This window comes from Theropithecus gelada, chromosome 7b (assembly GCF_003255815.1).
Source record: "Theropithecus gelada isolate Dixy chromosome 7b, Tgel_1.0, whole genome shotgun sequence".
NCBI lineage: Eukaryota > Metazoa > Chordata > Mammalia > Primates > Cercopithecidae > Theropithecus > Theropithecus gelada.
In genome coordinates, this window is record NC_037675.1 from 93,913,504 (window position 1) to 94,186,724 (window position 273,221).

The 273,221-nt window shown below is 48.4% G+C and overlaps 2 protein-coding genes across 5 annotated transcripts; one reads left to right on the plus strand and one right to left on the minus strand.

Annotated features, from left to right (window-relative positions):
* The first annotated feature begins 17,759 nt into the window (after nt 1-17,759).
* RIN3 (Ras and Rab interactor 3) lies at nt 17,760-201,944 on the plus strand. Of its 2 annotated transcripts, XM_025392754.1 has the most exons (10): nt 17,760-18,079; nt 59,395-59,599; nt 80,913-81,030; nt 124,164-124,236; nt 152,544-152,635; nt 163,051-164,541; nt 170,574-170,882; nt 189,060-189,191; nt 197,946-198,109; nt 200,859-201,944. In XM_025392754.1, the coding sequence occupies exons 1-10, from the start codon at nt 18,036-18,038 to the stop codon at nt 201,177-201,179; spliced, it is 2,949 nt and encodes a 982-aa protein (XP_025248539.1). In that variant the 5' UTR covers nt 17,760-18,035; the 3' UTR covers nt 201,180-201,944. The 2 variants fall into 2 exon arrangements, with proteins under 2 accessions (XP_025248539.1, XP_025248540.1); XM_025392755.1 differs by lacking the exons at nt 17,760-18,079; nt 59,395-59,599 and adding an exon at nt 79,237-79,934.
* Nucleotides 201,945-211,862: 9,918 nt separating this feature from the next.
* On the minus strand, nt 211,863-256,173 carry LGMN (legumain). 3 transcript variants are annotated; one of them, XM_025391211.1, is made up of 15 exons: nt 255,957-256,080; nt 249,450-249,567; nt 241,438-241,604; nt 227,283-227,380; nt 225,908-225,989; nt 224,658-224,743; nt 222,860-222,935; nt 222,310-222,372; nt 221,283-221,349; nt 220,316-220,434; nt 220,138-220,227; nt 218,143-218,343; nt 214,585-214,755; nt 212,715-212,782; nt 211,863-212,436 (listed from the first exon to the last, which is right to left on the minus strand). In XM_025391211.1, exons 3-15 carry the CDS (start codon nt 241,573-241,575, stop codon nt 212,394-212,396), a joined length of 1,302 nt encoding a protein of 433 aa, XP_025246996.1. In that variant the 5' UTR covers nt 241,576-241,604; nt 249,450-249,567; nt 255,957-256,080; the 3' UTR covers nt 211,863-212,393. The 3 variants fall into 3 exon arrangements, with proteins under 3 accessions (XP_025246996.1, XP_025246998.1, XP_025246995.1); XM_025391213.1 differs by lacking the exon at nt 249,450-249,567 and having other exon boundaries at nt 220,319-220,434; nt 255,957-256,173; XM_025391210.1 differs by lacking the exon at nt 249,450-249,567 and having other exon boundaries at nt 255,957-256,173.
* Between the last annotated feature and the right edge of the window lie 17,048 nt (nt 256,174-273,221).

The following is a 273,221-nucleotide window of genomic DNA, read 5'->3' on the forward strand; positions in this document are numbered from 1 at the left end:
AGAAGCAGAGACCTTTCTGCCCTGGGTGAATGGGTCCTTGCGGGAGGGATTGGTGTTTTGTCTCGCATTACCGTCTTTCCTTTCCTTCCGGACCATGCTTCTTCCTGGCTAGAAAAAGGTGGCTGTGCTGTCCCTGTGATCCACTCTCAGCAAATACGTGTGGCTCAAATAAACAAAGAACTTACTTGTCAGAGTGAAAATCCTCAGGAGATTGTACCCAAATGCCATGCTTTACATATTTATGGTCTCTCTAATGCCCTCCAGACGTGATTTCCAGGGAGCCATCCTCCCCTGGGGGCAGTTAGCAGGAGTACCTGGGGCACCTGAGGTGGTCCTCCTCTCTGCAGCTTTGGTGCCACACCGTGCCCATAGAAACTTCTAGAAATTTCTGAAAATGCTCTGTGGGCAGCTCTTGGGTGGCAGTAAGTCCGTCAACCCCTACCTAACCCTGGGCCTGAAGCCCTGCCCTTGCTCTCTCTTTATGTGTGTGCACCCAAAGGATTTCTGGTCTCTGGAGCTCATCCTGTGAGCCCTTCAAGCATGAAGCCTCCCTCGGGGCTTCTCAAAGCATGGAGAGGGGCCCTTCCTGTCCTTCGGGAAAATCTTCCCCACTGTGTCAGTTATATGGGAACAGGAGTGAGGGGGTCTTTCTCTAGGCCTGTGCCACAGGACAGAGAACACGGGATTCTGCTGTTCACTTTGAGCCACAACCTTTGCCAGCCTGGCTTGTGTAGGGGGAACCTTCGCCAGCCTGGCTTGTGTAGGGGGAACCTTCGCCTTGCTGCAAAGAGCTGTTCCCCAAAGGGCATATCCACAGGGTACAGGTTCTAAAAAGGCCTTTTTTTTTTTTTGAGACAGAGTCTCACTGTGTCACCTAGGCTGGAGTGCAGTGGTGCCATCTTGGCTCGTTGCAACCTCCACCTCCCAGGTTCAAGTGATTCTCCCACCTCAGCTTCCCCAGTAACGGGGACTACAGGCATGCGCTGCCACGCCCACCTAATTTTTGGATTTTTAGTAGAGAAGGAGTTCCACCATGTTGGCCAGGCTGTTTTCAAACTCCTGACCTCAAGTGATCCACCCGTCTCGGCCTCCCAGAGTGCTGAGATTACAGGCGTGAACCACCGCACCTGGCCAAAAAAAAGCATTTTGATTTAGGTTGCTGTATTTGTTTGTTGATAAAGAAAACCAAATTGGGACACTAGTTTTGTGCTCAGCTTTAGGCTGGGTAGCTAATGAGAGGATGTCCAGCCTATCACTGTGCTCCCAATGCAAAGAAATGGGTGCTCGTCCAGAATCAAGAGAAGAGGCACTTCCCTCCCATTCTGTGACCGGGGTGGCGCTATCTTTCCAGGGAAGCCAGCTGAGAGGTTTTAGGGCTTTGGTTATTTGATGGGGGTTTTAAAACTCCTAACTTTTCAATGGCAAATGGCTCCCAGGTGCCATTGTCTCCGTTAAATCCTGAAACATTCCCAAGCACACACTGCCAGGGGCACGGGTCGTCTTTCGCCTGCATGTTTCTAAGGCTCTTTATTCAGTCTCACGGTGTCAGTGTCCAGCTGTCCAAGTTGTGAATCTTCCTCCCACTTCTTAACAGGGCTAACAATATACTCTCATCAGGTCTAGGAACATGTCTGCTGCCGGGATACCCTGGTACCAGGATTTGAGGGCCACGGGCGGCATCTCTGAGAGCTGAAAATCCACACTGTGCCTATGGGAAAGTCAAGCCCTTGGCTGTGTGGCTTTTCTATCCCTTGGATTTACAGGTCTGAAAACTGGCTGTTTGTTAGTTATAACTCCAGTGACAAATGCTGGCTTAAGCCACACCTATTCCCACTGTCGCTAGAATTCAAACAGTTGCTTTTTTTTTTTTTTTTTCTTTTTGAGAAAGGATCTCACTCTGTTGCCCAGGCTGGAGTGCAGTGGCTCGATCACAGCTCACAAAAGCCTCAAACTCCTAGGCTCAAGTGATCCTCCTGCCTTGGCCTGAAAAGTAGATAGGATTACAGGCACATGCCACTACACCCAGCTAATTTGTTTTCATTTTTTTTTTAGAGACAGGATCTCACTGTGTTGCCCAGGTAGGTCTTGAACTCCTGGCCTCAAGTGATCCTCCTGCCTTGACCTCCCAAAGTGCTAGATTACAAGTGTGAGCCACTGTACCTGGCCCAAGCAGTTGCTTCTTATGCAATATGTTGGTTGGGACTCGTCCATGGACCAGGCCAATAAAATTCTTAATCCTGCAGAGAGTCGGTACCCTCATCACCCCATCACTGGAAAACAAATGTTTTAAGCTATCAAGAGAGGGAATGTGCAGCTTTTGGTTTCTAGATGCATGGTTTGGTGTGATCTGCCTTTGTGCCTAAAGGGAATGTCCCAAACAACAGAGCCTTCTTTGCGGTCACTCCAGAATTCTCTACACAGAATTTCTCAAGTCCGTTCAGGACAGACACGCAGTCCTCTTTCTTTCAATGGAAGAAGAGAGGACTTTCCCCCTCCCGAAAAATGACTGGAGTGCAAACAAGGCAGCTCTGTTTTTCCAAATAAGTTGTTCTTGTGATTTTTTTCTGGGCACTGGGCATCTCCACCCTCACCTTTCATCCCTGCCCTCTAAGCTGCAGACCCCATGACCACACTGTCTGCTTCCTTGAGCTTCCTGCACAAGGCTTGGACCTGAGGGACCTGGAGACCCTGCGGACAGAACTGTGGCTGAGCGACTGTGGCCAACTCTTGGAGAGCTCCACAGTGGGGGTTGCTGGTCTGTGAGGCTGAGTCTCCATTTCAGAGTAGACACTCCCTGGCAGGGCGCCTCTGCCTGTGTCTCCTGCCCAGCAGCCGCCAGCAGGGAGTAGTTGCTGGTGTCTGAGCACAAAGAGAGCTTTGATTACCTAGAGAGGAAAAAGGCTGTCAGCCAGATGCAGCCAGACCCATGGGTGGATGCAGGAGTTGCTAAGGAAGGGGCCGAGTCAGGAGAGGCCAGGCGGATCCACAATGCCCATGGGGATGCAGGCTGGGCGTGGTTTCTGAGGGAACCTACCAAATAGCAGGTAGATGGAATCAGAGGACTCTTGTGTCCTGAAAGAACCCCCTTAAAAACAACTAAAACCAAGAACTTCTGGGGCTGTTCACACGTTGTTCGAGTCCCCCCAGGATCGTTCTGGCACGCTGAGCTGAACACCACCATCTTTGTTCATTCTCTCTCTAACGGGCAAAGCAGGATCATCGAGTTGAAAAGTTGTAAATAATGAGTATATTTATCCCCCTATTTATTTTTTCAATAACTGTGACCTCCTGCACTGTGAATGCTCTGTGACATGAGATTCTTAGTTTAATAAAACTGTCATTAAATTTGAATGAATTGATATTATTGGTTACTGAACACTGGCATGAGTTTATTTTTATTGTGAAGAAAAAAATCTACAGTAAATCTAAAGTAAACCTTTCTAAGAAATCTAGCAGTCAGTATTGTAATGCAATATATCACAATCTGTACACTATCAATAAAATAAATGAGCACAAGTATCTTTCCCTAAATAGAGCTTCTATTCACGTTTTAATAGACACACACATATTTGTATTTTTGAAAGAATTCTATACAGTGGAATAACAGCCATTCAAAACCATTTCTATTTGCATATCAAGAAAAAATAAACTTCAAAAAGGATAAGGGGTTGGAGCTTTTTAATGACAATGGTCAGTAATAGATGGAAACACAGCAGAATTCTCATCACTTACCTTGGCTAGCATGAGTGGGTCCAGAATGACCCAGTCGAACCTCAGCAGCTTCCTAGGGCGGGACCTGTGCAGTCACATATGGCCCCACATTGGAAGGACCCAGCTTGGTTGTCACCACCTTAGAAACCCTCAATGATTTTTTAAAGGAGCCCCACCTTTTCCTTTTGCAGTGGGCTCTGCAAATTACATAGTTGGTCCTGCTCATCAGAAAGAAGGTCGATGTTACCAGTTCTTATGTCATGGGAAATTGAGGTTTGGGAGTAGAAGTTTTGGTTAATTCCTTCATTCTGCAAAACATTCCTGAGTCCTAGCTGCCATGGGTGTCACCACAAACTTTAACATGCACACGAATCAGTTGGGTATCTTGTCAAAAAAGCAGGTTCTGGTTCAGCAGAAATGGGATGAGGCCCAAGAGGCTAGAGTCCTAGCACGTTCCCAGGTGATGTCCATGCAACCGGTCGACACTGAGCAGTGAGAAGATAGATCAACCCTACTCACACCCAAGCCTGCTCACGCATGGGGCTTCTCATCAGTCTGCAGCAAGATGAGTACAGAAATCAAGAGAGAATATAAACATTGATGGAAATGTGATGAGTCATTTTGTTGGAATCTGGTTTTTTATTGCATCTTTCCAGTAATTTCTTTATATTGCATTACAAAAATATCCATCCACAATGGACTAAAATTGTTTTAAAATATTGTTTGAATCTTGCCCACAGATAGTTCAAGAAGTTCTACTTTAGATGGGCTAGAAACCCTTTTCATTTTAACTCATTCCAATTCATCTATGAGGTAGGAAGTCAATTACGAAGTAGGAAGGACCCTGTCTTGGTCATTCCAGTGAGTGGGATTTGTGGGTTCTGTAGGCCTTGTACTCAAGGCTCTGGGCATCCCAGTGTCCCCCTTGCTATCTGGCACTTCATCGCTTACAAAGCCAATGAAACAGAATGGGTGTTATTCCCCATTTACAAAGGGGTCTCTAGGCTAGTGACTGTGAGAACCAGCCTGAGAAGCCACAGTCCTTTCCATTGCCAGGGCTGCCTGAAACAGACGAGGGAGCAGGAGTTCAGTTGAATCTGATCTACCTGGGATCTCGTCCCCTCAGCTGCCTTCACAGCCACAGCTCAGTCTCTGTCAGCTTGGTTTCTTTGTTTTTTGGTTTGGATTTTCTGTTTGTTTGTTTGTTTGTTTGTTTCAGAGACAGGGTCTTGCTGTGTTGCCCAGGCTAGAATTGAACTCCTGGGCCCAAAGGATCCTCCTCTCTCAGCCTCCCAAGGACCGGGGACGACATGCCTGGGCTACCACACCAGCCTCTCTCAGGTTGTTTTTGATGTTTCCTAAAAGTTGCTCCAGGCAATTGCAAGTTCACACAGGTCCTGGTGCGGGTGGTCTGCTGGCCCTCTGGTTCCAGAAGCAGGCCTTTCCCAGGCTTCTGTCACCTGCATTTGCTTGCTGGTGTCCACCAGGAAGAGCAAAGTGGTAGAGTGGGGAGGAGACATGGGAGTGGATTCTGACCTCTCTCTGTCCCCACCAACGGACTCTCTCCCACGACTCAGTCTCCACTCACTGCCTGTGAGGTCTGAACGTCCTGTCCTCTGCCTTGAATGTCAGATCATAATAACCCTGGGCTTCTGCTCTCCTTGGTCATTCTGTAGGTTTTAACACTGTAGATAGTGCCCTCCCAAATAAACACATTCTCTCTTCTGATTCTCCTCTGCTTCTGCTGCTTCTTTTTTTTTTTTTTTTTTTTTTTGAGATAGGTTCTTGTTCTATCACCCAGGCTGGAATGCAGTGGCATGATCATAGCTCATTGCAGCCTTGACCTCCCAGGCTCAAGTGATCCTGCCATCTCAGCCTCTTGAGTAGTTGGGACCACAGGCGCATACCACCTCCTTCGCCTCTTTCACTTCATCATTTCTCCATCTCCTCACCTGGCTTCTGCTCCACCTGCTCCTTATGTGAAAGTGTTTCCCTGCATTCCAACCTGGAGCCTCTTTCTCCTGCCCGGCGGTTTTCCATCCTGGCTGTCCACTGGAGTCATCTCTAGACTTGAAAACACACAGACACAGAAACATTTGTTGACTTCCGATGGCCTCAGTGGATGACCTGAGGTGACCTGTCTCATATTGCTAACATCATCACCCAGGAATGTCCCTTCTCCCTCTTTATCTTGCATGACTCTGTGCCTGTCTTCCTACTACTCCCTCTCCCTCTACTTGAAACAGCTTCCCCAGTCCTCTGTCCTGCAGAGTAGAGCCCATACTTCCTTCAAGGCCTTCCCAGACCCCCAGGCCAGAATGAATCACCTGCCTCTGGTTTTTATGATCTTTTGTTTGTAAGCTTGCTTCTATTATTATTTAGTAATCATTCATTTGGAATGTTCTTTAACAAACTCAGTCTGAAATATTCTCACCTGTGGCCCCCACCTAACATAGGTACCAATCTGAGGATATCTAAACTCATCTCTCATATTGGTCTTTGAAACCTAGAAGCAGCACAAAGGTACTTTTTCACACATTGATTCATTCAACAAACGTGTACTGAGGGCCTACTCTGTACCAAGCGTCATGCCAACTGCTGGCTGCAGAGATGGAGGGAGCTAAGTGTCCCTCAATTCTGGGAGGAGGTGAGCTCAGCGGGGCTGCAGGAGCCCAGAGTATGGGCACCCAATCATCTCAGCAATCAAGGAAGACATGGACTCAAGCCAAGGCTTAAAGAATGAAGGGCGTCAAGGGGGATGAAGGGGAGTCATGCACACAGACATACATTTAAATCACAGCAAACATTTTGTGATTTAAAAGGAGGCAATGAATAACCAGGAAAAAGTATGATATAGAGATTATGAAAGAATTCCAAGTAGCTCAAACCAGAAACCTCATGGGGGCTACAGTGGGCTGAATAATGCGCCCCAGAGATGTCCACATCCTAATCCGCATAAGCTGTGACTATGCTTTCTTACATGACAGAGGGGAATTTGCAGGTGTGATTAAGTGAGGGATGTTGAGATGGGGAGATAATTTTAGATTATATGGGTAGGTTCGAGGTCATCACACTGTGCTCATAAGAGGTGGCCAGGAGGGTCAGAGAGAGGAGATGAGCTGATGGAAGCAGAGGTCAGAATAATGTGGGGTCCATGAGCCAAGGAATGCAGGAAGCTTCTAGAAGCTGGGAAAGGCAAGAAATGGTCTCCCCAAGTCTCCAGAAGGAAAGCACCCCTGCTGACACCTTGATTTTAGCCCAGGGAAACTCATTTTTGGACTTTTGACCTTCTGAACTGTAAGATTATAAATGTGTGATGTTTTAAGCCACTAAATGTATGGTGATCGTTAAATCACCCACAGGACACAGCACACGGCCCAAGAGTGAGAGGGGGAAGAGAGAGATGCTGGTGAGGGTGCATCTGAGAGTGGGAGGGCCGTGAGGGGCAGCCAGTATGGAGCCACTGAAGGCGGCTTCCCAGAGCAGTGGCTGCTTTGGATTCCAATTTCTGAAGGGCCATCCGATTCAGTGTGGAGAATGGCTGGGATGAGGGAATGGTAACAAGACCAGAATAACAGCCATCAGCCAGGAGCCAGAAGCCCAGAAATGAGGTGAGGCCATTTGCAGAGAGGAGAGGTCGTCTCAGGGCAGGTGTTCAGTGTTTGCAGGGTGACTTGTAGGTGCATGTGGAGATACTGTCACCCACAGGATTTGGGAACTGATTATTGAGAGAAGAGGGAGAGAGGAGGAGAGCAAAGCTCCCAGCCCTCTGACAGGGAAGCCCAGGGGAGGAGCAGGTTTGGGGCATGGGAGATGATGAGTCCCATTTAGATCGTGGCATCTGGGAAGTCTTTGGGATTTGGGCTGCGTGATTTGACCTCTCAGAGACCCTCATCACATCCTCTGCAAAACTAGGATGGTGAACTTCCTGCAAAACCCATTATATGAATAATGCATTCCTGTTGCCTGGCCTGGTGCCTTCAACTTAGCCAACACCTATGCGTGGCCGCCATGATGGCAGGCAGAATGCAGACACCGTGCAACAAAGAGGAACTGCTCCCCTCAAAGCTTCCACTCTTGTTCCCTTGCTGCCTTCTCTCCAGAAGACTGGTCTCCCCAGGGCAAAGGAGAGCATGATCTGGACTTCTTCAAGTTTGATCACTGGGTTTGGGCATGGAGGGGATTCTGGAGCCTGGTGAGTGCCTCAAGCCTGGGTGCCTGGGATGGAGGTTTCTCCTGCAATGTGAGAGATGGCTGCCCACCTTGAGGCTCAGCCCTGGAGCTTGGGGATGGAAGAGGAGATGGGATGGGAGGCTCTCAAACTGCCTCCTCCGGGATTTCGGCTGTGGAAGGAAGAGCGTGTGAGAGAAAAGCTGTGGGAAACAAAGGGGGGCCAGAGCTCTTGCCATGCTGCCCCTTGGGCCTCTGGACGAAGCGCTGGGCATGGTGGTCAAAGCCAGCTGGGCTGGCCCATAGAGTCCAAGGGAGGGCAGCATTGCCAGGCATGCAGGGAGTCAGCTCCCCATGTGTGGGGCTGCTGACCTGCAAGCAGGGGCTGACTTGGGCCTTCTGGGTCAGAGAGCTGGATGTGGCAGAGAGGTCTGTAGGTCCAGTGAGTCGCTGGAGGCTGAGCTGGCACAGTGCAGCTGCTGGGCTGTGACCAAGCTGGGACTGAACTTCTTGGGTCCCCGGAAACCCCTGAGGCCGGGGCAAACTAAAATAGTCAGTCACCCCAGGCCAGGGCTGGCTTCTTGGGGATGTGACTCATGCAGTTGCACAGAGCTTGTGCTTAGAGGGGGCCCACACTTCGAAGCGTCCTGTGCTGGGCTTAATGCTCTGCTGTTGCAATCTGTAATTCTTGAAATCTGTACTTTTTTTTCAGGAGGGGGTTTTTATTTTGCACTGGGTCCCAGACATTTCGTAGCACATCTTCCCATAGGCCCAAGGTCACCCATGAGGACCACACCCTGCATGTCAGAATCTGCAGCTTCTCTCAACGAGACCCTTGGGAGGTGGGGACATTGAGTATCCCTATTTGGTCCTCAACATCACCTTGTCCAAGGCTTCACTAATTAATGGCAGCTGAATTGAACCCAAACTTCCCCGAACACACCTCTTGGCACCCCTGTCAGGGGCAGGGCACCAGGCAGGAGGCATTGAAGACCCACCAAACTAGACATCTGTTCTACTCTTATAAAAATCAATAAAGGAAAAAATAAAAAATAATAAAGGGAAACTGACATGTGTCATGAACTTACAATGTGACAGACACTGTTAGCCACTTTCCATACAATCCTCACAAGCAGCTGTGGGATAGGTATAGCTCTACCCATCTTCCAGAAGAGAAAACCTGGGCCAGGAGAGGGTAAGAAGAAACTTTCCCAAGATCACACAGCCAGCAACAGTGGGGCTGAGACAGGAACCTGGGCTGTGTGGTTCCAAAGCAGCCAGAGCTTCTGCCCCTCCCTGCCCCGCCCCGGCACCCAGCCGACCTCAACAGCTCTTTAAGAAAGTGAGTCCCGCTTTGGGAATGTTCTTACCTGAAGTCCCAGAAGCCTCCTGCTGAGTGCACACCTGTCTGCAGACTCTCACCTGGGAGGACAGCAGAAGCCCAGGCTGGCACTGTGGCTGAGAAGACCAGTGTGGGATCAGATTTCCCCTCAAACTGACTGGCTTGTTGCCAAACCATGATTTCAAATGAACCACCCTGGTTTATTACACTGAAGAACACTTGAGAACACATTTGATTTTCAGAGGAAGTAAATATCCCCAAAAAGGAGAAGTGAAATAAAAACAAATCACATCCTTACCCCCAAGTAGTTATGGAACGTCTTTTTTGCTAAGCACACTATACAAGGAAGTGTCACAGGCAGTCCTGGTCCTCCAAGCAAAAGGCAGGCGAGCAGGATTAACAATGATTAGCAATTGCAGCACCTCTCAGTGGTAGGCACTTAAGCTTTCCTAGGCAGTACAGGCATACCTCGGAGACATTGCAGGTTCGATGGTGGTTCAGTTCCAGACCACTTCAATACAGCGAATATCACTTCATTGTGCAAGTTATATGTATTTTTTTTTGTTTCCCAGTACATATAAAAGTTATGTTTATACTGTAGTCTATTAAGTGTGCAATAGCAGTATATCTATTATGAGAAACAAATGTGCATACCTTATAATTAAGGTATGCAATATGCTTTATTGCTAAAAAATGCTGATGATCATCTGAGTCTTTTTGCTGGTAGAGGGTCTTGCCTTGATGTTGATGGCTGCTGACAGATAAGGGTGGTGGTTGCTAAAGGCTATGGCAATTTCCTAAAATTAGACCAGAATAACGTTTGCTGCATCGAATGACTCTTCCTTTCATAAAAGATTTCTCTGTAGCGTGCAATGCTGCTTGATGGCATTTTACCCACTGCAGAACTTGTGTCAAAATTAGAGTCCATTCTCTCAAACCCAGCTGCTGCTTCATCAACTAAGTTTACGGAATATTATAAATCTTTTGTTGTCATTTCAACAATGTTCACAGTGTCTTCACCAGGAGTAGATTCTATCTCAAGAAACCACTTTCTTTGCTCATCCATAAGAAGCAACTCCTCATCCATTCGTTTTATGAGATTGCAGCAATTCACTCACATCTTCAGGATGCCCATGTAATTCTAGTTCTCTTGCTATTCCCACCACATCTGCAATGACTTCCTCCACTGAAGTCTTGAACCCCTCAAAGTCATCTACGAGGGTTGGAATCAACTTCTTTCACACTCCTGTTAGTATTGATATTTTGACCTTCTCCCATGAATCACAAATGTTCTTAATGGCATCTAGAATGGTGCGTCCTTTCCAGAAGGTTTTCAATTTACTTTGCCCAGATCCATCAGAGGAATCACTATATGTGGCAGCTATAGCCTTAGGAAATGTATTTCTTAAATTATAAGACTTGAAAGTCTAAATTACTCCTTGGTCCATGGGCTGCAGAATGAATGTTGGTGTTAGCAGGCATGAAAACAACATTAATCTCCTTGTATATCTTCATCAGAGCTCATAGGTGATCAGGTGCATTGTCAATGAGCAGTCATATTTTGAGAAGAATCTTTTTCTTCTCTGCAGTAGGTCTCAACAGTGGGTTTAAATTTTCAGTAAACCAGATGTGCTGTCATTCAAGCCTTGTTATTTCATTTACAGAAATAATGAAGTGTTATTTCATTTCTAGGAAAAGTTGATTTAGCATAATTCTTAAGAGCCTGAGGATTTAAAAAATGGCAAATGAGCATTGGCTTCAACTTAAAGTGACCAGTTGCGTTAGCCCTTAACAAGAAAGTTCAGCCTGTCCTCTGAAGCTTTGAAACCAGGCATTGACTTCTCTCCAGCTATGAAAGTCCTAGATAGCATTTTCTTCCACTAGAAAGCTGTTGTGTCTCCACTGAAAACCTGTTGTTTAGTGTAGCTGCCTTCCTCAGTGATCTTAGCTAGATCTTCTGGATAACTTGCTGCAACTTCTATATCAGCACATGCTCTTTCACCTTGTACTTTATTTTGTATTTATTTTATTTTATTTTTTTTTCCAATACCCCTTGGTGATCTGCACACCTTGTACTTTTATGTTATAGAGATGATTTCTTTCCTTAAACCTCATGAACTAACCTCTGCTAGCTTCAAACTTCTCTTCTGCAGCTTCCTTGCCTCTCTCAGGCTTCAGAGAATAGAAGAGAGTGAAGACCTTGCTCTGGACTAGGCTTTGGCTGAAAGGATTGTTATGGCTGGTTTGATCTTCTATCCAGACCACTCAAACTTTTTTCCAACTCAGCAATAAGGCCGTTTTGCTTTCTTATCATTCATGTGTTCCCTGAAGTAGCACTTTAATTTCCTTCAAGAACTTTTCCTTTGCACATTCACAACTTGACCATTCAAGGGCCACCTCCTCCCTCCTTCAGGCCTCCCTGACTGTCCTTCACAGAATGGGAGGAAGCAAAGAAAACCATGAAAAATGACTCTCTTATGCCGAATGTTTGTGAATGGTATTATCAGAGCAACTGAAATTATCTCTATAACTCATGGCCTCGTTTTTTTAAATAATAAAATATGTAATACTCTTTACTATAAATTCCACATAGCCAACTGGTTTTCACAGAATGCTTTCACTGATTTTTGCCAAACTCTTGTATCTCTAACCAACCTATGGTTGCAATTGATGAATAACATTAATGTTGTAAATGAAGACATTTTTGTTTATACTAACTGGGTGCAATCAAAGGGAAACAATAAAGATATAAGTCAGAGAACTTCATTCATTCATCAACAACATGAATGACTTCACTGCAGAGTAAGACAATAGTTTTTGAAAACTGGAAGAAAATATTCTTAGTTTTTTATGCTTTTTACAACATAATGACTAAAGACATGACATACTTTTAAAAAGCAGCTTCTTTGAAGTATAATTGACACACGATAATTGTCCAAGTTTAAAGGGTACAATCTACTAAGTCTTGATCTATGTATAGACCCACGAAACCATTACCATGATCAAGATAATGAAGATATCAGTCAACCCCAAAAGTTTCCTCATGTGCATCCCGGTTGTCACTGTAAGTTATCTTGGAACCATAGGAGAACTGGCCTTAGGATGAAGTCAGCACTGAAGGGGTCAGAATAGAAAGAGGGACTAAATCAATCACTGAGTGATTGATGGCAACATTAAGTCTCTGATTGATTTGCACCTGGAGCCTGCCTATAGCCGGCAGCTGTATAGGCAGCTCCTAAGAGGGCTGCCAATTATTCCTGCCTCCTGGTCTTCAGGCCTTTGATAATCCCCTTCCCTTGAGTATGGACAACACCTGTAACTTGCTCCTAACCAATAGAACTGGGATGTCATGTCTGTGATATGGTTATATAGACTGAGACTTGCATGTTGCACTCTCTCTTTTGCCTTCTCAGCCTGCACACTTTCATGAAGGAAGTGGTCATGTTGGAGATTTCCACATGGCAAGGAGGTGAGGGTGGCCTCAAGACAATAGCCAGCAAGGAACTGAGGCCCTCAGTCCAGCAGCCCTTAAGGAACTGAATCCTTCCAACAACCGTGTGAGTTTGGAAGCAGATCCTTCCGCAGCTGAGCATTCAGATGAGACTCCAGCCCTTGCCAGCAACTTGATTGCAGTTCTGTGAGAAGCCTGAAGCAGTGGCAAACATCAACTGTGCCAAGTCTCCTAACTTACAGAGACTGTGAGATAATAAATGTGTGTTAAGGCCGGGTGCCATGGCTTACACCTGTAATCCCAGCACTTTGGAAGGCCAAGATGGGAGGATCACTTGAGGTCAAGAGTTCGAGACCAGCCTGGCCAACATGGTGAAACCTCATCTCTACTTAGAAAATACAAAAATTAGCTGGGTGTGGTGACATACACCTGTAGTCCCAGATACTTGGGAGACTGAGGCAGGAGAATTGCTTGAATTCAGGAGCTGGAGGTTGCAGTAAGCCGAGATTGTACCACTGCACTCCAGCCTAGGCAACAGAGTGAGATTCTGTCTCAAAAAAAAAAAAAAAAAAAAAAAAAAAAAAAAAAAGTGTGTTATTGTAAGCTACGAAAGTTGGGGTTAATTTGTTACACAGCAATAGATAATGAATATACCACCCTGTCTCTAGGCTTTGAGTTAAATGAGGTAATCCATTTCCTATGTATTCAGTCCACTTAGAGTTAGGATTTTCTGTCACTTAATACCCAAGAGCGTCTTCCTATGGCATATTCATCCCACTAGCATCTAAACTGCTCAAGAGCAGGACTTCATGACCTCCTAATGCCTCAGTGGTGTCAGTAACTTTGTAGACTGTATGAATTAAGAACATTGTTGGCCCTGATTTCGCTTCTCTTCTGACAGCACAATCCAGCAACAATCAGAATGGAACAAAACTCAGAAATGGAGAAGCCTTTGTCCTTAGTTACAAGTCATTTTTATTTAGCCAGCAAGAGGTTATTACTGTTTACAGAACCCTCTACTTGATATTGGAGGGGGGTGAGAAATGTATTCCCTGCCCCCAAGGAGCTTGCACCCATGCTAAGGACAATCGAAGTTTGAGAATCCTACAGTGTCTAGCAATGTGTAACATGTGCAGGTTAATAGGGCACTTCAGTTGGGACAGGCTTCAGGGACAGAACCCGGAGTCACATGAGCAAATGCAGCTGATTGTCTGGGCAGGGAAAAGTTCCCTGAGAAAGAACTTGGAAGCCTCCAGTTCCTGCCTCCAGTGATGGGTAGGGCTAGCCAAGGAGGAATGGGATGCCGGGACACCAGACAAGAAGCTTCCCCAATAATATAGTTTGGGGGCTGTTTGGAAAGCTGTTTGTCTTCTCATCAACTTAGTACCCTATCTCTGAGTTTGCCCACCCCTCACAGCCAAGATGGGTCCATGAGACTACCCCTCCTGAGAACTGGGAATTGGGGCTGAGGTGCTGGTCAGTTTCTACACAGCTGCAATGGAAACATGTACTCTTGGGAGCTGCAGGATGGTCTCTCAGTAGAGAAGGGAAAGAGGCCTGGGACCTGCAGAGGCGGGACAATGAGGCAGAATCCCAGAGAGCCATGCTGAAGAAGGTCTCTATTGTCCCATAGGAGAGACCCCCAGCATGTCTGTCTGGGCCCCCCTCCCTTCCAGAACTGGGGGAGTCCCTGACCAGCCGTGGGGACCACAAGGCACACCTACACCTGTGTCAGATTCACTTCCTGCCACGCAGAATCTCAGAACAGGAAGAGGCAAGAGATCCAGGCAGATGCCAGGCCAGTCCCCATGGGGCAACCTGGCTCTCAGAGGTGCTTCTTTAGCTAGTACAATGTTTAGAAATCGGGGCCAGGCACAGTGGTGCAGTGGCTCACGTCTATAATCCCAGCACTTTGGGAGGCAGAGGTGGGTCGATCACCTGAGGTCAGGAGTTTGAGACCATCCTAGCCAAGAGAGGGAAGCCCCGTCTCTACTAAAAATACAAAAATCAGCTGGGCCTGGTGGCAGGTGCCTGTAATCCCAGCTACTCGGGAGGCTGAGGCAGGAGAATCACTTGAACCTGGGAGGCAGAGGTTGCAGTGAGCTGATATGCACTCCAGCCTGGGCAACACAGTAAAACTCCGTCTCAAAAAAAAAAAAAAAAAAAAAAGTTTAGAAATCGGAAACTTTCCTATTAAAAATTCCAGATTTTTTAAATTGTAAGGGCTTGGGTGCTCAGGCCCTCATTCTTGTTGGATAGCTGTTGGTGAGAACAGAGAAGAGGCTGTCCCTTTTGCCTGGTTCCCAGTTGACCCCAACCCTGTCCTGTCAGGGCAGACAGTTTTATTACCATCTGGCCTGAGGACACTAATTGATTTTGCAATAATAGAGCTTGTCTCTGTCTGTCTCTCTTTTAAAGATTTCTCCAAATCTTTAAAATGGAGGGAATGGACACGTAGAACCTTGTTGGGGGGTCAGAAGAAGATGAAACCCTTGCAAGATGAGCTGTTTTCTGATGATCTACTTTTGCCAAACAAAATATCCCAAACAGCAACCATTTTATTGGTCAGGAATTCAGAGCATGAGGACTTGGGAATGAAAAGAGAACCCAGGAAGAGAGCAGAGGGCAAGCTTGGCCGTGGTGCACCATGGGCCACAACCTAAAGAGGCTGCTCAGATTCTTGGTCTCCACTATGGTCATTTATCAGTAACAGGGTCACGGTGGGTCCCCATCTGCTGTCCACCTGAGGAATTCTGGCTTCTCAGAGCAGGTGAGCACTGGGGCTAGGCCCATGGAAGCCAGGCTTTGAGAGACTTGTCCTGCGTTTCCCAGCAGTGGTCCAGGGAGCTGAAGGAAACCTTTCAGATCAGCCTGGGCGGGGATGAAGGATTGTTCTAGGTGCAGTAGTTATATAGACCGCTTCCCTGGGGTCCAGGGAGTCCTGAGAGTGGCCTGCAGACTTGTTTTAGAAACAACTAAGGAATAATAATGGGGCCCTGGAGGCAGGGGTCTTCTTGTCCATCTCATTTGTACTCATTGCTTATAGATGAGCAAGATGAGCCTTTGGGAAGAGACTTGCTCAAGGCCACCCAGAAGCCACATGGGTCTGTCCTCAAAGCCCATGTTTTCAAACAGGGCTTTGAAATCCTTGGAAACATGTTCAGCCCTGTTGAGGGAGATGGTGGAGAAGATGACTCATTCCCATCCAGGAGGAAATAATTTAGCCTCTGGAGGAGAGGAAAAGTCAGTGGGGGGTGGTTATGACCTAACGAAGGGAACCTGTAGGAATCTGGGCAGAGGGGAAAGGGGTATGAGCTGGAGCAGTCAGGGTGGCCTCCTGGAGGCTGTACTTTTTCCCCCTTTAAAAAAAAAAACAGCTTTATTGAAATATAATTTATATACTGTACAATTCCCCCACTTACAGCATACAATTCAATGGTTTTTACTGTAGCCAGTTGTGCAACCATCACTACAATCAATTTTAGAACATTTTCATCACCCCATAACTCTTAGCAGTCATTCCTCATGGTCTTCTGTTCCCCCAGCCTCTGACAACCACTAGAGTACTTTCTGTCTCTCTGGACTTGCCTATACTGGACATTTCATATGAATGGAATGTGGTCCTTCGTGACCAGCTTTTTTCAATGAGCATAATGTTTTTGAGGTTTATGCATGGTGTAGCATGTGTCAGTACTTCATTCCTTTTCATGGCCTAATAATATTCCACTGTATGGATGTACCACATTGTGTTTATACATTTGTCAACTGATGACATTAGATTGTTTCCATCTTTTGGCTAGTATGAACAATACTACTATGAACACTCATGTATAAGTTTTTGCATGAACACGTTTTCATTTTTCTTGGCTACATAACTAGGAATGCAATTACTGGGCCATATGCTTAACTTGATGTTTAACTTTTTGAGTAACTGCCAGACTCTTTTCCTAAGTGGCTGCACCATTTTACATCCCACGGGGGAGGCTAGACTTTTCGTGTATGCTCAGATGTGGATTCTTTTCTTTCTAACTTCTGGCAGGCTGATTTGGTGGAAATCCAGGGAAGATGGGAGAGGAGGGTGTGAGGAGAGAGCAGCAGGGCAGAGAGGCCTGAGGATCTTTTCACCAGAGCCCTGGGCTCAGTACTGTCTGGTCCTCACTTGCCATGTGGCCTTGAGCAAGTCACCTCCACTCTCTAGGCCTCAGTTTCCTTATCTCTAAAATGAAGGTATTAGATCTGGAAGATTTTGCCCCCGGAGGACACTTGTGATATCTAGAGACATTTCTGGTCATTACAGAGAGAGGCTGATGCTATGGGTATTTATGGATCATGGAGAGGCCATGGATAGCGTTAAACCTCCTGCAGTGCAGAAGGCAACCCCAATAACAAAGCATTAGCCGGCCCCAAATGTCAATAGTGGCCAGGTAAAGAAATCCTGCATGAGACTGAGGTGACCTAATAGGGTCCAGTCCTGCTCACTCTGGGAAATGCTCTGGGAAAAGACTGGGCTTGGGAGGCATTTTTGAGCACCCAGGCACTTAGAAGAGAGGCCTCACGGTCCCACCTGGGGTTGCTGTGGGTCTTGCATTTGTGTAAGCTGGCCGGTGTTCTCCATCTGCGGTACCCGGCACAGGTGAATTAGACGCCAGGCTTGGTGGATGAGCAGCCCGCCTTGTTGAAGAGTGAGCTCCTTGTCACGGGAAGCATCCAAGAGGGGGCGCGTGCAGATCTGTCAGGAATGTGGAGGAGGCGCCCTGGCTCTGGTCTGAGGCTGCCCTTGAACGATTTCCAGGCTCCCTTGGGCAAGGCTGTGGCTCCGTGTGGGGCGAGCTCCCCGCCAGCTCTGGGCCTCCCCACCTGCCGGCCCGCGGTCGGCACTGGCACAAGCGGAGGCCGTCTTCCTTCCCCCGCCGCCCCACGCCGAGTGGAAGACTTTCCTCTAAGTTTCCCTCTCCGAAGCCCCGCGGACCTCCCGCGCCCCAGCCCCAGCCCGCGGAGGCGGCACCCCGAAGCTGGGCGCCCGCGCGGCGCCTCGGTCCCGGCACCCCCCGCCCCCAGGCCCGGCCCCGGGGGCGCGGCCGCCGGGTCCTCGGTGTGCCCCAGGGGGCTCTGGGCCGCGAGCCGCTGCCGAATGGCTTTTGACAAAAAAACCCTTGACCACCAAGGCCAGCCTCTTCCTGAAAGCCCCGCTCGCTCCGATACAGGAAGTAGAAGGGAGCGAGCGCCCCAGAGCGCGGCGGCAGCTGCGGCCCGGCCCTTCCCGAGGGCCAGAGCCAGGGACATGCGGGCGCCCGGGACTCCGCGTTCCGCTCGGCCCGGCGCCTGAGCTCCTCCGTTCCCCGTCCCGGAGCTGCCGGCGGCATGATCCGACACGCCGGGGCGCCCACGTGCGGGGACCCCACGGGGTAAGTCCGGGCAGCCGCCCACTCCTCCCTTGCGGTCTCCACGGCCCCCATCCTGGCCGCCCCACTCCACTTCTTGTCCCCGAGAGTCCTCCGGGCGCGGGACCTCGGGGGCGTCGGGCTGAGACGGGTCCCCCACCGTGGCCGAGGCCAGATCCCAGTTCTGCGGGGCAGGGGGCGGCCCTGGTGACTCCGCTGGACCCGACAACTCGGCTAAACTTTCAAGGCCAGGCATTTCACTGGGAACCCAGTGCACACTTTAGGCTGCTGGTGGACAGATTACGAGGGAGTGCGTCTCTACCTGTCAGAGCCGGGGCTGCCCGCGTGGACGCGGGCCCCTCCCCGGCTTCTGCCCCGCCTGAACTTTGCAAACAAATTCGCTGTGCCGGCCCCGCCAGCCTGCTGCACCCGCTGCTCTGCGAGTCCCAGCGCGCGCCCTCGGGCACTGGAGCCCGGCCGGGTGTGGGGTCGGAGACCCGGACCCCCGCAACTTTGGGCGCCCGCGGCCCAACAACCGACAGGCCCTCTTGGACCGCGAGTCCACTGGGCCCTTTTCCCCCGCCCCTCTGTCCTGGCCATAGACAGTGACCTTCGCACCGGCCGTGGCCGAGCCTGGTGCTTGGGTAGGGTCCAGGGCGCACGGGCTGCGCGCGGGCTGTGGGATCCCGAGGGAGAAGGCGCAGCGTGGAATGCATGACGCCGAACGGTTTGGGAACTGACTTGGAGAGGAGTCCCTGGTGGCTAAGTCCCCGCTCCGCCTCCATGTCGCCCCCAGCCCCACCTCGCGAGCTGGGGCATTGCTCCGGGCTGGGCTCTGAGAGAAAGTCTTCTCGCCTTGCCCAGCTCAGAGGGCGTCCTGAGAAGCTTCAGGTGTTGTAGAGACGCCAGGTCGGAGGCGGATTCCCGGGGAAAGCCTATCTCTGGGTGCCCAGGAGCGCGTCTGGGGAAGCCATCCCCAGCTTTTTGGTTTAAAAGTCCCGGGCCTACTTCTCTGATGGACACCCTGCCGCTGCCTGGCCTGGCCGTGTGACCTCATCTCCCAGGCCCTCGGTTCTCTGCTCTGTGAAACAGGAGAGTTGGGCGGATCTTGTGTAGTCCTGAACCGGGGGACAGCTGGAGGTGATGGGCTCCCACTCAGCTGGGAGAGACTGCGAGGGGGCCTTAAGCTCATCTAGATCTGAACGTCTCCCTTCTTCTCCCTCCCTCCTGCCAGCCCTGAAATTCTGGATGCTGGTTTCTCTGCAAAGACAAATGCCGTCCGGTGGGCCGGTGGGAGGAACTGGGAATTCGTTGGGGAAGAACCTCCCCAGCCTCACACCCACTTGCAAGTATCTGCCACACCCAAGATGGCAGGGTGAAGCCGGAGAGAAGTTTCTCAGGGAGGAAGAGGAGGTGAGGGGCCAGGGATGCTGACCTCACCGACTTCTCATTTTCCCCAGAGATGATCTGGTGTGACCCACTTCCCCTTGTCTTTTTTTGTTCATTACTGGGTCAGTTATTTAAACTCTCTGTATCTCGGTTCACTTATCAATAAAACGATAAATAATAGTAACTACCCCTTAGAGTTGTTCTGAGGACTAAATGCACGGAAAGGGTTGAATGCATTAGCCTATAGGGTAAACCCTTAATCATAATTATCACCATTATTATCATTTGTTAGGTATGATCCCTCCATTTGCCAACTGTGTAACGTCAGACAAGTGACCCGGCCCCTGCCTCACCTGTAAACTGGGGGTACTAGCAACACACACCACGTAGAATTGTTTCATGGACTGGCTGAGTTCATAGCTAAGCAGCTGCCCCCAGGCAGCTTAGGGGAAGCCCATCTGTTCAGGCCTGCTTAGAACTGTGCTTGGTACATTCTAGCGCTATATGAATATTGGTTTGTTGCTAAAAACATGGCTTTGTTTTGGAGGACCTTTTGGGTTGGAAGGGCTTTGAAGGGTAGAGGATTTGCTGGTGGATTGGAGGGAAGGAGGAGTGGAGGATGACTCTGGTGGGGCTCTGTCTGCCCAGGGTCCAGTGCTCCAGGGACAGATGCCGAGCTGTGTGTAGTCTGCTGAGAGTGGGTTCTCAGAGTCCACTCAGGCCAGTAGCTTTCAGGGGGTAGGGAGAGACCTAGCAGGCACCCCCATGCAGCCCCACCATGGCAAGTAGACCGGTCACCTTTTCACATCTTTGCCATGTTAAAGGTCTGCTTAAGATTTCATTTGAAAAAGGATTCCACTGCCGGAAAAAATGTGGCTGTCACTGACCTAATCAATCCCCTAATTCAACAATGAGGAACCGGAGACTCAGAAAGGGGAAATGGGCTCCCTGGTATTGGGGGAGGTGGTGGTAACTCACGGCTCCTGAGCCTTGGCCTGATCTAATGCAAGGGTCCTGCTAGAGCCCTAAAGGAGCCCCTTACCCAGTCCAGGTTGAGACAGGGGGCTCTTCTGGGTGGGGCCCACCTAGAGCAGGGCCAGTGATGGATTCAGGGTGTGAGCTCGCAGCTCCAGCTCTGTCCCTTGACCTTGGCTTCCTGGATTCAAAGAGCTAATGTTCCTGGAGGTCCTGACTGGCACTTAGGAGACCTAGCCCTTGCCAGATCCTAACAGAGGCTCTGGTGCACAAGAGCAAAGGGTCACTTCACCAGCTCAAGCCTGCACTCCTGCCCCCACCCCACGAGAAGCCCCAGTACATCCTCTGAGAAGCAGCAGGGAGTGCAAGGGTCTGGGGGTGTAGGGTCCCCTTGGGATGAAGGAGTCGCAGCACATTTATCCCTGAGGCCCTCCTTATCTCCCCTACCCCCTTGGTGCCCCTCTATCCTGGCTCTGGGTCCCTGATCCGTGATCTTCACTGAAGCAGCAAGTATGAAAAGCTTAAAATGCCCCAGGGCTCCTGCATTTTAACCCAGGAGATACAGAAATCAAAACTGGAAACCTACCAGGAACTTATCTCAGCTGGAAGCAGAGAGAGGCGTGATATTTGAAGGAGGACACCCAGATCCTTCACCATCCCCTTAGGCCTCCCTGGAGCTCCATTTTGGAGACAGGAGTCTGAGGTGGTCTGTGTTGCCTCCCAGTCCCTTGCCAGAGCAGAGACAGGGAAAGAATGGGTGACAGATGGCCACAAACTCTGTCTCTGTGACCCCCTGGAAGATTCCACCTGTCATGGCAAGACATGGCAAGCTGTGTCATCTAGGTAGTGATGAGTGAGCACAGTTGGGTGGGCAGCAAGGAAGAGGGGAGGCAGCTTGGAGGAGGGGAGTGCCTGAGCAAAGGCTTGGGCGGTGGGAAAGTGTGGTGGAGGGGCTTGTGGGGCGGGGAGTGCACCCTTCAAAACCCAGAAGTGCATGACACACATTGCTTTATGAAGTGACTGTTATCAGATAACAGGGGTTGAGGAAACGGAAGACAAATTTTGGCTGGGGAGAGATTGACAGAAGAGGGGCAAAAGTATAAAGAGGTCTGCCCACAGAACCCCATCCTTGGGGGGCCTGGGTCATCTAGGGGATTGGGGGGCATCTGTGTGTTCAGAAAGAGCCTTAACATGGGGTAAATGACGCCCAAGGCCTCTTAACTTCCTGTTGGCCCCCTGCTCTCTGATCCTATTAGGGAGTAACCTTTAGAAGAGAGTGAAGGGCCGTGTGTTATCATCTTGTTATTGGGTAATTGGTTGGTGCTGCTCTAATGGACAACTCCAGAATGTCCTGTTGATACAACCATTGCCCCGAACCAGCATTTATTCTGAGAACCAGGAAGTCGAACTTCTCCTGCCCACCAGGAGTGTCTGAAACATGGATATTTTCCCCCAAGATTGGAGCCAAAAATGAAAATCACAGCTTTAATGACTTTACCAAACTGGATCTCCCCCTCCATCCTACCCCACAATGGGCCCTTCTCGTGGTTTGCTTGTTGCCGATCAATCTAGAGGGACTCTCAGGCCGGGCAGGGAAAGCGGTGTGTCCCCCAGTAGCCCCCTAATTGCCCTCAGGTGACATGCTGTCCTATTTAAAAGGTCCCTCAAGAAAGTCCTGCCCTCCGTGCCGCAGCCCAGCCCTGCTGGAAGCCGGTGCACAGCTTCATGTCTCCTGTCCTCCCCGACGTGCTGAGCTGGTCTGTGGTCTTGTGCCTTTGCCCGTGAGGTTCTTTCTGCCCTTTTTACAGGGCTCACCTCTTCCATGCAGCCTTCCATCCGTGCCAGCTCACAGAGATTCCTGCCTTTTGAATATTCATAGCCTTTTTCACATGAACCGCATGTTTGCCTAGCAATTTGAAAGAAGCCAAAACCTCTTTAATCTTATGACTTCCTACTTCAGTTACAAACTTCCAAAGAAAGGGGTCAGGTCTTTTTGTTCCATATCCTTGTGTCCTACACGCACTTGGCACTCAACAAATGCTTGAGGCCAACGATACACTGATTGAAGGCTGCACAGCCTTATCTTTTGTGTCCCTGGAGCCCCTGAATTTCTGGAGGTGTTTACAAGGTGACCCAGATCACAGGGTGGGGCTAAGTAGGGGGAGACCCAGGGCTTGGGGGCTTGGAGCCCAACTCCATTCTGCAGCAGCTGGTGACCCCCACCACAAGGCTACCATACTCCTCTCGAAGTCTGGAAAGAGGAGGCCACCCAGGCAATTGAGTAGGGACCCTGCTTGGCCCCGACTCACCTAATTTTATCCTCCCCAGCTGTGCTCCTGATACTTGTCAGGGAGAAAGGATGGGGGAAGGGGAGGCCAGCCCTGGATACTGTGTCTCAGCTGGAAGAATGGAGAATAGCTTGGTGTACAGACTTGGGGGAGCCCTGGGGTGCCGGTGGGTTCCAAATGCGGGTCTCTGGACCACTGAGAAATTAGGAAAATAAGGGTGGCCTGTGTGTGTGTGTGCTCTGTGTGTGTGTATTGGGGGCGGGGGTCAGCATCAGCGTCAGCCATGGCTGCCAACATGTCTTTTCTTAGGCAGAACTGTCCTTTGCTGGTTTGGAAGAGGCGTGGGGACTTGCATGTTGTAGGTCATCAGTAGGGCTAGAGAATCTGGGGTCCTGTCTCCTCTAGTGTTTTAGGATTTTATTCTAGGAAGCCACTCCCTTCTCTCTGGACCTCATTTTCCCATCTGAGAAAAGAGCTCCATGTTGTTAAGGTCCCTGCTTGCTCTGATAGTCAGCAGCTACCCGAGTTACCAGCTAGCAGGCAGCAGAAGCTGGTGTCCTAGAATAATAGCGTTCAGGGGATTGAAGTGCCATTGGAGCTGAAGTGGCCCATGGAACATGCAGGCACTTTCACGAGAAACGAAGACCCATCCAAGAGACTTCTGGCTCATTACCCTGACCAAGCTACCTGGAAGGAAATGGTTTTTCTTTTTCTTTTTGCTATTGCTATGGTTTTATTTTGAAAAACCTAGTCTTGAAAAAAGTACATTTGGTTTTGGGAGCCCACTTTGGGGCAGGACCCATGGCTTCTTGCCAAGTGGACAGTAAGCTGGGAAGGTTTCTCAGGTGGGGAGCCCTGGAGAGCTGGAGTAGCCTCTCGAGGGTGGCTGGGCCGGTGAGGTGGAGCCTGCCTGGCCATCGGCTGTGGGAGCTGTGGAGGTGCTGAGGAGATCACAGGCAGCTGGGGGTGGGGGGCCTGGCTGTTTAGAGGTCGTCTGTGAAACTGCCCCTGTCAGGGTTGGAGTCTGAGGGGCGGCCCTACCAAGGGAGGTTGAGGCAGGTGCCAGGCTGAGGGAGCTCTCTGCCAGGCCTCAGGCTTCCTGCCCAGGGCTGCCCAGAGATAGCCAACACATCCCTGTGCAGGTGAGGGCAGCCTTGATGCTGTGTGCCTCCCTCCCCACACACAGTGTAGTACAGTGAAGCCAGTCCCTCCCTCCTGCCAGCGTGGCCTTGATGGAGAAGAGAGGAGTGATGGGTACACGGGAGGCCTTCCCTCACACTGGCATCCACAGGGCAGTGGGAAGGCCTTACTATCTGTGTGGCATCAGCATTTATAGAAGAATCTGGAAGCCACAACCGTGTCCTCTCCTCTCACTTTTCTGCCGGTAGGGCCTCTGTGTGGCCTTGGCATGTCTCCTCTCCACGGGGGTAGGGGTTGGAGGGGCTGCCTCCAAAGCAGAAACAGAGCTGATGGTCAGAAGCTTTGAACATGGCTGCAGAGCGCCCCAATTTGACCTCAGTAATACCCACGGGTGTTACCCCATCTCAACCAGTACATGTTTAATGGAATGAACGAGGCTGCAATGAAATGTCGGTTCTCTTTTTAGCAGAAATGGCCTAGGCCGTGGTTGTGGTCAAGGGCTGTTGTCTGTATTTGATGTGACGGCACACACTCAGGCCACATCCTATGGGGTAATGGCGCTTGCATCCCCACCTTCAGGGACTGAGAGAGCCCCAGAGCCTGGCTCTGCACACAGGCCTGGAGCTGTGGGGAAGCAAGGATTCCAGTAGAGGGGTGTGGGAGTGGGGCCCATCCTTGAGGGGCTGCCCTAAGGGGGGCTCTCCTAGAAGGTGGCCTCCATTTTGCCCCTGAATCTGGGGTCTTTATCAAAGCTGAGAACTTTTTATTCCCTAGTTAAGAGATGCTAAACGCCACCTTACCTCCCGACTGACGTTCAACATGGGGTGTCAGGGACTGATGCGAAAACCTGTTTTCTGAAAGACAAGCTGGAGAGAGGGGTGGACAGAGGGCACCCCAACAGTAGCAGAGAAGCCTTCCCCTCCTCCAAAGCTTCCCAGAGCTAAATTGTTCTGTGGGTCAATACGTGTGCTTCTTCATCCACCTCCCTGGACTGAAGAAATAAAGGGCTTTGCATCTGAAATTCACAATCTGATGATCTCTGGCTAAAGGGAACAAGTTGTCAAGAAAGAAGTCACCAGGGACCTTTTCCCCAACCTCCGTGTTCCCAGCTTCCTTAATCTCAGTCAATGTCACAGACTGTAAATTTCTCTAGGGATGTAGCAGTTCAAAGCAAGGACTTATCTGTCTACCGATGGCACCCGGTGACAGCATTTATTATCCTTGCTTCTTTCTGTTCTTGACATTTTTGACAGAGCATCCATCTAAAATATATTCAAGGATTCTTCTCACAATGGATGTCTTCTCATTTATCTTCACCCATCCTCCTAATCATCATCCAGACATCCACCTATCCATTCTATTCACCATCCATCCATCTATCCATCTACTTATCCACCCATCCACCTATTCACCCACCCACCCTTCCATCCATCCACCCACCCACCCACCCACGAACCAACCTACCCTTCATCCATCCATCCATCTACCTATCCGCCCATCGACCTATCAACCCTCCCACCCTTCTATCCATCCATCCATCCATCCACCCACGCACCTACCCTTCCATCCTTCCATCCATCAATCCATCTATTTACTGAACACCTGAACACCTAGGAGTTTCCAGTTTATCTACTAAGGAAAATGATTTGATTTGGATGTTCGTCCCCTCCAAATCTCATGTTGAAATGTGATCCTGAGTGTTGGAGGTGGGGCCTGGTGGGAGGTGTTTGGGTCATGGGGGCAGATCCATCATGAATGACTTGGTGCCATCCTCACAGTAATGAGTGAGTTCTCAGTTCACATGAGATCTGGTTGTTTAAAAGAGCCTTGCACCTCCCTGCTCTCTCCCTCTTGCTCTGTCTTGCCATATGACACACCTGTTCCCCCTTCCCCTTCCACCATTATTGGAGGCTTCCTGAGACCTCACCAGGAGTGGATTCTGGCACCATACTTCTCATACAGCCTGCAGAACCATGAGCCAAAATAAACCTCTTTTTTTTTTTTTTGAGATGGAGTCTCGCTCTGTCACCCAGGCTAGAGTGCAGTGGTGCGATCTCAGCTCACTGGAAGCTCCGCCTCCCAGGTTCACGCCATTCTCCTGCCTCAGCCTTCCAAGTAGCTCGGACTACAGGTGCCCGCCACCACACCTGGCTAATTTTTTGTATTTTTAGTAGAGATGGGGTTTCACCGTGTTAGCAAGAATGGTCTCGATCTCCTGACCTCATGATCTGCCCACCTCAGCCTCCCAAAGTGCTGGGATTACAGGTGTGAACCACCGAGCCTGCCAATAAACTTCTTTTCTTTATAAATTACCCAGCCTCAGGTATTCCTTTATAGTGACGCAAACTGAACTAACACAGAAAGTAAGAGAAATATGTGCGTATTTAAAGCACAGGGTACTATATAAAAAGCTGCCAAGGTTCTGTTACAGTTGGCTGTGCAGAGTGAGTAGGGAGGACTCCCTGACAGAGGTGGCATTTGAATTGGATATGCAGGATTTTAACCACTGAAATCAAGCATATGCAGAGAAGCATATTGCAGATAGGAGAAACGCCCTGAGTGGGAAAGGACACGTTGTGTGTGGCAGCCCTAAGAATCTGGGGTGGGGGCAGGGAGAAGATTCCATGTGTGATGGGCCTGGAAAGGTGGTTGGGGCCCCCTTGGCTATGGGTGGGCAAGTTTGACTTTTACCATGGCGGTGAAGACCACAGTTCTGTTCTTCCGGGCAAGACACTGAAACGGAACCTGCCAGAGCACCTTCTTCCCCCTCCTCTGTTAGGCAAAAGTCGATCTCTAGCGCCCGCTGTTGTTGCCAGGGTTACCTGAGATGATGATGTTCTTGACTCTGGGTTGTGAGACCAGTGGGGGACTCTTCCCTGTATGTATGTGGGGGGGGTGTGTGTGTGTGCACACATGCTATTGATTTTCCAAAAAATGTATTATAGACTTTAAAAGTTCATACACAGACATACCCAAAATAGGGAAATTTAAAGCATCAAACATTTTTATCTGAGTCTGCACCCGGTGCAAGTATGTGTTAACTTGTGTTCTTTTTTCACTGAGTGTTACCTCTGGTACACATTGCTACGTGCTGTGTGGTGGACCTATGTTGCCTACCTGCCATCTTCGATGGTCTCATCATATTATGATCATTTTAATGGTCAGAGTTATTTCATGTGCCTATCTTGACTTCTTTCCAAGTCCCCTCTGTTTTAAATGAAGCTCCTGAAAACTTCCTTGGGTCTAGGGTTTAGGGACCATTTTCTTGAGATCTGTCACCATCCTGGAGCCTTTGAGTCCAGGAGTGAAGCAGAGCCTGCTGATTGGCCCCTGAATTTTTGCTAGGTGTAAGTTTTAGCTGAACATTTCCCAATTTTCTTGCAGCTAGGTGTGGCCATATGACTAAGTTCAGGACAGTGAGATGTAAGTGGGGAGTATAATCTGCTTGGAAAACCCCTTAAGTGGAGTGTCCTTCTCTCCTTTCCTCTTTCCTGTTGCCTGAAATGCAGACGTGATGGCTGGAGTTGAAGCAGCCATCTTGGATTCTGAGGCACACTTAAGCATGGAAGCTATGCAGGATAGAACAACAATACATTACAGTAAGGGTCCTAAACATGTTAGACCATCATCCCAGCTACAGACTGCTTACCAGTTTTTTTATGAGAAGAATACATACTATCTTGTTTGTTTGTTTATTTTTTAGATGTAGTTTTGCTCTTGTCCCCCAGGCTGGAGTGCAGTGGTGATCTCGGCTTACTGCAACCTCTGCCTCCCAGGTTCAAGTGATTCTCCTGCCTCAGCCTCTCGAGTAGTTGGGATTACAGGTGCCTGCCGCCACTCCTGGCTCGTTTTTTTATTTCTAGTAGAGATGGCGTTTCACCATGTTGGCCAGGCTGGTCTTGAACTCCTATCCTCAGGTGATCCACCTATCCCGGCCTCCCAAAGTGCTGGGATTACAGGCATGAGCCACCGTGCCCAGCCATACTATCTTGCTTATTTTAATTTCTTATTTTAGATTTTCTATCACTTACAAGCTTAGTTCTAATGAACACAAAGAGCTTTCTATCTCTGTCACGTAGCACCAGATTATATGCCCGAAGTACTCAGCTGCCTTGCAGGGCGACCTGCAAGTCCCCATTTCCTAGTAGAGGCAAGAATGAGGAAGAGGGAGGAGAGAGGAAAGGCAGCTTTGCACCCACTAAGGCTCTTGTTTCAAGGACTAGATTGCAAACATTTTTTCTTTTCATATTAAGTGTTTATGAGTTTTAGCTTTCGCCAGAAGCTTTAGACTGTTTATTCTGGTTTGTGTCTCTGACTCTCAAATCCTTGTTCTTTGACAGGGCTAGGTTTCCTGATCAAGGCAGCCATGCCTCTTCCCCCACCTCAGTTCTGTGCTTTAGGCCGAGAACTCACTTAGGTTAACCCTCCCCGCGCCAGTGTTCTCCAGCGCCTCCTGAGAGTTGGTGTCCCTGCCACACCAGCACAAGAAAGGCCTGGAGACCAGGTGCAATGGCTCATGCCTGTAATCCCAGTGCTTTGGGAGGCTGAGCTGGGAGGATCTCTTGAGGCCAGGAATTCAAGACCAGACTGGGCAACACAGCAAGACCCAGTCTCTACAGAAAATGTTATAAATGAGCTGGGCATGGTGGCGTGTACTTGTAGTCACAGCTACTTGGGAGGCTGAGGCAGGGGGATCACTCGAGCCTTGGAGTTCAAGGTTACAGTAAGCTATGATCACACCACTGCACTTCTGCCTGGGTGATAGAGTGAGATCCTATCTGCATACAAAAAACTAAACTAAAATAAGGACCTGGGGCCCAGTCTCAACAATGCCTGCGTCCTTGCCGGATGCTGCCGTCACTCATTCATTCACCGTCTCTTTGTTGAGACGGTCTTGGGGTCTCTTGGGCCGTATCTTGGCACTTGCTGAGTGTTAAGCTGGGTTTGTGCTGACCACTGGCCACTGGGAGCCTTCAGTGGCCACTTCACCTCTTTGCCCAGCCTTGGGAAAGGTTTGTCCTGAAACGGCTGGGACTTGAATTCCCCTTTCCAGGGACAGCACAGGCCTCTTCTGAGCCTGTAAGAACCTGCCCGGAGCTGCTCAACAACAGCCTAAGACCACTCCTGGGACATAAGAGGCCCCAAGAATGGCCTGGGAGTTAGCTGGTGGGCTGTCTGGAGGAGCTGGGCCAGAGCCCGCTGAAGTGGCCTGAAGGACAGTGAGGGTCTTGTTTCCACTGGGCAAGGCCGCCCCAGCCCTGGCTCTGCAGTCCTCAGGCGTCAGAGCTTCGTGTCACTCTGGAAACTCTTCATCCAGCCCCTGCTTACAGATGAATTGGTGGCTCGGAGAGGGGAAGTGGTTTCCCCAAGGTCTCCGGACCTGTGGGCTGTCTCCCACCAAGGCTGTCTCCAAGGCTCTGTGCGGCACCCAGGCCGCTCCGTGGCACGAGGCCCCAGAGACGGAATGTGGGCACATCTGCCTTCACTAGCCACCTCCCTCTCTAGCCTCTGGAAGGGGCTGAGCTCTTTCCTGCCTCTGGGCCTAAGTGCAAGTGGCCCACCTCTACCTCTTGCAAGAAGCCTCCCAGGCTGTATGAGGCCTGCAGGGCCTCTGTACACCGTGGTACAGGTTGTTTACCGCTCATGTGTTCCTGGCTGAGGCAAAGCTGGGTAGGGGCTGAAATTTCATTCTCTTGTCAAGCTTTGTGTCACGACAGGTATGTGTGAGGGTGGGGTGGGGGCTGGCCTGCACCCATGGGCAGCAAGGAGCACCCTTTTCTAATTTATGCAGAGGCACCCTATAGGCTACCAAGGACCCCAGCCACAGAAGAGCCGGCAGCACGCTGGGTGCTCGCCCCGATGCCTGTGGCAGCTCATTCTGTGTGTAGCCCCACTAGACTGTAAGCTCCCACCAGCAGGGCCAGTGGCTCTTCCTGGCAGGGTGTGGGGTGGTATTGCCGAGTCAGCACCATGTAGGGTACAGAATACTCCCCCAGGAACACTGGTGCTGAGCGAGAGTTTAAGGGGAGGGAAGGAGGATCTAGTGCAGGGCTCGATAAGTGTTTGCTGAATTAATATATGGTGGGTTGATGCCAAAGAGAGGGGTGAAGGGGAATTGCCCAGGACAGAGGGCCTCTGGGAGAGGGAATGGAGCCCGCTGGGAGGCCTGCCAGGAGTGGAGGGGGCTGTGAGCTGTGAACATCTGAGAAATAGGGTGGGCAGCCAAGGGAGAGGATCCAGCCACAAGAGCAGGTTGGGGCTGGCCACAGTGCTGGGAGGGGCCAAAGCCCCCAAATTCCCCTCAGCCATAGACTTTCAGGCAGCACCATGCCCTGGACCCCTGCTTTGGCCTGCACGGCACTACGCCAGCCAGGATGTGATCACCCGTCCTTGTCTCAGGGACCCTCAGTCTTGTGGGGATGCAGGAGTGACATGCAGTGCTGTAGCCACAGGGTGCAGGATGGTCCTGTGGAGTGCCGGGGGTCCCCGGCTGGCTGAAGGGCATCCTGCTCAGACTGGGGTGGCATCCGGGGGAACTTTTCCTGCGGCATGAGAGCCAGGCAAAGCCGTGCCTGGGAGTTTCCCAGGTAAACTCATGGTGGGGGTGGAGGAGCTGTTGCAGGCTCCATGTGCCTTTCATTGACAATCTGTTGGATGGACAGGGGAGGGGACCACACAGTAGAGGCTCTTGGGCCATATCCTGAGGGCAATGGAGACTATAGGCAGGAATTTTCCCCCCATTTAAAAAAACTGAGCTATTGCCCGGGCGTGGTGGCTCATGCCTGTAATCCCAGCACTTTGGGAGGCCAAGGCAAGTGGATCACTTGAGCTCAGGAGTTCGAGACCAGCCTGGGCAACATGGCGAAACCCCATCTCTACTAAAACTTTTGTAAAAATCAGCTGGGCGTGGTGGTGCATGCCTCTAGTCCCAGCTACTTGGGAGGCTGATGCGGGAGGATCAGTTGAGTCCGGGAGGCAGAGGTTGCAGTGAGCCAAGATCATGCCACTGCACTCCAGCCTGAGCGACAGGGTGAGACCCTGTCTAAATAAATAAATAAATAAATAAATAAATAAATAAATAAATGGGCCAGGCGCGGTGGCTCACATCTGTAATTCCAGCACTTTGGGAGGCCAAGACGGGTGGATCATGAGGTCAAGAGATTGAGACTATCCTGGCCAACATGATGAAACCCTGTCTCTACTAAAAATACAAAAATTAGCTGGGCGTGGTGGCATGTGCCTGTAGTTCCAGCTACTCGGGAGGCTGAGGCAGGAGAATCACTTGAACCTGGGAGGCAGAGGTTGCAGTGAGCCAAGATTGTGCCACTGCACTCCAGCCTGGCAACAGAGCAAGACTCTGTCTCATAAATAAATTAATTAATTAATAAAAACTGAGCTGGGTCTCAGTTTCCTGGGACTACCATAACAAAGTGCCACAAACTGCGTGGCTTAAAACAATATAAATTTATTCTCTCAAAGTCTTGGAGGCCAGAAGTCTGAAATCAAGTTATAGCCATTCTCCCTCCAAAGGCCTTCTGGAAGGATCCTTCAAGCTTCTGATGGCCCAGGCAATCCCTGGGGTCCCTTGGCTCGTGGCCGTACCTCTCCATTCTCGGCCTCCATTGTCACCTGGCTGTGTTCTCTGTGTCTTTCAGTGTTTCTCCCCATCATTTTTTTTTTTTTTTTTTTTTTGAGACAGAGTCTTGCTCCATCGCCCAGGCTGGAGTGCAGTGGCACGATCTCGGCTCACTGCAAGCTCTGCCTACTGGGTTCGTGCCATTCTCCTGCCTTAGCCTCCCGAGTAGCTGGGACTAGAGGCACCTGCCACCATGCCTGGCTAATGTTTTTTTGTATTTTTAGTAGAGACGGGGTTTCACCATGTTAGCCAGGATGGTCTCGATCTCCTGACCTCATGATCCACCCATCTTGGCCTCCCAAAGTGCTGGGATTACAGGTGTGAGCCACCGTGCCCGGCTGTTTCTCCCTTTCTTATAAGGACATCAGTCGGTTTGGATTTAGGGCCCAGCTTACTCCAACAGGACCTCATCTTAGCATTACATCTGCAACAAACCTATTTCCAAATAAGGTCACTTTCTGGGGTGCTATAGGACTCTATCTTTTTGGGGGATGTGATGGGACCTGTAACAAACTCTAATTTACACGGAGTAAAATTCACTCTCTTTAGTGTATGTTTCTGCACGTTCTGACAAACAGACAGCCATGCAACTGCCACTGCAGTCAAGACAGAAAATTCCATCACCCTCCAAAAGCCCCCTGGGCCCTTTTGTAGTCAGGGTCTCTTCCTCCCCAGACCTCCTCGTTTCTGCTCCATCCCTACGTTCTGCCCTTTCGAGAACATCCTGTGAATGGAATCACAGTGTGTCGTCACGTGCCTCTTTCTCAGCCGCATGCGTTTGGGGTCTGCCTGGGTTGTCGTGTGACTCGGGAGTCCATTCTTCTTTGTTGCTGAGGGTATTTTGTTGTGTGAGTCTACCCATGTGTTTATCCCTTCCCTGCTGAGGCCTGTTTGGGTTGTTTCCAGTTTTGGGCGATGACAAATATAGGCACTAACAAATGTTTGCATATAGATTTTTTATAGTGGAGCCACGCTGGCAGGCCTGCATTTGAGTTGCTATGTGAAGAAGGACGTGGGGGCAGCTCAGGGAGGGGGACATGGAAGGGGGCTGCTGGGGGGTCCAGGTCAGGGCTGGTGCCTGGACTAGGGCCTCAGCACCAAGGAGGGGAAAGGTGGGCTCAGGGACAGGAGGGCTCACTGGAGTGTATTGAGGAGGCTAAGTGGATGGAGCCTGGCGGGAGATGGGTGTGCGCTGTGGGGGCAGGGAGGTCGCCTTTATTCCCTCCCGCCGCCTTCCGCCCAGGGATATGACCATCGTGGCTGAGTGTAGCTGTCTGGACATGTGGACATTGAGTGGTAGAACAGTACTGTGTGGTGGTCAGGGCTGTGAACCCAGGAGCAAACTGCTGGGGTTCATGTTCCACTCTCTGCCTCGGTTTCCTTACCTATAAAATGACAGGCTGTAATTCAGAGTTGCTGTGTATTACATGACTGGACATATGTAAGGATCTAGAGCAGAGTCAGGAACGTAGTAGCCATGGTCTTCTGAAGGGCCCTGATTCCACACCCCCTTGTCCGTTCCACTCACAGTTTGCACTGCTTCTTGTGACCCCGTGGGGGCATGGATGGCATCCTCATCTAGAAACTGGGGAGCAGGTCCCCAGAGCCAGGTCTGCCCTGGCTTACTGTGAGACCTCTCTGATAATTGCTTCTTCCATTCACGCAGTGTGGAGATACAGGGCTGCACTGTGTCCCGGGTAATGTGTGAGCAGTGTGTGGCACAGCAGCCTGTGCACAGTAGGCACTTCGCAGTAGGCACGAAAATGTACAGCCTCATAATATGTGCATGACATGATGGGGAGAGGCCTCGGTGAGCAGTTCATGGGACACACTCCAGTTTTGGGGCTGACAGAGACTCCCCGTGCACCTGCCACAAATAGCCCCTTTTCCTCCCAAATTTGTCCTCTGCCTCCGATGGAAGCTGACGGAAGTGGTGGTCCAGCAGCCTCTGAGCTACACGGCCCATGGTGAGCTGGTGCCTGGCCTGGGCTCCAAGGAGGGAGGTGTAGTGGGTCCTGGTTCAAATGTCACAGCAGTCCCCAGAATCCAGGCTGGCTGGTGGAGATCCCCCTGCTCTGAGATAGGGTTCATGTCCAGGTTGTCTATGATTGATACCAGCCTAACAAAGGGATGTTTACAGTCAATTCTCATTGTTCACAGATTCTGTATTTGCAAATCAGCCTACTTGCTAAAATGCATTTGTAAGCCCCAGATCAATACTTTTGAAGCCATTCAAGGACATAGGCCAAGTGATGAAATATTCGAGTTGTCCGACGGGCACATTCCCAGCTGAGGTTGAACAGAGCAACCCTGTTTTCCTTCAGCTCCCGTGCTGCAAGCAAGTGTCTTTGTCAAGGTCTATTTTGTGTCATGTTTTCTCATGTTCATGCTTTTTTTGGTGGTTTCACTTTTTAGGCTCCAACACATAGTGTTCAAGGGCTGCCTCATGTTCCTAAGTGAAAGAAGGCTGTGATGTGTCTTACAGAGAAAACACGTGTGTTAGATAAGCTTTATTCAGGCATGAGTTAGTTCTGTTGCGTGAGTTTAGTGTCAGTGAATCAAGATTATATATTCAATAAGGTGCCTTTCAACAGAGATGCACATAAAACAAGGTTATGTGTTGATTGGTTGATAAAAATGTTGTGACCAGAGGCTCGTAGGAACCTAACCTTGTATTTCCCCTAGGAGCAACGATTCAGCATTCGCTCAGTGTTCATGGTGACTTTATAAAACAAAACTACCATGAATGATGAGAATCAACTGTATCTACCTCGTGTAGATAAATCTGCCCCTAACCTCTCCCATGCACTGTGCACACTTCTACCATCAGCAGCTCATGCCTCTGGCTTAAGAAGTGCCCAGTCTTAGCTATGGTCTTTCTTGAAAATGCACAAATTCTTGGGATATGCACTATCCCTCCAGTCTTGGGGCCTTGGTCCCCTCTCACCTTCAGTGACATTGAAGGGTTGGAAAGGACAGTTTCCAAGAAAGGGAGTGGTCAATGCTAATATTTTATTTTCTGTGCTTCTAACAGAAAGACTCTTGTAGGGAGTAGTGTATCAATAAAGGCAAATAAAAAGCAGGGGTTTTTGACTTTCACAGATTTGACACTAATAATCACAGCGATTATGTCTTGAGCACTTACTCAGGGTTGAGGGTTTTTTTTGTTTTTTTTTTTTTAATCAGTTAATAGTCATAGCCCCCTGAAGCTCAGACTACAATGCCCAGTTTACAGCAAGGAAACTGAGACACAGCAAGTGACTTAATCAAAGCTCTTAACTATAGCAGAGCTGTGGCCACTTCTCAGTGGATTCAGCCACCTGAACCCAGGTTTCTCTGAGTCCAGAACCTCTGCCCTAGCCCCTGAACTCCCTGCATCTCTGTGCTTTATCCCAAGGTTCTGGGACCCTACTGCCCTTTCTACACCCACGTGTGCCTGGATCCTGGAAGGGATGCCGCCAGAACCTCTGCAGCCTTCCAAGCCCCACTGAGGGGATGACCTCCCCATCCTCTCCCCAGGTTGGTCCTATGTGGACAACCCAGGTAAAGAACCTGGGAGGCGCATAAAGGTGCACCCAGCCCCACCCACCGGTCTCTCTCTTGTCATCTACTGGCAAAGTCCCACCCTATAGTCACTGTCCTTGGAGCCTTTGGGGGTCATTGTAACCTGGGTGGGATGGGTGTGCCTGTCATGCCTCAGGACTCCTCCTTGAAACATCTTACCTCCTCATTGCCTCCCTATTGTCCCCAAAGTTAATTCACCAGTGTCTTTGTCAGCTTGGGCTACTGTAACAAAATACCACAGATGGGGTGGCTTACAAACAGTGGCTCTGGAGGCTGGGAAGTCCAAGATGAAGGCAGCAGCAGATTCTGTGTCTGGCGAGGCCCAGTCACTAGACACCAAACCCTGTCATAGATGGAATATCTGTGTCCCCCCAAAATGTATATGTTGACATCTGATCCTCTCAGGGGACACAAACATTCAGTCTATGATAGCCAGTGTCCTCAGCTTCTTCTAACCTCTCACTCTTGAAAACTTACCCACAGTGACTTCATTCCTTAGCACAAGGGACTTTGCACTCTTTAAAAATCTGATGGGGGCAGGTGGACATATATGTTAACAGGGAACAAAAACCTGGTGGTGGAATTTCTAGCTGGGGTTGCCGAATCCACTTGGCTTTGCAAGGGCGCCTGGGCCTGGCAGGTGGCCCCTGTCAAGAAGCGTCAGGACTGTAGTCTGCCTGGGGTGGGTACATGACACGCTTATTCCCCAGCAGAGGAAATGTGGTCACAGCAACTGTTAGGTGGGTTGCAGGGTGACTCAGTGTCACCAGGGGGTGGGAGTAATATGACACTGATGTAGTTTCCTGCAACAGGCGTGTTAGGGCTGCTGTCCTTGGCCTGCACCCTCACAACACTGGCACTGCCTGTGGAAGGGCAGCTATGGAGAATCAACAGTGTCTTCTGATCTCCTCCCTAGTGTAGAAATAGTGGTTCACTCTGCCAAAGCACATCTCCCGCCCCCTCTAGTTATTTTAAACCCCTCCCCCGAGTAAGCCCATGAAGTAAGTGGAGACAAGTTTCCCTTCTCTTATCTTTTTTTTTTTTTTTTTTTGAGACCGAATCTCACTCTGTTGCCCAGGCTGGAGTGCAGTGGCGCGATCTCGGCTCACTGCAACCTCTGCCTCCCGGGTTCAAGCAATTCTCCTGCCTCAGCCTGCTGAGTAGCTGGGACTGCAGGCACATGCCACCATGCCTGGCTCATTTTTGTATTTTTAGTAGAGATGAGGTTTCACCATGTTGGCTGGGCTATTCTTGAACTCTTGACCTCAAGTGATCCACCCGCTTTGGCCTCCCAAAGTGCTGGGATTACAGGCGTGACTCTCTTCTCTTATCTTACTGCTAAGAGAACCTAGGCTCAGAGAGGGAGGGAGACTTGGTTAAGGTCACACAGCAAGCTAACAGCAACAGGCTAGAATAGACCCCAGCTACCTTTCCAGGATACAGTGCTTTCTGCACCACCCAGAGCTGCCCAGGATGAGTAATGTCCACAGCCACTCTTTATTGAGCCATTGTTAAGATCTAGATGCCTTCGTCCTTCTGGTCCTCACAGCTAATCCTACGGGGTCATGTCATTTTAGACACTGAAAGGCCAGCCTCAGAGTGGAAGGCAGGGCACCCAGGCTCCTTGTCTCCCCTTCTGGGGGAAGTCGTGTCTACCATGGTACAACTCCTCCCCTCTCCCTCTCCCTCCTCGGCCTCAGCAGGAGAGGGGGAGGCTGCCATCTCCTCCCTAATGTCCCCAACTCAATCCCAGATGATGAGGAACTGCTGAGTAAGCAGCAGGCAGGACAGAGGCAGGGGTCACAGGGCCATGGTGGAACGTGTGGGCTGCCACAGGTTGCAGGTGCTCCTAGAGCAGGGGTGGTCTCCGCAGAGCCGTCTGAGCCTCCTGCCCTCTTGCTTACTTTCCCAGCCTAGTCCATCACTGCGCAGGAGAAGGCAGCCAAAGAGAGGTGGGCATGGGAGCTGGGAGGCTCTTGAAGGCCAGGGAGCTTGCAGAGGACAAGACTCAGGAGGCTCATTTCAGGCAAAGACCTGGTCCAGGAAGTGGCCTTGACATGTACCAGTCTCCCGTGGAAGCTCCCAGGAGGAGGGGCCGGCAAACACTGCAACAGACAGCACAGGACTGGATTTGCTTTCTGGAAGAACTTTCCAAACAGGGTGGTGGCCAAAGGTACTAACACTCAACACGCATATAGTTTTCCTCTTTATTTCCTTTTTCCTTCTATTTGAAAACAAATCCCACAAGTAACACATGAATTCACATATACACTGAAAAGATGTAAACTTGAGAAAAGTCTAGATCTGCATTGTTCAGTGTGATAGCCACTAGTCACATGTAGCTATTTTACAGGTTAAATTAATTAAAATGTGGCAGTAGCACAACCATTATGGAAAACAGTGTGCAGATTCCTTAAAGAAAAGTAGAACTACCATTTGATCCAGCAATTCCACTACTGGGTATCTACCCAGAGGAAGAGAAGTCATTATACAAAAAAGATATTTGCACACGCAAGTTTATAGCAGCACGATTCACAATTGCAAAAATATGGAACTAGCCCAAATGCCTATCAGTCAACAAGTAGATAAAGAAATTGTGGTTTTTCTCTGTATATATGATGGAATATTACTCAGCTATAAAAAGAAATGAATTAATGGCATTCGCAGCTATAAAAAGAAACGAATTAATGGCATTCGCGCAACCTGGATGGAACTGGAGACCATTGTTCTAAGTGAAGTAACTCAGGAACGGAAAACCAAACATTGTATGTTCTCACTCCTAAGTGGGAGCTAAGCCATGAGGATGCAAAGGCTTAAGAATAATACAATGGACTCTGGGGACTTGGGGGAAAGGGAGGGAGGGGAGTGAGGAATAAAAGGCTACAAATTGGGTACAGTGTATACCGCTCAGGTGATGGGTGCACCAAAATCTCAGAAATCACTACTAAAGAACTTACTCAGGTAACCAAATACCACCTGTTCCCCAAAAACTTATGGAAATAAAAATTTTGTTTTAAAATGTGGCAGTAGCCTCACTTCAAGTGCTTAATAACCACATATGGCTTGTGGTGACCATACTGGATGATACAGGTTAAGAGAATTTCCAGCAATGACAACATTCTATTGGATAGCACTGGCTAGACCAGAAGCTAGGAAAACCCCACCAGCCAAAAAATAATGTTTGGAATCAGTTTGGTTCCTTTGGGCTTGTTTTATATATATTTACGTATGTGTGGCTATCCAAAGAGATAGCCTTCTTGAGTTTATAAAACCCCTCCACAAAACGATTGTATCTGATCTGCCCAGCATCTCAGCCCTATGGGTATGAGAATGATGTTCCCCATTTAAAAAAATTATATCCTTTGAGTCATGTCATTTTTTTTCTTTTTTTTTTTTTTACAGATGAGGAATCTTAGGCTCATAGAAAGTAAATGGGGCTGGGTGCGGTGGCTCACACCTATAATCCTAAAACTTTGGGAGAATGAGATGGGCGGATCACTTGAGGTCAGGAGTTCGAAACCAGCGTGGCCATCACGGTGAAACCCTGTCTCTACTAAAAACACAAAAATTAGCTGGGCATGGTGTCAGGCACCTGTAATCCCAGCTACTCGGGAGGCTGAGGCAGGAGAATCGCTTGAGCCTGGGAGGCAGAGGTTGCAGTGAGCCAAGATCGTGCCACTGCACTCCAGCCTGGGTGACAGAGTGAGACTCAATCTCAAAAATAATAATAATAATAAAGTATATGGACAAGTGAAGAGAGGTTGGAATAGGTTTCTTCATTAGGGACAGAGGTCCTTTCCCTGAGTTGGTCCAGGGCAGCCGAGGGGCAGCCAGGCAGGAGGGCTCTGGTGGTCTTCTCAAATCCCTACCCCTTCCACTATCTTGTATGTGAGAGAGGCGCTCCGACAAGCACATTGATCTGGGAAGATTCATGCCTGGGTATCTATTCTCCCACTTTTATTGTTCCCCCTGAAGTCTTCACCTGTTATTTTTTTATTGTCATCATAATACACATTTATTGTAAAATTTGGAGTGTACAAAAAAGTGCAAAGAAGGAGAAAGAAATCACTTCATCTTAGGATGAACTGCCACCGTTGTGCCAGTTTCCACTCACACCTGCAGAATAGGAGAGCTCCGGTTCTTCCACATCCTCCCCAGGCCTTGGTAGTGTCAGTCTCCATCGTGACACCCATGGGGATGGGCTCTTGTTGTTCAGTTTACGATTCCCTGATCTTCATGCTGTTGAGAATCTTTTCATACGCTCACAGCCATGTGGAGATCCACCGTAAGAAGCGCCAGGTCAAGCCTCTTGCTTATTTCCATATTTGTTGTCTTGTCTTTTCCTTATCAGTGTGTACAACGTGCTTATGAGCCCTTTGTTGGGTGTGCATGTAAAAATATCTTCTCCCACTCAGGGCTAGTGCTCTCTTCTCTTCTTTTCTTTTCTTTTTTTTTTTTTTGAGACAGGGTCTTGCTCTGTCGCCCAGGCTGAAGTGCAGTGGTGTGGTCTTGGCTCACTGCAGCCTCCACCTCCTGGGCGAGCTTTCATTCTCCTAATGATGTCTTGATGAACAGGAAGTCTTTGTTTTACTGCATTCAATTTTATCAGTCCTTTCTTTTAAGATTGGCAGGTGTGTGTGTGTGTGCGTGCACGCACGTGCATACTGTTTAAGAAGTCTCTCTACCATCAGATTATGAAGACATTCTTTACTTTCTTCTAGAAGCTTTTTTGTTTTACCTTCCACCTTTAAGTTAGGATACAGTCTCCCTGGAACTGATTTTTATTTTATTTTATTTATTTATTTTGAGACAGAGTCTCGCTCTGTCGCCCAGGCAGGATTTCAGTGGCGTGACCTTGGCTCCCTGCAACCTCCGTCTCCTGGTTCAAGCGATTCTCCTGCCTCAGCCTCCTGAGTAGCTGGGATTACAGGAACGTGCTACCACGTCCAGCTACTTTTTTTTTTTGTATTTTTTAGTAGAGACCGGGTTTCACCATGTTGGTCAGGCTGGAACTGATTTTTTAAGTTGTGAAGAAGGGACCAGGCTTCATTTTTCCCTCAGATGGATACCCAGTTGTTCAACACCCTTTATTGATAAGACTGTCCTTTCCTCATGTGCTACTATTTCAGCCGTGCAGAAAGCAGGTGATTGTATATGCGCAGCTCTGTTTCTGGACTTTTCTGTCCCACTGACCTGTGTGTCTATCCCTGCACTAATGCCACGCCATCTTAATCACTCCGGCTTTATCATAAGCCTTGATATCCTGCAGAACAACTCCTACCCCCTCTTCAAGTGAGGCCTGGATCTTCTCAGCCCCTTTCATCTCCCTCTGCCTTTTCACACACCTTTGGGATTCTAACTGGGATCGCACTGATTCTGTAGACCTGTTTGTGTAGAATTGGCACCTTGATAGTATTGTCTTCCACACCATGGACAAGATCTGTCTTTCCATCTCTTCATTCTCCTATTGTGTATCTATGATGTGTAATGTTTATATCATAAGCAGGCATCAGTAGGAATTTGGCAGTGATTAGAAACAGACTATTGACTCAAAAAAACTGCCAGGTTTCGGCCGGGCGCAGTGACTCACACCTGTAATCCCAGCACTTTGGGAGGCCGAGGGGGGCAGATCATGAGGTTGAGAGATCGAGACCATCCTGAGCACCATGATGAAACCCTGTCTCTACTAAAACTACAAAAATTAGCTAGGTGTGGTAGCGTGTGCCTGTGGTCCCAGCTACTCAAGAGGCTGAAGCAGGAGAATCACTTGAACCCAGGAGGAGGAAGTTTCAGTGAGCCGAGATCGTGCCACTGCACTCCAGCCTGGCAACAGAGCAAGACTCTGTCTCAGAAAAAAAAAAAAAAAAAGAACTACCAGTGTTCATATCCCAGCTCTGCCATTTGCTAATTCTGTAGCCCTAATGACTATGTCTTGGTTTCTTCCTCTCTAAAATGAGAATGATAACCAGAGTAACCTTCTAGCATTCTTTTAAAGGATTAAATTGGTTTGTATATGTTAACCAGGAACACCACACAGTAAATGGTAAACTCTGGAAACATAATTTATTTCTGAGTAGGTAATATGCTCAGGATTTAAAAAATACATTTGTAATGGAAGATGTACAGTGGAGTCTTCCCACCTGGTCCCCTTCCTGACACTAATTTCCTATGTCTTCTTCCAGAGTTTCTTTATGCAAATACAAATAATTATTCTCTTTTTTTCCAACAAGGGAGTACAGTATACATACTGTTCTATATGTATGTAAGTGGTTAATATTTCCTTAACCACTTAGTGGTTGGGTTGTTTCATATGGTACTAATATTTCCTACATTGCTTTTGTCCTTCAACCACACGCCCATCCTAGGAATCTTTCCACGTCAGTACACAGAAGGTATTCTCATGATTCTTCTTACAGTTGGATAGTATTCCATTCATTTCCCTGGTCCCTTATTGATGGACATTTAGGTTGTTTCCAGTCTTTTCTCCATTACAGACAATGCTCCCCTGAATCCAGTGAGTACTTTTGTCTGTACATCATTTTGCATATATGCAACTGTAAGTATACGTTCCCACAATTGCTGGGTCAAAGGGCCTATATGTTTGCAATTGTGATAGAAGTTACTGAATTGCCCTCCATGAAGGCTGTACTAATTTATGCTTCCACCAGCTATAAGTGAGTGCCTTAGGGACTTTTTTTTTTTTTTTTTTTTGAGACAGAGTCTTGCTGTGTCGTCCAGGCTGGAGTGCAGTGGCACAGTCTCGGCTCACTGCAGCCTCTGCCTCCCCTCAACCAGGTTTCAGCGATTCTCCTGCCTCAGCCTCTTGGGTAGCTGGGATTACAGGCGCCCGCCACCACACCTGGCTAAATTGTGTGTTTTTAGTAGAGAGAGACAGAGTTTTGCCATGTTGGCCAGGCTGGTCTCGAACTCCTGACCTAGGTGATCCTCCCGCCTTGACCTCCCAAAGTGATGGGATTATAGGCGTGAGCCACCATGCCCAGCCCTTAGGGACTATTTTTAATGGCTGTATATTATTCCAGTGTTTGTATGAGGTTGAACATCCCAAATTGCTTTCTTTATAGGTCAAAAATGGTTGGATGTTGCCAGTTTCATATGGTACTAATATTTCCTTAACCACTCCATTGTTGAACACTTTTTCTTGAGACCTTATTCTGTGCAGGCTTGGGCGCACAGTGGTAGATGGGCCAGACACTGGAACACAAAGCTCGAGTTTGGGGGAGACCAGCATGTTACAGGCAGTATTGTTTGATTGTTTCTAGTTTTCCACAACTGCAAGTCACGTAGCAGTGAACATCTTTGTCATTAAGCTTCATTTGCATTTTAAAAGTATCTCTTTGAGATCTATTATAGAAGGGAAATGGCCTACACTGTGTGGTCTTAGCCGGAACAAGAGCACAGAGTTCTCTAAATATGCCTGTACACAGCCCAGCTCAGTGCTACATACGAATACTCTTAAGGGAAACTTTATTTTTCAGAGTTTCAAGTTGTTTAATTGTTTTTTGAGTAGGCGATATAGTCGCACGGATCAAATTCCAAAGGTACAAAAGGGTTCATGTGCCAGCTCTGCCACTGGCTAATTCTGTAGCCCTAGTGACTGTGTCTCGGTTTCTTCTTTTCTCCATTACAGACAATGCTCCCCTATACAGGGGAGGGCCCCCCTCCCACTCTGTCCCCCAGCCTCCCAAGCCCCCTCCCGGGGATACCACCTGATCACTCTCAGGTCTGTCCTTGCAGAGATGGCCTCAGCTCATCCCAATATACGTGACAGGTGTGCTCAGGGCCTGCCCGTTGCACTTGGTGACCTGGTTCTTATGTCCTTGCTTCCTCCAGCTTCAGTCCCAGCCAAGACATTGGCCCCTAGATCCTATCTTCTCCAGTAACTATCTCCATGTTCAGTGAAGTTTCTGGGGATCTTGGGGTGGGGGCATGTCAGCTGCTTTTTCACGTGACTGTTACTGTAGTTATTATTACGTTAAGCCCAGAGTGGGATCTGGGCCCGTAGTAAGTGCTGAATAAATACTTACTGGCTGAATGAATGGTGGATACTAACATCACTGAAAGCTTGCTGGACTCCGGGCACTATCCTGAACTCTTTATAGCAAGCTCATCAGGTAGTCATGCTTGTCTTTCCCATTTTAAATACACGCAAATTGAGGCAAAGAGAGGCTGAGTCACTTGTGAAGCCACTGAGCTGGGACTCTAACCCAGGCTGCCTGGTTCTCAAGCCCATGCCTAAACCACAAGGCTGCATAGCTCTGGTTGATGACTGAAGGCCAAATTGCATGCAGCACTGGGGACAGGATTGGTACTGTCACCTGTGAGCTCGGGTCTGGTGGGAATGGACAGATCTGCCCAGGACAGGGTCAGCAGGACAGGCAGGCTGAGTCAGCTGAGGCCTGGATGACCCAGATAGGCAAAGTGGCTAGGACCTTTGAACCAGAGAAGATTCTAGAGGGAGGGAGGGTGGAGGAACTCAGTCCAGGTTCCTAGGAGGCTGGGAGTATACAGGGTTCGCAAGAGCAGAGCCCAAGGAGAAGACAGAGCAGCTGGGACTAGAATCTCAACAGAGCAAAGCCATGAGCCGTCAACCACAGTGGCTGAGCAGGGGCCTGGGGCTGAAGCTGGCTGCCTCTGCCGGCTCCACCAGGCCTCCACACGTTGGAGTCATTGTGGGCAGGTGGAGCCCAGTAGGGACAGCAGGGCACCTGGCTGGAGTCAAGAAGGCAAGACTGGTAGCTGGAGAGTGCTGGACACACACTAAGTGACAGAAGGCCTGCAGCACACGCAGATGTGGAAAGTTTGAAGGCCTTTGACCTGCCAGACCCCTTGATGTGGGCTGTGACGTGTGAGCTGAGGCAGTCTGGCCTGCTCTCAGCGCTTCCGAGGTCCGGAAGACCTGCCTAAACTGACTTCCCCTGCTAGAGGCTGTGGGCAGGGGCCCCCAGAGCCTGTCCCCTGTTCCTGGGGCTGACCCACTGAGGGTCGGGGGCCTTAGGCTGCACTCGATTCCCCACCTCCTAATAAAAGGTCTTTTGGTTTCCCAAGGGAGAAGAAACCCAGGGAACTTTTTCAAAAGATTTTCCAGGCACTGTTCTTGGAGCCACAAGCACCTATGGGAACCCGTCAGGGCCCTGTACAGTTATTTAGCCCCTGGAAATAGGCTGGAGGCATTTGTTGAGTGTTTGTGTTTTGTGCATGTGTGAGAGATCCTAGTTCTGAAACTGCTACTTCTCTTCCATCCCCACGGGACCTCCATGGTCAGCCTGGAACTGTGTTTTTATTTCTGTATGCACCAAAGCCTGGGCCAGAGGTGGAACGAGGAAGCAGCTGTGACTCAGCTTCACACACGTCTGTGAAGAAGGATCTGGCAGACACAAAGCCACGGAGAAGCCAGCCTGGCCGCCTGCCTTCTCCCAGGCTGTTCACTGGGGCAGGGCCAGCCTGGCTTGGAAGAGAAGCCTTCAGGTGGCAGCTAGCCAAGGGTCGGTTGAGTCACAGAATTGTGGAATTCATAATGCTGGAAGGAACCTTAGTCCTTGGTCTGATCCATGCTCAGGAAATACATAGCACAGCTGCTGCTCCTCTTCCAGGCAGAGCCCGTGGCAGACATCACTAGTAGATCCCTGCATTCTTTCAGTTGAGCCTTCAGCATAACAGTCTAGGCAGCTGCTGTCAGTCAACTGGGGTTCACATGGGAAGTTCAACCTACTTGCCATCCCAGATCTGATCCAGCCTACTATTTGTATTAAGAGACTGCTGAACCTAGAGAAGGAAAGTCAGTTGCCCAAAGTCACATAGTAAACAACAGAACCAGACAGTGTCATTTCCTTTATATCATACCCATTCTTCTAATGGTGACAGCATTTGCCGTGCTACTACCCATCTCATAAACCCTTGTTATCTCCATTCATCTCCACAATGTGATTCCACTCTCCAAATCCAAATTAATTTCCCAGAAGCATTGTGGAGCTACAGAAAAACCGAGTTAGGTCATGTTAACACAAGTGGAGTATCTAGTTTGAGAGAGGTGATGGTCACACTCCTTTCTGTGCTGCTCAGGGCACACCTAGGTATTGTTTCTATTTGGGGACTCCACATTTCAGAAGTGTGAAGAAGGAACGATACTCATTATACTCAGAAGGATAGAAGCAGTATGATGAGGAGGCTCAGAACCACTCCATATTTTATGTTCAACTGATTTTTGACAAGGCTGCCAAAACAATTCAGTGGAGAAAGAATCATCTTTCAACAAATGGTCCTGGAACAATGTGGGATATCCACATGCAAAAGAATAAAGTCAGACCCCTACCTCATGCCATATATAAAAACTAACTCAAAATGGGACAAAGACCTAAATGTAAGAGCTGAAATGATGGGCCAATTTTCATGATCTAAGACTAGGTAATGGTTTCTTAGGTATGACACCAAAACCACAAGCAACAAAAGAAAAACTAGACAAATTGGACTTCTTAGATTAAAACTTTTATGTTTCAAAGGACACCCTCAAGAAAGTAGAAATGCAGTCCATAGAATAGGAGAAAATATTTGCAAATCATATATCTGATAAGGGACTTATATCCAGAATATATTAAAAATTTACAACTCAGTAATAGAAGACCCAATTCAAAAATAGGTAAAGGATCAGAATAAACATTTCTCCAGAGAAGATATACAAATGGCCAGTAATGGGCCAGGCATGGTGGCTTATGCCTGTAATCCCAAAACTTTGGAAAGCTGAGGCAGGAGGATTGCTTGAGTCTAGGAGTTTGAGAACAGCCTGGGCAACATAGACCCTGTCTGTACAAAAAGTAAAAAATTAGTCAGGTGTGGTGGCACATGCATGTGGTCCCAGCTGCTTGGGAGGCTAAGGTGGGAGGATCACTTGAGCCTGGGAGGTTGAGGCTGCAGTGAGCCATGATCACACCATTGCACTCCAGCCTAGCTGACAGAGCGAGACCCCGTCTCAAAAAAAAAAAAAGGCCAAAAATGAACAGATGCTCAACATCAATAGCCACCATAGAATTGCAAATCAAAACCACAATGAGATACTACTTCAAACTAATAGGATGGCTGTAATCAAAAAGACAGTAACAAGTGTTGGAAAGGTGCTGGAGAAATTAGAACCCTCATATGCTGCTGGTGGGAGTGTAAAATGGCGTAGCCACTTTGGAACACAGTCTGGTAGCTCCTCAAAATACTAAACACAGAATTACCATGTAATCCAGCAATTCCATACCTAGATATATACCCAAGAGAACTGAAAACATATGTTCCATACAAAAACTTGCACATGAATATTAGCAGCATTATTTGTAATGTCCCCAAATTGGAAACTACTCAAATGTTAGCTGATGAATAGATCAGTCAAATGTGGCATCTTCATACAATGGGATATTGCTTGGCAATAAAAAGAAATGAAACATTGATCTAGAAGTACTGATAAATTCCACTAGCTGCTACTACATGGATGAACCTTGAAAACACGATGCCAAGTGAAAGCCAGACACAAAAGACCACATATGTATGACTCTGTAGGAAATATCCAGAATAGGCAAATCTATAAAGACAGAAAGATTAGTGGTTGCCTCAGGCTAGAGGGAAGGGGGCAGGGCTGGGGAGGAGTGACTGCTTGTGAGTAAGGGGTTTCTTTGTAGAGTGATGAGTAGGTACTAAAATTGATTGTGGTGGTGGTTGCACAACTCTGTGACTATGTTAAAAAACCACTGAATTGGATTCTTTAAATGCTGTTAAAGAAATGAACCACCCTATCTGGAAATTCTTGGAGACACCCAGCTCAGGGTCAACCACAGTTGACAAATCTTCCCTCTGGGTTGCTGCGTGGAGGCCTGGGGCTGTTCCAGCTGGAAAACAGAGACTCTAGGGTCGTAGATGTACAAGCCATCTTCACATAGTTTAGAGGCTTTATGGGGGTGGGAGAGTTGTCCTCATGGCCCTATAAAATGTAGAAAAAGCAACAAGAGGAAACACTTCAGGGGAACAGATTTCATCTCAATAGAAATTGAGAATTACTTCTCAGAATGGGTCGCCTGCTGAGGTAGCTAGCTCATGTGATTCAAGGTCTTCAAACAGATACAACTGCTGCTTGCTAGGGATGGTAGAGAGGGAACTGAAGTGTTAGGGTTAGGCTCTCAAAAGCCTATTGTTAACTATCCAGAAATTTTGCTAGCCAGGTGTAAACCTTTAGAGAGCTTGACCTCAGCAATGGTGGGAGCGTTTACTCCCTACACCCTGGAAACTGGCAATTGCTACACATCAAGGGTTTTGCTTTTTTTTTTTTTTTTTTAAATCTTGGCTCACTGCAACCTACTCCTCCTGGGTTCAAGAGATTTTCCTCCCTCAGTCTCTCAAGTAGCTGGGATTACAGGTGCCCGCCACCACGCCCGGCTAATTTTTTAATTTTTAGTAGAGATGGGGTTTCACTATGTTGGCCCAGTTGGAAGGCTTTTGCTCTTCATTTACTTATTCATTGTCCTAGACAGGTGTTTTTTTTGCACACTTCTGATCCAAAGCAGATACTCCAACAGGTATCTCTGCGTGCTCACCTCCTTCCTAACGGTCTGAGATCCACCTCCCTGCCCAGTGGGAATTCCTTCTCCGCTCTGTTCCATGTCTAATTCAGCCCTAGCTTTCTCCATGAACTGTAAGTGAAGCCCCCCCGCCCCATCTCATTTGGTGGTTACCACTTGCTAAAAGTCAGCTGTGGGCTGGATTCTTTAGTTACACTGTCCCATTCAATCCTCATGCAATCCTTGAGTTGGGTGGCAGAGTCTCCCTGCTTTCCACAAGAGGACTCTGGGCTCAAAGAGGTAGAGGAGCTCACCAGGATCACAGGCCCTACCGAGCCTGAAGCCTGTATCTGTTCATCACAGCATGGAATGAGGAGTGAGGAGTTCTCCCAGCCCCAAATGCCTGCAGCCCACACTGCACTCTTCCCGCCTACAGGTCTACAGGTGAAGACCTGGAACCAGGAAATTCAGAGTAAGATGTCCTCTGGCATCAGCTGTTCTTTGGCCCCAATGACCTTCTCTGGTGTCTGCTCTGGTGGCTTGTGATAGCTGTCAGAGTGGGGTCCCAAAAAGTTCCCTGGCGCTGATTCTTTGGCTGGCCAGTTGAATCTATTCCCGAGGCTAGACTCATCTTGATGACCTTCCTTGATGGGACTCTCGAGCTTCTGAGCTGACTTTAAAATGCCAAGAAAAAACAGTTGGAGTGGTCATGGGGACATGGCGCTGGCAGAAGGAACAGTCCTGGGTGCCTGGGCTCTGCTCCACTCCACATTTCCTCGACTTGTGGCATGCTGTGGGACCTGGGGGTAGGTGTGTGTGTATACATGTGAGCTTTTTTTTTTTTTTTAAATTAAATATCTCAAGTGTAGAGAAGTCTAAAGAAAAACATTGCAATGCCCTATGCATTCAGCTTTGTTAATTCCTATCACTTTGCCATGTTTGCTGCAGATCTTTTTGTTTGGTTTAATAAATAAATCATTGCAGAACTGGTTGAAACCTCCTTCGCACCCCTCCCTGATGCTGTTTTTCTCCTCAGCGCAAGGGCAGCCATCCTTAGTTTGGTGTGTGCATGTATCCACAAACAGGATATAGAACTGTGGTGCATGTTTTTTTATACTTTACATACATGTTTTCATTCCTTCCGTAATTTGCTTATTTCATGCATTAGGGTTGTTTTTTTGTTTGATTACTTTTAAAACGTTTTCTTTTCACTTTCCATTTTGACATGATTTCAGACTTGCAGAACAGTTACAGGAATAGTACCGTGAATTCTTGTTTGTACACTCCTTTTGCCAGATTCACCAATTATTAACATTTTGTCACATTTGCTTGTTTGCACTCTTTCTTTCTTTCTCTCTCATTTTTTTTGTTTTTTTCTTTTTCTTTTTGTTTTTCGAGATGGGGTCTCACTCTGTCACTGAGGCTGGAGTGCAGTGGTGCGATCACTGCTCACTGCAGCCTCAATCTCCCCAGGCTCAGGTGATCCTCCCACCTCAGCCTCCCGAATAGCTGGGACTATAGGCATGCACCAGCACACCTGGCTTCTAATTTTTTTCTAAACGGTTTGAGAGTAAGTTGCACACATTTTATCTCTTTACCCCACATACTTCAGTGGGTATTTCTCAAGGACAAGGATCAAAATCAAGAAATTAACATTCATGCAATAAACAGAATTTTGCGATTTAACCATCCATGTAGCATTGATTCTGGCCCTTTTCTTTTCTTTTTTGTTTTTTTTTGTTTGTTTGTTTGTTTTTTTGAGATGTAGTCTTGCTTTGTCCCCCAGGCTGGAGTGCAGTGGCATAATCTCGGCTCACTGCAACCTCTGCTTGCTGGGTTTAAGCGATTCTCCTGCCTCAGCCTCCCTAGTAGCTGGGATTACAGGCACCCGCCACCACAACTGGCTAATTTTTATATTTTTAGTAGAGACGGGGTTTCACCATGTTGGCCAGGCCGGGCTCGAACTCCTGACCTCAAATGATCCACCTACCTCGGCTTCCCAAAGTGCTGGGATTACAGGCCTGAGCCACTGCGCCTGGCCCCTGGCCCTTTTCTTTTATTGATAAATAATAGGTGTACATATTTTGGGGGTACATATGATCTTCTGACACATTCATATAATGTATCAGAATCAAATCAGGGAATTGGGATATCTATCATCTTAAATATTTATCTTTTCTTTATGTTGGGAACATTCGAATTATTCTCTACTTGCTGTTTTGAAATATACAATAGATTAATGTTTACTATAGCCACTCCACTGATTTATTGCATTTCCTGCCTTTTAACAGCTGTGTGATTGTCCAGAGTGGACTGAGTCACAGCTTTGTTTATCCATTCTCCTGTGGCGGCCCTTGACTTTCCCCATTTTCTCCTTGTAGTAAATGCTGTAGCAGCAGTGGCCATCTGTAAACATGTAAACGCGGGTGTCCGGGGAGTGGGGCTGCTGGAATCTGGGCTCCAGCATTTCTTCTCTTTTAAATTTTGATAGATTGTCATGATAGTGGGCGCACCTGTTTTCATTCTCTGGGGAGCTTTGCCCCCCGCCCCCAGCCTCAGACCATCCCTCCTGCCATAGCGAGGGAGAACAGTTGGGGTGAGTAGGGCCTGTTTGGGGGAATGAGATGTCCCTGGTGGACTAGGTTGGCCAGTGTCCCCAAAGCAACAGGTGTCCCTGGGAGAGACAGGGCATGACCACATGTGTGGTTGCTACGTCCAGAAAAATGTGACCTATTAGAAGTATTATAATGGACCAGGTATTACCAGCTCCATTGTACAGATAAGAAAACTATTTAAGTGATTTTTATTTATTTTACTATTATTACTATTGAGACAGGGTCTTGCTCTGTCACCCAGGCTGGAGTGCAGTGGCGTGAACACAGCTCACTGCAGCCTCGACCTCCTAGGCTCAAGCGATCCTCCTGCCTCAGCCTTCTGAGTAGCTGGGACCATAGGTGCACACCACTGTGCCTGATTATTTTAATTTTTAAAATTTTTATTTAAAATTATTTAAATAATTATTTTAATTAATTATTTTAATTAATTGATTATTTTACTTTTTTGTAGAGATAGTGTCTCACTACATTGCCCACGCTGGTCTCAAACTCCTCAACTCTAGCAGTCCTCCCACCTCAGCCTCCCAAAGTGCTGGGATTACAGGCGTGAGTCACTGTGCCTGGCCTATTTAAGATGATTTTTTTATTTTTTGAGAGAGAGTCTCGCTGTGTCACCCAGGCTGAAGTTCAGTGGCACGATCTTAGCTCACTGCAACCTCTGCCTCTCTGGTTCAAGTATTTCTACTGCCTCAGCCTTCTAAGTAGCTGGGATTACAGGCATGTGCAGCCATACCCAGCTATATTTTTTTTATTTTTAGTAGAGACAGGGTTTCACCATGTTGGCCAGGCTGGTCTCAAACTCCTGACCTCAGGTGATGCACCCGCCTCGGCCTCCCAAAGTGCTGGGATTACAGGCGTGAGTCACTGCGCCTGGCCTATTTAAGATGATTTTAAATCATGTTAACAATGCGTAATTATTATAAAAATTTGAAACAAACCCCCTTAGCTTCTCTGAAATAAGTCTAATGACATCTTACATAGCCTTCTGGAAATTATTTCTATGTATATTTCTATGTCACTGTGTGTGTTTGTATTCCCAAGTGGAATAATGAACATTATTGAACACCCTTTCTATGCCAGGATATGTACACATGAGATTTTTTTTAAACTTTCAAGAGCCGGAAGAGTAAAGTGGTTAGAAGCATAGACTCTGGAGCCAGATTGCCAGGGTTTGAATCCCAGTTCTGCCACTTGTTGGCGTGTGACCTTTGGTGAATTATTTAACCTCTCTGTGCCTCTGTGTCTTCGTCTTTACATGAGACCACTAGGGGTAGGGTAGGTATATTCGGTTCCTAGGGCTGCAGTAGCAAGTTACCACTAACTTTGCAGCTTAAAGCAGCAGAAATTTATTTTGCCCTTGTGGTTCTCAAGGGCAGAAATCCAAAACCAAGGTTTCAGCTGGAAAGGCTCCATCTGGAGGCTCTAAGGGGAGGATCCATCCCAGGCCTCTCCCCCGGCTCCTGGTAGTGGCTGTCTACCTCTGGCACTCCTTGGCTTGCGGCATCATAACTCCAGTCTCTGCCTCTGCCTTCACACAGATCTCATCTGTGTCTCTCTGTCTTTCCTTCTTACAGGGATACCTCTCATTGGCGTCTCACTCTACATTTAGGAGGATCTCATCTCAGTCGCCTAAATTATATCTGCAAAGATCCTTTTCCCAAATAAGGTCACATGTACAAGTACTGGGGTTAGGATTTGGACACATCTTCTCGTGGGACACAATTCAACCTCTGAGGTTGAATCAGGCAGGTGTGAGGGTGACTGAATTAACAGGATTTGGGGGCCCGCAGTGAGCACGGTATGGCGTGGACTATGAATACATGAAACAGGCAAGTTGCTGCCCTGGCTGGCGTCACCAGGGCTCCCTCCCACGCCGGCCCCTGCACTCCCTCTGTGTTCTCGTGGTGCTTTGTCCAGAGGGACCTGGCCATCCTGTAACATTTATCACCAGAGCCACACTGGCTTCTACTGACCCGAGAGCCCTCTAAGCCCAGGGACCAGGCCTCTCCATTCCTATAGACCCGCTTTGTCTTGTTGAAGCTGGGAGGCCACCCGGCCTTGGGTCAGGATGGTAGGTGGGGTAGTAACGGCCTTTTCCGGTCCTCCCTTTCCGTCCCCCTCCCACCCCCTGGCATGTCCTGGCCAAGTCTACACAGGAAGGCCTCGGTTCCCACCGTGAGGCTGCACTGGAACTCTCTGAGCTGCTTCCTGGGGCTGACATAGGCAGCCCGAAGCCGGCACCCTGTGAAACTTCTGCGCCTTTCCCCTACCCCTAATAGGCAGCATGCAGCCAGGGCCCCACACCCCAAGCTGCCATGCTCACCGCTCTGTCCCCACACTCGGTCAGCCCCTTGGGCCAGCTCTCCACCCTGGAGCTGGGCACACTCAAGGCAATTCCCGCCCTCCTTTAGGGAGCTGGTGAGAAAAGCCCCATAGAAGCTGAGAGGCTGAGTCCTGCAGCCCAGGGGCTGGGTTTTCCTGAGTGTCTGCTGGCACTGCGTCTGGCAGGGCGGTCTGGGTGGGTGTCCGGCGGCAGCCGTAGGATCAGAAGCCTGTGGGCCTGCTGCTCTGAGCTCACTGCTCTGTTCTCCGTGAGTGGGAGAACAACCCGTTGTGGAGCAATTTCTCTCTCTGGTGGAGCTGCTGCAAAGCTTCCAAGGCTCTAACAACGCCTTTCATTACCCAGGGTCCCTGGTTCTGCCTTTGCAGGGTCCTTAGCGGAGCTGGAGTTCAGCTGGTAAGAGGGAGAGCGTGGGTGTCGAAGTAGCCGGCTCTGCCAGCAGGTAGCTGATCCGATGCTGGGTGGGCTTAGCGACGGTTCCTGGCAGTTGGAGCTGCTGTGGCCAGGCCAGTTGATAAGAGTCATCATAGCTGTAAAACAAAGCCTGTGTGTCACCCACTCTGGGCACTTCCATCTTTGCCATCCTGCCCCAAGCGCCATCCTTGGCACGGACATTTTCCAGTCGGAAATGGACACCCAGGAACTCCAGTGACCTGTGGCAGCTGCCTGGCTCTGCCACCCTTCTTAGGCCTGGACAGAGAAGATGCCATGTCACTTTGTCCCTTAAGAGCCCTGTTACTTCTGGGACCCAGTTCAAGGTCCATACTTCCCTAACTCCAGCCGTTTCTTCTCTAACTTCTAGACATTGCTCGAAGCCAAGGGGCTGCAGCCTTTGACCTTTTACAGATTCCTCTCCACCCTGAGATCCTTGCTTCTGCCTACCCTCCTGGGGGCCCTCAGCAGGTCTCTGGGAGGGCCCTTTGTTCCAGCCACACTGGACCACCCAGAGGGGAAGGAGAGCATCACAAGGGTTGGGCGATTCCTGGAAAGCTGAGGCTTAGGGGCCTTTGTCCTCACTGGTGTTTGAGTCTGAGCCCCCAGGCTGGCACCTTCAGCTCTCAGTGCTCCGAGGGGCCTGGAGGTGCCTGGGATGATCCTAGGCCTTGTTGTCTTTGCACAGGGTGGGAAAGGGATCCTTCTAGTGGTTTGTTTCTCTGTCTGTGCCAAGCCGTGTGGTTCCCAGGCACTTGAAATTGTGGGTTACCCTGAGGACAGATGTTCGGCACAAGACAAGCAACACACAGATGTGGGCCACAGTCACGTCAATCAAATGTGCTTAGTCCCAAAATCAAGGCTTTAAAGTGAGAGAACTGTAGCAGAAGAGGAAGAAGCGTTTGTAACTTGGGGGTTGGAGGGTTGGAAAAACTGTAACATTTACTGAATAGTGTGTCAGGCACTGTGCTACCTAGTTGACAACTCACGACATTTTCCCAGTAACTCTCTTAAATAAAGACAATTACATTGTTTTTACTTCTTTTTATTTTTGTTTCATTTTATTTATTTATTTATTCATTCATTCATTTTGAGACAGGGTCTCGTTCTGTTACCCAGGCTGGAATGCAGTGAGGCGATCTCAGCTCGATGCAGCCTCCACCTCCAGGCTCAAGCAGTCCTCCTACCTTAGCCTCCTGAGTATCTGGGACTACATGGGGCACGTGCCATCATGCCTGGCTGAGTTTTCAAAAAATTTTTTGTAGAGATGTGGTCTCACCGTATTTCCCAGGCTGCTCTCAAACTCCTGGGCTCAGACAACCTTCCTGCCTTAGCCTTAATCCCAAAATGTTTGGATTACAGATGTGAGCCACAGCGCCCAACTTATTATGTTTTCACAGGTGATTAAACTGAAGCCCAGAGAGGTAAAGTATTAATAACTGGCCAGAGGTCACACAGCCTGCATTCAAACCCAAGGCTTCTAATACAGCTGGCAGGCTTCATCTGAAGCGGACTTAAAGGATGGGAAGAATTGTTTTCCCAGTAGTTCACTATTAAAAATTTAGAAGATACAGAAGCCTTGAAAGAACTTTGCAGTAAACACCCATACACCCACCAGTAACCCTCAATGTTTTTCTCTGTTTCGTTACATATCTTTACCCATCCATGAATGTACCTTACTTTTTAATGTATTTCATAGAAAGTTGCAGACCACCCCCTGAATGTTAGCATGACTAACTAGAGTTAACTAGAGTTTAGTATTTAGTTAGGATTATCTTTTATTCTTTTGGTGTAAAATTTGCATGTGGTAAAAGTGAATGCACACATCTAAGTATACTGTTTGAACTTCATATAAATGGATTCATGCCGTATGTACTTTTTTGCATTTGGCTTCTTTGACTCAGCATAATGCTTCTGAGATTCATTCATGTGGTTGTGCGTATGGATAATTCCTTTTCATTGCTGACTACTGGCCCGTTGTGTGGACATGCCAGTTTCTTTATCCATTCTGCCGCTGATGGACACTGGAACCAGGTGGTATTGAGGTATTAGGAGGAGAGCTGCTTTGACATTCGTGTGCAAGTCTTTCTGAACATATACTTTCATGTCCCTCTGGTGTATACCCAGGAGTGGAATCGCTGGGCTACAGGGTAGGTATATGTTTAGGTTTATTAAAAAGTGCCATATCTTTGTCTAAAGTGCTTGTACCAATGTACGTTCTCCCCAAGAGTACACTAGCATTGTGATTACTTCCCATTCTCACCACTGTGTGATGTTGTCAGTCATTTTAATTTTAGCCATTCTAGTGGTTGTGCCGTGGTATTGCATTGTGGTTTTAATTTGCATTTCCCTAATGACTAATGACTTTGAGCTCTTTTTCACCTGCTTGTTGTCCGTTTGTATGTCTTCGTCTTTGAAGTATCTGTTCAAATCTCTTGCCCATTTTGAAAATTGATTTGCTTGCTCTCTGTTGGATATATGTTTTGCAAATATTTTTCCCCCAGCCTGAGGGGCAGAAGTTTTAAATTGTGATGCAGTCTAACTTATCTATTTTTTCTTTTACGATCATTGCTTTCTGTGTCTGGTCTAATACTTTCGCCTACCAGTTGGAAATAATCTTGGGAGGAAGAAATAGACCCTGAAGGAGGTGCAGGTGGACAGAGCAGCATGAGTGTGGGCTCCAGTGGAGAAGTGCACATTCTGTTGGGTGATGGAGAGGAGCCCTTTGTAGGGGGTGTCTGGGGTTGAGGGGCAGAGGCTCAGAAAGGGAATGCCTTAAACATGAGAGGACTGGACTGGATTCTTTAGACAGTGGAATCCATTGCAAGTTTTAGAGTGGGAAGAGACATGATCACAAGACAGTGAAATGGACAGTCCTCGTGATGTTGGAGCCTGGGGCAGAGTTTCCACTCGGTCACCCTGAGAGCAGCAGCCTCATGCTTCCGGATGCAGGTGGGACTGCCGGGCTGGGAAGCAGGTTTATCTCTGTGGATTCCTGCAGGCCCTCCTGGGCCTTGAGACCACCCAGGTCCCCCCAGATCTCCATGGGCCTATTTATTCTTGCCAAGGAAGCCTGAGCGCTGGGCTAGGCATGTAGCTAGCTGGAAGTCCAGCCCGTTCCCCCAGCCTTGGGGAGTGCTTACACATGTGGATTTAGAGCCAATGCTCCCCGTGGCTCCAGATGCTTATGGGACCCTCCCCCTGCCCCCTCTGCCCTCACCTCCTCCCACTCTCACCCTTCTCTCACTGTCCCTCCTTGCATTTGCTCCAGCAGCAGGAACTGGAGGCTTGGAAGTTTGCTTTTCCTCCTACCCAGAAATCTCTTCCCCAGATACTTGCAGCCAGGCATTTATTCCACAATCACCTTTTCCAGGCGTCATCCCTGGCCACCCAGTTTGGAACTGTCCCCCGTCCCCAGGACCCTTTCCTCTTCTTCTTTGGCGGTATTACCATCTAACATCCTCTAGTCACCCATTTGCCTTGTTTATTGCCCATCTCTTCCCCTAGAATGTAAATACCATGAAGGTTTCGGGGTTGTTTTTTAACTCTTTTGTTCACTGCCCTAACCTGTGCCTGCAACAGCATTTGACATTGGCAGGTCCACAGAAACTAAGCACGGCCCGAGTGAATGAGAGGCCCACCCTCTCCTTACTCCCAGAACCTCTCTGTTTGATCACAGCTTTGGTTCTGCAGGTAAAAAAAGAAAAAAAGGGGGGATGAGGCCAGGTCACACCTAGGGCCACCCAGCAAATAGAGGAAGCTTCCTTCTCCCAGTCCCCATCGCACAGATGAGGAAACAGACTTTGAGAGGGAAAGGACTTGGCCAAGTGCTAAGCCATAGTTCGTGGCAAAGAAGAAATGAAACCAATTGCCCTGACTCCCTGCTATTGAAAGTCCTAATTGGCCTGGGGGAGGCTGGGGCCCAAGCAGGGATGTTTAAGGATGATTATAGCGTCTTTTGGTGCCAGAACATATCTTTGTGTTTCCAAGTGGGGTTGGAGAAGCTTGCAGCCCAAGGGGTTTCTTTTCTTTTCTGGGAAATTCAGACCTCCATCATTTTAACTTTTCCCAGACGAGATGCTGGGATCACACTCAGGGCCTGGGAAGTGGTTACATCAGTATCAGCCAGGCCGCCCTGGCCTTGAGCTCCAAGTGAGACTGTTCGGCCCCAATTCCACAGCCTGTGGACTTCCACAGAGCCGTCCTACCCCGCCCCCACCAGCCCCAGGATTCCTGCCATTCCCCGGGACACTTACGTTTTCCTGGTGACCTGGCTCCTCCTTCTATGTAGGCTGCAGGCTATGGACCAAGGGGAGAAATCCATAGGCAGCCAGGAGCACACACAACATTCATGAGAGTCAGGGCTCCCCGGAGGATGTGGGAGGGAATTTTCTCCCCAGGTACAGACAACTTCACACTGACCTTCACACACCTCTCCTCATGACAGGCAGTCCCAGTCAGTTCTCTCGAAAACCCACTGCTCAAAATTCACAACACTGCTGCGCCTGTTTAATCTAGCGCTGCCTGACCCCTCCACCACCCTGAGAACCCCCAGGACCCCCAGAGCTCCGCCCACAGGGGTAGTTCCACTTTCCTGTGCCCTTTTACAGGGCCTCATCCCCCGCCTCCTCCGAGAGGCTCCTGACAGCACATGCCCTGGATGCTTCTGGAACCAATGCCAACCTTGATCCCTGGTACCCCCGGGCAGCATCACAGAGACACAGGGCAAGATGGAAGGCACCACCCACAGCTTCGTGGCTTTCTGAGTACCCTCGTCTGTCTGATTAAGGTTTTCACCCCTGCAGGTACCTTGAGAGACCTGGTGCCTTAGGTAGAAAGTAGACAGACCTTCCGGCCCACCCGACTCAGGATGTGAGGCTCCGAGATGTTGTTCCTCCTTGCTGGAATCAAAACCAGCCTGTGTGTGTTGGGATGGGGAAGGCACACGTGAGGGTCTCGGGGAGGGTCTGGGATCTCTTAAACCAGACAGAACCGTAAACAGTAGGCAGAGCCCATTTCCCAGCGAAGCCCTCAGTTTGATTTTGCTGTTTCTTGGGTCTGTGATCCTCCTTCCCCTACTGTGCTGTGTTGACACATCCTCAGGTACTGTTGACTGGGAAGGGGTAAGAAGGAACTTTCTAGAACTGTCCTATATCAGCACCACCCAATGGAAATCGAATGCAAGCCACATATGTCATTCTAAATGTCCTACCAGCCATATTAAAACAGGCAAGGTAATTTTAATAATGTTTTATTTAATCTGACACATTTAAAATATCTTGCTGGGTGCGATGGTTCATACCTGTAATCCCAGCACGTTGGGAGACCAAGGTGGGTGGGTCACTTGAGGTCAGGAGTTCAAGATCAGTCTGGCCAACATGGTGAAACCCCATCTCTACTAAAAAAAATACAAAACTTAGCTGGGCGTGGTGGTGCACACCTGTAATTCCAGCTACTTGGGAGGTTGAAGTAGGAGAATCACTTGACCCCAGGAGGCAGAGGCTGCAGTGAGCTGAGATCACGCCACTGCATTCTAGCCTGGGCAACAGAGCAAGAATCTGTCTTAAAAAAAGATTATCTTGACATGTAAACAATAAAAATATTAATGAGCTATTTTACATTCTTTTTGTCTTTGAAATCCTGTGTATATCTTGAGCTTACAGCCCTTGTCAATTCAGACAAGCCACTTTTAAGAGCTCAATAATCACTTCTGGCTAGTGGCTATGGCAGCGCAGATCTCGCTATCTTGATCTGGGTGGTAGTTACACAGGTGTAGACGTATGTAAAAATGTGGCTAGCTGTACACTCACGATGTGTGCATTTCACTGTGTGTGTTACTCTTTAAAAGTTTTTAAAAATCCTCTTCAAGGCTCTGCTCAAATGCCACCCATTTTCCTCAACCCACCCTGGGTTGCAATTAGCTACTTCTGTTGCACTGTGCTTCTGTTAGATTTATACTTGTACTCTAGCTGTGTCTCGCTGTTTCCTCACAGACTGAAGTCTTGGCTCTCACAGACCCAAGAAACAGCAAAATCAAACTGAGGGGTTCGCTGGGAAATGGGCATTGCCTACTGTTGACAGTTCTGTCTGGTTTAAGAGATCCCAGACTCTCCCCAAGACCCTGATGTTTGCCTTCCCCATCCCAACACACACAGGCTGGTTCTGATTCCAGAAAAGGAGAAACAACATCTTGGAGCCTCCCATCCTGAGTCAGGTGGGCTGATGTGTGTTTCCTAGATAAGCGCCCTAAGGTGAAGACCGTGGTTTGTTGATTTTTTTTTTTTAATTCCCCAGAGGGCCACAGACTTCCCAATGCTGAATAAGTAAGCATGGCTGAATGGAATCCCCAGGTGTTGTAAACCCTCTCTGGGTTGGCTGCAGGATGCCTGATCATTTGATTCTGTTTTTCAGTCCCGTTCCAGCTGTTGGCAAAGGAGAGGAAGAGGAAGAGGAAGATGGCGTGGGGCTTTGTCTGCCAGCCACCCCGAAGAACTGCCTTCCTCGCCGCCGGGGCATCAGCATCCTGGAGAAGCTCATCAAAACATGCCCGGTGTGGCTGCAGCTGAGTCTGGGCCAGGCAGAGGTGGCCAGGATCCTGCACCGGGTGGTGGCCGGGGTGAGTGGGCTGTCTCCCATTGGTAGGCACACACACCTGTGAGGAGCTCAGGCGTGCTCCACACCTGCCCTGGCTCCCACATGGAAACAGCTACCACACAGATGGCTACCTGTTTATTTCCCTTTCCTACATTTGTCAGCTTTTTGACCACAATTTTTTCCCAGAATACAGACATGGGGGGCTGGTGCGAGGCCTGGTTTCTGCTTTGGGGAGCAGGTGTTCATGGCTGGAGAGCAGGGAGTGCGTGGCTTGCAGGCTCTCTGGGCATTTGGGCACCTGAGAGGCGGGACTGATGCAGTCAGGAGGACCATGCTGGCCTGCTCTGACTTGGAGAGCTCAGCCAGGCATCCAGGGTCTGGAGAGTGTTAATCAGAACTAGGGTAAAAAAATGGCTTTATGCTCCCTGTTTTACATATGCAAATAAGGGGCTGTGTGATGGAGTCAAAAGATGTTTTGGAGGTCAGGCTCTGTGAGTTGGGCATGCGGCTTACATTTTCTAAGCCTCACTTTTGTTGCTTTGAAATAGGGGCATTCACACGGCCCCCAAGGCTCTTGTTCATATTGCATGGGAAGACAGATGATGGATGAACGGTGGATGGATGGACAGATGGACGGACAGACAGACAGATGCACAGATAGATGGATAGACGTATGGACGTACAGACAGATAGATAGACAACATATAAGCAGGTGATAGATGATGAAATATGAGTCAGAGCTCATCATATGTTCCTTTCGCCTCCCACACACATTTTCTCCTATACGATGCTTCCTTTTAAAAACAACTTGAATTTGTTTAATTACCAAAGTGATACACATATGTGTTCATCATTTAACAAAAACCCAAGCTGGACAGAAATGTAAAAAGTAAAGATCTTTTCCACCTACTCTAACCAAACTCACTCCCCAGAAGTTTTTCTTTTTTTAATTGAGATGAAATTCATATAACATAAAATTAGCCATTTAAAAGTATACAGTTCAGTGGCATTTAGTACAGACACAATGTGGTACAACTACCACCTCATCTATTTAGTTCCAAAACATCTCATCATTCAAAACAAAGCCCCACGCTCCCTCCCCCTCCTCCCCTCCTGCAGCCCCGTAACCACCAATCTGCCTCCGAAGTCACATTGCATGCGGTACGTCTGTCCGCACATTTTCCATGCATATTAATGCCTCTATAGCAGCAAGCATTCACTGAGTACTTGCTTTGCTTCAGGCAGTCTTGCAAGTTCTTCATGTGAATCTGCCCATTTAACCTCACAGCAGCCCTAGGAGGTAGACGTTGCCACCTTGCCCATTTTATAGATGAGGTAACTGCAGTACAAAGACATCGAGTGCCCTCCCCCAGGGGACACAGTGAGTAAATAGCAGAGTGGGAATCTGGACCCAAGCAGTCTGGGTGCCCTGTGCAATGCTGAGCATACAAGTTTTATTTGGCTTAGCTGGACTCATGTCCCCCAGCCACCGTATACTTTTGATGGTCTCTCCCCTGCTGTGGTTGCGGAACTTGTCTGCCTCCCAGGAAGAGTCCAGACGTATAAGTACAGGGCTCAGATGGCGAATGGACTCGTTCACCTCAGACTAGCTAAAATGCATCAAGTCGCCAGTTGGACCTGAAAATCGGAATCACTAGAACTTATCGGGCCTTCTGCCAAGTCCCAACCTCCCCTTGCCACAGAGGCCCCTGTCACAGGGAGTGGGGACTGTGGTGGCCGGGAAGCACAGCAGTGTCCTGCCAAGACCAGGTGGACCACTGGCCTGGCAAGGACTGGTAGAAAATAAAACCAGGGTCTCCTGGCAGTGGGTGTTCAGCCAGCACCCTCTCTGATCCCCAGCTCCCCCGACAGGTGCTCAGGAATGAGCTTCCCACCCTTGCTGGGAGGATGCAGCTCAAAACCAGCCCAAGGGGAAAATGTTTGATGCCAAGGGATGGCCATGTTCTGGATTTTTCTTGGTCATCAAGAAGGGCATGTCCAGGGCAAGTGTGTGGATGGGAATTACCAGACAGTCAGGGGTGGTCCCAAGAGAAGGTGCTGGCTCTCCAGAGCAAGCTGGGTGGGACATAGTCATGACTGCTCCGTCAAAAGATTCAGTCTTCTCTTCAGAAACTTAGCCTGGGCGAGGTGGCTCATGCCACCTCACTTTAGGAGCAGCACTTTAGGAGGCCACAGCAGGGAAATTCCTCGAGCCCAGGAGTTCAAGACCAGCCTGGGCAACATGGTGAGACCCCATCTCTACAAAAAATACAAAAATTAGCCAGGCACGGTGGCACGCACCTGTAATCCCAGCTACTCGGGAGGCTGAGGTGGGAGAATCACTTGAACCTGGGAGGTGGAAGTTGCAGTGGGCCCAGATCATGCCACTGCACTCCAGCCCAGGTGATAGAGTGAGACTCTGTCAAAAAAAAAAAAGAAAAAGAAAAGATTAAAAAGTTTAAAATAATCACAACTGAAAATAACTGTTGTGGTTCCTTTTGGAGAATGCTTAGTAATTCCAGGCTCTGTGCTTTGCAGATACCATCTTGCAGTCATCCTGTGAGGTCAACTTGGCCATTATACCCATTTTACAGATAATGAAACTGAGGCTAAGAGGGGTGCTTTAGTTTGGGTTTCCCCAGAAGCAGACCCTGAGACAAGGATTTGAGTGCAAGTGGATTAATTGGGTAGTAACCCCAGGAAGCACCAGTAGGGGAACCAAGCCAGGGGAAGGGACTGATGCCAATAAAAGGTACATTGTCATGAGAGTTACCCTTAGGGGCAACTGGAGCTGAATCCTGCTGGGGAACTCTGGGAGCCAGTGTGGAACACACATCTCATGGTTATCCCACCCGAGGGGTGATGGAGCTCATATTATTCACCAACTCCTGATAGTCGTGAGCTGTGAGGATGCATCTTCCAGCACTTTCTCTCTTCCTTTTCTTTTCTTTTTCTTTCTTTTTTTTTTTGGTGAAACAGAGTCTTGCTCTGTTGCCCAGGCTGCAGTGCAGTGGCACAATCTCAGTTCACTGCAACCTCCACCTCCTAGGTTCAAGCGATTCTCCTGCCTCAGCCTCCTGAGTAGCTGAGACTACAGGCATGTGCCACCATACCTGGCTAATTTTGTATTTTTAGTAGAGATAGGGTTTCACCATGTTGGCCAGGCTGGTCTTGAACTCCTGACCTCAGGGGATCCTCCCGCCTTGGCCTCCCAAAGTGCTGGGATTACAGGTGTGAGCCACCACGCCCGGCCCCCTTCTCTCTTCCTTGACTGTAAGATCTGACTCTTGCCAGAAACGGTCCTTGGGTGAAGAGATGCAGAGCTGGCTAGTGGAAAGAGGGCTGGAGTCAACTAAAAAGATAAGGCTCCACCGGGATGGGTGGGACACCAGCCGTACCTACCACTAGAGTGGGCTAACTTTCCCAGAGATCACACAGCTAGTGAGGTACAGGGCTGAGGTTTGAACCGAGGCCTAGCAAGGCTCAAGCCCATCCCTCCAGAAGTGAGTAGCAGGAAAGACATGAAAGTAATTTTCTGAGATCAACCAGTACTGGATGGGTTTGGATATGAGCCACGTTTATAAAGATGGGTAAGATACAGTCTTACCACTGTCTTCTCCAAGGGTCTGGTGGGGACTCCATGCACAAATATGAATTGTAAAGGCACCAGGAGGGGATAGCTAAGTGCTTTGTGAAGGGCAGTGCAGCAAGTTACCTGGAGCAGGAAGAGAGCACATCCAGGTGGGGTGATCTGGGCAGACTTCCTGGAGGAGGCAGACACCAAGCTGGGCCATGAAGGATGGATCGGCAGGATGGGATGGGGGAGCTGACAGAGTCTGCTGGAGAGTAGCGGGTGATGGAACAGCAAGGGCCAAGGCCCAGAGGTGGACGTGAGCCTGGCTGGGGCCCTTGAGGATGAAAGAGAGTGGAGGGATTGGAGCCTACTGGAACCCTGGAGAGCAGGACCGTGTTGCATTCATCTACCTGTGACACCATTGACTGATTCGCGTCTGGGAGCACAGAGTGAGCCTGGCACTGATTGTTCACTGGAACAAATGAATGAGGACAGCAGGTGTGCAGGTCTACTTCTTCCAAACGGACAAAGCCAGGCTAGGTTGCTCAGGGCCTGTGGCAAAAGGCAAAGGCCATGGGACTTAGTTCATTTTCTAGGTGAGCACAAGTTAAAGCAAGACCTTAGGCCTTAATCCCAGCCTCAGTGGTGCAAGAAGCCCGGACACTCCTTCAGCCCCGGCAGGGGGAGGCACCCAGGCAGCCGAGGCCCAGAGAACGCTGCTACAATCCAGGTGCTGAGAATAGAAGATGTTGAGACCGCAGGTGACTGCACTAAATGAATCAACCATTCCCTTCCCACTGCCACCCATTCTCCACCTGCTCCTGAGGGCGCAGCAGCTGGGTCAGCCCTGAGAACAACAGAGTGGAGGAACTGTGCCATCTGTTGCCTTCCCTGCTGTCTGTCTTTACGCCCCACTCCTCCCGTGTACCTCTATATTTTCAAGCATAAGGAAGGCCCTGAGTGCATGTGCTGGTACAAAGACTGGCAACTTTTACCCAGTTGCTACGTGCATGATCTTACTTGATCGTCAGCAATTTCTATCAAGCGTTAGTGTTCCCATTTTCAGATGAGGAAACAGAGGCACAGAGAAGTCAACTCATTTGCCTGAAGTCACACAGCTGGTGAAAGCAGAGTCTGTGTGGTGTGATCTTCAGCTGGCAAGGCCCTTTGCTGCACAATAGCGCTCCCATGGAACTGGCATCCATGCGATGATGTCATTGTTTCTAAAGATACAGACACTAGGCTGGGCGCGGTGGCTCATGCCTATAATCCCCAGCCCTTTGGGGAGGCCAAGGCGGGTGGATCACCTGAGGTCAGGAGTTCGAGACCAGCCTGGCCAACATGATGAAACCACATCTCTACTAAAAATACAAAAAATTAGCCAGCCATGGTGCTGGGCGCCTGTAATCCCAGCTACTCAGGAGGCTGAGGCAGGAGAATCACTTGAACCTGGGAAGGCAGAGGTTGCAGTGAGCCAAGATCGCGCCACTGCACTCCAGCCTGGGCAACAAGAGGGAAACCCTGTCTCAAAAAAAAAAAAAAAAAAAAAAAAAGATTCAGACACCATAGGTGGTCCCCAGGCTGTGGGAACTCAAAAGGTCTTCAGAGACCACCTAGGTCTACCCCTGCTGGCACCGATGAGACACAGTGCTTCATTGTATCTGGCGCTGGTGCTCAGGAGGCTGGAGATCCAGGCCCTTTGTTCCAAGTATCTGTATGACCTTGACCACATCCCTCCCCTTCCCTGCTATCCACCTCCCCTCCCTGCAGCCTGCTTCTCTGATAAGGTTTTGGGAACATATTGGCCCATTTTTTGATTTGTGTGTATCCAGAAGCAAGGCAACCAACAGCCACCTTTATTCTGCATTCAGGCTGATGTTTTAAAAATTTTTATTTTAGAATAGTTTTAGATTTACAGAAAAGTTGCAAAGATGGTACAAGGAGTTCCCATATACTCCACACCAGTTTCCCCCGTTGTTAACATCTAGCATTAGTGTGGTGCATTCACCACAATTAAGAAACTGATCTTGATACATTAGTATTAACTAAAGCCCGTACTTTATTCAGATTTCCTGAGTTTTGTTTTGTTTTGTTTTTGAGACAGGTCTTGCTCTGTCACCCAAGCTAGAGTGCAGTGGTGCAATCACGGCTCACTGCAGCCTACCTCCTAGGCTCAAGTGATTCTCCTTCCTCAGCTTCCTGAGTAGCTGGGATTACAGGCATACACTACCATGCCCAGCTAATTTAGTTTTTACTTTTTGTAGACACGAGATCTCCCTATGTTGCCCAGGCTGGTCTTGAACTCCTGGGCTCAAGCAATCCTTCCACCTCAGCCTCCCATACCGCTGGAATTACAGGCATAAGCCACTATGCCTGGCCATCTTTTACCTAACATCTTTTCTCTGCTCCTGGATCACATCCCATGTTACATTTAGTCATCTTATCTCCTTAGGCTTCTCTTGGCTGTGACATTTGCTCAGACTTCCTCTGTTTTTGATGATCTTGGCAGTTTTGAGGAACAGTGATGAGGTATTTTGTAGAATGTTCCTCGACCAGGACTTGTCTGATGGTTAGACTGGGGTTAGGGATTTGGGGAAGACCACAGTGGTAAAATATTCTAATCACATCATATGAAGGCAACAGACTCTCGGAATGACTTACCACTGGTGATGTTGACCTTGATCAACTGCTGAGGTTCTGTTCGCAGGGTTTCTGCACTTCAAAGTGACTCTTTCCCCCACTGCCTCTCTAGACTGTACTTTCTGGAAGGCAGTCGGCGTGCTCAGCCCGCCTTTAAGGAATGGGGAATTATACTCCACCTCCTTGATTTGCTATCTAATATACTATTTGGAATTTGTCTGTGCAAGAGATTTGCCTCTTCTCTCCCATCTATTTATTAAGCCATTTACTTACATCATTGTGGAATCAGGGGTACTTTTATACTTTGGACTATAATCCAATATTACTTGAATTATTTTGTTGTTCAAAGTGTTCCAGCTTTGGCCCCTGGGAGTCTTTCGGTTGGCTCCTGTATGCCTTTGACACACCACCCTCACTGTGCATGTGGGTGTGTGTTTTGTTTTTTGGAACACGTCGTTATTTCCTGGCAACACAAGACACTCCACGCTCGTCTTATATATTTCCTGCCCCAGTCCTAGAATCAGCCATTTCTCCAAGAAGCCCTTGTTCCTTTGATAGAGAATGATATTAGGAACCAAGATCTGGGCACCGTGAGTGTTTGTTGCTACTGGAAAGTCAGCTGCTTCTAGGCCAAGGTGGTTAACAAAAGAAACCTCTTTTAAGGTTGCTTTTGGTGGTGAAGGAGGTGAAGGGTTGGCTTAAAAGTTGTAGTAACCTGAGTTGTGATATGGACCAGCCATCTAGGTGGTTCAAAGCACCCTCCCTAGGTATGAACCCAAGAAGTACCAATTCTGTTCAGTATTAGTTTGGTAAAAACCTTCAGTGGGCCAGGTGCAGTGGCTCATGCCTGTAATCCTGGCACTTTGGGAGGCCGAGGCGGGTGGATCACCTGAGGTCAGGAGTTCAAGACTAGCCTGGCCAACATGGTGAAACCCCATCTCTGCTTAAAATAGAAAAACATAGCCAGGAGTGGTGGCAGGCATCTGTAATCCCAGCTACTTGGGAGGCTGAGGCAGGAGAATCGCTTGAACCCAGGAAGCTGCAGTGAGAAAAGATCGTACCACTGTACTCCAGCCCGGGCAACAAGAGCAAAACTCTGTCTTAAAAAAAAAAAAAAAAAAAAAACCTTCAGTGAAGTGCCTCTGTTGTGAGACCAGGGGAAAAGGCATAACCATCAATCATTGCAGGATTACTTTGGACTAAGCACCATCTCTCATTTTTCCAACAACCCTGCAAAACGGGGGTGTGATCTCTATTCTGTAAGTGAGGAAACTCAGCTCTGAGAAGGAAAGAAGCCTGCCTGAGTCATATGGCTACCAAGTTGTGGAACTTGATTTAAACCCACAACTGACTGTCTCTAAAAGCTTTAAAAAAAAAAAAAAAACAACAGTGTCTTGGCCTCACCCCCAGAAATGCTTGTCTCTTTGTTTTGGAGTGAGCCTCAGCCATCGGCATGTTTTAAAAGCTTCCTGGGTAATTCTGCCGTGTAGCCAGAGTTGAGAATTGCTGCTCTGTGCTACGCTAATGGGAAAGGCGGGCCTCAGTTTCCCCATATGTAAAATAAAGATATTGGACAATATGTACCTTTATTCCATTTCCAGTCCTCAGTGGTTCTGATGATTTGTGGCTTGACTTTCTTACAACTCTGTACACACACACACACACACACACACACACACACACCCCACCCCTACACCCCTAAGCTCTGTCAGAGTAAGGACTGAGGATATGAGGACCTTTGTCCAGGATGGGCCCCAGCCACTGGACTGCCAACCTCCACAGGCACAACCCCTGTGGACGTAGCCTCTCAGAAGAGCCAGCTACTTCTGTTTCTGTCCTAATGGGCATGATTGGAAATTTTCCCCAAGCAGCTGGAAAATAATCCTAAAATAACAAAAGTGGAAAAGCAGATAGCTCTGAATTGTCCAGGCCAAAAATGAATAGTAAAAACAAAACCCCTTATGGTGCATTTAGCTTTGGATTTTTATGTATTTTTTTGGAGAGGAAGAGGGGAGTGTGGTGGCTGCATAATTCTCTTCCTAAGCATATTCTGTCCCAGCTGTTAGTGAAATAAGTTGGTCTTTCCAAAACTCACCCTGGCTGAAGGTAGACAGGAAGAGGGTCTGAAGACTGGCGGTACTATTTCCTGGATTGCATTAATTTACCATGAAACTCACCCTCTTGCAAGACTCTTAGGGACTGGGAAAGAACCCCAGGGCACTGATGCTAGAAGAGTATCTTCTAGAAGAAAGGAGTCCTGGAATTGTTCAGCCTGCCTCCCTCGTTATGGACTGGAAAAAGCCTGCTCAGAAAGGGGAAGTGACTTGCTCAAGGACACAGAGAAAACCAATGTCAGAACTAGGAAGGACACAAGTGTCTGACCACAGCCCGGTGCTCTCATCACTGCCCGCTGTTGTTTTGGCGGGGGGTTGTGTGGGGGAATGCTAACTCTTCAAAGAAAGTTGGACTCTCACAGTGGCAAGAGCCCAGCAGTTTGTACAATTGATGGAAAAGGATTTTTCTGTTTTCTGAGGATCCCCAATGCAATGCAGTGAGGGATGAAAAATGAAGGAAACACACACACACACACACACACACACACACACACACACGAAGGAACAGCTGACTCAGCAAGGTGTCAGACCAGGCTTGTTCCCAGAGAGGAGAGAGGTTGAGTAAGGACACTGGGCCTAGGAAGTTTTGTTAGTGGCTAATCAGGGAAGGCTTTCAGGAGCAGTGGCAGATGGAGGGTACTATCGTGGGCATGAAGTGAACTGCTCTGTTTGTAGGAACCCTGGGCAGCCCCCTGTGAGTGTCCTGGAGGTGGACAAAGGTGGCCCTGGCACCAGCACTTGCCTTCCTGTGTTCCCTCACTGCTCCACCTGGCTCATCTGCTCTGCCTGGCTCTTCTTCCCATCGAGGTTGAGCCCTGAAGTCCAGAGCTGCCCATCAGGATGCCTTTCCCTGTCCAGGGTGCCCCATGTCCTGCCCTGTTGCCCTTTTGATTCATGGAGCCATCCATGAACACTGACATCAGGAATGCTAGGGGCTTTGTGACATTCATTCTCAGGGTCAGGAGGCAGGTAGAGGGGGTCTGGGGAAGGAAGTGTTACCAGAAAGGGGTCCCAAGACGGACCCTAAGAAAGGGTTCTTGGACCTTAGGCAAGAAAGAATCAGGGGCAAGTCCACAGCGTAAAGTGAAAGCAAGTTTATTAGGAAAGTAAGGGGATAAAGAATAGCTACTCCACGGGCAGAGCAGCAGCATGGGCTGCTCGAATGAATGTGCTTAGAGTTATTTATTGATCAAACACGGGGTGGATTATTCATGAGTTTTCTGGGAAAAGGGTAGGCATTTCCTGGAACTAAGGGTTTCCCCCCTTTTTAGACTACATAGGGTAACTTCTGGACTGCCATGGCATTTGTAAACGGTCATAGTGCTGGTGAGAGTGTCTTTTAGCTTGCTAATGCATTATAATGTGTTAACATCATGAGCAGCGAGGATAACCAGAGGCCACTTTCATTGCCATCTTGGTTTTGATGGGTTTGGGCCAGCTTCTTTACCACATCTTGTTTTATTGTGACCTGTGACTGAGAATGCCTAACCTCCTGGAAATGCAGCCCAGCCGGTCTCAGCTGCCCCAGCCCCTATTTCAAGATGGCGCTTCTCTTGAGCTATAAGAAAGATGCTCTGGAGCTGTAAGAAAATCAAGATGGATCACCTCTGACAGAAGTACCACATATTGACTGCTTACTATGTAGCAGGCACTCTGCTGATACCACCTGTGCAGCCTTTTCAATGATCCTTTGAGGCACTGGGTTAGTGGTGAATGCTTTCAACTTCAAGTGACAGCAAGCCCAGCTATGGTAGCTTCAGCCATAAGGATGCTATTGTTTATCTAGTGGGAAGAAGTCTGGAGGTTGGAGTCCAGGGCTAGTTTAGCAGCTCTTTGATGCCTTCAGTTCCCACTGTGTTCCCTCACTGCTTCACCTGGGCTTCTCTCTACCCTTCTATTCCTCTGTCTTCAAGGTGCTGGCTTTTGGTCCTCACCTCATGGTTGCAGAATGGCAGCTGCAGCTCCAGACACCTCACCCATTCAAAGGCAGGAGGTCACAGGCAAATGGCTTTCTCCTCCTAGGCTCTGCATTGTTGGTAGGGAACACGTGTTGTTGCAAATGCTTTATTGATCACCTGTGATATGACGAAGGCTAGGAAAGGGGGTGAATGGCCAAGGACAGCAGTATGGTCAAGATCGGCTCTGACCAAATGTGATACATCTGAGTCAGGGCACTTTGCCACCGGAACCGGAATCAGAGTCTGTTAGCAAGGAAGGGGAGAGGGGACTGGTTCTTGGGGAGCTAACTCAGTAAGTATCACAGGCAGGGACTATTATGACCCCATTTCACAGAAAAAGAAGCCACCCAGAGAGTTCACATAGCTCCAAGTGGCTAACTAAGAACTAAACTTGGAAAGCTCGGCTCCAGAGCATGCGGGCAGAAGGTCTTACATGAAAGGGTTCAAGGTCCGACACTCTGGACCTGCCGCTTGAATGCCCATCCCCTTTCTCGTCTCCTTACCAACCTGTACCTCACACTATTTTCTAATCTGCATAGAGGGTGTGATATTCAGAGCCTCAGGGAAGGAGCTGTTGCAGGTATCTAAAATCCCTAGCCTGGTGCCTGGCATGGAGTACATGCTTATTTACCACCAGTGGGTTGGTTGGGCTGGACGTTATGTATTGTAGTGGTCACAAATGTGGCCTGGAGGTCACGTGTCTTGCATTCTTGTTCTGGCTTTGACACTAACAAGTGATGTGACCTCAGGAGGTCATTTCACTTCTCCGGGTTTCTTTGGCTGTAGAGTGAGGGGCTGGACCACATCACTGACTTTGAAACTTTCCCACTGAGCTGTGTGTATTCATCAGCAATGCCTGATGGAAGAGAGTAGGGGGATACCCAAAGGTGGAGGCCCCACGTCTGTATACCTCATGGCTATATCATTACCTACTTTACATAACAAGCCAACCCAACATTCAGTGACTTACAACAGTCACTATTTTATATTTGCTCATATTTCTATGGGTCAGCAATTTAGGCTGGGTTCAGCTGAGCAGTTCTTCTGCTGGTCTTTTCTGGGGTCAGTCATGCAGCTGCAATCATCTGGCAGCTTGACCAGAGGAGGATGGTCTATGATGGCCTCACTCATGTGTCTTGTGGTGGGTGCTGGCTGTTGGCTGGGCCACACAACTCCAGCTGGCTAGCTCAGGCTTCTTTACATGACAGCATAGTCCAAAGGGTGACATGGAAGCTGCATGCCTCTTGAAGCCCAAGCTCAGAACTCCACAGTATCTCTTCTGCTGCATTTTTTGGTCAATGCCAGTCCCAAGGCCATGCCGTTTTCACCAGGAGGTGAAAATAGACTCCATCTCTTAATAGGGGGAGCAGCAAAGACTTTGTGGCTCTTTTTAATCTACTGTGGAGGTGAATGCTCTTTGAGTCCTTTTTCCTGTCTCTGTGGTCCAGCTGCAAGCATAGTAACAATCCTATTAATAGTTGTCATTTATTTGTCTAATGATATTAGGCACTTAAAATCATAGCATGTGATTTGGATCAGTAAATGAGAGCAATCTATAATAATAATTAATATTAATAATTAGGATTATAAGTTATTAAGTACATTTTCTGTGCCAGGCATTTTATATACATGATCAGCAATTCTCACAGCAACCCCGAATGATGTATCTTATTGTCCTCATGTTCAAATGAGGACACTGAGACCCCAAGAAGTAAAAGTAACTTGCCCACAGCTGGTGAGGGGCAGAGGTAGTATTTGTGTTTCACTGTGTCTCTAAACAGCTGGCTGCAGGGGGCAGAAAGGGGGGTGGGCTTTGAGACTTTTCACATGGAAACCCCAAAGGTGTTGGAGAAAGGGCTCTGGGTGGTCCTTCGGCTCTCCACCCCACCATGTACTCACCTGTAACAGCCGTCATGGGCAACATCCCGTTGAAGTATGACCTGGGGACACCCAATCAGGGAGTGGGCAGGGGGGCGATGTGGATATGAACAACTCATGAAGATGGCTGCTGCCTGACACTGACCTGGGCCAAACTCTGCCAGGTTTCAGCTGAGATAATTCACCATAATATAATCTAAAATGTTCTTCAGGTGTCACTGCAGCACAGTGATGCTGTTTTTGAGGTGCTGCCTGTGAATACCTTTTAGAAGGGTCTCCATGACTAGCTCAGCAGCTAAACCTCCCCAGAGAGGAACAGAACAGACCCTCTTATTCCAGTTGGCCAGAGCAGACCACTGACCTGGGCTCTTGCCCACAGCAGGTACCTGTCAGTGTCACCCTCACCCATGACCACGTGGGCAGGAAACATCAGAGGACTCCTGGAGCCACACCAAACTCAGAGTCCCTCCCTGCCCCACTCTCCATTGTGAACTCACAGCCTCCAGCCTCCTCTGCCCCCCCAGGCCAGCGCCTTATCATGGTTTTCAGTCAGAAGACAAGAGCCACACGAGAGCCCTGTGGCCATGCTGAAAGGGTGGGTGAGGGGTTCAGAACTGGGGAGCTGGCAGAGTCCAACCTTGGGGACTTTCCAGCCCTGTCGACACACTGTGTAGATAACACAGCCCAACAGCGAGAGGGGAGCGAGATGCTTCACCATGTGGTGGGGATGCCTGACCCTAGTCCTGCTCTGGCAGTTGCCACCTGTGTGGCTCTGGGGAGGACTGAGTGATACCAGTCCTGGCACCTGTAAGGCTCCTGGCCCAGTGTGCACACTAGCTGCCGTTTTAACTTCTGCCTCCGTGCTATGGACTTGAACCACTCTCTCTTTAGTTTATAATCTTGCATTCGCCTCCTCTTGCCCTGGATCTGTAAGTTTCATCTCTTCTGGGGTCAGGCAGTCCCTTCTGATTCTTTTTCACAGTAAACACACATGGTGGACAGACTCCCAGGTCTAGGTGGAGCCTGAGACCAGGAGACAGAAGCTCAAAACCAGCTGTGGGTGGGGTGAGTGGAGCATGGTCCTCAGTGAGCGTCCTGTTGGATGCTTTCCTCTGCAACTTTTCCATACATCTTCCAACCAGAGAGGCAGGGCCTTGGTTTCATTTTTTGTTTCTGCTGCGTGGTGGCAGGTGTTGCCACCCCCATTTATGGACAAGAACACGGAGGCTCAGAGAAACCATACAATCACCCAGGGTCCCAGGGCTGGTAACTGGCTGCTCAGGGCTGTCTGAGAGCCCAGAAAGAAATATAGTTTGTGGGCCTGTCCCCAGCTGGAGGAGCTCCCTCTGAGAGCTCCTGCCTCTTTTTTTTTTTTTCTTTCTTTCTTGGAATGTGAGGATGGAGAACAGGGTCCGTGTCTGAACAAAGTGAGGAAACCTAGAAATAGCTATGGGCTGGGTGTGAAAGAGCTGATTCAATGCAGAGCAGCATCGAAGGACAGCCTAGTTGAAGCCAGCACCCAGGATTTGTCACGCCAGTCACCCTAGGGAGAGATGAGTGGGGACTAAGCGCATCAAAATAGTTAGGGGAGAAAGTAACCATCAGTAGAGTAAAAATATAGATGTTGTACTGTGACCCTGGCCCGTGTAGACCTGTACCCTCCAACAAGAAGTCGACCCTTATTATAGGCAAGGGTCTTCTATTTTATTTTCTTCTGTTTCATTCTGGAAAAAGAAATTTTGGGTGGCATTAGCACTAATGGGTCATGACCTGCAGTTTGAAAAGCACTGCCCTTCCTTCCTGTGCCATCCCTGCCCCTAAAGGTGGGGCAGCCCTGCCATGTGCCTGTGCTTCTAACCAGTGACCTGGGGTGTGTCCCCTACACGTGCACCACAAAGAGAGCACTTTCCCAGTGCGGACAGAAATCTACAGTTTGGTTGCAATTTAGGAGGGCTCCAGCCTCAGCTCCCACCCTGACTCGGGGTCAGGGGTCAAAGTTTGCCTTCCCAGTGGCACCACTGGCTCCTGCTCTGCCTTTCTTTCCATGTCCTACTCAGCAGAGAGGCCCTGAGGGCACCCCAGAGTTCCCTCATGGTAGATACACACCCACATACACACACACACACACACACTCTCACACACACTGTCCACCTTAACTAATGACATTCAGGCCAGGCACGGTGGCTCACGCCTGTAATCCCAGCACTTTGGGAGGCCAAGGTGGGCGGATCACTTGAAATCAGGAGTTGGAGACCAGCCTGGCCAACATGATGAAGCCCCATCTCCACAAAAATACAAAAATTAGCCAGGCATGGTAGTGCATGCCTGTAATCCCAGCTAGTCGGAAGGCTGAGGCAGGAGAATCACTTGAACTCTGGTGGCAGAGGTTGCAGTGGGCTGAGATCATGCCATTGTGCTCCAGCCTCAGCGACAAAGTGAGACTCGGTCTCAAAAAAAAAAAAAAAAAAAGTGACATTCAGAAAATGTGATTAATTATGGAGTTTATTCTAGCACAAAACTCGAGAGTAGCCACCCAGGAGACACCGACTCCAAATGAACAAGGCCAGCGTTGAAGGTGAAGTTAAGGTTTTATACAAATAGAGACAGAGAAGTTTTAGCAGAATGACATTTTCCATATGAGACCACTGCATGCCCCAGTGATCTGATTGGTTACAGATTGCTACCTCCTGGGAAGATTACTTTATTACTCCTGTTAAATTAAGTTTAGCCTAATGCTGCCTCCTTACATATTTTAAGTTCTGCTTAAAGGTTTTTCTGGACATAGTGAACTGTAACCTAACTGCAGGTGTAAACAGATGTAAATTACTCTTGTGACAATCACTGAGTCTTGGCCAGTCAAAGGTGGCCAACTGGTCAAACAGTGTTCAAATAAGGCAAATGCCGAGCTGTAACCAATCCAACTGTTTCTGTACCTCACTTCCAGTTTTTGTCCATTACTTTCCTTTTACTGTTCATAAATCTTCCACTACGTGGCTGCTATGCTGGAGTCTCTCTGAACCTATGCTGGTTCAGGAGTTGCCCGATTTGTGAATCGTTCTTTGCTCAACTAAATTCTGTGAAATTTAATTGGTCTAAGGTTTTTCTTTTAATACTCCATAAGAAGGGGAGTGTTCTGAGGGGGTCTTATCTCCGCTGCTGTTTGGTCTTCAATATTTACAGGAAATCAGCTGCAGAAGTTGCAGTTGCATGCAGCGGTGTTGACTCAGGCTACAAAGTCACATTCCTCTCAAGGCTCTAAAGAATTTGAAGTTCCAACAGCTTTAAGTCCCAATTATTTTAAGTTTGAATTTAATTTCACAGCACTCACCCACACTCACACACATACACTCACTCACAATTGTCTGACACCAGCTGGGTGTCCAACAATTTGGACACTACCCAGAGTGAGTGCAGACTCCAGGGGCGGCTCCTCCTTCCCACGCCGGCCACAAGTGGGCTTCCCAGGCTACCTGCACTTCTGTCCAATTTGGCTTCAAATTCAGGAATTCTCATGGTCCCCATTCAGGTTTGATAATCCGATAGGACAACTCAAAGACTCACAAAGTGTTATACTTCCAATTACAGTTTTGTATAAAGGATACAGCACAGGAACTACCAAACAGAAAAGGCACATAGGGTGAGGTCTGGGCGGGGCAGCCACAGAGTCCCCATCACCTCTCCTCCTATTCGCAGGGGGGGTCCAGACAGGTCTGCAGCATCCTCAGTTCTTGCCTCCTCAGAAGAAAGAATTTGACAAAGTGGGCATAAGGCAGAGTGAGAGACCCAGGCAAGTCTAAAGCTTTACTAAAGCTTTCCAGCAGGAACGAAAGGAAGGAAACTACACTTGGAAGAGGGCCAGGCAGGTGGCTTGAGACATCTAGTGCACGGTTTGACCTTTGACTTAGGGTTTTCTGTGTTGGCATGCTCCCGGGGTCTTGCGTCCCTTCTCCCCTGAGTCTCGGAGCGGGCTTCTTCCCTTGGGGTGGGCTGTCCGCATGTGCAGTGATCCGCCAGCACTCGGGAGGGGCCACGTGCGCAGTGTGATTACTGGAGTTGTGCGCATGCTCAGTTGAGGCGTTCTTCCTGTACCGGTCCAGTGTTTCTAGAAGAAGGTCCTCTACCAGTTATGCTCCGCCATTTTGCCTCTTAGTGCTCATGCTTGAGCCCACGGGCACACTTTGTGAGATATTATTGAGAAGATGCTGATCATCAGTTTTCAGGATTTTTCTATCTCTTGGGAGACTGTGTTTCCCTGGTGTGCAAGCTGCAACAAATTATTATTTTAGCGAGACAGCTAACAACTGCCTGCCCATCATTTGATGGTCACCTGACATTCCTGGTGGGGGAGGAGACTCTCCTGCCCTGCTCATGCCTGACTACCTACTGTAACATTTCCCCCTCAAGAGTCTAAGGCCCCAATTCCTTGGGGAAAATGGATGGTCAGTCTTTTGTAACTGCTTCCTGCAGTTATAGAGAGGGGCGGTGGTAGTTGTTCCGTGGGTCTTGGCCTCTGCTAGCTGTCCAGGCAGGGTGGCTCCGTGGGTTGGTGAAAGTAGTATCCAGCTAGGTCAAAGGGAAATGGGCAGAACTTTGCCTCTGTCATGTCCCACTGATGGGAAGTCTAGTGGTCTCCTGTAGAAGGGTGACCCTTTTTTTTTTTTTTTTTTTTTTTTGAGATGGAGTCTTGCTGCATCACCCAGGCTGGAGTACAGTGGTGCAATCTTGGCTCAGTGCCACCTATGCCTCCCAGATTGAAGCTATTCTTCTGCTTCAGCCTCCCAAATAGTTGGGATTACAGCGTGCACCACTATACGTGACTAATTTTTGTATTTTTAGTAGAAACGGAGTTTCACCTTGTTGGCCAGGCTGGTCTCGAACTCCTGACCTCAAGTGATCCACCTGCCTCAGCCTCCCAAAGGGCTGGGATTACAGGCATGAGCCACTGTGCCTGGCCAGAAGGGTGACTTTTGAATATTGAGGGGATGGCATCTCTCACCGAGGATCAGCTGGAGACAAATCAGTTTATTAGATTTAGAAGAATGTCAAAACAAAATAAGGGGGTAAGGACAGCTCCAAAAAATCCCAAGGTTGGTGACACTCCCAAGTAGCTGACACTCCTAGAAGCTGGGTGCATCTTCCTCCCAGCACAGCCAGAAAGTCCAGAGATTTTATTTCAGAGACATGATTGATTAAATCATTGGCCATGTAATTGAACTCAGTCTCCAGTCCTCTTCTGGGGGTCACACGTGGGGCCGAAGGTTCCAACCCTCTAAGCAAGCGCTTAGTCTTTCTGTGGCCAGCCCCTCCCTTGAATCTAAGGTCCCACCAGGAGTCCCTGTTTAATAGCAGAAACTCAGGTTAGGTCAAAACGGGCTCATTATGAATAATAAAAAACACTCTCATCTCTCAGGAAATTCCAAGGGTTTTTGAAGCTCTGTGCCAGGATTGGGTACAAAGACTGGCGATGTGTTTCTGTCTTACTATATACCACACTCACCCCCACACACACTCACGTTCCTTCACACACTCACATTGCCTTACACACTGCTGGTTCTCATGGGCCTGGTGACCAAGGAGGCAGGTCCACCTTGAACCTCCATAGAGGCAAAGCAACCTCATTTCTTTGAAAGACTCCACGTCCTGGGGTCAGTTCAACTTCAGGGGAATGCACTAGTTCAGAGATGCTGCAGCTCCAAGTAGGGTGACGATTTGGCAGCAGCCGAGGCTTGTCTGTAAGCCTCTGAGCAGAGAGCCAGGCCTGGCGGAGGCATCTAGAGGTAAGCCAATGTCCAGTAGGAACACCTTGTGGGCAGGCACCACGTCCTCCCCTTTCCCCCCGCTCCCGCGTGAAGCAGCGCAGCGTCATTTGTCTGGGGTAATACCCGAGGTTCGTTGCCTCACACCAAGAAATAAAGGTTACGAACACACAAGGAATGAGGTTAAGAGCAGAGGTTTAAAAGATGAAAGAACGAGAAAAGCTCTTTCCTGCAGAGAGAGGGTGTCCTGAACAGGTCTTCCGGTCCATGGTGAAGTGCAGGAGGTCTTATAGGTGAGCTTGAGGAGGAAGTATCTGATTTACATAGAGTACCAGAGATTGGCTGGACAGGTGTGCCGTTTGCATTGCACAAGAAGAAGCTGGCTGCCCCACTCTAATCTTTTATTATGTAGATGGATTCTCTACATGGCCAGGGCTATGTTGCCTACTTTTCCACTGTACACGTGACAAAGAAAAGGGAAGGTGGAGCCTCCATGTTGAACATACCTGGCTTCCAGGTAACCCTTTTCTATTGGCACAGCTGCCGGCATTCGCCCGTGCAAGCTTCCAGGTTGCTTGTCTATGTTTGCAGCTTGAGTTTTTCAGACTGTTCTTTGTTATAGAAGAAATTATTTGGGGGCTGCTTTTTGTTAAAAGGGAAGCTCAGCAGAGGACCCTGTTACCCTCACTCTCTGCCTAAATACTTTCTTTTTAGCTCCTGTATCACCGGAGTACCCCTTCCACCGCCCCCTGTTGCTCCTGGTTCTAATTATCTCTTCATCCTGCTCTGCTGGAGGGGAGGGGCTGCGAAAAACTCATTTCCAACCTCAGTTTGGTAACTAGTGATTCATCGCGCTGCTGCTCTGGAAGGGCCGTACGCTCTCACGGAGACCAGGATCTTCAGACCCTCTGCAAGCCAAGTGGAGGCGAAATTGAGCACTCAGGATCTAGAGTCGAAGGTCCTGAGTTTCAGGTCTCAGCTCCACCACTTACAACCCTGTGATCATGAGCATTACTTGCCTCTCTCTGCCTCAGTTTCCTCATCTATAAAATGGGGATAACCATAATGTCTCCCCCATAGGTTTAATAGGAGAATTAAGTGAGATCATAGAATCTAATTAATGCACTAGTATTTGGATTTAGACCAGACTAGGGAGGCCATTAATCATTAATAGTAATACGGTTCTAGTATTTTTTTTTAACAATTATATATAACAACTATAGAATAACAATGATTATGATGATACAGCAATATAGTAATATTAGTAATCAATACAATAGCAGCAGAATTTAGGATATCACCAGAGCAGGGTCAGGACAGAGGACTCCTCAGGAGCCTCCTGTGCTTGGGGCTGTATCCTCGTGTTACCAGAAAGGGTTCCGGATCCAGACCCCAAGAGTAGGTTCTTGGATCTGACACAAGAAAGAATTTGGGGCGAGCCCACAGAATAAAGTGAAAGCAAGTTTATTAGAGAAGTGAAGAAGCAAAAGAATGGCTGCTCTATCCTGGTGCACTGTCTCATACTCATGCTTGACTGAATATGCTTATGGTTTCTTCTTGAGTATTTGCTAAACAAAGGGTAGATTATTCATGAGTATTCCAGGAAAGGGGCAGGCAATTCCTGGAACTAAGAGTACCCTCCCCTTTTTAGATATAGGGTAACTTCCTGACGTTGCCATGACATCTGTAAACTGTCATGGCGCTGGTGGGAGTGTCTTTTAGCATGCCGATGCATTATAATTAGCACATAATGAGCAGTGAGAATGACCAGAGGTCACTTTGGTCGCCATCTTGGTTTTGGTGGGTTTGGGCCAGCTTCTTTACCACATCCTGTTTTATCAGCAGGGTCTTTGTGACCTGTATCTTGTGCCCACCTCCTGTCTCATCCTGTGACTTAGAATGCCCTAACCTCCTGGGAATGCAGCCCAGCAGGTCTCAGCCTCATTTTACCCAGCCCCCATTCAAGATGGGGGTCACTCTGGTTCAAATGGACACTCAGATATCCCAGTGTCCCTGCTCTGCAGCCTTTCTTCAGCAACTTTGGCCAGACACCTAGTTTTCCAAACTCTAACCCAGAAGCTTGGGGCTGGAGTAGGAGAGGCTTAAGCTCCAGGGGTGGGGTCAAGACCAGAGCCGGGAGGGGAAGACACAGACCAAGTCCTTCCCCTATCCAGGGATGCCCCCACCCCCTTCCTGGAGAAGCTGTGCCACAGGAGGTTGGGGAGATTCCAGAAGGTGTCACCTGGAAAGGAGGGATGAGCTTGCTGGGGCCTGCCAAGATTCAAAGGACATTTTAAAACAGCAGAGTCTGTGAAAGGCAGCAGAATCCCGCTCCCCATGTTTGCCCTCGGGACCCTCACTGAGGCAGAACCATTGCTCAGAGCGTGAGAAGGAGAAGCAAGTGTCTGTGAACATGCTGGCTCCGGGTGAGACCTCAGCTAGTGTTTGGTTTCTAGAGCACAGCTGCGTCCTCAGGGCCTAGAGCCATGGTTTTATCAGAAGAGAGTAAACCCACAGCAGAAGCAAGTCTTCCTGCTCACGACTTGGGGTCTGCATGCAGAGGCCTCGTGGCATGGAGGTCCCAAGCGTTGACACCAGTGTCTGGAGGCCAAATCCAGTTCTTCCCTTACAGCTGTGAGACCTTGGCCAGGATCACCTTCCAGAGCATGTCCTGTGGGCCAAGCCCTAACAGGTATTAACTCAGTCAGTCATCACACCAGCTTGAGGAGGGGGCATCCTGTTATAATCAGAGAGTACCTCAGTTCCTTCATCTGTGAAATGGGGATAATAATAAAACTCATGGGGTGATGGAGAGGATGGAGCAAGTTACTATATGTGGAGTGTCCTGACGGGTCTTGTCACAGCGAGAGCTCTATATTAAGTATTAGCTATTTTTATTTTTTCAGAGGAAAAAAAGGTGTGAATTGACCAATATCTGTGATTATCTCCAGCAGCCTCCCCCAGAGCATACGTGCTGGGGTGAGAGTTGAAATTCAACCTGACTCCCGTACGTTAGAGCTTTTCTGAGTGTAGACTCAGGACCACTCACATAAGAGCCAGCCAATTCCAGCGCCCCTTACACAACCAGCATCTCGGGGTGGGGGCATAGGAATCTTAAGACCTCCCCCCGCCATGGACTCTGTGCCTCCAATAGCCTTACAGAAACATTGATTTCATTGAACCCTTCAGTGGGCAAATGAGAAACTGAGCATGCAGGATCGATCCTAGTGTGGACATGGGCCAGGTGACACAAGACTCTTGGGGCAGAACCCCCAGTGTCCCCGAGGCATCCTTGACCTCCCTAGCCTGCCTCCTCATTTCAGGAACCTTCCAGATGACTTCCATCTCATGGTTGTCCTCCTCACCTTCACCCAAATCTTTGATTCACAGAGCTCCCTCCCTTCTTTGGTTTCAGATGTTCCTGGTCCGCCGGGACAGCAGCTCGAAGCAGCTGGTGCTCTGTGTCCACTTTCCTTCCCTGAACGAGAGCTCGGCCGAGGTGCTCGAATACACCATTAAGGAAGAAAAATCGAGTAAGTGCCCGTCTTCTCTGTTTTCACTTTGACCACACGGCAGCAGCAGCAGCAGCAGAGAGGCTGCACCTTCTAGCCACAGACTCTCCCAGATGCACTGATGGTGTTTAAAATTAGAAGGAGGAAAAGCTTTCAGTCACTGAAGTTACTTAGCCAGACTTGTTCTGAACTCAGTTCATCATCCAAAGTCAGTGTGAATTTCTGCTCACCCTCGTCGCAGCTGGTTGGCTTTGCATTCTTGTGGCCACAGTGAAGTTTCCTCTTGTTAGCTCAATGCAGGGACGCTGGAGAAAGGGAGGAAAAGAAGAAGAAATGTCTGCACCCTTGGTTCCTAGTGTCAGCTCAGCACACACTCAATCCATGATTGCAGACAAGTCACTTAATCTTTCTGAGCCTCAGTTTTCTCTTCTGTCAAATGCATGTAATAGTCACAGAGCTTTTGTGAGGGTCAAACCGACAAACACTTTGAAAGACAAAAATCTGGACCAGACTGGATGGCTCACACCTATAATCCCAACACTTCGGAAGGTAGAGGCTGGAGGATTCCTTGAGCCCGGGATCTGGAGACTAGCCTGAGCAACATAGAAAGACCCCATCTCTACAAAAGATAAAAATAAATAAGCCAGGTGTGATAGAATGCACCTGTGGCTCCAGCTACCTGGGAGGCCGAGGTGGAAGGATGGCTTGAGCCAGGGAGGGTGAGGCTGCAGTGAGCTATAATTGTGCCACTGCATTCCATCCTGGGTAACAGAAGGAGATTAAAAAAAAAAAAAAAAAAGACAGAAATCCTGTGTGTGTGTAGTGCTGCTAGAAGTAGGTATGGGCCTCAGTGGGAAAATGTTTGGGGCCCCCTCCCTAGGGCGGGTTTGTTCTGATAATATGGTGTCACTGGGTTTGGGGCCCTTGTGGACTACTGGGCACCCATCTGTGCCAGCTTCCCCTCCTCGCATGGTACAACCACTCAGTGGTGCTTCTTCCCCTCTGCCCAGATAGACCCAATTTATCAAGACGGAAATTGCAACAGAGAAAGAGTTTGATGTACATAAAGCCAACTAAACAGGAGACGGAGTTTTATTATTACTCAAATCAGCCTCCCTGAAAATTTGGAGGCTAGGGTTTTTTAAAGACAGTTTGGCGGGTAGGAGGGGCATGGAGCGGGAAAGCTAATTGGTTGGGTCAGGGATGGAATCACAGGGAGTTGAATCTGTCTTCCTGCACTGAGTCAGTTCCTGGGTGAGGGCCACAAGACCAAATGAGCCAGTTTACTGGTCTGGGTGGCGGGCACCAGCAGATCCGTAAGAAAGAATGCAGACCTCAAAAGCCAATCTTAGGTTTTATGATAGTAACGTTATCTATAGGAGCAACTGAGGACATTAGTGATCTTGTGGCCTCTGGCTACATGACTCCTGAGCTATAATTTCTTTTTTTCTTTTGAGACAGAGTTTCGCTCTTGTTGCCTAGGCTGGAGTACAATGGCATGATCTTGGCTCACCACAACCTCCGCCTCCCAGGTTCAAGTGATTCTCCTGCCTCAGCCTCCCTAGTAGCTGGGATTACAGGCATGTGCCACCACACCCGGCTAATTTTTGTATTTTTAGTAGAGACGGAGTTTCTCCACATTGGTCAGGCTGGTCTCGAACTCCCCACCTCAGGTGATCTGCCCACCTTGGCCTCCCGAAGTGCTGGGATTACAGGCATGAGCCACCGTGTCTGGCCCTGAGCCATAATTTCTAATCTTGTGGCTAATTTGTTAGTTTTTCAAAGGTGGTCTGGTCTCCAGGCGAGGAGGAGGTTTGTTTCAGGGAGAGGCTGTTACTATCTTTGTTTCAAAGTTAATTCTAAACTAAATTCCTCCCAGAGTTAGTTCGGCCTATGCCTAGGAATGAACAAGGGTAGTTTGGAGGTTAATGGCAAGATGGAATTGGTTAGGTCAGATCTCTTTCATTATCATCATTTCCTCGTCATAATTTTTGCAGAAGCAGTTTCAACAGCTATGTGTATACGTGCCAGGCATTCAGATCCAAACAGCCTGTTAGAAGAATCTGTAGAATATTCCAAGCACTGGTTTACATCTCTTGTAAATGGATCCAGGGTGTTGAGGGAAGCCTTTTACCCTTGGCTAGCAGCAGAGTGACAACAGTTAAGAAGACTCATTAAATATTCTCAAGCCTTTGTTTCTCAAGAAACATGTGTGCCTGACACTGGGAAGATGCAAAGACGAAGCAAACAGAGTTCCTGGCCTCAGGGGCCTCCAAATCTGGTTGGAGGGTGGGGACACACTGGCATGGGGGACAGACATCACTTGCTGTGCAGTATAGCAGGCATTACTGCAAAGGGACCTCTGGCTGGGGGCACAGAGGATACAGGTCACTGTGGGAAGGATTCAGGAGGGTGTCAAAAAGGAAGAAGCCTCAGACTGGGTCCCGAAGGTGAGTATATTAGTTCAATTCAAGGTTAATCTTCTAGCCCTAGAAGTGGACTAGGAAGGGAACGCAGAAGCAGATTACCTTTCTTGCTATAAGGAGATCTTTCCGCAGAGACCCAGAGCCCCACAGAATGGATAAAACAAAACTTGCTGGGTGCGGTGGCTCATGCCTGTAATCCCAGCACTTTGGAAGGCGGAGGCAGGCGGATCACGAGGTCAAGAGATCGAGACCATCTTAGCCAACATGGTGAAACACCATCTCTACTAAAAATACAGAAATTAGCTGGGTGTGGTGGCACGCGCCTGTAGTTCCAGCTACTTGGGAGGCTGAGGCAGGAGAATTACTTGAACCTGGGAGACGAAGGTTGCAGTGAGCTGAGATCGCACTCCTGCACTCCAGCCTGGCGACAGAGCGAGACTCCATCTCAACAACAACAAAAACAAAACACAACCCACACATTCATGTGTTCAGCAGAGTTATAGAGTGCCCACTCTGTGCTAGGCACTGTTCACTGCCTCTTGGAGCTCACTTCAGGTGGAGGGAGGGAATGAAGAGTAACCATCCAGGATGACTGGCAGATGGAGAGGTGTGCTATGGGGAACATGTGAGCATGGATAATTAGCTAGCTACTGCAAGAACCAGCATAATGGCTTAAACCCAGAAGCTGGTTTCCCACTCACAGGCAAGGTTCCTGGCCAGTGGGGAAGGAACAGGGACCCCAGTGGAAGAGGAGGCTCTGTCACCTTCAGCGTGCAGCCTCCAGTTTCCTAGGACTGACTCCAAGCCAGTAGGCTGGAAGGGGGAAAGAGCATGGAGAAGGCTTGTGGTCGGGTCTTCCTGCCAAGGCCTGGGAGTGGGTGTGTCACCTGTGCTGCATTCCATTGGCTAGAACTTGGTCACATGATCACAGCTAACTGCAAGGGAAACTGGGTCCAGCCATGTGCCCAGGAAAAAAAAACAGCACCTGGGTTTTGAACTGCTAGAAGCCTGATCCATGGGTAGTAAGGATAGTGAGTGTGGGGTTGGGGCAAATCATTTATATAGCAAACTTGATTGACCCCTCCATCCTGTGAAGTCCAGCACGGAAGAAAATGTGAGGTTCTCAAAGGAGGAGAGTGTTATGGTTTTCCCAGACCAAGTGTACAGCACCCTCTGATGACAGCAGAAGAGGTAGGGCTCTTCGGGGCATCCACTGCTCTCCAAGAACCTGAGTCCCTTCTCATTTGGCCAGGGCCAGGCCACCTTAGCAGGTGCCCCTGAGGCCACACAGCCCCTGGGTGTGCTTATGGTCTCCTGGGAGATAGAGAGGACCATCCCCTATCTATTAGTAGATAACAGATACAAGGAGGGTTCTGACCTGTCTCTTACTAAGAGCAGCCAGGCTTTCAGGGACTCGGCTGCCACCTGCGAGTTACCTACAACTTTTAGAAACCCAAGAGCCGGCTGTGCTCTTGAATTTCCACAGGAACATTGGGAAAGTAGCAGAGGTTAGAGGTTGCGATGAGCTGAGCTGATCAGCCTGTGCTCTAGGAGCCTGAGGAGGGAGTGCTCTTCACGGGCAGGGTGGCCAGAAAGGCTTCCTGGAGGAAAGGCACATCAGGCTGGATCAGCAGACTGTCTGAAAGTTCTGCTGACGTCCTTTGCGCCGTACTCCTTCCCGACCTCCCTGCCCAGCCTCCAGGGTCACCACTCCACTGTCTCTCCAACCCAATGACACCCCTGGAAACCAGGACATTGTGTCTGGTTTCATGTCTCATCCCATTAGTCACCAATGAAAAACCAAAACTGGATGGCAGTTAAACAGCAGTAAAAACAGGATTTGCTCAGAACCATTGCATTAAGGACGAAGAGACCTCCGTATAGAACTGGGCTCAACTCCAAATAGAGCATGGGCAGGTGGGGGTTATAGCCAGGAAGCAGGGTGGGGGCAGTGGATGGAAAATCACTAAGGGGAAACATTAGGGGTAGGGAGGATTCTGGTGAAACTGACCCAACAGGATTCTTGCTGAAGGCAGGCAGGGTGATCAGACAGCACCCGGGGGGATGGTGGAGGTCGAAGAAACTGATCAGATATTGACAGTGATCAGATATCAAGGGGGAGGGGTTTTTCTAAACCAGTGAAGCAGGATTCTTGCTAAAACGGGATTTTAGTAGGCACAGATGAGCCTAGGAGAAGGTTCAGGAGCCTGGCTAAAGTTTGGTCAAGCAACTAATTTTTTCAAGCCTAAGGGACAAATCAGGTCACTCAGAGACAGAGACGGCCAGCCTACTTCTGTGGGTTCTTTCTTCCTCCCAGGGCCATGTGGCCAAATCTCACTTTCCATTTTTATTTTATTTTATTATTATTTTTTATTATACTTTAAGTTCTAGGGTACATGTGCACAACGTGCAGGTTTGTTACATATGTATACATGTGCCATGTTGGTGTGCTGCACCCATTAACTCGTCATTTACATTAGATATATCTCCTAATGCTATCCCTCCCCCCACCCCCTCCCCACAATAGGACCCAGTGTGTGATACTCCTCTTCCTGTGTCCAAGTGACCTCACTGTTCAATTCCCACCTATGAGTGAGAACATGCGGCATTTGGTTTTCTGTTCTTGCGATAATTTGCTGAGAATGATGGTTTCCAGCTGCATCCATGTCCCTACAAAGGACACGAACTCATCCTTTTTTATGGCTGCATAGTATTCCATGGTGTGTATGTGCCACATTTTCTTAATCCAGTCTATCACTGATGGACATTTGGGTTGATTTCAAGTCTTTGCTATTGTGAATAGTGCCGCAATAAACATACGTGTGCATGTGTCTTTATAGCAGCATGATTTATAATCCTTTGGGTATATCCCCAGTAATGGGATGGCTGGGTCGAATGGTATTTCTAGTTCTAGATCCTTGAGGAATCGCCACACTGTTTTCCACAATGGTTGAACTAGTTTACAGTCCGACCAACAATGTAAAAGTGTTCCTATTTCTCCACATCCTCTCCAGCACCTGTTGTTTCCTGATTTTTTTTAATGATTGCCATTCTAACTGGTGTGAGATGGTATCTCATTGTGGTTTTGATTTGCATTTCTCTGATGGTGAATGATGAGCATTTTTTCATGTGTCTGTTGGCTGTATGAATGTCTTCTTTTGAGAAGTGTCTGTTCATATCCTTTGCCCACTTTTTGATGGGGTTGTTTGTTTTTTTCTTGTAAATTTGTTTGAGTTCTTTGTAGGTTCTGGATATTAGCCCTTTGTCAGATGAGTAGATTGCAAAAATTTTCTCCCATTCTGTAGGTTGCCTGTTCACTCTGATGGTAGTTTCTTTTGCTGTGCAGAAGCTCTTTAGTTTAATTAGATCCCATTTGTCAATTTTGGTTTTTGTTGCCATTGCTTTTGGTGTTTTAGCCATGAAGTCCTTGCCCACGCCTATGTCCTGAATTGTATTACCTAGGTTTTCCTCTAGGGTTTTTATGGTTTTAGGTCTAACATTTAAGGCTCTAATCCATCTTGAATTAATTTTCATATAAGGAGTAAGGAAAGGATCCAGTTTCAGCTTTCTACTTATGGCTAGCCAATTTTCCCAGCACCATTTATTAAATAGGGAATCCTTTCCCCATTTCTTGTTTTTGTAAGGTTTGTCAAACATCAGACGGCTGTAGATGTGTGGTATTATTTCTGAGGGCTCTGTTCTGTTCCATTGGTCTATGTCTCTGTTTTGGTACCATTACCATGCTGTTTTGGTTAGTGTAGCCTTGTAGTATAGTTTGAAGTCAGGTAGCGTGATGCCTCCAGCTTTGTTCTTTTGGCTTAGGATTGTCTTGGCAATGCGGGGTCTTTTTTGGTTCCATATGAACTTTAAAGCAGTTTTTTTCCAATTCTGTGAAGAAAGTCATTGGTAGCTTAATGGGGATGGCATTGAATCTATAAATTACCTTGGGCAGTATGGCCATTTTCACAATATTGATTCTTCCTATCCATGAGCATGATATGTTCTTCCATTTGTTTATGTCCTCTTTTATTTCACTGAGCAGTGGTTTGTAGTTCTCCTTGAAAGAGGTCCTTTATATCTCTTGCAAGTTGGATTCCTAGGTATTTTATTCTCTTTGAAGCTATTGTGAATGGGAGTTCATTCATGATTTGACTCTCTGTTTGTCTGTTACTGGTGTATAAGAATGCTTGTGATTTTTGCACATTGATTTTGTATCCTGAGACTTCGCTGAAGTTGCTTATCAGCTTAAGGAGATTTTGGGCTGAGACAATGGGGTTTTCTAGATAGACAATCATGTCATCTGCAAAGAGGGACAATTTGACTTCTTCTTTTCCTAACTGAATACCCTTGATTTCTTTCTCCTGCCTGATTGCCCTGGCCAGAACTTCCAACACTATGTTGAATAGGAGTGGTGAGAGAGGGCATCCCTGTCTTGTACCAGTTTTCAAAGGGAATGCTTCTAGTTTTTGCCCATTCAGTATGATATTGGCTGTGGGTTTGTCATAAATAGCTCTTATTATTTTGAGATACATTCCATCAATACCGAATTTATGGAGAGTTTTTAGCATGAAGGGCTGTTGAATTTTGTCAAAGGCCTTTTCTTCATCTATTGAGATAATCATGCGGTTTTTGTCTTTGATTCTGTTTATATGCTGGATTACGTTTATTGATCTGCATATGTTGAACCAGCCTTGCACCCCAGGGATGAAGCCCACTTGATCCTGGTGGATAAGCTTTTTGATGTGCTGCTGGATTCAGTTTGCCAGTATTTTATTGAGGATTTTTGCATCGATGTTCATCAGGGATATTGGTCTATAATTACCTTTTTTGTTGTATCTCTGTCAGGCTTTGGTATCAGGATGATGTTGGCCTTGTAAAATGAGTTAGGGAGGATTCCCTCTTTTTCTATTGATTGGAATAGTTTCAGAAGGAATGGTACCAACTCCTCCTTGTACCTCTGATAGAATTTGGCTGTGAATCTGTCTGGTCCTGGACTTTTTTTGGTTGGTAGGCTATTAATTATTGCCTCAATTTCAGAGCCTGCTATTGGTCTATTCAGGGATTCAACTTCTTCCTGGTTTAGTCTTGGGAGAGTGTAAGTGTCCAGGAAATTATCCATTTCTTCTAGGTTTTCTAGTTTATTTGCATAGAGGTATTTATAGTATTCTCTGATGGCAGTTTGTATTTCTGTGGGGTCGGTGGTGATATCCCCTTTATCATTTTTTATTGCATCTGTTTGATTCTTCTCTCTTTTCTTCTTTATTAGTCTTGCTAGCGGTCTATCAATTTTGTTGATCTTTTCAAAAAACCAGCTCCTGGATTCATTGATTTTTTGGAGGGTTTTTTGTGTCTCTATCTCCTTCAGTTCTGCTCTGATCTTAGTTATTTCTTGCCTTCTGCTAGCTTTTGAATGTGTTTACTCTTGCTTCTCTAGTTCTTTTACTTGTGATGTTAGGGTGTCAATTTTAGATCTTTCCTGCTTTCTCTTTTGAGCATTTAGTGCTATAAATTTCCCTTTACACACTGCTTTAATGTGTCCCAGAGATTCTGGTATGTTATATCTTTGTTCTCATTGGTTTCAAAGAACATCTTTATTTCTGCCTTCATTTCGTTATGTACCCAGTAGTCATTCAGGAGCAGGTTGTTCAGTGTCCATGTAGTTGAGCAGTTTTGATTGAGTTTCTTAGTCCTGAGTTCTAGTTTAATTGCACTGTGGTCTGAGAGACAGTTTGTTATAATTTCTGTTCTTGTACATTTGCTGAGGAGTGCTTTACTCCCAACTATGTGGTCAATTTTGGAATAAGTGTGATGTGGTGCTGAGAAGAATGTATATTCTGTTGATTTGGGGTGGAGAGTTCTGTAGATGTCTAGTAGGTCTGCTTGGTGCAGAGTTGAGTTCAATTCCTGGATATCCTTGTTAACTTTCTGTCTCATTGATCTGTCTAATGTTGACAGTGGGGTGTTGCAGTCTCCCATTATTATTGTATGGGAGTCTAAGTCTCTTTGTAAGTCTCTGAGGACTTGCTTTATGAATCTGGGTGCTCCTGTATTGGGTGCATATATATTTAGGATAGTTATCTCTTCCTGATGAATTGAGCCCTTTACCATTATGTAATGGCCTTCTTTGTCTCTTTTGATCTTTGATGGTTTAAAGTCTGTTTTATCAGAGACTAGGATTGCAACCCCTGCTTTTTTTTGTTCTCCATTTGCTTGGTAGATCTTCCTCCATCCGTTTATTTTGAGCCTATGTGTGTCTCTGCATGTGAGATGGGTCTCCTGAATACAGCAAGCTGATGGGTCTTGACTCTTTATCCAATTTGCCAGTCTGTATCTTTTAATTGGACCATTTAGTCCATTTATATTTAAGGTTAATATTGTTATGTGTGAACTTGATCCTGTCATTATGTTATTAGCTGGTTATTTTGCTCGCTAGTTGATGCAGTTTCTTCCTAGCATCAATGGACTTTACATTTTGACATGTTTTTGCAATGGCTGGTACCTGGTGTTCCTTTCCATGTTTAGTGCTTCCTTCAGGATCTCTTGTAGGGCAGGCCTGGTGGTGACAAAATCTCTAAGCATTTGCTTGTCTGTAAATAATTTTATTTCTCCTTCACTTATGAAACTTAGTTTGGCTGGATATGAAATTCCGGGTTGAAAATTCTTTTCTTTAAGAATGTTGAATATTGGCCCCCACTCTCTTCTGGCTTGGAGAGTTTCTGCCGAGAGATCCGCTGTTAGTCTGATGGGCTTCCCTTTATGTGTAACCCGACCTTTCTCTCTGGCTGCCCTTAACATTTTTTCCTTCATTTCAACTTTGGTGAATCTGACAATTATGTGTCTTGGAGTTGCTCTTCTCGAGGAGTATCATTGTGGCATTCTCTGTATTTCCTGAATTTGAATGTTGGCCTGCCTTACTAGGTTGGGGAAGTTCTCCTGGATGATATCCTGCAAAATATTTTCCAACTTGGTTCCATTTTCCCCGTCACTTTCAGGCACCCCAATCAGACGTAGATTTGGTCTTTTCACATAATCCCATACTTCTTGGAGGCTTTCTTCATTTCTTTTTACTCTTTTTTCTCCATGCTTCTCTTCTCATTTCATTTCATTCATTTGATCTTCAATCACTGATACTCTTTCTCCCAGTTGATCGAGTCGGTTACTGAAGCTTGTGCATTTGTCACATAGTTCTCTTGTTATGGTTTTCATCTCTACCAGTTCTTTTAAGGTCTTCTCTGCATTGATTATTCTAGTTATCCATTCATCCATTCTTTTTCCAAGGTTTTTAGTTTCTTTGCACTGGTTACATAGTTCCTCCTTTAGCTCTAGAAATTTGATCGACTGAAGCCTTCTTCTCTCAACTCGTCAAAGTCATTCTCCGTCCAGCTTTGCTCCGTTGCTGGCGAGGAGCTGCATTCCTTTGGAGGGGGGAGATGCGCTCTGATTTTTTGAATTTCCAGCTTTTCTGCACTGCTTTTTCCCCATCTTTGTGATTTTATCTGCCTTTGGTCTTTGATGATGGTGATGTACTGATGGGGTTTTGGTGTGGGTGTCCTTTCTGTTTGTTAGTTTTCCTTCTAACAGTCAGGACCCTCAGCTGTAGGTCTGTTGAAATTTGCTTGAGGTCCACTCCAGACCCTGTTTGCCTGGGTATCAGCAGCGGAAGCTGCAGAAGATAGAATATTGCTGAACAGCAAGTGTTGCTGTCTGATTCTTGCTCTGGAAGCTTCGTCTCAGGGGTGTACCCCACCATGTGAGGCATGTGAGGTGTGAAGTGTAGGTCTGCACCCAATTTTCCAGGTGTTGTGTGTCTCAGTTTCCCTTGGCTAGGAAAAGGGATTCCCTTCCCCCTTGCGCTTCCCAGGTTAGGCGATGCCTCGCCCTGCTTCAGCTCTCGCTGGTTGGGCTGCACCAGTTGACCAGCACCGATTGTCCGGCACTCCCCAGTGAGATGAACCCGGTACCTCAGTTTAAAATGCAGAAATCACCCATCTTGTGTGTCACTCATGCTGGGAGCTAGGGGCTGGAGCTGTTCCTATTTGGCCATCTTGGGCATGCCACCTCTCCATTTTTAAACTTTTACAAATTTAGTGCTCAATTTGCTGAAAATATGATGAAAACCAAAAATCTTTCATGTAACCTAACACTTCCATCATCATTCATGTGCATTCACTATAAATACACAGGTGTCATCCGTAAGTTTGTGTGTGTGTGATTTTGCTGTTTCCTTTTTTGCTTTTTTTTTTTTTTCCTGAGATGGAGTCTTGCTCTATCGCCCAGGCTGGAGTGCAGTGGTGTGGTGTGATCTTGGCTTACTGCAACCTCTGCTTCCCGAGTTCAAGCAATTCTCCAGCCTCAGCCTACTGAGTAGCTGGGACTACAGGCATGCACCATCACGTCCAGATAATTTTTGTATTTTTAGTAGAAACCAGGTTTGACCATGTTGGCCAGGCTGGTCTCGGACTCCTGACCTCAGGTGATCCGCCTGCCTTAGCCTGCCAAAGCGCTGGGATTACAGGTGTGAGCCACCCGGCCTGGCCTGCCGTTTCCTTGTATTACTCCATTGCTCCCCAAACCTCACTCCCCTGAGGTCAGCCACTAGGGTGCACCCAGACAACATTAAGAAAGCAGCAGGTAACTTGTTTCTTTGCCGAGTTGATATGCCACTCCTGCCTCTTTGCTCTCTTCCTGTTTGATGCCCTCCTCCTTGGCATAGCAATTGAGACAGACCATGGAAGCCACACAGCTTTTTGAATCCCAGCTGTTTTCTCCTGCCTGTGTGACCTTGTGCAAGTTACTTTACCTCTCCAGGCCTCAGTTGCTTTGCCTGTAAAATGGGGATAATGATGATGCTGCCAGCACAGGGTACTGGGAGGTGTTTGTGTGTCTACACTGCTTAGGACTTTAGACACTGTGGCCACGGTGACTGCAGTGGGGGGTGATCTGAGGCGGAAGTGGTCAAAGGAAAGGCCCAGGCCTGGAACTGGGGCCTTTTGTTGGGGTTCCCCACACAGAGCTGAGGCAAGGGAAGGAGACGTGGGGATGCCCCAAAAAGAGTAGCCAGCTTGATCTGTAACCCTGCTGTGTTTGAAGAAGAAACACTCGCTCTGACCACTTCCGTTTCCTTGTGCCTGGATTGTCCTCTAGTTTCTTGTTAAGTGTTTCCTTGAAACTCCCTGAAGCAGTCAGCTTGGGCTAGTCTTATGTGATAACAAACAACCCTAACCTCAGTTGCTTGCACACACATGGGTGTGCACACAAAGTAATGAGTGTGCAGTTGGCCCTCCAACATGTGGTTTCCACATCCATGGATTTAATCCAACGTGGATCAAAAATATTCAAAGGAAAAAAAACAACAAAAAATAACACAATAATAAAAAATAATATAAATTAAAATATAGTATAACAACTATGTATATAGCATTTACATTGTATTAGGTATTATAAGTAACCTAGAAATTATTTAAAGCAGAGCTCCCCAACCTTTTTGGCACCAGCTTCACTCATGTCCCTGCAAAGAACATGATCTCATTCCTTTTAATGGCTGCATAGTATTCCATGGTGTATATGCACCATATTTTTCCACGGATGGGATGGGGATGGTTTCTGGGTGAAAGTGTTCCACTTCAGATCATCAGGCATTAGATTCTTATAAGGAGCCTGCAACCTAGATCCCTTCCATGCGCAGTTCACAATAGGGTTCCTGCTCCTATGAGAATCTAATGCCCACACTGATCTGGCAGGAGGAAGAGCTCCGGTGGTGAAGCTCGCCCTCCCGCTGCTCTCGCCCTGCTGTGTGCCCCAGTTCCTACCAGTTCCCTGGCCCAGGAATTGGGGACCCCTGATTTAAAGTATACAGGAGGACATGCATACGTTATAGGCAGATACTATGCCATTTCATATCAAGGACTTGAGCATCCTCAGATTTTGGTTTCTGAGTTGGGGGGGGGGGATCTTGAAACGAACCCCCCACAGACACCAAGGGACAATTGTATTTCTCGCTCAGGCGACATGCCATCTGAGGCTCTTTGCAACAATTTGTGTGTATTGCAATGCAGACCTGAAGGAGCAGCACCCATCTGGGGCATTGAGGTGGGAAGAGAAAGCAGAATCCATGATGGTTCCCAAAGGTTCCACTCAGAGAAGGCAGGTGTCACTTCCCTTCACATCTCATTGGCTGAAACAGGTCACATGGCCAGGCCAGCCTCCAATAGGATGGATAGTCTAATCCTCCAGTAAGCATGTGACTCACAGGGCGGGGTAGCCACCATTTTGAACAAGCACTATTTTAAACAACCATCTCCTGCATCCCCAGTCCTCCTCTCTGCTGCACAAAGGTAATAAGAGATGTCTTGGTCACCACTTGGCCTCACTGGGGACCCTCAGAGGCCCGATGTGTGTGGAGAGAGAGGAGACCAGCAGAAGAGGCATGGGGACAGGGATATATGGGATGAAGGGCCGAGACCCAGGATGGAAGGGAGGCTAGCACAGCTGCTGAGCTGCAGCCTGCCTGTTTATGGCTGAAACGAGCCACCTGGCCAGGAGGACACTAGCTACTTTTTCATTCATGGGCTTTGAAGATGGTGACAATGACAGATTCAGGTGATGGCATCTTTCTACTGGCTGCTTTAAAAAGAAGGCCAGTTGGCCCCATCTCCAGAAGAGGAACCAGGAGACAGTGACAAATGCCCATACAGGAAGTGAGCTGCCCAGCACTCTTAATCTGAGCCATTTGCCCCGTGTTTCCCACGTAGCCCTGCTTCATTCCCTGCCTATTCCCCTGGCTTATTTATTTATTTATTTATGAGACAGAGTCGTGTTCTGTTGCCTGGGCTACAGTGCAGTGGTGCAATCATAGCTCATTGCAGCTGCAGCTGCAACTCCCTGGGCTCAAGCGATCCTCCTGCCTTAGCCTCCCAAGTAGCTGGGACGACAGGTGTGTGCCACTGTGTCTGGGTAATTTTTTCATTTTTTGTAGAGATGGGATCTCTCTCTGTTGTCCAGGCTGGTCTCAAACTGGCCTCCCGAAGTGCTTTATTTACATTTTGATTTAAATCCAGGTCAAATCTCTTTCTAGGATAATGGGTCAACTGGTGAAAGGGTCAAACCTAAGAGCAGAACTCAAAGGCATTCTGGGTGACGCTGACACCCATGCACATGGATCTCCACTGCCCAGGAGGACTCATCTAGAATTTCTCCTTTCCTGAATTTAAAAGGTCCCCACAGTCCACTGGTGATAACCACCAATGCCAATTAGCACAAGGGTTCACCACATTTGCCCATGAGATGGGCTCCCTTACCAGGGACAGATGTATCAACTTCAACTACTTAACCTAAGAGCACATGCCTTAGAGTGGGAGATTTGTTCAGTGCAATCCTACCTGAGCTAGTCCAGCAGGTCTTTTGTTGTTGTTCTGTTCTTTTCTTTTCTTTTCTTTTCTTTCCTTTTCTTTTCTTTTCTTTTCACGGTCTCACTCTGTCAAGCTCTGGAGTGCAGTAGTGTGATCACAGCTCACTGCAACCTCGACCTCCTGGGCTCAAGTGATCCTCCCACCTTAGCCTCCTGAAGCTGGGACTACAGGTACACACCACTGTGCCTGGCTAATTTTTGTATTTTCTGTAGAGACAGGGTTTCAGCATGTTGTGCAGATGCCGTCCTTAAAAAGTAAGGAGTGACTATTATTAAAAAGAGAGATTGGTATTGAGAAGACAGCCTCTTGGTATTTCAGTGGCGAGGAAGTACTGATTGCATCGTGGTGATCTTGCACTCTTGTTTATGCAACCTCTTTTGAGAGCATAAGCTTTAGAAAGGCTGGCAGTTCTGGGTTTTAATTCTCTGTCACCTTGTGACATCAGACATGTTACTTAATTTCTCTGCTTCGCTTTCCTCATCTGCAACATGGGAACATCTGCAACACAGCTATTGGGAGGACTGATGAGCAAATCAGTCGATGGCTACACGTAGGGGCTTGGGACCATGTTGCCTGGCACATAGGACACGCTCCACAACTTTGTCTCCTGGATGAAATGGGGACATTTATGGGAAAAAGCCTGCCTGTAGTAAGCACACCATAAATACTAGCAGCTATAATTAGCTGTGGAGTTTGAGCAGCATGCAGTTCATACCACAAAACCCATCATTTCCTGCAACACTTTGCTCTTGGAGAACTCCTGTAAGATGTTGATTCGTTCTTCTTATCTCACATTGGTTATTAGTCATAGAGGTTTTGGCTAAAATAACCACAGTTTATTTCTTTCTGTTTTCAGCATTCCCCTTTTCAGCCTCCAACTCTGGAGTTGGGCCAGGAAAAAAATACGTCATGAGATAATTTAACTCCAAGAACTTTATTGTAAAACTTCAGTGGTGACTTTCTTTTTTAAAAAAAATAGATCTTGAATCATAGTGGTGTATTCTTAGCCTCCTTTTTTTTCACTTAGACATTTTATTATGAGCTTTCTCTGTGTTATTGAACATTTCAAAGACTTTGCAACCAATTAAATATGTGTTGGATGGCTTCTGAAGGAAGACAGTATAACAGGCTCAAAGACAGGGTTCTTGGCATTGAACCAGTGGGAGAGACAGACTCATGCATACGTAACCAGAAATACAAGTCATTCAAACTGTCCTAAATGATAGAATGTAAGCATGTACTCTGGGTCATCAAAACCAATGACAATCAGGGAAATCCACCCAGGCCTACTTTGGGCCTTGGAAGATGGAAAATATTTGTGAAAAAGAGAAATTGAGGAACAGATGCGTTAAGTTGAGACCATAGCCTGCATCAGGGCTCAGGGGCAGGAAAAAAAATCAGGAAAGGGTAGAACTCTGTTGGGGGAGAGGTGGATTGGAAGTAGAGTCACAGTTGAGGCTAGAGGGTGGGATTCGGCCAGGTCATGAAAGACCTTGACAACCACCCCAGGGTGTTAGAGATTTGGTTTGTAGTGTTATCGGAAGCCACACAAAGGTTTTGAGCAGGAAGTAGCCCTATGAGATTGGTGCTTCAGAATAGAGCATGACTGTGTGAGAGCTGAACAGGACAGTAACTCTGCCAGGACAGAGGAAGAGGAGGAAGGTGCTTGAGACACCAGTCTCAGGTAATGGCCTTCATGGCTGCCTAGGAACTGGGACTGGGGAGCTAAGATAAGGGACAGGCCCTGGGGCTGCCATTACCCACAAGCAGGGAAGCCCTTTCAGTGGGTTGGGGCCTGTGAGGGGCTGCAGTACAGTAATGCCTCTCCGGGAAACGGGAACATAGGAACAGTGGAGGAGTTTGTTTTGCACCAAGAGAACTGGACACAGGAAGAAGTTTTGACAGAGATGGAGAAAGATCTAGAACACATGGCCTTAGAGGCAAGAGAAAAGGGAAAGAAGAGGGAAATGGGTTAGTATTGTGGGAAGCCAAGCCTGAGTGTACATGGGCTGCCACCTTCAGGGGCCTTGCAGCTTCAGAAAATACATCTAAGCTGGGAAAGCAGCCCAGCTCAACTGTCTTGAGGGGCCAGGAACCACGGCACAGACACCACTTTTTTGGAAGTGACTACAGGAGGGGTCAGGGCCCAGGCCACAGTGCTTCCTGGGCTTCCTGTCACAAGAGAGCACTGAGTGTGGATAATCTTGGCTCAGTGTGTCTTAGTCTATTTGTGCTGCTTTAACAAAATACCAAGACTGGGTAATTTATAAAGAATGAAGATTTATTTCTCACAGTTTGGGAGACTGGGGAAGTCGAAGATCAAGACACTGGCAGGTTCTCTTGTCTGGTGAGGGCTGCTCTCTGATCCAAGACAGCACCTTGAAGCTGCGTTCTCTGGAAAGGAGGGATGCTGTGTCCTCACTTGGCCAAAGGCGGAAGGGCAAAAGAACTGAATACTGTGTGAAGGCTCTTTTATCAGAGTCTTAATCCCATCCACAAGGGAGGAGCCCTCATGGCCTAGTCACATCTTAAAGGCCCCAACTCCTCATACCATCATGTTGGCCATTAAGTTTCAACACCTGAATTTTGGAGGGGACCCAGTCAAGCCATAGCACTTTTATAAGGGCACTAATCCCATTCATGAGGGTGGATCCCTCACGACTCCACCCTCTTGACTTAATCAATATCCTAATGACCCTACCCCTTAATACTCTTGCATCAGGAGTTAGGTTCCATCATAGGAATTTGGGGGGACACCAGTATTCAGATCATAGCAGCGTGAAAGGAGGCAACATTTGCATCTGGGCAATCACTTTCCTTTGAGGTTGTGTCTGCCTCCCTCTCCCACCCTCCCTGGAAACTTCTCTGGAAATTCTCTACTCAGCAACCGTACTAGCACTAGCACGTGCAAGACTAAAACCACCATAAAGCAGCGCTCTCTGCCAGGGCAGTGTGCGTCTTAGCAGGAATAAAAGCTCTCATACTGTTGTTATCATGGAATGTCAGTTATTAGGCAATGAAGTGTGGGAGTTAGTTTGTCCTGGCCATCCTGAAATAGCAGAGGAGCAGGAACCTGTGTGTAAGGTTCTTTTTGACTGACAGCACCCTCCCCATGCCCACATTCATCCAGACCCTCTGACTTCCCTGCAAGGCCACTTAGGTGCACAGTGGAGTTTCTTGGTTTCTTGCCTATTCTTGCCTGTTCAGAGCAATTTCTCCAGGTTATCACAGTGCAAAACCCCCGGGAAGAGTAACAGTCCCTACAGCCTCCTCCAGAACCACCCTGCTTCATTTCTCTCCTCTCTTTTGCATATATTGTGTTAACTCCCACCTCTGAGCCTTTGCTTGTGCCATTTCCTCTGCTTGGGTTGGTCTCCCCACTCCTCTCAGCTCATCAGGTGTTCCCTCTCCTTCATTGTCTGTTTCATATTGTCACATTTTCTTTCCCCAGCTGGGCTGGAAGCTTTGCATCTCATACAACATCTGTAGTCCATTGTCCAGCAGAGGGCAGAGCCTGTTGCAAGTGTTCAGCAAATACTGGTCGACTGGCTAATAACAACTCACACTAGTGCAGGGAGATGGCCTAATCTGGATGGACTGAGAGGGTGGGCTTTGGAACCCAGTGGATCCAAATTATAATCCCACCCCTTTGCTTTCATCAGTTATGAGATCTTAACAATGCCGCTCAAACCTCTACCTCACTAAGCCTTGGCTTTCTCAACTGTGAAATGGGCTCATAATCATAGTGGTGCCTAACTGAAACTTTGTGCAATAATAGTGCCTGGCACACAGTAGGTGCTCATAAAAAGTTAGTTGTCTCTCCTCCATTCCTGATTGCCCCCCCTTCCCACATGACGTGGGTGTTTAGGATTAGAAAACCTGAGTTCTGTCCGGTCTGGCATGTTAGAAACTTGAAGTCACCACTTGGTCCTAATAAGTAAAACCCTGACCAAACTGAAAAGTCAACTCTTCTTCGATCTGCCATAAAGGTGGGGTCACAGGCCAAGTCACTGCCCCCAAAATTGGAGAGACTAGTAGGCAAATGCAGAGAACTGCAGCTTGCCAGAGCAGGAACCCACAGGCACAAACTCACATGGGAACCAGTGCTGAGACAGGGAAACCCCATGTGTACTGATGAACTAGTGGATGTTCACTGTGGACAAGCCTGAGTTAAAACCCCAGGGAACCCAGTCATCTAGGGGCCTCCACACTTTTGTGAGTTTTACCACCAGTAGCTTGACCAGGTTCCTGCAGTGAATATCAAAGATCTCATGCTTCCTGCAGGGAAGAGGGAAAAGGAAGAGTTTGGAATATGCCAGGGCACTCTGTTCTTCTCAGTAAGGTATCCTTTCAGAGCTGATATAGTTTGGATCTGGGTCTCTGCTCAAATTACTTGTTGAATTGCAATCCTCAGTGCTGGAGGTGGGGCCTGGTGGGAGGTGTTTGGGTCACAGGGGTGGATCTCTCACGGCTTAGTACTATCTTCCCAGTAATGAGTTCTGGTGAGATCTGGCTGTTTAAAAGTGTATGGCACCCTCCTGCACAACCTAACTTGCTCCTGCTTTTCATGTGAAGTGCCTGCTCCCACTTCATCTTCCGCCATAATTGAGAGCTCCCCAAGGTTTCACCAGAAGCTGAGCTGATACGAGCACCATGCTTCCTGTAAAGCCTGTAGAACCATGAGCCAATTAAACCTCTTTTCATTGTAAATTACCCAGTCTCAGATGTTTCTTTATAGCAGCGCCAGAATGGTCCAATACAAGAGCCTAACCTACCTGGGAAAGGGAAATACCCAACTTCAGCCCATTTTAGCCATCCCACCCTACTTAAATGGGGAAAAAACTGAGACATACTTTTGAAGTTAACAGTCCAGAGGCACAGGCTCAGGGAAAGACTGAGACTTACCCATAGGATTTAGAACTCTCCCCCTCCCCAACACCTTCTCATCATATCACTAAAGGCCTGTTTATAGCAGTTTCTTTTATCTAGTACATTACATTTGGCCAACAAGAGAAACTTACAAGACATATTAAAAGGCATTAAACACTGTTCAAAGAGGTAGGACCAGCATGAGAACAGACTCGCATATGGTAGAGAGGTTGGAATGGTCAGACCAGTAATTTCAAGCAACTCTGATTAAGATGCTGAGGACTCTAATGGCTAAAGTAGATGACAGCATGCAAGAACAAATGGGGAATGCAAGCGGAGAGATGGAAGTTCCAAGAAAGAACCAAAAAGAAATGCTAGAGACCAAAAACACTGTAACAGAAATGCAGAATGCCTTAGATGGGCTTAATAGACTGGACATGGCTGAGAAAAGAATCTCTGAGCATGACAATATCTTGGTAGAAACCATCAAAACCGAAAAAACAAAGAGAAAAAATACTGAACAAAAACACAGCACAGAGTATCTAAGAACTGAGGGACAACTACAAAAGGTGTAACAGATATACAATGGGAATTCCAGAAGGAGAAAAAAGAAAGGCACAGAAAAAATATTTGAAACAATAATGACTGAGAACTTCCTCAAATTAATACCAGATGCCTAACCACAGGCTAGGAAGGTCAGTAAACACTGAGCAAGATCAATGCCAAAACAACTAACCTAGGCATACCATTTTCAAACTACAGAAATTCAAAGAAAAAGTCTTGAAAAGAAGCCAGAGGCGGGGGGGAAAAACACCTTGCCTATAGAGGAACAAAGATAAGAATTACATCTGACTTCTCAGAAATCATGCAAGCAAGAAGATAGTGGAGTGAACTATTTAGTGTTGAGAGAAAAAAAAAAAAAACACCAAGATTTCTGTACCCTGTGAAATTGTCCTTCAAAAGGGAAGGAAAAATAAAGACTTTCTCAAACAAACAAAAAGTCAGGGGATTTGTTGCTATTAGACTTGCCCTGCAAATGTTAAAATTTCTTTAGAGAGAAAGAAAATGATAAAGGTCAGAAACTCAGGTCCATATAAAGAAAGGAAGAGCATCAGAGAAGGAATAAGCGAAGGCAAAAGAAAAGTGTTTACTTTCCTTATTCTTAATTGACCTAACAGATAACAGTTTGTTGGAAATAATGGCAACAGTATATTCTATTACTTATGCTTATGTGTGTGTGTGTGTATCTATATATAAGCAAAATGATGGCCCAGCAATGATATAAGGAATGGGAGGAAGAAATTAAGATTGTTTGTTATTAGAAGGTACTGTTGCCCGGGCGCAGTGGCTCACACCTGTAATCCCAACACTTTAGGAGGCTGAGGCGGGTGGATCACCTGAGGTCAGGAGTTTGAGACTGGCCTGGCCAATATGGTGAAACCACGTCTCTACTAAAAATACAAAAAATTAGCTGGGCATGGTGGTGTGTGCCTGTAATCCCAGCTACTCGGAAGGCTGAGACAAGAGAATTGCTTGAACCCAGGAAGCAGAGGTTGCAGTGAGCCAAGATCATACCATTGCACTCCAGCCTGGGCGACAGAGTGAGACTGTCTCAAAAAAACAAACAAAAAAAAAAAATGGAAAAAGAAAAGAAAGAAAAAAAGTACAGTTGTTCCTTGGTGTCTGTGGGAGATTGATTCCAGGACCACCTTCACAATTCCAAAATCAATAGGTGCTTAAGTCTCTGATGAAAAATGGTGTAGTGTTAGCATATAACCTATGCACACCCTCCTGTATAGTTTAAATCACCCCCAGATTGCTTGTAATACCCAATACAATGTAAGTGCTATGTAAATAGTTGTTATGCTGTATTGCTTTTAAATTTTGTATTATTATTATTATTTTGAGACAGAGTCTCACTCTGTCACCCAGGCTGGAGTGCAGTGGTGTGATCTTGGCTCACTGTAACCTCTGCCTCTTGGGTTGAAGAGATTCTCCTGCCTCAGCTTCCTGAGTAACTGGCATGACAGGCCTGCACCACCACGCCCAGCTATTTTTTTGTGTTTTTAGAGATGGGGTTTCGCCATGTTGGCCAGGCTGGTCTCGAACTCCTGACCTCAGGTGATCCACCTGCCTTGACCTCCCAAAGTGCTGGGATTACAGGCATGAGCCACCATCTACAGCCAAAATTTGTATTATCTTTTTTCCTGAATATTTTCAATCCATGGTTGGTTGAATCTATGTGTGTGAAAACTGCAGATATGGAGGGCCAACCGTTCTCACAACCTGTGAAGCAGCGTAGTGTTATTTGAAAATGGACTTGGATTGGTTGTAAATGTATATTGCAAACTCTAGGACAACCACTAAAAAAAAATTAAAAAACAAATTAATAAAGGAGAGAAAATAGAATCATATAATAAAAAATCATAAAAAAATCATATAAAATGTCAATTAAAACTACAAAAGGCAGAAAAAGAGTGGAAGACAAAAGAGGGACCGAAGAACAGGACAACAAATAGAAAACAGTAACAAATATGGTAGATGTCTATCCAGCAATGTCAATATCACTGTGAATTTTAATGGTCCAAATGCACCAATTAAAAGAGAGAAGTTGTCAGAGTAGATCAAGAAACAAGACCCACTCTATGCTGTCTACAAGAAACCCACTTTAAATATAAAGACACATATAGATTAACAGTAAATGGATAGAGAAAGGTATACCATGCTAACACTAATAAAAAAAAAGCTGAGGCAATTTTATTAATTTCAGTCAGGGTAGACTTCAGACCGAGGAAAGTAAGGCATAAAGAGGGGCATTAAAATGGAGCAGTACTCCAAGAAGATCTAATAGTCCTTTATGTGTGTGTGCCTAACAACAGAACATCAAAATACTTAAGGCAAAAGCTGATAGAACTACAAGGAGAAATAGATTAATCCACTATCATAGTTGGAGACTTCAGCACCCCTCCATCAGACATGGGCAGATATAGCAGGTGGAAAATCAGTAAGAACATAGTTGAATTCAGCAGCACCATAATCAACTGGATATGATGGACATCTATAGACTATTTTATCCGACAATAACAGAATGCACATTCTTTTGAAGCCCAACTGGAACATTCACCAAGATAGACCACATGCTGGGCTGTAATACACACCTTAAAAAAATTTAAAAGAATTGCAATCAGGCCGGGCATAGTGGCTCACGCCTGTGATCCCAGCACTTTGGGAGGCCAAGGTGGGTGGATCCCCTGAGGTCGGGAGTTTGAGACCACCCTGACCAATACGGGGAAACCCCGTCTGTACTAAAAATACAAAATTAATTGGGCATGGTGGTGGGTGCATGTAATCCCAGCTACTCAGGAGGCTGAGGCAGGAGAATTGCTTGAACCTGGGAGGCAGAGGTTGCAGTGAGTCGAGATCATGCCATTGCACTCCAGCCTGGGCAACAAGAGCGAAACTCCGTCTCAAAAAAAAAAAAAAAAAAAATTGCAATCATACAATGTCTTCTCTCAAACCACAAGAGAATTAAACTAGAAATCAATAACATAAAGATAGCTGGAAAATCCAAAAGTGCTTGGAGATTTAACAACACACTTCTAACCAACATACAGTCAAAGAAGGAATCTCAAAAGAAATTTAAAAATACTTTGACGTAAATTAAAATGAAAACACAACTTACCGAGCTTTGTAGGATGCAGTGAAAACAGTGCTTAAAGGGAAATTCATAGCATTGAATGCATATATTACAAAAGAAGAAAATCTGGTTTTATATTTACTTCTCCCACTTAACTAGCTCTGTGAACTAAAGCAAGTTATTTGACTTCTGACTCTCATTTTCACCAACCACATGATGGGGTTAATGATACCTCTAGGTCTCATGTCCGACTGCTTCCTTAAATAGTTTAGGCAGAAAGAAGTTGGTGAGACAGGCATAAGAACGTGGCTTCCTCCGGGCCAGGTGGGCTGCCTGGACACTGAGCAACATGTATTTTCCTTTATAATCCAGGTGGTTGGGATTATATTGTTGTTATGAGGAGCAGACAAGAAAATATATGTGAACATACCTAAAATCTGACAGAAATCCAAGAGTGAGCTGAGTACTGCTGCATTCATTGATAACATATTCATGCATATAGGTAACTAGCATCTATTGAACCCTGGATCACTCAATCTAGTCAAGGAGGCAGAGTTGTCAATTGCAACACAGTGTAATCAGGGCTCTTGTGATCAAAATGAGCCAAGGGAGAAGGAAAAAAGAGAGAGTTGCAGGAATGGCATTACAGCAAAGGGATGAAGGTGGACCAGCTTCTGCTCTCAAAAGGATCACTTGGATAGCTGAGTGGATTGGGGCAAGAGTGGAAGAAACAAGACAAAGAGCCTTCGCAAGTGCTTTATTGTTCTCACAGCATCCTGTGTGGACGCTCAGCTTGCCCTGGGCAGATCACATGATACAGAGGACTTCTAAAGAGATGTTTCTAGGGGAACTTGACTTTCAGGGGGTTTTCACAAAAGAGAAAGTTGATTATTACCTCTGAGCACCTCTGAACCCACCTCCCAGATTTGCTTTGCTCTGGGAGTTCCTAGGCGGCCTCATCTCTAGAAAGTGTGAGCAGTGTTAGAGCCAAGGTGAGCTTGTGCAAAGCCATGGGAGTGTGTCAGTAACCCGGGTTGTAATCAGGCTTCCCCAGTAACTTGCTATGTGGCCTTAGGCAAGTCACTCAACATCTCTGAGCCTGTCTTCACTTGGCAAGAGATGGATACAAAACGCCTTGAAAAGATAAAGCCCCACACAGACAGAAGGCGCCGTTCTTCTTTTGCCTAACCCCAGATGTCCCAAGCACCTGGATGGTAAAGGAAAATACATGTTGCTCAGTGTCCAGGCAGCCCACCTGGCCCGGAGGAAGCCACATTCTTATGCCTGTCTCACCAACTTCTTTCTGCCTAAACTATTTAAGGAAGCAGTCAGACATGAGACTTTCTGGAAAGTTCCATAGAAAAAAACTGATGTTTTCTGTGTCTCTCTGTGTTCATCTCCCCTTATCTGCTCAGGATCAATGAGTAGTTTGCACTGCTTTTGTCATCAGTCCTGATCCTATTACATGTTTTATTGTGCTTATTGTTGTCTCGGTCTTAGTTTTCACATTGGAAACTTTTAGGGAACTTGCCCCAGAGGAATTTCCCCTGCTGGAATGTTCCTTTAATGTAGTTCCCAGTGCAAAGCTGCCCTTTATACCTACAAAAGTAGGATCCCCCAAGTGAGACCCAGTTCCCCGATAACTAGGCCATAAAATCTTACTTTTCTTCAGCCTTTAGCCCCAGTTATTGGGGAGTTGCTGTCTACCAGGTACCATGGGGGTATTCATAGACATTGGCCCCTCTGTCTTCATAACACTATGAAACAGGTGGTAGGATCTCTAGTCTGCAGCTGAAGTGTGCCCCCAGATGTAACTGGGATTAAACCTGGGTCTGTAGATGCCATGTGCAAGCTCTTTCACCTTAGCCAGGTTGTTTCCTGTCTTATCTCCCATATTCCTCATCCAGATGACTCTCCAAGACAGGGGAAGGTGGAGGATTCCAGAGAGGAAGTAGAGGAGTTAATAATCAAATCCTTTATACTCTTTGTATGGTTGTATCTTATCCTTTCCTCTGTTAGCAGGGGATTTATTTAACAAAGAACATTGGAATTTCCCTTGGAGTCTGAAGCCTAAGCCGAGAAGAGTATACTAAAGTGCTTATGTTCATTGCAAAGTACCAGAGTTGGGCAGAAAGGGGGCAGACTGGGACTAGATGGCTTCAACAAGGGCAGCCATGGTGAGGAAGGGTCACTTAACTTCCAGGCCTGGCTCTCCCTCGTAACAACTGAGTGGAGGTGAGTTTGTGCCTGAGCTGTGTTTTTGGTGGCATGCGGGAGCCGACTCATATCAATGGGTGAGAGCTGACTGTGTGAATCTCTTCCCAACTTGGTAGTAAGTACCTTATGGAAACTGGCAAAATGCTATAAATCAGGGGTTTTCTCCCCCCTCCTAGAGAGCTGGACTTACGCACTTACCAGCACACCACTGCTCATTTTCCTCATCTAGAAAATGCAGGGAGTAATACCCATATCATAGAACCATGGGGAGGTGTTATATATGTGAGCATTTTGCAAAAAGCATGACATGTATGTGGGGTCAATAGGATGATGTGTGTTTATAGATAATTTTTTAAAATTCTTACATGAAAAGCTGTGTCTTTTTTTTTAGCTGTATCTTTGCAGAAACAGGAAATAAATTTCCATCAGGGTGTGATAGGACAGGTGTAGCACAGATTCCCAGAGAAATCAGATGGATAATGTGAGACTATTAGCTGATCATGGGATGACCTTTGAAATCATCAAGTATTTCCTTGTGAAAGCCTGAGGGGCTTCTTCTCATTGGCTTCAGGGTCCTGAGGACCAAAGCCCTGTCATTCATTGAGATGATCTGGTCAAGCGTTTTCCATGGTTTTCTTTGAGGAACGCCAGTGGCACTGGCTGTGGTGAAAGAAGTCAACAGACAAGCAGACCTAGATTTGAAACCTGGTTTCTCACTTACTACCTGGTTGAACTTGGGCAAATTCCTGAGCCTCTTCAATCTCAGTTTCCTCATCTGTAAAATGTGCTACCTCCCAAATAGAGTTTTGGGAGACCCTTGGAGTGGGGGAGATTCTGCTGGATTTCTGTTAGTTCTGTTCTCTCTCCTGGGCTTCTTCAGAATTCTGTACTTATATCATGGTCTTAGGACTCCAGTTGGATCCCTAGTTTGCAGAATGTGGCTCCAGATTGGTACAAGAAGCCTGCTCTTTATAGCCCAACCTGGAATGTTCTCTATGTGCCTCTTCTCCTACTGAGTTGTGACACAAAGTATTTATTGAGACTTTGCTGGGTGCTCAGGCCTTAAGGAAGTAGAATCATAATAGCAGTTACTTGTTAAGCATTCTATATGAATTAATTTAATCTGCATGTCAGCCCTAAGAGAGAAAAGTACAGTGTGGCAGAATAAAGATGATCATGCATTCTTTGACAATTCTCCCATCAAGAGTCTATTGCCTCTCTCCTTGGATCTGGGCTAGCCTGTTACTTCTTTGACCAATGAATGAAATAAAGCAGAAGTGACACTATGCCAGTCGCAGATGTAGCTTTTAGGAGAACTGACAGCTTCTGCCTGGACTCTGGGAGCTCTGAGTTGTCATGTAAGAAATCTAATGACTGACACCGCCATACTGGAGAGACCATGTGGAGAGGCCTGGACACTATATAAGGAGGGAGAGAGGCCCAAGAAGAAGACAGGCCTGGGTGAATCCAGCCTTCCAAGTATTCCTGCCAAGGCACCAGGCATAAGCAAAAGTGTCTTGTACCCTCCAGACCAGACCAGCCCACAGCTGAATACCACTAAGTGCCCTAGTCAGTGCCACAAAGAGCAGGAGAATCACCCAGCTGAGCCCTGCCAGATTCCTGACCCACAAATTGTGAGCTACAATAAGATAGCTGTTATTCTAAGCCACTAAATTTGTAAATGATTTGTTACAAAGCAATAGATAACTGGAACCATGATCACCCTCCTTTTACAAATGAAGAAACGGAGGCACAGAGAGTTGAAGTGGCTTAGTTAAGATCACACATTTATTAGTAAGTGGTGAGGACATGATTTAAACCCCAGAAACCTGGTTCCCAACATGAGTTGTTAACATTGTATTGTGCTGCTCTGGAGTTGAAAACATGTCTCTGCTTGCAAGGAGGCTTCTGTTTACTTTGGGATGCAAGAATCAGTCATGCTACAGAAATAGCAGTTATCGCAGAAATAGAGAATTATAGAAGACATTCATTTATTCAGTTTAAAGACACTAGGCCCTAGAGATACAGGGATGATTATATTAAAATGATGTTAGGATTTTACTTCTGTCAGAGGAAGGACCTGCACTGCCCCACAACACTGACCGGTGAGCGAGACCCCAGGGGAACAACTCTGAGGGGTGAGGACATTTGAGTTGTGTCCTGAAGGATGAATAGAAATTGCCTGTTTGGAAGAGCACACGAGGTGGCAAGATAGCCCACGCAAGGGCACAGAGTGGCAGAATGGTGGGGTGCATCCAGGGAGAGTCCAGTGTGGCCGGTGTGGAAGGGAGGGAAAGCCGAGAACAGGAGCATCAGCTGGAGCCACTCGCAGGGCAATGTGCGTCCAGGCCTTGGAGCTTAGCCTCTGTCTAAGTGGCTCTGGGGAACACCAGCAAAGGACATTAAGTGTGGGGTCACGATCTGATATGCCTGCTAAACAGAAGCCCCCCGCCCTTGGGGGTGTGAAGGCTGGAGTGCAGGGGGTGCTGCTGGGGATGAAGACCAGAGGAAGATCCATGGCAGCAGTCTGGTGACAGTATGGTGGGGCCAGACCAGGCAGTTATGGCAGGCATGGAGGGGAGGGGACACACCCCAGAGTATTTAGGAGGAGGACTCTTGGGCCTGGTTGGCAGAAATGGCATGATGAAGAAAGAGAAGCTGGTGGTGCCTTAGGGGCACCTGGTGTCAGGGACTGTGGGACAGCATCACCCTGGGCCTAGGGAAGAACAGTTAGAGGGTAACAGCAAGGGACGCAGTGAGAGTTGTCGCCTGGGAGAAAGGGAGCACCCCCCTAGGGCCTGTGATAGAGTGGGTGCTCAGCAAATACTTGACAAGGAAGATCGAATGGACCCCTGGGTCTGGGTCTCTGGAAGGAAGGTAGAGTGCAAGGTAGAGATTTGAGCATCACCAGCACAAGGGCGGCCGGAGGGGTGAGATGCTAAACCACACCACATCCTTCCATTGTGTTCTTGACCTTTGGACTGAAGAGACCTGTTTCTACCTCAGTTCTTAGAGACAAGTCTACTCTGTTCCTACAGGGCTATACAACTCCCATCTTGTCGCTAAAATAGGGATTTGAGTTAGATGACCAGTTACAGAAATCTATAACTCTGTGGATATAATTGCCTGGGAGCATTGAGCCCTGACCCCGGGCAGTCACAAGGAACGTCCCCATGCCAACTGAGAAGCCTCTCTTTGCAGCCACAGTGATGTCACCATCCCTGACCTGATTCATTTATAGTGATTCAGAGAGCCTCCAGTTCTATTCCTGTGGTGGACTTAGGGATAGGGGCAGTGCTCTAAGTAACACCCCTTGTTTCACCACCTGCGCTCAGAACCAGTAAGGAAATAGACAAAGGTGAGGAAGATGCAGATCAGGGTCAGTTTTCTTAGCAATGGGCTGAGCTGAAGGGTGCAGTCTGGGGACATGATAAAAAGGAAAATGAATAAGGAAATTGAGAGGAAGCCTCACAGTTAGAAGGGGATGTAGTTGTGGGATGCAGTTAGGGCACAATCGAGTGCCCTAACATGCACCCTGCTTGACTCTGCTCCCCGGAGCTACAGGCCTCCCTGTCCCAAGGCCTGGGGCTGCCCCAGGATGCCTAAGGGGAGTGGGAAGAAAGCTGCACCCTGACCCCAGCAGGTTGGATATTTACAATCTTGGTTCAGTAGCATCTTGAAGCAAGTGAACTATCAGTTGCATTGAGACTGATCCCTTGTTCTTGATTTCACAACACATTTCCTGGCTCTTGGTGTCTCTGCACTGCTGGTGAAGAGGATGGAGCATGATTCCTCTGAGACAGAGTCATGGGCCTTGCTGTCTTCCATTGAATTCAGTTCCAAGCACTGATTTCAGGTCCCACTATGCGCCGGGCAGCACGCTAGGTGCTGGGGTCCATGGCACTCCTAGGCTCCTGCCGGTTCACTCAAGGAGCGCAAACTGGTTCTCTCTCGAGAGCAGGGTGCGTGAAACACGGCACTGTTGGCATTTAGAGCTGGGTCATTCTGTGTTGTGTGGACTGTCTTGGGCATTGGAGAATGTTAGTGGCATCCCTGGCCTCTGTCCACTAGATCCCAGTAGCATCACCCTCCAAGTAGTAACAATCAAAAGTATCTTTACATATCATCAAATGTCCCCCTGGGGGATCAGTTTGCTCCTGGTTGAGAACCACGTCTCTAGGGCTATGCCACCCAGTATGGTAGCCAGGGGCCACGTGTGGCTAGTGAGCTCCTGAGACGTGGCTCGAATATATTGAGATGAACTGTGAGTGTAATATACACACTGGACTTTGAGCACTTAGTATGAAAAAAATGGGAAATGTCCTATTAGTAATTTTTAATATATTGATGGTGTCTTAAAATGACAATATTTTGGATCTATTGGGTTAAATAAAATATAGTATTGGGATTAATTTTACCTGTTTCTGTTTACTATTTCTAATGTGGCTATGAGAAAATTTATATTGCACACATGGCTCGCATTCTCTCTGTCTTGGGTCTAGAGCCACACCAGCCCCATGTGGTGGGTGAAGGCTCAGACTGCAGAGTCAGACCCACTCAAGGCCATGTCCTAGCCTCGTCGCTTCCTAGCTCTGTGATCTTTGGTGAGCTACTGAGCTTCTCTGGGTCTCACAGTGGCAGTCACTTTCTCCAAGACCTCAGATCAAAGTTCCCAAACTTGGGGGGAGATGGTGAACTTTGTACGATTCTGATGTTGAAGCTGGTATTTTCTGGACATTCTTGGGGGGTCCTTCTGTGGCACTCAGGGGTGTTGTCACTATCACGGTGTTACCCACCTCCCTTCCCCCATCCCCTCTGTTCCCAGAGAGAACAAAGTGTTTTTTCCTCAATGGGTCCAGTCAAAGACATCTCCGCAGCCCTGCAGTGTGAGCAGGGAGCAGGTGAGATTGCTTTCCCCGACATGCACCTCTTTCCAGGGTGGCGACCTTACCCAGCATCTCCCACCACTCCTTCCACCTCGCCTTCTCCCAGTAATCTCCCCAGGCCTGGTTTCTCTTTATTTAGCCTTTCCTGACACTTGGCAATTTGCAAATCTGTCCAACGTCTCCCCTTCAGTTTTGGCCTCTGAACCTATAAATAGCTCCCAGTCGAAGTCCTGGCTGCATTGTGACAGTTTGTACGCTTGCACTGTATTCCTTTTCTCAGACTTTTAAAAAGTCTCATCTACGCACTTGCTCAATACAGAAGAGCAGCTTCCAAAAAAAGGAATCTTTTATTACAGCGTGAACAATGTAGTTGGGAGTTGCCTCAGCGTGACATACTGCTTGCAGCAACGACGAGCCCCGTGAAGCATGTGAGATGGTCCAGGCGAGATCCTGGACCCAGGATGGTGAAAAGAAATGAAGTCTGGGCTCTGCTCTCTCTGGAAGCTTCATCCTGGGCCAGAGCTGGGCCTGTAAATAAATCACGATGTGCTGTCATCAGCTGTAAAGTCAGCTGTGTGCCTAGTGCTCGAGCCGTTCGGAGGGGCCAGAAGTTCTGCCCAAGAAGGCCTCACCAAGGGATCACCCGGGGGCTGCCCGACGACAGGGCAGATGGTGGCCCACAGGAAAGGCATTGCTGCTAATAGCGAGGCAGCGACACACCGATTGCATTCCTGCACCCTCCCTCCAGCCTGTGCCTCCTCTCTCAACAAAAGGCACCTGCTATACTGGCTGGCGGGCCATGGTCACAACTTGGCCACAGCCTTAGGCCAGTCACTGAGCCTTCCTGAGCCTCAGTTTCCTCACTTATTAAAGGTAGATAATGGAGTTGTCATGATGATTAGAAGTACAGAGCCTGGCACAGTGAGCACTTATTAAATGGAAGATGACATTATTATTATGAAAACTTTGAAAACGGTAACCCTCCATGACTCCTCAGGAGGCTTGAATCTGTGCAAAGCCCAGTGCTGGGAATTTGGGAGAAGGAAGCAAACAATGACAGTTGCCACTGAATCAGAATCTGGATTCCAGAGAGCTCTAGAATCCAACTCTGGAAAATACTTGGGCCGATCCCCTCTCTCAAGCTGATGATATGCCACCTCTGGACCTCAGTTTCCCCATCTGTGCCATGGGGAGGGTGCAGAGCTACCTCTTAGAACCCTTCCGTTCTGGCTTTCAGTGGTTCCCTGTCCAGGGCTGTAACCTGGGGCATTTGGAAGCAGCCTTGCTTGACCATGGCTGCTGGGTGCTCCCCATCCCTTTCCCGTTGGCCTCCAGCCAAAGGCCAACTCAGGCAAACTCACTATGCCCTACTCTGCACTGCAAGCCTGCAGCGCACTTGGCCCAGGGCCCTGGTGGGTAGAGACCAGGGCTAAGGAGGGATGATCTTACACTGAGAGCTGCGGGCTGGACAGGTGTTGGAGCCTTACAGAGGGAGGCTCAGGCAGGCTGGAAACATACAAGCTCCAGGGCCAGCTCCAGAGGCAAAGGTGCCACCCCAGATCATCAGTAACAGCCAGCAAAAGAGAAAGGATGCTTTTTTCAGCACATTTTCCCAATCGGCATCCTCTTCCAGCTCCCTGAACCCTAACTCATCCTTTGCCCTCCCCACCCTTCAGCACCCCCGCCCAGGTCTTGGAGATCTCTGTGCTGTCTTTTGTGGAGTGGCTGCTGTCTTGCACTCAGAGCCTCTGTCAGGTAGGCCTTCAGCCTTTGCACAACGACCCAGAGGGTGTGGGAGGGGCTCAGTTACTCTTCTCACCTGGCACTTAGAGAAAATAAGTTTCAGAGTCTCATGGTATGTGGTTGGTGGACCCAGGGACCTGCGCCTGGTCAGTGCTGTCCAGGTTTGGGCTCTGCCTGGAGCAAAAACAAGAGCTTGCCCATGCCATGTTGCGGTCCTTACATGGTAGCAAATCTCAGAGAACAGAGGAGCCACTCAGGCTGGCATGGGATTGTTTGCTCTTTCTCACTTTTGGCAGCTTCTCCCCTCTGCTGGTACCAGCAGTGCTGGCAGTTCTGGTCTAGCAGCACCCTTCCCTAAGGCAGGAAAGGGTGGTTCTCCAGCATCACCTCGAAGCCAGTGGGTGCCAGGGCTGGGCCTGGAACCAGCGGGTCCCCAGGGCTCCAAAGAAATTGCTGTCTTCCCCACTTCTACCCCTGGGAACACAAAGTGATTTCCATCTGTTTCAGAAAATTGTGCCTTTGGATAGTAAGCCCTGTGATGGTAGCAAACACTCCTTTCTCCCCTCAGCCACAAACTGACCAAGTGGTGGTTCCCATGGCAACTGTGGTGTTGCTGGGCAGCCATGGACCCTGGCCAAAATGCAACAGTGTCCTTCAAAATGGGGAAGGAGCCTGCCCCTTGCAGGGGCCTGCATGATGGTCCACAGGCTGGCCAAGGTGGGTAGGGGTCCATGGAAGAGTGGGCATGGCCCTGAAGGGCCTCACTTCCCCGCTCCCAGCCCATAGGGCCCTGCAGGTACCCCTCCCTCCTGCTCCCCAGCTGGGAACCACGCCCCAGTCCCTTGTCACTTTGACTTTTTATCCTCAGGGTCTGTGCCCCTGGCCTTTCCTGTCAGGGACCCAGCTCAGTGATCTAGTGCCCCTTTTAGGAAAGAGGATCAGAATCCATTAGGATTGAATTCTCTAACCCATCTGGGTGATAGGAAGATTCAGAGTAGGTTGGCTCAGTAGTGTCACATAAGGACCTGGGGTTAAAGCCACTTCCAGGGTCCACCCAAGGGTCCTCTCCTAGCCAGGTGTGAGGGCATTTTTTTCTCCAAGTATTGAGCCCTCCAAAAAGTCAGAAACTCCCCTCTCCTATAGGAGTGGTGTCCAAGCGTTCCTTGCATCCCCAGGTGACAATTTCCTCCAGGGGCAATCCTAATCTATCCATTGAATCCATCCAGTGCTCATTCCATAAGCATGCATATTGAGTCCTTGCTGCATGCCAGGTTTTCCTTAGATAAAAACAGCCAACATCTCTCTCTCCCTACCCAACCAAATGTTCAATCATCGAAAGAGAATGAGCTGATTGCTTTTGAATCTCTACCCACCCCTCCCCACCAAGAAAGAATTACAGATAGGTCCCAGGGCCCATACCACCGGCAGGTTCCCTGTTACCCTTCTAACTGTGAGGCTTCCTCTCAATTTCCTTATCCATTTTCCTTTTTTTTTTTTTTTTTTTTTTTTTTTTTGAGATGGAGGGAGTCTCCGTCTGTGGCCCAGGCTGGACCTCATTACAGCCTCCACCTCCTAGGCTCAAACGATCCTCCTGCCTTAGCCTCCCAAGGTAGCTGGGACTGCAGATGTGAGCCGCCATGGCTGGCTAATTTTTGTATTTTTGGTAGAGATAGCATTTTACCATGTTGCCCAGGCTGGTCTCGAACACCTGAGCTCAAGGGATCCGCCCACCTCGGCCTCCCAAAGTGCTAGGATTACAGGAGTGAGCCACCACTCCCTGCCCCATTTACTCTTTACTTCTACATACTATGAGCACAATAAGTCCTTGTTGATGAGTAAATACATAATGAAAAATGTCCTAGCCAAAGAGAAACTCTGGCCAAGCCCTTCATATGGGGATCAGAACTGGAAAATTTATTGACAACTCCTATTGTCAATCGAAATGTGTTAGAAGTGGGATCTCTAGGGTTAACAAAGCTGTCTGCTAAAAATGAAAGATTGGGTTTGTGTTTCACAACTATGTATATACTTCAAAAACAATGATCCTTGGCAAGGTACATCCTCGTTCCGTGCTTTCATATCATGATCTGTTCCTTCTCAAAGCAAGGATCCGGCTTGGATTAACAAACGCTCACACTTCATTTGTTAGCAAAGATAAATGAGACTGTAATGAAGGCATGTGTCAATAGGCATTCTTTCCCTAGAGTCAGTGTGATGAAGAATAAGTTTCGTTTGTTGAATACATTAGCCTCAATCTCTGGGAACTTGTAGTAATTAAAACTGGGCATATCTGAAATTTACCTTTGCACCATCTGTGAAGAAAGCATCTATGAAGGGAAATAATAGTGTCAATATGGTCTAGATAAGAATGATAACTGGTTAAAGGCCCACAATTCATTAATGATATCAATAGAGAGAAGAATTGACCGTTAATTAAAGCAGATTGGGAATGGCCCTACTGAATCATTTATATAACACCCATTGTGTGCCTACTATTTTCTGGACAAGCTTGGACAGCATTGTTTTATTCTTAAATTTGGGAAGACCCTGTTAAGAGGATGAAAAGACAAGGCCAGATACAGTGGCATGCACCTGTAATATCAGCTACTTGGGAGACTGCAGTGAGAGCATCCCTTGAGCCCTAGAGTTCAGGACAAGCCTGGGCAGCAGAGGGAACCCCAGAGCCAGTCTCAAAAAAAAAAAAGAAGGGGGAGGACAAAAAGACAAACTACAGAATGGGAGAAAACATTTGCAAATCACGTATCTGACAAAAGTATGTGCATCTAGAATATATAAAGAACTCTCTGCCGGGTGCAGTGGCTCATACCTCTAATCCCAACACTTTGGGAAGACAAAGTGGAAGGATTGCTTGAGCCCAGGAGTTCAAGACCAGCCTGAGCAACATATTGAGACCCCATATCTCCAACAACAACAACAAAAATTAGCTGGGCATGGTTGTGCGTGCCTGTAGTCCCAGCTACTTGGGAGACTTAGCTGGGAGGATTGCTTGAACCCAGGATGTTCAGGCTACAGTTAGCCATGATCGCACCACTGCATTCTAGTCTGGGTAACAGAGCAAGACCCTGTCTCAAAAAATAAGTAAATAAATAAAGACAAGTAACCCAATCAAAAATGGGCAAAGGATCTGAGTAGACATTTTTGCCAAGAATATATGGAAATAACCAAGAAACACATGAACAGACTCTCAACAGCACTAATCATCAGACATGCAAATCAAAAAACCACCATGAGATACACTTCATACCCACTAGGGTGACTATCATAAAAAAAGATGGACAATAATTGTTGACAAGGGCATGGAGAAATTAGAATCCTCATACCTTGCTGGTGGGAATATAAAATGGTGCTGTCACTTTGGAAAACAGTATGACAGTTTCTTAAACATACAAAATTGCCATATGACTGAGCAATTCCACTTCTAGGTATATACCCAAGAGAAGTAAAAACATATCCACACAAAAACTTGTACACAAATGTTCGCAGCAAAATTACTTGTAGTAGCCAAAATGTGGAAACTACCCAAATGTCCATCAACTGATGAGTGGAAAAATACAATGTGATATATCCATACAGTAGAATATTATTCAGCCATAAAGAAAAATATTCAATTAGAAAATGGGCAAAACACATGAACAGACATTTCACCAAACAGGATACACAGATGGCAAACAATCACACGAAAGGATGTTCAACATCATTAATTATTTGAGAAATGCAAATCAAAACCACAATGAGATATCACTCTTCACCTATTGGAATGGTTAAAATAAAAAGTAGGAATAATACTAAAGGCTGGTGAGGATGGGAAGAAACTGAATCACCCCTGCATTCTTGGTGGGAATGTCAAATGGTGCGGCCTCTCTGGAAAGGAGTTTGGCAGTTCCTTTGAAAACTAGAGGCTGGATATGGTAGCTCATGCCGGTAATTTCAACATTTTGGGAGAACAAGGTGGGAGGATTGCTTAAGGCTAGGAGTTCCTCATCTCTACCAAAAATTTAAAAATTAGCTGGGTGTGGTGGTGCATGCCTGTGGTCCCAGGTACTTGGGAGGCTGAGGAACACTTGAGTATGGGAGGTTGAGTTTGCAGTGAGCCATGATGGCACCACTGCACTCCAGCCTTGGCAACAGAGTGAGACTCCTTCTTCAAAAAATGATAGGAAATTACAGATGACCTTACCACATGACCCAGCAATTTCACTATTGGGCATATATCCCAGAGAGATGAAAACACATTTTTCACACAGAAACTTGTACGTCAATGTTTACAGAAGTTTCGTGCATAGTAACTAAAAGCTGGAAACCATCCAAATGTCCTTCAGTGGATGAATGGCTAAACAAACCCATGGTATATCCATGCTACAGAATATTACTCAGCAATAAAAGGCAATGAACTATTGATTCACGGAACAACTTGGATGAACCACAAGGAAGTTACACTGAAAAAGCCAGTCTCCAAAAGATATATACTTTGTGATTCAACTTATATGACATTCGTGAAATAATACGGTCATAGAGACAGGAACAGATTAGTTGTCAGGGCTAGTGATGGGGAGGGGCTAGATGTGGCTATGAAGGGATAGCACAAGGGAGCTCTATGGTGTTGAATGAACCAAATATGTTGATTGTGGTGACTGCGCGAAGCTACCTATGTAATAAAATTGCCAAATATTGTACAAACACACGCACACACAAATGAGTGCATATAAAACTGCTGACATCTGAATAGCGTCTGGGGATTGTGTCGAGGTCAGTTTCCAGGTTTTGACATTGTGCTCTAATTATTACCGATATTACCACTGGGGGGAACTGGGTGAAGGGTACACAGGACTTCCTATTCATTTATTTGCAACTTCTTGTAAGTCTGTAAGCATTCCAAAATAAACCATTTTATGAATACAGTTATTTATTTTATTAATGCAATTAAATAAATATTTGAGAACTGGCAATGTACCAACCACCATGGTATATGCTGGGGGTTCTGTGCAAAACAAGATGCACACGCAGTCTATGCTCTTGACAGTTCATTTGCATTACTGAATGATATAACTGAATTTCTCTCTCTCTTTTTTAGCATTTTTTTTTTTTTTTTGAGACAGAGTCTCACTCTGTTGCCCAAGCTAGAGTGCAGTGGTACAATCTTGGCTCACTACAACCTCTGTCTCCTGGGTTCAAATGATCCTCCTGCCTCAGCATCTCAAGTAGCTGGGATTACAGGCACCTGCCACAACGCTCAGCTAATTTTTGTATTTTTGGCAGAGACGGTGTTTCATCACATTGGCCAGGCTGATCTCAAACTCCTGACCGCAAGTGATCCACTTGCCTCAGCCTCCTAAAGTGCTGGGATTACAGGCGTGAGCCACTGTGCCCAGTCTCTCTTTCTTAGCATTTTTAAAGTTGTTTATTAAATTATACAAAAAACTTGCATTTAAAAAATGTATTTTAATTTGAGGGTACAAGTGGGTTTTGGTTACATAAGCTCTTTAGTGATGATTTCTGAGATTTTGGTGCACCTATCACCTAAGCAGTGTACACTATACTCAATTTGTAGTCTTTTATCCCTCACCCCACACGCAGCTTTCCCATCCCACTCCCCAAAGTCCATTCTATCACTCTTATGCCTTTGCATCCTCATAGCTTAGCTCCCACTTATAAGTAACAACATGTGACATACAGTTTTCCATTCCTGAAAAACTGAGCCTCTTTAAAAACAAAAACACCTGATCGCTTTCAGCTCTTCATGGATGTTCTGTTTTGATGTTGAGATTGTGAGTGCCAGGGGCTGGGCTGGCATGCATGTACCCAGCATCTCTACCTGCCCCTGACCCAGCCTTGAGGGTGAGTCACCAGTGAAAGTTTTCCTTTCTTCTGAGCCAGGGCAGAGTCTGATTGTTGTCACCTGCTGTCACCTTGGAGCACACTGGGTTCTGTCTGGTGCCTGTTCTCACATCTCACCTCTTGAGAAGGTTTAGACAGGGTCTGGTATGTTTCCCCTGAGGCTTTTGCTGAGGGATATGGGAGAATGTACTCAGTGTGACAAGTCTTGGGAACTGCTGGAGCTGGCAATTTTGTTGGGAGGAGCGGGCTGGCGGGCTCCCTGCCCAGGGCAGAAGCAGGTGCTGGATGGCCTGAGGCTCTGTCAGAACTGTCTTGGCAGGTTCATGGGTGACATGGTCTCCTGGGCAGTAGGTGGCATGGGGGCTTGTCAGCTGTATTAGTAGGGTTTTGATCTGCTACTGAAAGCAGCATGAGCTGAGAGGACACTGGAAACCACGGGTTTTAGAGAAAAATCTTAACTATGTCTCCGCTTACAAAAGTCGTATATGCTTATTATAAAAACTCGCAGGAAAACAGAATGCAGGAAGTGAAATTCAGTCCCTGTATATGTGTGTGTGTGTGTGTGTGTGTGTGTGTGTATCTGGTTTTAATAACAGCTTTATTCAGATATGTTTATTTAATGTATCAGTATCTTTTTACTAGATAACAGCTTTATTCAGATGTGTTTATTTAATGTATTCAGTATCTTCCAAGATCAAGGCGCTGGCGCAGAAAAAAAAATTTTTAAGTATTAAATATCACACAATTAAGCATTTAAGGCATACAATTCAGTGGCTTTTAGTGTATCACAGAGTTGTGCAACCATCATCACAGTCAATTAAGAACATTTCATCACCTCAAAAAAGAAACCTTGTGTTGCGTAACAGCGTGAATGTACTCAATGCCACTGAACTGTACACTTAAAAATGATTAAAATGCTAAATTGTGTGTTATTTATAGTTTACCATTATAAAAAAGAAAGAAAGAATGAAACCCATACCCTTTAGCTAGCATCCCCCTATCTCCCCCAACCCCAGCCCTAAGCAACCACTAATATCCTTTCTGTCTCTGTTTATTTGGCCTGCTCTGGATCTTAACACCTGAAGGCCCCTTTTGCCCGACTGTTCTTTACGGGTCCTCACTGTGTGGCAGGCATGGTGTTGGGCTCAGTGCAGGGGACAGGGAAAAGTGAGACCTGTTCCTGCCCCGGCTATAGTCCAAGAGCCCCTGCCTCTCACTCACAGTAAAACACACCGGTGGCATTTCCCTGATGGGCATTTTGGGCAGCACATCCTGTGTGTGGCTTTCCGATGAGAGAGGGTGGAATCCCTGGGAAATGAAGGCTTTGAGGTAGAAGGTGGATCTAGAACTGGACTCTGGAGGTGCAGGGATTCTCTGTGCGGGACAAAGAGCATGAGCAGAGGCAAGGAGTTGGGAGTGAGGACTGTAGAAACAGGAGAGAGGGAAGAAAAAGCCCAGCCAACAGACAGGATTACTGTTGAAGAGCAATAGGAAATGAGATCCAGTGGGTCTGCAAAACCCTTTCCCTGCACCCCTGCCTCACACCACATTGCCTTGCATGTGTAAAATGACAGTTCAGTAATATCCCCATTAACTGAACACACGGGCACTGTTCCAAGCCACTCCCATGGCATAATTTATTTCATGCTCACTGTGATGTTTATTTGGTGGTGTAGTCGCTTCTTATGGCTGCCACTGCAAATTACACAAACTGGGAGCCGTAGAACAACATAAACTCATTCTCTCACAGTTCTGGAGGCCAGAAATCGGAAATCAAGGTGTGGACAGGCTTGGTTCCTTCTGGAGACTCTAGAAGCATCTGTTTCATGCCTCCCTCCTGGATTCCAGTGGTTGCTGCCAATCCTTGGCATTCCTTGGCTGGCATTCCTTGCATCACTGCAATCTCCATCTCCAGCTTCCCATGGCATTCCCATCTCTGGGTCTGTGTCCCATGCCCTCACGTGGCCTTCTTTTTTTTGGAGACAGAGTCTCGCTCTATCCTCCAGGCTGGAGTGCAGTGGCACAATCTCACCTCTGCCTCCCGGGTTCAAGCGATTCTCATGCCTCAGCCTCCCGAGGCACCCACTACCACTCCTGGCTAATTTTTTTATTTCTAGTAGAGACAGGTTTCACAGTGCTGGCCAGCCTGGTCTCAAACTCCTGACCTTAGGTGATCCACCTGCTTCGGCCTCCCAAAGTGCTTGGATTACATGCGTGAGCCGTCGCACCCAGCCCATGTGGCCTTCTGACAAGAACACCAGCCATTGGATTTAGGGCCCACTCTAATGCAGTATGAGGTCAGCTTCGTTACATCTACAAAGACCCTATTTCCAAATAAGTTCACATTCACATGTATTAGAGATTCACATGTATTCACATGTATCACATTCACATATCTTTTGCAGGAACACAAGTCAATCCTCAACAGGTGGGTACTTTACTACCCCTGTTGTGTTCGTCTGTTCTTGCATTGCTATAAAGAAAGAGATTGAGTAATTTATAAGAAAATAAGTTTAACTGGGTATAGTTCTGCAGGCTGTACAGGAAGCATGATGCTGGCATCTGCTCAGCTTCTGAGGAGGCCTCAGGAAACTTACAATCATGATGGAAGGCAAAGGGGGAACAAGGTGTCTCACATGGTGGGAGCAGAGCAAGGTGGGGGGCAGGTGCCACACACTCTTAAACAAGCAAATTTCATGAGAACTCTATCAGAGAACAGCACTAAGCGGGTGGTGCTAAACCATTCATGAAGGACCCACCCTCATGATCCTATCACCTCCCACCAGGTCCCACCTCCAACACTGGGGATCACAATTGCACATGAGATTTGGGTGGGAAAACAGATCCAAACCATATCACCCGTTTTATAGGTGAAGAAACTGAGGCACAGAAAGGAGAAGCAACAACCTCGGAACATGCTCACGTGCAGGTGGCGTGGCCTGGGAACCCACACGCAAGACACTGGCCAGTGCGGTATAGGACAGGGGACAGTCTAGAAGCTAAACCCACCACCCATCAGAACAAAGGATTGTTTGTCTTGTGCCAATTTGCACTCACCCGTGTTCTAGAAAGGTGTGAGGCTGTTTGTTGGGACTTCCTCAAGTCTGAGGTGTTCCTTTGGGGCCCTAGAGGGAAGGGCCATCAATCACATGGTAAGTGGTCCAAGACCCTGTCCATGATGCCCCTGTGGCCTTTACCCCTCTGGGGTATCTTTCCCGGGCAGACTTAGCAAACATTCATCAATCTCCCATCCACTGTGCTGGACACTAAGGGAGATTCAAAGATGGACCAAACCCTGCCCCAGCATGCAGGACCTCCCCGTGTGTGGCCTTGGTGTGAAGGGATGCTGTTTGCATAGTCAGGAATGGAAAGGTGGCAGAAGGGCTGGGGGCTGGGGCCAGGGGAGAGGTTTCATTGCAAAGAAACAAGCATGAGTCTTAAGCATTGCTTATGATTTTACAAATCTGGGGTTTTAACAGTAAAACAGTAATCGGGCCTCTGCATATAGCACCGTGTTGGGCCCTGGCTGCCAAAGCGAGTAAGCCCTAGTTCCTGCACTAACGGCTAACCTATTATCTAGTGGACTAACTACCAAAGCCTCGTAGGGATGCTGTTTCAGGAAGGGAGTCCAGGGCTTTGTGTAAAGTGCCAGCAGGCACAGAAGGGGGCGTGACTGACTTTATCTTCAAAGTTTATCTGTGTTCTGCAAAAATCAGGCCTTGCCTCAATGGGAAGGAAAGCTACTGATTGTTGAGTATGCCTGGTATGTAGGCTGGGCTTTTTGTGTGCATTACCACTAACCCACTCCAGGCATTCCTGAGGAAGGTGCTTCCTTCCGTTCCTATCTTATATATATGGAGCCTCTGTCTCCCCTCCCTGCTGCTGGAAGTCTTTTGGCCCCAGCCTCCCTTGGCCACGCCTGTGCTGCCCCTTGTGGAAGGAGTCGGCAGTGCACCACATGCGGGCACTAGGTGGCACTGGGACGCCCGGGCCATCCTGTGAATTCCAACACCACCAGCCAGGGTCTCTCAGACTTAAGTCATTTGTAGGCATCCTCCAAATGCCTCCTGTACCACCATCTAGTTAATATTTTACTTAAATTCTCTTTTAAAATGTTGTCTCTGTCCCAGTGGGAAACCATGATCTCCTTGCCATAGACAAATACATATTTTTTAAATTATGTGAACCGTTAAGAACAGTGTTTGATATGCAGAAAGAAGGCAAATATAAAAATGAAGTTAATTGAACACAACATGTTGGTTTGTGTATCGCTATAAGCATCTCACAGACCTCTAATGCTGTGGAGTGCTGTCCTGGGCTTTGAAAACAGGACCACAAACTGACGTCACCTATGTGCGTGTGGCTTTAGGGAAGAACTCCTTTCCCTTTACAGGTGGAAGGACAGAGGCACTGAGCGGGGAAAGGGCACACTTGAGGCCTCATTGTCCGTTCCAGGCTCAGAGCCAGACCTGGAAGCTGGGTCCTGCCTTCCCTCTCCATCACATGGAAACTAGAACCTTGGGAGACCAGGACCACAGTGGGACATGCACGTGTTTCTTGGCCCCTCTGGAGCCAGAGGGCACTCATGTGGGGCTCCCACGTGCAGGGAGCATGACCGTGGGTGTGGGGAGTGTGAGGATGAGTCAAGAGTTTGGGGGCAGGTGCCTGCAGGGCACTGATGAACAGTGGAACCTCCAACAACCTGCTGAACCTCTCTGGTTCCTTCGCCCTAGCTCTCCCAAGCAGGGCAGAGCATGGTGCCGTGTTCTCCACTGGTCAGTCTGGCCCCAGCTGCAGGCACTGACGGCGGCATCCTGGCACCCTGTCCCTCCGAGGAGCCCTATCCACCTTGGCATGGATTTTGAACAAATGCTTTGATCCCTCTTCCTTGTCAGAGCTGTAAAACATCAGGGTAGCCCTCGCCCTTGGGTGAGCTGTGCAGCCAATCAGGTTAGGTTCTGAGAGGCCCTGGAGATCTGGGTGACAGACCAGTGGCCCCACTTCAGTGCCCCAGACCCATGTTCCTCCTGGAGGCTGAGGCAGAACTGGGCAACACCCTTCCTCCTGGCCTTTCCTGGGCCTCACAATTGCCAAGTTCTGAGACTGTTGCTTGGGATGACTGTGATCTATTAAATGTTTAATTCTGCATTTACAGTCTAGAACCTTCTCTGTTATTTTGTCCAAAATTATGAGTGTATATTAACACCAGCTATCCTAATAGTGATATGGTTTGGCTGTGTCCTCACCCAAATCTCATCTTGAATTATAGCTCCCATAATTCCCACGTGTTGTGGGAGGGACCTGGTGGGAGATAATTGAGTTACAGAGGCAGTTTCCCCCATACTGTTCTCCTGATAGTGAATAAGGCTCACGAGATGTGATGGCTTTGTAAGGGGAAACCCCTTTTGCTTGGCTGTCATTCTCTGTCTGCCACCATGAAGACGTGCCTTTTGCCTTCCACCATAAGTATGAGGCCTCACCAGCCACATAGAACTGTGAGTCCATTAAACCTCTTTTTTTAAGTAAATTATCCAGTCTCCGGTGTGTCTTTTTTTTTTTTTTTTTTTTTTTCTAATTGAGACAGAGTCTCACTCTGTTGTCCAGGCTGGAATGCTGTGGTACGGTCTTGGCTCTCTGCAGCCTCCGCCTCCCAGGTTCAAATGATTCTCCTGCCTCAGCCTCCCAAGTAGCTGGGATTATAGGCAACACGTCTGGCTAATTTTTTGTATTTTTAGTAGAGACAGGTTTCACCCTGTTGGCCAGGCTGGTCTTGAACTCCTGATCTTGTGATTCGCCCACCTCGGCCTCCCAAAGTGCTGGGATTACACACGTGAGCCACTGCGCCTGGCCCGGGTATGTCTTTATCAGCAGCGTGAAAATGGACTAATTACAAATAGGTAATCCTCTGAAATCTCAGTGGATTGACAAGGAAGTCCCTTTCTCACTTAAGGTCCTGTTGACAGCTGATGTGTATGGAGCCACATGCAGCCCAGCATGGGACCCAGAATGAGTGTGGCAGACATGTCCCCCCACCCAGTCCCTGCTGCCTCCTTCCCCCCTTTTCCTTGGTGGGATACTTACCTTACCCAGGGCCCTTCTTCTCTCTCCCCAGTTTTGTACCTGGAAGGCTCAGCTCTTGTGTTTGAGGACATCTTCAGACTGATTGCGTTCTACTGTGTCAGTAGGTGAGTAGACCCGGCCCTGCAGGAGGTTGTCTGGTTGCAGCAAACATCCCATGCAACCCTGGATGGGTACAGGAAACTTCACAAGGAAGCCCCAGAGAGAGGGGTGCGGCTCAGAGGATGCAGAGAGAGGGCACAGGCCCCTCTGGGAACCACAGGGAACTTGTTGGCTCTGAGGCTTTCTCACACTATCTGATAAGAACCCCTCCCTTCCACACCTGCCCCTCTGGCTCACTGTGTCTCCCGGCTTCCTGTGTTATCAGCTTCAAGGACAGCCTGGAGTCCTGCGTGTACCAGGCCTCCCATTGCAGGGGTTCTAGAAGGAACTTCCTGTAGGGGCAGCAACAGGGGCTGATCCCCCTTTATGGGAGGTAGCTTGTGATTACGAAGCAGCTGCTGGGTGGAGCGGGTGTCTGCTAACCACCCTGAGAACTGCCTGTTTATTCAAAACTGGTTTTGGGTCAGTAAGAATTTAAAAGTACACTTTGGTGCCATAAGCCAATGACTTAAGCTACAGGACCTTGACAAGGGCTGGTTAGAAACAGGGTGGGATGTGTTGGGGTCCAGCAGTGGGCTCCAGGCCCACAACTCCCTGCTGCCTCTGAAGAAAACCATGCTGAACCTAGAGCATCCCTCCCCACCTACCACGACCCTCCTGAGTCCAGATGGGCAGGAAAAGTGAGGCTGATAATGTCACCGGTGGAGGATGTCCAGGTTTTTGGCGTCTTGAACAAAGAATTGGACAAAACACACAAAGTAAGGAAGGAATGAAGGGGTTTATTGAAAATGAAAGTACACTCCAGAGTGTGGGAGCGGGCCCAAGCATAGGGCCTCAAGGGTACCGTTACAGAATTTTGGGAATATTAAATACCCTCTAGAGGATTCCACTGGTTACTTGGGGTGTGCCCTATGCAAATGAAGAGGATGAAGTAAAGTTACAAAGTCTTTTACTTGGCCTACGCCCTATGGAGAGGACATTTCCTGTTACAGCTGAAGTGTGAATCGGCCTTATGTTCCCTGCCTCCAGACCCTATTTTCCTGCCTCATCTCTTCCCTGAGAGGTGATCTCCATAAATCTTTATGGGAGGCAGAGAGACCAATAGTCTTCTTTTTTCTTTAACTGCTTCATGCTGACTTGGGGCGTAGTCCCTACCTATTGGGGATCAAGGAACTCTCACCCTGCTCTGTATAGTGGAGGCAGGGTAGCTTCTTGATGGCCAGGGGTGGTGTCTTCACCTGCAACTGGCTGGAACCTTTGTTGCTTGTTTATCTGAAGCTTGATGGTCTCTATGCGAGAGGAAATGAATTTGGTTAAAAGATTTAATGGGAACTTCAGGGGGTGGATACCTATGTTGTCAAGAATGTTTGTTATAGAGATTTTCAGGAGAAAAAAAAAAAAAAACCTGGTCTGTTCTAGAATCTATGTGATTCCTTAAAGTCTTAGCAAAAGCGACACCATTTTGGTTTGGTTTGTTGGGGCCTAGTGCATGAGCTTAGTCCAAAACAATGGCCTCCCAGAATTTTGTTTAACAAATTCCTGGCCAGGCTTGGTGGCCCACACCTGTAATCCCAGCACCTTGGGAGGCTGAGGCTGGTGTATCACTTGAGGTCGGGAGTTCGGGACCAGCCTGGCCAACATGGTGAAACCCCACCTCTACTAAAAACACCAAAAATTAGCCGGGCGTAGTGGCGGGTGCCTGTAATCCCAGCTACTCAGAAGGCTGAAACAGGAGAATTGCTTGAACCTGAGAGGCGGAGGTTGCAGTGAACTAAGATTGTACCATTGCACCCCAGCCTGGGCAACAAGAGCAAAACTCCATCTCAAAAATAAATAAATACATAAATAAATAAACAAACAAATAAATAAATTTAAAAATTCCCCCTTCTTGGTCACGTTCTCACTTAGGTTCTCACCTTAGTGAGAACTTAGGGCCTTAGTGCCACTCTCTGTTACCCTCATTTTGGGTTTCTGGTCTTACTTAGCCCATCATTCATAGGTTATGGCGTCCTCAAGGTCGCATATTTCTTTCAGCTCCTGTCATTCCAGCTGGAGAGAGACCATGTGACATTCTAGAGATGGCTGCAAGCAAGCATTCAAAACCTTTGAGAGAATACAGCCCAATAGGAAGACGATTACTATGACTATTGGGAGGATAATAGTAAGAAATTGGAGTATGCTCCTTGCCCAAGGTCCCCACAAGCCAAACCTCCTAAAATCAAAGAGACCAAAGAATGACTTAACTAAGCAGTTTCTTTGTTAATCCGCTAGCACTGAATTCCTATAATCTTCATTTGATGTATTTCTCCGTAGGCCACATGTGCCAGCAGCTGCACAGATACGTCTTTGTTCAGCCAATTCTATCATAACTTTTACAAGAAAATTTAAAGTCTGTTGTGTAACCGTAGCCTTTACAGTAGAATTTGCTGTAGAGCCTATCATGAGGGATATATTGCTAATCATTGCTTCTTTTACTTTAAACCACTATTATTATATTGCTAATCATTGCTTCTTTTACTTCTTTTACTTTAAACCATGGAAAAAGGACCTAATAAATGATGCCCTTCTAGAAGAGTGAAGGCCTCCTGGCAGTGTTATCTTTAACCCATGATGTGGGTTAAGACAAATGAACCAATGTTTTGTTTCTGACTGATTATGAGGCGACCATAATGAGGTACCATCAAAGTTTTTTTAAACCTACATTGGGCCTTTGTCCTTTGTCCTTTATCAAAGTATAAGGTTCTCCATGTATAAGGCTGGCTGCAAACTCCTTCGTGAATAAAAATACACCCCATAAGTGCACAAAACAGACCCCTTTTTCACTTCTATTATTCATAGAGGCATAAGGGAAAATGTTCAAAGATAAGAGTTTCATGATAGCAGAGGCCTTAATCTGTGAACTTGGGAAAAGCTGTTCACATCAAGGATGCCATCCTCTTCTGGGGAGAAACCTCCCTGGGTAGCCTTACCCCAAGGGTTCCAATGGGTATATAGTTCCAAGAGTATGGAGGGACCCTTCACAGTTTTGAGATTATGAACCCAAAGTTCTAGGTCCTGAAGTTTTGTTGCATGTGGATGGCAATGACAGTCTTTCTCTGATGTTCTCAGAAGATCTAAACTATAAAAAGCTTTTTTACCTGGTGAAAATACACTATAGCATAATAATCTACTGTTATAACATCAGCCCTCTTGCATGGGAAAGCTTTTATACAACCAGACACATGCATTGAAAATAACAATTGAATGAAATCCCTTTGTAAAATGTTTAAGTGTCCTACCAGGTGACCAATTGAACCTGAAGCTTTAATTGTTTTCCCAGGAATATGGGATCAAACATTGGTTATAAACTATGTTAGTAATTTGTAAGTCACTACATCAATGTGTTCAATTTGGATCATTTTATCTTTTCCATGTTGAGTCATGGAATGCAGAACTCTTAATAATAAAAGCTTTAAGGACTCAGGAAGGACAAGGTGGCCATCCTGGTTCTCCATGAGGCCATGCTTAATTAACATTAGACTTATATTATCTTGGATACTAGTTATTTTTCCAAATTAGGTACATAGCACGGACAAGAAAAAATGTTTTGTGGTTTACAATAACTTAGCATAATAATCATGATTATAATTGATAGCATATACTTAGACATTAACATTTTAGAAATCCCATACAATTTTGTAACACATATTAGTATTATTCACAAAAATATAACCTAAAGAAGACTGAACATCATTTTTGCAATCCCATGTACTTAAACATGTCAAATAATCCTGTTTACTTCCTTTCTGGATGTTTTCAGGGGCCCTCTCATCTATCCAAAATATCAGGCATTAGGAAAGACAATTTTGAAACTGAAGTTTGATTTTGAAATTCCAGAGCACCATAAATTATTTATTTTGCCAAAATGACTCAGAAATTTAAAAAAAAAAAAAAACCTTTTATAACCTTTTACAAAACAAACACACACACACACACACACACATTCTACTGTTCTTACTGTTCTTATATACCTTGCATGTAAAACTGTTTTTTTTTTTTTTTTGAGACGAAGTCTTACTCTGTCGCCCAGGCCGGAGTGCAGTGGCGAGATCTCGGCTCACTGCAAGCTCCGCCTCCCGGGTTCATGCCATTCTCCTGCCTCAGCCTCCCGAGTAGCTGGGACTACAGTTGCCCGCCACCACGCCAGCTAATTTTTTGTATTTTTAGTACAGATGGGATTTCACCATGTTAGCCAGGATGGTCTCAATCTCCTGACCTCGTGATCTGCCCGTCTCGGCCTCCCAAAGTGCTGGGATTACAAGCATGAGCCACCATGCCTGGCCTCTAGTAGTCTTAATTGCATGTTATAATTTTAAAGTGCGAATTTTAAAGTAAAACTTGGTAAGTTATGTTCTCATAAGGTTTGACTGTTTCCAGCATAGCTAGAAGCATGGCCAACTCCACATGTCCCCAGGCCTTACCTAGCTGGAAAGCAGGCAGGTTAAACAATTTTCAAAAGCCAAAGAAGCAGCTTATGACCTTCAAGCATTTAGCAAACCCAATATTTGAACATAATTTGGGCCACTTGTTTACGTTTTGAAGACCTTTGTATTTTACTGATAGTCTTTAAAACTGTCTTTATTACCCAAAGATTACTCAAGTCACATGAACTAAATAAAAGGCATTACGTTTTTCACTTTTCCAACAAAATATTTGACTTAAGCTTTTATTATTAAACCAATTAATTTAAAACTTTACAGGGGAGATAAACCATGAATTTTCCTTTATATTTAACCAGTTTGCACAGAGAGAGAGAGAAGCCAGAGACTGACTAGTAAGAAACTCTTACCCTTTCGCTGGCTTGCCAGGTTTCTGGGTTCTCTCTCGCTGAGTGGTCCTAGCGACCCTGCTTGACCATATGCAAACAAACACATGGCCATGAGTTAAGAATATTCACAAATAGTTTACAAATTTTGGAGACATTAGGCAGAGAGAGAGAAATATGACTTAAATTCTATTTACGATAGTATACTCAAGACACTTAAATTATCAGGAAGCCTAAAATCCAAAAAGTTAGTTTAAAGATAGAAAGCTGATGTGCTCCATTAATTCCTGTGGGCCCGACAAAGGTAGCTTTGGAATTCCAGATGAATGGAATGAATGATGACTTACTAGAAATACACGGGAAACAAAATAACTATTCACAGAACCAAATAAAAGCCTTGCACTAGGAACTAAAAAAAAAAAAAAAAAAAAAAAATCATAGTTTTATACATATGGATACACAAGCAAAGCCAGAGGAGAATAAACAGCAAGTGAATGAAAACTAGAAGCCAAAAACAAACAAACAGAAAACCAACCCTAAATTTTCCTACTCAATTTACCCTGGAGGCTACAGTGTTACCTAGGACCCCCCAAAAACCCACATAATGAATATTTTAATCCTGACACATAATTCAGTATCCTTAAGTTCACCAATATTTTCATACAGCCTGCGCAATTAAGAAATTCACTTTAGACACATGGCCAATAAGTACTACAGCACTATCCATGCAAAACAGTAAACATAGTGTGAAGCAACACAAGCATGTATGTGAGATTTGGCTTTGCACTAAACCCAGCTTCATGCTTAACTGTATTAAAAAAAGAATTGCCAGGCCGGGCACGGTGGCTCATGCCTGTAATCCTAGCACTTTGGGAGACCGAGGCAGGTAGATCACGAGGTCAGGAGATGGAGACCATGCTGGTTAACATGGTGAAACCCCATCTCTACTAAAAATACAAAAATTAACCAGGTGTGGTGGCACATGCCTATAGTCCCAGCTACTCAGGAGGCTGAGGCAGGAGAATGGCATGAACCTGGGAGGCGGAGCTTGCAGTGAGCCGAGATCATGCCACTGCACTCCAGCCCGGGCAACGGAGCGAGACTCCATCTCAAAAAAAAAAAAGAATTGCCAAACTTCTGATGCATTTTTTACAATACTTCTTGTTTTACTGTCGATGAAAAGAGTCAAACTCTGTAAAATATTTTAAGAGATTTATTCTGAGCCAAATATGAGTAGCCATGGCCCGTGACCCAGCCCTCAGGAGGTCCTGAGAACATGTGCCCAAGGTGCTTGGGGTGCAGCTTGGTTTTACAGATTTTAGGGAGGCATGAGACATCAATCAAATACGATTAAGGAATACATGAATACGTTGGTTTGTTTCAGAAAGGCAGGACAACTTGAAAACTGTGGGGATGGGGAGCAGTGTTCCAGGCTATAGGTAAATGTAAACATTTTCTGGTTGACAATTGATTGAGTCTTTTTCTAAGGACCTGGGATCAATAGAAAGGAAATGTTCATAAAAGATGTGAAAAACCAAGGTTCTTTCAAAGTCTCATAGTGGCTGCCCTTAGAAACAATAGATGACAAATGTTTCCTATTCAGACCCTTTAAAAGGTGCTAGACTCTGCCAGTTTTGGTAGACAACATATAACAGTAAGTGTACATACAAATAAACACATCTAGATGTGTATACACACACATAAATGAAAATCCAGTAGCTTGGAACCTTAGCCAAGAGATAGCAATACAAGCTTACTGGTTTTACTTTGCTCCAATAGATAAGCCAATGAAGGCTGTGAACCAAAATTTCGGGTAAAGCGGTCTCTATGGCAGTTTGCTTTTTAAAGGCCAGACCTCCCCAGACTCCAAAGAGTCCTGGAGCCAAACAGCACCAAAGGAGGGCATCACACATTAACCAGGCTTCCTGCTTAGAACAGCAGCACAAGTGGGATCCATGCAATGCCATCCCACTTTCCCAGTAGACAGTAAACTCCAGATTCTAAACAATTTGGGGGCCAAGCAGCATTGCAACTGCAAGAGAAAATTCTAAGGAGGGCTTTAGTACTAGACCTCAGAACCTCTGCCAAGAGCATCCCCTTTGAGGAGGTTGAGGTCTGCAGGATCCCCCAGAGCATCCTCCTGTGGGCTCCAATCTTAGAGTGTCAGATGTCTCTGACCTTAGGTGGGCACTGGTACCACTCTACATGTGTTCCCTCCAGAGCCTGCTATGAGCTTTCCTTTGGTACCTGGGTGTAATCCCTGACTTTTAGCATCCTTATAATTTGATAAGGCCACACCTTCCCATGCTTCCTGTTCTGTTAGAAACAAATTTTTGGTGCCGCAAAGTGAACCCAGCACTCAGGCAAAAGTTTTCTCAGCAAGGCAATTTACTTCTGTAGAAAGGCACTTCTTGCATGCAAGGCAGAGGCAAGGGGGAGCGTACAAAACAAAGGAGAACAGGAGTTTCTTTTCCCTAACGCAGACCCTGTTCCTGTGTCTTCCCCCTGTGGGCTGGGGTCGGACCGCACAATCTAGGCTAATTCCGATTGGGTACTGTTGACATCATCAAAGGAGGCGAGGTGGGCCTTTGACAGGAAGGACAGGTACATCTTGGGGTGCATCTTGGGGTGTTTGGGCACAACAGAGAGAGGGAGGGCTGATAGATGAATGGGTACGATTACCTTTTAGAATAGAACAAAGAACCAGGAACAGAAACTCTTTGAAGAGGAACTATTAGTTCTTAACAACAATTTCCTCCTCTGAATTTATACATTTCCCTCTTTAAACTTATCTAACATGGCTTGGATTTGTTGATCTTTCAAGGGAAATAATTTATTACTATAGGATTTGGAAGAACTAGAGAAGGTTCGGTTAATAGCTGTCTCTGTAAGTCTTTGGACTAGTCCACGAATGCAGGGTATGATGCAGCATCCAACAACCATAAGCACAGCTATTGCGATTGCGAGAGAGGTAACAATAGAGGCCATGAGTCCTTTCCATTTACCAAACCAAGTTCCTAACCATCCTGTGAAAGGGTCACTTATCCCAGAATTTGTGGCTAATTCATCTGATAGGGAGGTAAGACCTTGTAAAGCTTTTGTAATTGTTCCATCAGGGGCTGTATTGTTGGGAATGTAGGTGCAGCATTGGGTTCCTATCATAACACAAACTCCACCTTTTTCTGCTAACATCATATCTAAGACCATCCTGTTTTCCCAAGCCATTTGGCTAGTAGGCCCTAATTGTTCAGCTATTCCTTTGATAGCGTCCCTAGTGTAATTAATAAATCGCTGCTGGTTATAATAGATGTAATTTATCCAAGCTACATTTTTATTAATAGCTACCATTGGAAGTAATGATTCAAATCCTGCAGCTATTTGGTTTCGGGCTTTGAATCTATCAGGTACCCCCCGTGGGACTCCAATTGCATCTATATAGACACGAGAGTCAAAAGATCCCTGAGGGGCCCCTCTTGGTTTACGGTGTTGTGGTTTCTCTTTTTCTCGTTTTTGAAATGCCAGGGTGAAAGGGATGGCCAATTGAATTAGAGCACAAGTGCCACCCCAGTTACTTGGCAGGGTGGTCAGTAGGGGTCCACCACAATACCACCATACATCAGCTCGGGGATGAATAAGGGGAGACTGATTGGTAAGCTCTTGGAAAGACTTAACCTCACTGCATCCCTTTAGGTCCCCAAGAAACTCCAAATTTTTTCCCCGTCGTGAGAGACAGGAAGTAAAATTGGCATCTGGAGATGGAGGCTGGATCGCCCTCGGGAGCGGACCCTCATTGTGTGGAATTTCAGGGAATAGCACAGACAGAACTCGACAGAATTTGCTATTCCAGGCTGTGGGGTGTTGGAAAAGAGCCACCATGCAGCCCATGCCTGGTTTGTCGGAAGACCATCCAACTGGAAAGGGGACAACTTGGGCCTCTGGCCTGCCTTGCGCACAAGCATAACAGTCGCTTTTGTTTAGAGTGCGAACGGAATATTCAATCCATTCCATCCAGGCATTTGCATCTTTGTATCCTCTTTCAATTGTCAGTGTTTGTTTTAAATTTTTCACCTCTACAATAGCTACTTTGGTTTTGTCATTAGGTGGAGAAGAGAAAGTGGTCTGGTCAGCAGGTATAGAAGAGTATAGAAGTGGAGATGTGGGGGACGGAGATGTAATGAGGTGCAACTCGAAGAATCCTATGGGGTCTTTCCCTGTTACATCTGCTCCCATCCCATAGAAGCGGTTTAGGGTGGGGGAGGAATCTTGGAGAGTTGGGATGGTGATGGAAATTTGCACCGGGTTACATTGGTTATATTGACAATTGGGAGGGGCACTTCCTTTAGTAAAATGGATATAGGGCCTTAGAACCGCTAGCGAGAAATCCGTTGAGGGGACCCAATCTTGGCGTTGAGTGACCCAAATGACTTCGTCCCAAGTTGAACAAAACGGAAACCTAGACAAGCTAGAAGCATCTGCTTTAGAGGGGCAGAGATATTTATCCGCTGCTGTAAGCTGTCTCTGGCTTTGGAGATCCCCACAAGGCATAACTAAACAAGCATCAAAGGTAATCGTCTGGGGTGAGTCTGATCTAGTTACATTAATAATGAGGTGGCTAGCTAGAGAACAAGGAAAGAAGAAGGAGTAACAGAATAGATGAAAGAGAATTAAACTTTCCTTGGCTTTAGTTTGGTAGGATTTTCCCCTGGGACCATGGCCCATGACCCTGGAGAGGGCGACGCTTTCTTGACTCGGCTGTGATGGGTCCATCCTTTCTTGGTGGTTCGCACTGCAGTTTCAGTTGTTAGGAGCACTAGATATGGTCCCTCCCAGGACAGTTCAAGTTGCTCTTCTTCCCAGCTCTTATTGAGGACGTAGTCTCCGGGCCGGTGCTGATCAACTGGAAATTCAAGAGGCCGGGTTTGCGCTAAGAGACCTTTAGTCCTGAGGGAAGATAAAGTAGAAGATAGACCAAGTATGGAATTCCTACGGAATTGATCTTTGGTCTCAAAAGTGGGAATGTCACTAGTGGAACTTAAGTATGGTAACCCACAGAGCATTTCATAAGGGGATAGGCCAATGTCTGTCCGAGGGGCAGTTCGGATCCTGAGTAGAAGGACGGAGAGACACTTAGTCCAGGGTAATGGAGTTTCTAAAATTAACTTAGATGATTTTTTAGAGTCTGATTCATCCTTTCTACTCTTCCTGATGAGGATGGATGCCAGGGGGCATGATACTCCCATTTGATTCCTAAAGCTTGAGTAAGCGCTTTAATGATATTTGCAGTAAAGTGAGTCCCATTGTCTGAGTCCATGTTTTCTACTGGCCTGAACTGAGGTATTATGTTCTCTAGTAATATTTTAACCACATTATTAGCTGTTGCACTGGGGAAGGGAATGGCTTCAACCCAATGAGTGAGGTGGTCTAATATTACTGTTAGGTATTTAAGGCAACCTAGTGGGGGCATTTCAGTATAGTCAACTTGAATGCTTTGAAATGGCCTTAATCCTGAGCTTCTGCCCCCAAAAGGTTGTTTCCTTGGGGCTGGTTTGTTTTCTTACATGTTAGGCAGCTGGCCACAACTTGTTTTGCAAAGGTGTAAATTGCATCCATAGACTCTGAGAACTGCATCACACATAGCTTGAGGTCCCCAGTAAGTCCCTTGGTGTAGTTGGGACAGGATTTCTCTCATAAGTGGTTTGGAAAGCATTTCCCTTGGGTCTGGAAAAACCCACTTCCCTTCTGAGTTTTCCTTAGCCCCTAGTTTCTCTAACTTCTCCTTTTCGGTGAGAAAAAAGATAGGATTGCAACTGGGGGAAAGAGACAGGGAGTCAGGTGGAAGATAGGCGCTTTTTGAGAGATGGCAGATTGTTTTGAATTTGATCCGCAAGGTTATTCCCTTGGCTTTCAAAGGCAGAACTTTTCAGTGCCCTGGGACATGCACAGTAGCTATTTCTTCTGGTCATTGTAAGCTCTTTAAAACTTGAGTGATTAACTATTTGTGGACAAAGTCCTGACCTTTGCTGTTAATTAGGCCCTGCCCAGTCCAAATTTTTCCAAAGGTGTGTACTACCCCAAAGGCATACTTGGAGTCGGTATAGATGATACCTTCCTGCTTTTGTAAATATTTTAGAGCCCGATTAACATGAACAATTCACAAGTCCGAGCAGACCAATTATTTGGCAGTCTTCCAGATTCTATTTCAGCAAGAACTTCTCCATCTATGACAGACTATCCATTCTGTCTTTTTCCTTCAACCACCCGGGACGCACCATCTATAAAAAGATGACGTCCTGTTTTAAAAGATTTCTCTTAAATCAGGTCTAACCTTAGAATGGTAATCAATGAGATCTAGGCAGCCACATTCAGGATCTTTGTGGTTCGGATTCCCAGTTAGGAAAGCAGCAGGGTTAAAGGCACTGTCAGTGGTGACAGTGAGGTCATCTTTTTCTAATAGAATGGCTTCATATTTTAGAATTCTTGAGTCAGTAAGCCATCTACCTGCCTTTTGGTTTAATATTGTTGTAACTTGATGAGGTGTGCTAACAATTAATTTACCCCCAAAGGTTAGCTTTTTACTTTCCTCAGTCAACAAAGCAGTGGCTGCTATAGATTGAATACATCCGGGCCATCCACAGGTTACTGGGTCTAGAATTTTTGATAAAAAGGCCATGGGCTGCAGGTGGCCCCCATGTTCTTGGGTGAGCACCCCTAAAGCTAATCCCTGATTTACACTGACAAAGAGGTTGAAATGGTTGTTCGAGGGAAGGCAAAGTTAAAACAGGGGCAGTTTTGAGTAAGTGTTTTAATGCTTTAAAATCATTGACTTCCTCTGGGGCCCAAATGAGGGTCAGGTTTTTCTTGGGTAAGCTTGGAGTACAGAGACTTGACTTTTAGAGCATAGGAATCAATCCGCAAGTGGCCATATCCAACTAGCCCTAAACATTTTCTAAGCTCTTGTTTTGTACTAGGCAGGGGTGAGGACACAATTCCTTTGACTCTTTCAGGTCTTATTTTTCTCCTGCCCACACTTATCAGGTACCCTAAGTACTTGACTTCTGACTCCACAAATCGGAGCTTCCCCTTTGATACCCGTAATCCCTTCCCTTGCAGGTGATTGAGGAGACTGATGGAGAAATCAGATACTTGTTCCATGACTTTCCCAGACACAAGTATGTCATCTGTATATTGGAGCATGCATATAGACTCTGGACAGATATTTTCCCTAAAACTTGTTCAAGAATTTGGCCAAACAGGTTAGGAGAGCCTGTAAATCCTCGGGGCAGGACCATCCAGCAGTGTTGTTGTTTCTGCCCTGAATGAGGATCTTCCCATTCGAAAGCGAATATGTCTCGGCTGTCTTCAGCTAAGGGACATGCCCAAAAGGCATCCTTTAAATCTATTACTGTACACCAGGTCACATGGAATCTTGCTGAGGATAGTGTATGGATTGGGGGCAACAAGGTGAGTGGTTTGGACTATTTGGTTAATGGCCCGGAGGTCTTGTACTAGTGAATATGATCCATCAGATTTCTTTACAGATACTATAGGGGTATTATATGGAGACGTACAGGGTTCAAATAACTTATCCTAAATAAGAGCTTCAGTCACAGTTTTCAAGCCTATCCTACCTTCTAGAAGAATTGGATGTTGCCTTCTCCTTACTATTTCCCCAGGAGTTTTCAACTTCATATGAATGGGGGGAGATTCATAGTTTCCCTCTGTTCCCTTCTTTTGACCACACATTGGGATGAATGTAACTTTCTGCTGCGACGGTGAGCAGGTTTAATGAAGTGACAAATCCTTCAGGGCAGGCATGCAAGCCTGTGTCTAGTTTTAACACTGGTCTCTTTCTAACAGGTTTGTTCCTGCTTCAGGGATTAGCAGGAATTTAATACTAGCTGATCGATTTTTGTGTTTAACTTCTGTTTCTTCTAAAACTTTGGCTTTAAATCCTTCCCCTTTTGTCCCTGAGACAAGAAGTTCCTCTAATATAAAATTAGAGGGCTGATAGCAAACAGAGGAGCTAGCAGCCCCTGAATCTATTAGAAAAGTAATAAGCTCATGTTTGTGTCCTACCCCTAAATTTATCAAGGGCTCTTATTGTGACTCGAGATAGAAAAGACAGAGCCCCTAACTTCCCTATTCCTCCTCAAATGCCATGAGCAGAACAATTTCTTTTTCCTTCCCCTACTCGGGGCATTCTCTTTTGAAGTGGCCTTCTTTTCCACATAAAGCACCTATCCTGTCCTCCCTCTCCCTCTGTCCTAGGATTCTTTGACCTTCCTCCCCGATACTCTTTAGAGGGCCTGGTAGCTGAGGGTCTGGGTCCCGTAGTTGGAGGCTTGGGTCTGTTGGAAGGTGGATAGCATAAGTTTCGCTTTTTGTTTTTGCTTTTCTTCATCTCTCCTCACATATACTTTTTGGGCTTCTCCTAGGGATTCCTCTGTGGACTGGTTTTTCGTTTTCTAGTTTCTGCAACTTCTTCGCTATGTCTGGCCAGCTATTTGTGACAAAATGTAGCTTTAATATTCCTTACCCAAGAGGGTCTTCTGGATCTAAATCTGCATATTTCCTTATCTGTTCCCTTAGCCTTTCTAGAACTTTCATGGGCCCTTCATCTTTTTCCTGTTGTATGTCAAATGTTCGGGAAAGATTCTGAGCCTGGGGCACTGACTCCTGAATTCCTTTAATTATCATTTCCCTAAGATCTTTCATGTTTTCCCAGTGGACTGCATTATTTTCCCACTGAGGATCTTGGGCTGGGAATTTCTGGTCTGCTGCAGGAACGTTTTGGCCAGGAGAATATTCACATTCCCAAATTGTCATAGCAGCCCTGCAAATCATCCCCCTTTCTTCCCCTGAGAAGAGGACACCCAGGATGGACATTAATTTGGCCCAGGTATATAACTGGGGGCCTAGGAATTGATCTGCTACCCCGTATGGGTCATCTAGCAGTGGCTTAAGTTCTTTCTTTAAACCTTGAACCTCTGAACTAGTCAAAGGAGCATTTACAAAGCCAACAGCTCCTCCTCCCTGGGGCGCCTCTCTCAAAGGGAAGTGAGTCGGAGCTGATTCCTTAGAGGTAGAGGGGAAAGGAGAATTTTGAATATCCTTCTTACATGGTAGTCCCTTTAGGGAAGGATACTTAGGGTCACAAGGAACAGACTCGTCGGGTGGCGGTAATTCCCAAGAGTCAGAGTATAAGGGGGAGGAATAATAGGAGTAGCAGAAGGATCTGGGACCGAGTCCAGGGTGGCAGCAGCTGCCTGTGAAGGGGGCAGGTCAAGTGGGGGGGAATTAAATGGGGAAAGGCGGTTTAGAGGGTTCCAGGCATTGGGATCCCTCTGCCTAGGGGTTGGTTTTACTATGCCTACTTTGGGGAGTGTGAAATCTGATCCTTCCCCTGCATTCTTTAGGGGAAAGAGGAGAACAGGTTGTTTTCTCCAGCAGAGAGCATAGTCTCTTTCTTCCTGTGAGACCAGACTTTTGTCATTCACATACTGAATTAAAAGTTAACAGACCCAATCCTCATCTGATCCATATTTTGGCAAGAAGACAGTTTGAGGATGGGTTCCTTGGCCCAAATGAAACAACAATATTTTATCATCTGTTGCTTTTTCTTGTGCCTAGTTCTCTCATTCTCCTTCTAATATTTTAGCATGAGACCTAAAGAACTATCAGAGGGGATCTGACTATCCCCGTCCTTACCTTTTCCTGTTGTACTAGGAGTGTTTCCCATCTTGGAGGTCTTGGATGCCCCCTTGAGTGTGTGTGTGGCCCAATCTCTTACTAGAGATCTCTTGCCTTCCCTTTTCTCTAGAGGCTCAACCCCCATTAATGGAGGTTTCTTGCACTCCTTTCCATTTGCCTCATCCTATCTGGCCACTTCCCTCATGGGAAATTAGGTCCCTCTTAGCATTGGCATGCTGGCATAAGCCCCACAGCAGGATCTGTCCTAAGCCATATGAAGATAAGGTGACCACAGAACCACAGATAGGACCCACTCACCCCAGACAGCAGTAATGCCTATCACCATTCACACAAGCAGCACCGCAAGCAGTAGTGCCTGTGATCATTCACGTGCTTTCAACCTCCGAGATATTCCAACCACCAAGGAAATACTTCACCGCCCCCACGGCTTTTCTTACTTTGGTCTTGTGTGCAAACTTACCTGGTCGCCACAGTATTTGTAGGCAAGCCTTTCCTTCCCGCGTTGCCGAGAGTCCGGGTTTATTCGTCACAGCAGGTGGGGTCCCGATCTCTAGCCCCTGAGGCCACCTCAGTGAGGCAGTGGGATGCGTCTCCCCCTGGGAGATGACCAGAGACCCCTTCCCCAGAGGAGAATGGGAATCCTGGGCAAGGCGCCAGATTGTTAGAAACAAATTGTCAGTGCTGCGAAGTGAACCCAGCATTCAGGCAGAAGTTTTCTCAGCAAGGCAATTTACTTCTATAGAAGGTCACTTCCTGCATGCAAAGCAGAGGCAAGGGAGAGTGTGCAAAACAAAGGAGACCAGGAGTTTTTATCCCTGAAGCAGACCCTGTTCCTGTGTCCTCCCACTGTGGGCTGGGGTCGGACCACACAATCTAGGCTAATTCTGATTGGCTACTGTTGACATCATCAAAGGAGGCGAGGGTAGGCGTTTGACAGGGAGGACAGGTACAGTATATCTTGGGTGTGTTTGGGCACCTCAGAGATAGGGAGGGTTGATAGATGAATGGGTAAGATTACCTTTTAGAATAGAACAAAGAACCAAGAACCAAAACCCTTTGAAGAGGAACTATTTGTTCTTAACAACAGCAGCACAAGTGGGATCCATGCAGCGCCATCCCACTTTCCCAGTAGACAGTAAACTCCAGATTCTAAACAATTTGGGGGCCAAGCAGCATTGCAACTGCAAGAGAAAATTCTAAGGAGGGCTTAGTATTAGACCTCAGAACCTCTGCCAAGAGCATCCCCTTTGGGGAGGTTGAGGTCTGCAGGATCCCCCAGAGCATCCTCCCGTGGGCTCCAATCTTAGAGTGTCAGACGTCTCTGACCTTAGGTGGGCACTGGTACCACTCTACATGTGTTCCCTCCAGAGCCTGCTATGAGCTTTCCTTTGGTACCTGGGTGTAATCCCTGACTTTTAGCATCCTTGTGATTTGATAAGGCCACGCTTTCCCATGCTTCCTGTTCTGTGAATTTTAATGACAGGAACTGGAGGCTGGGTGGGTTTCTTTTGCCCTTAGCCAGTTGAATAGGAGAAGGGAAGAATTTAGCATAAGAAAAGAAAGTTTAAGTCCTGAAACATGCGAGTTTGCTCTGAGCTGTGCCACACGTAGGGATCAGGGACCACACTCAGAAAAGTTTTTTAAAAAAAGAATCCTTTCCCATTCTGGACAGGCAATTATTCCCATTCATTCCTAGGCCTTCAGGCAATACTGGGGAGTGACCCCAGCCAATTACCCTCGATTTCCAAGGAGCTACTGGGAAACAGCCACTGAAAGACTGAAAAAGAAAGAGAGGGGAAGAAAAATGAAAAGACCCTGGTCCCTTAAGTGAACCGGGCGGTGACATTTAGGCTTCTCCACATGGAAACCCCTTTGTTTCACTGGCCACGGCCAGAAACCTGCAGTTGCTTTTGTGTTTAGGCGCTGCCTGCCAAGGATCCTGAGTTGGAAAGAAAAAGACAGAGAGTGAGAGAGACAGACGGGGAGGGGGGGGGGGGGGGGAGAGAGAGAGAGAGAGTGATTGATTCTCCTCTATGGAGCAGAAAGGAAAAGGAGAAAGGAGAAAAAGAAATCCCAAACTTTGGTCTTACCTCTTCCTCCCCACCTGCTCGCTAAAATATGTCACCAGTGGAGGGTGTCCAGGTTCTTGGCGCCTTGAACAAAGAATTGGACAAAACGCATGAACAAAACAAGGAAGGAATGAAGGAGTTCCCCGAAAATGAAAGTACACTCCACAGTGTGGGAGCGGGCCCAAGCATAGGGCCTCAAGGGCACTGTTATGGAATTTGGGGGAGTTTAAATACCCTCTAGAGGATTCCATTGGTTACTTGGGGTACACCCTATGTAAATGAAGAGGATGAAGTAAAGTTACAAAATCATTTACTTGGCCTGAGCCCTATGGAGAGGATATTTCCTGTCGTAGCTGAAGTGAGAACTGGCCTTATCTTCCCTGCCTCGAGACCCTATTTTCCTGCCCCAGTAATAGTTGATGCTAACAGCTGCTGCCTCTTAAGGGCACACCAGGTACCTGGCACTGTGCTAAGGGCTTTTATAGCCATTCTCTTTTTAAATTTTGCAAACAATTTCAGATGGTAAATGCTCTCGTTATCCCCATTCTACAGATGAGAAAACTGAGACTGAGAGAAGTCACTTGCCCAGCTGGTAAACGGCAAGGCAGGGTTTCAAACCAGACACATCTCCAAAGTCCACACTGTCTGCTCCAGAGGCCTCACTGTGTGCATCCTGCAATAATTCTGATGCCTGTAGGCCCACAAGGCAAAACATCTGAGGCCTCCTGGCCCTTGGTACCAGCCTGACATGTTAGGGTCTCAGAGAGGCGGGTTCCAAGCTCCTAGCCATAGTGGAAGAAGCTTTACAGTGTTTGGCACATGTTAGGTGCTGTGAATAAACGAATGATGACATAATTGCAAAGCCCAGAACTTGAGCTTATTATTTAATTTCTCTGAGCCTCAACTTGCTCTTCTGTTAAATAGGAATGATAATATCGTTATGTTGGTGTTGAAGGAGAGAATAAGAAGCACATGTAAAGAGACAGCACCGACCCAGCGCAGTGGATCACACCTGTAATCCCAGCACTTTGGGAGGCTGAGGCGGGTGGATCACTTGAGGTCAGTTCTCAAGACCAGCCTGGGCAACTTGGTAAAACCCCATCTCTACTAAAAATGGAAAAATTAGCCGGATGTGATGGCACTTGCCTGTAATCCCAGCTACTCAGGAGGCTGAGGTAGGAGAATGGCTTGAACCCAGGAGGCAGAGGTTGCAGTGAATTGAGACTGTGCCACTGCACTCCAGCCTGAGTGACAAAGCATGACCCTGTCTAAAAAAGAAACAGCACCCAGCCCCCAAAAGAAACAGCACCCTGTCCCACACCCAGTCAGTGCCCTTGTTCTACTTCCATGAATTGGGCCATAGCGGTTTGCTGGAGCAGTGACTTCATCTATGTCCAGGGAGCTCTGGAGCCACGGTCACCAAGCTCACTTCTGTCACCTCTCAGCCTTTCCTCCATGTTCCAGAAAAGCAGGTGCCCCTGGGCCTACCCTCAAACTCCCAGGGTACCCTTAAGGAGGCCACAGGGCACAGAGCCTGCCATCACCGTATTTTGGGGGACATCAGCTCCAAGGCCTGAGTTTGTGAGTAGCTCAGAAGTGAGATGCTGTGGGAGGGAGAGCCCCAGGCTGGGAGTTCGAGACCCATCACTCAGAAGCTTGTGACCTGGGCAAGTCACCTGACCTCTCGTGGCCCCAGTTGTCTCCCCCATCAAGAGGATGTTAGCCAAGATGGAACATCAAAGTTCTAGACCTCTGTGGTTGCGCAATTCTAAAATCCTGCCCTACAGACTCCTCCAGAGCCTAACTCCTGGAGGTCGCAGGTGATGTCGCAGAGGCATATCATATGCCTTGTGTCACCTCCAGGACATGGCACAGAGGGGTGTTGCAGTGGATACTTGTCAGTCCTGGCATTTAATTAGACATGTGTCCCCAGCATCATGCTGAACCACAGGCCTGGTCCTGAGCAAGCCTACCCAGGCCCCTTCCCCTTCCCAGAGCCTCTTGGGGCCCAGGGGCTGGGCTGGGAGTCTGCTCCTGGAGCTCATTCCCCATGGCAGCATGGCAGCCCCCAGAGGGCCAAGCTGCACAGTGAAGATTCCCCAGAGCAGGACACCCCCGTCCCTCTCAATCCAGGAAGCACATTCTGTGCTCTGTCTGCGGCCTCTGCCCCCAGACATAAAAAAGGAGACAGGTTCTGCTTCAAGGTGCTCACGCCAAAGTAATGCAAAGCCTAAGCGGACTGGCGTAAGGGCTCTAGAGGGTTTCCAGACCTGGCTGGGTCCCACAGTCACCGAAGAGCGGGTTAAAAATACAGACTCCTCCCAGGAGATCCTGATTCAGTGGGTCTGGGGTGGGACACAGGAATCTGCATTTTTTGGGGGGGTGGGGGGTTGAAGTCTCACTCTGTCACCAGGCTGGAGTGCAGTGGCATGATCTGGGCTCACTGCTTCCTCCACCTCACGAGTTCAAGCGATTCTCCTGCCTCAGCCTCCCGGGTAGCTGAGATTACAGGCACACACCACTACCCCCAGCTAATTTTTTTTGTATTTTTAGTAGACAAAGGGTTTCACCATGTTGGTCAGGCTGGTCTTGAACTCCTGACCTCAAATGTTCTGCCCATCTCAGCCTCCCAAAGTAGGAATCTGCATGCATGTATTTATTTATTTATTTATTTATTTATTTTGAGACAGAGTCCCGCTCTGTTGCCCAGGCTGGAGTAAAGTGGCCAGATCTCAGCTCACTGCAAGCTCCACCTCCCAGGTTTACACCATTCTCTTGCCTCAGCCTCCCGAGTAGCTGGGACTACAAGTGCCTGCCACCTCGCCCGGCTAGTTTTTTTTTTTTTTTTGTATTTTTTAGTAGAGTCGGGGTTTCACCGTGTTAGCTAGGATGGTCTCGATCTCCTGACCTCATGATCCGCCCGTCTCGGCCTCCCAAAGTGCTGGGATTACAGGCTTGAGCCATGGCGCCCGGCCGGAATCTGCTTTTATAATGAGCCTATCTCAGACCAGGGTTTGAGAACTGCTTTCAGGTGAATGATACCAATTGCTTAGCTGGAAGTCTCCTAGGGGCAGACTTTGGGACGGGATTCATATGAAAGGGGTGTTTCAGGACTGCCCTGGAGGAGAAAGCAGGAGGGAGTAGGGGAGCAGGACTGGGAGTGGGAAAAGCCCAGTGAGGGTGTGACTGCAGGGTGACCCCAACCTCAACCTGGCCCTGTGGGCGACTCTGGAGCATAAAGGAAACCTGGGGCCACTTCTAGGCATGTGTGAGGCTCCAGCACCAGGACAATCCCTGATGGTCCTAAGGGCCAGCACTTAAGGCAAACCCCACTGAGGCTAGGGGATGGGTGTGTAGAGCTGGTAAAGCCATCAGGGTGGGTGGGGTGTCAGCAGTGATTTCGTGACTGGCTGCTGCTGATGGGGCATCTGTCCTGAGTGAGCCTTTGTGCTGTGACTGCCCACAGAGCTCCCTCTAACCGCTACAGCAATAACACCTTTAGGGATTACCACTTCAGTGACTCCAGCCCCCAGGGCTGTGCTGAGGATCAGACTCCATGATCCTTGGAAGGGGTTTAGCAGAGCACCTGGTGTGAAATAAGGGCTCAAAAAACAATCAAGCATGTTCTTATTGCTGTTGCAGATAAAGAAACTGAGGCTGGGGATGTGACCTGCCTTGGTGTCACAGCCAAGTGCTGAGCCGATTTGAACCCAAGTGTGTGTGACCCGCAAGCCCCAGCTGCTTCTGCCCAGGAGATTGACTGCCAGGCCTGTGGCTGGGAGGATGCCTGTGCTGCTGCCTTCCAGCCACTCCCTCCACATATGGGAGACATGAGGCCCTCTTTATGGAAGAGTGATGTTGGGAGCCAGGCAAGGAAGGGCAGGAAGGGAACTTAAGGCAGAGGAGACAGCATTGGGCAAACGCCTGGCAGTGGGAAAGCTATGGGCAGCCTCAGGAGTGGCTTCATGGGCAGAACCGCATCATGGGTGGGAGGTAAGATGCTTGGAAAGCCTTGAACGCTGTGCCTGGGGATTGCAGGCACTTCCTTCCGCAGGTGCTGTGAGCCTGTTGCTGATATCAGACTGCTCTTCAGCGAGCAACCTGGGCATAGCAGGTGGTGGGATTGAAGGAAGGGGAGAGCAGAGACCAGCAAGGGGCTGCTGCAGCCATGCTAGCCCTGTGTGGAGGTGACTGCCCCAGGCAATGCCTAGGGGAATCAGAGGGGTGAGGGCAGCCACTGAGGGTGGGAGCAGGGGGAGAGCTGGGGTTTCCATCCTTGATGACAGGAGGATGAACATGCTTGATGGTTTCCTGAGTATTTACTTGGTGCCAGGTGCTCTGCTCAGCACCTTGCAAGGATCATGGGGCCTGATCACCAGCACAGCCCTGGGCACTGCAGTCATTAGCCTCAAGAAGTGGGCGCCATTACCCAAAATGAGGAAGGAAGAGAGGAGCCTCTCAGGTCTGCCCCACCCTAGGATGTGCCCAGTGTTGTGACTAAGCTGCCACCCTCCTGTCCCAGAGGAGGAGATGGCAAGAGGAGGGGATGGCTGGCTGGGCATCCTTGCCCTAGGAGAAATCTCGTCACTGTGCCTGGGAAGCTCTGATCTATAGCCGGCCAGTCAGAAGCCCGCTGGTGGCCTGAGACGCAACTGCATCTGAGGTGGGGCAGTCTTGGGGGACGGAAGCCTTAAGTCTACAGAATCTAACTCTACATCCAGGTAATTAGTGTCAGAATTGAGCTGAATTGTTGTGTCCCCAGTTGGTGTCTGGAGAATTGGAGAATTGATTGCTAAGTGTGGAAAACACTTCAGAGGGGGTTATAAAATCAGTTTAGTGGGTCATGACTGGCTTTTTTCTTTTTACTGAAAAAGTAAACTGGACTAGAAACTATCAGAATCTCATGTAACTGGAATAAATGTCGTTTTGCTAAACTTTTGTTTTAGTGGTGTGTGGGTGTGTGGGTGTGTGTATGTGTGTGGGTGCACATATGCTGTGTCATGATGTCAAAGGTATTTCTCTCTGGTTACAAAGGTTTGGAAAGCACCAGCTAAAACAGAGACCTCCAGAGAGAGGCGCTGGCTCCCTGGGAGTACACAAGCTGACCTTCCAGAGTGTGGGGGAAATGTCAGAATTTATTCTAAAAATCTCTTTTTATTTTTGTGAGACGAATTTTCACTATTGTTGCCCAGGCTGGAGTGCAATGGTATGATCTCGGCTCACTGCAACCTCCACCTCCTGGGTTCAAGCTATTCTCCTGCCTCAGCCTCCCGCATAAGTGGGATTACACGCGCCTGCCACCACGCCCTCCTAATTTTTTTATGTATTTTTAGTAGAGATTGAGGTTTCACCATGTTGGCCAGGCTGGTCTCAAACTCCTGACCTTCAGGCTATCCACCCGCCTCGGCCTCCCAAAGTGCTGAGATTACAGGGTCATGAGCCACTGCACCCAGCCAGCTAAAAATCCCATTTTAAAAATTCCTATTATTGTGAATGCTTTTTAGTGGATTTCCTAGTTTATGAGGAAACACACACACATCAGGAAGGTTGCTTAATTTTTATATTTTTTTAGTAGCCCTGACCTTGGGGACCTGTGATTCCCACCGAAGGCTGCATGCACCAGGATCCCCTCAGGAGTTGTTTAAAAATGTGGATTATTGGCTGGGCATGGTGGCTTACACCTGTAATCCCAGCACTTTGAGAGGCCACATCACTGAAGGTCAGGAGTTCAAGACCAGCCTGGACAACATAGTGAAACCCCAGTCTCTACTAAAAATGCAAACATTAGCTGGGGGTGGTTGCAGGCACCTGTAATACCAGCTGCTTGGGAGGTTGAAGCAGGAGAACTGCTTGAACCCAGCACCTGTAATCCCAGCTGCTTGGGAGGTTGAAACAGGAGAATTGCTTGAACCCAGCACGCAGAGGTTGCGGTGAGCCGAGATCGCACCACTGCACTCCAGCCTGGTTGCCAGAAAGAGAGAGAAAAAAAAAATGGATTCTCAGCCTACCCCCAGACCCGATGCTAGGCACCCTTGGTTGGGAACCTTGGGAACCTAGCAATCTGCATTTCTAGCAGCTCCCTAGACGATTCTGATCCAGGCAGTCTGCAGAGTATAAATGGGTGTGGCGGCCCCAGTGGAGTCCCTCACAAGTGTCTAGTTCCCTTTTGGTCTTTTGTTGTCAGTGAGTGTTCAGGCGGTGGCCCCACCACCCCAGCACCCTGTCTGGAGGTTTTTCTTGGCATTTTCCAAGAACTAAGGACTCGGCATTTGGAGATAAATAAGCCGTGCATGGCAGCAATAGTTTCAAATGCCTGCCTTCCCCATCTTCACACCCTGCTAATGTTTACTGAGGCATGAAACTGGCTTGCCCTCCAGACCCCAAACTGGGCAATTTTTCCAGGCTCCACCTTTGTCACAGAGCAGGAGGGCACCATGAGGACACACTGAAGCTGAGGTTGGAGGACTGGAGTATTTAGTTACTGTCTTTTATTATAGAATTGGAAGGAACCAGCACAGGCTGTTCCAGAAGCTTGGACCATTTACTTCTCAGCCCATCATAGGCATTGATGGAGTGTAAATGGGAGCAAGCTTGGGAAAAGGGGATCAGTTTGGTAAATTCTGTCATTTCTCCAAATATATCTACCTATGGCCCAGCAGACTCACTCACATCTAGGAAGTTATTCAGCAGAAATACTAGCTTGAGGCCAGGTGTGGTGGCTCACACCTGTAATCCCAGCACTTCGGGAGGCTGAGGCAGGCAGATCACTTGAGGTTAGGAGTTTGAGACCAGCCTGGCCAACATAGAAAAAGCCCGTCTCTACTAAAAAAATACAAAAATTAGCCGGGCATTGGTGGCGCACACCTGTAGTCCCAGCTACTCAGGAGACTAGGCAGGAGAATTGCTTGAACCCAGGAGGCGGAGGTTGCAATGAGCCGAGATCACACCACTGCACTCCAGCCTGGGCAACAGAGTGAGAGTCCGTCTCAAAAAAGAAAAAAGGAATACTAGCTTGAGGGCAGAAAGATGATGTGCTCAATTTGTTCTGTGCAGCACAATTGGATCCAGTGGCAATTAGGAAATAATTTTTTGCTGAAAACAAGTAGTCTAGGGGTTACAAGCCTGAACCCTCCATTCAGATGCAGGCTTTGTCACTTACAAGCTGTAGGAGAGGGGCAAGCCACTTAGTCTGTCTGTGCCCCAGTCTTCGGAGCTGTGAGACAAGCATAAGGAAAGTGCCTGCTTCGTGGAGTTGGGAGGAGGATTTAAAGAGGTAATATATGTAAAGTGCTTAAAACTGCTCCTGGACACTCAGTAAACTCTGTAATGGTTAGCATTAATGAAAGAAAGAGAGAGAGAGAGAAAGACAGGAAGAGAGAGGGGGAGGGAGGGAGAGAGAGAAAGAAAGCAAGCTTAGATGACCATCAAAAGAAGAAAAATAGTGGCTGGGCACAGCGTCTCACACCTGTAATCCTAGCACTTTGGGAGGCCACCGTGTGGATCACCTGAAGTCAGGAGTTCGAGACCAGCTTGGCCAACGTGTTGAAAACCCATCTACACTAAAAATACAAAATTAGCTGGACGCAGTGGCACATGCCTACAATCCCAGCTACTCAGGAGGCTGAGGCAGGAGAATTGCTTGAACCTGGGAGGTAGAGGTTACAGTGAGCCAAGATCGTGCCATTGAACTCCAGCCTGGGCGACAGAGCGAGACTCCATCTCAAAAAAAAAAAAAATTAAATAAATGACGGTTATCCCACGGGATACTCTTCAGCAGAGAAAAAGAAAGACACCAGTATACATGTATGGACTTGCTCACTATATAGATCACTTTACTGTTCAGTAAAGAAAGCAAGCTGCAGAGCAATAGATGGAACATAGTGCCATTTTCATTTTTAAAATACGTGATGTGGGCCAGGTGTGGTGGCTCACGCCTGTAATCCGAGCACTTTGGGAGGCAGAGGCAGGAGGATCGCTTGAGGCAAGGAGTTCAAGACAGGTCTGGACAATATAGTGTGACCCTATCTCTACAAAACAATTAAAAATATATAAGAACTAGTAAAATAAATGGTGTGTGTACATGTGTGCTTGGGCACGCATATGTGTGCATTAAAGAAGGGCCAGCAAGGTTACTCTCCAGAGTGTAGACCAGCAGTCCCCAACCTTTTTGGCACCAGGGACCACTTCCGTAGAAGACAGTTTTTCCATGGGCCAGGGATGGGGTGGGGATGGTTTCGGGAAGATTCAAGCACATTACATTCATTGTGCACTTTATTTCTTTCACTATTACATTGAAATATATAATGAAATAATTGTGCAACTCACCATGATGTAGTACCAGTGGGAGCCTGAGCTCGTTCTCCTGCAACTAGATGGTCCCATTTGGAGGTGATGGGAGACAAAGACAGATCATCAGGCACTAGAGTCTCAGAAGGAGCACAAAACCTATACCCCTCACTCACATAGTTCACAGAAGGAGCACAAAACCTAGACCCCTCACTCACATAGTTCACAGTAGAGTTTGCGCTCCTATGAGAATCAAATGCTGCCGCTGATCTGGCAGGAGGTGGAGCTCAGGCAGTAATGCGAGGATGGGGAGCGGCTGTCAAGACAGATGCAGCTTTGCTCACTGGCCCGCTGCTCACCTCCTGCTGTGCAACTCAGTTCCTAACAGGCCATGGCCTGATACCAGTCTGTGGCCTGGGGGTTGGGGACCCCTGGGGTAGACAGCAGGATCCTCTGGAGAATGGAGGACCTGCACATTTTAAGCACTTTTGTATTGTATGACTTTGACTACAGTAAATCTGTTTTTCTTTTCTAATTAAAAAAAAAAAAAATCCAACATTTTAACAAATGTTACAATAGCACTTACATCACAGGATTGCTTCAAGGGTTAAGTAGGATAACAGGGAAAGCTCTTGGTGAGTGATTGATAAAGCTTAACAAGTGATAGTTCCTTTTCCTTAAAAAAAAAATGTAGTAGGTGATTTGTGACACTGATTGAAAGTTTTGCCCTGTAGATAATCAAATTTTATATTGGTATAGATTTTTAAATGTTTCAATGTTTCTGTCAGAAACTTACTACTGGCTGGGGGGTCTTGGGCGAGTCCCTTAACCTCCCTGAGCCACTGTGTCCCCTGTAAAACAGAGGTACTGATGCCTGCCCTCAGGGTGCCTGTGATTTAGTAAGAATATCACTTAAAGCCTCCAAAACACCTAGCCCCACACCTGACACATAGTAGATGCCCAGCAAACACCCACATCCTGTGTGTGCTTTCCTCTGGACGGAAGAGGCTGCCTCTGGGTGCAGTGGCGAATTGGATGGGATGTGGAGAAGCAGAGACGCATGAGACCCTTGAACCCCAGGTCATGGAGGAAGAAGAGTCCATGGTGTGGCCTTGAAGGATGTATAGAATCATAGATGTAGGTGGTGGGGATGAGGGACTGTTCCCTCTATGTGTAAACTCAGAGACGGGAAATGAGTGGGGAACACCCACTGGAGGAACTTGAGCGTGATCATTTGGGAGCCAGCAGGAGGCCCCTGAGTGTGGGGAAGGGACTGTGGAGAGCAGATGTTGGGGAGCAAGCCAGAAAGGCAGAGCAAGACCAGACCGGGGGAGACCTTGGATGCTGGGATTCGAGTCTGGGGTGTGACTGCAGCTGCAACTGCAGCAGACTGAGTAGAATGATGAGGTGGCAGGAGGCTGTCCTGGCAGTCACGGGGTGGGCACAGATGAGCAGAGCAGCCTCTGCTGGCCATTGTGATACTCACGGCAACGGAGGAACCATTGGAAACCCCACTGATAGGCCACCAGGTAACCGAAGTAAACTGAGGCAACTTGGGATGAATGTTGCTACCCTTCAGAATTCGAGCTGAGGTTAGTGGTGGCGGGGCAGGGCCTGAGATGGGAGTGCAGCACTGAGGGCCCATCCAGTCTGGCCATCAGAAGACCTCGGGTTGCAGCAGAATCACACAACAATGACAGAAGATGCCAACGTCAGCTGGCTGGTCCCCAGCCCATTTGACAGTGGAGAAGCCCAAGGCCACCCTCAAGACCTGAGAAAAGGTCCAGAACCTGTGCCACAGCCTGCCCTGTCCTCCTCTTCTGTAAACACAAGTGTCCCAGCGCCATGGAAGCGCTTCCCAAGAGGCCATGGGGGCACCTGGGAGGCCACAGAAGCTGACATCGCTGAGCAGAGGTGCCCCAGCAGGGCCAGCCCCATCCCAGGCCATCTCTGTTCTGCTATGCCTCCGGCTCAGCTCCTGAGTTTGGCTGGGTCCATTCAGCAAATGGCATTGGAGCCTCATGGAGAGTGCTAAGCACTGCGGGGCTTCGGAAACCCGGAAGGCAGCCCCCACCCGTTCCAGGAGCTCCCAGGGCTCCCAGCCTCATGTCGCCAGGAAGATGAGTTGCAGACAGCAAAGCCATGAAGACCCCGGGGAGGGGGTACCTCTGGCCGAGGCCGTGGCGGGAGGCTCAGCAAATGATGGACGATGGGATTTCAGTGGGCATCAGGATTTGGGGAGAAAGTGGACGAAGCATGAGCAAGGGAGAGTAGAACAGGTTGTGAAGAAAATAGTGGTGGCTGCCAGGTCTTGATAACCACGCTGGGCACCCTCTCATCCATTCCTGTCTTCACAGAGGAGGAAATGGCCTCAGAGAACAGGGCAGGTGGGATAATGAGGAAGGAGCGGGAGACATGGCTGGAAAGGGGGTCCCCAGGCCTTAAACACTAGGAAGAAACATAGAATTGGGACCACCCATCCTGGGGCCCTGGCAGTGCCACACTCCCCTTCCTGACCCTGTGAAACAGCCCTGGGCCAAAAGTCAGGAGCCCTGGGCTCAACACACAGTGTCTTCAACTACCATGTGGCCTGGCCATCCCTTTTCCTTTCCTGGCCCCTGTTTCCCATCAGTCCAAACTCCTTCTACAAGATCTCTGGAGGGAATCCTGAACAGTTCCCTATTGTGACCAAAGCCATGAGATGAACCTGCCTGACTGTGCGTTTGCAGGGAGATGCCTGACTGTGCGTTTGTCGGGGGCTGCCCGACTGTGCGTTTGCAGGGAGATGCCTGACTGTGCGTTCGTCGGGGGCTGCCTGACTGTGCGTTTGCTGGAAGATGCCTGACTGTGTTCGTCAGGGGCTGCCTGACTGTGCATTTGCTGGGAGATGCCTGACTGTGTGTTCGTCGTGTTCTTCCGGGACTGCCTGACTGCATGTTTGCAGGGAGATGCCTGACCGTGCGTTCATCGGGGGGGCTTCCTGACTCTGCGTTTGTTGGGAGATGCCTGACCGTGTGTTCGTCAGGGGCTGCCTGACTGTGCATTTGCTGGGAGATGCCTGACTGTGTGCTCGCTGCACATCTCAGTGTGCACCAGCAAAGTCAGAGGGCAGGAGGAGTGGGCCACTCACTTTACCCTAAAGAATGCCTTTAGAGGAGCTGGCCTGGGCTCAGCAGGCCAGGAAAACTAAGAAGAAGCAGTGACTCCGCCCCCCAACTCCTGAGGAGGGTCTCCACCTCTCTGGGTCCCTGGTGCTGGCTCAGGACCTAGAGTTGACTGGATGCTCCTTCCACCTCAGAGTCTGACCCTCAGCTCCAGGGAAGCTTCCAGGATGTATGGAGACCCCAGCAGCCAGCAGAGATTGCCAGGGCTCTTCCTTTGTGGAGGCTGGGAATGGACACAGTGGCCCCAGACATGACTTCCGCCCCTCGTGTCTTCACAGAGACTTACTGCCCTTCACACTGCGGCTGCCCCAGGCCATCCTCGAGGCCAGCAGCTTCACGGACCTTGAGACCATCGCCAACCTGGGTCTGGGTGAGTCCTCTCCAAGGGGCCAGGGGAGCTGGTGGGGCATTAGGAACTGGGGCCCTAGGACTGCCCCAGGGGCCGCCTGTGCAGAAGGACAGCCTGAGTCCCAGCTCCCATGGGACCACCCACACCCCTGCCTCAGGCTGCTGAGCCTCGTGACAGGGAGATCTACAGAGGCGTTTCTAAAGAGTCGCTCGCCTCTATCAGCTGCCCAGGACGCCCTGAGGCCCAGTCACGTTTGTTCTAAGGGAGCAGGGCCCGGTTAGGACCAGAGAGGCTGGTGTGGTCCTGGGAGAAGCCGAGCTCAACCCCAGGGCCCTTCTGAGTGGGGGCCAGAGAGCTGGGTCTGGCAGCCATCACAGCCCTGGCCCCTCATCGGTTGGAAAAGCAGCATGAATGTGACCATGAACTTGGGTGTGGCCCTCATGGGGGCCTGTCCTGTGCCCAAACAACTGACCCTAAGCATGCCCCACCCCACCCTTCCGAGTTCCTGAGGGATAAACAGGGGAGAAGAAAAGAAGAAGGGGAGAGAGGACAGGGTGTGTCTGACCCCAGCCCTTTCACATAATTATAAAAAGAACTCATATTTAGTGAGCTCTTCCCATGTACAGGCGATGCCAAGCACCCTACAAGGATGCAGTCAGCAGGTGCCCACCTAGAACTAGGGCCTCACCTCGCTGGTCCTCAGGAAGCCCAAGCATGCCAAGTTTGTAGCTGCTGGGAGGCCAGGCCACCTGCCTCTTTCAGAGTGTGTTAGGAGCAGATAATTTTGTTTTCTTTTTTTTTCTTTTTTTTTTTTTGAAACAGAGTCTCACTCTGTTGCCCAGGTTGGAGTGCAGTGGCATGATCATGGCTCAGCCCAGCCCCAACTTCCCAGGCTCAGGTGATCCTCCCACCTTCACCTCCTGAGGAGCTGGGACTACAGGCGCACACCACCATGCCTGGTTAATTTCTTATGTTTTGACACGGTCTCTCCATGTTGCCCAGGCTGGTCTCAAACTCCTGGCCTCAAGCGATCCTCCCACCTTGGCCTCCAAAGTGCTGGAATGACAGGTGTGAGCCACTGTGCCCGGCCCTGAGAATTTCTTACAGGGAAAGGGAGAGCGTGTTCCACACAGCGGCTCAGGAGCCACTGCAGGCCCCAGAGCCTTAACCTGGGGCCGCCAGGTCACATTTACGAGCAAAGCAGTTCATCAACAATCTTTAGTAAAAGTCAACCATGCATAGGACACTGTGCTCCATGGGGCTGAGCACAGTGTCCAGAACATTGGTGCCTTGTTCACCAGTGTTGATGGAATGGAAGAAACAGTGACCCAGAGGGCAGAACCAGGTCACAGTGGAAGTGAGGGGCAGACCTGAGATCAAAGAAGACACCCCTTGGTTCCCAAGCCAGGCCACTGTTCACCACTCAGAGGGGCCCATCAGGGGCAGCAATGCAAGAGACGCCGCAAGGCAGCCATGGTCAGGGGCCGGGAAGCAGGAGGAGTTCTGGTCCTTGGGTGTTCGCGCTCCATGAGCAATGACTGCGTTTTAACCCCTTTAGCTGCCATTGGCTCAGCGCAGCTTCAAACAATCCTATAAAGTAAGTACTATTATTATAATTCCCCTTCTATGGCAGAGGAAACTGAGGCACAAGAGGTTAAGTCATGTCCAGTGTCACACAGCACATGGTAGAGCTGGGATGAACCCAGGCCATTTAGCTTCCACACCTGCCATCGTGTCATGGTGCCTCTTAACTTTTTGTTTTTTGTTTTTTGTTTTTTTTGAGATGGAATCTTACTCTGTCCCTCAGGCTGGAATGCAGTGGTGCGATCTTGGCTCACTGCAACCTCCGTCTCCTGGGTTCAAGCAATTCTCCTGCCTCAGGCTCCCAAGTAGCTGGGACTACAGGCGCGTGCCACCATGCCTGGCTAATTTTTGTATTTTTAGTAGAGACGGGGTTTCACCATATTGGTCAGGCTGATCTTGAACTCCTGACCTCATGATCCACCTGCCTCGGCCTCCCAAAGTGCTGGGATTACAGGCATGAGCCACCACACTCAGCCGCCTCTTAACTCTATCCAAATTCTTCTAGGTCTAATTTACCCGGTTATAACCCTAAGGGCAAGTTTTCAGTTGCTATTGGGAATAAACTTGCTATTAAACTTTGCTTCCTAGAATTTAGTTGTTGGGCTCTTACCCTCCCAGGATCTTGGATGTGGGACAGGTGACAGTTTTGTAATTTGCACTTTTGTAAGGTGCAGATGACCTCCCCCTAGGGGTTTGATGACACCGACCATTGCAGAGCACTTGGCATTGTCTTATGTCATTTTTGTGCATTTTAAAGATAGAACACTGACCGGGCGCGGTGGCTCATGCCTGTAATCTCGGCACTTTGGGAGACCAAGGCGGGTGGATCACCTGAAGTCAGGAGTTCAAGATCAGCCTGGCCAATATGGTGAAACCTCATCTCTACTAAAAATACAAAAATTAGCTGGGCGTAATGGCGTGTGCCTGTAATCCCAGCTACTCCGGAGGCTGAGGCAGGAGAATTGCTTGAACCTGGGAGGTGGAGGTTGCAGTCAGCTGAGATTGCCCCACTGCACTCCAGCCTAGGCAACACACTGAGACTCTGCCTCAAAAAAAAAAAAAAAAAAAAAAAAGTTAGAACACCAAGTTTTAGCCCCGCTGGGAACCTTGTCTAACGTGCCCCAGACAAGATTTGCACCAAAGGCTTTCTGTCCTCAGCGGTTCTTGAGCAGCTGTGTGAAACATGCTCCACTTTTCCCTGAAGAAATCCTCAGGACTGGGCGTGGTGGCTCACACCTGTAAAGTGCCCCAGACAGGATTTGCACGGAGGGCTTTCTGTCTCTGAGCACAGCTTTTCTAGTGCTCCTCAGCTGCACCTCCCCACCTTCTCTGTTGCTTTTGCAACAAGCAGTCAGTGGCCAGTTTGCAGGCCATGTTGATAGAGTAAGTGGGATGCATGGCCTCAGTCTATGACACATTGCTGCACCTCTTGACCCCGCTATGGGGTTTAGGCGTCCCTAGGACTGACTGCCGGGAGACTCCCTACAGGTTCCTCTCACCTGCAAGAGTGCAGCTTCTCCTAAGGCCTAGGAACATGGTTTTTCGTTAAGGGAGATGTTCCTCCTGGAAGAACTGCATTCCTTTCTGGAATAGACAAGGCCTTCTCTCCTCGGAGAATTTGATCTCAGGCACAAGGAGGAAGTGGAGAAGGGAGATTTCCATTTGGGAAGCCAACAGTAGTTCAGATTCATCGTCAGCACTTACTTCCTTGAGAACAGGATTTAAATGGAAGCTGAGTATGTTGCAGCTTAAGAGCTCAAGGGATCTGTGTAGACCTGGTGTCCCCGAGTGCTGAAAGACATGAAGCCAGGCTCACCACAATCATTTTTCCCTGCAGCCAAGGAAAGGTTCACTTTACAGTCATCTCCCGAACGGCTGGAGACCCAGAGCCGAAGGAGCACATCCTATCAAAGGCCAGAGACCTTGGCCCTGGCATGGGCAGGCTTGGGCCCTGCCAACCTTCATATGAAATAGTGATAATAAATATGGAAAGTGCAGCATTTGTCAAGGGCCCTGACACACCAGGCATTGTGCCTGGCATGTCACACATTGTTCTAGGAAGGGACTTTGGTGGAAAAGAAGTGAAACCCACTCAAACTAGCATAAAAAAGAGACTCAGAGAAAGGATACCAGGGACCCTCTGAGAAATGGAGATGGAGGGTTAGCCAGGCTTTGTGGGTGACCGCAGCTGCTCTGTCACACATGCCAGCCCCTTGCTCCCTGTACATGGCCTCCTTGCTGACTCAGATTCCTACTCCCCTGCTTCCCTGACCAGCAGGGCTCTGACTCAGCTCACAGCCCTACCTGACCACTGTTCTTCATTCAGACTGTCCAAGGAGAGTCCAAATGTTCCCTGGCCAGCCTAGTGCTGAGGCCCTGTGAGCCAGGGGTTACCTTGTATAGTCAGCATTTCAGGGAAGACCAAAAGGACAATGGGAGGCAAATTCATTGCCACATGCCCACACATACATTATCTCATTTATTCACATAAAAGCCCATTTTACAGATAAGGAAATGGAAAGTTAAGGAGTCTGAAATGTTTATTCAGCTATAAAAACGAATGAAGTGCAGGGACTGACACATGGTGCCGCATGGAATAACCTGGAAAACATGCTAAGTGAAGGGAGCTGATACAAAAGACCACATATGCTACAGTTCCATTTGAATAAAATGTCTAGAATAGGCAAATCCATAGAGACAGAAAGCAGATTAGTGATTGCCAGGGGCTGGATGGAAAGGGGAATGAAGAGTGACTCCTTAATAGGCATAGGGTTTCTTTTGGGGTGATACAAAATGCTCTAAAAGCCGGGTGCAGTGGCTCATGCCTATAATCCCAGAACTTTGGGAGGTCAAGGCAGGTGGATCACGAGGTCAGGAGTTCGAGATCAGCCTGGACAACATGATAAAACCCCATCTTTACTAAAAATATAAAAATTAGCCGGGTGTGGTGGCTGGTGCCTATAATCCCAGCTACTCAGGAGGCTCAGGCAGGAGAATCACTTGAACTGAGGAAGTGGAGGTTGCAATGAGCCAAGATCATGCCATTGCACTCCAGCCTAGGTGACAGAACGAGACTCTGTCTTAAAAAAAGAAAAAAAAAAGTGCTGTAAAATTGATTGTGGTGAGAGTCGCACAACTTGATGAATATACTGAAAAACACAGGCGTGTTTTTTAAATGAGTGAACTCTGTGGTGTGTGAGTGATATCTCAACAAAGCTATTATCCAGAGAGAGAAAGAGAGATCAACTAAAGGGCTTTCCTCATTTTGGGATGTAAACAAAAGCTGAATTCACACTCAGGGCTTGCTGAGTTTGAACTCCGTGCTCTGCCTGCGCTATGCCCTGATTCTCAGCCAGCCTTGCTCACCACTTCCCGCCCCTCAACCCTTTCTTCTACTTGCTGTGCCTCCAGTGGAAAACAGCATGGCGCCCTTTTGCCAAGGAAGCCTGGATTTGGCATTGGAATAGGCAGGGTAGTGGGCCCCACCCTCTGCACCATGCCCTCCACATGCCCGCCATGTGCTGCTTTTTCTTATGACACCTTTTTGTCTTATAATAAAAGTCAAGCATGTTGTGTCTGTTTGTTTGTGGTTTGAGATGGAGTCTCACTCTTTTTGTCCAGGCTGGAGTGCAGTGGCACGATCTCAGCTCACTGCTACCTCCGCCTCACGGTTTTAAGCGATTCTCCTGCCTTAGCCTCCCGAGTAGCTGGGATTATAGGCACCGGCCACCACGCCTGGCTAATTTTTGTATTTTTAGTAGAGATAGGTTTTCACCATGTTGTCCAGGCTGGTCTCAAACTCCTGACCTCAGATGATCTGGCCCGCCTCGGCCTCCCAAAGTGCTGGGATTACAGGCATGAGCCATCGCGCCCAGCGGTGTGTGTTTGTTTTTAACGGACAAGACCAGAAAAGGCTGAGGATGAAAACCACGCATAAACTCACCACTCGTGCAAGTTCGGGCTGTGTTTCCTTCCAGTTTCTTTTCCTTGATCCACCTAGACGCAACTGAAAATACAGTTTTGGTTTCTCGCCTTCTGATGTTGTGCGAATATATTTATGACTTCCACTTTTTTCCCTAGAGCCCAGAGCCAAGGATTGTCTAGTTAAGGCTAAAGATTTCCTGGGTTTCCAGTCCACTGGACGATCTGGTTGTTCTAGGAAGTTCATGAGGCATATGTGTTTCTTGTCATTAGTGTCATCAGTTTTATTTTTTTGGCATGCCACTCATTTTCCTATGAGAAGAGTTGCACCAGGCCTGCTGTTGAGATAGGGATGATGTTGCTGAAACTCAGCTATTGATTTGCGGGCCGAGTGCCATGTGATGGCTCACAGTGTGCCTTCGTGAGCCGACGTAAGAAAGTCCAAATTCGGACTTGGAAAAGCCAGCGTTCGAAAGTGCAGGCTATATAAGGTGTAATCTTGGACTTTAAAAGGTTACCGGTTAGTCGAGGCCAGAAAACGAACATAAGGAGGAACAATTCAGCACTCAGCTGTATTCAGCAGTTGATTACAAGTGTCAAAGGAATTTAGAGAATAGGGATTACTCACAGTGGTTTTCAAACATGTTACAGTGTGTATGTGTTTAATACTTTAAAAATATGTTTAGGAAAGGCGTCTGTTCTGTGACTCTTCTAAGTTTGCTTGTAACTTGCTTTTTCCTTTACATCAGATGATGAGCATTTTCCTAGTTATTAATAATTCATTGAAAACTTGACTTTGACTGTATGTACAACAGCCTCTGTCTTTGGGATGCCACATGAATATTTATTCACTGACCTCATTGGATTCTTTAGTGTTTCTGTGGCACTTTGCTGCCTTTACTCCTCCCCTTCCTGTCCTGCTGCTAGCCCCAAGCTCCCCAGGGGTAGAGTCTGAATTTGCCCTCAGGACCTGCAGCCCAGCCTGTGACGTGGCCCAGGTTGTCTGAGGATAGAAAGAGCGGGCATCTGGCAAGAGGTGTCCCCAGCCAACGCTCAACAGGCCTCGGGGCCAGCAAAATCGTGGCCTCAGTCTGAGGCCAGGGCAAGGATGGGCCCTTCTTTAGGGGAACTGCCGCAGCAGAGCCAAGGCTTGGTATGGCACCCCTGGGGATTGGACCCCACAGCTTTGCCGACCAAACCACTAGGATTGCATGACACAGGGTTCCGTTTCTCCCCTGGCCTTGGGGTTCTGCAGGCTGCAGAGAAAGTTACTCACTTCCTTTTTTTTTTTTTGGAGCATAAAGCCCCGTCATGCCACTGTGGTTCCCTAACAGGCCCCAAGACCCTAGGATGCAGCCCTTTAGCTCCTGGCTTCCCCCACTCCTTGGAGTCACTTTGGCTTTGAGACCTTTGCCCTGACATGGCGCAAACCCCAGGCCTGTCTTGGGTCAGGGAAGCTGTGTCCCAGGTACCCAGGCCGAGAGCCTATTTGCCTGAACCCATATCTGCTCTGTTCCTGCCAAAATCCACACCTGAGCAATGGGAAATGTACTCTTGTGTTCTGTGCCTAATGGACCCATCCTGTCCCATGGCAGCTGCCCGGCTGGTGGCCCATCTGCTTATGGGGCTCCTCTGCCCCCCTTCCTGCCTTCCTCCTCTCACTGTCTTGTCTTTACACATCCTCCCGTGGTTCAGGTTGTCCTTATCTTGCCATTGAAACTAACCTTGCCTGTGTGCCCTTCCTCAGAGGCCTGACTCTCCACTCCGGCTAAGCTAATCCACTCATGGGTGCCAAGGGGCTGACACTGGGCCCCCGCTCTGGGCCAAGCACTGTCAGGTGCTGGGAATACTCAGATAGCTGAAGCATTTGACTGCCTTCTGGAAGCTCTGAGTCTGGTGAGAAAGTCCGGCAAAAACACAGAATTACAGTCCCAGTGATGGTCACTGCAGGAACACAGGCGGGGCGGGCAGGGCCTGAGCGCATCGGGGAGGCACTACCAGACAGGTCGCACTTGACCTGAGCCTTGAAGGACAAGTAAGTGTGTGCCAGCTGGAGAGGGTGGGAAAAGAATTCCACGCAGAGGGAATAGCATTAGCCAAGGCCTGCTGGTGGGGCAGCGTGTGGCACATTGAGGAAGAAGTGAACGGCAGATAGAGTGGAGTAAAGACTTGGTAGATGATGCCAGAGAAGATGTTCAGGGACCAGGTCCTGCAGCCTCAAATGCCAGGCTAAAGGGTTGAAAGCGATTCTCAACAGAGAGCCTCCAAGGGCCTGCTGTATGCCCAGCCTAGGACCACAGGAAGAGAATGAAGCGGAGGGAGCGGCTACAGCCGTGATCTGGGTGAGCAGTGATGGAGTGTCCCAGCATCAGTGGGCAGTTCTGTATGTTATCTACCCTCATGATGCCACCTTCGCCCACAGGAAGAGTCTAGAGGTGGGCACCGGGGGTCTCAGCTCACATGTGGGGCTGCTGCCCAGTTACCGTGGGGTTAGTCTGGCTGCCTGCTTCTCCTTGCTAGGAAGACTCCCAAACAGGCAACTTTGTTGGACCTGTGTAGACATGGGCACAGTGCTTCAAACACTCACTCCAGGGGCCAGGACATGTATGTACTCGAGGCAAGGTGCCTGGGAGAGTGAGGCATACATGGAGGAGCCATGAGCTGCCCAAGAAAGCAAAGGGCCCCGGCAGTCACAAAGAGCAGCTCATCCAGGCCCTGGGAGAGGCCACTCTGGACACCATGTCCTTGGTGACTGTGATGGGCACAGAGCTTTGCACATTGGAAAGAGTCACAGAAAAGATTGTCATGCTTGTTAGTGTGGTGACAGCTGGCCTGTCTCCACTGGCTGTGATATTCAGGCAGCCAGACACAGGGTATCTGCCCAGGACAGGGCTGGGGGGTGCACCTCAGAGGGATGCACAGAGCTGGTGGGTCGCAGCTCACTTCTGGTCTGTTTCTTCAGTCCCTTTGTCCTGGGAAGGCACCTGCTTACCCTGATTGCATTGGTGACCCCAGCCAGCAAGATGGCAAATGCCTACATCCCTGATAGTGCCCCCCTCTTAGAGCGAGCACACGGTTGGCTGCTCCAGGCCATCTTGTGAGGTCTCCTTTCAACATCAAGAGCCTGTTGTGCTGTTGCCACATCCTGAGTTCTGGGCTGCAAGCCACCCTGCTACTCACCGATGCCGGGACAGCAACCGATCTGGGAAGTGTTGCAAGTTCCTATGAAGGAAGGCCGCCTAACACAGAGGCTAAACACACAGGCTGTAGAACCAGCCCGACGTGGTCAAATCCCAGTGCCTCACTCCCCAGCCCGGTGACCCAGGGAGAGTGCTTTCATGTTTCTGAGCCTCCTACCCTCATCTGTGAACTGGGGGCAAGGCCTATGATCAGGGGTCGGCGAGATAACCCAGGTAAAGCAAGTAGCCCGTGGGCTCATGCGCGGCAAGAACGCCATGAATGTTTGCTTCTGTGATTATCCTTGATGTTACTTTCCATAGTTTTCTTAAGAGTGGATTCCTCCCAGGAGTAAAGAGCCCTGGGTGAAAGGCTGGCCGCACCAATTCACAAGGAACTCTGCACCTGCCTGGGTAATCCTCTATCCAGCTCCAAACCTAGCAGGCTGAACAAGACCTGGGACCCATGTTCCTCTCCAAGAGGAAGCTTGAGTGAGCACAGGGTGGCCTATGCGCCGACTGCAATTGTTCCCAGGATGTAGCATCCTTGTGCGCTCTTTGGAGGGTCCTGAGCCTCCGTCAGATGCTTGCCAGGGTGTAGACCCCACAGATCAAGAATGCCTTGTCCCTAGCCTGCTTCAGTAGCCACAGCCATGGCTGAGCCCCTGGGGACTGGGTCAGTAGAGAGGCATGCACTGGAACTCAGCTCCATGCTGCAAGAGCCTTGGCTTCCCCTGACTATGGCAGAGGACCAGCTTCTTATTTTAAGCTCAAATTGACCGGAGTCAGAATCACTTTGTGGTGGGTGGCCGCTCCCGCTTGGACAGCCAGGTCTGATCTCGCTGGCCACAATCCATAGATGCGTCCTTCTCGCATATAAGAACCATGGAGGCCAGGCCTGGTGGCTCACGCCTGTAATCCCAGTACTTTGGGAGGCCGAGGCGGGCGGATCACCAGGTCAGGAGATTGAGACCATCCTGGCTGACACAGTGAAACCCCGTCTCTACTAAAAATACAAAAAATTAGCCAGGCATGGTGGAGGGCATCTGTAGTCCCAGCTACTCGGGAGGCTGAGGCAGGAGAATGGCGTGAACCCGGGAGGCGGAGCTGGCAGTGAGCCAAGATCGCACCACTGCACTCCCGCCTGGGCGAGAGGGTGAGACTCTGTCTCAAAAAATAAAAATAAAAATAAAAATAAAAAAATAACCATGGGGGCCAAAATAGGCCTAGTGTTCCTTACTCCTCGCACGCCTGTGTTGTGTGCACCATTGTGACCCCATTTTAGGGATGACTAGACTGAGGCCCAGGAAGGTCAAGCCACCTGCCCCAGAGCACCCAGCAGGTTGGCCGCAGGAATTTCAGGCCTTCCATCTCTGATGCCCTCACCATGCCTTCTCCACGGCTCCAGAGCACCATGTTGTCACCCCACACCCTGTGTCATCAATGCCCTCTGAGGTGGGCTGTCACACCAAGGAAGAGATCTGAAGCTGAGCCTGTCACATTACCCCCGGCCCCACCCCACACTGCTGGGGAGGACCGAGTGGGGCTTCCCCTCTCGAGGCAGGAAGTGGTGGGAGAGGTTTAAAAGCGTCCAAGAGGGGAAAACAACTCGGAGTAGTGAAGCGAATGCCTTGAACAGCCCTCCCACAGCCCTGCCCCACCCCACCCGCGGACCCCGCCCACAGACCCTGCCCAGCACAGCAACACCTAGTCCCTGGCACAGACTGACCACCTGCCCCTCTCTTGCTTCCACAGGTTTCTGGGACTCCTCGCTGAATCCTCCACAAGAAAGAGGGAAGCCAGCCGAGCCTCCAAGAGACCAGGCCCCCGGATTCCCGCAAGTCTCCAGCCTCAGGCCCACAGCCCATGACGCAAACTGTGCCTGTGAAATTGAGCTGTCGGTGGGAAATGACCGCCTGTGGTTTGTGAATCCTATTTTCATCGAGGACTGCAGCAGCGCCCTGCCTACCGACCAACCACCTCTTGGAAGCTGCCCTGCACGCCCCTTGCCACCCACCTCTGATACTACCTCGCCCACCTCCAGGTGGGCCCCACGCCGCCCACCACCTCCTCCCCCAGTGCTGCCCCTGAAGCCCTCCAGCCCAGCCCAGCCCCCTCTGCTCCCTGCTTCTGCACCCGCCCCTGCCTGTCCTTTGCCCACCTCTCCCCCAGTGCCTGCCCCCGTCACACCCCATGCCCCAGGTCCCCCAGACCATCTGAGCCAGCCGCCTATGACGGCCTGTGAGAGACTCCCATGCCCCACTGCAGGCCTGGGCCCCCTCAGGGAGGAAGCGATGAAACCAGGGGCGGCCTCCAGTCCCTTGCAGCAGGCCTCCCCGCCGCCACTGCCTACGAAGAAGAACCTTCCCACTGCCCCTCCCAGACGCCGCGTTTCTGAGAGGGTGTCCTTAGAAGACCAAAGTCCGGGGATGGCAGCAGAGGGGGACCAGCTCAGCCTGCCTCCCCAAGGGACCTCAGACAGCCCTGAGGACACGCCCCGGGGGAGCACGGAGCAAGGCCAGGACACAGAGGTGAAAGCCAGCGATCCTGACAGCATGCCGGAGCTGCCCAGGAAGGCCAAACAACCTCCAGTCCCACCCCCCAGGAAAAAACGGATCTCTCGACAACTGGCCTCGACCCTCCCAGCTCCCTTAGAGAACGCTGAGCTCTGCACACAGGCAATGGCCTTGGAGACACCCACGCCAGGTCCACCCAGAGAGGGCCAAAGCCCTGCTTCTCAGGCTGGGACTCAGCACCCTCAGGCCCAGGCCACTGCCCATTTCCAGAGCTCTCCAGAGTTCAAGGGCTCCCTGGCCTCCCTCTCAGATAGCTTGGGGGCGTCTGTCATGGCCACCGACCAGGACTCCTACTCCACTAGCAGCACGGAGGAGGAGCTGGAGCAGTTCAGCAGCCCCAGCGTGAAGAAGAAGCCCTCCATGATCCTGGGCAAGGCCCGGCACCGGCTGAGCTTTGCCAGTTTCAGCAGCATGTTCCACGCTTTCCTCTCCAACAACCGCAAGCTGTACAAGAAAGTGGTGGAGCTGGCGCAGGACAAGGCCTCGTACTTTGGCAGCCTGGTGCAGGACTACAAGGTGTACAGCCTGGAGATGATGGCGCGCCAGACCTCCAGCACGGAGATGCTGCAGGAGATTCGCACCATGATGACCCAGCTCAAGAGCTACCTGCTGCAGAGCACCGAGCTCAAGGCCCTAGTGGACCCCGCCCTGCACTCTGAGGAGGAGCTCGGTCAGTGCCCTGGGAGGAGGTGGCAGGGAGGAGAGGGCGGTGGGGCTTACAGACTCAGGAACCCCTTAGGACAAAAGAGGCCTATGCAGTGGACGCTGTTGGTGCCCACCCCCCATCCCTTCCTGGGCACCAGCAACTTTCTCCAGCTGCTGCAAGGTAGGCTGCTAATGGTGCCCGGCTCCCCTCTTTCCTAGAGAATTGACCTTGACTGTATAGGATCTATATTATCTGCACCCTCTCTTCCATCATCAGTGGCCCACTGCCAATTACTCCCTGCCATGGGGGGGATGAAGACTGGCCCCTTGGCCTCAAGCAGGACCACTGTGTGATGCAGTTTATGCTCCAGGGCCCGGCGAGATCTGGCTGAGGCTGAGAGTTCATCCTTGCTTAAGCTTGCTCTGCCTCTTCCCACTGCTCTCACTCCCTGTCTTCTGAGTCTCCTCAGTGAAATCACATGCATCCAGATCCCTCTTTCAGGCTCTGCTTTCAGGGAACCAACACAAAACAGCTCACTCCTCTGACCACCCCTTCTAAAGTAGCCCCCAGCCTTCCCCACCCTCACCAACCTTGAATCCAGTAATTATCAAAGCTTTTTCCGATTGTGGTTCATGGTGAGAAGTAGCTGTGAACAACCACACACCTACATATATTAAAAATATCAAGGCCTGGCGCACTGGTTCAAGCCTATAATCCCAGCACTCTGGGAGGCCAAGGCAGGAGGATTGCTTGAGTCCAGGAGTTTAAGACCAGCCTGGGCAACATGGCAAAACCACGTCTCTACAAAAAATACAAAAATTAGCCAGGCATGGAGGCGTGCTCCTGTGGTCCCAGGAGGCAGGAGGACTGCTTGAGCCCTGAAGGCCAAGGCTGCAAAGAACCAACGTCCCACCACTGTACTCCAGTCTGGGGGACAGAGTGAAACCCTATCTCAAAAAGAAAATAACAGCTGGGCATGGTGGCTCACGCCTGTAATCTCAGCACTTTGGGAGGCTGAGGTGGGTAGATCACTTGAAGTTGGGAGTTCAAGACCAGCCTGGCCAACATGGTGAAACCCCGTCTCTACTAAAAATACAAAAATTAGCCAGGTGTGGTGGCACATGCCTGTAATCCCAGCTACTTGGGAGGCTGAGGCAGGAGAATCGCTTGAACCTGGAAGGCAGAGGTTGCAGTGAGCTGAGTTTGTGCCATTGCACTCCAGCCTGGGCAACAAGAGCAAAACTCTGTCTAAAAAAAAAAAAAAGAAAGAAAAGAAAAAAATACATTCTGTCAGTTCACACTGCTGTGGCCAAAGTGGTTGCTAAACACTGAGCTGCTTCTGAGCTAGTTGGTAAATAGTTACTGCCCCAGCCGTCCCCTGGTATCTCTAAGCCTCTCTTTCCCCACCCAATAATGAAAGAGTTAGTGCTGGGTACGTAAGGGACACATGAGCCTCTAAACACAGTAGATTCGTAGTGAATGTTTCTTAGAAAAGGAGCTTCAGATGTTCCTTTCCCAGGGCTACTGGATTTTGCTAGCGGACTCCTGAAAACAAATAGGTTTTCGAGGCCACAAGATTCATGATGGCATTTCAGGTATGATGAGGGGTGATAGGATTGAGATCTGAAGCCAGTGCTGTGTGTGTGTCTGCACAGGGCCCTGTAAGCAGATAGTCGACAAAGAGTTATTGGGCACCCAACTCCGTATCAGGTGCTGGCTCAGATATAGAGACAGAAGTGAACAAAGCACTCAAAAAGTTTCAGCCTGTGGGGAGCTTACGGTCTAGCAGGGGTGACAGGCAAGAAGGATGAGTAGGGTTGGGTGCGGTGGCTCACGCCTGTAATCCCAGCATGTTGGGAGGTTGAGGCGGGTGGATCACCTAAGGTCAGGAGTTTGAGGCCAGCCTGGCCAACATGGTGAAACCCCGTTTCTACTAAAAATACAAAAAGTAGCTGGGTGTGGTGGCACGCACCTGTAATCCCAGCTACTCAAGAGGCTGAGGCAGGAGAATCACTTGAACCTGGGAGGCAGAGGTTGCAGTGAGCCCAGATTGTGCCACTGCACTCCAGCCTGGGCGACAGAGCAAGACTTTGTCTCAAAAAAATCAAAGTTAAAAAAAATAGAAAAATTAGCTGGGCACGGTGGCATGTGCCTGTAGTCCCAGTTACTCAGGTGGCTGAGGCACAAGAATTGCTTGAACCCAGGAGGCAGAGATTGCAATGAGCCAAGATCGTGCCACTGCACTCCAGCCTGGGCAACAGAGGGAGACTCTGTCTCAAGAAGAAAGAGAGAGAGAGAGAAAGACAGAGAGAGAGGAGTAAAGTATAAAGTGTAAGGAGACACATAAGTGAGCACATGTGGATGGAAGCGAGGTCAGGAGGCTGTTGGGGGGCAGGACCCCAAGGGCCTTGTGAGCCTCTCTATGGACCTCACGTCCAAGGGTGAGTGACCTCACTCACATGTGAACATCACTCTGGCCATCACGCCGAGTGGGAGCAGAGAGACTCAGACTTGGTATGAGGCTACTGTCACAGCCGAGGTGAGCAGTGAAGGTGGCTGGGACCAGGACGGAGGCAGCACAGATGGGGAGACATGGTTGGACTCTGGGTCTGTTGTGAAGCTGGAGCCACAGGACTGACTGGAAGCTGGATGCGGGAGTGGGAGAGGGGAAGTAGGATGTGGACATGTGGACAAGCATTGTTGTCCCTGGGAGGCCGCAGTGTCCATCCTGCGGCAGGCACTGGGAAGGAGTCGAGGAGCTCAGTCTGGGACATGTGACACTGGAGATGCTTATTAGACACCAGGTGGGGAGGTCAAGTGGGTCATTGAGGGCTGAGTCTGCAGTTCTGGGGCTAAAGAGAGATGTCTGGGAACTGTCAGCACAAAAGGAGCCATGAGACTGGATGAGATCATCCGGGTCTGAGACTGAGCCACAGGCACCGTGCAGACCAGGAGGGCATAGAAGGGCACGGAAGGACATGGAAGGACATGGAAAACTCCAAGTGGCCCAGAGGAAGCTGTGGCCAGCCCTGCCTTCCAGAGTTGGGGGAGTGTAAGAGCTGAGGCCCAAAGGGTCAGGAGTGCTAAGCTGTGGAAAGGGTGGTGGATGGACTTTCCTTCTGGAAAGGGATGACAGCGTGGACGAAGGCCAAGAGGTGGGGAATGAGGCTGGAGGATCACGGGCCATTCACACAGGCAGTGAAAGTCAGCCTGAGGATTTGGCCCAGAGGTGATGGAGCCCCTGAAGGGTGTGTGTGGAGGGCAGAGCAGAGGGGACAAAACAGGGGGACGGCTCAGGAGACTGCGGCCATGCAAGGCCTGTACCTGGTGGCCTTCCGCAGAGCAAAGGAGGTGGAGCACAGGCTGGACCTCTGCTGGAAACAGCAGGAATGACTCCAGCCTCAGGGCAGCTGGCTGGCAGGATGCAGACACGCCATGGCTCCTGTTAAGGCCAGATCTGCCTCGGGTACCAAGATGCCAAGAGGTACTAGACTTGGAGTCTATCCTGGCAGGTGATATGGCAGAGTGTCACCAGAGCCTGCCGTGGGCACTAATGTGTGGGGCAGAGAGGTTTCCAGGCAGTGAGAGGTGGCAGCTGAGCTGAGCCACCAAGGACGGGAGGGCTGGAGCTACAGAGAGGAGAGAAGGGCCCTCCAGCAGGTGGGAACAGGGTCAGCATCCACAGCAACGGTGCCATTCCAGACACTGCACATGTCAGCCTCATGACTGCAAACCAGACCAGATGGGTTTGGCCATTGTCATGCCCAAGAAGCCACAGCTCAGAGAGGTCCAGTGACCTGGCCATGAAGACAGAGCTGGTAGTAGAGCTGGACTTCAGACCCAGGCAGCCCAGCCCTTTCCATGAGCTGAGTCCTCTGCCTCTGCCTCTTCCTTCCGAGCTCTGCCCATGTGTGTGGCCAGTCAGACGGTGAAGGAACTTAAACCACATAAAAAGGCCAGACAGGGCGGGGCATGGTGCCTCATACCTGTAGTCCCAGCACTTTGGGAGGCCAAGGAGGGCAGATCACCTGAGGTCAGGAGTTCAAGACCAGCCTGACCAACATGGTGAAACCCCATCTCTACAAAAAATACAAAAATTAGCCAGGCGTGGTGGTGGGCACCTGTAATCCCAGCTACTCAGGAGACTGAGGCAGGAGAATTGCTCGAAACCTGGGAGGTGGAGGTTGCAGTGAGCCAAGATCACACCACTACACTCCAGCCTAGACAACAGAACAAGACTCTGTCTCAAAAAAAAAGAAAAAAAAAAAAAAAGGCCAACAGAACTCCATGCTTAGGGTGCTTCTGGTTTTATTAGGGAGACAAATCACAAGAAACAATTGGATACAAAACAGTCCTAATGTGAAGCTGCGGAGGGCCTGAGTCTGGAGAGGAGGTGCCGGGAAGAGATCCTGCAGCTCTCAGATGTGAAGGGGCTGGGAGGGCGTGGGCACAGCCCTCTCATTTTGCAGTTCAGGAAACGGGCCCTGGGAGGGGAAGGGACATGGCCGAGGTCATGCAGAAGCCCAGGACAGTGGGGAAGTGCAAGTCCCTGCTCCCAGGTCAACGCCCATCTGCACCCATCTCTACCTGCGGAGGCTCCAATGAGGTGGGGAGGTGGGGGGGAAGGAAGGTCAGGAACGGGGTGAGGGAGGTGAGGGCAGCCCTGTGTTCTGCTAAAGGGGAAGAGGGAGGCAGCAGCAAGGGACCCAGGATGGCCATGGGCCAGCCCCCAGGCCTGCGTGGCAGGGAAGGGCTGTCCGGGCCTCTATTGAGACCCAGCCCCGTGGGAGCATGAGTCCCTCCCTCCTCTCTCAGGGCTAGGGCAGCACAGGTGTCTCCCTACAGGAACAGGGCTTGGGACCTCCCCTTACTGAGCCTGTAACCAAGACCCACGCCCTGGAGACAGAGGAGAGCCAAAACAGCTTCCTAAGAATATGTTCCTCCAGTCACCCAAAGCAACTGGGCATCCCCTTGGTGTCAAGAAGACATGAGTTCAAGTCCTTGTTCAACCCCCCAACGCACCCCATGAGAGCCTAAGTTGGTCTGTCCTCAGAGTGGGGATCAGAGCACATGTGCCTCAGAGCAGCTACAAGATCAGGGCACCAACTCCTGCTCTGAGAGCTGATTGGGAATGCCTCTCTGATAGGACGACATTCGAACAGTGAAGGAAGCAGTCCTGTGGATGACTGCGAGGCGACTGCGCCACACAAAGGGAACTGCAGGAGCAAAGGCCCTGGGGCAGGAGTAGGCCTGGCAGTTGGTAGAGCAGCCTGAGCATGGGGAGCAAGCAAAGCAGTGAATGAGAGGTTACAGGGCCCGATCACAGCGGGGCCTCATAGGCTGTGAGGAGGCTCTGGCTTTGATTTGATTGCATGGGAGATGGGGGCCACTGGAGGTTTCCAAACAGAAGAATGTTATGATCAAAGACGTCATAACAGGACAGCACCAGCTGCTGTGTTGACAAGAGACTATAAGGGCCAGGGCAAAAGCTGACTGACATAACCCCAGCAAGAGATAATGGTGGTAGCCTGACCAACCCAGGTCAAGGTAGTAGCCATGGAAGTGATAAAAAAGTAAGGTTCTGGATATACTGTATTTTTGAGACTAGAGTCAAGTGGGTGTGGGAATTGGAAGGGAGATATTAAGAATAATTCCACCAATCATTTACTGGACATTCAGGCCATCAGCATACAGCTGCCCAGGTTGTACACTGTACAACTCCAGTGTGAGTATCGCCCTCTGAAGTTACGTACTCATAGTCAGCCCTGTGAAAGTTTGCTCTCTGCCAGGCCCTGTGAAAAGCATCAGGATGCAACGACTGGCTCCTGTGCCAGTGCCTTTCCAGTGTGGCTTTCTGTTGAATAAACTGTGCTCTCTCATGTGCCAGAACCACAGGGTATAACTTTTGGGGCTGTGAGTGTCCTTGCAGGTGCTGGAGCTGTGAATGTCCTCCCAGGGGCCAGGGGATGGGGATGGCTGTGCTGTTGGGCAACAGAACCAGGTGGCAGGATCCCAGCATCTGGTTTCCTCACCCTCGCTCTCTTGTTTACCTGCAGAAGCAATTGTAGAGTCCGCCTTGTACAAATGTGTCCTGAAGCCCCTGAAGGAAGCCATCAACTCATGCCTGCATGAGATCCACAGCAAGGACGGTTCACTGCAGCAGCTCAAGGAGAACCAGCTAGTGATTCTGGCCACCACCACCACTGACCTAGGTGTGACCACCAGCGTGCCGGAGGTACCCATGATGGAGAAGATCCTGCAGAAGTTCGCCGGCATGCACAAGGCCTACTCACCTGAGAAGAAGATCTCCATCCTGCTCAAGACCTGCAAACTCATCTACGACTCCATGGCCCTTGGCAACCCAGGTCAGCGGGCAGCCGGGAGGGGCCTAGGCGAGGAGCTCTCTTTTTATGGGTCCATGACCCCACCCTGACAAGGACTCCGGAGCCCTTGGAAGGCCCCAGACTTTCCAGATTCAGAGCCCCCCTGGGGAGGAACTGGGTGTAGGTGGGGTGTAACTCCTGCGCCCTCTTGGAGTTACCTGGGGCCTGGGAGGAGAGCCACGATTGGCTGCTGCCTTGGAGGCAAGCGAGGAAGCCAGCCCACAGTTAACTTTGTGTGAATTAGGAAAAGCACTGTGTTAGTTTGCTAGGGCTGCAGAAACAATACCACAAGCTGAGTGGCTTAGCCAGCAGAAATATATATTGTCTCACAGTTTTGGAGGCTGGAAGGTTCAAGATCAAGGTGTGGGCATGGCTGTGCTCCCACTAAAGATGCCAGGGAAGGTTATTTTCCTTCCGAGCTTCTGGTAGTTCCTTGGCTTGTGGCCACAGAACTCTGATCTTCACATGGCATGCTTCCTGTGTGCATGTCTGTGTCCCAATTTCCTCTTTTTGTAAGAATGCCAGTCAGACTGGATTAGGGGCCCACCCTACTCCAGTATGACTTCATCTCAGCTAGTTACAGCTGCAACAACCCTGTTTCCAAATAAGGTCAGAGTCCTAGGTGCTGAGGGTTAAGACTTCAACATACAAATTTTGAGGGGACACAAGTCAACCCCTAACAGGTGCCTTAACCAATTAGCATTGATTTGATGCCTAAGTCCACGGGGCATGGTCAACTCTCTGATCTGGGTCAGGTGTGCCTGAGCTTGGGTGGCCTTATTCATGGATCTGTGATCAGAGGTGGGTCAGCTGGAGGCCAGATAGTCTGGGATGGCCTTGCCCACATGCTGGGTGGGTGGTTGGCTGCTGGCTGCTCTGGGATGGCCTTGCCCATATGCTGGGTAGTTCGTTGGCTGTTGGCTGGTCTGGGATGGCCTTGCCCATATGCTGGGTAGTTCGTTGGCTGTTGGCTGGTCTGGGATGGACTTGCCCACATGCTGGGTGGTTGGTTGGCTGTTGGCTGGTCTGGGACGGCCTTGTTCATGTGCTGAGTGGTTGATGAGCTGTTGGCTGGTCTGGGATGGCCTTGCTCACGTGCTGAGTGGTTGATGAGCTGTTGGCTGGTCTGGGATGGGGATGACTGAGCCATGAGTTTCTCATCCTCCAGCAGGTTAGCACAGGTATGTACCCATGGCAGTAGCTGGGGCCCCAGAGAACAAGCAAAGCCTGCAAGGCCCATTGAGGCCTGGCCCTGAACTGGCATGATGTTGCTCTGACACCTTTCATTGACTTGTTTAGGCACAAGAGACCATCCCAGACTCGAGGAGTGAGGAATATTTCCCCTCTGATGGAAACAGTACAAAGGCATATTGTAAAGGGTGTGGATGTGGGAGAGGAATCCGTGGGACTATTTGTAATCATTTGACTGCAGTCCTCCAGGCAGACAAGAATAGGCATCACTGCACGATGGGGCACAGCTCAATGAAGAGAAAGCTGGCAGGATTCATCCCTTCAGCTGGTGCCCTTGTGCAGTGAGCAAACTGTGTACCTGGACACGGCTGCCATGGCAATAGAGTGGATGGATAGCCACCTCTGTAGACTCACAGACGTGGGTTCGAATTCCTGGTCTGTCAGTTACTACCTATTTAAGCTTGAATGATTTACTTAACTCTTTAGAGCCCAATTTCCTCACCTGAGGAAGCTGCTTTACAGAGAGAGTAAAAGACCCTAAGACCCCTAATGGCTCGGAAGCCATACTCAGTCACTTGTGAGTATTAGAAACAATGTGTGTAAAATGGTGGCCTCCACACACAGCACCTGGCAGGCTCAACAAATGTGGCTGTGTTAAGAGAGGGATTCTCTTCATCTCCCCTGGAGAAGGGCAGGCCAGTTTGGCCATAGACCAACAGAAAGCAATTGTGGGAGTGTGATTGGGGTATGGTGCCAGATCCCCTCACCCTAGAAACCTTTCCTCTCAGATCTGTACAGGCCACAATTCCGGGTTAGTCACATTTTTGTGGTAAACTGATTTGTGTCTTGCGACTGTGTGTTAGAATTGTGCTCCCCAGGCCAGATGTGGTGGCTCATGCCTGTCATCCCAGCACTTTGGGAGGCTGAGATGGGGGGATCACGAGGTCAGGAGTTCGAGACCAGCCTGGCCAACATGGTGAAACCCTGCCTCTACTAAAAATACAAAAATTAGCCGGGTGTGGTGGCACAGGCCTGTAATCCCAGCTACTCAGGAGGCTGAGGCAGGAGAATGGCTTGAACCCGGGAGGCAGAGGTTGCAGTGAGCCGAGATCGTGCCACAGCATTCCAGCCTGGGTGACAGAGCGAGACTCCGTCACACACACACACACACACACAGAATTGTGTTCCCCAAAAGCAGACACCACGCCAGGGTGAACTCTGTATTAAGACTTTATCCTGATATTGGAGATATGATGGGAAGAGAGAGGGTTGTAGTAGAAGCAGGATGTAGTGAAGAGTTTGTTTTCATAGAGTGGACATTAGCCTCGGAGGGAGGTCGGGTGTCTTGTGCAGCCTGGGGCCCAGAGAACAAGCCCAGGATGTAAACTCCGCAACTGAGTAACCTCCAGGAAAATCCCCAAAGAAGTAGGTGGGGGACAGTGGACAGCCTGCAGAGCCCAGCGCTCTCGGTGAGTTTGACCTGGTCAGCCCCAGAGGGCTGGGACTCAGGGAAAGAATCGAGTATGCCCTGCCAGGCGACATGAGACCAAGGGTTAAGACCCCCTCGTGGCCTGGCAAAGGGTGTCCAAGAATGAGCGGGGCCTTCTCAAGCCTTCTCGGAGAGAGGCAGTCCTGGCTCTCTCTGCAGCAGCAGGCGTTGGAGAGGGAGGCAAGCTCAGAGGCGTCCTACACGGCATGCAGGGAAGCAGCAGTCAGACTGGATCAAGGCAGAAAGGAGACAGAGCCCCGGGGACCCTTTGCTGGGAACAGCCTCGGGGAGAGCAGGCAGGCTGGCCCTGGACCCTGCAGGGATCATGGAAGAGCAAGGTCCAGGCTTCCTTGCCGGCTCTGCCGCTTCTCAGCTTGTGGCTGTGTTAAAATGACTTAGGTGCTCAGCCACAGTTTTCTCTTATGTTCAACAGGCACAGCCACAACCACCTTACAGGCCTGTCTTGAGGCTTAGAGGAGTCTGAAGTTTGCATGTTGCCCAGCAGTTGGCACTTAGTCACAATAGCTATTGATTGGTTTTGGTGCTGAATTTCTAATTAGGGAAATCGTTGACCCTGGATTTGCTGGGCTTGGTGGTAAAGTCAGAGCCAAGGGTTTTATAGACCCTGAGACATGATCAGGGCGACAGCTTTGGGCTGGAAGGGGCAATTCCATTCTCGATGAGTCCCAGTTTATCCAGAAACCCCTAGCCTCCTGGAATTCTTTTTAAAACCCCGTGACTGAGGAGCAACATTCAAACACCATGATTTTTTTTTTTTAAACAGGGTCTCTTTCTGTTGCTCAGGCTTAAGTACAGTGGCACCACCCCCCAGGCTCAGGCAATCCTCCCACCTCAGCCTCCTGAGTAGCTGGGACTACAGGCATGCGCCACCAGACCCAGCTAATTTTTGTATTTTTTGTAGAGACAGGGTTTCACCATGTTGCCCAGGCTGGTCTCAAACTCCTGAGCTCAAGCAATTTGCCTGCCTCGGCCTCCCGAAGTGCTGAGATTACAGGTGTGAGCCACCACATCCAGCCTGACTTTTTTAAATTGACAGATAAAATTGTATGTATTTACTGTGTACAACATGATGCTTTCAATATCTACATTGTGGAATGACTAAATCTATCTAATTAACATAGGCATCACCTCACATAGTTATCATCCTTGTGGTGAGATCAAACACCGTGATTTTTGCTGACAATGAATTTGCTTTCTAAAAACTTACCAGAGAGCAGGGACTCGAGGAAGGAATGGCTAATTTTGAGGAGGGAGGAGGAGCAAGAAAGGCAGCCGCTGGAAAGGGCATGGCTGGTGTCACATGTGGTTGAATGGAGCAGAACCAGGTGCCTGCCATTTTCCATCCTCAGCAGGCAAGAGGGAGGGAGGCCGGAATCTCTGCAGATCCAGAAGCCAGGCTCAGTTGGGGAGACTCTGAGACATGAAGGTCAGGCCAGGGTTTCCCCCAGACACCAATGGGTTTCTTCTCAAGGAACAGAAAGAATGTTTCCCTCCCACCACTGGGTGAGCACTGGACTGGGAGCACCATGACTCCCAATTTCATCTCAGAACCGGGCAGGCCAGGGCTGTTCCATTCAGAGCCTCAGCATCTTCATCTGGGTGGAATTAGGTTCTGCTCAAATGGGTTTGGGATTTGTCAACCCCAAATCCAAAGAGCAGAGGATTTGGGGTTCATCCACAGTCCTGGGTTTGAACCCCAGCTTTGGTGCTATAGCCTTGAACATTAATCTCCCTGGACTTTTGTTTGTGTACAAAATGAGGGCGAAACGCTTGTCATGTTGCAATGCAGGAGCTGGGACAGCACATGGGACAGCCTAGGTACTCAAGGAGTTACTTCCCAAGACTCAGTTTTCCCACTCTTTAAATGGGGCTAGGAACGCCTCTCTCTGGGCTGTTGTGGGGATCAAAGTTTATGAATGAGTGTTTAGATATTAGGATGCAGGAACAGCTGCCTCCCAGCCACGTTCCCAAAAATACAGAAGCTGAACGCAGTGGTTTTCAAGACAGATTCCACAAGGCACCCCAGGGGCCACCAAGGGGTCGAAAGACAAGCTGGGCCCCAAGCCAGCTCCACCCCAGACAACCCTGCTTGTACCTGTTTTACACGTGGGGTTCTGCAGGGGATTTTGTTTCAAAAAAAAGAGTTCTATTTTTTTTACGTTTCATTTGGAAATAATTTCAAACTTCAAAAACTCTAAGAATAGAAACAGTACATAGAAACAGGAACACCTGCAGACCCTTTGTGAATTGTTAACATCGGACCCCCTCCGCTTCATCATTTTCTTTCTCTGTCTACATACATAATGTTTTTTCTGAATTGTGTAAGGGTAAGTTACATACATCTGGGTCCTTTACCCCGAAACGCTTTCCTAGGTATTTTGTTGGTGTACGTATGTAAGATTACATAACTCTTACACAGCCACGGTAGAGTTGTCCATTGCATACATTTATGTTAATACAATGTTTTTATCTAAACTTCCAGGTTGTCACTTGACTTAAGAAGGTCCTTTTTAGAATTTACCCCTCATGTTCAGGATCTGGTGGAGGGTTAGATGTTGCATGTGCTTGTCATGTGTCTTTAACCTCCTTTAATCTGGAATATCTCATATTTGTTGCTGACTGATGGAAATACAATCTGAGGAATGCGTCATTAGGGAATTTCATTGTTGTGCAAACATTTTAGAGTGTACTCACACAAACCTAGATAGCACAGCCTACTATACCCCTGGGCTATATGGTATGGCCCATTGCCCCCAGGCTACCACCCTGTACAGCATGTGACTGTGCTGAAAACTGCAGGCGGTTGTAGCTCAGTGGCAAGTATTTTGTATCTGAACATATCTAAACGTAGAAAAGGTGCCGTAAAAGTCCAGCATTATGATCTTATGGAACCACTGTCATATATGTGGTCCATCGTTGACCAAAACTTCGTTATGCATTGCGTGACTGTATTTCCACAGCCTTTCTTTGTCTTTTTTTTTTTTTTGAGATGTAGTCTCGCTCTGTCGCCCAGGCTGGAGTGCAGTGGCACTATCTCAACTCACTGCAAGCTCCGCCTCCCGGGGTCCCACTATTCTCCTGCCTCAGCCTCCTGAGTAGCTGGGACTACAGGTGCCCACCACTACACTCAGCTAATTTTTTTTTGTATTTTTAGTAGAGACAGGGTTTCACCGTGTTAGCCAGGATGGTCTTGATCTCCTGACCTCGTGATCCGCCCGCCTCAGTCTCCCAAAGTGCTGGGATTACAAGCGTTAGCCACCACGCCCAGCCTCTTTGTCTTTAATGACATTGATGTTTTTGAGGGATACTGGTTTTTTCCACCACCCCCACATTTTCTTTTTTTTTTTTTTTTTTTTTTTTTTTTTTTTTTTTTTTGAGACGGAGTCTCGCTCTGTCGCCCAGGCTGGAGTGCAGTGGCCGGATCTCAGCTCACTGCAAGCTCCGCCTCCCGGGTTCACGCCATTCTCCTGCCTCAGCCTCCAGAGTAGCTGGGACTACAGGCGCCCGCCACCTCGCCCGGCTAGTTTTTTGTATTTTTTAGTAGAGACGGGGTTTCACCGGGTTAGCCAGGATGGTCTCGATCTCCTGACCTTGTGATCCGCCCGTCTCGGCCTCCCAAAGTGCTGGGATTACAGGCTTGAGCCACCGCGCCCGGCCCACCCCCACATTTTCTTAATGAAAGTTCCTCATTCTGTGTTTGTCAGATGTTTCCTGATGATTAGATTGAGGTTATGCATTCTCAGCCAGATCCCAACTGACTTCAATTCTGACTTTGACATTCAGTAATTTTAGAACGAGGTCCCAGGCATTCAACTCACACCTCCCTCTGGCAGGTGATCCAGGCAACTGTGTAGTCTGTGGCCTTGCTACCCGAAGTGTGATCTGCAGCCCAGCAGCTCTTCATTGAGCCCTGGGAGCTGCGAGTGACCCCACAGAGAGGCAGACTCCAGCCCGAGTCCTGCCTACCTCCACCACTGACCTACTTCCTCCACCACTGACTGCTTTAAGCAAAAAACAGCCCTCCGTGTCCACCACTCCTGACTTCCGCCCTGCCCTAGCCTTGCCTCTAGCCTTCCCAGCTCCCTCACCTCCAGGGAAGATTCCTCACCCACCTGCCTCATTGCTGTGCTGCAGGCAACAGTAGCTTGATGTGGTACCTTCATGGCCCACTTGAAAGGGGAGTAAAATAGGGTGGGCCGCTGGCAAGACCTGTTGGAACAGTGAGGAAAGGGGTAAACATGGAGACACAAGATCTAAGTTAACTGGCTATGCTATCTTCTCCAGAAAGACAGGGCCAGGATTAAACCTAGTATAGCTCCCTCTAAAGCCTGTGCTCCCATCACCATGCCAGTGGCTGGTCTAGGAATGAACCCCAAGTTTCAGAATCCTGGTCGAATGTGTTTTCTCCTATCACAAATTTAGGGTCCTGAGTTAGGCAGATTGGGGAGTTCATGGAAGCAAATGGCTTTGGATAAACTGGCCCTCCATCCTGGAATCAGGAGCAGACCGATTCTTCATGGACTTCATGAGGCTTGGTGAGAGCGGCCAGAACTTCTAGATTCATTTCTTCTATCACTTTGACAAAGAAGTCATTCCCACCTATTTGATGTCTAAGACTAGTCATTCAGAGCTGGTTCTGCTGCTGGGGAGAAACAGATTCAAGTCCAAGAAACCCTCCTTAAGATGGGAGGGGGAGAAAGAGGGTAGGGGTGCAGTTCAGGAACCTTCTAATGTGAATGCCGAGCAGGAGGCATCCCAAAGGGTACTGACGGCCTGAGGCTGCCTTTTCAGCTCCTTGAGTAGTCCCTGTAAACACCCTGCTACCACCCATGTGAGCTTCTGGAAACAGGGCCTGGCTCCTAACCCCAGGGGAATGGAGTACACTACTGACCACGTGGTGGGATGTGGGGGCCAACGGGGTGGTGATAGAGTCCCAGGTCCCTTGCCATCCACTTCCCTGGCAGAGACCACAAAGTCAAGAGCTCACAGCTAGTTTAGGCAAGGGCAGCCACAGAGGAATTAGATGGGAGGAGGGCTCTTGATGGGGACCCCAGGGGTATGGAATAATGGGCCTTGTGATATTGACTGGGGGTAGAGAGGACAGGCAGGGAGGTCAGGCTGTTGGTTTTTTTAAATCTATGTTTAAAAAAATTAAACTGGGCTAGGCGCGGTGCCTCACGCCTGTAATCCCAGCACTTTGGGAGGCCGAGGTGGGCGGATCATGAGGTCAGGAGTTCGAGACCAGCCTGACCAACATGGTGAAATCCCGTCTCTACTAAAAATACAAAATTTAGCCGGGCATGGTGGCGCACACCTGCAATCCCAGCTACTCAGGAGGCTGAGGCAGGAGAATCACTTGAACCCAGGAGGCAGAGGTTGGGTGACAGAACAAGACTCCATCTCAAAAAAAAAAAAAAAAAAATTAAACTGACTTTTGATGATCAAAGTCACTCGTGCTTATTGTTGCAAATTGATCAATAGTATGTTGGTGAATTTCTTCCTAGTCTTTTTGAAATAACTACAGATAGGTAGATAGATAATTGGTTAAGAAAACATTTGCTGCTATAAACATTTGCTGCTATTTGATTAGCTAGATAAGCCCTCTCATCTCTAACTCAATAGAAGTGTATTTCTCACTCATATAAGTCTAATACATGGAAGAGGGTTGGAGGTGGAGGGCCATGCTCCATATGGTCATTCAGGGATCCATGCATAGGAAGACTTCCTAGGTCTCCCTAGAGATTGACATCCAGGTGACAGTAAGGGGGTGGGCATCTGAAAGAGAGCTTTCCTTCTCCAAAAGGTTGTGACTCACAACCTTGCTTTTTTACCCCACAACACAAATGGAGTGCAGGTCCCCTAAGATGTCATGTTCTGAGGCTTATAGGACACACTCCCCTCCTGTCTTTCATAATAATTGTGTCTGGCATTTACTGCTCCATGCTAATTACCTTCCATCTGTCTTGTCGTGTCATCCTCACAACCACTCCGGCGGATGTGGACACTGTGATTATCCCCGTTTTACAGCTGAGGAAGCTAAGGCTCAGTGAAGTTAAGTAGCACGCTTACAGTCACACCTGATGAGCAGGTGAGTGGTTGACCTGAGACTTGAACCCGGGTCCTTTGCTGAAACCCGGGACCCTCTGGCCTCTCCAGCCTGCCTCCCCAGGGCATCCTGAGGTAAGAGATGACCTTAGAAAGGACAGACACAAGTCATGGCTGAGTTTTGCAGTGCCTCCAACCTCATACCTTTTCAAGCCAGAGTGGGATTTCGTGTCTTCAGGCCTCAAAGCCCACAGCCTGCGTAGCTGACTGGCTTGTGGGCTGAGCTCTCTGAAGAGGAACGCAGGGAGCTGGAGTGTTTTCCTCAGGGACACAGTGTAGCTCAGAGCAGAACTGAGACTTAAGCAGCATCTGTGCAAAGTGCAAGCAACCAAACAGGGTCGCTTCAAGGAGCTCAGTGGGAGAGAGGGGGCTGGGTTCTAATCTCATGACAGTCACAGACTTTACAAGTGACCTCCAGCCAACCATTTCTCTGCTGAGGCTTTCAGTTCTTTCATCTGTGCAGCTGAAAGTTCAGACTAGATCAGTAGTTTTCAAACTATTTCCAGGAAACTCTCTAGGGGCCACAGACATAGCTGGGGACCACCTTGGAACAGTGGAGGGGCGTAGTTGAAAAGAGATGAGCAGGCCAGCCCTACTGTCCCACCCTGAGTCAACCAGAGAAGCTGAACTGTGCATAAGTTACCCATTACCAAAGGCTTCCATTGCAAACACAGATTTGAAGTTCTAAATGGCCTCTACTTCCTGCTGTCATATGTTTTTATCAAATAAATTGATTCATTCAACAGTTCAACAAACTTTTCTTGACAATGCAGATTTTTTTTTTTTTTTTTTTTTTTTTCTGAGATGGAGTTTCACTTTGTTGCCCAGGCTGGAGTTCAGTGGCGCCATCTTGGCTCACTGCAAGCTCCGCCTCCCGGGTTCACACCATTCTCCTGCTCAGCCTCCCGAGTAGCTGGGACTACAGGCACCTGCCACCATTCCCGGCTAATTTTTATTTTTATTTTTATTTTTATTTTTAGTAGAGATGGGGTTTCACCACATTAGCCAGGATGGTCTCGATTTCCTGACCTCGTGATCCGCCCACCTCAGCCTCCCAAAGTGCTGGGATTACAGGCATGAGCCACCGTGCCCGGCCGACAATGCAGATTTTTTTTTTTTTTTTTTTTTTTTTTTTTGAGACGGAGTCTCGCTGTGTCTCCCAGGCTGGAGTGCAGTGGCCGGATCTCGGCTCACTGCAAGCTCCGCCTCCCGGGTTCACGCCATTCTCCTGCCTCAGCCTCCCAAGTAGCTGAGACTACAGGCGCCCGCCACCACGCCCGGCTAGTTTTTTGTACTTTTAGTAGAGACGGGGTTTCACCATGTTAGCCAGGATAGTCTTGATCTCCTGACCTCGTGATCCACCCGCCTCGGCCTCCCAAAGTGCTGGGATTACAGGCTTGAGCCACCGCGCCCGGCCGACAATGCAGATGTTAAGAGCAAAACCCGGCCGGGCGCGGTGGCTCACGCCTGTAATCCCAGCACTTTGGGAGGGCAAGGCGGGCGGATCACAAGCTCACGAGATCGAGACCACGGTGAAACCCCGTCTCTACTAAAAATACAAAAAATTAGCCGGGCGCGGTTGTGGGCGCCTGTAGTCCCAGCTACTCGGGAGGCTGAGGCAGGAGAATGGCGTGAACCCGGGAGGCGGAGCTTGCAGTGAGCCCAGATCGCGCCACTGCACTCCAGCCTGGGGGACAGAGGGAGACTCCGTCTCAAAAAAAAAAAAAAAAAAAAAAAAAGAGCAAAACCCAGGAAGACCCAGCCCACGTTTTTAGGATGTTCATAATTCAAGCTAAAAACAAGCATTAAACAAGCAAGCGTCTTGCAGTGTGATAACTGATATTCATTCATGCTTTTAGCAAATATGTTTATTAAATACCTACTATAGACCAGGTACCATTGAGGTTTCAGATATAAACAGTGAACAAGATAAGGTACCTGCCCGAGTAAAACTTTCATTCGAGGAGGAGAGATAGGCAATAACAAGTAAACAGAAATGCAAAATATATCCTCCAAGGTGAAACGTGCAACTGGGGTGGATAAAGCAGGGTAGGGGGTCTGAGGAGGGTTGGAGGAGTTTGCTGTCCTGGGACTGGGTGGTCAGGGAAGGCCTCTCTGAGTTAACATGTGATATTGACTTTCCCATTCTGCAATGCCAGGACTGGGGAGAACCATTACAAGGGCATTGGGCCTAGCTAAGGAGCTCTTCAAGGAAGACTTCTGGGAGGAAAAAAGTGGCTTTAAGTGGGAATCTTGGTGGAAAGCTAGGGCCAGGGCAGGGCATAGTCATGAGCCTCCTGCTGCCCCAGGGTTGCAGCATCAGCCACTGGCCTTCACTAAGAGCCCAGTGAACAAATGGGGGCCCTGGGTGGGGGGTGGGGTAGGAAGTAGTTTTGATAAGATGCTCAATCCTTTCCTCTCCCTCAGGGTCTGCAAACTGTGGCCCTCCCAGCCAACTCTGTCCTACCACCTGATTTTGCAAATAAAGTTGTATTAGAACACAACCCATATCCATACTCAGCATCTAGGGCTGCTTGTGTTCTAAGGGCCGAGTTGAATAGTTAGGACAGAGACCGTGTGGCCCATGAAACTAAAAATATGTACTTTCTGGCCTTTTACAGAAAAAAGTTTGCTAGCTCCTCTTTTAGACAATGCTTCCTCGCCCTGTCACCCAGGCTGGAGTGCAGTGGCACAATCATAGCTTACTGCAGCCTCAACCTCCTGAGCTCAAGCACGTCCTCCTACCTCAGCCTCCAGAGTAGCAGGGACTACAGATGCATGCCACCACACCCAGCTGATTTTTTTTTTTTTTTTAGTAAAGACAAAGTCTCACTATGTTGCCCAGGCTGGAGTTAGGGCCTTTCTAATCCTCATTGTCTGTGTGATCCAGCTGAGCACCCCTTCAGCTCATTTTGATCTTAAAGAGAGCTTTCCTTCTCCAAAAATCTCCCAGCAGATGAAATATGCATAAAACCCCAGCCAGCTTTTTGAAATGTGATCAGCTACCTACAGATGGCAAACAGATGTGACCTGGCAAAAAAGAAAGCAGAAATCACCAGGAAGTGGAGGCTGCAACCAGCAGGGCATTTGGATGCACAGCCAAATGGACGTGATCTCTGGTCCACCCAAGACAGATGTTCAGCTCACAGGAGAAGGATTTCGCAGCTAACATCCCAGTGGCACCTCCTGAGGCCCCTGTGTGCTCAGGGCTGAGCCCCGAACCTGGGGTTCCAGGCTGCTCAGGAAGGAGCATGCAGCCCTAACTGCCAAAAGGTTGGGCTGGGACCCAGTACGTGTAAACAATGTTTGAAGCTTGTGTTGGTCCATGAGGAGCTATCATGCCTGTATGGATACTGTCTCACCAACATCAACAGCCAGAGACCCAGATTCTAGTCCCAGCTCTGCTACTGACCAGCTGTAGGGCTTTGAGCAAATTGAGGCCCATCTCTGAGCCTCAATTTCCTCACAGCATGGTTGGACGTGATAAACTAAGGCCAATGGTGTGCTGGAGTCAGCTCACATCAGCTCGTGGGAACTGACTGTGTGCATCTCTTCCCAGCTCTGTGTTCTCATTGGTAGCTTGAAGTTGAAAATTGTGGAAATATTTAGATCATGGAAATTGGCAAATGCTACAAATCAAGGTTGATTTTTTTCCTTCAGAGAGCCAGTTGTTAAGCATTTCCCAGGACACCACTGTCTAAGGCCCACAGGACATCTCAGTATCTATGACCCTACCCCTGGCGGGACAGTGGTACCCAGTAAGAACACACATGGGACATAGTTCAGTCCATTGTCAGCAGCCTACGTCCCAAGCCTATGCAGGGGACTGGAAAAGCAGTGATGCGAGAGAGGCTCAGAGAGGGTTAGTGACTCACTCTGGCTCACACAGCCTCCATCCCTGCCCTCAGCATACTCACAATGTGAAGAAGGGGGCAGGCTCTGAATCAGTCAAGGCATATGGGAGCCAGAGCAGGAACGGTCCAGCTGTGCTGGAGGATGTGGGAGAGCACAAGGAGAAGTTGATAACGGGAAGGTAGGGAGGGGCTCCCAGGCAGGGGGAACTGTGTGTGCAAAGGCCTGGAGAAGGGAGAGTGTATTCAGAGTTCAGGGAATGGGCTGTGGTGCAACCTAGTGGGATGTTATGTGGGAGGGTGATGGAGGCAGAATGTCATCTCAAATTGGAAGATAGAAAGTAGAGTAGGCACCTGCAACCCCAGGGCAGCCCAGGAGGGCTTCTTGGAGTTGGAGGAGGCAGATCTTGAAGGATGAGTCAAATTAGTAGGAACATGGAATTGTTGGTCAAGATTCCTCAAGGAAAACATGGGAAGAAGAGCAGGTAAAGGACCTTCCATAGCCAGGGAGTACAAAGCCACAGTCCTGGGCCCCCTCCCTTCCTGTCCCCTTCATACCCACATGGCCCGCCCTGAAGTCCTCAGACCTAGGGCCCCAGTTGGGCCATCCTTTGGCTGAAAGTCATTACTTCCTCAAGCAGGGTTTCTCACCTGTGGCCCTGCGGACATTTGGGGTGTCCTCTGCATCCCAGTTGCTGGCCCATTTTGCAGATGTAGAAACGGAGTGTGGCCAGAAAGGCAGGTCACACGGGGCCGCATTGTCTAAAAAATTAACCAAGGATGGGCCATGAGCAGAATCCACATTCACTGGACAAAAACGACTGGAGGCCTCCATGGTTGCAGTGGTATACTGCAGGAGCCAGGACTTAGAGACGAGGCCGCCCAGGCTATGCGGGAAGATGGGAAATGGAGTCTTTATTTGGGGTGGCCTTATCCTGGCTAAAAGTCAGGAGTTCTGTTACTTTGAAAATAGAGACTGGAGCCAAGTGTGCGGTGGCTTATGCCTGTAAGCTCAGCACTTTGGGAAGCTGAGGCGAGCGGATCACTTGAGGTCAGGAGTTCGAGACCAGCCTGGCCAACATGGCAAAATCCCATCTCTACTTAAAAAAAAAAAAAAGTTATCAGGCGTGGTGGTGAGCACCTATAATCCCAGCTAGTCAGGAGGCTGAGACGAGAGAATCACCTGAACCTGGGAGGCGAAGGTTGCAGTGAGCCGAGATCGCACCACTGCACTCCAGTCTGGGCGACAAGAGTGAGACCCCATCTACAGAAAAGAAAAAGAAAATAGAGACTGGACAATGCAGAAGGAAGGAAAGCAACCACTAGTCTCCGGTGCTCACACCAGGCTAGAACAGACTACGCAGGCAAGGAACACGAGACCCCCCTAGTCAGCTGAATGTGACCCTGAAATCACAACCCCTGGCGAGACCATGGGCTTCAGCCTGGGAGGGTCCTAAGGGCAGGAACCACCTCTGACTCACGTCTTCTGTCTCCCTGTGTGCAGGGCCCACACCCGTAGCCACTCATACTGGCAGTCCTTGACCAAGTCCTCATTTTGTGCCAGCCTCTGCCCTAAGAATTACCTGCAGGGCCAGGGTTTGTGGGAGGTGAGGGAGACACTCGCCTTAGGGGCAAAATGCAGGGGGATGCCCAAGAAACTCAACCACAAAGATAAATTTTATATATATGTGTGTGTATGTATATATACACATAATTTTTTAAATAATTCAGTGGTTTTCAGTATATTTGCAAGGTCATATGACTAAAACTACTCCAATTCCAAAACATTTTTATCACCCCAAAAAGAAACTCTGTACCCATTAAAAATCACTCCCTATTCTCTTTTCTGCCAACTCCAGGCAACCACTCATCTGCTTTCTGTCTCTGTGGATTTGCTTATTCTGGACGTTGCATACAGATGGAATCCTATCATACGTACAATATGCAGTCTTCCATGGCTGACTTCTTTCACTTAGCATAATATCATCACGGTCTATCAATATCACAGCGGCCAGGCGCGGTGGCTCACGCCTTTAATCCGGCACTTTGAGAGGACGAGGCCGGTGGATCATTGAGCCCAGGACTTCGAGACCAGCCTGGGCAACATGGCAAAACCCTGTCTCTAACAAAAATACAAAAAGAAAAAAAAAAAAAATAGCCAGTCTCATAACCCGGTCTCAAAAAAATGAACAAATATCAGTATTACAGCATGTATGAGTAGCTTGTTCCTTTTCATTCCCAAAGACTTCCATGGTATGCATGCACATTTTGCCTGTGTATCCACAAGTGATGGACAAGTAGCCATCTCCACTTCTTGGCTATTATGGCCAATACTGCCATGAACATTTGTGTGCAGGTCTCTGTGTGGAAATATGTTTTTGTTTCTCTCAGGTGTATATATAACTAGGAGTGGAACTTTGGGCTCATGTGACAAGATAAGTACTATTTTAATGCAGTATTTTTTTTAAAAAAATAAAAATTAATGAAAAAGCCATGATGAACAAAATATCCACTTTTTTTTAGAGACAGAGTTTCACTTTGTTGCCCAGGCTGGAGTACAGTGGCACAATGTTGGCTCACTGCAACCTCCGCCTCCCAGGTTCAAGTGATTCTCGTGCCTCAGCCTCCGGAGTAGCTGGGATTACAGGCTTACGCCGCCATGCCTTGCTAATTTTTGTATTTTTAGTAGAGATGGCGTTTCCCCACATTGGCCAGGTTGGTCTCGAACTCCTGACCTCAGGTGATCCGCCTGCCTGGGCCTCCCAGAGTCCTGGAATTAGAGACATGAGCTACCACGCCTGGCCGCCACATTTTCAATGAAGTCAGGCTGTTGTCTGTTTTATGATCCTGCGTTACTGTGCTATCGAACAGTCATTTCCAATCAGCCTGCGGTTTCCAGGCCCACATACTTTTGTGATGGCTGACAGTAGAAAGCGAACATATTGGCAACCAGATTTTAGATACAGTCGTTGTTTCTTGAGTGTAGCACGTTTGTTAACTTTTTCCACCTGGTTCAAACTATGAGAGCTGTTTTGATAAACACATATGGGGCACACAGTTTTCCTTTTGCCTCGGGCTTTGCTATGGCTGTGACCAGCTGCACCATTTCAGTTAATCCTCAAACATCCTCGGGCACCTCTTTCTCCAACCTCCCTGCTGAGGTGAGAGGAGGGAAGGAGCTTGCTACAGTCCACAGCTGGTAAGTAGAAGAGCTGGGATTTGAACCCAGGTCTGGGCTTGGAGACTCGGCCTTCACACCGTGCCTCTCAGCAGTGTAGCCTGCAGTTGCCCAGGAGGGTCACTTTAGCTCTCTGAAGTATTTTATTCAGGCAGGGGGCAGCCTCATTGTTACGAGGACAGATGTGAATGTGCAGAATTCACTATGAAATCTGACAACCTGGGCACCATGGCAAAACCCCATCTCTACAAAAAAATACATACATACAAAAATTAGCTGAGCGTGGTGGTATGTGCCTGTAGTCCCAGCTACTCAGGAGGCTGAGGTGGGAAGATTGCTCGAGCTCAGGAAGTCAAGGTTGCAAGTGAACTGATATTAAGCCACCATACTCCAGCCTGGGCGACAGAGTGAAACCTTGTCTCAAAGGCCGGGCGCCGTGGCTCACACCTGTAATCCCAGCACTTTAGGAGGCTGAGGCAGGTGGATCACTTGAGGTCAGGAGTTCCAGACCAGCCTGATCAACATGGTGAAAACCCGTCTCTACTAAAAATACAAAAATTAGCTGGGTATGGCAGCGCACGCCTGTAATCCCAGCTACTCGGGAGGCTAATGCAGGAGAATCGCTTGAACCCGGGAGGCGGAGGTTGCAGTGAGCCGAGATGGCACCACTGCACTCCAGCCTGGGCGACAAGAGCGAAACGATGTCTCAAAAAAATAAAATAAAATAAAATAAAATAAAATAAAATAAATAAATAAACCAAGGGAAAAGAAAAGTTGCTTCCTGCCCTGGAAGTGCTTGCCATGAGCCACATCTGACACAATGGGAGGACCATCACCAGTCAAACATCCGTGTGTGCGATAGGAACTTGCCAGTCATGTCTCTCCATGTCCCCAGATGAAGCCACATGTGAAAATTTTATTTTAGAGCTAAGAGTTAGAAAAATAATTTGATTCCCCCAAGAAATAGGTATATTTTTTTCTTCATGGACAGTGAGAATATAACTGATTGTATTTTCCCTCTTTGCTTTGGCCAGCAGGAAACTCAAAGCCAAATTTGCTGCTGTAAAAGAGTAGTTGTGTAGGTTCCTGCTTATTTGTATTTTTATGTTTCCTATAGTACCATCCCTCTGGTAATTTATATTTGTCCTGATGGTTTTCAAATTTTGATTGAGATGTTGCTGTTTTATCAGGTATATTTCCTGATGGTCCCCTAAATCCTTTGTAAACGTGTCAAGTAGAAATACACTTTTTGCGAGAGCTATAAATTGCTTAGCATGTGCTTGGATGGATTATTAATCTCACCCAAAACACAAAGGTAGCAGCACTGGCATGGGTTATTCTGGGGCTCACATCCAGACCTGGTAACACCCAGCTGAGTCTGAAGACCTTTGCCTGAGCCCTGGACTCCATTTGGTTAGAGGAAGTGAGAAGGTGGGCTGGGGACCAGGCGTGGCCATTCCCACCATGCAGAACTGCTCACCCAAGCTTCATTTCTCCAGTGCACTTGCAGAGTCTGGCCAGAAGATCAGCCAAGGACCTGCAGAAAGATTCTATTCTGGTCAGAATTCTCCACCCACAGTTCCAGCCTTGGGCTTTGCATTGCCAAATAGGCAATCTTCAGAGCCAGCCGGGAGCCACACTGGGGAGACGCCTTTCAGACCCACCTTCCACCCTGCTTTCTGCCACTGTTCCTTTATAGAGCGCCTTCCATCTGCCGCGCAAGGTGTCTGTTGCTGTCAGGATGCTCTGAGATCTGTGAACATCTCCTTCAAAGGCAGTAGTGATGAGATGATACTTCCAGGGGTCTTTACATGTTAAAAGAAGGCCTTAGGAAAGGGCACAGTTTAACCCAAAAAAGGAAGAAGGCTGAATGGTGACATTTCAGGTCTCATAGTGTCTGGGTGAGGAAGAGGTTTCTGTTTCACAGGTGGGAGGGAGATGTGTGATTAGTGGGGACAGGGAACCTTGCCAGGAGCCATAAATGCTTCTGGGTGGGTCTGCAAATAAATGTGATGTGAATTTGACTGTCAAGCAAGCGGCAAGGGGTGGTCATGGAGAGGGAGGACTAGGAAAGGGGAAGGGGTCAGGGTCTTGCTCCTCCCAGCCGAGGGCACTTTCTCAGTTCCTTCTTCCTAAACCTGGACTGTTTCTCAGGCCTCCCGAGGAGGCTGCTCCCTGGGTCCTCTCTGTCATGAGAGCAGGAGCATTCCTCTCCCAGGGATCGCCATCCACGCTCAGCAAACCACTGTCCCCTACCCTGGGCAGAGAGCACCTCACAAGGAGAGCCTGGAACTCATCTCCCTCTGCCTCCTTCTTCTTCCCAGGGAAGCCCTATGGGGCGGATGACTTCCTGCCTGTGCTCATGTATGTGCTGGCCCGCAGCAACCTCACGGAGATGCTTCTCAATGTGGAGTACATGATGGAGCTCATGGACCCCGCCCTGCAGCTGGGGGAGGGTGAGTCACCACCCCCTGCCCATCAGGTGCATTGCACACCCCCAACTCAGCCATACCACGGGCACGCTAGTGGTCCAACAAGCACCTCCTGGATACCAGACTCCCGCTGAGCTCTGGACCCATGGATGCAAATGTGAATCCTACACAGGTCCTGTCCTGCGGGAGCTCACAGATTAGGGGGAGAGATGAGCCAGTGAAGAGACTGTGCCACTTCCACGTAACAAGTGCTGGAATGGTTGGAATCCCAGAAGGCATAGGAGCATGTTACCCAGACTGTGCAGTCAGGGGAGGCTTCCTGGAGGAGGTGACATCTGAGCTGAGCAATGAAAGAAAAATACAGGCAGCTGATTAAAAAAAGGGGGAAAGGCAGTCTTTGTAGCAGGAACAGCAGGAGATAGTAGTATAAAAGAAGTGGCTGAAGTGGCAGGCAGTGCTCACAGTAAGAGTCTGAGAGACAGTGACAATCGGTTCTTAGACAGGGGTGACCCCCAGGGACTCTCGGCCCCTTGCTCATAAGCCCTGGGTCAGGACCTCCGTCAGCGGGAAGTTAATGATATGAGTAAGAAGCCCTGCACTCCCCAATAGGATGAAGGCAGAGATGTGGTTTGGTCCACCCCATGCTCAGTTTCCCTTCCCCTTTCCCCCTTCCCACCACATCCTTCCACCCACTTAGCCTCAGCCACCCATCCACCAAGAATTTCCTGAGGGGAAGCCAGTCCAGATATCAGCTCTGACGGAGCCCTGACTTCCCCTCTGAGACATCAGCCTCAAAGGAGGGAACCATCCTCCCAGGCCCTGAGGGTCCCCCTTGGGCTTTGTGGTTCTTGAGATGAGCAGACACTCTTTGCATCTGTTTGCATTTTTTTTTTTGCATGTTCCAGTCTCTGGCGTGATAGTTTGATGAGATAGTTCTGTGAGTTGTTGACAGCTCAGGGGGAGCATGTTAAAGCCATGACATTCACTGTCATATATAACTTTGGCTTGTGGCACTGGGACCTCTATATCTACTTTTTTTTTTCTCTGTGGTTAAAAATGTCCTGTAATGGGAACAAGTTATCTTCCAGGAGGTCCAGGAATTCAAGAGAAGCCAAGGTTTCTTCAGCAATGGTTATCTGCTGCCCAGTGTAGCCATCTATCCATCCATCTATTCATCTGTCCATCCATATGGTCATCCATCCACCCATTCACCTACCCATCCATCCATGCATCCACTCATCCACCCAACCACCCACCCATCTACCGACTCACCCACCTCTCCATCTATCCATCTATCCATCCATCCACCCATCCATCATCCCATCATCTATCCATGCATCCATCTACTCATCGAACCACCTACCCATCCACATATTCACCCACCCACCCATCCACATATTCACTCACCCATCCACATATTCATCCACCCATCCACATACCATCTACCCATCCACCCATCCATCCATCCACCCACCCATCCGTCATCCATCCATCCATTAACCTATCCATCCATCTATCCATCCATCCATCCATCTATGCACTCATCCACATATTCACCCAGCCATCTACATATCCATCTGCCCATCCACCCATCCATCCATCCACCCACCCATCCGTCATCCATCCATCCATTCACCCATCCACCTACCCACCTATCCAACCATCCATCCATCTATACACTCATCTACCCATCCATGTATTCACCCAGTCATCCACATAACCGTCTACCCATCCATCCATCCATCCATCCACCCACCCATTCATGCACCCATCCATCCATGCATCCACTCACCTACCTAACCACCCACCCATCCACCCATCCATCCATCCATCCATCCATCCATCCACCCATCCGTCATCCATCCATCCATCCATTCACCCATCCACCTACCCACCTATCCATCCATCCTTCCATCCATCCATCCATCCATCCATCCATCCATCCATCCATCCATCCATCTATACACTCATCTACCCATCCATGTATTCACCCAGCCATCCACATAACCATCTACCCATCCATCCATCCATCCACCCACCCACCAACCCATTCATGCACCCATCCATCCATGCATCCACTCATCCACCTAACCACCCACCCATCTACCTATCCATCCATCCATGCACCCACCCATCTGCCCATCCACATATTTGCCCACCCACCCACATATTCATCTACCCATCCACATATCCATCTATCCATCCACCTACCCATCCACTTATTCACTCACCCACCCATTCACATATTCGCCCACCCTCCACATACTCATCCACCCATCCACATATTCATCTACCCATCCACCTACCATCCACCCACCCACCCACATATTCACCCACCCACCCACATATTCACTCACCCACCCATCCACATATTTGCCCACCCTCCACATATTCATCTACCCATCCACATATCCATCTACCCATCCACCCACCTACCCAATCACCCACCCATTCATCTACCATCCATCCATCCATCTACCCATCCACTCACCCATCTACCCCTCCACTCATCCACCCACCCATTTATCCATGCCAGACACATGGGCTGTGGTGTAGAACAAGACAAGTAAGGCTGATAGCCTTGTGTGAATGAATTAATGCTTCATTCTGCATCCCACATTTTGGGACTCCTACCTCATCAGGCCCTTGTGGGCCTTCTTCCTTGGTTTCCCCAAGGAAGGGAAGCTCTCAGCATGCACACAGAAGAACCACAGGCACGGTTGCTGAGCAGGAAAAGGGCAGGGACATCCTTGGGCTAGCAGCCCTCTCCTATGGACTTGCATCACCCACCCCAATCCTGCCATGGCCTCCTGGGATCCTTCTTCCTGTTCCCAGAAGCCTAGGGGATTTGGGTGAGAAAGAGAGAAGTTCTTGAGACCTGACAGCATGTCAATTCTGGGCTACTTCAAGTATTTGGAGGACAAGTCAAAGTACGAAAAAAGTTCATAAAGGTCCTAAATAGTTCCTGACCAAGGCTGCCTGCATGCCCTGCATCCAGCCCTTTTGCCAGACTTGAGTAGGCAGAGTCCTCCACCCCACCTCTGGCCCCATAGGGAGGGCAGGGGGCACAGTGTCCCTCCTGGCAGCCCTGTCTGACCAAGGCAGTGTCACACCTCACCCATGGCAGCTCCAAGGGCCAGAGGACAAACCCACACCACACTGTGCACACCACCAGGGTTGGGGGGAGCGGCGTGGCACGGACACATCCCTTCACCTCTCTCTGCCCTACTTCAATAGTCAGGGTGTGGGAGGTACAGCACCTAGGACAGCCAGCCTTGCAGGCGTTTACCTGTGGCATCGAGATGACCTTGGGGCTCTCCAGCGAGGACAGGGGTTTCCACCTTTCAACAGCCTGGACCCTTCATCTCAATGGATCTGGGTCCCAGGGCAGAGGGGCACGGGTGAGGTGGTGTTTCTGAGTTTCCCTGGCTTAGCCCTCCTGGCTTAGTGGGGTGGTGATGCAGAGGTACCTGATTGCCTCAACCTCTGCAGTGCAGGTTGGGAGGGAGCCTGAGCCCTGACAGAGCTCAGAGATGCTTAGGGTGGGAGATGGGGGTTCCCAGAATCCCCAGACTCTTGGGAACTTAAGTTGCTAGAATCTGAGAGAACTAACACAAAGTGGAGTAAAAAGAGCAGTCTGGAGGCTGGATTTGGGGCTCAGTTCTGCCTCTGACTGACTGGAAACCCTGGGCAAGTCACCTAACCTCTCTGGCTCGCAGAAGTGAAGACATCAGGCTAGATTGGTAGTTTTCAAACTGTCTGGGTGCTCTTGTATTCTGCAGAGGTGGCTGGGTGTTAGTTTGTTTGGGATGCTTAATAAAATACCATAAACTGGATAACTCTGGAACCATGGAAATGTATGTCTCTCAGTTCTGGAGGCTGGGAAGTCCAAGATCAAGGCACCAGCAGACTCAGTGTCTGGTAAGAACCCCAGTTTCTGGCTCATAGATGGTGGGTTCTTGTTGTATCTTCACATGGCAGAAGGGACAAGGCAGCTCTCTGGTACTTTTTTTTTTTTTTTTTGAGACAGAGTCTCTGTCTGTCACCCGGACAGGAGTGCAGTGCTGTGATCTTGGCTCACTGCAACCTCTGCCTCCCAGGGTCAAGCAATTCACCTGCCTCAGCCTCCCAAGTAGCTGGGCTTATAGGCCCATGCCACCATACCTGGCTAATTTTTGTATTTCAGTACAGACAGGGCTTCACCATGTTGGCCAGGCTGGTCTCAAACTCCTGATCTCAAGTGATCTGCCTGCCTCAGCCTCCCAAAGTGCTAGGATTACAGGTGTGAGCCACCATGCCCAGCTGGCACTTCTTCTATAAGGGCACTAATCCCATTTATGAGGGCTCCACCCTCATGACCTAATGACCTCCCAAAGGCCCCACCTCCTAACACCATCACATTGGAGGTTAGGATTTCAACATAGGATTTGGGAGTAGGAGGACCTGAACATTCAGACCTTAGCACATGGGGCAGGATGAGAGATGGAGCTGGGCCCTGTCTTCCTGTGTTTCGCAGTTCAGGTGAGCAAGCCATTCTGTGTTCAACAGAAAGCCTGCAAGTCGGATTCTGTGCACCTTGGGACCTTCAAATTCTCTCAGCCTGTTCCATGTGCTGCAGTTTAGCAAAAGGATCCCACTTTCCTTGCAGCAGGCATGTGGGGCAGGAGACATCAGGGACTTGTGCAAGGAAGGGCCTGAGTGCCGGCTTGCTGGGACCCCTGCCCCCTTTCTAGCCTCTCTCTTGTGTTCCCACTCCCCCCACCCCCCCACCCCCTGCCCCCGTGAAGTCATGGGGCAGACAGGTGACCCAGGCGGCTGCTGGGCACCTGGCTGGAGCCAGCCCAGAATCCTAACCTCTCCTAAAATCCTGGCCAGGCTGGTCCCAAAAGTGCCCTCATGGACCCCTTTGCCCATGTCCCTTCCCTAGTCTGCCTGAGAGCTGGCCATGCCAGGCTGGTATCTTTCCAGGGGCAGTGGGTTTTTCTAATCAATGCATTCGCCCAGGAGAGAACAGCCTGCTCCAAAACTCACGGTGGGGCCGCCTGCCACCTAGTGGTCCTGGCAGGCATTTCATGGCCCCGAGTCAAAGAGGGAAGTTGGCAGAGAGAGCGGCCTCACAAAGAAGCCGGGGTCCAGCAGGCAAACGTGCAGCGGCAGGGCTTGACTGCTCCCCTTTCACCCATGAGGGTGAGACACCCCCAGAGCACCTCCCTGAGGCCTTGTAGCCACCATGCGTTATTCACGCATTCTGAGGCCCTGTACTTCACACATAATCATTTCCTTTTCACAACGTTATGGCATTTGCAGATGAGGAAACTGAGGCATAGAGAGACCATTAGCTCACCTGAATTACAGGGCTGGCTGCTACGGTACAAAGACCTAGATCCTGTTCTCTGACTCCAAAACTGAAGGTTTACAGTCAGCACACTGCACTCACCTCTCCATTCCCAGCCAGGAAGACATAAGCCAGACAGGAAACAGGACGACTGAGGGATGCCAGGTAGAGGACATGGACTCGGCGCAGCTAGGGCTGGGGGCACCAGAGCTGACTTCCTGGCCTGGGGCTTTAAACCCAACTTAAAATGGAGATAAATAAGTAGTTTAGTGGTTCTTATTAGGGACACCAAGCCAACCTCCATGGTAGCTTTAATTTAGTTTTTTCAAAAATGTCTGTTATTTATTTTTTTTTTTTTTAATTTGAGATGGAATCTCACTCTGTCACCCAGGCTGGAGTGCAATGGCATGATCTCGGCTCACTGCAACTTCCATCTCTCAGGTTCAAGCGATTCCCCTGTCTCAGCCTCCAGAGTAGCTGGGATTACAGGCATGCGCCACCATGCCCAGCTAATTTTTGTACTTTTGGTAGAGACAGGGTTTCATCATGTTGGCCAGCCTGGTCTGGAACTCCTGACCTCAAGTGATCCACCTGCCTCGGCCTCCCAAAGTGCTGAGATTACAGGCGTGAGCCACTGCGCCCAGCCATCTCTTTTCTATGCTGCTATGAAAGGATGGGTGATCCTGTGGCCCTAAACCCTTTTATCTTACCCCCCCCCCTTACCACCTACTGAACCGGGGTGTGAACTTGTCCCATATTGGCTGTAGAATTGGTGCAGATGTGTGGGCCAGCTTCACCCAGTGTAACAGTTAGGAATGCTTTGGGCTGCACGTAACTCACAAAAGTAACTAATAGTGGCTTAAGTCAGAGCAAGGAATTGGTTTGTCTCTTGCATCAAGAAGTCCAGGCTAAGCACCTGGTAAGGATGGCATTTTGCATCCAGGGAACTATGGACCCAGCTCTTTCCATCTTTCCTTAGCATGTGGGCCTTTGGCTTTGTGTCTGTCACCTCTGATCAGAAGACAGCTGCAGTGACCCCACTACCTCTGGGTTCCAGGCAGAAGGAAGGGTGACAGGCAAAAACCCTAAGGGATATATCCACTGAGTCTGTCTCTTTCAAAGACTTTCCTGGAAGCCCCACCCAGCCTTCCACTTACATCTAAGGCACCACAGCAGAGTCTCCTGCCTCTACCCAAGCTGCAAGGGAGTCTGGGAAGTGAGCATTTCAGCTGATGTTACTTCCCCAAATAAAAGCACAGTTCAGTTAGGTAGAAGGGGGAGACGTGATTTAAGTGGGGCACTAGCAGAATCTGCCTTGTGTCAAAAATCATCATCCTGGCCAGGCACGGTGGCTCACGCCTGTAATCCCAGCACTTTGGGAGGCCAAGGCAGGTGGATCACTTGAGGTAAGGAGTTCAAGACCAGCCTGGCCAACATGGTGAAACCCCATGTCTACTAAAAATACAAAAAGTTAGCCGGGCGTGGTGGTGTGTGCCTGTAATCCCAGCTACTCAGGAGACTGAGGCAGGAGAATCGCTTGAACCTGGGAGGCGGAGGTTGCAGTGTGCCAAGATCACATCATTGCACTGCAGCCTGGGCAACAAGAACGAAACTCCATCTAAAAAAAAAAAAGAAAAAAATCATCATCCTGGCACTGGAAGGGCTGGGCAGAAAGGCCTGTCCAGTGGCGGGAAAGCCCAAGGAAGCACCATGGAGGTGGGCGGCGCTGGAGACCAGAGAGACCAGGGTATCCAGGGTCTCCTCGCCCTCCTCTGGGCCCTTGATCTCTCTATGACCTTGGCCAAGCCACCTTCCCTCTCTGGGACTCGGTTTTCTCTCTCTAGAATGAGGGGGCTTAACAAAGTTAGTATTTCTCAAACCTTTTAACCAAAGTCCCAAACAAGCTCAGGAGAATGAATTTGTAAGCATCGTGTAAAATATTGCCTTTTATCTTAAAAGTTCATGAAAATGTTGCAGTCTGAAGTATCTCAAAGCTTAAATTACTTTAGGAAACACTGTGTATTAAGAATATGTGTGAGGCCAAGGCAGGAGGATCATCTGAGGCCAGAAGTTCAAAACCAGCCTGGGCAACATCGCTAGACCCCTTCTCTACAGAAAATTTAAAAATCAGCCTGCAATCGCTTGAGTCCAGGAGTTGGAGGCTCCAGTGAGTTATATGTGAATTAACTTAAGAAATGGATACATAAATGATTCAAATTTTATACTTATTTAAAATCTTTAAAAATTGCATGTAATGGTATAACCATAATTAAAATTTCCTCTCCATCTTTTTAAAAATTACTTTAGAACAGATAATGCATTCACATGGCTCAAAATTCTAAAGCATATCAAAAGCTCCTTAATTTATAATGAGGTGGTGTCCTAATAAACCCACCGTAAATTGAAAATATCTTAAGTTGAAATGCATTTAATCCACCTAACCTACTGAACATCATAGACTAGCCTACCTTAAACATTCTCAAAACACTTACATTAGCCTACAGTTGGGCAAAAATCATCCAAAAGCCTATTGTGTGTGTGCCAAAAATCAATCACACAAGCTGGGCGTGGTGGCTCATGTCTGTAATCCCAGCACTTTGGGAGGCTGAGATGGGTGGATCACCTGAGGTCAGGCATTCAAGACCAACATGGTTAACATGGCAAAACCCCGTCTCTACTGAAAATACAAAACTTAGCTGGGCGTGGTGGCAGGCACCTGTAATCCCAGCTACTTGGGAGGCTGAAGCAGGAGAATCACTTGAACCCAAGCGGTGCAGGCTGCAGTAAGCCGAGATCGCACCACTGCACTCCAGCCTGGGCGACAGAGCAACAGAGCCAGACTTAGTCAAAAAAAAAAAAACCACCTCACACAAAGCATATTTTATAATAAAGTGTTGAATATCTCATGTAATGTATTGAATACTGTACTGAAAGTAAAAAACAGGATGGTTGTATGGGTTCTGGAAGCATGGTTTCTACTGAATGTATATCACTTTCACACCATCATGAAGTCAAAAAATCATAAATGGAAGCATCGTAACTCACAGACCATCTATATGTGATACACACACAGTGAGAAGTCTCCTGCCCACCCTGTCTCCTGACCCCCCCTTTCCCCACACTGAAGGTATTCTGTTTCTGTCTCTTGTGTATCCTTTAAATTTTTTAATGTTTTAAAAATCATTTTTTAAATAAGCAAGAGTTTTGTCCCCAAGGGGAGCCAATGAAAAGTTTTGAGCAGGGCCCAGACAGCTCAGGGCTGGACTCTAGGAAACTTTCTGAGAGTGGAGGGTGGGCATGCAGTTGAGCTCAGCTGTTGAAGCAGGTGACCCAGGCAGTGGTGGTGGGCGGGGCTTGGAGGAGGTGGGTGGGGCAGGCCAAGCTCCTTGCCTCTGGTGGGTGGAGGCCGTCCTAGCTCAGGTTCCACACCCTTGTCCACGCAGGTTCCTACTATCTGACCACCACCTACGGGGCCCTGGAGCACATCAAGAACTACGACAAGATCACGGTGACCCGGCAGCTGAGCGTGGAGGTGCAGGACTCCATCCATCGCTGGGAGCGCCGGCGTACGCTCAACAAGGCCCGGGCCTCCCGCTCCTCCGTGCAGGTGAGGCCTGGGACTGAGAGTGGGAGGGGCCCGATGGGACCATGTCCCAGACACCATCCCTGCGGCCTAAGGAGCCGTGACATTGCCTGGCTGTGCCAGCCGCCCAGCCCTGCCTTAGGGGAGCAGTGAGACTCCCCACACCAGAGGAAGGGCCCCCAGCCCCTGCTGCCAGCGTGTGTCCAGGACTTGGGTGCATCTGGAAACGTATCAGCAGGCGTCGGTGTTCTTGCTGGGCAAGCAGGAAGGGTGTGGGAGGAATGAGACACACCCATAAGTCCTTAGCGCCTCCTACAACCCAGCACCCTACAAGGGCTGGAGATGGGGACTTGTCATCGCAGTCCCTGCCTTTAAGGAGCCCACAGGCTGATCTGCAGCCTTATCCCTTAGTCCCTGGACACATGCAGCAGCTGTCAAGGGTCTGCGTAACCCCCACCAACCCAGTGACCCACCCCTCCCCATATCTCTCTATACAGGTTCAGTATTCAAACCAGTCCTGCCCCTCCCCAAGTCCATCACCCCACCCACCCCCCAGGCTGTATCAAATCCAGCTGCCCCCAGTTCCCCAAACATGCCCAGCCCAGTTCACTGGCTGCTCAGCCTCTGCCCTCGCTGGTCAATCTCCCCTTCTTCACTGGCTGTCACTGCCCATCCTTTAAGACGACTCCATTTCTCTTCCGATAAGCCTTCCCTGATACACACACACACACACACACCGTTTCCCACAGGCTGGGTGGGGTGCCCTCCTCTGGGCTTCCTGCAGTCTCCCCCTTTACAGTGCATATCACATCCTATCATCCTCTGCATATGAAGCCATCACCTCTGGGAGGGCACAGCCCATGGTTCACATGCCTCAGGGGCCCAAGCCCAAGGCCTGGGACAGAGCGGGACTGGGTGTGTAAAAAAAGGAGAGAGTTGGACCAGTGAGCCAGGCACATTCAGAGCCGGGAGCAGCTATGCAGACTCACTCCCCTGACACCCAGAGCACACCAGTCCTGAGCCCCACTCCTGGCTTTCAAGATGATGCATCTACAATAAGCAGAGCCCAGGCCTGGGAGGCAGGAGGCTTGAGTTCTGGACCTGGCCCTGTACTAACTTGCTGTGTGACCCTCAGCAATCCCTGCCCCACTCTGGGACTCAGTTTCCCTGCCCAATGGCTAATCAATTTAATACCTGACTCTCTGGGGAGAAAACAAAAGCTCTGATTTTAGTTTCTGTCCATTTCCATGGTGTGAGCCCTCCATGGCCAACTTCAACTTGGCATCACTGAATGTGGAGCTGGAAAGAAATGTATGCGATTGGCTCTCCCCGGCGGGTGTGAGCCAGCTCCAGCACACCTCTGTTCCCATCCCGTCCCAACACCCCGGCCTCCCACGGACTGTAGGGACACGGATGTTCTTGATCCAAGCCTGGCCCAGGCATCCCGTACTTCCTGCTTCCACCTTAGGGGTTCCTGATGCTGAGTCAGGCAGAGCATGGGTGAAACGGACCACCCACTGTTGGGGAGAGGGAAGCTTTGGGGGGGACCCTCAGCACCACATCTGGGATCTGGGGAGGGCACTACCCTCTGCCCCCTCCCAGTGCCTCCTCTGTACCCCATGCCTTGAGGGGTGGGCACCCTTCCCTGGGGAGGGAAGCCCAGAGCCGGACAGTCCCCAGCAGGTGGATAGTGCCCTGAGAGGCCTAATGGAGGACAAGGAGCCCTAAGGTAGCCACTAAGACGGAGGGAGTGGGCCGGGCTTTTCCCCTCCTGGAAGAAATGGGCGGTCCCCGTGAAGCTCTTGACAGGAGCCCGGCCCCGCCTAAGCCCTAGCCACCATTGGCCATCACGGTCTCTGCGATGCTGGATCCTCAGCCGCTTCCCGCGCAAGTCTGCTGTTCCCAAGCCGGCCACAAGGGGACAGCCCCGCGCGCAGCGTCCCTGCCTGCAGCCCTGAGCCCCGGGGAAGGCGAGGCCGCTCCGGGCTGGAGCTTCCAGCACCTGCTCACCCATTTCTGGTAGGCGGCCGCTATCCCCACTTTACAGCCGAGGCTCGAGGAACCAAGGCCACACAGGCAGTGGGAGCGGATTCAAAGCCCGGCAGGTGTGGGGCTGGGTCCCCAGGGGTGGAGGACGGCGGGCGGGCGCCCTGCTCGTGCTGTGAGTGCCAAGCCCCAGCCCGCAGGCATCGCCTCGGCCTTCCCGTCCTGCACTATGGGTGGGACCTTCCCCACCCGACTGCGCCCAGCCTCCTTCACCCGGTCCCCTCCCGCTTTACCAAGCCCTACCCCACGCAGCTCCTCAGAGCCCCAGGGCCCTTGCAGCCCTACGGGGCTGGACTGTGCTGCCCGCCCGCACTATGGGATGCCCGGGGCGGGGGGGGCCTCGCGTCTCCCTTCTTGTCTGTGCTGCCCTCTGTGCCCAGCATTGCGCCTGGGGTGCAGGGAACTCACCTGGAGTGGGGGAGGGAATGTATGAGTGAATGAATGGTGGGGAGCCTGTGGACCAGCAGCCAGGGGGCGCGCTGGCTCCTTGTTGGAGGGACCCCAAGTCGCCTCTTCATTCATCTCCCAGAACGGTCGACCCAGCTGGGAAGCCAGGCAGGGAAGCCTCTGCAGGCTCACGGCAGAGACTGGAAAGGCGCAGGTGCCAGACTCACAGCCCCTTCGGCGCCCGCCACCCGCTATCCATCCAGGGAGGGGCCTGGGCCGGAAGAGGGTGCCTGGAGTCACAGGGCCCCGCCGTGACCGCAGGCCCTGCGTGTCTCCGCAGGACTTCATCTGCGTGTCGTACCTGGAGCCCGAGCAGCAGGCGCGGACGCTGGCGTCGCGGGCGGACACCCCAGCCCAGGCGCTGTGCGAGCAGTGCGCGGAGAAGTTCGCGGTGGCTCGGCCGCAGGCGCACCGGCTGTTCGTGCTGGTGGACGGGCGCTGCTTCCAGCTGGCGGACGACGCGCTGCCACACCGCATCAAGGGCTACCTGCTGCGCAGCGAGCCCAAGCGCGACTTCCATTTTGTCTACCGGCCCCTGGACGGTGGCGGCGGCGGCTGGAGCCCACCCTACCTGGTGGTGCGGGAGCCCAACTTCCTGTGAGTCCCTCCCGGGGCGCCTTCCCTCACCCCCAGGCGCACATCTGGCTCCGGCTCTGGCTGCGCACTCCCGACAGCGACGTCCACGCAGCACAGGGACATGGGCCATTCCATGACGTGCCCAGGCCAACAGGACAGTTGCCAACTGTCCTGTGTCGCAGGACAGTTGTGAAAATAACATGATGCGCGGCCAAGACCACTTCCTGAGGGCAAGTCATAGCACTGAGACACTGAGAGGCCATGTTCTTCATGAGACAGAAAGGGAAACAGACTCAGAGAGGAGAGAGGCGCTCCAGGCCGCTGCAGCCAACAAACCCGCGCCCTCTTCACACGCAGCTCCTCAGGCCATTCCCCATGAGTCCCCCACACCCACCCCATCCTCGGTCTTTGCAAAGACGGGCCCGAGCTTAGTTTCCCCAGGACTGGCCGAGGAAGGGGCACTGGCCACAGCTGCTCCCCGCGCCCCTCAGAGTGGACCCAGCATCTCAGGAGCACCTCAGGGTGTGGGTTAAGAGACAGGCCTCCACCCCTGCACCAGAGCCTGTCCTTAGCTCCCAGTGCCCCCAGACCCCGCAGCTCTGTGCCCCCCAAGAAGTAGCCAGACACACGTCGGGGCGCCAAGCAGGGCCAGCTCCATGGACCCATGGACAAGCCCAGCCCCGCCTCAGGGAAAACAGGGCCTTTCCCTACAGGACACGCCCCAGAGCTGTGGCAGATTGCAGGAGCCATTGTGTGGGGAGAATTTAATAAAAATCCCTTTTGAAAATGACCTTTCCTTTTCTGAAGGGTCTGGAGCTCTGCACAGCCAGCCCTGCATTCACAGCCTCACCTCCTTCCCAGGTGGCTTCAGAAGACCCTCTCTTTGCCATGGGGATCCTGTCCTCTGCCAGAACCTGTGGCATACTCTTAGCCACCCTCAGCCCTTGGGACCCTGGGCCCTGTCTGCCCCTCAGCCTCCCACCATCCTTGGTTCCCATCATTCCCAGCTTAGGATCAGAACCATCTGTCACCTCTCCCAGAGATGCCATTCCCTGTAGTCTTTGCCTGGTCAGCTCCTATACATCCTCCTCCAGGAAGCCTTTTTTTTTTTTTTTCCCCCCGAGATGGGGTCTCGTCTCATTCTGCTGCCCTGGTGGGAGTACAGTGGTGTGATGAGAGCTCACTGCAGCCTCAACCTCCTGGGCTCAGGAGGTCCTCCCACCTCAGCCCCCAAGTAGCTGGGACTACAGGCAGGTACCACCACACCTGGCTAATTTTTGGTATTTTTTGTAGAGACAGGGTTTCACCATGTTGCCCAGGCTGGTAGGAAGCCTTTCCTAATTCCCCAGGTTGGACCAGACAGTCCTCCCATGGTCTGTCTGGCCCAGCCGTGCTCCCACAGCCCTCTGGACTTGGACTTGTCTGTCTCACAAGAGAGACCATCAAATTTTACTATCTACCGATGCCTCTGCTTTCTTCTTTTTTTTTTTTTTTAGACGGAATCTTGCTCTGTCACCCAGGCTGGAGTGCAGTGGTGCGATCTTGGCTCACTGCAAGCTCCACCTCCCGGGTTCATGCCATTCTCCTGTCTCAGCCTCCCGAGTAGCTGGGACTACAGGCGCCCGCCACCACACCTGGCTAATTTTTTGTATTTTCAGTAGAGACGGGGTTTCACTGTATTAGCCGGAATGGTCTCAATCTCCTGACCTCGTGATCCGCCCGCCTCAGCCTCCCAAAGTCCTGGGATTACCGGCTTGAGCCACCGCGCCCAGCTTTTTTTTTTTTTTTTTTGACAGAGTCTTGCTCTATCACCCAGGCTGGAGTGCAGTGGCTCAATCTCAGCTCGCTGTGCAACTTCTGCCTCCTGAGTTCAAGCAATTCTCGTGCCTCAGCTTCTCGAGTAACTGGGATTACAGGCACCTGCCACCACCCCTGGCTAATTTTGTATTTTTAGTAGAGATGGAGTTTTGCCATATTGGCCAAGCTGGTCTCAAACTCCTGACCTCAAGTGATCCGGCCGCCTTGGCCTCCCAAAGTGCTGGGATTACAGGCGTGCGCCACCACACCCAGCTGAGGCCTCTGTTTTCTCCACCAGATTTGCACCATTTGTGTCTGTCCTCAGCATTGATTGGAAATAGGTATTCATGAGTGCTTTCCACATGTCAGCGCTTTGCTAGGCCCTGGGAACCTGCACAGAACTCATGCAGAGCCACAGCATGAGTGGTCCTGAGCTGGGCATCCAGGGAATGGCAACTGGAATGGGCTGAGTTAAATTCCTGGGCACCAACCAGTTCACTCATCCAGTCAACAAACACCTGTTAGACTGGACCTGGGCCAGCACGATGGGAGCTGCAAGGGGTACTCCCAGATGCAGCCTGGTCCTGGAGGTTGGTGTCACCGATGTTGAATAAAAGGCAAATACCCAGACGGTGAGGGCACCCAGCCATGATCCCAGATTGCCCCCCACCACCCTCACCCCAATCCCTGCCAATGCAGACACCATTCTCTTCCTCTGCTTCCAAGCTCCCGTTGGTCCTGGGCTGGCCTAGGCAACACAGCCTTGTGCCCCAGCTCTCAGGCCATCAGCACCCTGCCACTCGCTAGGCCCGTGCAATCTCACAGATGCTGACAGATGCCCATACATTCTTCAAAATCCATCTTCAGGCTCATAAGCCTGGTGGGAAAGGTTAGGGGATTCTGTTTCCCCAACCACCCTGTGGGCCAGGTATGGCCCAGGCTTGGGGTGGAGCTGGGGTTCAGAGGGTAAAAGGGCACCTGCCCTGCTCTGGGTTCTGATGCCTGCTTCCCAGGAATGGGACGGAGCTTACCAGTGGCCTGGACTGAGGGAGTCGCTGTAAGAACATGTGTATGTGTGCATGCGTGTGTGTCAATGTGTGTTTGCACGTGTGGGCCAGGCCCTCCATTCTGAGGCCAATGCTGGAATCCACCTTTCAGGAGAGGCTGGCGAGTCCCCATGAGCCCCCAGACAGCAGGAGAGGGGTTACCTGGAGCACTTGCCATCTGGATGCCTGTGCCCCCAGGGCACAGCCTGTGACTGGGAAAACTGGGGGGCCTGACCCAAAGCCAGGAGACAACATAATGTGAGCTTCAGGAGTACCTGGCACTGGTTAGCGATTCCCCTGCATCATTTTATTTAATCCACGAAACAGCCTCTTAGTGGGACGTATTTATGGATGAAGCCATGAAGGCCCAAAGAAAGATGTATTGGTCTGTTAGGGCTGCCACAGCAAAGTGCCACAGAATGGGGAGCTTAACAGACACTCATTTTCTCACAGTTTGGAAGGCTGGAAGTTCAAGACCAAGGTGTTGCAGGGTTGGTTTTTCCTGAGACCTCCCTCCTGAGCTGGCAGAGGCCACCTTTTCTCAGCGCCCTCACTCAGTCTCCTCCCTGGTCACACATCCCTGGTGTCTCTTCTTATAAGGACATCAGTTGTATTGGATTAGGGCCCACCTGAGTGGCCTTATTTAACTTTATTTATTTATTTATTCTTGTTTTGTTTTGTTTTATTTTTTTCTGAGACAGAGTCTCGCTCTGTTGCCAGGCTGGAGTGCAGTGGCATGATCTCGGCTCACTGTAACCTTTGCCTCCCGGGTTCAAGCAATTCTCCTGCCTCAGCCTCCGGAGTAGCTGGGATTATAGATGCCCGGCACCATGCCCAGCTGATTTTTGTGCTTTTAGTAGAGACGGAGTTTCGCCATGTTGGCCGAGCTGGTCTTGGACTGCTGACCTTGAGTGATCCGTTGCCTCGGCCTCCCAAAGTGCTGGGGTTATGGGCATGAGCCACGGTGCCCGGCCTAACTTTAATCATCTCTTCAAAGGCTCTGTCTCCAAACGCAGTCACCTTCCCATTTTCTCAATCACAGCTCCCTGGGGGCAGAGGCATCCAGATGAAAAGGCTCCAGGTAACCCCTCTCTTGTGCTCTGGGGGCTCACGAGGGCTCCCTGGCCTCTCCTGACAGGTGGACCCCAGCATTAGCCTCAGGGCAGTCACACACACACGCGCATGCCCTGGGGTGCTAGGGGTTAGGGCTGCGACCTACACATTTTTGGAGGGACACTATTTAGTCTATAGCTGGGGGTGACTTGTCCTGCCCAGTTCATGCCAGCAAAATGAGTCTGACCCTCAACCTGCGGCTCTCTATCCTGCCCTCATGCCGCATCCCAAGTGACATATCTGTAGAAAACCAAAGTTGGACACGCCTTGGCTGTCAAACCCCAGTTCCTGGGGACCCTGCCTGAGGCAGTGGCCATTGTAATCTGACTGCCGGGCCCGGGATGCAACTGATGAGCCCGGGCATCTCCACAGCCCCAAGCGAGGGCTGAGGAGTCCAGAGCTGGGCGTGTGTGTGTCCAAGGGTGACCTGGCCACAGGCTGTGATGTGTGACAGGGTCTGTCTGTGTCTCCTCCCTGGCATTTGTCCCTCTCCCCATGGCCGGCTGGCTCCCTCCTTCCTGTGCTTTTACACTTCACAGCCTGTGGGTGGGACTGGGCCAGCAGTGCTGGGAGAAGCCACCCAGGGTTTTCACAGAGAGACCGGGCATGCCTGGCCCTGTGCCTCCCCATCCCCTTGGCCCTCCCATGATGGCTGGGCACAATGTCCTGCCTGCCATGAAATGTCCCAAACTGACACTGAAGAGGCCTGGCCTTGGATGGCCCCACAACCCCTTAATGGGGTGTACTGCCTTCTCCTCAGGAATAAGCAAGTTTCTTCTGTCAAGGTCCAGACCCACAGATGAGGTGGGTAGAGAGAAACAGAAACCCGGGGGCGGGGGACAGCCAGAGGAGCAGTTGGGGGGGGTCCCCTGGTGCAGGGTAGACACCCCTTCCCTCACCCCACATACACTCACAGATGAGCCTCCCCCCCCCCCCCCCCCCCCACTCAGCAGGCCCGAGGCCGTGTCTGCAAAGCCGGGCACACATTTGTGAGTCTGGTTGCCAGGTACCCGCTCAGCTGGCCGGGATCCAGGACTCAGATGCCTCCTGCTAAGAGGGATCGTCAGGTGGAGGAGAGGGAGCAGCTGTGGCTGGCAGCAGGCCCTACCGTCACAGGAAGGTCACGTGGAGCAGGGCCTTGGAGAGAAAAGTGCCACCTCCCAGTGGCGGCTTTTCTCCTCCCGTTTGCTGGGAAATGCTAGCTTCCAGGAAAGCTGTACAGGAACCTCATCTTTGCAGCCCACGCAGCCCTAAGCCAGCAGGAAACTGAGATGTTTGACTTCAGGGTCAGAAAACCTACTCAGCAATACAGTGGGGAAAACTGAACTAGAGCCAGAAGACCTGGACTCCAGGCCAGCTGCAAGCCCTGTGCACGTCCTCAATGGCTTTGTGCCTCGGTTTCCCCCTTCTTAAAATGACAATGCATATTATATCCTAACCTTCCAGGCTAGTTGCAGGGATCCTCCAAGTTCCTGGGTGGGGGCAGGCAGGGGAAGTCTCAGATCTTCTTGAAATGGTAAATCAACTCAAGGCTAGCACATACGGGCACGGAGGGTGTTCACTGCCAAAGTTGCATGGCTGAGGGGACAAGTGGGGCTGAAATCAGAGCCTGCACCCTGTCTTTGGGCCCATGTCCACTCAGAGGAAGGGACATCTTTTCCAAATCTGTGTGAAGGGATTTTATGGTCTAGAGTGAGTACAGGACTCAAATCTGGGGGTTGCTGAGCAATGGGGCTACTTTCTGTTCAATGTGACCAGCAGAAGGCACAGCACTTTACGGGTCCTGCAGAATGGATGGCGTGTAACCAGCCTGGAGCAAGGAAAGAGGGCATCCTGGAGACAGGGGTGTCTGCACTAGGTCTTGAAAGATAAGAGGTTGGCCAGAGCAGACGGGAACCGAAGAACCCCTTCTAGACTATTTGAAGACAATTTTCCATGGGTCACTTGCATTTCTGCATGTATAGTGAAAAGTCGTTGACAGCTTTTATTCCAGACTGTGTTTTTAAGATTACTTGAGTATCTCGGAAGATCCGGATCGTTTCTCCCTCCTGGGAAGAGAGCAGATTTTTTCTCCTGACGAGGATGATAAAATCATACTTCTCACTTTGGAGAATAATGTCTCCTTCCAGGGCAAAACGTGGGCAGGAGTGCTAGCCACCTTCTCTAAATGATTGAGTTTCCCAAGCTTGAGATTTCTGAGCCGTGACACGGACCCACTGTGTGCTGAGCATCCACCCGGGTCCACCTCTGTAACACTCAGGGGACCTGACAGGTAGGAGTCGTCAAAGCAAACATGAGGCTCGTGCACCCTTCTGCGCCGTGTCTCATAGAGTCCTTTGTCTTTGACACTGGAGTCTCCTATCTGCCAGCACCTATGAGACTGCACAGGCTGCCTTGCTGGCCTGCAAGTGGGTAAAACCCCAGACTCCCGGCAGTTCTTGACAATGAAGAAGGAAGACAGTGAAAAATCATGGAAAAAGTAATGAGACTATGCGGTATGCAGGGGAACCAGCCACTTCAAGATGGCTTAAACATAAAGCCTGAGACGAGAAGTGGGAGATGGGCCTGAGTGAGCAGGTTGGACCAGGCCCTGAATGGTCTTGACTGGCAGCAGACGGAGTCTGGAAATCCTCTGCCCATAATTAGGAACCGGATTGGAGGGGCCAGGTTGAGGCAGGGGAGGCTCTGCTGAATCCTGCCCTGGCACTCTGGCCAGGAGGGGAGGTATGAACGGGGAAAGGGCTGTGGGATGGGAGGCAGAGTTAAGTTTGGGAAATGTTGAACATGGAAAATCAGCAGAATGTGGTGGCCGACTGGAATGTGTGAAAGGAGAGAAAGGATCCTAGAGAAAACTTCCAGATTTCTGGCTTGGATGCTGTGATGAGGGGCGGTGCTATCAGCTCAGCGAGCGGGGAATGCAGGCTGGAGGGCAAACAAAATGCATCAGCTTTGGGTGTGTGGAGTGTGAGGGGCACGCAGGACACCAAGTAGATGTGGGGTCAACAGGGGCCTCTGTCCCTGTTAAGGGTCAAATATTCTGCAGAGCGGAGGGCGCTCCTGCCTCCAGGAAGTCCTTGCTTGTCTCATAGCAAGCACCCAGGCCCTACTTCCAGTCCTCCTGGCTGGCTTGGTGACCATCTCCCGTGAAAGGCTGCAGCCACCTCAGCTGACTTCATGACTTGTCCTCGGTGAAATGCAGTGACCAGTTCTCCTGGGGACAATGAAAACATACTACAAAGATGTGGCCCCTAAACAGCTAAAAAATGCAATCTGCTGTGTCAAAAAGAGCTAAGAAACATGAAAAAAATTGATACAAGATGTGTGGTGCAGTGGCGCATGTCTATAATCCCAGCTACTTGGGAGTCTGAAACAGGAGGATCACCTGAGCCCAGGAGTTCAAGACCAGCCTGGGCAACATAACAAGACCCTATCTCAATAATTAATAAATAATGTTAAAGACATGAAAGAATAACCTAAATTGGAATTAGGAAAACTTAGATAATAGAACTGAGGAAAAAATTAGAATCATTTCAGAAATAAAAACTGAGAAGAACACAAGATCATAGAAATACAACTAAAAATGCATCATTTGGAAAAGAGGATTTTTTTCTTATTTTCTTATTTTAGTTTTTTTTTTTTTTAAAGACAGGATCTTGCTCTGTTGCCCACTGCAGCCTCCAACTCCTGGGCTCAAGGGATCTTCCTGCCTTAGCCTCCCAGGTAGCTCAGACTACAGGTGTGCACCACCATGCCCAGCGAATTCCTTTCCTCCTTTCTTCTTTCTTTCTTCCTTCCTTCCTTTTTCTTCCTTTTTTTCTTTTTTCTTTCTTTCTTTTTTTCTGTATCTCTCCCTCCCTCTCTCCCTCTTTCTTTCTTCTTTCTCTCTTTTCCTTCCTTCCTTTTTCTTTCTTTTTTCTCTTTCTTCTTTCCTTTTTCTCTTTCTCTCCTTTCTTTCTTTCTTTCCTTTCTGTTTCTTTTTCTCTGTCTCTCCCTCCCTCCCTCTCTCTCCCTCTTTCTTTTTTTTCTCTCTCTCTTTTCTTTTCCTTCTCCCCTTCCTTCCTTCCCTTCCTCCCTCCCTCCCTCACTCTCTCTTTCTTTCTCTCTCTCTCTTTCACTCTTTTCTTTTCTTTTTTTCTTTCTTTGACAGGTCTCACTGTGTTGTTGCCCAGACAGGCCTTGAACTCCTGGCCTCAAGTAATACACCTAATAGGAGGTGTGTAGCTGGGATCATAGACGTGAGTCATCAAGATGGCTGATAAAATATTTTTCAATACAAAAGAAATAGGGCCAGGCACCCTAGCTCACACCTGTAATCCTTGCACTTTGGGAGGACGAGGCAGGCAAATCACCTGAGGTCAGGAGTTTTGAGACCAGCCTGGCCAACATGACGAAACCCTGTCTCTACTAAAAATATAAAAATTAGCCGAGCATGGTGGTACATGCCTGTAATCCCATCTACTCAGGAGGCTGATGTGGTAGAATCACTTGAGCCTGGGAGGTGGAGGTTGCAGTGAGCCGAGATCGCACCACTGTACTCCAGCCTGGGCTGCAGAGTGAGACTCTGTCTCAAAAAAAAAAAAGAAGAGGAGGAGGAGGAGGAAATGGAAGCCAAGTGGGATGGTGTTTGCTTGTAATCCTAACTACTAGAAAGGCTGAGGGGGGAGGATCCCTTGAGCCCAGGAATTCGAGGTTGCAGTGAGCTGTGATGGTGCCACTGCACTCCAGGCCTAGGTGACAGAGTGAGATCCTGTCTCTTTAATACAAAAGAAGAAAAGAAAAGAAAGAAGAGGAGACAAGAGGGAAGAAAGAGAGAATGAGAAAGGAGGGAACAAGGGAAGGAAGGAAGGAAGGAAGGAAAGAAGGGGCTGGATGTGGTGGCTCATGCCTTTAATCCCAGCGCTTTGGGAGGCCAAGGTGGGCAGATCACCCAAGGTCAGTAGTTCAAGACCAGCCTGGCCAACATGGTGAATCCATCTTTACTAAAAAATACAAAAATTAGCCGGGTGTGGTGGCACGTGCCTGTAATCCCAGCTACTCAGGAGGCTGAGGCAGGAGAATCGCTTGAACCCTGGAGGTGGAGGCTGCAATGAGTCAAGATCACGCCACTGCACTCCAGCCTGGGCAACAGAGTGAGACCCTGTCTCAAAAAAAAAAAAAAAAAAAAAGGAAAAAGGAAAAAAAAGTAAGGGAGGGAGAGAGAAAGGGAAGGGAAAGAAAAGAAATCAAAGATACCAAAAACATAATCCATGAAGGAAAAAGTAAATTGGCCTTTATTAAAATTAAAAACTTCTGATCTGCAAAAGACACAGTTAGAGAAACGAAGAGACAAGCCACAAATTGAAAGAACATATTTGCAAAACACATATCTGATAAAGGACTTGGATCCAAAGAATACAAAGAACTCTTAAACCTCAACAGTAAGAAAACAAACACCCAACTAAAAAATGGGCAAATTAATCTGGAATTAGACACCAGAAAAAAAAAATTGGCATAAGATCACCCAAGAAAATGCACAGAGGGCAGATAAGTATACGAAAAATGCTCAATGTTGACTTGTCATTAAGGAATTGCACATTAAAATGAGGTATTACTACACACTTATGAGAATGGCCAAAATCCGAAAAACTGACACAAGCTGGTGAGGAGGCAGGGCATGAGGAACTTGCATTCGTTGCTGCTGGGAATACAGGACACTGCATCCGCTGTGGACGGCACTTTGGCAATTTCTCACAGCACTAAACAGTCTTACCATACGATCCGTACAACTGCGTTGAAAACCTAAGTCCACGCAATGGTTGAATCAAACACAGGGGATTTTTAGGGTAGTGAAACTATGAAAACATAATGGATATTGGACATTTTGCATTTGCCAAAATAGATAGAACTTCATTGTTCAAAGAGTGAACCTTGATGTGTGCAGATTTAAAAATATCACTTAGGAAGTTAGGGGATCCCAAGATGGAACACAGACTACTACAATATAATCTAACCATATTACAAATGTATGAAACATCCCCACTGAAAAGATGTGTGTGTATGTGTGTGGCTTCCAGCTGTGCTGTGTACATCCCAGATCCTGTAAGTAAGAAAATCTTTATTTCTGTCTTGTGTCTCCCCTAATCATGGAAGGGGTGCTCTTCACTTTAAAGATCCTAAATAAAAACAACTTTTTTTGAGACGGAGTCTCACTCTGTCTCTCAGGCTGGAGTACAGTGGTGTGATCTCAGCTCACTGCAACCTCCGCTTCCTGGGTTCAAGCGATTCCCTGCCTCAGCCTCCCGAGTAGCTGGGACTACAGGCATGAGCCACCACACCTGGCTAATTTTTGTATGTGTAGTAGAGACAGGATTTCGCCATGTTGCCCAGGCTGGTCTCGAACTCCTGATATCAGGTGATCCACCCACCTCGGCCTCCCAAAATGCTGGGATTACAGGCGTGAGCCACCGCGCCCAGCCAGAAACAACTTGATGAGTAGGGAGGAGAAGGTGAGGAAGGTTGGAGGAAAGAAGGGTACTTTAAACTGTCCCTGGAGGGTCTGCAGAGGAGATGGGAAAGGCATTCCAGGGCAGGAGGAACAGCAAGGAGCAAAGGCACAGGAGGCTGCAGAGCCCAAGGAGTACAGAGGAACAGAAAACAGCAGAGCAGTGGGAGGGGAGACTTGGGGTGATGAGGCTGGAAAAGACGATGACGGAGGAGGCCCCCACTAGGAGGTGCAGGAGCATCAACCACAAAGTCAGGGTCGGAAGAGAATATTTGGGTTCTGTTATAAATCTTTATTTTTTAAGACTTGAACACTTGCAGAATTAAATACAAAAGCAATCAAAAATCATAGTAATTTCTAAAAACGGTTTTCCATTTGGGGCTTGAGGCCCTCTTCAATAAAATCATTCTGAAGATTGAAAGAGGTTTTGGTTCAAATTTCTCAGAATAAAGACTCCTTTTGAGAGGGGCTACGTCAGAAGCCCCCATGAACTTCCTGCTCCTTAAAACTAACGGGCAAAAACAAAACAGAACAAAACAACAAACCTCCTAGGAAGCAAATACGACCCTTCTCAATACGGAGCTTTCCCCACCCCAATTGGTAGTGTTCCAGAAGAGACTGGGGAAGTAGGTAACAGTGAGCAAGTCATCCTGTGAAGAAGGCCCTGGAGCGAGCCCTGGAGTGGGGGCTCCCCAGGAGGGCCCGGAGCAGCGGGGGGCTTCTCACTCCGCCTCTCCAGTCTCTGATCAGGACACAATCAGTGGGGCACTCACACTTGGAAAAGCTTCCAGGAGGCAGCTCTTTAGTAGTGACCAAGGCACACGTGGTCCATGGACAGTTTTATCCTGCGACAGACAGGAAGAAGAACTTGGTGAACCGTGTCAACTCTGAAGAAAGGCAGACAAACACAAACCCACATGCAGCAGGCAGGCAGTTAGGACAGGCCCGCCGAGCAGCTGTCACTAAGAACGCGGCTTCGGGACCCCACTGACAAATGGCTCTAGAGGAAAGCTGGAGGGAGCTCCTGGCAGAAGTGAAACTGCCCAGTTGCAGAAGAGGATGGCAGCCCCTTCTGCTTTCAGAATGACATCGACCTTCCAAGTGCCACCGCTGCGTTAGTTACCTGTGAAGCGGATACGGCTTCTCACAAAGGTTGACCAGCACGTACAAATGTCTCAACGCATACTCGTACTGGGAGAAAACAAACAAGACGGAATGAAACATCCTCATCTCACCGACACGATCCACTCCGCTTTTGTAGTTACAGAGGGAAAACATCTTGGCCAGTGGCTCTTGCCTTACTTTGGTTCATGGATCCTTTCCCAACCTTTAGATAATCTGGTGATATTTATGGACTATCCCCCAGGAAAGAGGCACACATGCCAGGGTTTGCAAGCAAGGGGAGGGGGGGTGTCTGGCGGGGCTTTGCACTCTCAAATCTGAGGGCAGGACTCCTGACGGGGAACTTCCGATGGCTCTGCTCCCCGCCATGACCTGGGATCTCCCCGTGAAGTCTGCCTTTTGATTCTGGGAACCTTATTCTGGGAGGGACACACCAGCGAGGGAGATGGATGGTGCATGAAAGCCACACTGGATCACACCAGGGAGGAGTGAAGCAGCGGGGATGTTTATCTTGAAACAAACTTCAGGGAAACCCAAGAACTCTATGAGAACAAAGGAAGAGGTTCACTGTGCATGACCCCAAAGGTCAAAAAACCCAGACCGGGCCGGGTGCGGTGGCTCATGCTTGTAATCCCAGTACTTTGGGAGGCCGAGGTAAGGGGATCGCCTGAGGTCAGAAGTTCTAAGACCAGCCTGGACAACATGGTGAAACCCCATCTCTACTAAACATGCAAAAGTTAGCTGGGCGTGGTGGTGCGTGCCTGTAATCCCAGCTACTGGGGAGGCTGAGGCAGGAGAATCACTTGAACCCAGAAGGCGGAGGTTGCAGTGAGCTGAGATCATGCCACTGCACTCCAGCCTTGGCAAAAAGAGCAAAACTGCATCTAAAAAAAAAAAGAAAAACAAACGAAGACTGGAGGGGTAAAGTCGAGCTACCTCAACTCTGCCCCAGTGTGAAAGCGGCCAGGGACAACAGGGAACCGAGCAGGATGTGGCTATGTTCCAATAAAAAACATTTTTTTTTGGAGACAGAGTTTTACTCTGTCTCCCAGGCTACGGTATAGTGGCACAATCTCGGCTCACTGCAACCTCCACCTCCCTGGTTCAAGTGATTCTCCTGCCTCAGCCTCCCGAGTAGCTGGGATTACAGGCGTGCACCACCGCGTCTGGCTAATTTTTGTATATTTAGTAGAGACGAGGTCTTACCATGTTGGCCAGGCTGGTCTCGAACTCCTGACTTCAGGTGATCCACCCACCTGGGCCTCCCAACGTGCTGGGATTACAGACATGAGCCACCACGCCCGGCCCCAGTAAAACTTGATTTACAAAAACAGGTTATGAGGGAGAAACAGGCCTGTAGGCCGGTTTGCCAACCTTTCTCTAGAAGGATCGAAGCACCACATGCTACTGACCAGGAGGCTTTTCAGCTGCCTTCCAATTCTACATCTGCAGAAACTCAGCACTTCTCCTCCACGGGCCACACCCGACCTCAACTGTCTTGGGAGGAGGTCAGAACGGACCCAGAAGGCAGAAGATGTGTGTGGCTGGTGTGAGGGGCAGAGGCGAGGGTGGGGATTGGCAGGGACAGCAGAAGTGTGAAGAGAAGTAACCGTTTTTCAAACTAGAAGTGAGAGCTGTCATCTGTCATCTATGGCTCTGGTAAACTCTCCTACCACTGGGACGAGAGGAGTGTTCTGGGGCCAAGATTAAAATCAGTGAATTTGGACAACCTTCATCCTCTCTGAAATGAGCCCACTGTTTCTCAGCCTGGATGGAACCTTCTATAAAGTTGTCCATCCAGTGTGACTGCCGGGGGACAATATGAATTCAGCTTCTGGATTCCAGACGTGGGGAGAGCCCCGCCGGCTCACCGTGGGGGAGTGCCAGTTGAAGCAGTGGGTCCGGAAGTGCAGCAGGGCCTCTGGGTAGCAGCTGTGCCCTGTGAGCGGGGCTCTCTCGGACAGGAGCTGCTCCACCTCAGCCTCGGACGCTGCCAGCAAGGAGACGATCTTGCGCACTGACTTCTCAATGAGGTGCCTGGCCTGGGGAGAAACGCGGCCTGTCAGAATGTGCCTCCCTGAACGCGGTCTCTCGGGGAGCCAGGAACAGTGAGAATGCATTCAAAGGCTTCTCCACACAGCCCTCAGCCTCCCGCAGGTTCGAGGAAATAACAATCAATGCATTCCGAGAAAGGCCAAAGATGTCTGTGCCCACTTCTGCGACGGCCAGAAAGACCTGCCTCTTGGGGATCTTCCAGCATGATGCAAACATTTGTATCAAAAAACAACCACTGTGGCCGGGCGCGGTGGCTCACGCCTGTAATCTCAGCACTTTGGGAGGCCGAGGTGGGCGGATCACGAGGTCAGGAGATCGAGACCATCCTGGCTAACACGGTGAAACCCCATCTCTACTAAAAATACAAAAAATTAGCCGGGCGAGGTGGTGGGCACCTGTGGTCCCAGCTACTCGGGAGGCTGAGGCAGGAGAATGGCGTGAACCCGGGAGGCGGAGCTTGCAGTGAGCCGAGATCACGCCACTGCACTCCAGCCTGGGCGACAGAGCGAGACTCCGTCTCAAAAAAAAAAACAAAAAAAAACAAAAAAAACAAAAAAACCACCATTGCTGTGGAGAAAGGACGTTGCAGAACCTGTGCCCCAAAACAGACGACTGTGCCGTGAGGGTGCTGTGTTCACGGGCACCTCTGCCCACTCAGGAAACTAGCGAAAGTTTACACAGTGGGGCACAGAGGGACTCTGTTTTCTTTCCAGATGATGAAAAACAGCATCATAAAGAAGAAGGTGCTTCTGCACTACCCTCACTCCGGCCAGGCACAGTGGCTCACGCCTGTACTCCCAGCACTTTAGGAGGCTGAGGCAGGAGGATCCCTTGAGGCCAGCAGTTCCAGACCAGCCTGGGCAACACAGCAAGACCCTGCCTCTATTAAAATAAAAATCAAAAAAACTAAAAAAAAAAAAAAACACCCTTCACTCTACAAGCAAGCTCTGTCCTACCCTCTCTCCAGCCAGGGTTGGTCTGCTTCATATCTGCATTCCACAAAGACCCTCCACCCACTGTGTGTCAGACCAGCAGTTCCCCGGCGTGGTCCAGAACCAGACTCCCCAAGAGCTCTCAGGCTCCGGAAGGTCTTCCCTTCCTCAACTCTGTATCTTTACAAGGCTGGATTTTCTTCTTACACTTCAGCCAAAAGAACAGCTCCCAACAGCGAAAGCAGAAGCCAGTTCAAGGATCCAGCTGTCTTCTAGTAATGCCGGACACAAAAGAGATTCCACACAAATGTAAAGCAATGCCACTCTTCTCACCAAAGTGGTTTTTGTTTTGGAAAATGGTTATTTTTCATAGAAAAATATTAATGCAAAATGTTATTTGTTACAAATATTGTTATTTGTAAATGAGTTAAATATTTTTAAATCTTAGTTTTAATTTTTTCACAATAATCTTTTACTTTACATAAAAGTGTAATTATGCAATAGTTAAATGGTCTTAGAAATAGTTTTCTAATTGGCAGCAGATACCAAAGAAGTCCTATATGATTTACACAGTTGTTTAAGCAAACGTAAGAAAACTCTTGAGCCGGGTGCGGTGGCTCACGCCTGTAATCCCAGCACTTTGGGAGGCTGATGCAGATGGATCACCTGAGGCCAGGAGTTTGAGACCAGCCTGGACAACATGGTGAAACCCCATCTCTACTAAACATGCAAAAGTTAGCTGGGCGTGGTGGCAGGTGCCTGTAATCCCAGCTACTTGGGAGGCTGAGGCAGGAGAATCACTTGAACCCAGAAGGCAGAGGTTGCAGTGAGCTGAGATCACACCACTGCACTCCAGCCTGGGCAGCACGAGCAGAACTCCATCTCAAAAAAAAACCAACAAAAAAAAACAAAACCTCTGGTTCAGTTTCTGTGAACCGTCAAAAATGTCCTTTCATCTCATCCTAATTTAATGCAATAAATATCAATAGACATAACCCACCATGAACAAAAGCCCTTTGGGATGAATAATTTAAAGAGTATAAAGGGGTCTGGCCGGGTGAGTGGCCCACTTCTGTAATCCCAATACTTTCGGGGCCCAGGTGGGAGGACCACTTGAGCTCAGGAGTTTAAGACCAGCCTGGGCAACACAGGGAGACCCCAGCTCTATAAAAAAATTAAAAAATAAAGAGGCCTAAGAATAAAAAGTCTGAGAACTACTGTGCTACACTGCGTTTGACAGCAACTAAAAATATGTCCTGGTTAATACAGCTGTCACACACAGGGTACCAATTTTGGGGATAATTAGATATATGCACTTAAAACAAACCACACTGATTACAAAAAAGAATCCTGCCTAGATAGGTGGATCACCTGAGGTCAGGAGTTCGAGACCAGTCTGACCAATATGGTGAAACCTCATCTCTACTAAAAATACAAAAACTAGCTGGGCATGGTGGCACGTGCCTGTAATCCCAGCTACTCGGGAGGCTGAGGCAGGGGAATCACTTAAACCCAGGAGGCGGAGGTTGCAGTGAGCCGAGATCACACCACTGCACTCCAGCCTGGCGACAGAGCAAGACTCTGTCTCAAAAAAAAAAACAAAAAAAAAAACTTGCCTAGAAAACTCAGGCCGTATTTCAGCACATCCATCACTGTGCTGTGCTGACAATGGGACAAGAGTTAACAGAGCTGGCTTTGTGGGAAGGGACAGGCAGCCCTCTGCCCAGCATTCCAGTGAGCGCACAGCTGTAATTTACACAGCAACTCTGCCAGCTCCAAACACACTGATGAGCTACTGAAAACAGACTCAGTGATTGGAAAGGACGGCATAGCACTTTAGAAAGAATTTTAGGCATGACTGTGTTTCTCTGAGAATAGCAGAAATTTTTACAAAGAATTTTAGGCATGACTATGTTTTTCTGAGAATAGCAGAAATTTTTGTGGATTGGAATTTTTTGTTTTGTTTTGTTTAAGAGAAAGGGTTTTACTGGTTGCCCAAGCTGACCAGACTCAAGGAATCCTCCTGCTTCAGCCCCCTCAGTAGCTGGGACTAGAGGCACATGCCTAGTACCTGGCTCTGGATTTTTAAAATGAGTATGATTAGCTAATAACTTAATAAGCAACAAAATAAAAATATCCTCTAAGCAACAAGGTATAAAAGAGGGAAACACCCAGGTACATGGCTTCTTGGCACGATACAGGGGAGACGGCCCCCATTCCACTGCTCCCTACTGCCGAAGAGGTCAAGGTTACTCATGAAGATGGGAGGCAACCACGGCTCCGCCCACCCGCTTCCGTTACATGGAGGACGGAGGCTGGCTTCCGTCCCCACACACTCCTGCATGGCAGGGAGAAGGGTCAAGAGGCAGGGCCATGCTCATGCATGCCGCCCACCTGGGCTGGGGACAGCACCTGGGCACTGCTCCTTTCACCCCTACTCACATCCAGATGCCGCTGGATCTCCTCCGTGAGCTGCCTGGACTCCTCCAGATCATTGGTGTTCATCAGTTTCCTCTTCATGATCGTGAGGGGCACGTCAGGGCTGGGGGTGAGGTCCAGGTGTGTGACTGGAGGCAGGGAGAGAGGAGAACTGGCTTTGTGCTTCATACCCTGAAACTGCATCACTTTCATGGTGGAGATCGTCTGGGGAGAGAGACAGCAAGAGAGAGCGAGAGAGAAAGCAAGAGAGAGCGAGAGAGAGACAGGGAGAGAGAGAGCTGGTTTGAGTGGGAGGAGCAGATGTGCCCAACGTACCCCAAGTCCGGCCTCTCCATCAGAGGCTCACATTTACTCCTCATGCTTTCAGGGCCACAGGGCCACAACTGCAGCCTGAAAAGACGTAGTCACCCCAGCAGTATGCAGGCATTGCACGGGAGCCCCTAAAATCTACCAGCGAGTGACTCAAAATGCCTGACATCCTCTGCAGCAGAACTGCTATTCTTTCACCAGACAGCTCTGGTCCAAGCTCTGCCTGTGGATCAGCAGCACCTTTCATATATAAAAAGAATAGCAGTTCTGCTGCAAAGGATTCCAGGCAAAGAATGTCACCTGCAAAGGATGCCGCCTATCCAGGCGGGTGCCCTGTATGTGCTCACCCACCCGCACTCACCTGCAAGTCCCTAAGGGCCAGTAGTGGGAAGGTACAAAGCATCTGCCCAGGTTAGAGCTGAAGTCTGGGTCCACTGGGAAGGGCAGAGCTAAGGTCACAGAGAGGCCAGGCTGATGCTTGGCATCAAGAGCTAGCAAATGGGCAGAGCGGCCAGGCTCTATTTGGCTGCAGCAGTCACTACAGACTGGCTCCCAATCAGAAGGGAAAATGCTGCAAGCGTTCTGTTCCTAACGCAAGCAACAATAATCTAAAGACAGTTCTAAAATCAATAATACCACACACACAAATCTATACAAAAACAGAGTTTGGAGAAGATCCACCACAACCCCTCAACCAAGATCAGAAATGGCCAATGCTGAGGATACTGTGACGAGAATGGAAAGCCCAGGGCAGAGCCCCCACATGGCCAGGGCTATGCCACCACTGACCCTGCCTTCTCTGGGTCACCTTTCCCTGGCCTTCCCTCTGCTCCAACTCTCTCCTACGCTGGCTCAAAAGCCTGACCAGGTCATGGTGCCCTGGGTGCAGGTCTCATGTCCCCCAGCCCATGCTCTGCTGAAGGGCTAACAATGGCTGGATTTACTGACTCCAGGTTCTTCTAGAAGGCCAATGCTTGTGCCCAAGGAACAGATCTCAGCTGGCAAGCTCTCCACTGGGGGTGGGCTGCTTGGGGAATGGTGTTTGGGCATATGAACAACTGGGAGGTCCTGCACATTTGTTACGGTGTTTGCACATACCAAACGTTAGCCCCGGCAGCTTCACTTAGGGTCCAAGCTTTTAGCAGCCACCTGCCACAACACCATTTAACCACAGAGGTCCCTTCTGGACATATCTGGAGGAGGATAAAATGTCTCCAATTTATAGCCAAAGGGTAAAGGTAACAACCTGCAGCTTGCAAAGTGGCAGGACTCCAGAAAATCCAAGGTGCGGAGTGGCTGTGGGACCACCTACAGACCATAGAGCAGCAGCTTTCGAGTCAGTGATCTCTTGCTGCACACTAGGCCTGTGTTTAGCGTAAGTAATGCAAAGCCCTCTTTCATGCGCCTAGCTACCCTGTGCACTTGGGTTTTGACCAATGAGGAAACAAATTCAGAGAAGTGAAATCACTTGCCCAAAGCCTCACAACTCTGCAAGTTTGAACCTAGCAAGGTCTGATTCCAAAGCCCACAGGTCCCCAAGATGGAATGGCTATGAGAGGCAGAGGCATCCCCTGCCTCAACCATTCCTCACCCAGATCCCGTGTCTCTTTAGCAAGAGATCAATATGCCAGGCAAGTCCACCTAGTTCACAAGGTAACGGAGGGCCGGCACGCGAGGCTCCCGACTCACTTTGTTTCCATACTGCATGACGTGGCTGGTGTTGGTGTGTGATTTCACCAAGTGGTACTGCTTGTGCAGGGTCTCTTTAGTCAGATCTTCCTGCAAAACATGAGACCATTAAAGACCTTTGACAGTCAGAGTCTGACGGTTAAACCCCCGCTGAACCGCCAGCCCCCGAAGGGCTCACCACGTCCGAGTCTTCCATCCAGTTGACGCTGTACCAGTCCCCCAGGTACGTGGACCTCTTCTCATCATAGTAACAGGCGTAGGACGACTCTCTGGGGTTGGCGGCAGTAGTTGCATAAACTACGAGGAATTAAAGATGATCTTTTAGTCGCATTTTATTACTGCCTTGGATTACGCTTGAAGCTTGGGTCCTTCTTTCTCCCCTGGTGAAATCGAAGCATGCTACTTATGATGAGCACAGGAGGGCAGGGACACGTAACTGGACCCAGCCCTGTGCATTCCATTACAATAACTCATCTCAAATTAAATGCGGAAGAAAGAGGAGCCAGCTGATAGAGGTTTTTTGCAGCAATTGGCAAATTGGCATGCTTAGGACACCATGCTATTCTGGAAGAATGCTGACATTTCCACAGCATGGGAAACTTAAAGAATATGGGCTTACTTTGGTTTCCAGAGAGATCTGACATTTATTGAAGAAACATCTAGATTAACTGAACCTATACAAAAGCTACCACTTACTATCTCTCTACCATGGGCTTAGAATTGTGCTGGACAAATGCTAGTGTTTAAAATACGAGTCTCCCAACAGACACATACTATCTTTATCCCCATTTTACAGATGGGGATAATTGAGGATCAAAGAGGGCCAGTCACCTGCTTGAGGTCAGAGAGCAACCAACACATTGCAAAGGATGGAGGCTGGTCCAAAGCCCATGTAGTTTTAGCTTCAGTAGTTTTACTAGAACCTGGAAGAGCACTGTGAGGCTCACATACAGATTCTTTATTCCCTGACTACCAATTCTTCAAGAGCAGAGGAAGCCCAGAGCTACCTGCAGGTATCTCCCCATGTTTATGGTCCAGGCTGCCCTCAGCAGCCCCTGCTTATGGAGAATGCTCGGTTCCATGTCAGCGATATTTGAGCAACCTGCTTGCCAGCCCAGGTCGAGGCCGGCACCCCAACCACCTACCATTGATGTTATCCGGCAGGTGGTTCATCATGGACCCAGACTCACAGGCTTCAATGTAGAACACCATCTGTGAGGCAGACGGGGCAAGTGAGCTCACCCCAGCCAGGTACAGGCCTCCAGCCACGCTACTGGAGCTCTGCCCACTCTCTCTACCCATTCCTAACAAGTCCTCCAGGCTTGCTTCTGGGAGACATTGCTGTAAAGAGGCTGCTGCCAGAGGCTATGGAAGCTGCTGCCACACAAATTTATTCATTGCTAATGGAGTAAAATCATCTATTAGCTGAAACAATGCAGAAAAAACGGAGCCATGTGATGCTAAGGAAAACGGTTCCACCATCCAATGCAGGGAGGAGTTTCAAAGACCAAACAGCCCAGCAGGCCATCTTTCTGCGTTACTGTCACGTATCACCCAACCTATGCAGGGTTTTTTGGTTTTTGTTTTTGTTTTTGTTTTTGTTTTTGTTTTGGTAGAGACACAGTCTCACTATGTTGCCCAGGCTGGTCTTAAACTCCTGGCCTCAAGTGATCTTCCTGCCTCGGCCTTCTAAGGTGCTGGGACTATAGGAGTGAGCCACCGCATCTGGCCAAAAACTCTGGCCCTACACAGTTTCCATAAAGGGTGCTATAAGGGTGAGAAACGCTCAAAGTGAGAATAAGATAATGGTATTTTCCTCCCCAACTGCCCAAAATTGAGGACAGTCTTAGGAATAGGAGTCTGCAAAGTGTGGGCCGAAGACCAGCAGCAGCAGGATCACACAGAAACACAAGGCAAATTCTCAGGCCGCCTCCCCAGACCTACTGGGTCAAACTCTGGGGGCGAAGCCCACACTATTTTAACAAGCTCTCCAGTGATTCCAATCTAATAGCTAAAGCTGAAAGGCTCAGCCTGGGAAACTAGTGGTTGGAAGGATCCCCTTTCTAGAAAACACAGCACCCACAGTTGGAGGATGGTCACGGGACTGTGGGCTCTGCACCCACGGCTTTCCCCACAGCCCTCCCCACAAGGCTGCCCCAAGGGCTGAATTACCTTTCGGTACATTTTGTGTTTGTACATGTAATGGATGGTCTCATTCAGGTCCTTTACATGAAGCTGAAAGGTGAGAATATTGATTCAGACCAACACATCAAGAGAAACTATTCGCTGGATAACTCACTACTAAAGTTCTGATGATGCTTCATAAACTCTTTTCTACCAACCCCTAGAAGTAATCATGGGGAAGAACATAATCCCAGAATGTCATCACGTGTTTTATGCCCACACTTAAAAAGGGGAAGAGGATGTATCTCTTCACCCATTACTTTGTCCAGAGCTTTTGGTCTGTTCTGAGGTCTAGTGCGATACATCCACGTCCTGAGACAGCTACTGAAGCTGCGATATGAACAGAAATGCAGGGAAAACCGTCTGGAAGAGATGCCCTTGGATAGATTTCAAGCTGCTAAACCTGTCCCCCACTCCCACCCACCACACGTACAAACCAACCCTTGCAGGACACTAGAAAATACATGCTATGGGTTTAATCTCGACACCTTGCTTTTCTGTTCTGCTAGTTTGTCCTTAAAATGTCAAGAAAACTCACATCTTCATTGGGAAAAACCAGTATTCCAGTAGATCCATGGTCGGTGAAGTAAACGAACACGTGATCCTGGGGGCCGCTGCCAAGAAAGAATCAGAAGTCAATCATTTCCTTTTTCTATTTTTACTTCTATTTCTCTGAAAAGCTGCCCTAATCAAAAAATTAAGAAGTTTGGGGAGTAGAGTTGCCCAACCAGGTTTGAAGATGAACACAAGGGCCCAGTGTCCGGCCTGTCCCTTCCACTCCCCTTAGTGTGATTCTGAACCACAGTATAGATCCTAGAGCCTCCAAATTCTGAAGTATGGCTGGAAAGGAGGAGGGGCCTTTCCTGGGCAACCGATCACACAGACCTGGTGTGAGGTGGATAGTGGGGTCCTCTGGCAATTGGGTCTCATCCCAGGCAGCCACACTCTCCAACCAGATCTCCCCAACATGAGTTCAACACAGGCCGGCAGCCTCCCGCTCCAGGCCTCCTGCAGCCCACACAGTTTGGATGACCACCTGCCTGCCTCACCAGGGCTTCCCCCAGATGGAGCTGCGTCGAAGTGGCAGAGATGTAATAACTTACATGAAGCCAATTTGGTTCACCCTCACAGATGTCCATTTCTTTTTTTTTTTTTTTTTTTTGAGATAGAGTCTCACCCTGTTGCCCAGGCTGGAGTGCAATGGCGTGATCTCAGCTCACTGTAACCTCCGCCTCCCAGATTAAAGCAATTCTCCTGCCTCAGCCTCCTGAATAGCTGGGATCATAGGCACGTGCCACCACGTCTAGCTAATTTTTTGTATCTTTAGTAGAGATGGGGTTTCACCATGTTGGCCAGGTTGGTGTCAAACTCCTGACCTCGTGATCCACCCAGCTCAGCCTCCCAAAGTGTATGTGTGTTTTTCTTTTTTTTTTTTTTTTTTTTTTTTTTTTTTGAGACAGAGTCTTACTCTGTTGCTCAGGCTGGAGTGCAGTAGCACAATCTTGCCTCACTGCAACCTCCACCTCCTGGATTTAAGCAATTCTCCTGCCTCAGCCACCAGAGTAGCTGGGACTACAGGCACACGCCACCACGCCTGGCTAATTTTTGTATTTTCAGTAAAGACAGGGTTTCACCATGTTGACCAGGCTGCTCTTCAACTCCTGATCTCAAGTGATCCGCCCGCCTTGGCCTCCCGAAGTGCTGGGATTACAGGCTGAGCCACCACACCAGGCCTCTGCACTAATTCACACGCGCTAACTTGTGCCCAGGTCTCCCTTCCAGCCTAAAAGAAACATGCTACTGGAATCTCTGGTATCACACAAAAACGCCACATGAACAATTACTAAACAGTAAGACATCTCTAGCCCACGGCCAGCAGGGTAAGCGCTGGGGTTCGTTTTCCCCAGTATGAAAGTCAGCTCTGCATTTACAAATGTGCCTCTCCCCGCTGGACTGATCTGTGATCAGAGCACAGGGCTGGTGGTCCTGCAATCTGGCCACAGGGATTCAAACCTGCCTCAGGGGCTCCACAGGCAGTGGGACATCCCTGTGCTACGATCCCCAGACAACAAGGAACGAGGAGTTTAAGTGACAGGAACATTGTATTACTCATGAGGGACCCTGGATCACAAGGTGAATTCAGTGCAGAAATGGGCTGCCAAGAGAAGCCATGAAACAACAGCCCTAAGCACCTGTCCTAAATCAGAACAAAACTCTCCACTCTGTCATTTCTCACAGGTAAACAGGCTGGGAGCACAGAACAACACCTGTTTCAATTCTCTATACTGGGGTCCCAAGCCATGGAGAGAAGTGTAGTATCTGTAAACAGACATTACCTCTTCAGGACTTTCCCGGATCCGACGCCCTTCACTGCTTCTGCATCGCCTCTCAACACAGCAAGGAAATTTTGTGGGGTAACATCCTACAAAGAATTAGGAGCCACAATCAGATGCAGCTATCACTCCAACCCAGAGAGTTGGCTGAGTCTGCAGCCAACCCACGCCACCAGCCTGCACATTCCAAGGCTCAAGGCTCAAGAGCAAACACTTTTGGCCAAGTGTGGTGGCTCACGCCTGTAATGCTAGCACTTTAGGAGGCCGAGGTGGGCGGATCACTTGAGGTCAGGAGTTCAAGGCTAGCCTGGCCAACACAGTGAAACCCCACCTCTACTGAAAGTAGAAAAATTAGCCAGGCATCATGGCACCCGCCTATAATCCCAGCTACTATGGAGTCTGAGGCAGGAAAATCACTTGAACCAGGGAAGCAGAGGTTGCAGTGAGCTAAGATTGTGCCACTGCACTCCAGCCTGGGCAACAGTGCAAGACTCCATCTCAAACAAACAAACAAACACTATACAGAAACAATTTCATTAAATAGGATCATCCTTTTTACCTGTATGATATATTAAATTTAATTGTATTTGACTTTAAAAGAAAAATAAAATAAAATGAAACTGAAAGAATTGTTAAACATCAGATAAAAGTTTCTTATCAAAAAGATAATTAATTCCTAAAAGATCCAACATTTAAAACAGACTATGAAAACCAGGAGAATGAAGGCATTGCAGTGATTTTAAAAATGTGTCCATTGAGACAGTCTCAATCAACTAGGAGGAACAGAAAAGTTTCTGGAAGTAATATACTATTATATCTATAATACACTATGTAATGTAATAAACCATATAATAATAATAAATGAAAAACTATCTCAGCAAAAATCCTGAGCTACTTTGCACCAAGCCTGGTACGGCGAAAACTGATTTTTATAAAAGAGCACAGGTAATGTATAAGCAGATTAATGGTGATATCTCAAGAAAGGTTAACATGGAAGAAACTACATGGTCAGGCCTAAAGTATAAGACGGTAACTATCAGTAGATTGCAACTTATTCTAAACATTTTCTTTTCCTCTGCTTTCTTTCAAAACTCTCATAATTTACTCCTCAGGCACAAATCCTAATACAAATGTGAAACACTGACCAGAAGCCAGTCTAGGGAGGTTCTGATTCTAGAAACAGAAGAAAGAAGGAAAAATCATCACTAAAATGAAAACTACACCTGCTGGCTCCACCCCCGGCAGCCACTCACCTCTCCAGTGTAGTCCTTCGGGACTCCCTGATAGACATCCGTGCCCCTGGGCCTGTTGATCACAATTCCTGGAGTGGGATTACTGAAAATTAAAGGACACAATTGAAACAAAATGTGGCATGCCTCCGAAATCTCTCTCTTCAAACACACGCCTGTTATGTGAAAAAACAGGAAACATCTATGTTTGTCAAAGATGCAACTGATGGCCTGCACGGTGGCCAACGTGTAAGTGGTTTTAGCAGCTTGGGGATCTCAGCAGTCCCACAGCCCAAGAGCTCTTGGCAGAGGCAGTGAGGAGCTGAGCTTGAAAAGCCTCGGGCAGGGACCAAAAGCCTAGGTGCTCCCAGCTGCCTGCTGGAAACCAGAGAGCATCATGAGGGCAAGGCTTCATCAAAAGCTCTCTCAGAGCGAAACTACTTTCAGAAAGAGACAGGACAGAGAACAAGACTTTAATACAAGAGCTTAGGCATTAAAGCCTCAGAATGGGTGATGGATGAGCTGAGAATGTGACCAAAGTAAGGGTAGCGCCCTTCACCGCGGCTGCAGCAGGGTGACCACGGAGCTAGGAGGTTAGAACTCGCTGAGTTTATGCCCTTACTTGCTGCCTCTGATCTCTGCAAGAAATCAGATAAGCGGGCACAAGGGAACTAGTTGTGAAGTTAAACTCAGCAAGTAATAAAATAAGTATAGAAAGAAGGTAGTAGGAAGATCTAACCTACAAACAAAAGCATTCTACGTGCAGGTCCCCTGTGCTGCAGCCTGCTCGGAGCTTAGGAGCAAGCACCGTAGAACCCAACAAGTCCTCCAAGGTGAGGAGGAACTCAGCTTTTAAACCCTTTCAAAGCACCCACCAGGTCTTTGGCACTCCCAGGGCACACCCAAGTTATGGTCAAAGCTCAACATGAGGGTCAGGCGTGGTGGCTCACATCTGTAATCCCAGCATTTTGGGAGGCCAAGGCAGCCGGATCACTTGAGGTCAAAAGTTCAAGACCAGCCTGGCCAACATGGTGAAATCCTGTGTCTACTAAAAAATACAAAAATTGGCTGGGCATGGCGGTGCACACCTGCAGTCCCAGCTTCTTGGGAGGCTGAGGTGGGAGGATCACTTGAACCCAGCAGGTGGAGGGTGCAGTGAGCCGAGATCACACCATTGCACTCCAGCCTGGGTGACAGAGCAAGACTGTCTCAAAAAAAAACAAAAACAGAACAAAACAAAAAAAAACCCAAAGTTCAACAAGAGGTATCCCTGTGGTCTTTTGTCTGGGAGTCTGTTATGTATTCTAACATTAGGCCACTAGGATTCCTCTGAGTCTATGTGACCTTTTTTTAAATACCCTGAAGTCCGCCACCAGGTTCCAAGCACTCCGCCACTTACTCTTCAGAGTAAGCAATGTCGTCGTACATCATCACAATGATCTGCTCGTCGGGAATCCCATTCCGGTGAATGATCTGGTAGGCATGGCACGCATCTGCCTGGGAGAAATGATGTGGTTAAGTTTTAGATTTTGCCCGGGAGGCTAGTTTCGGAGTTCGAAGGAGTGATGTGTTCTGTCTCCCAGAAGATTTACCATGAATCATCCCCTATCAGTCAGGCATTTAAGTTACTATTTTCAAACACATATATTGATATTTTTTATCTCACCTTAAAAAGATCCCCCATCCATCCAAAGTATTATTCAGCAGGAAACTAGTGCACACGTGGGCTACGTGCACATGCACACCCCACCACCACCACCACCACCACCACCACCACCAACACCAACACCACCACCAGCACCACCGGCACCACTACCAGCACCACCAGCACCGCCACCACCACCAACAACAACATCACCATCACCACCACCAACATCACCATCACCATCACCACCACCGCCACCACCAATGCTGCCACCACCACCACCACTAACACCCCAACCACCACCACCATCGCCACTGCCACCAACACCACCACCACTGCCACCACCACCACCACTGCCACTGCCACCATCACCACCACCACGACTATCACTGCCACCACCACCACTATCACTGCCACTGCCACCACCACCACTACCACTGCCACCATCACCACTGCCACCACCACCTCCACCACCACTGCCACCACCACCACCACCACCACCACTGCCACCACGTCTGTAGGTAAGAAGGACCTCTGCAAGTCCTAAGTAACTTGTTTTTATTTTTCAGACTATACAACAGTCTCTGGAAAGCATGGATTTTAGTCTCAAAAACAGAATGACTCAGAATGATCAACAGAGCTAGTTCTATTTCCCACAGGATTCTTCTGATCCAAGTACTTTGTGTGCCAAAGTCACTGTTTAGAGAACTGATTGAACACTCAAAAGTCCAACTCAGGAACTGAGAAATTGCTCTTAAGTTTTAAAAAGAACAAGAATACAAAGGAAGATAACATTAGGAATATAAGAAAAATGTTCCTAATGCAACTCCCTGTCCACGCAAGGGTGAAGACAGACTTGCGTCCTTATCTCAGGTGAAACATACTTCATGCCTTGGAAATCATCTGAAGACAGAAAGGAAAAATGTTGCCTGTCTGCTTACATTTAATCCTGTTGTTCCTAGAACAAAGACATAAGTAAGCATAAGGAGAGGCGTGTGCCCAGCGATTTGCCTCCCCAAGGAAGACAGCCCGAGAGACTGGATGTACACACAGCACACTTGAAACAACACTGAGCATAGCAATAAAACTAAAGCTCATCGAACATTCAGACTGGCACTTTGCCTGTGGCTGTCCCAACCAAATGGACTTATTTTATGACAAAGATGGGTGCTTGGTATACAGTTTTTGAAGACTGAATGGGTGAGTCTAGGACCTGGCACTCAAGAGCGATTAGATGAATGGATGACAGAATAAATAGGAAAACTAATACATTTTATTGACTTGCTTCTATTTGTCCAGCACTGTGCTAAGACTTTGTAGGCATTATCTCGTTTAATTCTCATAGCAACCCTTTGTGATAAAGGTAATGATCCCCATTTTATTATGGATAAGGAAAAAGCAGCCTCTGGAGGTGAGGTGACCTGCCCAAGTCACACAGTACTCAAGTGAAAGATCCCAGGTGTTCTGGCCGGGCACAATGGCTCACACCTGTAATCCCAGCACTTTGGGAGGCTGAGGTGGGTGGATCACCTGAGGTCTGGAGTTTGAGACCAGCCTGACCAACATGGTGAAACCCCATCTCTACTAAAAATACAAAATTAGCTGGGCGTGGTGACACATGCCTTAATCCTAGCTACTCGGGAGGCTGAGGCAGGAGAACCACCTGAACCCGGGAGACGGATGTTGCAGTAAGCCAAGATCGCACCATTGCACTCCAGCCTGGGCAACAAGAGTGAAACTCAGTCTCAAAAAAAAAGAGAAAGATCCCCATGTCCCCAGAACTTGATCCTGCTTCATACAGGGACAAGAGAGAAATCATTAAAATTACAGAGGCCCACAGCAAACACAGATCATTTTAAAATAGTCACTAAATATTATATACACACACATGCACACAGATTGTTAGATGTTTAAGTCCTCATTGCTGTGGACTAGTGACCTTCAAACACTAATTGTGGTAGGCAGAATAACAGCTCCCAAGGCTGTCCACATCCTAATCCAAGGAGCCTGTGACTATGTTACATTACAGAGCAAAAGGTTATTAAGATAGCAGATGGATTTCAGGTTGCCAATCAGCTGGTCTTAAAATAGGGAGGTTTTCCTGGATTATTCTAGTGCCCCAATGTCATTTTTGTTTATTTTTTTTGTTTTCGTTTTTTTTTGAGACAGGGTCTTGCTGTCTCCCAGGCGGGAGTGCACAGGTGCAATCTCAGCTTACTGCAGCCTCCACCTCCCGGGCCTCCCACCTCAGCCTCCCAGGTAGCTGAGACTACAGGCACACACCACTACACCTGGCTAATTTCTAAAATGTTTTGTAGAGACAGGGTCTGGCTATGTTGCTTTGGCTGGTCTTGAACTCCTGGGCTCAAGCGATCCTCCCGCCTTGGATAGAGAGTGCTAGGATTACAGGTGCGAGTCACTTGCCCAGCCTTCAGTGGGCCTAATGTAATCACAAAGGCTTTTGTATGTGGAGACAGAGGCAGGAGTCAGTGTCCGAGTGATGCAGTGTAAGAAAGATTCAACTGACCCTTGTTGGCACTGAGGATGGAAGAAGGGGCCAGAAGCCAACAACTGCAGGTGGTGTCTAAAAGCTGGAAAAGATGAGAAAGTGGAGCCTCCACTAGAGTCACCAAGGAACACAGCCCAGGCAACACTGTGATTTAACCCAGTGGCAGCCGTTTCACATTTCTTACCTCCAGAAATATAAGATAATAAATTTGTGTTGTTTCAAACCATGAAGTCTGTGGCAATCTGTTTAAGCAGTGACAGTAAACTAGTACAGCTATGGTGGAAATAGAGTGTAACTGGCACTCCACTCTGGAAGACATCCTGACATTATCAATGAGGTTCAACCACACACCCTCCAACCAAGCAATTCTACTCCTAGCCATATAGCCTAGCAAAACTCTACCTCCCACGGATAACCAGAAAATGTTCACAGCATCAGTTTAACAGCAAAAGCCAAGAAATAACTCCAATGATTGAGAGCTGGAAAAATACATTGTCATAGGTTCACATAAATGGAATACCTGAAAATGAACGGACTACAACCCACTACTCAGATGATGGGTACCCAAGAAGCGCAAATCCCACCACTACACAATATATCCATGGACCCCCTGAATCTGTAAAAACTTTTAAAAATACGCAAACAAGTACAACCCAGTTTTCAAAATAGACAACTCTTGCGAACATAATGAAAAAAAGAGCAAGTCGTACAAAAACACCTTCACTATGATTACATTTATATAAAGGTCAAAACAGGCTAATGTAAACATTATGCTGTTTACAGTTAAATAGACATACAGCAAAACTATAAAGCAAAGGAATGAATGACAAAAAATTCAGGAGCTTGGTCTCTGAAGGGAAGGGAGCAGGAGTCCATCAGACAGGGGACAAGGTACTAGTATAGTTCTATTTTTTTTAGCAAGGTGCAAGGTACACAGGTATTCATTTTATTATTCTTTAAGGTGTACGCGTGTTATACAGACATTATTTGTCTGCTATTTAGTTTTTAAAAATCAAATCAGGCTGGGCGCAGCGGCTCACACCCGTAATTCTAGCACTTTGGGAGGCCAAGGATCCCAGCACTTTGGGATCACGTGAGGTCAGGAGTTCGAGACCAGCCTGGCCAATACGGTAAAACCCCGCCTCTACTAAAAATACAAAGAAATTAGCCAGGCGTGATGGTGTATGCCTGTAATCCCAGCTACTCAGGAGGCTGAGGCAGGAGAAATCACTTGAACCCAGGAGGCAGAGGATGCAGTGAGCCAAGATTACACCATTGCACTCCAGCCTGGGCAACAGAGCAAGACTCTGTCTCAAAAAAAAAAAAAACCTTGATAAATTGGCTCAGCAAAATTAAAACCTTCAGTGCTTCCAAAGACATTATTAAGAAAATAAAAAGACAAGCAACAGACTACGAGAAAATATTTGCAAAACATATATCTGATAAAGGGCTTATACTGAAATAGCCAAAGAACTCCTGTACCACGGAGCCAAAAACAGGCAAAAGATTTCAATAAACATTTCACCTAAGAAGATATACAAATGGTTAGTCAGCAAATGAAAAGATGTCCAACATCACCCGTTATTAGGAAATGCAAATTAAAACCACACTGAGCTGCCACTTCACAGACAGACAATAACAAGTGTTGTCGAGAACTGAGGAACCAAGAGCCTCCATACATACACCGCTAGGGGAATGTAACGTGGAGCCGTGATTCTGGAAACGAGCTTTACAGTTTCTCAAAGAGTCAAACATAAATTTACCATGTGACCCAACAATTACAACTCTTTTTTTTTTTTTTGAGATGGAGTCTTGCTCTGTCGCCCAGGCTGGAGTGCAACAGTGCAATCTCAGCTCACTGCAACCTCTGCCTCCTGGGTGCAAGCGATTCTACTGCCTCAGCCTCCTGAGTAGCTGGGATTACAGGTGTTTACTACCACGCCCAGCTAATTTTTATATTTTTAGTAGAGATGGGGTTTCACCATGTTGGTCAGGCTGGTCTCAAACTCCTGACCTCGTGACCCACCTGCCTTAGCCTCCCAAAGTGCTGGGATTACAGGCGTGAGCCAACGCGTCCAGCCTGCAATTCCAACTCTTAAGTACCTACCCAAGAGAAACAAAAAAATGTATTCACACAAACATTTGCATGCAAATGTTCTCAGCAGCATTGTTCATAATAACCAAAAATTGGAAACAACCCAAATGTCCATCAACTGGTAAATGGGCAGGCAAAACGTGGTCTATCCATACAATGGAATGCTATTTGGGAATAAAAGGGAGTGGAGCACTGATGCATGCTACAACGTGAACAAACTTCAAAAACATGACACTAGGAGAAGCCAGACACAAAAGACCATACACTGTTTAGCTCCATTGATAGGAAATGTTCAGAATAAACAAATCTATACAGCTAGAAAGTAGATGATTAGTAGTTGCCTGGGGCTAGAGGTGGGAACTGCAAATATGCCCAAAGGATTTTTTCTTTTCTTTTTTTTTTTTTTGAGTCAGTCTTGCTCTGTTGCCCAGGCTGGAGTGCAGTGGTGTGATCATGGCTCACTGTGGCCTCTGCCTCCAGGGTTTAAGCGATTCTTGAACCTCAGCCTCCCAAGTAGCTGGGATTACAGGTGTGTGCCACCACGCCCAGCTAATTTCTGTATTTTTAGTAAAAATTGGGTTTCACCATGTTGGCCAGGCTGGTCTCAAACTCCTGGCCTCAAATGATCCATCTGCCTTGGCCTCCCAAAGTGCTGGGATTATAGGTGTGGGCCACCGCCCAGCCTGCCCAAAGGATCATACTGGGATGATGGAAATATCAAACTGATTTATAGTGATGTTCACACAACTTGGTAAATTTACTAAAAAATCACTGAGTTAGATAAATTAAACTCAATGGGTGAATTAAGATGATATGTCTTAAACTCGGCCTCAATAAAGTTATATATTTTCTGCAGGGGCAGGTTCAGAGTGCCTTGTGTTGTTGCTCCTGCACTGTTTGGGACCCCCAGCACTCTTGAGAGGTAAGTGCTTTCATCCCCATCTTACAGACGGGGACAAGCTCAGGAAGGGCCATGGCTGACCCCAACGGTGTCTTGTGCCCCATCTTCCACACTCATTGCTGCCTCATCAGGCTGTGACTCTCTTCTGAGCCTTGGAGGCACTTGGTTGCCTCTACCTTTGTTAACTCAGCAGGGTTCTTCAATTAAGTCAAATACTTACTAGCACTCAAAAGAGATACAAGTGGGGTTCAACTCAAACAATGTGAAAATGGCATTACTACTTGTATTACTTCCCCTAAACCCATGTGACCTATACTGTATTTTCCCCGCTTAAGCCCAGAAAAGTCATAAAAGGTCATATTCGAGAGGAGGGTATTGAGCAAGACTTCTCAGGAGCGCAGAGCCCTCCGGAATGACGAACAGAGATTGTGACCTGGCTGGTTTCATAACTTGCGCTGGGAATTCCGCTGGTCTTCCTAATGCCTCCCGTGATTTGCCGATAGGATCACTGTCCCCACTCTGCTTGCACTGCCTCCAGCTTGGCCAGCTGCCAGCTAAACAAAGACAAGTCAAACAAGGTCTAAATACACTGGCAAGCCCCGTGTCACAGTTGCTGTAAAGGATCCGCTCTCCAGCCAGCTCTGCTCACCTGCCAAGTGTACATATATGATCACTTCCTGACACACAGCTGAGCAGTGCTGAGGTGAGGCTGCAGGCTGGGGTTTTGCAAGGTGCCTCGCTGAGCCCACTGCCAACCCCACAGAAAGAATCTGACAATGTAGTTTGTTCAGACTTATACAGCGCGTAACTGGAGGGAGGGAATGACACCTGAGGTCTCAGCAAATCCAGAGCCACATCCTTTCCAAGGTCCTGTACTGCCTCTGGCATTTACAAGGATGGCCCTGCTGCACGAATGGGCCCATGCCCACATCCCACACGCTCGGCATTCCCCTGCACAGTCCCCTCCGTCCTCCTTCCTAATCCCTTCCCACCATGTCCTCTTTAAAAGCAGATTTCAGGCCAGACACAGTGGCCTGTAATCTGAGCACTTTGGGAGGCCGAGGAAAGAGGATCACTTGAGCCCAGGAGTTCGAGACCAGCCTGGGAAACATAGCAAGACTTCATCTCTACAAAAAAAAAATATTTTTAACTAGTTGGGCATGGTGGCACACCTGTGGTCCCAGCTACTTAGGAGGATCCCTGGGGCCCAGGAGTTCAAGGCTGCAGTGAGCTATGATAACACCACTGGGCTCCAGCCTAAGTGACAGAATAAGACCCTGTTGGTGAAAAAATAAAAATAAAAGCGGATTTCTTCTTTCTTTTTTATTTTTTTGGAGACAGAGTCTCGTTCTGTCACCCAGGCTGGAGTGCAGTGGCAGGAACTCGGCTCACTGCAACTTCCGCCTACCAGGTTCAAGCAATTCTCCTGCCTCAGCCTCCCGAGTAGCTGGGATTACAGGAGCCTGCCACCATGCCTGGCTAATTTTTGTATTTTGGTAGGGGCAGGGTTTCACCATATTGGCTAGGTTGGTCTCAAACTCCTGACCTCAGGTGATCCACCTGCCTCAGTCTCCCAAAGTGATGAAATTACAGGCGTGAGCCACCACTCCCTGCTGCGGGTTTCTTTTTTTAAATATAAAAGTGATACTGTGCAACAACATGGATTAACCTCCAAACACCGTAAGTTATGAGCTCATCTGGCCAGGCACGGTGGCTCACACCTGTAATCCCAGCACTTTGGGAGGCTGAGGCAGGTGGATCACCTGAGGTCAGGAGTTCAAGACCAGTCTGGCCAACGTGGTGAAACCCTGTCTCTACTAAAAATATAAAAATTAGCCGGGCATGGTGGCAGGTGCCTGTAATCCTAGCTATTCGGGAGGCTGAGGCAGGAGAATGGCTTGAACCCAGGAGGCGGAGACTGCAGTGAGCCTGAGATCATGCCAGTGCAATGGCAACAAGAGCAAGTTGACTGGGCAAAAAGAGCAAGGCTCCATTTCAAAAAAAAAAAAAAAATTTTAAATAAATAAACAAATAGCTTGTCAGAAGAACAGACCGTGAGTCACCACCACCTCCTTCCTGCACTCCCTGGCCATTCCCTTTCACCCTCATCACTGCAGTCTGCCCAGTCTACCTTTGGCCCTGCCAGCCTCGATTTTTGCCCCCTGGCCCACAAAACCTCAAATATTTACTATCTGGCCCTTTATAGAAAAAAAGTTTGGAGGCTCTAGTCTTGAGCCAGATAGCAATGGTGAGGTTCTGAATGTGTGGGGGTGGGGAAGGGGCTTGCCAGGAGCACACAGAGTGAGGAGCTCCCTGCTCCTGTCATTGGTGACATGGCACCTGTCCAACCCTTTATCTAGCTCTGAGTGGAGAGGTTCTCTCAAAGGGAAAGAAAGGGGGAGTTCATGCCTGGGCCTTCTCCTCCTAACACGCCTCACCATGCCCTCACCCTACCTTGCCGGTCTCCTTCTCCCTCTCTCCCTCCTCCCCATCTACCTGCGCCATGCGCTGTCCTTGCATGCCCTGTGGCCACCTTCCTTTCCACCAGGGCCCTGGCTTTGCTCAGATGTCCTACCCAGCTCCAAGTGGTCAGGAGCTTCCCTGAGTGTGAACTGGAAATCCATTTCCCCTCCCCAGGGACTGACTGGCTTGAACATGAGCATGTGATGCAATTCTGGCCAGGTAGACATGGGACAAAGTCCACCCATGGCTCCAGGAAAAGATGTGCATTCTGATAAAGAGCAAGCCAAACAGACAAGACACAGATGGCCTCTTTTTCTTCTTTGAGAATTTGTTTGGATGTGACACTTGGAGCTGCTGTAGCCATTTCGTGACTATGAGGAGAGTGTATTTGAGGACAGTTCATCACAACCATGATGACAGAGTAGAAAGATGAAAAGGGGCCAGGCACGGTGGCTCACACCTGTAATCCCAGCACTTTGGGAGGCCGAGGTGGGTGGATCGCTTGAGGCCAGGAGTTCAAGACCAGCCTGGGCAACACGGCAAAACCCCATCTCTACTAAAAATACAAAAATTAGCCAGGCATGGTGGCAGGAGCCTGTAATCCCAGCTACTCAGGAGGCTGATGCAGCGGAATCGCTTGAACCCGGGAGGTGGATGTTGCAATGAGGCGAGATCACACCACTGCACTCCAGCCTGAGTGACAGAGCAAGACTCTGCCTCAAAAAAAAAAGAAAGAAAGAAAGAAAGAAAGAAAATAAATGGACCTGGGTTTGAGATAATGAGGCTTAATTAGCCAACCCTGGAGTCTCCACACTCCTTCTGATTCAAACCACAGGGAGGGCTCTGGTACAGGCACTTGAAGGCACCTGATGTGCCGGCCACGCCCCTCACTGTGATTTTATATTCCCACTGCCAGCTGATGCTCTTCCCTCCACGAGGAAACAGCTTCTGTGGAAATCCCATCACCCTTCAAACCCATGTCAAGCCTCTCCTCCAAGAAGCTGCATTCCCATCCCTTTCCTGACGGAGCTCATCTACTTCTGGACCCGAACCCGGCTACTGGAGCTCTGTAGAAACTGCTCCTTCTCAGCCTCGAGTTCAGGTATTTGGCACCTACCCTAAAAGGCTGGGGGCTCCTGACCGGAGGGTCCTGACTCCCCATTCCACAATCCTCCCCTAAGCCCCTTGCAAACCATGGGCCTCAAGTGAAAAACGTTAAACTCAATGGACCAATATGTCAAGTCTGTTTTAATGCTCAGAAAAATTCTGCTGTGCCTGCCATTTTCAGAATGCAATGCCAGCAACACACTCTGAGTAGCAGTTGGGATTGCTTAAAGACAAGGATGCATTCCGAAAGATGCCTCACAAGGTGATTTTTGTCATTTTGTGAACATCATAGAGTGTATTTACACAACCCTAGATGGTCTAGCCCAGCGGTCCACAACCTTTTTGGCTCCAGGGACTGGTTTCGTGGAAGACAATTTTTGCACACACAGGGGTGCGGGGCAGTGGCTTCAGGATGAAACTGTTCCACCTTAGATCATTAGGCATTAGATTCTCACAAGGAGTACGCAACCTAGATTCCTCATATACGCAGTTCACAATAGGGTTCATGCTCCTATTCAAATCTAATGGCTTCGATGACCTGACAGGAGGTAGAGCTGGGGTGGTAACGTTTGCTATAATGTTCAGGTGGTAATACTAGGCTATCAACCTGTACTGCATGTTACTGTCATGAATACTGCAGACCAATGGAACACAATGGCAAGTATTTGTGTATCTAAACATAGGAAAAGTGCAGTAAAAATATGCCACTATACTTTATGGGACCACTGTCGTGTATGCGGTCCGTCACTGAACGAACTTGTTATACGGCGCATGACTAATTACAAATGACCTGCTTCCTTTGGCTGTGTAAGTTTTCTATAATAAACCTTAACGTGTTAAATTTTTAATACAAAAAAGGAAACTATTTTAAAATAAAAGATAAAGTAATGCCAAGATACCCATGCCACATGACTACAGTAGTGATTATGAGCATGGGCTGTGGAGCACGGACTGCCTGGGTTCAAATCTCAGCTCCATCCCTTACCAGCTGTGTGACCTTAGGTAAGTTACCCAGCTTTTCTGTGCCTTGGCCCCACCCCCCATCTTACAATGGAGAGCTAACAGGACCTATCCTCTTGGGTTGTCTGAGAATTGAGATAACACATGCCAAGGGCTTGGAACCGAGCCCTGCACACAGGAAGTGCTTAGTCAAGGGCAGCCTTCTTCCACCAGAATGTCAGCACTACAGAGCTGGTGGGGTGACGTGCATCGCCAGCACCCTGAATAGCGCCTGACTCACACGTGCTCAGCAGGAGTGAGCTAGGTACCATTTCCAGTCAGTTCTGCTCCTGGGCCACTTCCATCTGCTCAGCTTTTCCCTTTTTTTGGCTCGTTCTGGGATTGTGCCACATTTCCCAGGTGCCTGCGCCCCTCTGCCCGTCCTGGCCCATCTTGCTGGCCCCTCTCCCAGGTCTGCCTCTGTCCCCACTCCATCCCAGGCCGGCCACACCCTCACACCTCTCTGGAACTCATGCTTGGCTGCTCCCTTCTCCCCATTATCCATGCAATCCCCCCAACACCCCACCTCACTCTTCCAGCTCTTCCTGATCACTCCAGACTCCGCTCTGATTCCACGACTTCCAAAGGGGCCCTCCTTACTCACCCCATGCTCAGGACGCTGGATGCAGAATGTCCTGCCAACGTCACCTCAGACTACGCCCCCACCCCCTTAAACACTGAATCCCAGCCCAAAATGCAAAACTGAGAAATCCCATTTGGTCGAGACAAAACAAGGTTTAATTAACAAGCAGAACGCCTAGAAAGCACTTAGCAATGGTTTCTTTGTGCCTGGTCTGCCACTCTTCCCTAAACAAGAGACTTGTAAATGAATGTTGTATTAATCCTATCAAAATGTAGGTTTAAAATCTGCCTAGGTTCTACGGAGACCACTCTTTCGAATACTCTTTTAATGATAAGCCTCCAAAGTCAAGAAGGCAAATGGCAGCTGGCTGAGGGCAGAAGCAGCCTCTTGGGGAGGCGGGCTGAGGCAGGGGTGAATCAGCACAAATCTCACCTCCACCGGCCGTAAGGCCATCATCCTCTCTTACTCGGGGATGAATATTTCAGTTTGGGCCACTTATTTGGCCTTGTTTCCTTCGTTCTATTTTGATATTTAGTATTTACTCAGGGAAACTAGCAACCCTAAAAAAACAAAAAGGTTTCTGGGAGCAAAGGGTAATTGGATAACCTCTACTCAATAATGTTTAATAAATACATTTTCTTAAAAGCTGGTTGTATAAAAATCAAGGTGGGTGATGAGTAATCATGTTAATGCTCTGTGATCTGTATTTAACAACTAATCTTTCCAACTTGAGGTTAGAAGGGGGAAAGAAAACTGAGGGCTGAACAGCTGTGTGTACAGGCTGCTCCTCTTTACATGGCTCAGGTCTGTGGTTAAGTATTAAAAGAAGAAGGGATCATTTTGCCATGACAACAACTTTTTAATCAAGCCAAATTTCCTGTTTGGCTAACATACAAAAACGATTCGAGCAATGAGTTATTCATTCATTCAGTGACTGTAAATACAGACTGGATTTCAATGACTTAGTACAAAATCAAAGAATATATGACATCTCATTATCTTTTTTTTTTTTTTTTTAAACAAGGTCTCGCTCTGTTACCCAAGCTGGAGTGCTGTGGCTATGCACAGGTGCCATAATAGCTCACGGCAGCCTTACACTCCTGGGCTCAAGCAATCCTCCCACTTCAGCCTCCAGAGTAGCTGGGACTATAAGCATGCTGGCTGGTATCTTATTATTAATTTTTTATATTGATTACTTATTGAAATGATAATGGTTTGGAAATACTGGTTTAAAGAAGTTATTAAGACTGGGTGTGGTGTCTCACGCCTGTAATCCCAGCACTCTGGGAGGCCAAGGTGGGCAGATCACCTGAGGTCAGGAGTTCAAGACCAGCCTGGCCAACATGGTGAAACCCCGTCTCTGCTAAAAATACAAAAATTAGCTGGATGTGGTGGTGGGTGCCTGTAATACCAGCTACTCAGGAGGCTGAGGCAGGAGAACAGCTTGAACCAAGGTGGTGGAAACTGCAGTGAGCCCATGTTGCACCACTGCACTCCAGCCTGGGCGACAGAGCAAGACTCTCAAATTAAAAAAAAAAAAAAAAAAGAAGTTATTAAAATTAATTTCACCTTGTAAATGTGGCTACTAGAAAATTTACCATGGTTCTCCTACCAGACAGGGCTGCTCTAGAGCCAGTTGGCCTGGGTTTGAAAACTGGCCCCACCACTTGTGAGCTGTACTGCATTGGGCAAACTGCTGACCTTGCCTATGCCTCAGTTCAATCATTCGTAAAGAGGGAGTAAGAACTAGACCAATGATGCATAACCCCACTGCAGGGATTAAAGGACTTTGTGTAAAGTGCACTTAGAAGGGAGCCCAACCTATAGATACTGCAAGTCTAAGCATTTGTTTCTGAGACTGACAAGATTAAATGACTTTTTTAAAAAAGTAACAGCTGTATTGAGATAGAGTTCATGCACCATAAAAGTCAGTCTTCTAAAACAGACAATTCAGTGGTTTCTAGTATGTTCACCAAGTTGTGTACTCATCACCGCTACTCCCAGAGCATTCTCATTCCTGCAAAGAGAGACCCCATGTCCGTCGGCAGTCACTCCCCAGTCTCTCCTTCACCCAGCCCTTGGCAACTACTAACCTACTTTCTATCTCTACAGATTTTTCCAAATTTGGACTTTTGTTTAAATGGAATCCTAACATATGTGGTCTTTGTGACTAGCTCCTCAGCATGGTTGTAAGGTTCACCTATGTTGAAGCACGTGTGAGTACTTCTTTCTTTCTTATGGTCAAATGATATCTTCTTAATGAATAGACGCTGTGTTTCTCCATTCAGCCTTTGATGGACATCTGGTTTGTTTTCACCTTTTGGTTCTTATGAACAATACTGCTGTGAACAGTCATGTACATGTTTCTGTAGAGACACGTTTTCATCTCTCTTAAGGACATACTTAGGAGTGGAATGAGTGGAATTGCTGGGTCATATGTTTACCTTGATGTTTAACTTTCTGAGGAACTGCCAGACTCTTTCCCAAAGTGGTTGCACCAGTTTACATCCCACAGGGGAGGCTGGACTTTTCATGGACACTCAGATGTGGATTCTTTTCTTTTTCTCTCTACCTTCTGCTAGGCTGATGTGGGGAAATCCAGGGAAGATGCGGGAGGAGGGCGTGAAGAGACAGCAGTAGGGCAAAGAGGCCTGGGGGTCCTTTCACCAGAGTTCTGGTCTCAGTCCTGTCTGGTCCCCACTTGCCATGTGACCTTGAGCAAGTCACTTCTACTCTCTAGGCCTCAGTTTCCTTATCTCTAAAATGAAGATGTTGAACTAAGTAGGTCTCAACCTGGGTGATCTGGCTCCCTGGGGACACTGGGCAATGTCTGGAGACATTCTGGGTTATCACAGTGGAGCAGGAGATGCCGCCATCATCTAACGGGTGTCACGGACGCCACTAAACCTCAAATGCACAAGACAGTCCCCAACAACCAAAAACGACCTGGTCCCCAACTATCACCAGTGCCAAGGTTCAGAGACCTTGCATCGGACTAAGATGGCCCTATGGAAACTTCTGAGGAACTGTCAAACTGTTTTCCAAAATGGCTACACCATCTTATAATCCTCCTAGCAACATATGAGGGTTCTGATTTCCCCACATCCTCTCCAACACAGCTGTGTTACAGTCAGCCTAACAGGTCCGTCAATGGCTTTTCAAGTCTTTTCTGTTTAATATTAACAATGTCTGGAAGTGTTTTCAGAATGCCAGTGTCCTAAAAAAAACAAAATAGATTAGTCATTTTCTTACCTGGTGCCTATAATTATACCAGCCATTTGAACCCGCCACGATCACTACCCAGTGCTTGCCTCCATCTTCAGGATCATCTATGGGAACAGCACCAATGCCCAGGGTCACACTGAGAAATACAGCTACTTTCCAAACCATTCTGCACCTTGGAGTTCAACTGCAGAAACCTGAGAAGGGAAACACAGAGTCAAGTACAAAGCAACAAGAACAGATAAACATTGGCCGGGGCGGTGGTTCACCCCTGTAATTCCAGCACTTTGGGAGGCAGAGGCAGGTGGATCATTTGAGGTCAGGAGTTCGAGACCAGCTTGGCCAACATGGCAAGACCCTGTTTCTACTAAAAATACAAAAATTAGCTGGGCGTGGTAGCACGTGCCGGTAATCCCAGCTACTTGGCAGGCTGAGGAAGGAGAATCACTTGAACCCAGGAGACGGAGACTGCAGTAAGCTAGACCGTGCAACCATACTCCAGCCTGGGTGACAGAGTGAGACTCTGTCTCAAAAAAAAAAAAAAAAAAAAAAAACAGATAAACATTGTCAGCCCCTAAGAAAATATCATAGTAAATGGGTCAAACAGAAAAGGCCATTTAACCACCAGACAGAGTATGTTGAGGATAACAATGAAGATAAAGAGGGTTTCTATTTTTGCTCTATTGCTCCACCCTGTGAGTGGAGAAGGGGCTGTCCATACCTCCTGATCTTCACTACAAGCCCAAGTCATGCATATAAAACCAAAGAATATCCAGAAAGGGCACTTTTTAAAGTTTTTGACATAACTCAAAATACAGTTGATAAAATTCATCCACAACATTCACTATTGGAAAAAATATCCACCACATACTATGAAGTATTTGTAAGAAAAGAATATACATGTAAAATAAACTGTGCAGGCCGGGTGCAGTGGCTCACACCTGTAATCTTAGCATTTTGGGAGGCCGGCGTATTACCTGAGGTCAGGAGTTCAAGACCAGACTGGTCAACATAGTAAAACCTTAGCTCTACTAAAAATACAAAATTAGCTGGGCATGGTGGCACACACCTGTAGTCTCAGCTACTAGGGTGGCTGAGGCAGGAGAATTGCCTGAACTCAGGAGGTAGAGGTTGTAGTGAGCCAGATCAGGCCTCTGCACTCCATCCTAGGTGACAGAGTGAGACTCTGTCTCAAAACTAAAAATAAAAATAAAAAAAGTTATATCAGAAAAAATAAATTTTAAAAATAAACTGCACAGAAAAATATGGAAAACAGACATAAAATTTTAAGACAAGTTATTGCTGGGTAGTAGGCAGGATCAAGAGTGATTTTCTTCCTCATTTTTGTCTCCTTTTAGAAACAATAAAGTTTCTAAAAATTCAGTACAGGTTTAATGAAAACATTGATGGGCAATTTAAGTTTATAATGTGAATTATCTGGATGAGCTATAGTCAAACATTAATTCATGTTGTCTTTGCATCACACTTATAGAGCATGGACATACGCTCTGTACACATACAGGGCAAACATTTTCATCCTTGTTTTACAGAAAGGAGAGGTTGAGGTCTGACAGCAATGACCTGCCTAATAGCCATGGACTGTCGTCGTTGGCCAGAGCTGGGACCATGCCTTCTGAACAGCTGGTCCGGCACTCTTTCTGTTGTATGGCTCTGCATCTCAAGACTTTATTATTACTGAGGCCGGGCGTGGTGGCTCACGCCTGCAATCCCAGCACTTAGGAAAGCAGAGGCGGACGGACCACTTGAGGTCAGGAGTCCGAGACCAGCCTGGCCAACATGGCGAAACCCTGTCTCTACTAAAAGTACGAAAATTAGCCAGGCGTGGTGGCAAGAGCCTGTAATCCCAGCTACTCAGGAGGCTGAGGTAGGAGAATCACTTCAATCCGGGAGGGGAAGGTTGCAGTGAGCCAAGATCACAACACTACACTCCAGTCTGGGCAACAGAGCGAGACTCCATCTCAAAAAAGAAAAAAAAAAAAATACTTCATTATCATTGAAGTACATGCACTGTTTATACCTCAATGCCAAAACCTTAAATACCTTGTTAAAGTACAAATGGAAAACAGCACCAAGCCTGTGGCTCTGCGATAAGAAAAATACACAGTCACTGAGATGTGGGGACTCAGAGCAGATGTGTGAGGCTGACTTCTGTCCCAATGCCACAAGCAGGGCTGGTGGTGCTCATTCATTCATTCACTCACCACTCAGCCAGAGTCTCTGCAACACCTACTTTGCCAGACAAGGTACTGGGTGCTGGAAACTCAATGGGGACAGAACAAAGCCTGTGTCTTCATGGAGGACGCACCCAGATGAAGGGTGATCCACTTCTAAGCTGAAGAAACCATCCTCAACGTTCTGAGTGGAGTCCTCAAAGCGATGGATTTTCTCCACTAACTAAATAGGAAGCCCTGAGTCTCTTGAAAAGAGTCTTAGGCCAGTAATTCTCCCACTTGAATACGCACCTAGGTCACCTGGGGATCTAGGAGGCAGATTCTGATTCAGTAGGCCTGGGGCAGGGCCTGAGACTGCATTTCTTGTTGTTGTTTTTTTTTCATTTTTTTATTTTTGAGAGTCTTGCTCTGTGGCTCAGGCTGGAGTGCAGTGGTGCGATCTCGGTTCACTGCAACATCCGCCTCCCAGGTTCAAGCGATTCTCCTCCCTCAGCCTCCTGAGTAGCTGAGACTACAGGTGCCCACCACCATGCCCAGCTAATTTTTGTATTTTTAGTAGAGACAGGGTTTTGCCATGTTGCTCAGGCTGGTCTCGAATGTCTGACTTTAGGTGACCTGCCCATCTCGGCCTCCCAAAGTGCTGGGATTACAGGCATGAGTCACTGCGCGACACACCCCCCCCAACCCCGCTGCCATGAGACTGCATGTCTAACAAGTCTCAGGTGACACTATGCTGCTAGCCTCAGATTACCTTTGATGTGGCAGAACTGCATGAAATCCCCCAGGCTCTGGTCCACCTGTCCTCAGCCCAGCATCCTGGTCAACAGACTGCACTGCTCCACCCTCAAGGGCTGTCTCCTAACAAGAACTTAATTATTAAGCTGAAAGCCTGAATTGGTGCTAAATTTAGGTTTCTTTAGCTCCACTGCAAGGCCCATGGATGGGCAACTGGTAACTACAGTAAGACGCCCCCAGATTTGTTTTTTTCGGTAGGGGCTAGTATGGCACATAACAGACAGGTCAGTGGAGTGCTGAGGACCCCCAGTGCTAGAACCACAGGGTCTGTTAAAGTGCACCTGAGGAGGCTCCCCACACGTCCACTCGACCTGACAAGGGCTCACTGTGGGGCTGTGTTTCCAGAAAGGGATCCTGATCCAGACCTCAACAGAGGGTTCCTGGACCTCATGCAAGAAAGAATTTGGGGCAAGTCCACAGAATAATGTGCAAGCGAGCTTACTCAGCAAATGAAAGAATGAAAGAACAGGTTACTCTATAGACAGAACAGGGTGTTCCCAAAAGCAAGAGAAGGACCATGTCCACCTTAGGTGCAATGCTTGTTTAGACATAAGACAACAAAGCAAAACAAAGTCACAGGGAGATGTGCCTACTACAAGGGCCTGTGACGGAGGCTTGTTAATCTTTGTAGAACTGCTGTCTTTCACAAGAATCTATGCTATTATCTTTAAGGTGAAACTTATGGCCAGGCGCGGTGGCTCACACCTGTAATCCCAGCGCTTTGGGAGGCCGAGGCAGGCAGATCACTTGAGGTCAGGAGTTCGAGATCGGCCTGGGCAACATGGTGAAACCCCGTCGCTACTAAAAACACAAAATTTAGCCGGGTGTGGTGGCACATGCCTGTAATCCCAGCTACTCAGGAAGCTGAGGCACGAGAATCACTTGAACCCAGGAGGCAGAAGCCACAGTGGGCCAAGATCGTGCCACTGCACTCCAGCGTGGGCGACAGAGCGAGACCCTGTCATAAATAAATAAATAAATAAATAAATAAATAAATAAATAAATGAAATAAAGTGAACTTATTATTAAACTAAAAATGCTTTTGTTCTTAAGATATTGGGACATCAGGACCTTTCCTGGGTCTATCTGGTAAACATTAACCTGTTCCCTTAACCGTAAACATCCTGTGACTAAGAATGCCTAACCTCCTGGGACTGCAGCCCAGCAGGTCTCAGCCAAATTTTACCCAGCCCTTGTTCAACATGGAGTCACTCTGGTTCAAGCACCCCTGTCAACTCGAAGGTAAGGAACCAATACAAGATACAATTATACAAAGGTGTGAGGAAGCAACAGTGAGGACAGGCGAGAGAGAGTCAAGGAGCAAAAATATCCATGTACCCCAAGCTTCAGTGACCCCACAAGAGAGGTGTGACAGTCACTACCAAGATGTTCCAACCAATGGCTCTCACCTACTCGGAGCTCAGCCAGCAGCCTCCCTGGAAGGCCTTCCCCTAGGGTAGGGGTAGACTAACTTTCTCTGCAAAGGACCAGAAGGTAAACATTTTTGGTTTCGCAGGCCAGGCCATCTCTCTCACAACTATTCAGCTCTGCCACTGTATCTTGAAAGCAGCCGTGTCACCAAGTATTCGCATTTTTCTAAGAGATGGTTTAATTATTTTTGTCTCTCCTCTTATCATTCCTCTGGTTCCCCGCTTCCTACTTAGCCCTTGAGAAACACAAATATAGCCTTTTACCCGCCCCTCCTTCAGCAGACACTCCCTACAGGGCAAGTTCATCTAACTCCTCAAGAGTTAACAGTTGGTTTACAGACCAAAGCATGCCCAATACAGAACCCTCACCCACCAGGAGGTTGCCTCGAGAGGTAATAGTCAAAAAGCATGCCTGCTACTCCCACCCACCTGGGGAGTTTTTGGCCTAGTCCTGCCCACAAAGATGCCAGCAGTCACCAGTTCAACCGACAGACAGCACAGTAGATAAGACACCAAGCTAACACATGGACACCCCACCTTGCTTGCTTCCTCCTCTGCCTTTTAAATGTGCCCGCTTTCTGCTCCAAAAGCAAAGCAGTACATTTAAAGGTGGGATGCCTGTGCTTCTTTCCCTAAGCAACTTGGAAATAAATCACCTTCTTTGTACCAGATCTTGCTCTTGTTAACTGGTCTCTGGAAATGATGAATTACTAACCCATGAGCCATTTACAGCCAGAGACAATATATAAACAAATGAACATGGTTATGTTCCAATAAAACTTTATCTATAAAATAGGTGGTTTATTTGGCCCATAGGTCATAGGTTGCTGACCTTGTCTGAGGGAGTGAGAATATGCCCCCAAACCACATGGCAGGCACAGCCTGGTTGTTACTGTCATCTTTCATCAGCCATAAATGGGTTCCCTAGTTTGCATACCTGTTTATTCTGAGTTTCATCCATATGACATAGTCCCAAAGAGGCTCATTCCTCTGGGGGCAATGGTGTGTGACTTTTACCTCCTCATATTTAGGATAAAAAAAATGAATAAATAAAATACCAGAAACAAATGGTTGACCTGACTGTGAACAACAGAACGGACACCACCTACTTATCCACCTAAATCAGCAAACATGCAGCAGGCACCAAAAAAGCACCACTTAGTTATTTTTACAAAATCGAGTTATTCTTCTAATCCATTAACAAGTTACTCCTCTGTGAGGAAAAGTGCCCTACTGATACAGAAAATGACATTTTCATAGTCTACCTGGTGATGGTCCTGCTCGATCATTCTTTTTTCTTATAAACACAGAGTCGTGATTCCCCAACTACAACGCTATATTAAAAGTCTCACAGTATGTTGCTGAATAGAAAATGCTACCTTAAAAAACCACATACATGGCCGGGCACAGTGGCTCACGCCTGTAATACCAGCACTTTGGGAGGCCGAGGTGGGCAGATCATGAGGTCAAGAGATCGAGACCATCCTGGCCAACATGGTGAAATCCCATCACTACTAACAATATAAAAATTAGCTGGGCGTGGTGGTATGCACCTGTAGTCCCAGCTACTCTGGAGGCTGAAGCAGGAGAATCACTTGAACCCAGGAGGCAGAGGGTGCAATCTCAAAAAGAAAAAACCACACACACTAACACTATTTTGGGAAACATATAAACATAGGCCTGGGGTGAAGAGAGACACAAAAGTAAAATAATCATTCCATTACCCTTGGCAATGAACATGCCTCAAAGCAGCTACCTTACTAATTTCCTGTGGGCATTTATTGCATGATTTTTGACAAAATCAAAGCATCAAAACAAAGCACCAATAATCTGGCAGCATCCCTGTGATTCCTGGTTTATCAAAGTGAAAAACTGATGAAAAAGTGAATGATCCCTGCTAAACTACTAGCTCTTTGTGACTCTGCTGTTTTTGGCTGTGGCTGTCCACGGTCCCCATTACACAGGCTTCATCTCACAGAGGCGTCATCATCATCTACCTCCTCTCCTTTAACTTGCCCTCCTCCTATCTACTCTCTCCTATATCCACCCCACCCCAAATCCATACAACAAACGTGGACTGAGCACCTGCTAGCTGCTCACAGGCATTGAACAGTGAGCCAAACAGACAAAACCCTTCATGGAGGGGGCACTCCAGAGAGAAGAGACAGACCATTTATACACATCGGTTATCAGATAGTGATGAGAGTGATGGACAAAAATAAGGCAGGAGAGGGAGGGAGTCCCAATAGGAGTGGGAGGTGTCATTTGTAAAAGGGGAAGAAACTAAGGAGGTGAGGGCACCAGCCCATACATTAGGGCAAAGCACTGGAAGCAACGTAAATGTCTAGCTGGATCAATTACAGTACAGCCTCATGGTGGGATACTGTGAAGCCTTTAAAAAGAACCTAAGGCAGATCATAATGCGCCAAGACTGAAAAGATCTCCCAGGGGTGCTGTTGGGGCACGTGTGTCATCTGCTAACCCCGTGCAGGGAGAAGGCAACACAGACAGTCATTGCTCCAGCCAAGGAAGATCAGAGAGAAAGACTCCCGGCTGGGCGCAGTGGCTCATGCCTATAATTCCAGCACTTTGGAAGGCCAAGGTGGGAGGATCACCTGAGGTTGGGAGTTCAAGACCAGCCTGACCAATATGGAGAAACCCGTCTCTACTAAAAATACAACATTAGCCGGGCGTGGTGGCACATGCCTGTAATCCCAGCTACTTGAGAGGCTGAGGCAGGAGAATCACTGGAACCCAGGGGGCAGAGGTTGCAGTGAGCGAGATGGCACCATTGCACTCCAGCCTGGGCAACAAGAGTGAAATCTGTCTCAAAAAAAAAAGACTCCCAGAGAGTGGGACGTGTTGCGGAGTGGCACAGAGGTGGGGAGTGGCACATTTGTGGGTATCTACTATGGACCACACAATGTGCAAGACACTTTATTCACACCATCCTCACAACAGTTCCCTGTAAGCAAGGATCCCCACTCCCTTTAGACAGGTGATGAAACTGAGGCTCAGAGAGGTAGAGAAACTTGGGGGTCAGTGGCACTGCTGGGACCACACAGATCTGACGGCAAAGACTGCTTGTTCTAGTGTATCACCCAAAGAAAGAGTTGCTTATGTGAAAGTCTGGGAGGCCCTGGAACCACAGGCGCTGCACCCTGTACCCCAGGGCCCGAGCACAGAGCAGGGCCTCACAGTTTCCTCCGGCAGTAGGACACCCACGGTGCTCTTCCGTGCCCTACTATTTTAAGGCACTAGTGGGCTTCCTGCACAAACAGCTCTTATCTTAGAAGAGCCTATCAATGGAGTATCTGAGTTACACAAAGTCAAAGTCAATGAACAAGCCTTTACAGACTTCACCAGACTCCACTGACAAGTCCTCTGCTGTTCCCACTTGGCCTTCGTCCCTGCTCAGGTTACAGGGCTATACTAGGTCAGTAATTCACTTAAAAGACTTCACTTGCAGCCAGGTACAGTGGCTCATGCCTGTAATCCCAGCATTTTGGGAGGCCGAGGCAGGTGGATCACTTGAGGCCAGGAGTTTGAGGCCAGCCTGGCCAATATGGTGAAACCCCCATCTCTACTAAAAATACAAAAATTAGCCCAGCATGGTGGCACACGCCTGTAATCCCAGCTACTCGGGAGGCTGAGGCAGGAGAACTGCTTGAACCCAGGAGGCAGAGGTTGCAGTGAGCCGAGATTGTGCCACTGCACTCCAGCCTGGGCAACAGAGTGAGACCCTGTCAAGAAAAAAAAAAAAAGGCTTCATTTGGCTTCAAGAAATGTACCATCAAGTCAGGTTTAATCCATTTGAGAAGTCTGGGATGCAGTGCCCATTCCAGATAAATTATCACCAACAATGCAAGTAATAAGGTCAAGTTCACAGGGCCATCTAAATAGCAGAGTCAAGTTCACATCCGGGTCTGATACCAAAGCCTACACCTTAACCACCATCAGGAGTGACCCCTCAGTGCCAGCTACTGTTAGACACAGAAAACCATCAAAGCCAAGCAAAGCAGCTAGTTAGACAATGAAATCTGTAAAAAGCCTTCCAAACCTAAAGGTTTTGATCCTATTCTCTGCTCTCTAGGGGTTTAGAATAAAATCTTCCTGAAGGCCAGGCACAGTGGCTGACACCTATAATCCAAGCACTTTGGGAAGCCAAGGAGGGCAGATCATTTGAGTTCAGGACTTTGAAACCAGCCTGGCCAACATGGTAAAACTCTGTCTCTACTAAAAATACAAAAATTAGCTGGGCGTGGTGGTGGGCACCTGTAATCCCAGCTACTCGGGAGACTGAGGCAGGAGAATGGCTGGAATCCGGGAGGCGGAGGTTGCAGTGAGCTGAGATCATGCCACTGCACTCCAGCCTGGGTGACCGAGTGAGATTCCATCTAAAAATAAAATAAAATAAAATCATGCTGCAAGGTTTTTCGGCTGACAACATGCAGAAGAAATTAGGACAGGTGACAGGAACTGTCTCCTTGACCAAACTTTAGTCAGGCTCCTCTGAGCCCTCTTCTCCACAAGGCCTTGGTCTGCCAGGTCCAGTTTTAGCAGGAATCCAGAAGAGAATCCCTCACCCTCGATATCTAATGAAGTTCTTCTTAGTAATATTCTCTTGATGGGGTTCAGGACCCAGTAGCTCAAAAAATGGCACTTTAGTATACTGAATATTTTAAGCTGAAGGAATTCCACTAACCCCCTCACCTTGCCCATGGGCTGTAAATCCCCAGCTGACCTTGCCATTCGAGAGCTGAGCTCCATTCCATACTGAAGTCTCTCTCTCCTACTGCAGTAGCTAAAAGAAAATGTCTTGCTGGTTTTTGTTTTGTTTTGATTTTTTTTTTTTTTTTTTTTGAGACAATCTCGCCCTATCGCCTGGAATGGAGTGCAATAGTGCGATCTCAGCTCACTGCAACCCCCACCTCCCAGGCTCAAGCGATTCTCATGTGTCAGCCTCCAGAGTAGCTGGCATTACAGGCATGCATCACCATGCCAGCCAATTTTTGTATTTTTAGGTTTTGCCATGTTGGCCAGGCTGGTCTCAAGCTCCTGGACTCAAGTGATGCGCCTGCCTCAGCCTCCCAAAGTGCTGGGATTACAGGTGTGAGCCACTGCACCCAGCCTGTCTTACTGTTTTTAAAAAGTACCCATGAGTGGCACACCGGCACATGCCTGCAGTCCCAGCTACTTAGGAGGCTGAGGTAGAAGGATCGCTAGAGCCCGGAAGTTTGGGACCAACATGGGTAACACAGTGAGACCCCATGTCAAACAGAAAAAATTTTAAAAAGCATTGGATACAGGCTGGGCACGGTGGCTTGTGCCTGTAATCTCAACACTTTGGGAGGCCAAGGCAGGAGGATCACTCAAACCCATTAGTTCCAGACCAGCCTGGGCAATATAGGGAGACTCTGTCTCTGCAAAGACAGCCAGCATGATGGTGCACACCTGTGGTCCCAGCTACTCAGGCGGCTGAGCAGGGAGGATCACTTGAGCCCCGGAAGTCAAGGCTGCAGTGAACCATCCAGCCTAGGTGAGAGAGAGACCTCTGTCCTCTGTCTCAAAAAAAAAAAATTTAAAAAGGCATGTGATGCAATTTTTCTTTAACAAAAGACACAGCTACTAATTCGGGGGGACCCTTCCTCTCTCTGGGCCTTCACGGTCCATCTGTGAAATGAGATAGTAGAGCTTATTAGAGGGTCATTCAGTCCTTTAAATCCTTTGATTTTCTGGTTAAAGAATAGGATTAAAACAAAATCCAGGCCGGGCGTGGTGGCTTGCGCCTGTTAATTCCACCACTTTGGGAGGCCAAGGTGGGTGGATCACTTGAAGCCAGGAGTTCAAGACCAGCCTGGCCAACACTGCGAAACCCCGTCTCTACTAAAAATACAAAAATTAGCCAGGCATGGTGGCATGCGTCTGTAATCCCAGCTACTCAGGAGGCTGAGACATAAGAATTGCTTGAGTCCTGGAGGCAGAGGTTGCAGTGAGCCAAGATCGAACCACAACACTCTAAGCTGAGCAGCAGAGGGAGACTCTGTCTCAAAAAAAAAAAAAAAAAAAAATTATCATCATCATCATCATCATCATCCAGTTAGATCTTATCTCAAATGAAAAATCTAGGCCAGGAGCGGTGGCTCACGCCTGTAATCCCAGCACTTGGAAAGGCCAAGGCGGACAGATCACAAGGTCAAGAGATCAATACCATCCTGGCCAACATGGTGAAACCCCGTCTCTACTAAAAATACAAAAATTAGCTGGGTGTGGTGGCGTGTGCCTGTAGTCCGAGCTACTCAGGAGGCTGAGGCAGGAGAATCGCTTGAACCCAGAAGGCAGAGGTTGCAGTGAGCCGAGATCGCGCCACTGTACTACAGCCTGGTGAGAGAGTGAGCTCTGTCTCCAAAAAAAAAAACAAAAACAAAAAAGAAAAAGAAAAGTCTATTTTACTCAGGTTAGTTTATCGTTTTTTCCTACAAAGAAAATGTGCTTTATTGGCAAACTAGCTTCTAGATTAGAGCATGCTCTTCAAGGTTATCTAACTCTGATTCATAGGAGTTATTTTATAATTCTGCATACTATGGGTAACAGCAATGCAAATAATTCTAGTCTAGACAGGCAAATGCGTGCTACCAAACGGAGGTTCATTTGACTTCCTTCCTCCTCTGTAGAGGCCAGTTTTGTCTTTCATTTGCAAATTCAATTCAGTATTTCTAATCTACAAATTGGTTGTACTTTGGAGTCTCCAACACCTCACCAAGTTTCCTCATTAATGAGTTAAATAAAATTCTTAACACATGTTCAGTTTTACATTTTACAGAGTAATGACTTTATCTGTTTTTTTAAGGAAATTATCTTTTAGCATTATGGAAAGTATAAGCAAGTAACATGTATTTCAAAAGAAGCAGTAAAAAAAAAAAATGTTTTTAATCTATTAATGGTTAGAACTTAGGTTTCTAGGAAAGTAAATTTTGGTCAATGGTGGGCACAGTGGCTCCTGGCTATAATCCTGGTACTCTGGGAGGCCAAAGCCAGAGGGTCACTAGGGCCCAGGAGTTTGAGACTGGCCTGGGCAAGACAGTGAGACCCAGTCTCTACAAAAAAATTAAAAAGTCAAAAATGTCACTCAATGGTTAATAACTTCTCCACATTTTTATTTTAAATGCTTATTTGGAATTTGAGTTTTCTTTCACCCAAATTACTATTTTTGAAACCTGGGACCAGTGCAGTCTGCAGCCTTTTCCCAAAATGACTGAGCCTAACTTTTATAGCTACATGCTAACTCAAGTTAAATTTTTACTTTAACTTTTACTTCAAGAAATTGAAGGGTGGACATTAACCTATAGAAATGTACAAAGAATGACATAAAACACCAGTTACCTATCATCCAGACCATTCTCCGTTATTTTATAAACCCACTCATCTTTTTTCTACATTACAGACGAAATTGTTCCTTCTGTCCCATCCCATCCTCCCCACACTGCAAAGTAACCACTATCCTAAATTAGCATTTCGTCCCAATCGATTTATTATAAAAAGATGTATACCCACTCTACAAGCATTTCCCTACTAATGGACATTTAGGCTGTTTCCAATTTTTTAAACCATTATAAGCATTTTAAACCATTATAAGCAGTGTTGCCACAAACAACCCTAATATCCTTCCCCTTGTATACAAATGTCTCTGGCTTCTTAGTATTTTCTAGAAGTGGAACCACTGATCTTAAGATATACCCAATCTGCTAGTGGCTATACTGTTCAAAGATATACTTGCAACCAGTAGTGAATTAGAATCTCATTTTTTTCAAATACTTATCATCTCTTGATGGTGTCAAACTTTGCAATTCCTAACCTGATGAATATACAATGATCTAATTATGGTTTCAATGAGCATTTCCTGGATTACAAGAAAATCTGAGTCTTATCATATGATTATTTAACCATTCAGATTTCAATACAGTCAATACATGTGACAACTTTCCCCTGATAAACTGGGATTCCAACTATGGTCTGCAAAGCAACTTGTGCAGTTAAAAAAAATACATGCTGGACATTTCTTCAGAAGATAGTCATGGGCTGGAACACTCAAGACAGAGTTTACTTCTACATATTTCTTACTGACTAAGGCTGGGTATGGTGTATTCTACCCCCTTAGAGCTCTCAAATCTTTTCTCTTCCCCTCCCACTGCAACTGTCTTTAAAACTCTCATGATTCTCCTAGGGATTACTGCAATGACCTCCCTATCCTTAGTGTGGCCTCTCTCCAACACTTCCACACTACAGAGTATCTGAGATACAGATCTACAGTAAATGTGGCTTCCTGGACATTCAGGATAACATCCAAATCTCTCACAGCAGCACAGGAAGCCCTGCAAGACATACCTCTCTATTCTCACACATAAAATCCACCACCCACATGAAATCCCTTACTGCACCAGACTCCACGACTCCAGTGCAAAAGCATTGCTCTTTCTCTGCCTTCACCATGCTGTTTTCCAGATGAAACACTCTTCTCTTCCTTCATCTCACTAGGTCCTGCCCAGCCCTCAAACTCCAAGGCGAGACGTGGAGTAATCCCAGCACTTTGGGAGGCTGAGGCATGCGGATCATTTGTCAAGGATTAGAGACCAGCCTGGCCAATATAGTGAAACCTCGTCTCTACTACAACCACAAAAATTAGGCAGGCATGGTGGCAGGTGCCCGTAATCCAAGAACTCGGGAGGCTGAGACAGGAGAATCGCTTGAACCGGAAAGGTGGAGGTTGCAGTGAGCCGAGATTGCACCACTGCACGCCAGCCTGGGCAACGGAGCGAGACTCCGTCTCAAAAACAAAACAAAACAAACCAACAAAAAATCCACATAGGGCCGGGCGCGGTGGCTCAAGCCTGTAATCCCAGCACTTTGGGAGGCCGAGACGGGCGGATCACGAGGTCAGGAGATCGAGACCATCCTGGCGAACCCGGTGAAACCCCGTCTCTACTAAAAAATACAAAAAACTAGCCGGGCGAGGTGGCGGGCGCCTGTAGTCCCAGCTACTCGGGAGGCTGAGGCAGGAGAATGGCGTGAACCCGGGAGGCGGAGCTTGCAGTGAGCTGAGATCCGGCCACTGCACTCCAGCCTGGGTGACAGAGCGAGACCCCGTCTCAAAAAAAAAAAAAAAAAAATCCACATAAATTCCACTCAAGCCTCCCCATCTGTGCGAAGTCCCAACCTCTCCCACAAGTCAGCGTTAGATGCTGCCCCTGTACACACCTGTATACTCCAGCCCTTTAACGCTGGAACTGTTCACTAGAGATTGTCTCTCCCCTTTATGAAATAATCTCTGCTCAAAAAGCTTAGTAAGGCTCAGTGAATGTTTGCTATGCAAGTCCCAGAGTAAAGAAAGCTGGGCTACTCCATTCACCACATACCACAGGGCTAGTCACCTACCCTGGGCACTCCTTTTCATCTCTAAAACAAAGCACGGGACACAAAGTTTCTTCTTCCAGCCCTCAGATACTACAATGCATGGCATAGAACACTCCACGTAGGTATAACCTCAAATCTAACACGGACGGGAAAAAAAACCAGTTAACTTTCACTTCCAATATTGATGTGGGTGGTCCTGAAACTCACCAGCTCAAACCTCCCAGAACCAGAGCTTCCCTGACTTCTCTAAACAGATGTCTTTATAAGCCTGGGTATTTTTGTTGTCGTCGTTAATAGCCCTTTCAAACGGGTGCAATCCTCCACATTAAAAGCATCAAAAGTCTGAACTGTTCGCAGGTCGTAAAGCCTGGAACCAAGCCCCAGTCCCTGTTGGGGCCCTTGGCTGTGGGATCTCTGCAAATCACGTCTCCTCCCGCGCCTTAGTTTCCCCCTCCAGAGCGCTGCGCCCTTCCAGCCACAACACGCGTGAGAAGAGAGACCTCCACCCCCAGTACCACCAGAGAGGCCGCAGGGTTTCCCTTCCCTCTGGATTCACCGTTTCCCGAAAATCCCCCTCGCAGGATGAGAAACTGATTACTCAGAAAGGGACGGGAAAAATGAAAATCCCAGCCCTGAAGTCGAGAGCCTCAGAGAGCAGACGCGAGGCCCTGGCCTCGGGCGTGGGGACTGAACCTGGTTCTGTGTTGGGGCTCGCGGTTACCTGTGGCAGGCGACCGTGGTGGCAGTGGTGGCGGCGGCGGCGGCGGTGAGTGACTGCGCTGCTGGCGCCTGCGGAACCGTGAGAACGCGCGGCGGCGCGCAGCCTCACACCAATCACCCACGACCGCCGCACTGCTGTGATTGCTGCGGGCGCCGCAGCTCCTGGCTTAAGGGCCACTGCGCCGCGGTGACTGGTGGAGCTACGGGGCGCGGCATCTGCCAAAACCAATGGAAGGAGAGGATGAGGCCGGCGAGCCAAAGGGACTACAAATCCCAGTGTGCACGGGCAGGGGTTTCTGGACTAGGCGCGGGGGTGGAGGAGCAGTGGTTGCGCACTGAGCTGAGGTCGGGAAACCGAGGTACTTGACATCTGGGGCTGCAGTGATCCCAGAAGCATATACCGAAATGTCATACCAGCTCTTGGAGCAAACCTATCTGCACATTGGACCCACTTAGGAAAGCCTCAAAAATACTGATGCCCCTGTGAAAATAAAATTGAAAAGCTGTTGGAATCCCCCCCCATCAAAAAAACGCTTTATGCCTTGAAAGAGATGTGACTGTAATATCAGTCACGTATGCTTACAACTTCTATTCCCACATTATAGATTAACTCGCTTTCTTTTATTGAACGATGTCTAGAGGGAATTAAAAGACTTCAGGGACAAAATCTCGTGCCTGATTAAGTAATGAACCTTGCTTCATCATAACAAGAAGATTACAACTTCTTCCCTCTGTTATCCTGTTTTGCTTAGACCAGAGATATAAAACCCACGATTATTACACCCTCTGTAAAAAATGCTCAATATTCCCTTCCGAAAAAGAAACCAATAACCAATCAAATTGCTGTACCTATATGCCAGCCTTGTAGGAATACTGTTATCCTGCTCAAAACTTCTATCTCTGCCTATATAAATGAAACCTTAACTTCCTTGCTTTAGAATGCCAAATCCATTCCTTTGGAGTTGGTGTTTCTGGGTGGTCCATCCTCACACTTCACCCTTAAATAAACTATTTTAGGTTGGCACCTCCGCCATACCCCCAGGAATTGTGATTTTGTTGGTTTGCATGTGGTCTGAGTTTTGGAATCTTTAGAAAGCCTCAGGTGATTTGGACCCGTTTAGTCCCCATAACAACCCTTTGAGAGAGAAAGACAGTTATTGTCACCCAAGCTTTATGGATTGAGCAACTGAGGGAGGTTAAGTCAGGGAGGTTAATTTTGCAAAGGTCACATATGTCTTAAGGGTCAGAGCCAGAACTATGACCTAAGCAGTATGGTTCCAGAATTCTAACCTCTTACTTCCTACACAATGCTAATTCTCAAATGTTTGGTGGTGTTGCCTCCCACGGAACTGGAGAGAAAACCAAACTACGATGCATTCGAGTGCCATGTAGTGAGGCTCAGTCAATTGAGTTGAATGGAATTAATGTGGTGGAGTATGTGCACTCCTGCTCAAGGGCATTCCAGCACAAGAGTTCGGGCTACCTTCACGGGTTATCTCATGTGGTCTTCTTTTACAATCTTGTTTTACAGTAAGTCATAGATCAGCACACTGCTCCAGTCCTGTCACCTATTTTTGTAAATAAAAGCTTATAAGAACACAGCCACACCCATTGATTTAGGTATTATTGAGAGGTGAAGCCAGCTGGGCTTCTGGGTCAGATGGGGACTTGGAGAACTTTTCCGTCTAGCTAAAGAATTGTAAACACACCAACCAGCACTCTGTGTCTAGCTAAAGGTTTGTAAACGCACCAATCAGCACTCCGTAAAAACGGACCAATCAGCAGTCTGTAAAATGGACCAATCAGTGCTCTGTAAAATGGACCAATCAGCAGGACGTGGTCGGGGGCCAAATAAGAGAATAAAAGCTGGCCACTGGCACCAGCAGCGGCAACCCGCTCGAGTTCCGTTCCGTGTTGTGGCGGCTTTGTTCTTTGGCTCTTTGCAATGAATCTTGCTGCTGCTCACTCTTTGGGTCCGCACTACTTTTCTGCGTTGCAACACTCACCATGAAGGGCCCCAGCTTCACTCCTGAAGCCAGCGAGACCCCAAACCCACCGGGAGGAACGATCCGGAGGTGCCACCTTTAAGAGCTGTGACACTCATTGCCAAGGTCTGCGGCTTCACTCCTTAAGTCAGCAAGACCGCGAACCCACCAGAAGGAAGAACTCTGGACACATCTGAACATCTGAAGGAACAAACCCCCAGACACACCATCTTTAACAACTGTAAGGCTCCGCCAGGGTCTGCCGCTTCATTCTTGAAGTCAGCGAAACCAAGAACCCCCCGGAAGGAATTCCGGACACATTATCTCTGGCTATTTTTACAAATAAGGCAGAATTGAATATTAATAGTTATGTGAGAAGCCTTATGGCCCACAAAGATGAAAATGCTGTCTGACTCTTCACACAAAGCAAGTTGCCAAACCCTGGGTTAAGTTCATGGTCCAGCATCATAGCTTGGAAGTGACCTGGGGCTTCAAGCCCAGGTCTGCCCAAGTCCTTTGCCAACTCTCATGAATGCTATGCTTTTGCGGTCTTCTGCAATGGGGAGCAGCAGGAGTTCATTCATCTGTTTATTCCACAACACATTTAGTAGGTGTACCTTATATGCCAGGTGCAGCTGAGCATTGAGATAAAAAGGAGTTTGTTCTTTCCCCTCAGGAATTCACTGTCTAGTAGAAGTGAGGCAGAGTGTATCCTTAACCACTCCCTAATTCACTTGAGAATAAATCGTGGACTTTGCCTGATTAAGGCTTTAACAGTTGAAATGAGATAAAAATGGAAGCGTGCAGCTGGGTGCAGTGGTTCATGCCTGTAATCCCAACACTTTGGGAGGCCAAGACAGGAGGATTGCTTGAGGCCAGGAATGCAAGTCCAGCCTGGGCAATATAGTTAGACCTTGTCTCTAACACAAATTTAAAAAATTAGTCACATGTGGTGGTGCACACCTGTGGTCCCAACTAATTGGGAGGCTGAGGCAGGAGCATTACTTGAACCTGGGAGCTAGAGGCTACAGTGAGCTATGATCGCACTACTGCACTCCAGCCTGGGCAACGGTGAGACCATGTCTCTAAATAAAAACAGTAGCCTGATGCCTGGCATGTTTAAGCAAACACAGGGCAAGAGATAACCCTCTTGGTCTCCCTCAGCAACAGTGTGGGCTGAGAGCTCAGAGTCTGAACGAGACAGGGTGGCTGCAAGTTGTGGGCTAATGGGAGGGGTTGCTGGAGGTTGCCACGGTGATGGTGCAGGGTAGCCCCAAAAGAGGCTTAAGCCAGCAACAAGGGGGAGGCTGAGATGGGAGGGGCCTGGAGTAGGGGTCGGGTAATTATGTTGAGCTCTGCCGTTAAGGTACCTGGATTCAAATCCGAACTCTACCACTTACAAGCTGTGTGAGCTGAGCAAGTTACTTAGCTTCTCAGCGCCTAGTTTTTCCCAAGCATAAAATGGAAAAAACAGTACCTGCTTCATAAGGTCGCTCTGTGGATTAAATTTGTTTACACAGTGCTTAGACCAAGTCAGTGCCCCATACTCATTAGCTACTCCCTGGGTTCAGAGGATCCCTTTGGCTGCTGGGTTGTAACCTGAGAATTCCACTAAGGAAAACAAGGCAGGAATCTGTGGCCTTGGAAAGTGCCCATGCTCCTGTTTCTGCTTGTGGGATGACAGTACTGTGTAGAAAGTGCTGAGCCCACAGGAAACACCAGGAGCAGTGGTGGGCACTGAAATAGCCCTGGGTGGCAGGAAGGGGTAGGTGGCAGGCTCCCTGTGTTCAGATAGGCATGAGGACCTCTCCATCAAATGCCCCCAGCAGAATTCTCACAAGAAAAGTCATGTCTGGGACTTTCGCTACCATGCCACGCAACCAGAGGTTAGTGAGACTGGTGCCAGGTATAAATAAGTGACATCATGAGAATGTGGCAGATCACCAGAGATAACAGCACCAAGGAGTAATTTCAGAATAATAATCTTTTTAAAAATCTAATAATGGGGCCGGGCTTGGTGGTTCACACCTGTAATCCCAGCATTTTGGGAGGCTGAGGCGGAGGGATCACCTGAGGTCAGGAGTTCAAGACCACCCTGACCAACATGGTGAAATCCCGTCTCTACTAAAAATACAAAAAATTAGCCAGGCGTGGTGGCACGTGCCTGTAATCCCAGCTACTAGGGAGGCTGAGGCAGGAGAATTGCTTGAACCCAGGAGGCGGAGATTACAATGAGCTGAATCACACCACTGCACTCTAGCCTGTCTCAAAAAAAAAAAAAAAATCTAATAATGGGAGATTGAGTGAGAGGTTAAGATTATAAAGCAACAACAGTTGGAGAGTGTGAAATGTATTGGTTAAGTTTAGAGAGGAGTTCCTCTACCTGATATGGTTTGGATCTGTGTCCCCACCAAATCTCATGCTGAATTGTAATCCCCAAGGTTGGAGGTAGGGCCTGGTGGGAGGTGACTGAATCATGGGGGTGGTTTCTCATGAATGGTTTAGCACCATCTTCCTTGGTACTGTCCTGGAGATAGTGATTAAGTTCTCTCGAGGTCAGATCGTTTAAAAGATTTCTACTAAAAATACAAAAAACTAGCTGAGTATGGTGGTGTGCGCCTGTAGTCCCAGCTACTCAAGAGGCTGGGGCAGGAGAATTTCTTGGGGGCAGGAGAATTTCTTGAGCCCAGGAGGCAGAGGTTGCAACGAGCTGAGATCACGCCACTGCACTCCAGCCTGGGCAACAGTGCAAGCCTTTGCCTCCAAAAAGTAAAATAAAATTTAAAAAATAAAGGTGTGGGCTCTGGATCCAGATTGCCTGGGTTTATATTCCAGCTCTGGCACTTACTGACCATGTTACCTTGGAGAATTATTTTATCTATGCTTCAGGGTCTTCATTTATAAAATAGGAATGATAGTTACAGTGCTCTATTTCATAGAGTTGTTGCAAATATGAAATGAGTTAGTATATACAATAAATGAGTTGGTATATACAATAGAGTTGTTGCAAATATGAAATGAGTTGGTATATACAAAAACAAAAACAAAAAGCTAAGAACAGGGTCTAACCATGTGTCAGCTACTTACCGAGTGCATAAGTATCAGGCACTTGCCTGCGCTCTCAGGGTTGCCACAGTCAATTCTCCCCACCATAGATGGAGTCGGATGTGAATATTTCAAATGAAGTATAAAATGTAGGGGGAAAATGCTCAAACTATAAATGCATGGCTCAATAAATAAAGTTTCAGAAAATGAAACACCTGAATAATCAATACTCAGAAAATTGAGCTTGGGAGCACTCTAGAAGTTTCTCCTGGGCCTCCTTCAGGGGACTTTTTTTTTTTTTTTTTTTTTTTACTTCTCCTGTGTATTTAATTATGCTGTTTCCTTTGGTCCCCAGCTCCCTTTTTAAAAAAATTCCAACCAAGCACTATTTCTTCTTTATTAAAAATTTTCTTTTTAAATTTTTTAATTGTAGTAAATGCATATATAACATAAAATATGTAATTTTAATGATTTTTAAGTGTGTAAGTCAGTGGCATTAATTAAATCCACATTGTTGTGCAGCCATCACCACTGTTTTCAAAAGTTTTCATCATAATTCCAGCTCACTCAGTCCATCCTTCTTCACCTGATTTCTGCCTAGCCCCATGACCTCATTTCCTGCTACCTCACTTGCTCCACTCCAGCCATCATGGCCTTCTTGCCTTTGTATTTACAGTCCCCAGTTCCTAGAATGCCTTTCCCCTTCCAGTTGCACAGCTGGCTTCTGCCCAAATGGCACATCCTTTTTAGAGAGGCTGTCCTGAGCCATGGACCTAAAACAGCTACAAACCTCCATCACGTTTCAGCCTTCAACCTTGCTTTACTACCTGACTATGTACACTTGTTTGTTTATTTCCTGGCTCACCACTAAACCTGAAACTGTTTAAGGCGGGGCCCAGCCTGTCTTATTTATTTTTACACCCCCAATGCTCAAAATAGTACCTGTCATATACTCAGTGCTCAGTGAATACACATCAACTCAATTACATGCCATGATGAAGGGAAAGGAAGTGTGCTCTGCTCCTCTGTGCAGAAGAGACACCATTTCTTCCTAGTTGATTTTTAAGGATTTCCAGTCAATCAATACACATGAGTTTAACTCTGTGGTAGGCGGTGTTCTAGGTGTGGCCCCAATAACACTTACCTATGCATAAGCTCCTCCCCTTTGAGAATGGGTGAAACCTCAGAATATGATGACATCTCACTCTGGTGATTATGTCATGTTTGGCAAAAGGGAAATTATCTGGGCAGGCAGGCCTACTATAATCACATGAGCTCCTTAAAGCTGAGTTTTCTCTTGCTAGTAGTAGAGAGGTTCATTGGTGGTTTGAAGTTACAGGGGTCACAGGCATACTGGCAGCCCTAAGGAGCTAAGAGAGCCCCTGACTGACAACCAGCAAGGAAATGGGGCCCTCAGCTTTACAATGGCAGGGAATGGAATTCAGCCAATGACCTGAAGGAGCGTGGAAGTGGATTCTTCCCCAGAGCCTCCATAGAAGAGCCCAGAATGGTGTCAAATAAATCATTATTCAATGATACTTGTTAAAACATGGTAAAGAAGACTTTATTCAGGACCCTCAAGATATAGGGACTGCTGCAGTGGGATTTTGCAGTAGGAAAGAGAGAGATTGGACTCAACTCCAAATACAGCAAGTGGAACTCTACAGCTGTCCTTAGTCTGTTTTCTGCTGCTGTAACAGAATACCTGACTGGTTATGGTGGCTCACGCCTGTAATCCCAGCACTTTGGGAGGCCAAGGCAGGTGGATCACGAGGTCGGGAGTTTGAGACCAGCCTAGCCAACCTGGTGAAACCCCATCTCTACTAAAAACACAAAAATTAGCCAGGCATAGTGGTGCATGCCTGTAGTCTCAGCTACTCAGGAGACTGAGGCAGGAGAATTACCTGAACCTGGGAGGCAGAAGTTGCAGTGAGCCGAGATCACACCACTGCACTCCAGCCTGGGCGACAGAGCAAGACTCCATTTCGGTGTGGGGGAAAAAAACCAAAATACCACATGCTGGGTGATTCATAAAGAAAATATTTATTTAGCTCATGATATTGGAGGCTGGGAAGTCCAAGACTGAGGGCACATCTGGTAAGGGCTCTCTTGCTGCAGCATAACATGGTAGAAGGCATCACATGGTGGTGAGTGGGCATGAACGACAGAAAGAAGTGGACCAAATTTCCTTCTTTTATCAGGAGCCCATTCCCACAAGAACTCACTCACTCCTGCAATAATGGCATTAATTCATTCACGAAGGCAGAACCCTCATGACTAATCACTTCTTAAAGTTTCAAATCTCTTTTTTTTTTTTTTTTTTTTGAGATGGAGTCTTGCTCTGTCACCCAGGCTGGAGTGCAATGGCACGATCTCGGCTCACTGCAACCTCTGCCTCCCGGGTTCAAGCGATTCCCCTGCCTCAGCCTCCTAAGTACCTGGGACTACAGGCACATGCCACCATGCCTGGCTAATTTTTTGTATTTTAGTAGAGATGGGGTTTCACCATGTTGGCCAGGATGGTCTCAATCTCCTGACCTCATGATCTGCCCGCCTCAGCTTCCCAGAGTGCTGGGATTACAGGCATGAGCCACTGCGCCTGGCCCCAATCTCTTAATATCATCAAAATTGCAATTAAATTTCAACAGGAATTTTGGAGGGGACATTCAAACCATAGCAATAACCAAAAAGCAGGGTTGGGGGACAGTGGATAAAAAATTACTAAGATGAAATATCAGGATTAAGGGGGATTCTAGCTAAACCTACCTAACAGGAATTTTGCTGAAGACAGTCTAGGTTATTGGACATCACCTGGAAGATGAGGGAGGATGAGGAATCCGATCAGATAGATCAGCTATCGAGGATGATCAGATATGGAGGACGAAGGGTTCTTGCCAAACTGACTTAGCAGAGTTCTTACTAAAACTGGATTTTATAAGGAAGTGCACAGATGGGCCTAGGAGATGGTTCAGGAGCCTGACCAAAATTTGATCAAGTAGAGAACCTTTGTCACTGCCCGCTCTGTTGGTTTTGGCCTGTGAGATCCTAATCAGAAAGTACAGTTGTATTCCTCTGAACTTCTCACCCACAGAACTGAGATAATAGATGGGTGTTGTTTTAAGCTGGTAAACGTGTGCTAATTTCTTATACAGCAATAGGAAATTAATACAAATTCCTACTGTGCAGTCAGCACTATGCACACACGATGGGAAATTTCGAAGAGCTTATAGCGGGGTTGAATAAAGACAAAGGGGAGGAGATTTGGCTCCCATTCAGACCTGTATTCTGTTGTCACTGGAAGAACCTTTGGAGTTGCATTTCCCCATCATGTGTCCCACCTCTCGAAGCCCTAGGCAGCTCTGGACCACCCTGATCCATGGGCCCCACCAGTTCCCCTCCCCAGACACTGCCCACATGTCCTCCCACTCAGACAAGTGCCTCAACCATTTGAAAAGTAAAACTCTGATATGGTTTGGCTGCATTTCCACCATCTCATCTTGAACTGTAGTTCCCATAATCCCCACATGTCATGGAAGGGAGCAGGTGGAGATAACTGAATCATATGGGCAGTTTCCTCCATCCTGTTCTCATGATAGTGAGTTCTCACGAGATCTGATTTTTTAAAAATTCTATTATTGATCTGATGGTTTTATAAGGGGCTTCCCCTTCCATGGGTACTCATACTTCTCCTCCATGCTCCCATATGGAGAAGGACATGTTTGCTTCCCCTTCCACCATAATTGTAAGTTTCCTGAGGACTCCCCAGCCACACTGAACTGTGAGTCAATTAAACCTCTTTTCTTTGTAAATTATCCAGTATCAAGTATGTCTTTATTAGCAGCATGAGAACAGGCTAATACAAACTCAGATTTGGATTGGCATTGTGATCTTCTAAGAGCAATCTTGAGGTTGATAATGAGCCCTCTATATTTTGTACAGTATTTGACATTGGAACAGAGACTGCCATCTCTTATTATAATCTATGTTCTCTTCTTCCTCCTGGGCACATCGCTAGATCACATTTGGCTGTTGGCACAGTTGGCTGTGGCCATGTGACTGAGTTCCAACCAATAAAATGTAAGAATCTCAATTCCTATGAGATCAGGAACCACTTTTAGGCCCAGTCCATAAACACCTGTCACTGTGTTCTTCCACACTGCTTCTTCTGAAATGGCCCTGGAAGCCATGTGTTAAGTTAGCAGAACTTCCTTCAGCTTGAGTTCCTGTGTGACTATTTGGAATACATGTTCACCTACCTACGACTGTTATGTGAACAAGAAATAAACCAATATTGTGTTTAAGCCATTATATATTTTGGGGCTACTTGTTAACAGTAGTTAGCCTACCCCAGTGGTTCTCAGAGTGTAGTCCTTGGGCCAGCATCACCTGAGGACTTCTTAGAAATTCGAGTTCCTGGGACTCAGTCCATACTTTGCCTCCTCCCAAAGTTGTCTACTTTCTAATCCCCAGAATCTGTGAATATATTACCTTCCATGGCAAAAGGCATTTTCCAATGTGATTAAGACTTTGAGATGGGATATTATCTTGGATTTCCTAGGTGTGGGCCCAGTGAAATCACAAGGACCCTTATAAAGAAAGGCAGGAAGATCAAATTAAGAGAAGGAGATGTGATGATGAAGTGGCTACGTTGTCTGGGGTAAATCAATACCTGGGGTTCGTCAACTCATGCCAGGAAAAGTTAGGACATGGACACACACGAGGAGTTTAGGAGCGGAGGTTTAATAGGCAAGAGAAAGAGAGAGAAAGAGACACAGAAAACAGCTCTCTCTTTAGTAAGAGAGAGGAGACTTCCCAGAGGAAAAGGTTAGCAGGTGGTGGAAGCACCAGATTTTATAGTCAGGCTTGAGGAGGCGGTGTCTGATTTACATAGGGCTCACAGATTGCTTCAAACAGGTATGATATTTACATAGTGGGTGGAGAAGGCTAGCCACACACCCTAATCTTATTATGCAAATGAACTTTCCCCTTGGCCAGTGCCATCTTGTCTGCTCCTTACTGTACACGTGTCTGGCAAAGAAGGGAAGATGGAACTACCAATTTGAACATGATTGGCATAACTGCTGGTATCTATGTTTGCAGCTCAATTTTATAGGCCCCTCTTTGTTAGAAAGGAAAATGATTTGGGGCTGCTTTTCATTAAAAGGAAAACCCGGCCGGGCGCGGTGGCTCATGCCTGTAATCCCAGCACTCTGGGAGGCCGAGGCGGGCAGATCACAAGGTCAGGAGATCGAGACCACGGTGAAACCCCGTCTCTACTAAAAATACAAAAAATGAGCCGGGCGCGGTGGCGGGCACCTGTAGTCCCAGCTACTCGGGAGGCTGAGGCAGGAGAATGGTGTGAACCCAGGAGGCGGAGCTTTCAGTGAGCCAGGATCACGCCACTGCACTCCAGCTTGGGCGACAGAGCGAGACTCCATCTCAAAAAAAAAAAAAAAAAAAAAAAAGGAAAACCCTACTGAGGACTTTTGTACCTTCACTATTTGTCTATGTAATTTCTTTTTAACTCCTGTATCAGTGATAGGAGCGTCAGGACTCTGACCTGAAGTTCAGCAGGATGTGACCTGCACATACACATCCAGGTGGCCTGCAGGAGCAAAGAAGTCTGGAGCAGCCAAAAAACCACAAAGAAGTAAAACACCCAGTTCCTGCCTTAACTGATTAACCAAAATTACAACAGTTTACAATGAGTTGTCCCTGCCCTACCTTAGCTATCAATCAACTTTGTGACATCCTTCTTCTGGACAATAAGTCTTATGATCTCCCCACCATGTACCTTGTGACCCCCTCCTCCTCTAACAATAGATAACCACCTTTTACTGTAATTTTCAATTACCTACCCAACTCCTATAAAACAACCCCTTCCCCATATCCCTTTGCTGACTCTCTTTTTGGACTCAGTCCACCTGCACCCAGGTGAATTAAAAGCTTTATTGCTCACACAAGCCTGTTTGGTGGTTTCTTCACACAGACGCACTTGACATTTGGTGCTGTGACTCGGATCAGGGGACCTCCCTCAGGAGATCAATCCCCTGTCCTCCTGCTCTTTGCTCTGTGAGAGAATCCACCTATGACTTTGGGTCCTCAGACCAGCCCAAGAAACACCTCACCAATTTTAAATCGGGTAAGCAGCCTCTTTTTATTCTCTTCTCCAACCTCTCGCTATCTCTCAACCTCTTTCTCCTTTCAATTTGGGCGTCCCTCTTCAATCTCTCCCTTCCCTTTATTTCTGTTCCCTTTCTGGTAGAGACAGCGGAGACAGTTTTTATCTGTGGACCCAAAACACCAGAGCCAGTCATGGACTCGGGAAGACAGTCTTCCCTTGGTGTCTAATCACTGCGGGGACGCCTGCCTGATTATTCACCCACATTCCAGAGGTGTTCAATCACTGCAGGGATGCCTGCCTTGATCCTCCACCTTGGTGGCAAGTACTACCTCCTGTGATGGCAAGTACCACCCTTCCCCCTTTACTCTGTGTCTCTACCCCCTTTTCTCTGAACTTACCTTTTTACTATGGGCAAACTTCCACCCTCCATTCCTCCTTTTTCCCCCTTAGCCTGTGTTCTTAAAAACTTAAAACCTTTTCAACTCTCACCTGACCTAAAACCTAAGCGTTTTATTTTCTTTTGCAACACCGCTTGGCCCAATACAAACTTGATAATGGCTCTAAATGGCCAGAAAATGGCACTTTCGATCTGCCCATCCTACAAGATCTAGGTAATTTTGTCATAAAATGGGCAAATCGTCAGAGGTGCCTTATGTCCAGGCATTCTTGACACATCAGTCCCTTCCTAGCCTCTGCTCCCAATGCTATTCATCCCAAATCTTTCTTCTTTCTCTCCCGTCTGTTTCTTCAGTCTCTATCCCAACCTCAGAGTCCTCTGAATCCTCCTTTTCTGCAGACCCCTCTGACCTCTCTCCCCCTCCCCAGGCCACTCCTCGGCAGGCTGAATCAAGTCCCAATTCTTCCCCAGCCTCCACTTCTCCCCCTTATAACCCTTCTGTCACCTCCCCTCCCCACACCTGGCCTGTGTTACAATTTCATTCTGTGGCAAATACTCCCCCACTTGCCCAACAATGTCCTCTTTGAGAGGTGGCTGGAACTGAGGACGTTGTCAGAGTGCATGTGCCATTTTCTCTATCAGACCTTTCCCAAATTAATCAATGCTTAGGCTCCTTCCCCCTCAGACCCCACCAAATGTATACAAGAATTTCAATATTTAACTTGGTCCTATAATTTAACCTGGAGTGACTTAAATGTCATCCTAACTTCTACCCTCTCCCCAGATGAACGAGAAAGATTATTTTCTCTGGCCCAGTCCCATGCAGACACCCGCCGGTGTCATGAGCCAGACCTTCAAGAAGGCATCAGGGCAATTCTCTGAGAAAATCCCCAGTGGGAATATCAGGAAGGTTCCCCAGGTATAGCTAAGTGAGATTATATTATTTCCTGCCTAGTTGAAGGGCTTAGAAAGGCAGCATACAAAGCTGTTAATTATGATAAACTTAAGGAAACTACCCAAGGTAAAGATGAAAACCCAGCCCAGTTCATGGTTCGTTTGGCAGCAACCCTGAGATGCTTTACAGCATTAGACCCAGAGGGGTCAGAAGGCTGTTTTATTCTCAATATGCATTTTATCACTCAGTCAGCTCCTGACATTAGAAAAAAGTTTCAAAAATTAGAATCTGGCCCTCAAACGCCACAACAGGAATTAATCAACCTTGCCTTCAAGGTGTACCCTAATAAGGAAGAGGCAGCCAAGTGGCAACACACTTCTGAGTTACAATTACTTGCCTCAGCTGTGAGACAAAACCCAGCTGCTCCCAAAAACTTCAAAACACTGAAGCCACAGCAGTTAGGCATTCCTACGGGACCTCCTCCCTCAGGATCTTGCTTCAAGTGCCAGAAATCTGGCCACTGACCCAAGGAATGCCCACAGCCCAGGATTCCTCCCAAGCTGCGTCCCATCTGTGCAGGGACCCACTGGAAATCAGACTGCCCAGCTCGCCCAGCAGCCCCTCCTAGAGCCCCTAAAGCTCTGGCCCAAGGCTCTCTGACTGCTTCCAAGATCTGCTTGGCTTAGCAACTGAAGACTGACACTGCCTGATCACCTCGGAAGCCCCCTGGACCATCACGGACCCCGAGCTTTGGGTAACTCTCACAGTAGAGGGTAAGTCTATCCCCTTTTTAATCAGTATGGGGGCCACCCATTCCACATTACCTTCTTTTCAAGGGTCTTTTTCCCTTGCCCCCATAACTGTTGTGGGTATTGATGGCCGGGCTTCTAAACCTCTTACAACTACCCAACTTTGGTGCCAACTTGGACAACATTCTTTTATGCACTCCTTTTAAGTTATCCGCCCGCCACCCCCAACCCGCCCAGTTCCCTTATTAGGCCAAGACATTTTAACCAAATTATCTGCTTCCCTGACTGTTCATGGGCTACAGCCACACCTCATTGCTGCCCTTCTTCCCAACCCAGAGCCTCCTTCATGTCTTGCTCTTGTATCCCCCGACCTTAACCCACAAGTATAGGACACCTCTATGCCCTCTCTGGCAAGCAATCACACACCCATTACTATCCCGTTGAAACCTAATCACTCAATGCCAATCAACGCCAGTATCCATCCCACAGCAGGCTTTAAAAAGACTGAAGCCTGTTATCTCTCGCCTGCTACAGCATGGGTTTCTAAAGCCTACAAACTCTCCTTACAATTCCCCCATTTTCCTGTCCCAAAAACCACACAAGTCTTACAGGTTAGTTCAGGATCTGTGCCTTATCACCAACTTGTTTTGCCTATCCACCCTGTGGTGCCTAACCCATACACTCTTTTGTCCTCAATACCTTCCTCCGCAACTCACTATTCCATTGTTGATCTTAAAGATGCCTTTTTCACTCTTCCCCTGCACCCCTCATCCCACCCTCTCTTTGCTTTTACCTAGACTGACCCTGACAGCCATCAGTCCCAGCAGCTTGCCTGGGCTATACTGCCACAAGACTTCAGGGACAGCCCCCATTACTTCAGCCAAGCTCCTTCTCATGATTTACTTTCTTTCTACCCCTCTGCTTCTCACCTTATTCAACATATTGATACCTTCTACTTCGTAGCCCCTCCTTTGAATCTTCTCAGCAAGACATCTTTCAACATTTATTCTCCAAGGGATATCAGATATCCCTTTCCAAAGCTCAAATTTCTTCCCCATTCGTTACCTACCTCAGCATAATTCTTCATAAAAACACGCATGCTCTCCCTGCTGATAGTGTCCGACTGACCTCTCAAACCCCAACTTATTCCAGGAGACAGGGACTATTGTACATATTATCTTTCCTGTATAGGGTCTGCAATCAGGATTATTCAACTCTTCCATTCAAAAACGCCATTCACACCTTTGGGAAAAAGGTAATATAATAGACTCTTGGCTAAATGCCAGGGGTCCTATTCGTATGATGGAAAATGGGGACAAAAGGCTTGGTATATAAAACATTATTCCTACCTTGGCCAAAAAAACTCACTGCCACCTACCTTAAAGCCATTATGCTTAATTGCTATTTTTAGAGAATTTAGGAATGTGCCTAGGCAGGTGTACAGGTGTGCTGGAGGGCAGCTGAGAGAAACCTACACACACCAGAGTAGTTTGAAGAAAGTGGCTGAGGGTTTCTGGATCCTTGCAAAGCACAAAAGTTCAGAACAAATCTGTGGTGTGTAGCACGGTGCCAGCAGCAAGTCCCAGTTCAGCACCTTGAAAACCCAAGTGGGACCAGCCAAGCAAGCACCAGGGCCCAGGAACTAAACTGGGAAAGTCTCAAGGCATCAGAGACCAGAAAACCCTGAAAAACTGCATGTGAGAAAGGGTCCTCTTCCCACTGCCCCGAGGCTATAGAAGCCCACCCTGTCTCCAGACGCCATCTTGGAAAAGAGATGTGGGAACAGGAAGTGTATTAGTCAGAATGCAGAGTCAGCTACCATGACAGAGACCAAAGTGACAGTGACATAAACAAGATAGAAGGTTTCTCTCTTGTGAAGCATCCAAGTATTAGCAGTCCAGAGCTAATGGAGAAGCTCTTTGGTGTTGGAGACCCAGGTTCATTCTCCCTTGAGCTCTTCCATTCCTAGACTGTTGGCTTCATCTGGTCTACGATGGCTCCACACCATGGCACTTCCCAGGCAGCAACATAGAGACTGTATGAATATTATCCGATTGGCCAGAACTGAGTCACGTGGCTGTACCTGGGTTCAAGTGAGGCTGGGAAAGGTAGTCTTTAATTGGGAAGCCATGGGCCTGGCTAAAGCTCAGGAGTTCTACCGCTAAAGGAAGTAAGGGGGCTGCCAGGAAGACAGCCTGAAAGACGAATCCACTTTCCCAAAGGAATCTGAAGGAAAGTGATTTAAACCAGTGGAATCTGAGCTGTCTCTAAGCGGCAGCTTCAAGACATCTCTTCCCCATGGAAGAAATTCCTGGCAGGTCCTGGTGGCTCATGCCTGCCATCCTAACACTTTTGGAAGCCAAAGCAAGAGAATTACTTGAGCCAGTTGTTCCAGACCAGCCTGAGCAACACGGTGAGACCCTGTCTCTATAAAAATACAAAAAATTTACCAGGATGTGGTGGCACATGCCTGTGGCCCCAGCTACTTGGGAGGCTGAGGCCAGAGGATCACTTGAGCCCAGGAGGTCAAAGCTGCAGTGAGCCACGATCAAGCTACTGCACTCCAGCCTGGGCAGCAGAGCAAGACCCTGTCTCAAGAAAAAAGAGAAAGAAAGAGGAAGAAATTCCTGGCTGCTCTTAACACGGTTATTTTGCAAAAGGGAGACGCTGAATTTATAAATGATTTGTGTGTGTGTGTGTGTGTGTGTGTGTGTGTGTGTGTATGTGTTGATAAATAGAAGGCTTATTGCAAAATCTGTGACCAACTCAAGGGAAGCCCACAGTTTTCAGACTCACTTCTAGCCACATTGTATGTCACCACCTCTGTTCTGTCTCCTTATACTTCCACTTTTCTCCCCTAAATCGCTCTTAATGCAGAAACTTGTTCTTGGGAGGAAAAGACTTGACTCTGTAGAGGCAGGGTTAAGTGCAATAAGGTGTGTGCAGCTTTTAGCTGCACAAATGGAGAAAAGTATTAACGATTTTCTATTTGTTTGTGTTAAGCAACACTGTGGACAATGAATTCCATATCTTTGCTAAGATGAACTTTCATGTAATATCTTGCAAGACAAATCAGGATATATTAATACTATATCCTATAATATTTAATACAAGATATAATTAATATAATTAATATATTAATTAAGACAGGGATAGGTCATAGGAACTCTTAGAAGTCACTTCCCTAGAAGCAAAGCCTGAGATGTGTTGCAAGTGAGTTATGGAGGGCATGCTCTCAGGAGAAACCTAGAGGGGAGGGAGGGAAAGAGAAGAGGGCAAAGGAAGATTCCCTGTAAAGACAAAGCTTCAGGAGGAGATGGGTCTCAGCCTAATCCCACTGAGAGCTCTGGAGCATGGCTGATACCATAGAGATAGATTCTTCTGCCCAAAGGCAAGAAGGCTGAGCCGTTACATCCCCCACATCCATCAGTCGTTGGCAATAAGGCGGGTGTAGCCTCCCAACCATCTTGTGTGGAGGGTTGGGGGACAGCTCCCACAACCAAGAGCAGAATGGGAACCAGCCTGAGAGGGGTGGGGAGTGAGCTCATAGCAGCCAACACCACAGCAGGGAAGAGGAAGTGCACAGGCCCAGTACAGGGGACCTGGGCAGGGCACCAAGAGCATCCTCTACACTTGGAGTTATCACAACAGATGCATGATACTAAAGTCACAGATCTATGATAGGTTTTTGGTTGCATTAACTATTCTATTTATTCATTTTTAATGGACTTTATTTTCTAGAGCCATTTGAGGTTCACAGCAATTTGAGTGGGAAGTTTCATTTTTCTTAAACTCTGTGTTTAACACAGAGTTCCCATATTCCTCCCCCCACCCCCAGCTTGTTTACAATCAACATCTCACATCTGAGTGGCACATTTACTGCAATCAATGAACCCACACTGATACATCATTATCATCCAAAGTCAGTAGTATACATGAAGGTTCACTCTCGGTGATGTATGTTTTCCGGGTTTTGACAAACATCCAATGACATGTATCCGCCATTGCAGTATCATACAGAGTAGTTTCACTGCCCAAAATCCTCTGTGGTCTGCCTATTCTTCTCTCCCA

Excerpts from the sequence above, each read along its gene's own strand:
- RIN3 (XM_025392754.1), top strand. The coding sequence starts at position 18,036 with ATGATCCGACACGCCGGGGCGCCCACGTGCGGGGACCCCACGGG. Across the intron at positions 170,883-189,059 it reads CATGGCCCTTGGCAACCCAG|GGAAGCCCTATGGGGCGGAT; the intron begins GTCAGCGGGCAG and ends TCTTCTTCCCAG. Across the intron at positions 189,192-197,945 it reads CGCCCTGCAGCTGGGGGAGG|GTTCCTACTATCTGACCACC; the intron begins GTGAGTCACCAC and ends TTGTCCACGCAG.
- LGMN (XM_025391210.1), bottom strand. The coding sequence starts at position 241,575 with ATGGTTTGGAAAGTAGCTGTATTTCTCAGTGTGACCCTGGGCATTGGT. Across the intron at positions 224,744-225,907 it reads CGAAGGACTACACTGGAGAG|GATGTTACCCCACAAAATTT; the intron begins GTGAGTGGCTGC and ends AATTCTTTGTAG. Across the intron at positions 212,783-214,584 it reads TCAACTGGCACTCCCCCACG|TACGAGTATGCGTTGAGACA; the intron begins GTGAGCCGGCGG and ends GTTTTCTCCCAG.